General features: G+C 44.1%; 2 protein-coding genes across 5 annotated transcripts; both read right to left on the bottom strand.

Moving 5' to 3' along the window:
* Positions 1–31744: 31744 nt before the first annotated feature.
* On the bottom strand, positions 31745–114213 carry UGGT1 (UDP-glucose glycoprotein glucosyltransferase 1). 4 transcript variants are annotated; one of them, XM_066597877.1, is made up of 41 exons: positions 114156–114213; positions 104584–104712; positions 103143–103216; positions 98491–98621; positions 91554–91666; positions 90325–90499; positions 88703–88799; positions 87451–87523; positions 86479–86579; positions 84428–84527; positions 84237–84297; positions 82912–83003; positions 78830–78980; positions 76691–76810; positions 75553–75638; positions 75129–75264; positions 74622–74753; positions 73284–73448; positions 72838–72958; positions 70632–70730; positions 70063–70086; positions 67707–67801; positions 66119–66325; positions 65791–65922; positions 62428–62558; positions 61856–61951; positions 59533–59635; positions 59371–59450; positions 56839–57028; positions 55162–55320; positions 53489–53574; positions 53301–53385; positions 53119–53207; positions 50650–50754; positions 49508–49592; positions 46506–46688; positions 44768–44928; positions 44539–44653; positions 36765–36881; positions 36454–36619; positions 31745–32099 (listed from the first exon to the last, which is right to left on the bottom strand). In XM_066597877.1, coding segments are annotated over exons 1-41 (4593 nt in total). In that variant the 5' UTR covers positions 114158–114213; the 3' UTR covers positions 31745–32073. The 4 variants fall into 4 exon arrangements, with proteins under 4 accessions (XP_066453974.1, XP_066453983.1, XP_066453991.1 ...); XM_066597886.1 differs by having other exon boundaries at positions 114160–114198; XM_066597894.1 differs by having other exon boundaries at positions 114170–114188.
* A 30434-nt stretch (positions 114214–144647) lies between these two features.
* On the bottom strand, positions 144648–273992 carry HS6ST1 (heparan sulfate 6-O-sulfotransferase 1). Its single transcript, XM_066597864.1, has 2 exons — positions 273186–273992; positions 144648–148663 (listed from the first exon to the last, which is right to left on the bottom strand). The coding sequence occupies exons 1-2, from the start codon at positions 273695–273697 to the stop codon at positions 147955–147957; spliced, it is 1221 nt and encodes a 406-aa protein (XP_066453961.1). The 5' UTR covers positions 273698–273992; the 3' UTR covers positions 144648–147954.
* Positions 273993–288358: the final 14366 nt, after the last annotated feature.

Genomic DNA, 288358 nt, shown 5'->3' with positions numbered 1-288358 from the left:
CGGATCACCGACCCTTTTGAAGTTATTATTGATTATAACATATTATATTGTATCACTCAAGAAAGACGTCTGGGCCCCTATTGTACTCTTATCGAATTTGCCATCACCACATCCTCCAACACAGCATTCCATAGTGTCACTGCTCTTACAGTAAAGAACCCCCAGCTAAACAGGGACTACAGCAACATTTATCTTTGTTTTAGTCATTTATTAGTTGACAAAAATACTGGAGAGATGAGGGCAAAAAAGTAAAGGTACCTTTATACCAAGCAATGTTCACCCAAATAATTACATGAAACAGCAATTTTTCATAATAGTTGTCCCATGGATATAGCCAATGACGGAGCACTGAGCGATAAATCGCTCATTAAGCAATAGTCGCTTTGTTTCAGCTCACTGAAAAAAAGCGACTAGCGAGCGACTTCTTGCCCAGTCTAAACAGGAGTTGTTCAATCTTTCACTGATTGCCTGTTGACTGTGAATGTTGGCTGGAAGAGATCTACAGTGCACCTCACTTCCATTCACTGAATGACTGTCACTCTTGTGAAAGCACAGGAGCAACAGTCATTGGGACAGTTGTTGGGTGCTTAAATGCCTGATAGTCATACCACGTAAAGGCAGCCTTGGACTGCAGTGTCCATATATAGCGATATCCTATGTCCTCCTCTTCTTGCCACTGCAGGATTGCTTCTCCCATTCATACTGACATCATATTGAACCAGTTTACCACTCCATTTATTTCAATGGGACTGACGGAAATAACCAAGTACAAAGGGCTTGCTATCTCCATCAGCACCACTGATATGAATGCAATGCCACTGTGCATGCACAGCCATAGCTTTATTCAAGTCACCTCCCAACTGCGAAGAGTGCAGCAAGCCCAAAGTGAGGATGACGGAGAAAACGGGATCAGCAGTGAGACCCCCACCAATGGGACTTTTATCCCCTATCCTACAGATAGGAGATAAGAGTCTCTTTGCACAACCCCTTTAACTATAATAAAATACATCTTCTCCTCTCTGTATACCAGCATACAGCTCTATAATAAAACTTCATTTTTCCACTACGTTTCATGTATTCATAAGATGGAGAAACGTTACCTACATCTAACGGAACATTAAACCTTACTGAAGATCCCTTTATGGTTCCATTACATGTTAAATGGTCAGGAAAGCACCCAGGAGAAGCTATCAATTAAAGGGACACACATAGATGGATCCCGGTGACTGTTAAATGAGATCAGTTGGATGATTAAGTAACATCCTCAGGGAAACTTTAACCCACAGTACAATTTTCATTTAATATAAACTTTAAATTAGAGGTAACACCTCCCGGCAGTAGGATGACCTTCACTTTACAGTTTTTAAGCCATTGGAATTGGTAAAAGCAGAAGCAATTGGGTCATAATTACCGAAAATTTAAGCAGAGGAAATAACAGAAGCAGAACACAGGTAGCGCTCCAAAGATGGAGACAAGTTACATTTTAGAACTTCAAGCAAAAAAAGAGATATGGAAAAAAAGAAATCAGAAAAAGGGTGATTATACCTACCCGATAATCGGGTTTCAAGGAGTCTCCACGACAGCACCACCTGAGATCGCCTCCTCCTGATAGGACAGGAACACACCGAGAGGTTAAAATCCCCCCCCCTCCCCTGTCCTCCCCTCCTCAGTGTATTATAACAAAGCTGCCAGGGTAGGAGCTAACTAAAAAATTTTTACCTATCTGGTATTTTTTTTTTTTTAGATATATCTATAATCCTTTTCTTTTTTTTTAGAGAGGGAATGTACGGGTGCTGTCGTGGAGACTCCTGGAAACCCGATTATCGGGTAGGTATAATCACCCTTTTCCCAGGTCGTCTCCACGACAGCACCACCTGAGACGTATCAACTAAAGTTATTTTAGGGTGGGATTGCCGCCAAGAAGACCTTACGACCGAAGGTCATGTCCTCGTCTAGCTGCACTTTTACCCTATAATGTTTGACAAAAGTGTGTGGCTTTTTCCACACTGCTGCCTTGCATATCTGCTCTACGGATGCCGAGCTATGCTCGGCCCATGAAGTCGCTATTGCCCTCGTGGAATGGGCTTTAAGTGCCGAGGGGGCCTCCTTCCCCAATGTTTTATATGATTCGCTATTGGCCAGGCGGATCTACCTGGCTATAGAGCTTTTAGCCGCTTTTTTCCCCATGTTAGGGCTTGAGAACTGGACAAACAGGTTGTCGTCCTGCCTCCATGGGCCTGTGGCATTGATGTACCTCAGGATCGCTCTCCTGACATCTAAGCAATTCAGGGCTCTCTCTCTCTCATCTTTCGCGTGATTATAGAACAAGGGGATTACTATGTTCTGAGCCCTATGGAATGGAGACACTACTTTAGGCAAGAAGGTCAGGTCCGTTTTGAAGACTAATTTGGTGTCCGTTATCTTAAGGAGCGGGTGGCGGATGGATAGGGCTTGTAGCTCGCTGACCCATCTGGCTGAGGAAATGGCCACTAGGAAGATTGTTTTAATTGTGAGCATTTTTATTGAGAGCCCCTCAATTGGTTCGAAGGGTTCCCCTGACATGGCCCCCAAGACCAAATTTAGATTCCAGTCTGGGCATATGTTGGTAGGTCTAGGTCGCAACCTATCTGCCGCTGTCAGGAATCTACTGATCCACCTGTCCCCTGCTAGCTTAGTGTTGAATAGGGCGCTAAGTGCTGCTGTCTGGACCCTTAGGGTGCTCGGGGAGAGGCCCATATCCAGGCTTTCCTGCAGGAAATCCAGGATCAATGGGATGTCAGCGCCGCTGCTCGAGGAGTCCTTCCCTTGTCTCCAAGAGATAAACCTCTTCCTGATTTTTTGGTAGATGCGGTTGGTTGCCTCTTTTCTACTTGACATTAGTGTCCTGACTACCTTGTCCAAGAACCCCCTGCCCCTCAGTATGGATTCTTCAGTATCCAGGCTGTTAAATGGAGTCTGCTTATATCGGGGTAGTTCAAGGGCCCCTGTGTTAGTAGATTCGCTTGAGCCGGAAGGGTGATTGGCTCCTGGATGCTCAGGTTTCTTAGAAGGCTAAACCAGCTCCTCCTTGGCCAAAAGGGAGCCACGAGGATCAGGGTGCATGCCTGTGACCTGAAGTGCTGCAACACCCTTGGGATTAACGGAATTGGGGGAAAGGCGTACACCAGTTCTCTTCCCCAATCCTGGCTCAGGGCGTCCACCGCTGTTGGCCGGTCCTCCCGTCTGAGGGAGAAGTTCTCTACCTTGGCATTTTGTCTGGATGCGAACAGGTCCAGTTGTGGGAGACCCCACTTGTCCGTCACAATCCGGAATGCCTCCTGTTGATAGAGACCATTCCCCTGGGTCTATACGCCTTCGGCTGAGGAAGTCTGCCCTCTGATTCAGGGATCCCTTCAAGTGTACTGCTGATAGTGAGAGGATGCGGCCCTCCACCCAGCGAAAGATTCTTTGCGTGATGCTCTGTAGAGCTGGCGACCTCGTGCTGCCGTGGTATTGTCCGATAGCACTCTTATGTGCTGTTTTTTTACTGTGCCCCCCAGGTGCTGGAGGGCCTTCCAGATCGCCTGTAGTTCTCTGTAGTTTGAGGACTGGTGTTTCGTCCCCAGCGGCCATGGGCCCTGTAGGAGCTTGTCTCCGATGTGCGCCCCCCCACCCCCAGGAGCTTGCGTCTGTCGTGACCTGCATGGCCGGATTCAATATCCAGTGGACCCCCCTTCGCAGATTTCCTGGGGACGTCCACCAGCGCAAGGATATTTTCACTGAGTTCCTTATCTGCATTCTCCTTTCTAGTAAGGATTGCTTGCCGCCCCATGCTGAGAGAACTGCTGCTTGCAGAGGTCTGGAATGCGCCTGAGCCCATGCTACCCCCAGGATGCATGATGTTAGGCTTCCCAGGAGGGACATAGCCTCCTGGACTGAGCATGACCGTCTCCGAAGGAAGGATTCTACTATCTGTCGGATCTTCTGCGCTTTTGACTTGGAGAGGAAGGAGCATTGAGCTTCTGAATCGAGTGTTATGCCTAAAAACACCTTCTCCCTGCTGGGGTCGAGGCTGGACTTCTCCCAATTTATTATCCATCCTAAAAACTGTAGTAGGTTGAGCACCGTTGCCAGGTTTTCTGCTAGGAGTTCTCTGGACTCGGCTATAATTAAGATGTCGTCCAGATAGGGGACTATCAGAATCGATCTCTGCCTCAGGTAGGCTGCGACCTCAGCCATGATTTTCGTGAAGATGCGGGGTGCCGAGGAGATTCCAAAGGGCAGGCATCTGAATTGGAGATGTCTTGTCCTCTTGCCCATCTCTAGCGCGAACCTTAGGTACTTACGTGAGTCCCTGTGGATTGGTACGTGAAAGTAGGCATCCTTCAGGTCGATCGATGCCATGTAGGCTCCCTTGGGGATCAACCTCACTGCTGAAGTGATCGATTCCATCCTGAACTTTCGATACTTGACGAAGGTGTTCAGGAGTTTTAGATTTATTATCATGCGTGAGCCTCCGTCCGTTTTTTTTATTAGGAAGTGTCTGGAGTAATGCCCCCAGGTCTCTTCTCTCTGTGGCACGAAGGACACTGCTTTTAGACGTTGTAGGTCCCGAACCGCCTGCTGGAGCGAGTGCAGTTGTTGCGCTGGACCTCTGGTAGTAATGTATCTTCTCCTGGGGAGGGACACCAGCTCGATTCGGTATCCCTGCTGCAGGATCTCCGGGATCCACGGAGATGTTGTGGACCGGGAAGGTATGCTTCCGCCTCTCCCCTAATCCCCCAAAGACCTCGTCTTGTATGGTGCGGGGTTCTTTGGGTTCTTCCATTCTTAGCGTGGCTTTGATAAGTTCCGTTAGGTCTTCTCTGTGGAAGAGGTATTTCTTGTAGTCCTCTTCTTCTGAGGACTCCTCGAGCACCAGCTCTTCTGGTTCTGATCCCGAACTCTCTTCAGAGTCTGAGTGCTCCTCTGGGCTATACGCCCTTCTCCGGCGTTTCGCCCCTGATGCCCCCGTTGGTGGTGTTTTTGGAGTCATCAGGGCTGACCGTACCTCCTCTCGGACTAGCTTCCTGACGTCCTCGAGGAATCCCCCCGATTCCTCCTTGACTATGCATGTTTTGCATAATGACTTCACATGCGAAGTCGGCAGTCTTGCGCCGCATTCTGCGCATTTTTTCACTTTGGTTCTGGGAGGGGCATCCCTTTTATCCCCCTGGCAAATAAACAAAATTTTGGCGTATAAGGATGCAACATTCACAACAACGTTCCCGCTGCGGCTGAACATTCCGCAACCCCTGGTGCTGGAGCACTCATATCTTGTTACTGGTGCTGCAGCACTCTTGGGGCAGTAAGCCAAACACTCACTAAATGGCCCTTATTTGATCTGCGCCATCTTCTCTCAGGCTCCTTTTTTTAATTTGGCGCCTTTAAATTTAAGCCCCGCCCCCTCCAAGCGCCGTCCGAGCCTGCCGCGATGACGTCATCGCGCTAAGCCAGCATCTGAGGAGAGCTGGAGCCCCGCTTTGAGCCCCCCATGGGCCGCCGCGGGAGGAACCTGGCCCGGGGGAACCACCCCATGTGGCATCCTGGGAGTCGCTCTGCAGGAAGGGAGGACAGGCTGACGCACTGCCCTCCGATCCGCCGGTAACATCTTCAGCCAGCCCCTCTCGGTGATCCTGCCTCCTGGCAGGACAGGAAAACACTGAAGAGGGGAGGACGGGGGGGGGGGGGATTTTAACCTCTCGGCGTGTTCCTGTCCTATCAGGAGGAGGCGATCTCAGGTGGTGCTGTCGTGGAGACGACCTGGGAAATCTATATTGCCATTTAGTGAATTCATAACAAAGGGGCATATGTGCTTGCTTATGCAATAGTGGGAGATGTATTAATGCCAGGGAGAAGTCTGGGAGATAGGTGGGAGCAATCTCTAGCATGACAACCATTTTGGTTGGTTGAAACTCTCAGAAATATAAACAATAACTCTAGAATAAACATTTCTCGTCTGTATCATTGGGGGACACAGCAAAAGCTTCTGCCACTATGAGGCGACACTAAGCATAAAAAGTGTTGACTCCTCCAACTAGCTATATCCCTCCTGCAGGCATCCAGCTAACTCAGTTTTTTGCTTAGTGTCTGAAGGAGGCAGATGTCTTCAATCAAGGTCCTTCAGGATTACATGGATGTGGGCTCTCCCTGTCCCGGTTTTACATGGATGTGGGCTCTCCCTGTCCCGGTTTTACATGGATGTGGGCAACAGGGCAGGCAGGACAGTGTCTGCCTTCCTCCAAGAAGAAAAGGAGGCACATCAACTCTGCAAAGCTGTTAGTGACCCGCCAGCCAAAGTGTCCCCATCCTGGAGCACGTCCATCCTCTCCAAAGGACGGCAAGATGATGGGGCTCACTGCTGGAGATCAGGGAGCATTCCCAGCATCAGGAATGGCAAGAATAGGTAAGGAACTAGGTGAGTATCTCTCCCCTGCTGCCCTGTCACAGGAGCCCCTTCCTGTGTCACTGGTCTGCCATTGTTGGTCTCTTTTGTAGCATGTGCATTTGGTAGCTTTGCACCGTGGAGGGAATTTTGTAGTTCTGCAGCGTGTGCATTTTGCCGCTTTGCGGTGTGTGCAGTGCATTTTGCCGCTTTGCAGCGCGTGCAGTGCATTTTGCTGCTTTGCAATGCATGCATTTTTGCAGTGAGTGCATTTTGCCGCTTTGCAGCGCGTGCAGTGCATTTTGCCGCTTTGCAGTGCATTTTGCCTCTTTGCAGTGCATTTTGCCTCTTTGCAGTGCATTTTGCTGCTTTGCAGTGCATTTTGCTGCTTTGCAGTGCGTGCATTTTGTCGATTTGCAGCTAGTGTCCCCCAATGATATAGACAAGAAAACGGGATTTTTGGTAACTGCTTCCTGTAAAATCTCTTTCTCATCCTGTTCATTGGGGGGGGGGGGGGCAGCACCCATCCAGTCTGGTATTATATACTCCTTGGAGGGTCCTCAGTGCAGTGGCACTTGGTGTTAGAATAAGTTATGGTTCTTATGTATTGAGATTTATTAACCAAATGTCGTATCCTACTGGCTGCTCCTACTACTTGCATACAAACCGAGTTAGCTGGATGCCTGCAGGAGGAATATAGCCGGTAGGAGGAGTTAACACTTTTCATGCTTAGTGTCGCCTCCTAGTGGCAGAGGCTATACCAAGGTCTTTGCTGTGTCCCCCAATAAACAGGAAGAGAAAGAGAAATCCTGTTTTTAATATTTTGACCGACCCATTTTTTTCTAATATCAGAGAACCCCATCAAGTCTTCAATATTTTTATATTCTAGTCTAGAAAAGAGTTTGATAGGTATCAATACAAATGCAATAAGTAGGATAGGATAAAGTATACCATACTTAGTACAAGTTCTGCTCACAATGTTGTTGGGACTTTGGCATAAGGCGTTTTGTTTTACAGCTCACTTATGGATGTAAGAATCATCCATATGGAGAAAAATTATGCAAGCACTTCTGCAGCTAAGGACCTACAGATTAGTACTGAAGAATGAATTGTAATAGAAGCTATATACAATCAGCAGGCAGTATATGTGCACTATTAGTTTAGTATTCTGTATTATAAGCTATAAAAACAGTAAAAATGGCCAAACACAAGATTAGTATTATTCAGAATGGAGCCCATCCATCATACCGTTTTAGCAAACTTTAATTTAAAGATTAAGATTAATGAACGAACCAACCAACCATCAACGTACCTGAAGAAAATAGGTCACCTGACAGTGTAAGAAACAAAAAACAAAATGCAACCCTTGCTTACAGTGGCTAATAATAAGCCATCATTTTCCAAATAAGCTATACACAGCTGGAAAGAAAAGAAAAATTCAACATAGCTAATTTTTTTGGTAGGAAATACAGTATATATGTGGCAGGGGTACTCAATAGGCTGTGTGGATGCCTGCTGTCTGGACCAGGTAATAGTAAAAAATCTTTTCCTGAAGTAGAGCATGGAGCCTATTGGCACTCTCCCATGACTGACACGTTGGGATCCTCTCCTGAATATCTACCTCAGAAATCTTTTTACAGATATGGTCGCTCACTCACCGTCCTTACACAAGTTTGGTCCATTATGTGTAGCTCTGTGCTGATGAGGAGCCTATCCTATTCTAGTACATGTAGTGACCCACAAACAATGCATTATTCTGAGGGCAGTATCTCCAGTCACCAAATTTCGGATTCTTGTGGTTAAGAATTCAACTACCGTGTTTCACAAAAAATAAGCCCCATCCTGATAATAAGCCCTACCCCCATTTTTTGTGGGGATGGGGCATTGAAATATAAGCCATCCCTGAAAATAAGCCCTAGCAAGTAGAATAAAAAAAAAAAAAATCAATACCCACCTAGGTGGCGTCTGAGTCTCTCACGCTGGTCCCTGGGGCTGCCATGTCCTCTGTACTGACACAGAACTCTCCTTCTGGTAACGGGGCTTTGAATACCCCACCTCCAGCAAGCGAGGGCTGTTAATAGATCGAGTGCCAGCTAGTCAGAGCCGGCACTCGATCATTCACAGCCATTCAGTGAGTTGACATCACTGAATAGCTGATTGGCTCACGAGCGCTGTGGCTCAGCCAATCACAGCACTTACTTGCTGGAGCGGGGAAATTTAAAGCCCCATTACCAGAAGGAGAGTTCTGTGTGAACGCCGAGGACACTGCAGCCTGCTGCATTGCCGCCGGAGATCAGCAGCGCCAGGGACCCAGATGCCGTGGACCAGGTGAGTATAAGCCCCCCAATCTCAATGAGCGCGACATACGGAATAGAAGAAGTGCTGTTTCCTCTACTGGACCCAGCGATCACGAAAACTGTTGGTGATGCTCAGCATGTCAGAGTTGCTGAGTCTTACCAGACCCAGCTTAGCTCTTCTAATGACTACTGTCACTATACAGTGATGTTTTCCCTTGTTACTGGGGCTCCCATGGATGCTGTTCCTATAAATTCCCCAGTTACAGTGGATAACTGTGAAATAAGGAAAAAGATAACATTGTGAAATTCTCTTATATGACATCACGGGAGAGGTAGATGCTAAAAAAATACATACATACATATACATTATATATATATATATATATATATATATATATATATATATATATATATATATATATATATATATAAACATTGTGGGAGAGTCAGCTCAGGTAGAGAGCGGGGTTGCAGTATGAGCTGCAGACAGAGACCACAACAGCAGATAAAGTCCATACATACAGGCTGGGCCTGTGTTTATTAGAAAGCGTAAAATAAACAAAATACAGCCTTAACTTCAGGCATAAGGCCGCCTGCAGACGGGCGGAAATCCCGCCGCGGGATTTCCGCCACTAAAAGCTTGCATAGGAGTGCATTACAATACGCACTCCTATGCAGACGGCCGCGGCAAACAAACCGCGGCATGTCCTATTTCTGTGCAGGGCTCGCAGAGCCTCGCACAGAAACGTCACTCACCCGGCCGCCGGCTCCGGCCTGCACATGCGCCGGCTGCCCGGCAGCCGGCACATGAAAGAGCCGGGGCCGCCAAGCGCGGGTGAGTACGCGCTCGTCCCTGCAGGCGCTGGGGTCAGGTCCCGCGGCGAGAATTCTCACCGCCGGATCCGACCCGCCCGTCTGCAGGCGGCCTAAAACAAAATCCTGCTTATCCAGCACTTACTATACAGAGTCAGTCCCTGACTATACGGACGGCTCGCTGCAGCCGCATGAAAACCACACACTTGTAGAAAAGTCCAGTTTTTCGCTTGGTCAGGGATAAGGCGTCTCTTGAGACCAGCAGCTTCCAGCATACTAAGCTGCTCCCTATCTGCATAGCTGCAGACTTTATGGGCTAGGAAATTACCCGGCCTCTGCAGCTGGGGAGCTTGCCTCCCCCTAACAAGACCTGGAGTGGAGAGGGTGGAATGGACAGCCCCACTACCAAGCCTGCCATCCATTCCAAAAAAAACAGGCCCAAACATGTTTTAAAGCATCTCCAGCAACTACTCTTGCTGGACATCATATTGCATCCTGTTTTTTCCTTGTGTCCCATACAGTGAGACACAAACTCCCTCCATATCCACTGGGCATAACATCTGAATGGAGGTGGAACATACTGACTGTCCATTATTAACCCCCTCAGTGTCTCACTTTGGAGATATATATATATATATATATATATAACGAGCCACCACCCACCCCACCTAAACAGTCTGCTCTGTGATCTGAGATATACAGGGGCGAGTTGCGCATGTCTTTCACTGGGAATTTTCCCAGCAGGCCGATCACCCCTGTGAGTATGTGAGTACACACTTGGTCGGCCACTGTGATTCATCATATATAGGGCCAGCCACAGGCACTGACAAGTAAGTAAAAGCACCCGGCCCTGTGTGTAATGAACTCAGCAGCTGCTAGCCATCCAATAGACCATGACGCCTAACTGTCTGTCATCAGCCACTGCAGGAAGGTAGAAGCAACAGAAGATAGAGCGGCCTGGATGCTTCTCTTCCCTTTCCTCTCTGTCCTCCAGAACCAGTGAGCCTCATGGATTGAATGCAGAGCTTTCTTTCCCCTAATAAAACATCTGGCAGCTATGGGGAAACTGAACAGACCCCATTGTAGTCAATAGTGTCCATTCGGCGCTATTTAGTTCCGTCATATGGATCTGTTAGGCCAGGGGATTTCCTTTTCCTGCTTTCTGAATGGAGCAGGAAACTGGAGCCCCTGCACAAAATGGGAAAGCACTAAAGATGAGCGAACGTACTCGTCCGAGCTTGATACTCGTTCGAGTATTAGCGTGTTCGAGATTCTCGTTACTCGAGACGAGTACCACGCGATGTTCGAGTTACTTTCATCTCTGAGACGTTAGCGCGCTTTTCTGGCCAATAGAAAGACAGGGAAGGCATTACAACTTCCCCCTGCGACGTTCAAGCCCTATACCACCCCCCTGCAGTGAGTGGCTGGCGAGATCAGGTGTCACCCGAGTATATAAATCGGCCCCTCCCGCGGCTCGCCACAGATGCATTCTGACAGAGATCAGGGACAGTGCTGCTGGTGCCGGAGCTGCTATAGGGAGAGCGTTAGGAGTTATTTTAGGCTTCAAGAACCCCAACGGTCCTTCTTAGGGCCACATCTAACCGTGTGCAGTAGTGTGGAGGCTGCTTTTTGCAGTGTTGCACTTTTTTTTTTTTTTTTGTATATCGGCCGTGCAGAGCATTGCGTCCTGCAGTAATTTTACATTGTCCAGGGCCAGTAGTGGTGAGGCAGGGACAGAGGACATATTTAGTGTATATGGGCAGTGGGCCTTTCCAAAAACATTTGGGGAAAAAAATCTATTTGGGCTGCCTGTGACTGTCCTCAGTGTACTGGGTCTCTGCTAGGAGTAGTTGTCCTAATTCATACGCAGCCAGCTAAGTGTTAAAGCAGGCTTGCGCAAAATTCTTTCCTGCCTCTGTGTTGCCTCTTACATCACCGCTGTATTCCTGTCCACAAGTGTACTGGGTCTCTGCTGGGGGTAGTCGTCCTAATTCATACGCAGCCAGCTAAATGTTACAGCAGGCTTGCGCAAAATTCTTTCCTGCCTCTGTGTTGCCTCTTACATCACCGCTGTATTCCTGTCCACAAGTGTACTGGGTCTCTGCTGGGGGTAGTTGTCCTAATTCATACGCAGCCAGCTAAGTGTTACAGCAGGCTTGCGCAAAATTCTTTCCTGCGTCTGTGTTGCCTCTTACATCACCGCTGTATTCCTGTCCACAAGTGTACGGTGTCTCTGCTGGGGGTAGTTGTCCTAATTCATACGCAGCCAGCTAAGTATTACAGCAGGCTTGCGCAAAATTCTTTCCTGCCTCTGCTGTGCATTCTGTAAGCGAAGTCAGCCTCCAACCACAGGCCAATAAGCGGCACATTTAATTACAGCGTTCTGTTTCTGCACTACTGGTAATACAGCATGCTGAGGGGTAGGGGTAGGCCTAGAGGACGTGGACGCGGGCGAGGACGCGGAGGCCCAAGTCACGGTGTGGGCACAGGCCGAGCCAGTGCGGTGGCCAGGGGTAGAGGCAGGGCCAGACTGAATAATCCATCAACTGTTTCCCAAAGCGCCCCCTCGCGCCATGCCACCCTGCAGAGGCCAAGGTGCTCTAAGGTGTGGCAGTTTTTCACAGAGACGCCTGACGACCGACGAACAGTGGTGTGCAACCTTTGTCGTGCCAAGATCAGCGGGGGAGCCACCACCACCAGCATGCGCAGGCATATGATGGCCAAGCACCCCACAAGGTGGGACAAAGGCCGTTCACCACCTCCGGTTTGCACCACTGCCTCTCCCCCTGTGCCCCAACCTGCCACTGAGATCCAACCCCCCTCTGAGGACACAGGCACTACCGTCTCCTGGCCTGCACCCACACCCTCACCTCCGCTGTCCTCGGGCCCCATCCAGCAATGTCTCTCAGCGCAGCGTCCAGACGTCGCAAGCGCAAGTACGCCGCCACGCACCCGCACGCTCAAGCGTTAAACGTGCACATAGCCAAATTGATCAGCCTGGAGATGCTGCCGTATAGGCTTGTGGAAACGGAGGCTTTCAAAAGCATGATGGTGGCGGCGGCCCCGCGCTACTCGGTTCCCAGTCGCCACTACTTTTCCCGATGTGCCGTCCCAGCCCTGCACGACCACGCCTCCCACAACATTGTACGCGCCCTCACCAACGCGGTTACTGCCAAGGTCCACTTAACAACGGATACGTGGACAAGCACAGGCGGGCAGGGCCACTATATCTCCCTGACGGCACATTGGGTGAATTTAGTGGAGGCTGGGACAGAGTCAGAGCCTGGGACCGCTCACGTCCTACCCACCCCCAGAATTGCGGGCCCCAGCTCGGTGCTGGTATCTGCGGCGGTGTATGCTTCCTCCACTAAACCACCCTCCTCCTCCTCCTCCAACGCAACCTCTGTCTCGCAATCAAGATGTGTCAGCAGCAGCAGCACGTCGCCAGCAGTCGGTGTCGCGCGGCGTGGCAGCACAGCGGTGGGCAAGCGTCAGCAGGCCGTGCTGAAACTACTCAGCTTAGGAGAGAAGAGGCACATGGCCCACAAACTGCTGCAGGGTCTGACAGAGCAGACCGACCGCTGGCTTTCGCCGCTGAGCCTCCAACCGGGCATGGTCGTGTGTGACAACGGCCGTAACCTGGTGGCGGCTCTGCAGCTCGGCAGCCTCACGCACGTGCCATGCCTGGCCCATGTCTTTAATTTGGTGGTTCAGCGCTTTCTGAAAAGCTACCCACACTTGTCATACCTGCTCGGAAAGGTGCGTCGGGTCAGCGCACATTTCCGCAAGTCCAAGACGAACGCTGCCACCCTGCGGACCCTGCAACATCGGTTTAATCTGCCAGTGCACCGACTGCTGTGCGATGTGCCCACACGGTGGAACTCTACGCTCCACATGTTGGCCAGGCTCTATGAGCAGCGTAGAGCTATAGTGGAATACCAACTCCAACATGGGCGGCGCAGTGGGAGTCAGCCTCCTCAATTCTTTACAGAAGAGTGGGCCTGGTTGGCAGACATCTGCCAGGTCCTTGGAAACTTTGAGGAGTCTACCCAGATGGTGAGCGGGGATGCTGCAATCATTAGCGTCACCATTCCTCTGCTATGCCTCTTGAGAAGTTCCCTGCAAAGCATAAAGGCAGACGCTTTGCGCTTGGAAACGGAGGCGGGGGAAGACAGTATGTCGCTGGATAGTCAGAGCACCCTCATGTCTATATCTCAGCGCGTTGAGGAGGAGGAGCATGAGGAGGAGGGGGAAGAGACAGCTTGGCCCACTGCTGAGGGTACCCATGCTGCTTGCCTGTCATCCTTTCAGCGTGTATGGCCGGAGGAGGAGGAGGAGGAGTTGGATCCTGAAAGTGATCTTCCTAGTGAGGACAGCCATGTGTTGCGTACAGGTACCCTGGCACATATGGCTGACTTCATGTTAGGATGCCTTTCTCGTGACCCTCGCGTTACACGCATTCTGGCCACTACGGATTACTGGGTGTACACACTGCTCGACCCACGGTATAAGGAGAACCTTTCCACTCTCATACCCGAAGAGGAAAGGGGTTCGAGAGTGATGCTATACCACAGGACCCTGGCGGACAAACTGATGGTAACATTCCCATCCGACAGCGCTAGTGGCAGAAGGTGCAGTTCCGAGGGCCAGGTAGCAGGGGAGGCGCGGAGATCAGGCAGCATGTACAGCGCAGGCAGGGGAACATTCTCCAAGGCCTTTGCCAGCTTTATGGCTCCCCAGGAAGACTGTGTCACCGCTCCCCAGTCAAGGCTGAGTTGGCGGGAGCACTGTAAAAGGATGGTGAGGGAGTACATAGCCGATCGCACGACCGTCCTCGGTGACGCCTCTGCCCCCTACAACTACTGGGTGTCGAAGCTGGACACGTGGCCTGAACTCGCGCTATATGCCCTGGAGGTGCTTGCTTGTCCTGCGGCTAGCGTCCTGTCAGAGAGGGTGTTTAGTGCGGCTGGGGGAATCATCACGGATAAGCGTACCCACCTGTCAACCGACAGTGCTGACAGGCTTACACTCATCAAGATGAACAAAGCCTGGATTTACCCAGACTTCTCTTCTCCACCAGCGGACAGCAGCGATACCTAAGCAATACGTGGGCTGCACCCGCGGATGGAAGCATTGTTCTCTATCACCATCAAAAACGGGGACATTTTTGCTTCATCAATCTGTGTATTCTATTCATCCTCCTCCTCCTGCTCCTCCTCCTGAAACCTGACGTAATCACGCCGAACGGGCAATTTTTCTTAGGCCCACAAGGCTCAGTCAAATAATTTTTGTAAACAATTTTTATACGTTTCAATGCTCATTAAAGCGTTGAAACTTTCACCTGAACCAATTTTTATTTTAACTGGGCTGCCTCCAGGCCTAGTTACCAATTAAGCCACATTAACCAAAGCGATTAATGGGTTTCACCTGCCCTCTTGGTTGGGCATGGGCAATTTTTCTGAGGTACATTAGTACTATTGGTACACCAATTTTTGGGGCCCTCACCTACAGTGTAATCCAATTAATTTTTAGCCCACCTGCATTACAGCTGACGTTACATCAGCTGTGTTGGGCACTGCAATGGGATATATTTATGTACCGCCGGTGGCTTCCTGGCACCCACCCATGCTGTGGGTCCACAGGGAGTTGTAACTGCATGTGTCTACTTCTAAAGAACCCCAGTCTGACTGGGGCATGCAGTGTGGGCCGAAGCCCACCTGCATTAAACATGACATTACCTCAGCTGTGATGGGCAATGCAATGGGATATATTTATGTACCGCCGGTGGCTTCCTGGCACCCACCCATGCCGTCGGTCCACATGGAGTTGTAACTCCATGTGTACACTTCTAAAGAACCCCAGTCTGACTGGGGCATGCAGTGTGGGCCGAAGACCACCTGCATTTAATCGGACGTTACCTCAGCTGTGATGGGCACTGCAATGGGATACATTTATGTACAGCCGGTGGGTTCCAGGGAGCCACCCATGCTGTGGGTGCACACGGAATTCCTATTGCGGAGTTGTACCTGCCTGTGACTATTTATAAAAAAAACGCGGTCTGACTGGGGCATGCAGACACCTTGACAGAATGAATAGTGTGTGGCACATAGGTTCCCCATTGCTATGCCCACGTGTGCAGCTCCTGATGGTGGTGGCACAGGATTATATTTCTCATTGCCTCTGTACAGCATTGTGGGCTATCGCCCCGCCCCTTTTAAAGAGGGTCGCTGCCTAGCCGTGCCAACCCTCTGCAGTGTGTGCCTGCAGTTCCTCCTCATGGCAGACGCACTTATAAATAGACATGAGGGTGGTGTGGCATGAGTGCAGCTGAAGGCTGCGCAGGGACACTTTGGTGTGCGCTGTGGACACTGCGTCGTGCGCGGGGGGGGGTTGGGCAGCATGTAACCCAGGAGAAGTGGCAGCGGAGTGTCATGCAGGCAGTGATTGTGCTTTGTTGGAGGTAGTGTGGTGCTTAGCTAAGGTATGCATTGCTAATGAGGGCTTTTCAGAAGTAAAAGTTGTTGGGAGGGGGGGGGGGGGCCCACTCTTGCCGCTATTGTGGCTTAATAGTGGGACCTGGGAACTTGAGATGCAGCCCAACATGTAGCCCCTCGCCTGCCCTATCCGTTGCTGTGTTGTTCCCATCACTTTCTTGAATTGCCCAGATTTTCACAAATGAAAACCTTAGCGAGCTTCGGCGATATACAAAAATGCTCGGGTCGCCCATTGACTTCAATGGGGTTCGTTACTCGAAACGAACCCTCGAGCATCGCGATAATTTCGTCCCGAGTAACAAGCACCCGAGCATTTTGGTGCTCGCTCATCTCTAGAAAGCACCGAAACATTGTACTGTACTTAGTTGTAGAATTTTAATGCCGATTCCTCAACCGAAATTCCACGACTATTCCGTGGTGTGTGTAACTGGCCTAACAGGTGAAAGGCAGATCACATTTTCAAATTTATCCAGGAATACTACAAAAAAGCGATGCAACTATGATATCTACTATGTGCTGCTGGTGTAGATCCATTTTTTTTTTAATCTTAACACTAGTGGATATATTTTTGGGTTGTTTTTTTCGCACACATTACCCCTGATTAAACAAAATAAAGAAAAAAATGTAAAATGTATTAAAAAGCAGCCTAAGGGCTCATGTCAACGGGTGAATGTGTAAAACGCCATGAGTCTCCGATGGCGTCTTACACCTACACAGCACTTACGCTCATCCGGCAGAGATCGTGAATGGGCCGAGTATGGCATTGCACATGCCTGGGACTCCGACGCCACGGACATGCGCAGTGTGATTTTAATTTTTTCTAAATGGCCAGAGCAGGGATGTGTATCGAAACACTGCCCAAACATAATGTATTGCGTACGGGCAGCGCATCATACACAGAGAAATGGAGCATGCTGTGTATACGCTGTCTCCACATGCAGGTGTGCATGGAAGAATTAAAGTCCATTGACTGTGTAATACGCAGTGAAAAAATGCCCGTGGACATGAGCCCTTACATGTCACAAAAAGAAACGCGGGAAAAATAACTTTGGCAGCCCATGAAAAAATATAGGGTCATAAAACCATCACATGCGTAAAATCGTTGAGCCTTGTCGGGCGCTTTAGGACTAAAACATCCTGGTCCTTAAGGGGTTCAGCGAGGTGCTGGTGTTCCATATTCTCCTTCTTCTCTCCATTTTTAATCCTCAGCCTATTTTATTGCTACTGCCGCAATCTAAACCAGTGAGATTGATTAGCTATAAATGACATGCAGCGGGCGCTGTATACATTCATTTATCGCTCCGCTCGAGATCCATTGCCACTTCCATCCAGCAGGCATCAGACGTTTTTTAGTCTATCATTTAATCCTCGTTCCTTGAAATACAGTTATTTTGCACTTCAGCTCATGAAAGAAGATGCAAACGTTAAAGTCATTTAACATTCTAGTCATCAGGTGTATTTCACAGGGCGCTTGCACTCATTAGGTGTGTGTTGTCAGTTATTGTGTGAGCTCGGCTGCACAAGCAGGGAGTAATTGATCTGTCATGTCACTGTCACCCGCACACAAGGCAGCGGATACCTCGATAGAAAGACTTGGTATGATAATGCCGCTTTAATCCCAAACAGGGGCAAACAACAAAACCGGCGTGTGTCTGAGGCTTTACCATCTCCCATAAAGCGGTCTTCTTTATGTCACAGTAGAAATATAATCCTCTGTTATAGCGCAGACCAGAGAAGCTTCGGCTCACCTGTATCCAGTCAGCGCCCCAATATGTTCTAACACTCCATGTAGGGATGTTCTCAGGGCAAAGATAGAAGTAATCCAGCAGGAAAAATCATTAAAACTAGGCGTTTATGTCATCAGATTAAAAACCAGCAAATCGTTCACATGGAGATAGATTGACGCGTTTCGGATGGAACATCCTTAATCATAACATGACACAGAATGTACGCTCACACTATGTATCGCAAGAAAATGATCACTTGATCTGAAACAGACCGAAGCAATAAATTCAAATCTAATATATATCTCATCATCTTAATAAAATGATCAGTATTGATAAATGTTGTCCTCTCTAATGTTAATGTCTAGAGATGAGCGAGCATACTCGCTAAGGGCAAAAACTCGATCGAGCATTGCCCTTAGCGAGTACCTGCTCGCTCGGAAGAAAAGGTTCGGCTGCCAGCGGCGGGCAGGGAGCGGCGGGGGAGAGCGGGGACGAACGGAGCGGAGATCTCTCTCTCTCTCTCCCCCCAACCCCCCCACCCCCCCGATCCCCCCTGCTCACTGCCGCAATTCACCTCTCACCCGCGCCGGCAGCCGAACCTTTTCTTCCGAGCGGGGAGGTACTCGCTAAGGGCAATGCTTGATCGAGTAATTGTCCTTAGCGAGTATGCTCACTCATCTCTATTAATGTCCTTTGAAATATGGGTTTGTAATTTTAAAAAATCCAAAATACCTCCTGGTTTAAACACCTACTTCTGTAATCTTCTCCCCTTAGTGTTTTTTCTACTTTTGAACAGGAAAACCCTTTTTTTGAAAAAAAAATTTTTAATCGTTGCATTCAAAGTCCCATAGCTTTTTTATTTTTACATATTTTTTGTGTGACGAGCTGTAGTTTTCATTAGTACCATTTTGGGGTACGCACAGCCTTTTTGATCATTTTTATCGTGTTTTTTGGGAGGCAAAAAGAATAAAATAAACATTTTGCCTCTCTTTTTAAGTTTTTTTTTTTACGGTTTTAGCCACGCACAATAAGTAGTGTATTCAATAAATTGTACAGGTTGTTACGGATATAATACTACCAACTAGTTTTGTTTTTTGATATAAAGGGAAAAGTGCATTAAAGGGGGGTTTATTTTTTTACCTTTTTTTTTAATAAACTATTTACACTATTTTTATTTTTTAGGTCCTCGTAGGGAACTTCCATCATCCAACAAAGCTCTCAATTTTAACTGAAAACATTTTGTGGGGTCACTCGACATCTCTAAATTTAATTCATTATAAAGAGACCCACATTCATCAGAATAACTCCCCCTCCTTTATCTGCAGGGCAGATGAATCAATCTCCATATTTCCTCAATTACAGAAAACTCTGCTTTACATAAATTAGAACAATATAGACGGCTGCTCTTATGTCCTTTTACAGCCACAAGATGCTCTTCCACAATCTCTTGAAATCTATGCAGAACTTTTGGGCGGGACCGAATAGGATAAAAATGGGGATTGCAAACTGGAAAGGAGAAATTCAAATCCACGACAGTGGAATCAGATTCCTTCTGGAGTTGATATAACGGAACCGAATGTGACAAATCTTCAAATATAACATTAGTAGAGTTCATTACTGTATTTTCATTATATCCCACATTAAAGTCATTCTAATCATGAAAATCATCACGAAAAAAAAATGACATTTCAATGTGAGCGCTCTCATAAATTTATCATCAAATATAGTTTGAAAAACATTGAAATCCCTAGATGGAGAAAAGCTTAAGCCTTCTGACAGTAAATGTAATTGAGTGTCTGATAAGATATAACTGGATATATTGAACACCTGGCACGTTTTCAGTTGTAAGTCTTCCTCTTTTGTGAATATCTTTTTTGATTTTCTGTGTTTACAGCCCAATCTTCAAATGCGTTTTTTGAAACCTTGTTCACACCTAAATATGAGCCCATATTATGTCTTCATACTTCACAACATTAGATAACTCAGAAAGTCCCTCTAAAACTGAAGAGGTGCGTGAATATCTGTATCTAAAAAACTGACTTTAGTAATCATTTTAAAATAGATTTTAAATGTTTTTTAATAACTTCAGCTTTTTTCCAATTATATACCTGTCCCAACAAGTAATCTTTCAAGTCTCTCCGTAACACATGAGCTCCATTAAACTGAGCATTTTAATAAGATAGAATTCCATTTTTCTTGGGGTGTGGCTTGGAGCATGAGCAGAAAGGATGCAGTGTACAGAAGCTCCCGCCAGACCCCGGCTTCTAACCTACATTTAGGGCTTCCAGAGGCTCCAATGTTGCACATAGGATGCAGCAGAAGATTCAGAGCGCAGGGGACCCCGGATCGCGGCGATTCGGGTCCCATGGATACTTATTTCAGGGCCCCAAGCCAAGAGGAAAAGTCCCTCCACAGAACCCAAGATGGTGCCACTGCTGGCAAAGGGGGGCGGAGCCTCAGCTCCCTGGCTCCTGGGCCCTGACAAGTCAGCTTACCCAATGCCTCAGGAGGTTATCCACGGCACCCCGGTCTGCCAGGTGAGTGGGGACTCCTCACTGCAGCCACGGAGGTATCAGAGGCACCAGCGCGGTCACCAGTGGTAGCTCTGCCCACTGCCGCTGTTATCACGGGAGAGTCGGCACCTCAACTTGCAGGCCCTGTCCTGACAGCATCCCCGCCGGACTCCCCACACAGGGCAGATGCCCAGAATACTGAGGCTCCCCGGGTGAATGGGGAATCCTCACCCTGGCTACAGAAAGCTCAGAGGCTCCAGCGAGGCCACCCGCAATTAGCTCCGACCACCGCCGCCACCACGGGAGGGCCGATACCGCTGCTTCCAGGCCCTGTCCAGACAACATCCCAGCCGGACTCCCCGCTCAGGGCAGATGCCCAGAACACCAAGGCACCACAGGTGAGCAGGAACTCCTTGCCGCAACCACAGAGGGCTCAGAGGCCCCAGCGCAGCCACCTGTTTGGCCCTGCCCACCGCCGCCATCACGGGAGGGCCAGTGCCACAGCTCACAGGCCCTGTTCCGACAGCATCTCTGCTGGACTCCCTGCAAAGGGCTGATACCCAGGACAATGAGGCACCTCAGGGGAACGGACGTCACATTTCTCAAAAAGACCATGCGCGAGTTGTCCCGCCCGCCGCCATCACTGCAAGGGAAACAGGGACACTGAATACACTTCAGGACCACTTTTCAGACCCCTTCCTGCAGTCCCCAGGCTCCCAGCATGGAGGATTCATGGGCCTCCTCCCCCACCTCCACCCAACCTGCTAAGCTTTCCAACCAAGTGAGGCGGAGGCTTTGAGAGTAATCTAACACGTACAGAAAAGGTCTCAGGTCTTGGAGGATTTGCAGGTGGGGAAGAGCCTGGGACCAGATGGTTTACCCCTAGATTCTACAAGCTTTGTGGCAAACAAGTAGCCACGCTTATGTTGGAGGCATTCAATGCAGTCTCCCTCTTCCCTCCCCAGGCTCTTCAGGCCCATATCATAGTGATCTCGAAGCCAGGAAAGGACCCTTTATCCTGCAATAGTTACAGACCCATCTCCCTCATCTCCCTCATCAACAGCGATCTCAAAATATTCTCCAAAATGATAGCCAACAGACTTAACCCCCTCATTCTACAATTCATCCACGAGGATCAAGTTGGGTTTGTCCAGGGCAGAGAAGCTCACGACAAAGCGATTAAAACATTATCCCTGATAAACAAAGCTTGCAGCTCCAGCTCCCCCCTATGCCTATTGGCGGTGGATGCAAAAAAAGGATTTGACAGGGTGAGCTGGAGTTTCCTAGAGGCAACGCTTAGAGAGGTGGGTCTGGGTCCTAGAGTTCTTTCCTGGATCATGGCACTATATAGTTCACCTTCGCCTCGGATCAGGGTAAATGGCCTTTTGTCTTTCAGGATCAAAAATGGCACCAGGCAGGGTTAGCAATGGAACCCTTGGCAAACGCCTTGAGAGGAAACCCTGACATATGGGGGGTGAGATGTGGGGATAAGGAACATAAACTTTCTATATTCGCTGATGACCTGTTGATCTATATCTCAAATCCTCGGGTTGGTTTTACGGGAGTACTGTTAGAACTGGCCAGTTATGGAAAATTAAGCAACTTCAAGAACTTCAACTTCAATGAACTCACAAAAATCTGAAATGCTCAATATTACTTTACCCTCCTCAGAAGCCAGCCAGTTGAGGGAACTCTTCCCCTTCCAGTGGAGAGAGAAAGCTCTAAAATACCTAGGAGTCCAAATTCCTGCGGACCCTTCCCAGATTCATTAAATAAATTACAGAGCCTTCTTGACTGCCCTGGACTCAGAGCTGGAGCAGTGGTCCAAAATTCACCTGTCTTGGTTTGGTAGGATCAACTTCTTGAAAATGAACATCCTGCCTAGAATATTATACACCTTCCAGACCTTACCTTACCTTGGGACCTGCGCAGACATTTCTTCACTCGCTTTCGGAGGTCAATGATAAGATTTGTCTGGAATGGTTCTGTCCCCAGAGTAGCTTATAAGACTCTGACGCGACCCAAAGATGAGGGAGGGGCGGGCGTACCAAACATAGAACTATACCACAGGGAGGTAGTCGGCAGCTGCATTCTGGACATTTTTCACCATGCATCCGCTAAGTCGTGGGTGGCTCTGGAGAGAGACCAGAACCGGTTCGACCTTGGGGGAGCCTTTTGGGTGTCAGACAGGATGGTCTGGAGGGAGACAGGCGTGTCTCTTCTTATGCAGAACCTACTGCGGGCTTGGAGACGCTTGGCCCGGGGTGGACGAGTGGTGACGATTCCTGGGCCAATGACACCACTGGTAGGGAATCCATAGATCCTGACCACAGCTACATTAACACGCCTTTCTTTTATGCCGAACTCTGGCTCCCCGCGAGTCAAAGAGATGGTGGGGCCGAGTGGCATACGCTCAATGATCAAACTGGGAGAAGGTCTCAGTCCTAAACCAGGGGCTTGGATGCAGTACCTCCAAATCAGAGACTACATAAACTCGCTTGGACCCCAGGACAGACTAACGGCAGACCTCACCCCCTTTGAGGGTCTATGTGTAGCAGCAAATCCCCCTACTCACAAAATCTCTCTGCTGTATGGGTTGTTGATACGCGAGACGGTACAGGTCGAGAGACCAACATGGGAGGCACGCTGGGAGGAGGCTCTTGGGAGAAGCATCTCTGGAGAGCTCTGGTACAAATCTTATGCCCTGTCTCATAAGTTATCAATATCTGCTAAAGCCCAAGAACTGAACTACAAGATAGTGACGCAGTGGTATAAGACCCCAGACAAGCTGCATAGAATCTTTCCAGAGTGACAAACGACTGCTGGAGATGCGGCTCTGAGGTAGGCACTATGTACCACATATGGTGGACCGGCCCTCTCATGGCTTCCCTGTGGGACGTGGCCCGCCTGTACGAGACGGTAAGCAGAACCCCTTTGAACTTGTTACCAGAAATGGCCCTCCTTTCTGTGTTCCCGGGTCCCGTCTCAAGTGTCAAGAAGAGCCTACTGAGCCACTTTATAATGGCCATGCACCTTACCATTCCCAAATACTGGAAGCGGAGGGGCGGAGGGGCGGTACAAGAGCTGCTTGGGTCGAGGCCCTGGACCACATTGAATATATGGAAGAGCTCAGGAGCTCTGACTCTGAGAAGGGAAATTCGGGCTTTTACAAAACATGGGTGTTATGGAACAATCTCAGAAGTTCCATGGTCTTTCTCAGGTGGCTGGAGGAAGGCTTCTTATGAGCATAATATGGTGTCCCTGAACATCTTGCACTACAAAGATTCCATACTGCAAATGGCAGGAAAGACCTTCCACCCTCCCCCCTTTTTTTCCTCTTCCCCTATGCACGACTCTTCCGGTTCTCTTTCTAACCTTTTCTCTTTTCCTTTTCACCCCTTCGTTTCATTTTCTTTTCAGATTTTTCGTTTTGATAAAAATAGTTAAAACAGAGTGCATCTTTCAGCCCTCCGCACATGACGGTCTGTACCGTCAAGGGATTCTTGCTCGTCTCAGAAGTCTTGTAACTGCCTAATGTGCCTTTTGGGGGACCTACTGATATCTCAAGGGCTTGTTTGACACGTTTTGATTTGTTGCCCATGTTTAGATCAGTTGAGAGCTCTCAGAATCACGAATGGGTCTGGCTTGTGACCCAACCAACAGCTGTATCAAGGTTCTCAGAGTTCTTTTCATAGCCTTATGTTATTGGCTCTGTTTATGGTCTCCCTGAACTCAGTCCGTTTTCCCCCAGATGGATTTTTTTCTTTTTTATGTAAACCTGCGGAAGACTCATAGTCGCATGTGTCAAACACAAGGCCCATGGGCCGAATCTGGCCCGTTGCCTCATTTTATGTGGCCCACAGCGAGCCCACCAGTGATTACCAGCTGGGGTGCTGCAGCTCCCGGCCGGCATATTAACATTTTCCACACCACTTCTGCCCTATTCAATGATTCCAGCAACCTGATTGGTTGTTTGGTGAATCAGTCAACCCAAAACAACCAATCAGGCTGCTGGAATTGCTGAATAGGGCAGAAGTGGGGTGGAAAATGTTAATATGCGTGGCAGCACACACACACGGACGTCAGTGTGCATCCAGGCTCAGCGCGAGCAGAGGAGGTAAATATATGGGTTGGGGGCGGGGGGGTTAATGGTGGCTGCTGGGGGGGGGGGGGTTAATGGCGGCTGCTGAGGGGAGCTAATGGTGGCTGCTGGGTCACTGTGGGGGTCGCTATTAGGGCTCATTCACACAAGCGTAATCATATTTCGGTCGCACAAATACGCTCCGTATTTGTGCAATCGAAAATCACTTATGCCTGCATACTTGGGCACGCAAAAAAGAACGCAGATGGGCCCACTGAAATGGTCCGCAAATATGCAGTGAGTACATAGGTTTCCTGCGCATTCACCACGTATTTGCACGGCCCATTCACTTTAATGGCCTATCGGGGTGCTTAGTACGCAACAAAATAGGTCATGCTGTGTCAAAATATACATCATGTGAATCAACTCATTAAAATCAATGGCTTCTATTCACTGCATATGATGTACGCAAATACGCTTGTGTGAACGAGCCCTTACTATACGGTCTTACAATCAGCCCTTTGACGGTCACATAAGCCTGATGTGGCCCTGGGTGAAAATGAGTTTGACACCCCTGGTCTAGGGGGAGAGGGAAAGGGTGTGCTCTCTTTTATGTTTCAGAAATGATATATTTCTAATGACGTAGTTTATCATATCTATTTTCTAATGTATGTTTGTTTGGTCTATGAAAACAAATACAATTTTAAAAGAAAGATAGAGGATTTTTAAGAAAAATGGAATTCTGAGTATATAGTAGTAGAAATGTTCATAATTCTTAAACCACACGGTATCAGTTACCAATATAAAAAAGTGTGGTTGAATCCCACCATACCTTTGTTTCTTTTGTCATAAGTTTCTCACGTTGGAGCACCACGGTGTTCAAATCAAGCGGCATCTGTTGTCCTACTTTTACTTTCATTCAATTCAAATATCTGTGCAGCTTTAGAAAGTCTATGTTCATTTATTTCTGTGCAATCATATAAAGTTGTAGGACTAGTTGTTTGTTCATTGTTTTAGGTCATCTGTGGCACTGGGGCCAGATACATGGTGTTCTTAATAAAACACTATAAAAAGAATCACAGGACGTAAAATCTGGTGACTGTGGAGGCCACAGCAGCATTTGCGAGTCATCATTTCCAGTACAACTGACCCAACGTTCTAGTACTGCTCAAGAACATAGTGGAAACATGGAGAAGCACCATACTTGCTGAGTCTATGTTGGGAAGATCTTCCTCCAGGTGAGGCAAAAGCCATTACGTTATCACGTCCAGTTAGTTCCGATACACATGGCAAAAAAGAAGAGACCATAGACTCTTCATGTCTGCTGATTGTTATCTTTGGTCTCTAAAATGCCCCTTGATGGCTTGTAGATTGACTGTGCTCCAGATCCTGGCATTGTGATGATTAACCTTCCATTGAGATGGAAGGTTGCCTTATCGGTAGATAATAGCCCATCAGTGAATGCATCCTCTTCTAATCTGTTCGGAATTTCAATGCAAAAGTCATGTTTCAGTTTGTCATCAAGTTTTGGAGCATGTAAGAGCTAAAATTTGTATGGCTTACGGCATCAACACTTTTACAGAATACGCCTTAGATTGACACCTGCAATTCGACACTACACCGACTTTTTGATTTCACTGGGCTCTGTTTGTATGCGGCCTGGATCTTCTCCACCGACTTTTCTGAAGTCTTTTGTGGACTTGGCATTTTCGCATGGCATAAGCAGGCAGTAGATTTGAACTGCTTCACCAAACATGCAATGCAGTTCCTATGTGGTGCACACTTGCTGATTTTGGACCTAAAATGTTGCTGCACTGTAACGACAGCCCTAAATCATGCAAAATTTCATCATACTAAATGCTCGCTGTTACTTCGATGTTGCCATCTTGCACAATACCACCTCTGGTGGCAGCATCTTGCAGGTACCTTCTGATAGCATAGCTTTCATTTTTCAAGAGCAACAGACGATTTCTCTTTTAGACAGTTTTCATAAAGCTTGTTTTGCACCATTTTGTTTGAATCACCCTCTATATCAGTCGAGCTGTTAGACATGTGGTTATTGCCAGTGTCAATTGATGCCAGTAGCAACCATCTATATACAGGGTCAAGAAGAAACATTTTATGTAGATATCTAGATGTAAAGTGGTAAGTGGTGTTCAAAACTTTTTGACTTGAAAATATTTATTTGCTTGAGAAAGGCGGATTCTTCCGCCGAAACGCGTTGCATGCACTTATTCGATTTATTCTGTTTGTTGCTGTTTGTCTTTTTAAAGAGGTCCTTTTACCTCAGGGGTTTTAATGAATAAAACCTATATCTGTGGATTATATCTATTGGCGGAGACTTCTTCAAGGCACTTCCATCAGAAGCGCAGTAAGTGTTTTTTTCTTTTCTTTTATTCTTGTTATTTACCCGTTTTTTTTCTGGAAACACGCCGTTGCTGTGGTAACACGCCTAGCACCTGGTGAGTTAAATTGTACTTCTCAATTTTTGCTTTAAATTGCGTTCCAGGCGCTCTCCCTGATTATTGAAAATATTTATTGTCATTTATGTATCTGATACCAGCGGCCAGTGAACACTGCATGTCCGATTCTGGTCTGTGATACAGACCAGAATAGGTCATGATGCAATGTTTTTCAAATGGACCATTAGCGCATGTGAAAAAATGCCTTTCTGCATAGTCTAATTGGATATAATGGATCCGTGTGCCGTCCGTGAAATACAGGATCAGCACATGGATGGCAAATACACCCGTGTAAATGGGGCCTTGTGGAATATGCAACAAAGAAAAAAAAACTCTTAAAACTTTTGTAAAGTCCTTGAACTGTTCTCACGTCGATTTCTATTGCTTTCACTTACTTAACTTATGTTCACATGGTGGAATCTGATGCGAAAGTTTACCTACAGATTCTGCCTCTAAAACCTCGGCACAATTCTGTCATGTATTTTGCCCCAGATTCACACACAGATTTTGCCCTGTCAATGAGCAAAAACCAAATGCAGAATTTCCAATGCAGATCCATGTCGGATATTCGGGCTAGGTCCATGTTCAGATCAGCAGCAAAATCCACAGCAGAGCAGCTGCTTTTTAGAGGCAAAATCCACAGCAGATTCTGCCATTATCTGTCTTTGGTAGAAACCAACCTGAACCTGCTTTCCAGACCCTCTGAGTGTAGACTTGGCTAGCAGAAATATACAGGTATTTCTACTGTAAAACTAAGTTGGATGACAATCCCTACTAATGCCGATCCACCATCCCTAGAAACAGACATAAAAGTATCAACACTGAATAGAATGACTGACAGAAAACAATTGAAAAGGTCATTTTTAAAAGTGACTTAAAGCCAACAAATGGCATTTTCCACACAACAGGATTTTTGTGTCGTGACTTTGGACACTTTGAAATGAAAGGTGACCTTTGCATTGAATGTTTTGTAGATGTTTGACACATTTTGGCAATAGCATGTTGCTAAAAATGCAGAAAGCATCATGAAAATTATATAGCCATTCATCTCAATTTCTTCGGAAAATGGGTTTAGAAATCACCTCTTCAATTCAATGTCCTTTAAGTGAATTTATACTATTATGTGGCTAAGTGCCCGAATCCTTGTGTAACAGCCAATTAGTGAATAATTAAATAAGAAGTGTAAGTGATGGAGCACAGACGGAGATAGCAGAAACCGTTTTAATCCAATGGAAATATTGTGATTCAAAGCAGTACAAAAATCACACACAATTATTGTAAACCTTCTATACAGAAAACAGAGGGAGGTATCACATGTCATCCACAGCATCTGCTCAGTCCAGGCCGAGATCCTGGAGGTGACATCTCAAGACCGGACGGCAACCATATAACTACTCTAAGTACAGGCATAAATGTGCAAAGATCTTATGCAGGAACTGTAACGACACGTACTCGTCATTTTCTGGCGATTTCTGTTGTGGCTAAAGTAAATTTCAAGTCGGAGCTAAGTGGCTGTGGAGTTTTGTAGACTTTATTGGCCAACTGATAGTTTCCTTGGTGTAGGGAGGAACTCTGCCCACCTACATAATAAAGGACTCTGTAAGTAAAGCATCGTGCACATGGCAGAGCCTGTAAGGAAGTGCATGGAGGCTGAATGCTCTTGTTGGGTGGTGCATGTATGGAAGAGCAATTGTACTACAGAAGCAATATAACTAAGGAAGAATACCTATGTACATATGGCATCTGATGGAGCCTGAACATGAAATCTGAGGCAGACAGAGGCACTTATTGCAGCCTAGTATAAAAACAGCCATAAAATGTGTGCATGAGGTCTTAGAGTTGGTCGTGAAGGAAGAGACCTAAAATTTTCCTTAAACTTAAAAGGGAATGTTTAATGCATTTTTAACTATGCAAAACCTGATATTAAAGAGGCATTAACGTTTCAGACAACTTATGCGCATCAATCTTGTAATATACTTTCATTCAAAATCAAGTTCGAAGTGGCTGCCACTAGGGCTCTCCCTTCCATCAACTCTACAGTCCACTGCCTGTTGCTATGTATTAAGCTTCTGTAGTTACAGGAACATAGGGATGTTTTCTTAGCTGTGGAGGAGGGTCTATCTTCACAGGCTAACAGACCTGCATTCTCCACAATCTCTGCCTCTGCTGCTGTTACAGCATTCGTCTGTGTATACACAGTACTTTGGTTTTATTAACCATTTGGTTAGAATGTCTCGAATGCCTGGCTCATATGCAATTGTCCTGGGACGGTAGTGGGGTGGGCATTCAGATACTGCTGCCCTGCTGATTGGACCAGAGACAGAGCAAAGCAGTATGATAAGTAAAAGAAAGGAAGTTCAGGACAGTGAACTACTAACAGGATGCCCCCTGCCTGAAAAAGGAACACACAGAATAGAACAACAGAAAAATGGGGAAGACACCTGAAAATCAGAACTTAAAAACAGCAGCACATGAGAGGGTAAGGAAAACCTGGTATATTGTAGAAAACTCAGGTACGCTTTACCATAACATTCTTATTTTTTAAGGGACTGTTCACATCATGTTTTCACAATCCATTCAGCACTTGCTTTTGAATGAAAATAAAAAATGTATTCAAAAAGTATTGCTCAGTGTACCCACAGTATATTTGGTCAAAGAAGGTTCAACAGGCTGTACAGCTCCAATGTTGGAAGACGTCCGTCGGGGTTCTCTTACTGTATATTGCCAGCCTCTCTGCTGTCGGAGCCTATCCAACGTGTAACCTCATGCAGTACTGGCTTTAGCCAGCATATAGCGCTGTTGTATAACGACAGAAAAAAGTAAGCTCCCAAGGAAAACTAGCATACAAATTGGCTTGGAAAAGGTTAACTACAGCTGTCAATTACCATAAATAATATTATCTTTTGTACTAATACCCAAACCCCATCCATGGATAAACATTTCTTTAATATTGGTTGCAGGTACAGTAGAGTCAATGGCGGCAGACAGAGATGCATGATAAACGTTGAACAGGCAGTTTATAAAGTCTGTTCTGAGTATACAGTGGGGTTTACAAGTTACCATATTAAATGGGTGGATTGATGCTGCAGTTCATTGCTATTCAAGTGAATGGGATAAAACTGAAATATCAGACAAAGCCCATGAACAGGAGTCCTGATGTGACTAATCCTGGACAATGTTTTTAAACCCCTTTATAATATTTGGCCCCAATTAGTTCAGGCAGAAAGTGATCAGTCTACTTAGAGAAGATCTATATTACACACGCTTCTATATACATCTGAAGTCCCTTCCTGGCGACAATCCTAATCAGAAGGTAAATGCTTGATTGCACACCCCCTGATTCACTGATTTTAGGAAACCCTATTACTTCTCATATAAAGACTATGAACATCCTTGGCAGACTTTTTTTTTTAATTTGCTTAAATGCATGTATTTTGGCAGAAAAGTACTTTTACACTAGGGTTTTATTATAAATTTTGCACAGTTTGGTTTCTGCAGCTTCTACATATCAGAGTATACAGTAAACTACAGTACGCGGTTCACTAGCAAATCTATCAGTGAGCTTGTCTGACGGCTCACTCTCCACCTCTTCTGTCTCTTCCTCTGGCTGATCTTATGACCATAGAAGCTGCAGAAACTAGATGTTGCAAAGTATTTATTTATTAAAACTCTATTGCAAAAATGCTTTTCATCCAAAAATATGTTCATGTAAGTAAAAAACTAATTTTGTAATGGTGGCTGTAGCCTTTAAAATGAATTCAGCTTTTGAAATATTGTGGAAAATAACAAAAAAATCCTTTACACTATATGGTTACAAAATTCCCGACAGCTGGCCCAATGCACAACATTTCTTCCTGTATGAAAATGCTCCATAGTAGATTAAAGCTACTTATATAGTTATAGTTGATATAGTGGAGGCATTATCTCTAAGTCTTGAATTAACATTTATGGACACACAACCCTGTGGATCCATAAGAAACCTCTGGCATCATCCATTAGAGTGACATGAATTACCAGCAATTATAGTGAATTTCCAACAAATGACTTTTGACTTGTCAATTACCTTCTGGCGCCACCAATCAAGGTGCAGAACAAGCAGGTCCGGGTCAAAGTGGCCAGATTGACACCAATGTGACTTTCCAGACAGATCTGTCTGAAATGCCTTAATAAAAAGTCTCCTATGCAAATCCAAAGATCTTCATGGTTACAGACTACTAGCAAGCCCGGTGTAGTCTAACTGTGCAGTGAAACTTCTTTCCTAATTCTTACCATCTGAAATTTGGTAGATTAGAAAGAATTGCAAAACAGATGGATGGTAATATGACTGCAGGATCAGACTTCATAGGGTTTGTTTGTAGTCTGTTACTATGGTGATACATAGCTATGCACAAGAGCTGCAAGCATGAAACTATATTTTTAATTAAGACGAATTGCAATGTTCTTTCATCCTTCCTTTTAGGGCTTATTTAGACGACCGTATATCGGCTCGGTTTTCACGCCGAGCCGATATACGGTGTCCTTGTCTGCAGGGGGAGGAGGCTGGAAGTGCCAGGAGCAGGAACTGAGCTTCCGCCCCCCCCCCCCCCGCCCCTTGCCACGGTTTCCAAAAGGAAGGGGTGAGATGGGGGCGGAGCTAAGTAACTGCACTTAGCTCCGCCCCATCCCTCCCATTGCAAATAGTGGCAAGGGGCAGGGAAGGGGCGGGAGCTCAGTTCCTGCTCCTGGCTCTTCCATCCCCCCCCCCCCCCGCAGACAAGGACACCGTATATCGGCTCGGCGTGAAAACCCAGCTGATATACGGTCGTCTAAATAAGCCCTTAGACGCATTGGAGCACTGAAAAAAGTGGTTAAGATTATATATATGTATCCCCTCACCAATAAGCTGCCATAACATTTGAACATATATACAAGATACTTACATTCCCTGCACATATAAAGAAAATGATGTCAACACTTTTTAATAGGTTTTATAGTGGTTTAATCAATCACTTAGTGGGTTTTGAGGAGCAACTGAAACCTATGAACTTCCACCTACTTGTGTCTTGTTTTGTAGAATCCTTTTTGTCAAGAAAAAAAATCCTGGCAATTTCTGGAGCGTAAAAAAAAATAAAAATCATAACCCAAAATATAAATACCCCAATACCACAACCTATCAAACCCTTCAGCAGTTTTTCAGACATCTTATAAAATCAATGAAAGTAAAATTCCCGATAATTTTCCCATTTCCATTTAAAAAAAAAAAAAAAAATAGAAAGAGTCCAATATTCTGAGGTCGTCTGTAGATCATAAATCCTCGTGTGCCTTGTGGTCTGTAAGAACAAAAGTAGAGAACAAGATTTAAATGAATTGACTGCTTAGAGATCACTCTCACTGTGACAGGGGACCCCTCTATTTACTTCTATCTCACACTTCTCACTTGTCAAGTCAAAGCTCTCTTTCCATATGATTAGAGATGAGCGAGCATATTCGCTAAAGGCAATTGCTCGAGCGAGCATTGCCTTTAGCGAGTATCTCCTCACTGGAGACTGCAGGTTCGGGTGCCGGTGCGGGGGAGCGGTGAGTAGCGGCTGTCAGCAGGAGGGAGCGGGGGGGAGAGAGGGAGAGAGAGATCTCCCCTCCGTTCCGCTCCACTCTCCCCCGCAGCTCCGTGCCCACTGCCGGCACCCGAACCTGCAGTCTCGAGCGGGGGAGACACTTGCTAAAGGCAATGCTCGCTCGAGCAATTGCCTTTAGCGAGTATACTCGCTCATCTTTACATATGATCTATAAGGGAATATGGCAGTCATGGAGGGGGGTCACCTATTTAAGCTTAAACTTCCAAAACAAATGGCTCAGTACCCAAAAGGGTTAAATCATAATCAATAATCCATACTGTGCTCCCTAAAAAATAACTTTAATACAATGTTACACTATTAAAATCCCAGAACCTCTACTATCCCAGTATATAGCATAATATAGTCAGGCAAACAATGTCCTATAGATATAAATGCCCACAGGTATGCATAAATGTTGGAGAGGTAGCGCTGCCTCCACTAATCTACACCCTCTAACAACATAGGGTTAAAAGCATGAGCAACTAAATAGGGCAAAAACACAGTATGGGGATCTGATTATAAGAGAAAGCACTCCGCTCCCGCTGTTTAGGCTTAAGGGTCGGTTTACATGTCACCGATTTGAGGCAGATCTGCACCAAAAACTACAGCCAATCAGCAACGTGTAAACAGTTGTCCCACCTCTGGCAGTTTTGGTGCAGGTAGCAGACAGCTCTGTATATTGTGCAGTAGCCTGGGTTGGTCTATTCACTCTAATAGGACTCAGCTTGCAGTACCAACTCAGGTCACTGCAAAATGCATGGAGCTGTCTGCTTCGTGCAACAAAACAGCCAGAGGAAAAACTCATTTAAAGTAAGAGCATCTCAATTGGGCACACCCAGCTTAATCATGTAATACATGGTCGGCCATTCATCTGAACACAGATTAAAGATATTAGCAGCAATAATAAAAGTTGATCAACAAGAGTTTCTAAAGCCGGACCTCACATAAATTAGCTGATGATCAGGGCAATTTCAATTGAAAAAGGGGTTGTGAAGACAACTGTCCCAGTACACAGCCTTCAGTGATCCGAGGGGGATGATAAGGGAACTTTTCTCCATGTGACCACCTGCTCTACCAATAAGACGATAAGGGCCCTCCAGTTTTCACAATTGCGTAGAGATGGGTGTTGGACATGTTGTAAGACTAGTAATCCTCTTAGGCCAAACTCTAGGCCTGAAGTAATGAGTGCTGATAGACACGCCTATTGATTGGCATTTGTTTCATTTTCCTTCTACACAGCTGAGAATTGGCTTATGGGTGAATAACTGCTAAAACTATTGGTGGATCTACAGACCAGCCGTATATCTCCCCGTGCACACGGAAAGATGTAACGCTGGTCAGCGAGCATTTTCATTCTTAAGTAAATGAGACAATAAAATAAGGACAAGCATTTGTGTGATGATCGGCTGAGTGTTTGCTCTACACGGCCCGATTCTAGAGCGAACGAGTGCTTATAAAATCGCCCCATGTAAAAGAAAGGACCATCCACTTAAAATTCATGTCGAAACTATTGCAGATTTTAAAGGGTAACTAATCTTTTTAGAACCCTCTTACATGTTATAGCGATACATCTGAAGTTTTGATCGATAGGTGTCCATGTGTTGAGACCCCCACCGATCACTAAAACGGGCAGAAGTGCTCGTCTGAGTGCGGTGCCCATTCGGCTGTTTCGGACTCCAAAGGCGGTCTACAGAGCAAGTACAGATCTTGCAGTGACAAACGAGGAGACACAACGCTCAGCTGATTTCTTCTGCCCGTTTGTTTTTGCAATCGGTGGGGTTCTCAGCACCCGGTCCACAACTAATCAAAACTTTGGACATGTCACTTTGACATGTTAAAAGTTTTAAAAAAGGTTTGTTACACTTTGTGCAATTCTATAATCTGAGCGTCGCGTAGTGAAAACTCAAAGTGGTGCTTAATCAGTTTCAGGGCTCTAAGGAGCAGCACAGCCCCGTCCCGAGGGTCCAGTGATGTTATTATCAGACATATACCTATAATCTTAGAAAATCAATTTTGAATGGGGTTTCCCTATAAACGGTAAGGTTGGACAGTCCAGGAATTATGAGTCGGTCAGTCACATGATATTGTATTTGGTGGCTAACATCCCACCATTATCATAAACACTTAAAGGAGATGTCTCAAGGAAGCAGTGAATTTTTTTTTTGCCCAGTCCCCCTAATTAAGCATACATTACTAATTACCCCTGTAAATGACTTTTCTAGCTGGTTTCTACTTACAGTTCCAGCGTTTCAGCAACTTATAAAAATTTTCCCAAGATGGCCGCCAGCTCTTTTCCCTTCGCTTGCTGTAGCCCGACGTGCGCGCTCCCGAGACGCTACCAGCTGTGTCTCCCTGACAACCAGACGCCCCGCAGCCGCCGACCGGACCCCTGGATTCAACGCGGCCGACCACGGCACACAGTCACCCACCGCCAGGCAGCAGGTAACCGGCGCAGCCCCCCCGGCCCAGCGACAGCCCTCCCCCCCCCCCCGGCCCAGCGACAGTTCCCCCGGCCTAGCGACAGCCCCCCCGGCCTAGCGACAGCCCCCCCCGGCCTAGCGACAGTTCCCCCGGCCTAGCGACAGCCCCCCCCGGCCTAGCGACAGCCCCCCCCGGCCTAGCGACAGTTCCCCCGGCCTAGCGACAGCCCCCCCCTGGCCTAGCGACAGCCCCCCCCCGGCCTAGCGACAGCCTCCCCCGGCCTAGCGACAGCCCCCCCCCCCTCCCGGCCTAGCGACAGTTCCCCCGGCCTAGCGACAGTTCCCCCGGCCTAGCGACAGCCCCCCCCCCCCGGCCTAGCGACAGCCCCCCCCCCCCCGGCCTAGCGACAGCCTCCCCCGGCCTAGCGACAGCCCCCCCCCGGCCTAGCGACAGCCCCCCCCCGGCCTAGCGACAGCCCCCCCCGGCCTAGCGACAGCCTCCCCCGGCCTAGCGACAGCCCCCCCCGGCCTAGCGACAGTTCCCCCGGCCTAGCGACAGTTCCCCCGGCCTAGCGACAGCCCCCCCCCCCCCCCGGCCTAGCGACAGCCCCCCCCGGCCTAGCGACAGCCTCCCCCGGCCTAGCGACAGCCCCCCCCCCGGCCTAGCGACAGCCCCCCCCCGGCCTAGCGACAGCCCCCCCCCGGCCTAGCGACAGCCCCCCCCCCGGCCTAGCGACAGCCCCCCCCGGCCTAGCGACAGCCCCCCCCCGGCCTAGCGACAGTTCCCCCGGCCTAGCGACAGTTCCCCCGGCCTAGCGACAGTTCCCCCGGCCTAGCGACAGCCCCCCCCGGCCTAGCGACAGCCCCCCCCCGGCCTAGCGACAGCCCCCCCCGGCCTAGCGACAGCCCCCCCCCGGCCTAGCGACAGCCCCCCCCGGCCTAGCGACAGCCCCCCCCCGGCCTAGCGACAGTTCCCCCGGCCTACCGACAGTTCCCCCGGCCTAGCGACAGTTCCCCCGGCCTAGCGACAGCCCCCCCCGGCCTAGCGACAGCCCCCCCCCGGCCTAGCGACAGCCCCCCCCGGCCTAGCGACAGCCCCCCCGGCCTAGCGACAGCCCCCCCCCCCCCCCCCCCGGCCCATCACTTACCTGGGCGGCTGGGCGGCTTCTCGGCTGGGCTGCTCTGCACCTTCCTCTAACAGAGGATGGTACAGAATGGCCGCTCCAGCGCGCTCCCGAGCAGTGACAGCTCGTCTGCGCATGCGCAGAAGAGCTGTAGCGGCGAGCACACTGAAGCGGCTCGTGCTGAAAGGAGAAGACCGGACTGCGCAAGCGCGTCTAAAAAAGCAAGCTGCCAGCGAATTTAGACGGAACCATGGAGACGAGGACGCTAGCAACGGAGCAGGTAAGTGAATAACTTCTGTATGGCTCATATTTAATGCACAATGTACATTACAAAGTGCATTAATATGGCCATACAGAAGTGTATAACCCCACTTGCTGCCGCGAGACTACCCCTTTAAGTATACAACTGGTGCAAAAGGAAATATTTTAAAAAGGGATTTGCCCTGAGGCTGTAATGTATTTAGTATCCTTTATACATAACATGCAGTGTCTGATCTGTTGCCTTATGTATACACAGTAAGTTACCTGGTGTAATTGGTGGCCTAATGACATTTGGCTGATCCACCTGAGCACCAGAAGACTCTAGAAATCGACTATACAACCTCTTGATTTCCTGGTCATAGTCTTGCCATTCTGGTACAATACGTACTGCTGCTTCTAACTTTGGCTCCTTGGTCATGGGGTTGTTGCACTATAAATCAGAACAAATGAACGACACATCTGAAGTAGTAAATAAGGTATGGTGCGGACATGACAGACAACAGATATTACTCCGACGGAGAAGCCATGTAACATTAATCATCTGCTTCCTTCAACAGAAACCAAAAACCACTCACCAGGTCTATAGTTTTGGCTTTTTTCTTGGACGTATCATCGCACCACGTCTCACACCACAACCACTCCTGTGGAAGGGATTTGATAGGCACTTGGTGTATCATGTTATTTGGCAAATCCTGTAAAAAGAGAGAAGAAAAACAAATTACGAAAAAGTACAGAAACGTCAACTGTGTCAACCGATTGGTGCTTCATGGAGATATAACCAAAACAGATTGAATGATCATCCTCCTGTTCTAAGATATTATTTACTACCACGACCCATAGTAGAAGGAAAAGTTATGCCACTTGCTAATATACTTTGCGTTTCAAATTCTCACTATTTCAAGAGGGGCTGCATGACAATTAATACAGATAAGACCACCAGAACACAACACAAGCCACTGATTGCTAGCGAGTCTGGCTCATCAAGAGATTGTCCAAAAATGTAAACTTTTATTCCCTATCCATAGAGCAGTGTCCAACTGCTGGAACCCCCACTGATCAGAAGAACGTGAGTATTGGGTCCATCCACATGAATGTAGCTGCAGCCAAGCACAAGGACTGCCATTCCATTTATCTCTATGCAAAATGGAAGATAGAATACCTCTGCATGCTGGAAGGCAGCATTCCTGCAAGTCAATGTCAGACTTTTTATACAAGTCTTATAACAATGACTGAATAACCATACACAGACATCTGTTTTGGGGCAGCTGCCCCTTATCAGTAATCAGAAGGTTTTTGGCTTGGCTAGTGAGAGGCCTATAGTCTTCCACAGGAGGGATCATTAGTGGAATCCTTACCTATGTCAGATACGTGCGGATGTGGATGACGGGAAGTCCTGCTTAATATATCAATGATAGTCTTGCAATTTAGTAAGTTTTAGTATAGCCCGTGACGGAGTGTGTGGCCATTCCGGTCCAGGGGCCGAATGAGTTGGGGCAGGGGGCGGACCAGTAGACAGATCGCTGGTAGCCTCTCTGGATGGAAAGCAGTTTAGACTATCCACATGAAAATGTGTTGCTACAGCAAGAGCATTCAAAGTACATGGCTTTCTGCCCTAGGGTCAGACATGGTGCGACTGCAATAGCCCTACTGCTAGACCGGACAGAGATAAGAACAGCTATCTGCCAAGCAGAGCTTACCCCCAGATGGTCAGTTTAGGCTGAGAGAAGACCACACAAGCTATACCCGCGGTCTTCAGCTCTGTGTCCCCCAATGACACAGAAGAGAAGTACAGATCATCCACAGCAAAACGGATATTTTTGGTATAACTTACCGTAAAATCTCTTTCTCGTCACGTTCATTGGGGGACACAGCCAGACCATGGGATATAGCCACTGCCACTAGGAGGCGACACTAAGCACAAGTGTTAGCTCCTCCCACCAGGCTATATCTCCCCTGCAGGCACTCAGCTAATTAGTTTGTATGCAAGCAGTAGGAGTAACCAGTGGGAGTACACAAGAAAATATTTACATTTTTACGTAAACCAACACATACCAGTAACTTCTGGATAATTATACCGTCATCTGTGACCCGAGAACAAAGGGCTCCAACCATGCTATCTATAAAGAAATAAATTCATGGGAGGGTGCTGTGTCACCCAATGAACGTGACGAGAAAGAGATTTTACGGTAAGTTATACCAAAAATATCCGTTTCTCGTCCGTATCATTGGGGGACCCAGCCAGACCATGGGACGTTCAAAAGCCGTCCCGAAAAAAATAGGGTGGGTTATTAACCAAATGGTCCCCAGCAGTCAGGGGACAGCCGCCTGTAGAGCCCTTCTACCCAGTGCGGCATCCGCTGATGCATATGTATGGACCCTATAAAAGTTTGCAAATGTATGCAAGGACGTCCAAGTAGCCGCCTTGCATACCTGTAATGCCGAGGCTCCGTGGTGAACCGCCCAGGAAGCCCCCACCGCCCGTGTGGAATGGGCAGTTATCTGAAATCGAGGCGACCCCCCCCTTGGCTCGGTAAGCCTCTGCCACTAACGTTCGGATCCACCTTGAGATGGTCACCTTCGAGGCCGCCGATCCCTTACGCGGTCCATCTGGGATTACGAACAGGGCCTCTGTCTTCCGGAAGTCTTTGGTTCTTGCAACATAAATTCGCAAGGCCCTTACCAGATCCAGTCGGTGCAGCGCTCTCTCTCGCGCATGCACCGGTGCTGGACAAAAAGATGGAAGTACAATATCTTCGTTAAGATGAAATGCTGATACTACCTTTGGTAAGAAACCTGGGACTGGTCTCAATACCACCTTGTCCTGGTGAAATGTGAGGAAGGGGGGTTCGACCGACAGGGCGGCTAATTCGGATACCCTCCGTATCGATGTGATCGCCACCAAAAAGACCACTTTCCAGTATAGAAGCCTCAGAGGTATATCTCGGAGTGGCTCAAAAGGGTGTAATAGTAACGCATCCAGCACCTAATTAAGATCCCATGCTGGAGTGGGCGGTCTGAACGGGGGTGACGTGTGCGCAACCCCTTGAAGAAAAGTCAGCACCGCTAATTTATTAGCGATCGGTCTCTGAAAAAGGACTGAAAGAGCCGACACCTGGCCCTTTAGTGAGCCTAGTTTCAGCCCCAATTCCAGTCCCGCCTGTAGGAACGCTAGGATGTTTGCCAGTGAGAAACGCATAGGGTCGAGGTGGCGGTCCTCACGCCAGCTGAAGAAGCGTCTCCAGACGCGATAATAAATTTTTGATGATGCCGGTTTCCTGGCTTGGATCATAGGTCGGATGACTGCCTTCGTGAAGCCCTGTTTCTTTAGTATCGCGGTCTTAACGGCCAAGCCGTCAAAGGAAGGGACCCTGAATTCGGGTGGAAGATAGGTCCTTGTGATAGTAGATCCTCCCAGTCTGGGAGCGGCCATGGAGCGTCGGCCAACAGCTCTATTATGTCTGGATACCACGCTTGCCTCAGCCAATCTGGTGCGACCAAGATTGCTGGTCCCCCTTCCTTCTTGATCCTCTTTAATATTCTCGGAATGAGTGGAAGAGGAGGGAATACGTACGGCAGTCTGAATCCTGCCCACGAGATCACCAGGGCGTCCACTGCTATCGCCTGAGGATCTCGCGAACGTGCCACGAAGGGAAGAACCCTGTAATTTAACCTGGACGCCATCATATCTACGTCCGGGGTGCCCCAGTGCTGACATATCGCCTGAAAGACCTCCGGATGTAGCTGCCACTCGCCGGGGTCCACTGTCCTTCGACTGAGAAAATCTACCACCCAGTTTTCTACCCCTGGGATGTGGATTGCTGATATGGACTGTAGATGTTTCTCCGCCCAGCTAAGTATGCCGGATACTTCCGCCATTGCTCCCGCACTTCTTGTGCCCCCCTGACGATTGACGTATGCCACTGTTGTGGCATTGTCTGTCCGGATTTTTACGTCCTTCTTGTTGAGCAGTGGACGAAAGTACTGTAGTGCCCGTCGGATGGCCTGCAGCTCCAGGATGTTTATTGGGAGTCTTGCCTCTTCTTGTGACCACACCCCCTGGGTGGAGCGTCCCTCCAGAGTTCCGCCCCAGCCGTAACAACTGGCATCCGTGGTCAGTATCCTCCACCGTCCTGGAAGCAGTGACCGCCCCCTTTGGATTCTCTTGTAACATGTCCACCATCTTAGAGCGAGTTTAACCAGCGGCGTTATGGTGACCCGCTGATCGAACATCCACTGTGACTTGTTCCAGCGTAATAGGATGAAATGTTGGAACTCCCTGGAATGAAACTGCGCGAATGGTATAGCATCGAAGGAGGCTACCATCAGGCCTAACACCCTCACGCAACACCTGATGGTTGTCTGCCTCCCCCGAAGTAGGGGACGCACCTCGCTGACCAGTGGTACTGCCTTCGTTTGCGGTAGGCGAATCTGGTGTTTCTTGGTGTCAAACACCATCCCCAGAAACTCCAATTGCTGGGTTGGTACTAGGCAAGATTTCTCATGGTTGATGATCCAACCAAATTCTTCTAGTGTCTGAAGCGTGATGCGCAGACTCTCCGCATTGCCTTCCCGATCCGGAGCCTTCAGCAGTATATCGTCCAGGTAAGGGATGGCCATCACCCCTCTTGAATGGAGCAGTGCCATTACCGCTGCCAGAACCTTTGTGAAGACTCTTGGAGATGTCGAGAGTCCGAACGGCAGTGCTACGAACTGGAAATGGCTCCCCTGGACTTCGAAGCGTAGAAATTGCTGGTGAGATTCGCAAATCGGAATATGCAGGTACGCGTCCCTGATATTCACTGATGACAGGAACTCCCCCGGTTCGATGGACGCTATCACTGACTTGAGAGACTGCATCCTTAAGTGTTTTGCTCTGACGTAGTAATTTAGCCGCCGTAGGTCGAGGACTGCCATCCTTCTTGGGGACTATGAAGAGACTTGAATAAAAACCCCTTCTGCGCTGACAAGACGGCACAGGCCTCACTACCCCCTGTGCCAGTAGCTGTTTTATTGCCTGGTGCAGCTGTGTTGCTTTCTCTGGATCCCTTGGTACTCTGGACCTGAGGAATTGATCCTGTGGCAGGGTGGAGAATTCGATGGCGTACCCCCACAAGACGATCTCCTGTACCCAGGCGTCGGTCACGTGGGTAAACCAAACCTCCTGGAACCGGAGGAGTCTGCCCCCCATCCTGTAGATAGAGGGTGGGGGCAGACCCTCATGCCGACACTCCTGTCCTTGCACCCTTGGGTGCTTTTGAACGAGATCGCCAGGCCGGCCTGGATTTAAAGGAGGGACCCTTCCTTTGCTCCGCTGGGCCCTTCTTGACTGGGCCCACTGCCCTGTTGTGGGCCGGGACGTAAATTGCCGAAAGGAACGAAAAAAGGGCTTCTTCCTAGATGCCGTTTTCCCCTTTCGTCCAGCCCCTTGCAGGAGTCAAGCACTCTTCCCGCCCGTAGCGTCCTTAATCAGGTCGTCCATCTTGGGGCCAAACAGTCTCTTGCCCTCGAAGGGCAGTTTTGTCAGCACTCCCTTAGAAGCTGCATCTGCTGAGCATCCTTTCAGCCATAGCGTCCTCCGTGTAGCCATGGAGGCAGCCGATGCGCGGGCTACGAATTTGGCTGTGTCTAAATTTGCCGCGCAGACGAATTTTCCTGCCTGAATAATATTTTCCGTGACATCCAACAGCTTGCTCGGTGGGACGCCTGCCAAAATATCCTTGCGCAGCTGTTTTGCCCATGCCACGGACGCCTTGCTCACCCAAGCTGAAGCGAAGGTGGGCCGCAAGGCAGAGCCCGCCGCCTGAAACGTTGTTTTTGCCAAGGCATCAAGTTTTCTGTCCTGCGAGTCGGTTAGGACTGCAACCTCAGCGGACGGTAACGCCGTGTTCTTCGTAAAGCGTGATACTGGTGGGTCCACTATTGGAGGTACCAACCACTTCTTGACTAGGTCCTCTGGGAACGGATACGCAACATCCCAGGATTTACCCGGCTGTCTGAAGCGCTTGTCCAGACTCTCCCATTCTTTCTCCAGGACCTCATCAAAATCCTGATGGGAATGGAACATTTGCCTGGAGCGCTTCTGCCGTTTAAATGATACGGTAGCTGGTGGAACCTCTACCGGGGTCTCAGCTACCTGTAGCGTCCTTCACTGCTACCACCAAGCTGTCCATTAAAGTGGCCAGTCTGGACACCTGTTCCTCGTCTAGGTCAGATAGTGAAGACACAGCTGACCCTTCCTCCTCCTCCGGCCCGCTACTTCCCCCTGAAAAAACATGCGGGGGTTGGACCTGGGATGCAGCCTGAGATGTTGAGGAGCACGAGGCCCGCGCGGGGTCCGGATGAGATCGCCTTGCTGTATACCTAGACTGCCGAGAGGATTCCCTGGACCTATGATATGTTCGGGAGGATTCCCTGGAACCATGAGAGGCGTGAAACGACTCCCTAGAGTGGCGCGACCTAGAGGACCTGGATGACTTTCTGGAGTGGCGAGACCTGTGAGAAATCTCTTCAGGGCTGCGGGATCTACGCCTCTTATGTGACCTTCCCCATACATGCTCCGGGGAGGACGCCTCCGACTCCAAGCGGCGTAATATCGCCGCAGATGAACTGGCTAGGCTTGAAACCGCTGCGGCCAGGGATCTAGCCCATTCAGGCTCGGTTACCTGCTCCACAGGGGCGGCGGGGGGCACCGGGGTCCCTGGAGTCGATCGCACTGGGGTACAGGCTACACAGCGGGATTCCGACTGACCGCATGGGAACCTGGCGCTGCATAATGCGCACGCATAAAATTTTGCCCTCCCCATGGCCTGACTGGAACCCTCTGGTCTGGGGTCAGACATATCGTACTCCACCCACCCAATGGGTAACCGCAAGAGGGTGGTGGGGGTGGGGGTAGGGTGTCTCCTTGTACTGCTATAAGCGAGTACCTGCAGGGGGAAAGCCACAGGGGAGTGCTGCCTTAGCAGGGCTTACCCTGTCCTGCGGCTGTCCTGGCCCAGCTGGAGCTTCTGAGTCCTAGTGGCAGACACGAGTTTCTCTGCGGGCACGAGCGCTGGAAACGGACGCCGCTGGAGACGGTCGTTCGCAGATGACAGGTGCTGCTGACGACTGGCGCTGGTTGTGACGACTGGCGCTGGTTGTGATGACTGGTGCTGCTTGAGACGACTGGCGCTGCTGCGCTGAGGCCTGATGCTTGAAGCTTGCAGAAAGCTGGAAGCAACTTGCTGGAAGCAACTGCCGGGGCAGATGCAGAAGCAGCTCACTCGGGTAGCAGGTCCTCCAAGATCAGAGGATACTGCTGACTGGCACTGTGAGCGGCCATCTTCTCCATTGGCCGCCTCCTTAAATCTCCCGCGCGGCCGTAGTGGGCGTGGCCTGCCCCGGAAGTCCGGCTGCGTCACCGGAAGTGCCGTGTACGCCACACTCAGGCGTCCCCGAGGTCGGCGCCCCGCCCCCCAAGGCGTTGCGTCTCTCTCTCGCCTGCTGCCACCCCTCCCGGCGTCCTTGCTCTCCAGTCGCGCCTACTCCTGCGGTCTGAGCCGCGCGCACCCGTGCCGTCATGCCTTGGCCGGTAAGCCTTCAGCCATACACTCCCCCCCCTCCCCACTGTGCCCAGAAGGGGACCCCTGAGGGGGTTTCTCACAGCCCACCTCCCCCCCCCCGGGAGGACAGGAAAGCCAGGGAAAAGCCCCGACTCCTCGTATTCCCGTCACACTCTCGAGTCTGCCTCCTGCAGACACTAAGCTAAAAACTAATTAGCTTAGTGCCTGCAGGGGGGATATAGCCTGGTGGGAGGAGCTAACACTTGTGCTTAGTGTCGCCTCCTAGTGGCAGTGGCTATATCCCATGGTCTGGCTGGGTCCCCCAATGATACGGACGAGAAATACGCAACAAATCTCCAACAGTAGCCCTGCATTTTTTAAAGCAGATTGTACACAAAGAAGAGCTGCAGATTTTTTTGTAGAGAAACTCTGCAACAAATCCTCCCCATGTGAACGTGACCTAAGGGTGCATTCACATGTGGCGGATTTGCTGCGGATTTTCCGAGGAGGAAAAATTTGCAGCAAACTTCATCCCTTCAAATGAAAGAGTGCTGCTCCAGACCAAAATCCGCTAGTATGAACACACCCTAAGAAATGAAAGCTGCACTGTAATTGTTTGCTATGGGCAAGAAAGATCATTTTGAACAGATCTAATCAGCGAGAATCTAATGATTTATTGCTCATCGTTTGGTTACTGCACGTTTACACCTAAAAAGTATTGCGCAAAACAGTCAACTTAATGATTATTTGCATGATAATTGTGCCATGTAAAAGGGCCTTAAGACGTGTAATATTAATAGCCTACTACCTGGTCAAGATTGGAAAGACTGTTGGGATCTTGGCTTAGTCCTTGATATTGTCCTCTTAGTCGATCTCCTGCAGCTATTTTCCTGAATTTCTTCAAATCAACAACATACAAAGCACTGGGGAGAAAAACAGAGTATTAAGGTCAGTGTCCCCTTTGCTTATATCACATATACTATATCAGCCATGCAACCCTAAAGGCATGGAAATCAACCATGTAAAGAAATGGTTACCTAATGTGGTACTTCCGTCCAGACAAGTGACTGGCCCAGTAACCGGACCTCCAAAAGCGATACCCATCCATCTCCCTTCGGCTATCGCAGAATGGAGTGTATCCATATGGGGCGCCATCCAAATTGAAATCTCTCAACTCCTTCAGGTCAGTGCGCACAATCTAAGGCAAAGAGACGTCATCACCTTCTAGGTATACAGTTTTGCATCATAGTAATAATAGGTTGAGCAGGGCTCATATTTATGATAAGTATGGTGGGAAAACCACTGTCAAGATCACAGCCTGAAGAAACTACTGTAATCCTTAGTTTAAAAGTATATTCACCCTTCAGACATTAGCAGTTTAACCACACAATGCACCATAATTATCTGATAGATGGTAGGTACTCCACATCTGGAATCCCAACCTATTGGGAGAACAGGATCTCCTGCCCCACCCGACCCCCTACCCCCCCATTCAACAAGTCAAGGTGACCACATGAAGTTGATGAAGAAGTGGAGAGCTGGGAGTACACATCTGAAGATCTTTCGATTAAAGCCTTTGGGAGTTTCTGAAACAGCCGCGCGCACTCTCAAGACACAGCTCCAGTACCTTGGCTCTCCCAATAGGTCGGGGTCTCAGATTACATTGCACATAGTGTTTTATAGAATAAACCACATGAAATGCCATAGGCAAATCCACTACATATTTACTACAGGATCCACGCCAGAAATTTGAGCTTGGCACTTGGACTTCTGGCATAGATCTGTATCAGGATTAGCCTCAAAAGAGCCCTACATATACTCTCCTACAAAAAGTAATTGGATACCTGAGCAAGTATCAAAAGTACTATTTATTTCCATATGTTAATACTTAGTGGGGCTCCTTTGGCTCCAATGACGACATATATTCTCTGTGGCATACTTTATATTATTGTCTGATAGACTTCAGCTGGTATTTCCCTCCATACATCCAGCAAACATCTGGTGGGTTATCTTAAAGACGTTGGACACTGTTCATATTTCCTGACCCGAATGTTCCAGTTGGTCCCAAAGACGTTCAGTAGGGTTCAGGTCGGGACTCTGTGCAGTCAGTCCAACTGTAGAACATCCACATCCTCAAACCAACATAAAGCAGTGTTGGATTTGTGCAAAGGCAAATTGTAATTTGGAAGTATGGCCGGCGATTCTCATGGTGCCCTATTAACTTTTGGCACAACACACTCAGGCTAAAGATGTTCCCGGGCATCTTAGACACCCAGCTACCTCCATCTGATAGGAAGATGGAGTAGCATAATTCGTCAATCCATAGAACGTTCTTCCATTGCTCAACTGTCAAATTATGATGCTCCTTTCACCATTGTATAGAACTTGCCAGACACTTTCAGGATGAATGGAGGGAAATACCAGCTGAAGTCTATCAGACATTAGTATAAAGAATGCCAGGGAGAGTATCCAATGTTACTAAGGCCATAGGAAGCCATACTAAGTATTTTTATATGCAAATAAATAATACTTTTGATTCTTGCTCAGTCGTCCAATTACTTTTGGCAGCATAGTGTATTCTCACGGACAAAAGTCCAAGCAAACATGTTTCACACAGTGTGCACAGGGCTATGGAAACCTCACACACATGCATGGAATGCAGAATATTTGAAGATTTTGGCGTAGAATCTACGTACAATCATGAACATTTCATAATGGACCCTAAAATGCTCATTAACGAACAGCTTTATGTCCCTTCATGTGGTTTTGACTTACCTGATCCGCATCTACAAAGAGGATTTTATCCACAGCCAGTGGGAAAAGTACATCTAGAAAAAGGATTTTGTACCCCCAAATTATCCTTTGCTTCTCAGTTTGTTGGTGCAGCCAACGGGGCCACTTGTACTGGACCAATTCATACTGGAAGTTGTATTGCTTCGCCATGTAAGGGATAAAGTTCTGTAAGAGTTAAATCATATGGTGGATTAGTGGAAAACTGTTCGCAAAAATCCCATCATTACGGAACAATAACTGCCCGGCGGGGGGCTGTGTACATAACCTGCAAGGAATAATTATGTCTTATGGCACTTGGGAGCAGAAAGCAGCATGGATATTTGTGACATGTAAGAAAACACTGCTCTGCCCCAATTAATGCAAATCTATAACCAGTTATGGAACACTATTTCCCCTACGGCGTCCAAAACTGGGGTGCCTCATGTCGCTTCTCTTAAAATAAAGCTTGTTCATCAGAAACGGCATGGCTTATTTGTTTATTCAAAGCAATTTAATGGTGATAACAGGAAAGAGCTGGCAGTGAAAATGAATTGGAAGCAGCCGAGGCAATCATTACTCCTAATGACAGCGTAAAATAGTTGGGGCATATTAAATATGATGTATTTACTGTTAAACAGCTGTCGTTTTTTTCAGATTGGTAGATTACTGGAAGATGGCCACGAGAAGAAAAAATGGATTACGTGTTTGTGCTCCACATCGGGCGGCCCGCCATCCTCCCCGTATCCAGGAGCTCCGACAGCTTTATACTTAATCATTTTGTACTACACTAAGAAAAAACTGTCCCCATAGACTGACGGTTATACATAGAGAAGTAGCGCTACATAGGCACCACTCATCTCTTCTGCAGAAGAGCTTTGTGATAGATCACTTTTATGCAAAATTCCTTCTCCTGTGCCATCCACTGATGGAAATGGAGGGCTGCCATTCTCTAGAGAAAGCGTCTTTATTTGTATTATACAGTACTATGACTGAGCTGCTGCAGACCTTCTTTATGGAAAGGATAAGGACTTTTCATATTGCTGGACTGGAAACACCACAGTTTCTCCTCAAAAGGAGATTCTGCAGCAGCTGAGATGGGTATTATATGGAATAACCGACCCTCGCTTTACCAACTAAGAATATCGGTATTTGCCCTGGATTTCTGTGACCTGTGTAAAGGCACTTCTGCTATGGACTTGCACTTTTGGTATGGTCACAAAACATATTGGTGACTGCTAATATTTTATCATTTAGAGTGGTGGGCAGCCATTACCCTATATATAATAGAATACTGTGAGGAGTAGTAGTGCCAACCGGTAAAATAATACAGAAGTATGCTGAGAAGTTATAGCACAAATTGTCTCATATATTTATTACTTAAAAATCAACCATATTTCTCGTTAGTGTCATTGGGGAACACAGTGAAGACCTCAGGGGTAGCTAGGAGGTAGACACTAGGCAAAAGAAAAGTTAACTTCCCCTGCAGGCACTAAGCTAAATACATTTTAGCTTAGTGGCCATAGAAGGTAGACCTTAGTTTTGCAGATCTTCCAGATTTTGGAATTTCCTCTAGTTTTTGGTTCACAGGGTGACAGAATTCCCCTATTACCCTACTGAGATGAGACATAAGGGTCGCTTTAATCTCCCTGCGTGTTCACTTTCTCCTAAAGGCCAGCGCAAGTCCCCTCGTTAAAGTTCCCTGGGCTCCCCTTACCACCAAAGAGAGGTGAGGTAAGGCAAGGGATCATGCTGGACATCTCTTTCACTGGATGTGACACCTTCCACGATTGTCACTCTAAGGCCTCATGTCCACGGGCACGCACGGATTCCAAGTGCAGAATCCTGCAGCGGATTCCACTCGTGCCTGCAGCCATGGACATTTTTTCACCTGTTCAGAAGCGGTGCTGGTCTTCTCCGTCCTTCTGCACTGCAGAGTGCGTGAGAGCGCTGGCCAGCATGCTGCGCAGTGCATTATTATTTTTTTAAATTTTCTGCTTTTCCGCAAATCCGCGGCATGTCCACAGTGTCAGCTGCGAGTGTCCTGCAGATTGGACGGCTTCCATTGACTTCAATGGGAAATGGAGCATGCTACAATTTTTATACCATGCGTGCAATCCAGTAGCCGAGATAAAATAACATCCGCAGGTATTTAATTAACTGTTTGGCATTTTTTTAAAATGGGAAAGTGGCCTGTCCCATTTACTATAGTGTTCGCCAGAACTTGGCATAAAATGATAGTAAAAATCTATGCAAGTCCTTAGACTACAGTGATTTCATTCTGGCACATGAACTGGCCAGACATGGGTCTCCTAATATCTGGTGTACATTACACTTTACTTGATCGGGAAATTAAACACCCGTCTAAAGGTCACTCAGTTGTTGCTAGTCGTTCCATTTCAGCTAACACATAAGGAATGACTGCTGAGCTACTTCTCACTCAGTGTAAACAGGAATCGCTCAATCTATTACTGTGAATGGAGATGGGTGGCCGGAATATTTCGCAACTCTCTCCGCCTCAATTCACTTGAATGACCGCCGCTCCTGCTTTTGTGCCCGACAGTCATACCATGTAAAGATACCTTAAGTAAATTCCGCTAGTATCTTGATGTATAGTCAATACTCAATGAACATCTCATTGATATGGAAACCTGTAGGTTCTTGATTTTAATAGGGGTTGTCTGGGACTTTTACTATTGTTGCCCTACCCTCAGTATAGGCCATCAATACTTGATCAGCAGGGGGTCTGCCACTAGGGATCTCCACCGATCAGCTGGTCGTGGGGCCCGCTGTCAGTGCAGATAGCGCTGCTAAAATTGCAGTGGTCTAGTTTGGAACTGCAGGGATAGCTCTGATTGAATTCAATGGGAGCTGTGCCTGTAGTACCAAACCAGGCTGCTGCAATAGAGGCAGCGCTATATCAATAGTTAAAGTCCCAGACAACCCTTTAAGTATGAGTTTGTGGCATTTCTACTTCAAACTAACCCTCACAGCAAAAGTATACAAACCTTAAAAGTAGGGGACAGATAATTTTTCAAAAACCAAAACTTCACCGGTGTCTTTGTATTCTTCAGTACAGATAACATCATTATTCTGTGGGCGCAGAGAAAGAGTTCAAAACACCAAACAATTTTAGCATCACACTTTTATGCCAATGGGAGATCTTACAATGCCTCAGCAGCGCCACCTAGTAGAAAGTAGCTTTCCTATAGGTCAAATGTCTGAAATTTCCTAGAAGAGCAATGCATGGCAGTCTCCACAAGGAGAAACTGTACCCTTTCACATTTTCATGAATGTACTATTATCATGCAGCCCCTATCATGTGCCTAGGGGCTCCTGCACACTTGCGTTTTTCTTGCGTGTTTTTTCACGTGATTGTCAATGGGACGTTCTAATGTTAAAAACGCATTGCACAAAAATTGCTAAACACAAACTTGTGATGTGTTTTTAACATTAGAAAGTCCCAGTGACAATCGGGTGAAAAAAACGTAGCGATATCGCGTGAGAAAAACACAAGTGTGCAGGAGCCCTAACAGACCAAGTTGCTGATGACCAGGATGTACAATTTGCTATCATCTCTTTATCTACATGCTGTCCATCAGTATATCAGATACTATCAGATATCAGTACTAAAGGCTGGTTTACACAAGTTGATGATTGTTCAAAGATCGCTCGAACAACAGTTTTGAGTGACGGCTTTGAGCGATCATTTTGCATAAACTATTAAGTAGCTACTCAGCTACTGAAGTACCAATTAAGTGTGCAAATGAAGCCTTCACTGAATGCAGTTAATAGCCCGAGGCTATCAGCACTACCAGTGGAGAACTGCTGATAAGAGTGAAGGATGATTTTGTAGGTTAGACTGAATTCAACGATCAGCTAGCAGTGCCCGAAAAGCGCATGATGGGCACGCGTTTAGACGCACCAATGATAGCTAAAACGATCGCCGATTAGTGATTTTTTTAGTGATTATCGGCTGGTGTAAATGGGCCTTAACTTTATATGTGTGCAGTTGTATAGTAGCCTGATGCAGGTCAAAACAACACTCTTTTGGCCTCCATTGATGAATGGGGTATATGGATACATCCACTGTACAGTCTGTGCATACAATAAATTGGACACTGAAAATGCAGTGTGAATACAGCCTTACCTGAGGAAGCGTTCATACAAGTGTCCGGAGGCCAGGGAGAAAATATTAATGACATCTTCTTTTTCTTGTTTCACCTCCTCCTGTTTCTGCCCTCCTGTCAGTCCCCTGATGAGAAGCAGCATATGATAGTCACACTGCTCACCCAACATCAACTCATAAACTTGTTCATCCGATTCCAATAGGCAGCGAACAGCGAGTCCTCCATATGGCCTATTCTTCCCTACAACCTGCCTCCCCTTCATAAATTCTATGAGTGGCATGTGGAGAATACTGCAGAGCCCGCTAGTAAGGCATATGAGAAAAGAATAAGAATCATGCATAACTTTTCCCTTTGTTTTAAACCCTCAGGACCCCCTTCTATAAGCCAACAAGCAGCAACTTTGGCAGCCCCCGTCTATCCACGCATGACATGTAATCACATATTTCCCTTCTTGCAGTGGGAATGAGCAGCTGATGGTAATTTCGTGGAGCTAGACAGCTTTTGTTTTAATTGTGTTATCTGTACTCAAGTCTGGATTGCCTCACCTACACATGCAGATTGACAGTTTTCCCTGTATACAATCTCATGTCAATTAGTGCACAGGCGGTGAAAGCCACTCTGATAGGGGTTGTTCAGCTTTAAATTCAATGGGAGCTGTGCCTGCAATACCAACCATGGTTCAAGCAAAGTGTACAGAGAAGTCTGCTTCTTGCTCCATCCACTGTAACAGTGGCCCCCACTTATTGACTGTTCGCCTGGCCACTGTTATAGTATACGGAGCCAGAAGTACAGATTTGCAGGGGCCCAGCAAACAGCTGAAAGGTGGCTGACCAAGAAATGGACCACACTGATCAACTACTGACAACCTATCCTGGGGATAAGTCATCAATAGTTCATAGGTGAACAACCTCTTTAAGGGGGTCACTGAGTCAGGCCGCATGCACAGGGGCGAGGAGCCAGATTCAGCATGCGGAACCTGCAGCGGAATCCAGCACTTGCAGCAGCTGCATCCACGCGTACCTGCAGCTTCTTAGCTTTTTCTGCACTGCGGGCATGCACAGTACAGATTTTTCTTTTTTAAACTCCTGCTTTTCCTGTGTCATTACCTAGCGATGACGCGGAGTCCGCGACCTTTCCGCAATGTCAATTGCGGAAGGGACGCGGATTGGACTTCAATGCAGAGAAATCATTGGTGCAGTGGTCATAAGTCTTCCCAGACTACACCTTAAGGTTAAGTATTTTAGTAGCAACTGTAAAATCTCTGTCCTTGGGTATAGACCTAGTTATAAAGTGTGAGCTCCTGTACCTGCCAGAAGCATACAAATGTAGCAATCGTTAACATGACTAGCACATCGTGATGACTCAATTTACAGCATTGTAGTTCAGTTATCATAACACATTAAATGGCAAGTTAAGGTTTGCTACATCTTTGGTTTTCAATCTCCTCCTTTTCACAGCTATTACCTAGAACACATAATGGTGACTTCATGCAAAGTGTGATATTGGAGCGGACAGCAGTAGACAAAAATAAGAAGCACCCACAAACAACACATAAGGAAAAGTAAGCATAGACAAACATTTAGAACACAAACGAAACACATATCATCTGCCACAAATCTGATAAGTCGTCTGATTCTACATAGGGTAAGAATACAAGGAGAGAACAACAGAAAGGACACCATTGTAGGCATTTACTATTGGCCACCTGGACAAGCAGAAGATATGGATGAACTCTTTCTACATCAGATGGCCAAGCTCTCAAAAAAGTATGAAATAGTGATCATGGGAGATTTTAACTATCCAGACATTTGTTGGGAATCTCTCTCAGGTAAAAGTAATGGATCCACCAAATTCTTATTCGCTCTTGCTGACAACTTTATCTTCCAAAAGGCAGAAGAGAAAGCAATGGGGTCTGGTATCTTGGACATAATTCTTACCAACAGGGAGGGAATGGTTAAGGAAGTAAGGGTGGCTGGGACCTTAGGAGGCAGTGATCATGCTATTCTTGAATTTTGGATAACAAGGGGAGGAAGACCTGAGAGAACTCAGACCTCAAGGTTGGATTTCAGAAAGGCAGAAACCGGAATTGGTTTCCGCTCGTGTGCATAAAGAATCTTTTTTGCATTGCATGCTATGAAGGGCTGTCACAGGGCAGAGGGATCAGCCCTATTGTCATTTGCACAAGGAAAGACTAGAAACAATGTGATAAAACTGGAAGAGAGGAGGACACATTAGATATTAGACAGTGAGGGTGATCAATGAGTGGAACAGGTTGCCACAGGAGGTGGTGAGTTCAAACAGGCTGGACAGACATCTGTCTGGGATGATTTAGTAAATCCTGCACTGAGCAGGGGGTTGGACCAGATGACCCTGGAGGTCCCTTCCAACTCTACCATTCTATGATTCTACATGACACATTGAGCTGTTTTTCTGAAAGCGAAAAAAAACACAAGGGTCCTAAATACTAGTCCACACCTATAGAAACATACCATGTAATGGAGTCCCAGAAGCCCGATTCATTTTCATTCGTCCCATCACTTAGAAGATCTTCATTCATCTTGTCTGGCTTTTTCTGAACCTATTTGAAAGAGACACATATAATGGAGGTCTCGTGTAAATGCCGGTCTTAAACAAAAGGGGAGGGGGTGGGGGGGGGCAGTATGTGACTTACTTTGACTTTGATGGTTTTGCTCCTGAAATCATTGAGAACAACAACTACATCATTGTCCTCAGGGGTAGAATCTGTTCCATCATGGCTGCAAGAAGAAGATATCCAAGACATAAACAGATGCTAATATGCTATACAGCTCCACTAAATGTATCTTATAACATACGGTAAAAGTTCAGCAAATGTTTTACCTGTAGATATTATAAATATCTTCGGAGCGGCCTTTCCTGAGCCGAAGAACCCACGCACCAGGATTAGCTTTCAGCTGGAAATACCCCTATTGGTGGAAAAACAAAAATAGTAAATTAGGTTGTGTTGATTCTTGATGAATATTCTATATAAAATACTGCCCTGAAGGAGTCCGTTATAGTTTTGTAGTCCCATCACATTATATATTAAAAATTTTACAAACTCTCTTTAACCTTGGTGCCTCGGTTAAGGAGTCCCAATCAATCATAAACTGATGTCATGTCTTAGTAAAACGAGTAGTGATATGGTTAAAGATGTTATTTTTAGCTAATTGCCAAATTCATGTTATTCTGATGGTCAATGACAATGGTGTTAATGCACATTGTAATGGGGCCTCAGATGTGAACCTAAACCCCAACTGAGAGAGACATTATATGTAATGTACACTGTCCGCCAACTGGCAGCAGAGAGGTGGTCTATGGCACTATGATGCTGCCATTTGCTGGCCAAGTAAATGAGGTCTCTTCTAAAACAGAGGGCAGGTGATTATATAAAGGGGCTTTCCAGAACTTTTATACTGATGACCTACTCTCAGGATAGGTCATCAATATCAGATTAGCCGGTGTCTGTTACTTGGAACCCTCACCGATCAGCTGTTTAGTGAGGCCACAGCACTTGGGTGAGCCCCACAGCTTCTTCACTGTACACCAGGCACAGTGTGGTACATATCGTAGCGGTGCTGCCCGTTATAGCAGCTCAACCCCATTCACTTAAGTGTGACGGAGCAGCTATCAGGTTATTTGACAAAGGAATGTGATGTCACATGCGTGAGAAAGGAAGACAAAAACTAGGCCTTAGGAGCAAACCATGAATGTCAAACTGAACATAGAATTGGTGTACAGTGATAACGTTTTGCGGCCAGCAAGTAGCACGTTTCAAGTCATACGCCTCTTTTTCAAACTCTCTCCCATCTGCTGATGGGGGCAAAGCCCTCTCCCGCAGACTGCGATTTGCATGATTGTAATTAATGTAATTTTCTCAGCATTCATTTCCAGCCGTTTGAAAGAAAGACATCTACCTTGAAACACGTCCTTCCTAACCACAAATAAAGTTATCAATGTTCACCAGTGCCATGTTCAGTCTGTCATTTTTGGTTTGCACCTAAGTCCTGTTTTTTCTCTTTCTTCCTCTGTGCAATTTGACTCTGTTATAGCCTTGCAGCTCGTTGGTGTCACTAGGACGTCAGTAACCTTCTTACTACACCGGTCAGTCATATCTTCCTCCTGGTCCTTCCACATAGAGCTCTGCCTATCTGTTTTTTTCTCCAAGAAGAGATCATGGCACTGATCTGAGCAGCAAAGTCCCTTCAACCAGCTGATCAGTGGGGATCCTGAGTGACGGACCCCCATGAATCAAATATTGATGACCTATCCTAAGGATAGGTGATCAATATTAGAGTCCCAGAAAACCCTTTTAAGTTTACAAAATAGGGTAGTCAGCAGTAATATCTCATTTTTCTTATATGATACAGTTACAGGAGTGCAATCACTTTTATCTTTATAGTAACTGGTTTAACACCCCCTTTTGCAGTTTAAGAGCTCTTGCGTTCATATCCAATATGAATGCATCAACAATACCATAAAGTCAGAACAATCCAAGCCAGGCTTTAACTTACAAGGTTTGCCATGACAATGGTGTCCACAACCACAGGATTACTGGCCGTCCCTAAAGTAAACTGCAGTCCACGAGGTGGTTGTCCAGTTGACACGTCAAAACAATGGCCTTCTAGTAACAGATACTCTAGTTCAAACTCTCCTGCTACGATGCTGTCCACCTACAACCGGAAGGGAAATAGGAAATGTTACATACAACCCATACTAATATTAGAAATGCGAAAGTAACCATTTGTCTGCCTGTCAAGTTTGTTTTTTACTTTTTCACAGCTAAGCTGCTGAAGTGATTTAGATGACATTTGGCAGGGAGGTAGCTGGCATCTTGAGGAAGGACATAGGCTACGTATTATCCCGAAATTTTATAGAGTTCTCTAGGGAGCGCGACAAAACAGATTTGGTGATGCGCAGGTGCACCTCTGCTCTGCCACCACGCCGTGCGGCGAGGTGGTGCACATCATAAGCTATGCCTACACAAACGGGCAGACGTCGTTGCCACACATATGTGATTAAGTGTGGCGGAGCGGGCAACGTAAAGAAAAAAAAAAAAATTCTCAAGAATCGTTATATTACAGGCAACATAGGTATTTACTAAAATAGGAAAGCTGACAGGTCCTCTCTAAAGCGACCCTCCAGTTTCAGGACAGTTTGTCCTTGGACCATAAAGGGGTATTGTCCCTTCAATCTGCAGGCCCCGAATTTCGACTGCCAAAGATGGCCGCTGCAGCTTTCTAACTACCTGAAGCACACTGATTAGGATTGTGTTGGCCATTTAGGCCGGTTGAAAACAGGACGTGGAACAGATAGATCAGAGGAGAGAGAAGGACAACTGCAGGTAATACACCCGCCACCCCCACCTGCAGTCTTGGGACAGAATTTTCTCCAAATCCAGAGCATTGGTTTTAGAACTTTGTACACTTTCTAGATTTAGGACAGGGTTAATTATAATGGTGTTGTAATTAATGTTTTCTCTGAGTATGGAAACTCCAGAGGAAATTAAATGGTAAAAATAGTGCTGATATATGAAATACTGCATTCACAATACTTGGATGCTGAACACTACCACTGTCAGTTCACTAGTCTTAAGGTGCATTTACGCTGCAAAGATGATCACTCAAAAGATGCCTTTTGAGCGATCATTTTGCATAAACTACTACTTGGCACTAATGCCTATTAGTACCAATTAGCAGCCTGTGAGCCACTGTGAGCTGTAATCAGGAAACACACCTCCTGCTGTTTCCTGGTTACTTTCACTTTGATCTGCCAGCAGATGTTATCAGCTGTATTCAGCTCTCCACAGGAAGAGCACCTCCTGCAGTCCTGCTTATCAGCTGTTCTGCTGAATGATGGTTATTAAGCAGGACTGAAAACCATCGTTCGGCAAAAAAAAATGAAAGATGGGCACATTTAGACAACGATTATCACTCAAAAGATGGCTTTTGAGCGATAATTGTTGTGTCTAAATGGGCCTTCAGAGCTATAGAGCAATGTCCAATCTGTTTATACAGTTGCAAGAAAACGTAAGTACTCCCTTTGGAATTAATTATAAAATTGTCTAGACTTGTAACTTCGATAACAATCGGACCACATTTTATTCATAATCAATGCAGAAAGCCGGCTAATTCCAAAAGTGATCACCTACTTTTTCTTGCACATGTAATAGAGAAAAACTTTACCATTACCTCTTCCAAATAGATATTATCCAAGTCATAGGGTGTCCGCACTGACTCCACCATCCAGCTGTCAGGAGTATTCAGGTTCAGAGTGAAGAGCGGGGACTGTGGCATATCTAAGAACTTGGCGATGGGACCGGGTGATAATTTCTGGTTGGAGGTGAAGATGAGCTCTGGCTCCAGCACATACCGGTAAAAGCTGATAAATGGAGAGGTGATGTTATTCTCACACAGTGCAAACCGTTAATAATACAACTCTATATGGTTTGTTGGAATAATTTAGGTTAGTGTTAGGTCACAGTTCGCTGCAGGATATCTCGCAGGATGCTGCGTCGCCTGGCTGTGGATTTACAATTCCATAAGCTGCAGGCGTTGGGCAAGGGCTGCTCTTCCAAAGGGCTCAGTTGACATGGACTATAGGGGCATGACACCATCACCCATCCATTCTACCCACCACCAACAATGATGCCTTCCTGATAAGTCCTTATGATGACTGGGATTACAGTTATCATGTGCAGAGTACAATGGTTTCATTCACCGATTCATGTATTGTCAATCTGCCACTCTGTGGAAGTGCCAACCGGTGCGAGATACCCAGTATTGTAAATCCTACTTCCTACTGCTGCTCGCAGTGTGATAGGATACGGATCATCAGTATAGAAGTGCCCACGATCATACATTGGCAAGACTAATCAATTACTAGTATTTTCTTTATAACATCAGGCACTAATGTGTTCATGCTGCATTTCTTCGTAACAGCACCTAATTAAAGGGGTTTTCCAGGCATTTACAATTGGTGACCTATCCTCAGGAAAGGTCATCAATAGTTGATTGACGGGAGTCCGCTGCTAGGAATCCCCGCCGATCAGCTGATCATCTGAAAGCTATCATTGCAGCCAAGCTGGACGCCTGCATAGGTGGAAATAGCCGGAAGGATAATAGAAAGGCTTCACTCCCATTGAAATCAATGGAGCGGAGCCTTGCATTACACTTCCAACTCTGATCGCAGTGAGGAGCCAGAAGTGTAATAGAAGCAATCCCTCTCATTGATTTCACTGACCACCAATTCAGAGAGCTGGCTCGGCTGCACTGACAGCAACCGGAGAATCAGTTGATCGGCAGGGTCTACCAAGCGGCGAACCCTCGTAAATCAACTATTGATGACTAATGCTGAGGATAGGTCATCAAAAGCAAATACCTGGAAAACCAATTTAAAGAGGCTTGTTGCCAACGGCAGTCTTCCTCTAAAGATTTTGTTTGATTTGGGTATTACCGTTCAGCCAAGGATAAGGAGTGATGTTTCTGGGAGATCCCTTTAATCAACTGTTAGCTGCTGGTGAAGTACAATGTCAGTACTCATTTACTTAGCATTGCGGGAAATCCAAAGTATGACAGCCACCTATTATGGGTGCCCTATTATGTTATCCAATATCAAAAAGCCCACTAGATACATGACGCCCCATGCGCTATAAGGGTCTGAAGTGAAGAGACTATCAAATGAAACAACTTTATGTGTGGGTTCTCTCACTCAATTCACTTTGGGTATACACTGAATAGTCACTTTAATAGAGACCTGCCATCTAGCCCATTAGACCTCCTTTGGCCTTCAGAATACCAGAAATTCATTGTGGTGTAGATTCCACTCTATGTTGAAATCATTCTGTAGGAGTATTGGCCCTTGTGGACAGGAAGCTTCTTGTAGTTGCCATAAACTGGATGGAGGTGATGATATGCGCTGACCAGTTGACAGGAAGGGTTCTTGGATTCCTGCTGCTTGTGCCAAAATCCTGACCCTCCTATCAGCACGGTGCAACAGAAATCTGGATTCATCTGACCAGGAGATGTTTTTCCGCTGCTCAGTGATCCAATTGTTGCACTCTTTGGTCCACCAGTATTGTCTGTTTTTCTTATCAATGGCACTTGATTTTCTAAACTTCCTAACTTAATTTTAGGCTGCACTCTGGGGTCAGGTGTCTAATTTTCATACCGGGAAACTCCAACCGAGTGGCCATATAGTGTAGTAAAACATAACACGAGATAATAGTTCCATAGCCATAATGTGATCTGCTTAAAGCCATAAAAGGCTATGTCCACCACAAACCAATTCATTTATTGTATCTCAGTGCCTCTGCGATAAAAAAAATGAAATAACGTCATAATAAGTCTTGATTAAAAATTTCCTCTGGTTTTGTGTCTACAGCACCTATACAGACAATGCATCTCCATTGAATAAACAACAAAGCCTCTTTATGGTGTACGCATGACGTCATATTTTGCTTTCCTACTAAATGCTCACATACATTTCGTAAATTAGCAAGAAGAAAATGACTGACAGAAGAGAGCTTAACTGCATGGTAAGACTACACCAGGTTTGTTTGTAGTCTGTTACCATGGAGACACATAGGTAGGAGCTGTAGACACAGAACAATAGGAAAATTTTAATAAGCGAAGCAACTTTGCAGAAGTTTATCATTTTATAAGTATTTGGACAATAAAAATGGTTGGAGAGGTGGACATAGCCTTTAATAACCACATTCTTACCTCTTTAAGGGCATTTCTGATAACTTGGACTGGCAGTTCATAAACACTCGTAAGTTCATATTCAAGATTTGATTCAAAACCTGAAATGACAGAAAGCAAGGATTAGAGGATAGTCCGGGGTTCATGTTACTCATTACTGCTTTTTGAGGTTCAAGAACTTACCAAGAGTAAAGGTGCCATTCTTTGTGCTGCTTTGGTCACAGGATCTACAATAGCCATCACTTCAAAATACATCATGCCTTCCTTAGGTCTTATCTTAATGGCACTGAAGAAACACAAATTCATGTAAACTTTTAGAACATAAAGAAAACATGGGAAAAAGATCATAATCTCTAATTCTAAGTGGTCAGACCACTGGGACCTTCCTCAGACTGCTAGAATAGGAAAAACCTATAGGGCAGGAGGACCAAATATCACTGCCTCCACCCAATATACCCCTATAATAAAGAAAAGAGTTTAGCATTCATTAATGAGTCAGTAATGTTAGCTTCTGATATGTAAAAGGGGTCTATTCTCCTTTAAAATAGTACATAACAGGGATCATTATTGCCTTTTCAGGTTATTGATTCAGAAAAAAGGGAATCACACTAAAGCCCCATTTACACAGGGACGACTGTCGGGCAAACGTTCCCCACACTCGTCCCTGTGTCTCTGCGCTCCTGCATGGGAGCTAGCACAGCTGGCTGGTTCACGGAGCGGCCAGCAGGGGGCGGGGCAGTGCAGAAGATTTCTCTCCTCTAACTCCCTCCTCCATTCACATAACAGCGGCCGTTCACTACTGAACAGCGACTGTTTAAGCTGAACGATGAGCTTCATCCCTGATCGTTTATGCAGCATGAAAGATCAGTGATGAAGCTCATTGCTCATCGTTCACCTTAAACAGCCGCCGTTCAGTAGTGAACAGCCGCTGTTATGTGAATGGAGGGGGAGTGAGAGGAGAGAAATCTCCTGCACTGGCCCCCCCCCCCCCCCCCCCTCTGGCTGCCCCGTGAACCAGCTTGCTCTGCTAATTCCCGTGCAGGAGCACGAAGACACAGAAACGAGTGTCGGCCGTTGTTTGCCCGACACTAGACCTGCGTAAATGGGGCTTTATTCGCAAAGCAAAAAGGGCAATTAGCATTCTGGATAATAATCCATTATGTCTGTAGTTGGAAAACCCTTTTAACGACAAATATTTTTCAGTTTTTTTATCCTTGACTTTCAAAAGCCATAAAAAACATTTCCATTTTCCATTGGAGTCCACATATTTGTGTTTTTGCAGGATAAGTTGAATTTGTTTAAATGTTAGCATTTAATGGACCATATAAATGTATCAGAATTTTTTCTGAGTGGGGTGAAATGGAAAGAAAAAGCAGTAGTTATGCCATTTTTCATGGGGTTTGCTTTAGCGGCATTCATAGTACAGTATAAATGACATGTTAACTTCATTCGATGGGTCTGTAGTAGAGATGAGCCCCTTTTTCGCCTGAGCACCGCGATTTTCGAGTACTTCCGTACTCGGGCGAAAAGATTCGGGGGGCGCCGTAGGTGAGTGGGGGGTTGCAGCGGGGAGGAGAGGGAGAGAGAGAGGGCTCCCCCCTGTTCCCCGCTGCTACTCCCCGTGCCGCCACCCCGCCCCCCGGCGCCCCCCGAATCTTTTCACCCAAGTACGGAAGTACTCGAAAATCGTGGCGCTCGATCGAGTAAATACTTGAAACGAGTAGATTCGCTCATCTCTAGTCTGTACTATTACTACAACATTGCTTATAGACATTTTTTAGGTTTTACGACTTTTTATTAAAAAGAAAAATGCATTTTGTCGTCATATTCAGAGTCTAATAACTTTTTTATTTTTCCATTAATGGGGGTGTGTGAGAGATTGTTTTATGCAGGGGCAAGCTGTAGTCTTTATTTCTACCATTTTGGGGTACATGTGATGAAAAAAACCCTCACAATTTTGGCATTATGTAGGTTTTTTTTTCAAATTTGTTCACTATAAGATATAATGTGATAATTAGGATAGTTTGATTTTTTTTTTTTTGAAGCTTCCATCCTTACAGGGTCGGTAAAATGAGTCCCCAGCTTGCTGGGTCGTAATAAATAAATTACCTAAAAGTGCTGCGAAATAAGTTGGCACTAAACAAATAATAAGTCCCTTTCCTCCCCTGTTGTGGGAAGAATAGGAAAACTTGCATTAATACATTGGAGCATTCAGTTTGCCCGAGGCTGCCCCTCCACGATCGCACCACGGAGAGTGGGAGGGAGGCGATGGTGAGTTGGAGGGGCAGTGTACATGTGCATGTAAGGAGCAATTTAGTGCATGTAAGCTGTTAAACAACCACAATCGGAGATAGCTTGCATCTGTTTGCAGTGGCTGTCCGCTGTATCAAACAGCTGGCACCTACCGGGTATGCAGTGCGCTCAGTTCTTGTGCCCGCTTCATACCCAAGCCATACCTTTGTGATATACATATTCAAGTTAAATTGGATTTGAAATAACATCTCACCTGTGTTGATCTTCAGTTAGCAGGTAGTCAATTCTTCCTTCACCTTTTGGTTGAGAGGAGAGAAGACCATCCACTCTCATGACCAAATCGCTGGCACTGTAAAGGATATGAATTAATAGACCATCTGTAAAGCTCAGTTATACGGGACCAAAATCTTATAGAATGACCGCACGGAAAAAACGTGAGATTTCTGCGGGAAAAGCGCAGTTTCAAAAATTGGATCGGCTTCGCCACCTGCATTCCGCTGCGGCCATTTCTCCCCATAGAGAGGCCGCTGCAGAAACGAAGAAAGAATTGACATGCTGCGTCTTTGATTTCCGCGCCACATGTCAATTTCAGCACGGATCAGCTGCAGTGTGTGGATGAAATTTTTGCAAATCTCGTCCCCTTTGCTGGCTAATCCCGGGATTAAAAATGTCAATTTCCGTGCAGAAAGTCCACACGGACATTCCACGGCAATTCCGCCCTGTATGAACCCAGCCTAATACTTCTCATTTGAAAGCCTATGATTACAGAAGCAACAGAACAAGACTAAAAGATAAGATGCAACAAGCTGTCAGATTAGAACATACTGGTCTTCTTCCACTCCAAGCTTCTGGATGTGTGACTTGATCTTCTGTGCAGAAGTCTTCAGAATTAGGTTCTCCAAAAGGTGAAAATCATCCTGATTAAATATCTCGCCATCTCTCAGAGGTCCAATAATCTACGTAGAAATCAGAGTGTGAGACAACCAGAAAATAAACTAAGCTCCTCAAAAATATAAAGAGTCTGAGTTCAAGAGCAGCTGGAACCAATCAGGAGAAACAGGCTGTCTGGACCACGAGATACCAAAGGGTTCCTGCTTTACAAACAGCTATGTTTACTCTCAACCGATGCAATGTATATGGGGAGACTTGTCAATCAAGCCAAGTCGGGTGAGGAGAGGCCCAAAATGACTTCTCTCTTTGCCCAGTGCACTTTTAAAGTATGTTTTCTGGAAACACCACAGCGCTCTAAAGTATTACACAAGAGACCGTGTTAGTATTTCCTTTAAGCCCTAAGAAGAACCCTGCAGTGGTCTGAAAGCTCGCTGTAACATCATGTATTTTTGTCAGCCATTAAAAGGTATCATACCTACAAGATCACTTGGTTTCTCTTGCTGGGAACAATCACATTTTGCTCTACTGGCTAACACCGTACCAAACCCTTGTATTCCGTAATTCATGGTTCTTGTAGCATAAGTCATGTGAAACACCCCAGTTTGTAGAAAAGTGGTTGGGAGTTCATGTAACCATCAAATAAATGGCTGATCATTTAACCAATTCAAGTCAATTTTTATTTTTCCATTCTCGAGTTCAAAAAGCCATAACTTGAGGGCTTGTTTTCTGCAGGCCGATTTGGCACCATTTAATGTACTATATAACGTTTTAGAAAACTTTTAACAAATGTCCGTGGGATGGAATAAGACAATGCAACTGCACCAAGATTTTTTAGTTTCAGTTTTACAATACGAATTCTACTTCTTTTTTTGTTTACATTTTTACATAAGAAATGGGAAGAGTTTGCCTATTGCTTTTGACAATAATTTACAAAAAAAAAAAAAAATCACTGCAAATTCTAGATATGGCCCAGGGTTATCACAAAGAATAACTGCATCAAATATATCCATATGAAAACATGATTTATTAAGTTTAAAACCCAACTTCTCACAAATAATGCAATGATAGACACTTTATGATGCCAATAACATCAGTGAGTCAGAGGGCAGCATCACAGTGTACATAAAGCAGCAGGGGACCAAGATAGGCCGTACTCAATAGGTAGCATAATGATATGCAAGCATCATAATATAACAGTCAAGTCTTAAAGGGGTTGTCTCGCGAAAGCAAGTGGGGTTATACACTTCTGTATGACTATATTAATGCACTTTGTAATATACATCGTGCATTAAATATGAGCCATACAGAAGTTATTCACTTACCTTCCCTGCGCTGGCGTCCCCGTCTCCATGGCTCCGTCTAATTCCAGCGTCTAATCTCCCGATTAGACGCGCTTTCGCAGAAGGGTCTTCTCCCTTCTGCTCGGTCCGGGCCAATCAGGAGGCTGGAATCGGCACACGTGACGGGGCGGAGCTACGCGATGGCGCGTAGAAGGGGCGGAGCCAGAACGCCGCTGCTGCCGGACCGAGCCGAAGGGAAAAGACCCTTCTGCTCAAGCGCGTCTAATCGGGAGATTAGACGCTGGAATTAGACGGAGCCATGGAGACGGGGACGCCAGCGCAGGGAAGGTAAGTGAATAACTTCTGTATGGCTCATATTTAATGCACGATGTATATTACAAAGTGCATTAATATGGCCATACAGAAGTGCATAACCCCACTTGCTTTCGCGAGACAACCCCTTTAAGGCACATTTAGACACAAAAATTATCGCTCAAAATTCGCTCAAAAGACATCTTTTGAGCCATAATCGTTGTGTGCATTTACACGGCACGATGATCGCTCAAAATTCACTTAAACAGTAGTTTGAGTGACAGCTTTGAGCGTTCACTTTGCATAAGTGTGTAAATGAAGGTTCACGCTGTATGCAGAAGACAAGCAGGACCACTACCTTCTGCATACAGCTGTTGTCTTCTCGGAGCGCTCAGCTTGTATACAGCTGAGCGCTCCAAGCGGGGTATGCAAAACACATCTGGAGCGCTGTCTTCTGCATACTCCTGCTGTGTTCACAGAACGCACAGCTGGTATCCAGCTGAGCGCTCCGAGCGCGGTATACAGAAGACAGCTGGAGCGCTGTCTTCTGCATACTTCTGCTGTGTTCTCAGACTGCTTGGCTAGTGTACAGCTGAGCACTCTGAGCATAGTATACAGAAGAGAGCTGGAGCGCTGTCTTCTGCATACTCCTACTGTGTTCATGGAGCTGGATACCAGCTGAAATAATAGTATCAGCGGTATCCCGCTGAGAACTAAGCGCGGTCCTGATAAGACTCATCGTTAACAAAAACTGCACGATGGCCGCACGTTTAGACCCAACGATTCTCACTCAAAAAAGGGCTTAGAGCAAATTTTGAGCGAGAATCTTTGGGTCTAAATGGGCTTTTAATGGGCTGTACTCACAGATTGTTGAAAGGGCATTTCAAGCCCAATATCCTAGATCTACAATTGTGGGCCACTTCGTGCTGAAAGAATAGGCACTTCCAAAAACCTCTTCATATTGGATAGCAGACAGGAAGAAAATGTCTCTATACTGGCCCTAATATCGCCCTACCTAACTAGCAGAGGCATTGCCCTGAAAAGACACATATACTTCCTGAATAGGGAGAACTTTGGCACCATCATGGTGTCACACATTGCTTGCATTTAGATGCACAACAGTGCGCTGCTGTCTGGATTCTTACATCCATTTTTTGTCCCTTGATGAACCCTCTAGACTACAACACAGGGAAAAATGCGTTGGAACAACCTGAGACTTATGTTCATGGGACTTTGTCATGTATTATCGGTTTACAAAGTTCTCTCTATTCAGAAAGTATATATCTGTAGGGTATAACAGACTTTCCAAAGCAGACAGCCATCATTCAGTTGGGCCACTCTAATTTGGCCATCTTCCCTTTTGCATATTTCCCAGAGGAGCCTACATGGCTTTATAAGTCTCCTCACACCTTCTTGGTGCTCTCCTTAAGGAGAAACAATACCCTTCCCAATCCCTATCCACAGAACTCAAGTACAGCCAAGATTTGTGTATACATTTATCACACGGAGGTAAACCTCGTATGTGCTTACAATACATCGCCACATACCTCCTCTCAAAGCAGTCCGTGTCTATTACTGACTGCTCAAAGGACAACAACCTTCCTGAACCTGACAAATAAAGGTAAGGTCTGGCCAACATAGAGATCTCACACCAGCAAGAAAGCAAAACTCAAACAAATAAGCATCATCATGCAGAAACCCTCACCCTGCCGTTTCCGATGATGGCTCTCTCTCCTTTCTTCAGCTTCAGGACATCGCGGCAGTATGCAGCATGTGAGAGTATAAAATCTACCTTAGGAGACTCGAAAGCTTCACGGAAAAGATTGACATCCATTCCCTAAGGGAGGAGCAGAGAGAACAGAGCCATAAAGTCATGCGAAGTGACATAATATAGAACATCTGTAGGTCTAACATACATTTATATTACATAGGATTTAGAATAATTGACCCGGTGGTACACCGATGGTCTTCTCAGTCCAAGATATGCGATTTAGAAATATTACATACATCATAAATACGTCTATATAACACACCCCAACTGCAAACTCTGCAATGTCTTCCCCGGCCTCCAGCGCTTTAGCGTTTTCTTCTTTGATGATTTTGGTAATGAAGTTTTTAGCGTTGTTGGAAGTCTGGGTCTGGAGAGCTGCCCAGATGGCCCTGCCGATACGAGTGGTCTCAGAAGACGGATCCTTGCTGGGATTGTTGATCATGCCGATTCTTACATTGTTGCTAGCTTTCTAGGAAGGAAAATAGAAAAAGAGGTGTAATCGATATAAACGGCAAAACGCAAGAAAATAGAACATTCACTAATATCGCCTAAAGGTGGACAGTCATTAACCCCTTAAGGACATGGCCTATTTTGGCGTTGAGGACCAAGCGATTTTTGGTATTTTTCCATCTCCATTTTTCAAAAGCCATAACTTTTTTATTTTTCCGTCCACGCGGCCGTATAAGGGCTTGTTTTTACAAATACCATGATTTGATTTTTTTGTTTTTTGCGTGGCGAGCTGTTGTTTTTATCGGTGCCACTTTTGGATACATAGACTATATCGTAAAACTTTTATAATTTTTTTTATGATAACAGGGAGAGAAAACGCATCAATTCTGCCATAGATTTTTTTTTTTACAGCGTTAATCATGCAGCATAAATGACACACTAAATTTTTTCTGCGGGTCGGTACGGTTACAACGATACCAAAATTCTTATATTTTTTTTAGGTTTTTACACTTTTTTGCAATAAAATCCCTTTTTTTTGTTGGAAATCTTTTTTTTCTCTATAGCTGCATTCAAAGTCCTGTAACTTTTTTATTTTTCTATGTACGGAGTTCTATAAGGGCTTACTTTTTGCGAGACGAGCTGTAGTTTTTGTTGGTTCCATTTTGGGGAATGTACGGCTTTTTTGATCACTTTTATTGCATTTTTTGAGAGGCAAAATGCTAAAAATTAGCATTTTGCCTCTGTTTTTTACCGTTTTTTGTTACGCTTTTTGCCGTACAAAATAAAAAGTGTGTTAAAACTTTTTGTACACGTCGTTACGGACGCGTCAATACCCAATATGTGGGGTTTTAATTTTTTTTTTACTTTCTTATGCTAATATTAGAAAAAGCATAACAAAAGGGTTTTTTTTTTATTTTTTGTTACATTTTTATTTTCTTTTTTTACACTATTTGAGTCCCTCTGAGGGATTGTAGCACTATGCCTATGATCTCTGCCATGCCTTATCGCTTATACAGCGATCATAAGCATAGGCAATACAGGACGCCAGTGCCAAGGTGACAGGCCGGGCTCTCGCGATGACATCGTGAGAGCCGGCCAGAGACAGAGCGAGCGCGCTCCCTCTGTGAACTCTTTCCCTGCCGCAATCTACTTAGATCGCGGCAGGGAAGGGGTTAACAGCGGGGGGGCGCATCTCTGATGTCCCCCCGCTGTTACAGCGGGACGCCGGCTGTGACTGACAGCCGGCTCCCGCTGCGGGATCATATGTGATCTCGCTCTATCCCCAGGACGTACCGGTACGTCCTGTTGCGGGAAGTACCAGGCTCCCAGGACGTACCGGTACATCCTGTGGCGGGAAGGGGTTAATGTGCCAGCTTTATCTGCGATTCTGGTGCAGTTACCTGGTGTTTTATTGCATCGTACAACAGCTGCCGTCCTGAGGGTTTGTCAAAGTCACCCACAATCCAAAATGTGACGGGTCTAACAAAAGAGTCATCTGCACCCAAAAAAGCAAGAGTTAGATGCACAAAAGATATAGAATGTAGAGTATGACATGTTACACAGCGTATCCCTCTAATGACATACAGTAAATGTATGAAACCACATGAGGTCTCACCGTAACACAGCCATGAAGTATCATAGGACGTCTCCCTCAGACCATGTGCTACGAATCAAGCCCATGTTGCACACTAACAATTACATTTTATGGAAATTAGCAGTTTCAGATTTTCATGCAGTTGTTAAAAGCTCCATTCAGGCATTTGATTGGTGTTATCTATGTCCATGAAAACTCGGTGACACCCAACAACAACTTTTTTCCAAAATGATGTCGGGGGAAAAGAAGGATGGAGGAAGGGGTTGGGGGGGCGGATCAATTTCATCCTCTGATCCTTTTTTACCTTGAGATCAAGTCAACACCAGAGCTATCTGGCTGCGGCTTAACTTCCCTAATCACACATACGTTGATGTGTATTGGGAAGCTGGGAGAAACTGTTGTCAGAGGAACAATCATCCATCCCACAGCTCTAGTTAAAGTGTAACTGTGCTTTCAAAAAACTTGGGACATGTGAAAAGTCTGGATCGCTGAGATGTTGAGACCCCCAGCAATCACTAGAACGAAACTGAAGCCCTTGTATGAGGGTTGTCACTGCTCACAAGCTGAACAGGGACCCGTAGACTTTATATTGAGCCCAGTCTTCAACTATTGAGCAGATTGAAGTATAGGGTTTGCAGCAACACTCAATGTGTGTCCCCCATAGGGAGAGGTGAAGAAATGCCGGCCAGTCGTGTGAGCCTGAGCCCCAAGACTCAAAAGGCAGATCCAGAAATATAAAAGAATAGTGTCATCATACATAAATTTCATAAAAACAAGCTTGAAAAGGGCTCTATTTTGGGCCAAAACATAGCCAACTTTTTAGAATATGGGAAAATAAAGATTTGATTATTTTATGAAACTTATGTATGATGACACTATTCTTTTATATTTCTGATTCAACCACTGAGCAGTGACAGCACTCGGATGAGCACATTTGCAGCTTTGTTCTAGTGATCGGTGGGAGTCTCAGCAACCGGACCTTCAGCAATCAAATCTTTTGACATGTCTCTAGGACATAACATCTTTTAAACCACAAGGCAAAAAGCTATAGCCTAGTATATACTAATAATGCAAAATATATCAACTATAAAGAACTATACGCCACTCCAAATGTCAAAAACATAATTGTTGACAACAAAAAAAAACAGAACTTCTAAAGTATGAACAGTCATACACATTAAGAAGACAGGGACAGCCCACAAGGGAATACACAAGTATAATAGGAACATGACATGATCGTTATACTACAGCAAAACAGAAAATACTGAACTACTATAAGGTATATTGGTGTGAAACTATACAGCATTGATATAAACGATAGCCAAATACCTAAATTATTATAGACCTAATGTAGAATAGCCTAATAAAAGAATACCACCAACCAAGTGGAACGCCTTACACCCCAACGCACGTTTCCCCACTGCTTCTTTCGGAGAAGAATAGAGGGCCACAAGCATTACTTTTTATTGTGTATGGCCGTCCATTATTTATATGTTCTGTTCTTTATCAACAATAAACTCTTTAAAAGTTTTTTGTAGTTTAGAGTGTCATATACATATTTAGAGGCGATATGTTCCTACGATGTCGAACGTCTTATGAAGGCGCAGTTACACTTGAATGAAATCTGTAGTGTGACGGATCCCCCAATGTTGGTTTCTGTTTATTAGCGGCTGTAATGCGATAACAGAAGCTGCGGGATTGTCATGTAATAACAAAAAATAACGCTAAGCCTTTTTCATTTTTATCATAAAGAATCTGTTCTAAGAAAAAAAGCAAGCCAATCTGTTAGTCAATGTAAACAGGTTAGACATCATGCCGTGTTAGGGACGTTTAGTAGAACACACACATTAAAGGAGTTCTCCAAGATATAAAATAACAGCCATAAACTAGTACAATAAATGTTCTCATACCAACTCTCCTCCATTAACTTCAGATTGCTATTGGAAAAGCTGCATCATGACAACTTATTGCTTTGGTGGCCTTTTGCTGCTCCAGGATGTGTCATGCCACAGTCTTCCAAGCGGCAGGATAATGGAGGAGAAATCGGTCACTAACTATTTTAAGGCCAAAACATTACATTTTATATCTCAAAAAGCAACTTCAACATGTAAAGCACAAGACAAAGTAAACCGTGCAGAGTACCAGACGAGGTCTCAGATTACCATAGATCTCCCTGGAGGACATTCCTGAAGCCAACACAGATAGAGAAAAGGGAAATAGAAACGTTATGGGTATAAAGATAATAATCAGTCATTCCTGATCACAGATACAAAAAGATTGGTGCAAACGTTAAGCTGATGTCTTCATACATGAATCGACGTGAAAAGATAGAAGAACTCTTCAAGTTTTAATGCACCCTACAGATATGGGTGCTGTTGGTGACACCAGATGACCTAAAACGCATCTCTGCTGCAGAGGAATCGATAACAGAGGATATTTCTGGACGCGTCTGAGCAGAGCTGGACTATCGACTTGAGATCTACCGTGTGACAAATGGCGCCCACATCGCACATCTGTATGCTTGCAGAGTTCTTCTATCGTGGCACATATTTAAAACACACTGCAGTGACATGGACTACAACTATTCTGGGTATGTCTCCTATGGTCTATAAAGAAAACCCAAAAAACAACACTCTTGCAAATTGTTCTCCAGGCTGGTGGTTCACCCTCCTGATGTAATGCAGTTGCCATTCTGCATCAGCCTTTCATGAGAAGCCCTCCTGCTTCTTACCTTTCTTAGTGAGGTAGTTCATACTGTTGGCGATGGCCGCGCTCTTGGCATTGGTATCCAGTGCACTAAATCTGGCATAATCATCCACAAAGAAGTTATCTGCAAAGTACAGAACTCATTAGGAGAAACAGTATCAGAATGAATAAAAGCTATTACATTATTATGTGCTGGGAATAAGGGGCCCTCAAGTCCTAGAACAAAAGGATTCCTGTACAGCCACTGCTCTGCCACTTTCTGGGTCCCACTCTGGTAATCCTAGATGGCCTCGCCGCTTCTTAAAGTACTCAATACACTGTGTACTGGTAATCAGCCATTGTGAGCATTGTGGCCTACCAGAGCCGAATCTAAGGTCATAGGGCTCACTCGGAAGACTCCACATCTGATTTTCTGTGTGGACTCTAAAGCCGTGGATCAGGGCACGAATTTAGCTTGTCTATGGGCAAAATCAGCATACAGAACTTACTACGTGGCTCCTGCCCAGATCTGTCTTACGAAGTGACAGAAGTCATTTTTTTTCTCCCGTGACATGAATTTGAAATCCACTCAAAAAAAATCTCTCTCAAAATCCACCCTATGGACAAATCCTTAGAATACAAATGCATTATGTGCAAAGGCCTGCAGGGGAGTCCAGATGGTAACCCTGCGCGCGTAAATTAATTGTATTGCGCAAGACCACAGAGGCTCACAGGCGGTCATGTGCAGGCCAGGTTTTTTCTTTTGTTGTATTTCCAGCGCCTTCACTTAGCGATGAGGTGGGTACCCGCAGCCCATACACAATATTATTTGACATCAATGGAGGCTGTCCGTGCGGATTCCGCAGTAAAATAGAGTATGCTGTGATTTTTTTTTCGCTCGTGGAATACGCAATCCGTATCTGCGAATGTGAAAGAAAATTGAAACTGCATGCCTTTCAATGCCCGCGTTTTACCGCAAAAAGTTCACGCAGATGCCAATCGTAATTTGAATCCAGTCGTGCGAGACCAGCCTAAGAATCAATGCGGCCATCTTAGATTACTGAAGCTGGGCCCCGAGGACCAGAGGATTGATGGCTGTGCAGGAATAAAGGAGGGTCACAGGTAAACTTTTGTCCCAGGATTACAAAGTCACTTTAGGTTTGCAGCCCTGACGTTCCACTATAGACACCATCTGCATGGAGTTTGTATGTTCTCCTCGTGTTTGCGTGGGCTTCATCTCACACTCCAAAAACATACTTATAGGTGAATTTAAAAATTGTGGGCCCCAATAGTGATAGAAAGCACCAAGTGTTGTAAAGCGCCGTGGAATACGTATGCGCTACATAAACGTCATTATTATATAAACTGACCTGGAGGTTGGTGTAAGCCCTACTAGTAGAAATGTAGAGGAATGTTTAAAGAGATATTCCAGTTTCAGTAAATTAAGCTTCATCAGAGTATAATTAAGTGTTAAACAGTTTCCTAATATACTTTGTGTATCTATTCCTTGTCATCTACATCCAGAAGATGACCATCCGTCCTGGTCATGTGATGGACACTCAGGTGAAGGGTAGTTACAGGTATCGGAGCTGTATAATAATCATCACATGACCAGGACAAGTCTGGAAGTACACAATGAAGGTTCTCATTCACAGACTACAAGCAGAGGTCTTGAGAATTGTGAGGAATTGATGCACAAAGTATATTAGAAAATTGCACGACTTTTTATTATAAAAGGATTAAAGTGTCAAAACATCTGACAAGTCATATTGACATTTCAGACTTAGTGGTAGTCTGAGTACTGAGGTCTCCACCTTTCCCCACCACACGGCGTACATGTATGTCACAGGAGGAAGGGGGTAACTGCAAAATGCCATATATCTATTGAATGCTGATCACAGCAGATGACAGAGAAAGAAAGCTCTGCCATGGCAACTGTATGTCTGACAGTAGCCCCCAGGGTCTGCCATGACTTGTAATGGCAAATGATTAAGAGATATTACACTGTAATACTAAAGTACTGCAATGTATTATCTGTGCTGTCATAGGATCACAGGTACCAGTCCCTACAAAGACACAGAAAAAGGTTAAAATTAAATACATTGATTTAAAAACGGTTCAGCCATCTTTGTTTCTACAGGCTTGGAGGGTCGCTTCAAGAAACTGCCTGTTTTAGACTACCCTTTCCCCTACTAGAACATGTCAGATTAGATTCTACTGCAATATACATAGAAATCTAGGTAATGACTTACTGGTGGCAGTAAGGTCCAGGTATTGACGTTCCACTTCAAGAATCCGCAGGTTAATCCGAGGAACCACATTAGGCTGAGCCATAATGTAATCCACAACATCATGATCATTTGTCAGTTCCCCCTGTGCAAAGAGAAATAGAAAATCCATCACGTTTGGGCGGCATTAATAACCAGGGAAGATGAGAGTTGTCAGTAATCGATGATGGGGCTGAAACCAAACACGTTAGTGCCAATGTTCTAGAAGCAAAAGTTTGGCCAGGAAAACGTCAAGTTATCATAAAGATGAGAACTGATGATGTAGATATTGTACCCACGGAATCACGTTACAAAGAGCATCTCACAGACACGTGATGACAGCAGGCCTCTGGCTTCCCAGACCTTCACCCTGTTCTGACAAGAAGATGATGGTGCGGGTCAGATGAAAGGGTCAAGATCACAAGTCTCACCAGATATGTAGCTTTCTGGAAAAACGTGGTCGACTCCAGGATTTTGTGCATGGTGGCGGTCTCCAGTTCATCTGGGTCCAGCTGGTCTTTCTGAAATGGTATTCCATTGAAGAGAACCACAGGGAGCGGAGACAGTCCAGTCTGCAGGAAGTACTCGTTCCCCTCCTGAAAATAAATGGAACAGCTACCATTACAAGCATTCTACAGATGTATCACAATTGATTCTGGTTTAACCCTTTCCTGTATTTTTGTATTTTAAAAACTTGTATTAACCCTTTCCAATCAATTTTTGGATTGAAAGTTTCCTAATTGGCTTGCTGTTTCTGCCGTTATACAATGGTGACATCTGCTGGCCAAAGCCAGTAACTACATGACGGGACGCATCGGAGAAGTGTGAGCTGCCGGTAGAATAATGTAAGCATACACTGCCTCACGTCTTCTGACATCGGAGCTGTACAGGTGTCAGTGGTTATGTCGGAAGACGTCCAACAGTGGATTCGAAAGGATTACATTTTTCTGGGCGAGGAAGAAGAAAAAAAAACACCAATTCCACTGGTTTTTTTTGTTTCGCTTTCTGGGATACCATGTGAAATAATGGCATGTTAACTGTATTATATGGGTCAATTATTGTATTATGAAATTTATTTTGTTTGTTTTTTAATGTTTTGCTACTTTTACACAATGAAAACCTTAGAAAAAAACATCCGCTTTTGTGTCTTCATATTTTGAGGGTCATAACTTTTATTTTCCCCATCACCGAATCTGTGTGTGATCATGCCGCAGAGGAAGCCGTTGCGGTGAAAGAGGAAAGCCCTTCCTCTGTTCACTCACTTAGGTGCTGCGTGCGGCAGCAACTAAGGGGTTAAGGGTCAAGGGGTTAAAAGTAGTGAATATAAGATCTGCTGCGATGGCCAGGATCGATGATAACTCCGAGTTATCATGGATTCTGGTCATCGCAGCTGATCTTACATTCACTACCCATGGTGTGTGCTCAACTCCTCAGCCCATGCCATTCCCACTGCTCAGCAATCAAAGGCTTCAGGGCTAATTCATTCATGGTTGCTAAAGCTGCACAATGAATGGCACGTGACTGCCAACCTGCGTCTTCAGGGGTCTGAGTGGTAGAAAAGAGGTTCCAGAGCTGGACGGGGGAGCCACGGGTGATGGTAAGTGTGTGACCTTTTTTTATTTACACAGTCTAAATCTGTCAAACTTTTTTTAAGTTCCCGAATTCCCCTTTAAATGCACTGTACAAAGTCCCTAAATTCCAGACCACAATAAACATTCATGTAGCCCACCGATAAAATGTCCTAATAGTCATAATAAGGACACTTTTACCTTTGTATTCTGGTCATAAGCAGAGTCATGGCCCAAAATACTGCTCAACTCCACATATCGATACTTCTCTTCCAGGACACTGGTGATGTGTTTCACTGTTAGTTTTTCGCCAGTCCGCACCTTGCTATAGATCTACATAGAAAAAGGATTGCATCATTTTTTAATGAGTGAACAGATTAATTAGACGACTGACATTTTGCTGGCTTGATGAGTATACGCGTCCTGCATGCACAGCCGCAGGAAGGCTGGGTGTCAATGGCAGCCAGTCCCGGCAGATAGAAGTCATCATTACTCTGCCTTCTTCAGTGCTAGCTCAACTTCAAAGACACTAAGCTACAGACATATAGATCAAAATTAACCCAAGTCCATTGCGAACCTATTTCAGGGCTGAAAGCAGAAATTCTATAAGCATATATAGTTTAATAAAGGGTGATAATAAATGTATTATATTTAGAAATATTTTTCAGATGTAAATAACGTTTCTTTGCAACTGTGAAGAAAACCTACCGATACGATCATCTGGAAAGCCTGATAGTTATCCTCTTCATCAGCCACGTAGTTGAAGGTCCTGAGCAAAGCAACTCCAGCATCCTGTAAACCATCAACCTCTTCATCGCCATTCACAACAAACACCAAACCAATCCTGCAAGACAAAGCAATCATGGTGGTGTATTTGCAGAAATGAAGTGCCCTCTAGTGGTGGTACAATAAATTACAGTATGGAGAATCTACTGACTATTGTAATGTTTTGTATAAAATAGACTGACTGTAGCAGTGTATAACATTTATTACATTCACTGCCTGCCTTCATAGATGGTGGAACCACCTCTTTATGTAAGTGGTTGTGGAAAGAAGTGACAATAATGACATGTAAGTAGCAGCAAAAGAAATCAGCAGTGCTGTGAAAGAGTAGGAAAGTGTAGGAAATTACCTCAATGGTATGTGATTACTGAGGAACATCTCGGCTACATTTATCAGCTCAGACGTAGATTCCTGCTCCGGATCAATGAAAAGAACCTGCAGAGCAACACAACAGTAATGCAGGGATGCCAACCATAAGAACCATCACACAGCTACAACACCCGGGAAAAAGGGGACCTTCGGCCTTAAAGGAGATGTCCCGCGCCGAAACGGGTTTTTTTTTTTTTTTAAACCCCCCCCCCGTTCGGCGCGAGACAACCCCGATGCAGGGGTTAAAAAAACCACCCGCACAGCGCTTACCTGAATCCCGGCGGTCCGGTGACTTCAATACTTACCGCTGAAGATGGCCGCCGGGATCTTCTACCTTCGTGGACCGCAGCTCTTCTGTGCGGTCCACTGCCGATTCCAGCCTCCTGATTGGCTGGAATCGGCACGTGACGGGGCGGAGCTACACGGAGCCGCTCTCTGGCACGAGCGGCTCCATAGAAGAAAGCAGAAGACCCGGACTGCGCAAGCGCGGCTAATTTGGCCATCGGAGGGCGAAAATTAGTCGGCACCATGGAGACGAGGACGCTAGCAACGGAGCAGGTAAGTATAAAACTTTTTATAACTTCTGTATGGCTCATAATTAATGCACAATGTACATTACAAAGTGCATTAATATGGCCATACAGAAGTGTATAGACCCACTTGCTGCCTCGGGACAACCCCTTTAAGACATCCACAGACCAGACATTGATAGCCAAACGAATCAATAGGCATCACATTCTATTGCCCAACATGAAATAACATAATAGTATGTTCACACAGCGGAATTAAACTTCTTTAAGTGATTTTTGATGTGCGGTTGTCCAGGACTTCAATATTGATGATCTATCCTCGGGTTAGGTCAATTACTGTATAGCTGATTGGTAGGGGTTCATCTCTTTGGATCCCCACCAATCAGCTGATATTGAGCCGGCTATCATTATGGACAGAGCCGACAGAAGACAGCTCCATCTGTAGCGCAGTGATATTTTTGATATTACAGGCACAGCTCCCATTGAATTCAATAGTAAAGTCCAAGAAAATCCCTTCAATCTCAGTGCAAATACTCCTTCCAGTTATACATTTGTCCAGAAACCAAATGAAGGTTATAGTTCACTTACAAAGTTGTGGAAGTTCTTGCGTATTTGTCGAATGACTCCAGGGAAGGTAGGTCGGAGCAGCTCTTGAATGTTATATGGCCAGGTGATGTACCTACTATCCAGCTCTAGGTTGTTCACCCACTATAATGCAAGCAGAGAAGGAAAATGCATGTTAGCTGCAGAAAGGGAGAAAAACCTACCGATGTTTCATGCACTTTCATCAACATGTTAGATGCACACAAATAGAAAGTCAAAAACCTGAAGATTAGCAACTAAGTATAGAATCAAAATGTCTATACTTCCCCATCTGTTTAGAGCACTGTGAGGGCAGCTATAAGATTTCCTATCCTCCATTTAGGTCTTTTAACCTGCTCCTAGTACAGCATTTCACTGTCTTTCTTTAGGTCATATTATTGTTTCTATTACAAGAATGCAAGGCCATTTTATGGAAGTCTCATGAGAAACAGTTCCAATCGACCTAAGAGAAGTCCTGCCTCTAAAGTTACTATTCTTGTTACGTTTTTAATAACCAATGATAATAAATGAATTATAATAAATTATAATTATTACAAGCGAGGCGTGTTCTAGCCTCATTTCAAATGTCTTTGTATAAAATATCTCTGTGGTTTGTCAAATAAATCAGATGACTTCCAATCACATTCAAAGTGTGTGCTTTCTTGATGCTCAAGCATTAATTCATAGTTTGGCCACCTGGAAACATACCAATTAGCAAATATTTCGCTAACAACACATTAAACATGCGTGTATATTACACAGAAACCCTAATTTTCTAGATTTTCTAAAGATTTGGAAGTAACTTCTATTGTTACAACTTTTAGAAAGAGTCAATACTCTCCTCTTCTGTTAAGAAATAAAAGGGGATACGATGTCAGGATGTAAGGCTCTCTTCACATTTCAGTTTGTTCAGTTCGTCATGGTTTCCATCATAAATGCTAGAACAAATAGCTCAGCATGCTGTGTTAGGGTGGTTTCACTGGTCAGAGGTTCCGTCGCAGATGCGGCACAAAATCCGGGAAGAAAAAGCACTGAAGGCAGCGCTTTTTCTTTCGGCAAGAAGCTGGGCAGCTGAGTGTAAAGCAAACAGATCTCATTGAAGTCAATGGGATCTGTTTGGTGCTGTTGGGTTAAGTCATAAAACTGAATGCTTAGCCAGAGACTGCCCCTTTTTTGCTCACTGAGCGGAGCAGGGAACCGGAACCTCCGTTGCAGATGTGAAACCATCTTTATTCTGATGAAAGCCTGTGACGGATCCAGCATGACAGGGTATTTGTTTCCCATTCTTCTGACCATGATGTAACAGAAGAACAAAAATATAAAAGTAAATGTGAACAGAGCCTTATACAGTGAAATCTCCCACCACCAGCTCTTACCTGTGCAGTCCTCCCTCCAAAAACTGCTTAAACATGCAGTTCTGTATCTAACCATAAGAAATCTAGGCTAGTAATCACACCTTGCACCACCTCTTCTAGTGTGCAGTACTGCATATGTAGACGCACTGACAAAACCAGTGGCAGAAGAAGGGGCCTTATCAGTGACGAGGCTCCTACTTGTCACTTACAGAACAGAGGCTACTCGACAGAATGTCCTTATATCCACAGATGCTCACCTACAATTCAGCAAAATGTGGCAGGTGCAAATTGTATGGAAATATAAAAGCTGCTCAAAAAAACACAGAAGACCAGCAACAATTACATATAGTAGTTAAGCTATAAAAATTACAAAGTCTCATACTTTCACATATTATCCACCATACTATTTGAATTGGGTTGTCTCATGAAGATAACACCTGTCCATTTACCCTGTCATGGTATACAGACATCCTACAGGGGTTCTCCTACTCAAGACCCCAACTGTAAGCCAGAAAGCTGCCATGTGTGAGATGCTCCCATCCAGGTGGTCTCCAGCTGGTCTTTGTAGTTCAAGAACAGGTATGGCGCTATACAATACTACACTTCCCCTGAAACTAACGCTACAGGAAAAATGCCTTGCTGGATGTGAGGTCTTTTGCCAACAAGACCCTGATCGCCCCGTGGGCCACATTTTGAAAAGTGTTGTCTTCTATTAGACAACTTGTGAACTATCCTGAAAAAGATTAGACGTGATGAGAGCATTATTGGGATGTCATAGGTTGTCAGTTACCGATATAGCAGGACTGCGGATATCCACCGCATAGTCTGAGTTAGAAGGCTGGATATTGAGTTTGAGAACATTATGGAGGGCTGAGCCTTCAATACCCAAGCGGTGGAGACCTTCCATCACCCGAGCCTCATTACGTAATACATCAAACAAGCTGCAAAAAAAAAAGAAGAAGAAGAAATGGGAAATTATGTGTAACAAACATTGATCAGATGTTAATTTACACAGCACAAGCTATTTTCACCGAGGCTTCTTAGGCCTCATGTCCACGGGGAAAATCAGGCCCGCTACGGATTCTCCATGTAGAATCCATAGCGGGTCCCTCCTGCCCCGCGGACATGAGGTATAAAAATAAGAATAAACTTACCTCTCGCCCGCTCCGGATCTTCCCTTCGCCGCGGCTTCATCTTCTCTGCGTCGCGGCCGGATCTTCTTTCTTCAGCCCGGCGGATGCGCATGGCAAGTCAGTGACGTGCCCCGCACATGCGCCGGCCCGAAGAAAAAAGATCCGGCCGCGACGGAGAGAAAATGAAGCCGCGGCGAAGGGAAGATTCGGAGCAGGTAAGTAAATTCTGATTTTGGTCTCACGCGGATCCGGACGGCTTCCATAGGCTTCAATAGAAGCCTGCGGGAGCCGTCCCCACGGGAGATCCGTACGAAAATGGAGCATGGTCCAGATTTTTTCATGCTCCATTTTTTTTTAAATCACTTTTATTGACCATCCGCGGGTATTTATCTACCCCGCGGGTGGTCAATGCATCCCTATGGGGTGCGGATCTGCGGGCAGGAGAAGAGTTAAAATCCGCTGCGGATTTTAATTCTTCTTTTCCCCGTGGACATGAGGCCTTAGTGCTACTGATTTAAACAGGTAACGGTTTCCTTTAAAAGGCTATAGACATCTTTGGGAGGCAATTTTTTTTACACTTAAATGTATGTATTTGGGACTGACAATCTTTTATGTAATAGGGTTTAATTAAAAATGTTGCACTGTTTGTGTTTTGCAGTTTTCACATATCACTGTATATAGACACTGCAGTCTAAGTCTCAGTAGGAGAGCAATTAGGGAGGTTGGACAACTTGGCTTTCAGCCCTTCTCTCTCCTCTCCCGCACTTTTTAATCAGGTAACTTGCAACTATAAGAAGTGCAAAAAAAAGGGAGATAAGCACTGAAAACAAAGTCCTCAGCCCAGTCTCACTGGCAGATCTCTGTCCTATGGAGACCTAAACTGCGTTTTTTTATATACAGTGATATGTAGAAACTGCAGAAGACAAACGATGCAAAATATTTAGTCAAATACTTTTGCAAAAATAATTATCAGCCCAAAATATATTTAAACGGCCACCCCAGCTAAAACATATTTTTCCATCCCTGCCTCCTCACCGGATCACACTCTGGGTGTCTCTTATGTATACTGCTCTGTCTTCAATGCAGTGCAGCCTCCTGTATGATGCTTATCTGGCAGCATTTTGATGTTACTTCCACTTTTAAATCAATCCCATGATGCACCAGGACAGCATTGCATGAACAGCTACAGCCTGTACATCTCTGCAATACTGTCATAACCATCTGTATTCCATATTCACCTAAATACTGTAGGCGACAGACCGTAAGTAGAGGGTTATTACAAATGATCTTCCCAATGTGAAACCCTCATAACTCCATTTAATGACACTGATATCAATGGAAACAGAAACTCAAAAATTTTCATTTTGCAAAACTGTCTAACAGTAAGATGTCCTTGTTGCCCATAGAAACCAATTAGCGCATTTTTTATTTCTTATACTGACGAGGTAAAATGAAAGCAGCGATGTGATTGGTTGCTACGGGCAACAAGAACAGTCTTACTGTTAGATAGCTTTGCAAAATGAGACCCAAAAAGTTCTATTCTGCTGTAGTCATCATTAGGAACAAATTAGACAAAATGACTGCCAACGAAGACAAGAGAGCATTTTGTGTCCTTGATTTTCCCGTCTACCAGTCTGTTATTAGTTTGCATGGTCATTTTTGAAAAAGGTTTGGTGAAGATCCACCCAGCGGGCACACAATTTGTAAGGTTACTTCAAATTTTAGGGGAAAACGTTGCATCTGTAAGTAAAAATCATCCAGCCGTCTATCACTAAGTGAGCAAACAGTGGAGCGTGTCCGTGCAAGTTTCCTCAGAAATCCACCATCAGAGCAAGCAGAGAATTGGACATCCCGCAGCCGACTGTGGGGAATATTCTGGGTCAATATTTGCGACGTTACCCATACCGACTACAACTGTTACCGGCAAGGAAACCGGACGACAAAGTGAGGTGGTGGTGATCTGTCTTCGGGAGTATGCAAACGATAATGGAAAGTAATGATTTCATGGAATCTTTAGTGTTTCGTGATGAAGCTGCCTTCCGCCTTTAAGGCACAGTTACCAAATGTAATGTCAGAATCTGGAGCATATGTGCGACTCCCCCAAGGTGAATGTGTTCTGCGCTATAACTTGTACGGCCCATTCTTTTTCCATGAGGAAACAATCATGGGGGTTTTGTACTTGGGCGCTACAGATGTGACTTCTACCGCAGCTGGAACAGGAAATCTCAGGTTTCATATTCCAACAGGACGAGGCACCCATCTTGCCCCCTATTTTCCTAATGACAACACAAGTGAGCCCAACAGGCGACTACCAAACAAATGGATTGGCCATGCAGGTAGTGACAATAATCAACTTCTTCCTTGGCCTCCGCGTTCCTTAGGCCTTATGACTTTTTTTCCTCTGGAGGAGTGTTAAAGATGGAGTCTGCATGCCATCCTTACCACCTACCATTAGAGATGAGTGAGCACGCTTGGTAAGGTGAGTTACTCGAGCGAGCCTTGCTCATCTCGAGTAAATTCCTTCTCCTCCGAGCGTGCTCGGGGGGGGGGGCGGCGGGGTTGAGCAGCAGGGAGTAGCGCGGGGGAGAGAGGGAGATCTCTCTCACTCTCCCCCCCACCGCCCACCCGAGCACGCTGGGATGAGATAGGCAGTTACTCGAAATGAGTGAGGCTCGCTCGAGTAACTCACCTTACCGAGCATGCTCGCTCATCTCTACCTACCATGCATGATCTGTGAGGACGCATCACAGAAGCCATTGCATCAGTCAATTGTGATGCACTACAAAAAGTGTATGGCAGGAGTGTGACTACAGGCTCGATGTGTGTTGAGTGACAATGGGGGCTCACAGTAATAACCTCTGATGTGGAAAACATTTTTGATGTAGTGTAACAAAACATTTTGAGTTTCTATTTACATCAAATTTATATATCTGTGTAAGGGTTTCAAATCGGGAAGATCATTTGTAATAACCCTGTGTACAGTCAGGAGGATGAGCTGTGATCTCCTCTATTATAGCTGTGTGACAGGAACTGTGTGATCATCATCAGTAACTGTTGTAAGAGAGTCTGTGTGCCCATCTAAGCAGTTGCTGTAGTAAGGTCCATGTAATAGCATCACACTGACTAGAAACTAAACACATAACCCCAAGTAAATTTGAGCTGTTCAGAGCTGACATCACATGAACAAGCCTCATTACTAACAATGCAAAATGAAGATAAAGAGGCTGTGAGACTAAAGATAGAAAGGAATAACTAACCAAGGTAACACTAGCAAACCTATATATACCTGGGGGGACAGCTACATAATGAATGGATTTAAAAAAACAGCGGCCCTGTAAATTAAGAAAAAGGTGTCCATAACCTTTAAAACCACAAACGTTTGTAAAAGGTGAAAACGCGGGAAACTCTTCTCTTTGGTAGGACATCTGTCTGGGAAGCATGCTTTTTAAAGGGGTTATCCGGGGTTAAAAAACATTGCCGCTTTCTTCCAAACACAGTGCCACACTTGTCTGTGGATTGTATCTGCTACCTCAACAGAGCTGAGTTGCAATACCACACACAACCCTATGGACATGTTTGGAAGAAAACTGCCATGTTTTTTCAACGCTGGAAACACCTTCAAATTAATAATTGGATTAATTACGTTACGAATAACCCAAAACATAAAGCCCCTCTCCTTAATACATAACAGAGAGAAAAAAAATCTAAGTGAGTCTTGCTCCTCGCACGTTCGCATTACCTGAAGATATCCTGACTGTCTAGATCAACGTGTAGACCATTAATAAATAGACCAGAGTCTCCAGGCTGCAGCCCCAAGGTGCCCTTAAAGTACTGTGCAACAGAAACAAGACAGTAATGAGAATAAAGCATAAATCATACATAGATAGAAGCTACAAAGGATGAATATCAATCAGTGACTGTATATAAAAGGGTGAGTATCAAACAATATTAATGTCAGAAGTGAGTATATATATACTGTATATATATATATATTATATATATAGGTATACATATGTATACAGTATATATATATATATATATATACACATATACACACACACACACACACACACACACACACACACATATATATACATACATACACACACCAAGAATATTACAGTCCCCACACAGTGTAGGCAACTATATCAAACAACCCAAAATAACGGTGCTGAATAGCATTTCTAGTAACATCTTGAGAAATAACAACCTACCATAAGGCCGGCTTCACACGAGCGTGACGGGCTCCGCTGTGAAATATTCCGCAGTGAAGCTCGTCACGGCGCCCCCCAGAGACCCCATACTTACCAGCGGAAGATAGCGTGAAGACGCTTCCCCGCCCAAGAGAGAAGTCTTCACCGTTGTCAATTAAATGTGCCATTTTCCATTGAGAGTGAGCGGTGGCGACAGCCCACTTGTCAGATTCAAAGTGCTAGTAGTCGACTCTAACAAGACTCAGTATGGTGGGAGGGTAGGAAAAAAGAAAAGCTGCAATAAAGTCAGTGTGGCCACAGCTGTAGACTTATGCAGTCAGCCCTGCAGACCATGACAGCTCCTCTTTAAAAAGGGGGATTTGCAATATACATCAGTTAGCGTTGTAATCATCAGTTTAAAGGACCCTACCCTCAAGTCTTCGGGTTTTATATGTACAGCAAAATGATAAAGTAAAGTTTTAAAAAAAAATTGATGCACAAAATGGTACTGGTTGCCATTATTTTTTCAATGAATGACTTTATAGAGGTTGTCTCAATATAGATATTGAGGACACATCACTACGACACCCCATCAACGTCTGATGAGTTTACCCCCGCCAATCACTAGTGCAAAGTGATGGCAGCGCTAGGAAGACACAATGCCACTTGTTCTTCTAGCAGTTCCTCTTGGTTTGTGCAAGGTGGGGTAAGGACTATAAATGGGACAAGAACAATCAATATCAGGCAGATGAAAATTAATTTGTAATTATTTTCTAACCTGAGATAAGAAGCTTTTCTTTGAATTGAGACAGACAAGTCCTATAATATCACTATATGAGGCCTAGTCTTACAGTCTAAATGGAAACCTCACCTTTTGGTTGTCTTCTACCTCCATTCTCAGCGCAGGGTCCACTACAGTTCTGGTTAATGTCCTAGTTATGAAACACAGATTATAAGTAAATGCTCCTTGTGTCACAATATGGGGAAAAATATGTAGGATTATAGATGAGAGATGTGAAATATTATAAACAGTCGTACCACAGGAGGACGACGTCACGTTACCTGGCCTTCGTAGGGAAGTTCTGGCTCAAATCTTTCATAACCTGGAGAGCCTCGGAAGAAGGGGCCGCTAGGATCCGAGCCGCTGTCTGGAAACTGAGATCTTTAAAGAATCAAATTATTAATTAGGAAGGAAATATATAATGAAATCTCTTCGAGACGAACAACCAAAACTGCACAAAGATCCGGTTTCTTAAAGAAGACGAGTGGCATGCATAATAGAGCAAATGTGACACCATGAAGATTTTACCGCAGCAATACGCAATTTTCAGGGTATGTTCAGACACACAAGTTATGCAAATTGCTAAGATTTTGGGGCCACGTGTGATCTGGGACCGTGATAAAAGGCAAAAGCAGTCTGTAAAGATAGCTTTGGAGACATCGCCAAACCCATGGAAACGGCTTTGTATTGTGGTTTTTGTGTCTGGATAAAGATTGAGAAGGGAAGATGCCCCTAAGATGCCGCACAGAGCAATTTTATCGGATACGTTTAAAGGCTTCATCGCAGGGCCGGTTGGTCTTTGCATCGTATCTTGGCAGGAACTGAATAGGATGCTACAAAAGTGGGTTAAATCTCAAGATGGAGGTCAGTTGAACAAAACGTGGATCATTATAGTGGGACTGGAGCACCAAGCTGAACGTCACAACACACGGATCGACACATCCAGCATCATGCAGTATCGGCTCCACAATCCACAGCTGGTGACATGATATAGAGGGTACGGATAGATTCAGGAACACTTGTTGTGAACACTTCCAGAGCTAACTGGCGTTGACGAATGACATAGTGTAGTGTTCAGTGATGAATCGAGATTCTGTCTTAGCAATTATTATCACCGAGTGAAGGTATGGAGGCAACATGGTAATTGGGATGATCCTTCCACCACTTTGGAGCGCCACATAGCTCGTCAACATGGAGCCATAGTTTGGGATGCCATCAACAGTTGATCACCTCTAGATGCATCAGAGAAAAATTGACAGCACGCCATTATGTTGATGACATGCTACAGCCTGTCGCACAACCATATCCTCAGGGCGCACTCAATGCCAGTTTCCAGCAGAGTAATGCACAACCGCACACAGCAAACAGTCATGCCTTGCAAGGTGTCCAGGTGATTCTTTGGCCAGCATGATTTCCAGATCTCTCTCCAATCAAGAATCTGTAGGGCACAGTTGGACAGGGAGTGAATGCGAACTGTGGATTATTGCTGAACACTACACCAGGACAGTATTCCAGCACTCACTGAATCGATGCCATGTCACGTTAATGACCCTATTGCCCAACATGGTAGCCCCATTATTTACTGACCACCTTCTTTATTGGGCCGCAGAAAGCTTGTAAGTGCTTGAAATTGAAATGAATTGTTCAGAACTTAATTCTTTATCTGTGTGTTGAGAGTTGTCTCGTTTTGAGCATTTCTTTAAGGTAGGTCATTTTTTCTGTGCAGCAGTCCACATGGTGGTACTAAAGATCTGGCATGGGGAATCTGGTCTGGATAAGGGAGTGGTTGTCTAAGAGGTCATCTTTTGGAGACGTTGCACTGTATTTAGGTATTTAAGAACCAACCACACAGTCAGATACCCCATATTTTGTAGCTTAAAGAATTTGAATATGCAATTCTATGTGAAAGCAAAATATTATGATTGCAGGTCCACTCTCCAGTATAGCAGTCTCTTATGGATACAGTGGACTAGGGGTCCACTGTAATCCCCAACTGCTCTTATTAGCCAACCGACTAAAACACAGCGAGTCCTATTTTAGTTCAAATCATGGAGTGAAACAGGCCATTAAAGTCAATGGGATTATGAAAATTCATAGTGGATACGCATGATACATGCGTATTCACACATGAGATCAGTAGGGCCCTTCCTGTTTTTTTTGTACACACGGAAAACACAATGAGTACGAGCACAAAAAAAATAAATATATATATATATATAAATAAGCAGGGATAACGGACAGTTTTGATCCATGAAGACGCAACGCATTTCACGGACTGAAAGAAACTACACCCATGTGAATGAGCCCTAACTCTGTTCTAGTATTTAGGTACCTTGTAACTCCCACACCTTCAGGGGAGACATCTCATTGGTGCTTTCCACCAAATATTTTCTCAGTTCCTTCAGCTGCTCGTGTAGGTCTGGATGCAGCTGCCTGGAAGACAAATACGTGCAGAATACATTAGTAATTGGGGTTTATTGGAAGATTTTCATTATAGGAGTCAAACCAGCATTTTATCTGCCAAATCAGACAGGAGAAATACATTTATCAATCAAGTATGAATTGCTGCCACTTGTCAGCTTCATTATCAGGAGCTCAGGACCTTTTCCAAAGCTGCAGGGCATTGCACACCTCTAGTACCTTGTTTCCCTGAAAATAAGACCCTGTCTTATATTAATTTTGCCCCAAAAGAGGCACAGTGTCTTATTTTTGAAGAGAAGGAGGAGGAGATGGGGGCTGTAAATTAATGACTGTGATTGGCTGGCGCTCGATCCAATCACGGTGCTCACTTTCCTGGAGGCAGGCTATTCAAAGCCCCGTCACCAGAAAGAAACTGAAATGTCAGCGCGGGGGACACTGCAGCTTGTCGCAGTGCCGCCGGAGACCTTTGCAAGGCATCGGGACGCCGCAGACCAGGTGAGTATTGATTTTTTTTTTTCATGTAGGTTAGATAGGGCTTATATATCAAGCGACCCCCGAAACCCGGGATAAGGCTTATTATTGGGGTAGGTTTTCTTATCGGGGAAAACAGTAAGAGTTCAGTTATAAGAAATTGCACAGTATTGCATAGGTATAGTAAACCAAATAACTAACACTTTAAGGCTGAACATGGGGTGTGATCGTCATAATACCATTAGGTTATCAATGTGACCATTTACTCAGGATAGTCATTACAAGGCAGTGTCCTACGTTACTCTCTAGAGCCATGGACATAGACATGTGAGAAATCATTTCCCTCTCAGCAACTCCACAGATCAATATACATCATACCGCCCATGTCCCCCGGAAGGAACAAGACTAGTACCTGAGCTTTCCAAAAATAAAGCCTTGCACCTCGTCCACTGGATCGTTGTCCACGGTGGCATTTACATTGCTACCTAGAATAGAGAGTAAGTGCAGGAATGAGTCAGATCAGCCACCTAGTAACTCATATAAAAAGCGCTCATGTCCATATACAAGTAAGATTAGGTGCACACTAATGGCAGTGTGCTGCCCATGTAATTCCACGGGCAGCACATGCCCTTGTTGTAGCCTACCCCGCTAAACAGATAGAACAGTGTTTCCTAAACTCCAGGCCTCATAGACCTCTCATGTTTTCAAGATTTCCTCAGACATTGTGACAGGTGTTCATTCTATAGGATATCCTGAAACCATGACCTGTGGGGGTCCGTGAGGACTGGAGTTTGGGAAATGCTGATGTAGATGTTCTTTTCACATAGGCCCATATTCTTCATGAAAAAAAAACAACTCATGGCACATCCTATATCTGTCTGTTTTACGAGAGATAGGGCATGCCAATGCATGCGAATGTGTTGTGTCCGTGTATATCGGACAGCACACAGACTGTCCGTAAAAATTCCAGACAGTGTTTGTCACTTTCTAAGATTTTTAACAGACATGCAGAAACAAGGTTATATTGATAAAATCACATACCCCTCCATCGGCCGCCATGTTATGGACGGGAGCTACATGCTTGCAAGCAAGTCAGCCCCTGCTCAAAGTGGGGGCAATGCTCTGCAAATGAGAACTTCTTGGCCACGCTGGTAAAACGTATTTACTTATCCATATAAACTTGTTTTTTACTTTTCTGTACAGTGCATGCTGGGTATGTGTGTATGGAGAGGGTATATATATGGTGCACATCTGGAAAGGGTTAACAGAAATTATTGCCTTATACTTAGAAAATCTAACTTAGTTAAAAAAATATTAATGTTTTCCAATTTGCCTCCCAAAAAAACAAGCCCTCATGTAGGTATGTAATTAGAAAAAATAAGGTTATGATTTTTGGAAAAGTGGGAGGGAAAATGAGAAAATGAAAAAGGGGTGTAGCAAGAAAGTGTTAAAATTATTAGAAAGTGGCCAACCGCTTTAACACACATATATGTATATATTGGTTCACACTGACAATAGTAGACCTCCCAAGCAGAGTGGTGTACAGCATATACAGAAGGAGGATCTTGTCTCAGCCATACAGCAAGATAATAGAGCAATGGTTGATGATTCCAGCAAGCGGAGGTAAATATCAAACTAGGAGACACGGATATCAGTAGAGTTACCTTGCACTTGTGTGTCATCCTTTGCTTTGTATTCCGTACTTTTAATGGCCAATTCCACACCATAACCAGAGAGGAAAACCTTCTCCGCCCCTGGATTCTAAGGATACAACATTGTGAATCATACACCACACAACAACAATCTGGTCTCCCAAACCACCAAACTTTATTAGCATCTAATCAACATGCAGAATAATAGGACTTCTTGGTTCTACCTTCAATTGAGCTCCATTGACTCCTGCATTTGCGTCCTTACTAGAAATGAGCGAACGTACTCGTTTCGAGTAATTACTCGATCGAGCACCGCGATTTTTGAGTACTTCAGTACTCGGGTGAAAAGATTCGGGGGGCGCCGGAGGGCGGGGGGAGGCGTGGCGGCACGGGGGGTAGCAGCGGGGAACAGGGGGGAGTCCTCTCTCTCCCCCCCCACTCACCCACGGCGCCCCCCCCGAATCTTTTCGCCCGAGTACGGAAGTACTCGAAAATCGCGGTAATCGGGTGAAAAATGAGCGTGGCCGAGTATGCTCGCTCATTTCTAGTCCTTACCTATCTGCTGAGTCACATTTGATGCAGGAGATTAAAGGGGTTGTGCCAAAATTATAAGTTATCCCCTATCTACAGTAAAGCATAGCAGGATCAAAAACAAGGCACCAAGGGGTTCGGGAGTCCCCTTAAGGAAACAATTCCAGTTGGGCTTATATCTTTGACCATGTTGTAAGGCGTATTCAAAGGTTCGGACATTGACTTTGAAGGCTACTACCCAAAAGGTGAAGTACTAGACAGCTTTCTTCCTCCTGAATGAAAGCATATTAGCATACCCTTTTTCCCAGGAAGCATTGCCTATTAGACTTTTTATGCCAACTTAGTGGTCTCCACAATGAGAAACACTAATCCGTAAAGATAAATGGAGAAAGGATAGATGTTCAAGTCCTTACATCTATCCTTTTCCCCAAAGTGTTGTTGCTCTCCCCACCTGATTAGTTCCTTGGGTGTTACGGAGCACAATCCTTGGGTCTAAAGTGGGCATACAGCTGGGTATTTTTTTCCACAAAATTGTCCTTGGAGTGTGAACGATCTTTCTAGAAGAACCATTTATATCTGAAACCACCTATCAGTGTAAGCTACACTTCTTTGTATTCCGAGTCCACTTGGGTGGTAGGTGTAATTTTTGTTTGTTGGTCATTTTAGGCCCAGATAATAGGTTTCAGCTATGCTATTATTAAAAGTTATGTTTTAAAGAAATCAATACAGTGAAAAGTCTTTAATGTCAACAAGTGATTCCTCTGCCACAGTGAAACCAGCATATGAAACGCTGGTCTAAGTAAATATGCCCCATTGTGTTAGTTTACAAAAACCAGCCTGGATCGTTTTTTTAAAGATAAAAAGGACTATATGAAACGTATTCCCATACACACTAGAAAATGACTGCAAAAGCATAGAAAGTGGTTGGGGTTGAAAAGTAATGAGGCAAAAAATGTACTGAAAGATGATCTAATGGAAACGAAATCAATAATTCTTAACAAAATGAGAAAAAGAAAATGTGCAGTATGGATGAAAAGCTCTCTAGAGGGAAATCAATAAACAGAATAAAGTCATATTAGTCAAGAGCTTGCAGGGCTTCTTACCGCGACATAGTGCCGAAGTACATAAAGGATCTCCCCCGCTCTGGCCTTCTCCGATAGATGCTGGTGGAACCTTGAAAATTCGCTGGTGCCGATTTCCCCGTATAGAATGACAACTGGATTGTCGGGGGAGGTTCCAGGGTACTGGTGGTCCCCCTTAAACAAAAAAGGCTTTGACCTATCCAAATAACATTACAAATAAAGATGAATATAAACCACAGGAGACAAAAACAAAACATTCTGCAGGCTCAAAGCACTACATTTACGTCCTATAAAACTTCCTCAAAAAGCGCATAATGGTTATTCCAGGACATATCACCCAATGGGTAACCCCTTAATCTCCAATTTTTACATAAATTTGCAATGTATACCCCATACATTTAACTTTCTTACCACTAAATTTTGGAAATGCATTCTTTGTAGTTTTTGAGAAATTCTTGGTGGTTGACTAACTCTATGCTGACAACCATTTTAGTGGTATCATATATGACCAAGTATACCTGAATATGCTTTATATCATGAATTGGGTAAGAAATCTGCCTTTTAAACATACAATTCGTTCAGCTATAAAAATCAATTAATCAGTGAATCCCCATGACAACTGGTCATTTGAAGGATGGGTAAGGGTAATCCACATTCAAAGCTTGCTGCTAGACCAAGGAGCTCACAGGGTTGTGTGGAATCCCCATGTGAAATTCAGACGATTAGTACCTGCACCGTTTTTACATGATTAGTATCTGATCAGAGCTGTTGCCGCCGGATGTATGATGGGAGATCACCGCACGATCTCCCTTCATATATACCCCAACGCTGCAGGACATAAATGTACGCCCTACAGTGGGAAGGCGTTAAAGTTCCTGCAATCCAACAAGACACGGTTGGGGGCTCCTGTCTTCTCTTTTCCAGACTACATAGTGCTCAATAAGCTCTACTTAGTAAGTGGAGAAAGCAGCGCTGCCGTTTCCTTTACTGGGTCTACCAATCATGTGATTGCCGGTGACGCCGGTCAATGGCAGAGTTACTGGGTCTTTGCAGACCCAGATCAGCTCTGCCAGTGAATAATGTCACTATAGGGGGATGTTTACACTCTGGTCAATAAGGGGTTAAGCATTTTTCTCAATTTCACTACAACTGTATGCTACAATGCTATTACATATGTGTTTGCTACATTTATCATCTGTAACTGCCTCTCCCTCTCTCAAGCAAGTCACTAATATAGTGTTATACGGTACCTTTTCAGAGCTCTACTGAGAAGTGACGGTAACTTGTCAAGGTCGCAAGTCTTCCCTCCATGAACTACTATAAAAGCTTTACAGCCTGCAGGGGGCGACTCATCTGATGCAATCTGAAAGTAAAGTTATTTTATTATACATGTAGTAATAAAAATAGACATCTGTACCTGCAATAAACTTTAAGTCTACTATTATCACTATGAACTCAAAGGTAAAAAAGTCACCAGAGGTGCACTACAGTCAATGTTATGAGCAGCACAGCACAAAGCAGTAAAAATCAATGGCAGATTACCAGTGGCCATTTTAGTGGCCGCTAGAGGCCTATGGTCATCCAAAACGCCCGTTGTACGCCATTGTACAGTTTTGTTTTTAAATTGTCCGTTATGCATTGACCTAATATATAGTAACTGATATGTTCACCCTACTTGTTCCCTGGATGCTCTTTAGATCAGCGGTCGCACAGGGTCCTGATGCTGCTGCATAAAACGAATATTTTTGGTATAACTTACCGTAAAATCTCTTTCTCGTCACGTTCATTGGGGGACACAGCCAGACCATGGGATATAGCCACTGCCACTAGGAGGCGACACTAAGCAAAAGTGTTAGCTCCTCCCACCAGGCTATATCACCCCTGCAGGCACTCAGCTAATTAGTTTGTATGCAAGCAGTAGGAACAGCCAGTGGGAGTACACAAAAAATTATTTACACTTTAACGTAAACCAAGGAAAGACATACCAGTCTTCTGGATATATATCTCGTCATCTGTGACCTGAGACCAAAGGGCTCCGCCCTGCTACAAAGAAATTAATCCTTGGGAGGGTGCTGTGTCCCCCAATGAACGTGACGAGAAAGAGATTTTACGGTAAGTTATACCAAAAATATTCGTTTCTCGTCCGTATCATTGGGGGACCCAGCCAGACCATGGGACGTACAAAAGCAGTCCTGGAAATAAAAGGGTGGGAATTCCCAGAAAAAAAGGTCCCAGTAGTCAGGGGGCTGCCGCCTGTAGAACCCTTCTACCCAGGGCAGCATCCGCTGACGCATATGTATGGACCGTATAGAATTTTGCAAATGTATGCAGGGACGCCAAAGTGGCTGCCCTACATACCTGTAATGCTGAGGCTCCATGCTGAACCGCCAAGGAAGCCTCCACTGCCCCTTGTAGAGTGGGCCGCTATCCGGAATGTTTGCTAGTGAGAAAACGCATGAGATGTATATGGCGGTCTTCACACCAGCTAAAAAAAAAAAAGCGTCTCCATATGCGATAATAAATTCTCGAGGATGTCGGCTTCCTGGCTTGGACCATAATTCGGATAATTGCTTCCGAAAATACCCGTCTTTTTTTTCTTTTTTTTTTTTTTCTTCAATATCGTGGTCTCAACGGCCAGGCCGTCAAACGAAATGACTTTGGATTCGGGTGGAAGATTGGTCCTTGTGATAGTAGGTCCTCCCGTTCTGGGAGTGGCCACGGAGCGTCGGCCAACATTTTAATTATGTCTGGATACCATGCTCGCCTCGGCCAATCCGGAGCGACCAGGATTGCTGGTCCTCCTTCCCTCTTGATCTTCTTTAATATCCTCGGAATGAGTGGAAGAAGAGGAAACACGTATGGTAGTCTGAACCCTGCCCACGAGACCAGTAGGGCGTCCAATGCTACCGCCTGAGGATCTCTTGAGCGTGCCACGAAAGGGAGAACCCTGTAATTTAGTCTGGAAGCCATCATATCCACGTCCGGGGTGCCCCAGCGCTGACATATCGCTTGAAAGACCTCCGGATGCAGCTGCCATTCGCCGGGGTCCACTGTCTTTCGACTGAGAAAATCCGCTACCCAGTTTTCTACCCCCGGGATGTGAACTGCCGATATGGACTGTAGATGTTTCTCCGCCCAGCTGAGTATGCCGGATACCTCTGTCATTGTTCTCGCACTTCTTGTGCCTCCCTGGCGGTTGATGTATGCCACTGCCGTGGCATTATCTGTCTGGACTTTCACATCCTTTCTGTTAAGCTGTGGATGGAAAAACTGCAGTGCTCGCCGTATGGCTCGCAGCTCCAGGACGTTTATCGGTAGCCTTGCCTCGTCCTGTGACCACCTCCCCTGGGTGGAGTGTCCCTCCAAAGTTCCGCCCCAGCCGTAACAACTGGCGTCCGTGGTCAGTATCCTCCACTGTCCTGGAAACAGTGACCGACCACCTTGGATTCTCCGGAGACTCGTCCACCATCTCAGGGCAAGGCGAACCTTTGGTGTTATGGAGATTCGCTGGTCTAACGTCCACTGCGACCTGTTCCAGTGTGCCAGAATGAAATGCTGGAACTCCCTGGAATTAAACTGTGCGAATGGTATGGCCTCGAAGGAGGCTACCATCATGCCCAGTACTCTCATGCAATACCTGATGGTCGTTTGCCTCCCCTGAAGTAGCGGGCGCACCTTGTTGACCAGTGTTACTGCTTTCGCTTGCGGCAGGCGAATCTGGTGCTTCTTGGTGTTGAACACCATCCCCAGAAATTCCAACTGTTGGGTTGGTAGTAGACATGATTTCTCGTGGTTTATGACCCAACCGAATTCCTCCAAAGTCTGAAGTGTGATTCTCAGGCTCTCTAGATTGCCTTCCTGGTCTGGAGCCTTCACCAGTATGTCGTCCAGGTAAGGGATGGCTATCACCCCCCTTGTATGGAGTAGTGCCATTACCGCTGCCAGCACCTTTGTAAAGACTCTAGGGGCTGTCGAGAGCCCGAATGGCAGCGCTACAAATTGGTAATGGCTCCCCTGGACCTCGAAGCGTAAAAACTGCTGGTGAGAGTCGCGAATTGGAATCTGCAGGTACGCGTCCCTGATATCCACGGACGCCAGGAACTCCCCCGGTTCCATAGACGCTATTACCGACTTGAGGGACTCCATCCTGAAATGTCTTGCTTTGATGTAATGATTTAGCCTTCGTAAGTCGAGGACCGGTCTGACTCTGCCATCCTTCTTGGGAACTATGAAGAGATTCGAATAAAAACCCCTTCCGTGCTGACACCCCGGCACCGGCACCACTACTCCCTGCGCCAACAGTTGTTTTATTGCCTGGTGCAGCTGTGTTGCCTTTCCTGGGTCCTTCGGAATCCTGGATCTGATAAAATGCTCCCGTGGCAATGTTGCAAATTCGATGGCATACCCTCGTGAGACGACCTCCTGTACCCAGGCGTCGGTCACGCGGGCTAACCATACATTCTGGAACCCCAAGAGCCTGCCCCCCACCCTGTAAATAGCGGGTGGGGAAAGACCCTCAAACTGATACTCCCGTCCTTGCGCCCGTAGGTGCCTTGGAGCGAGTCTTGGGCAAAACAATCTCTTGTCTGACAGTGATGACACTGCAGACGCTTCCTCCTCCTCCAGACCGCTACTACCCCCTGAAAAACCGTGCGGAGGCTGATCTTGGTCTGCAGCTTGAAGAGTTGAGGAGCATGAGGCCAGTAAGGGATCTGATCTAGCCGCCCTCCCTGTATGCAGAGACCGCTTAGAAGCTTCCCTGGACCTATGATACGTCCGGGATGCTTCCCTGGAACCAAGAGGAGCATGAAAAGACTCTCTAGATTGTTGAGACCTAGAAGATCTGGATGACCTTCTGTACCGACAAGACCTGTGAGAAACCCCTTCAGAGCTGCGGGATCTCCGCCTTTTGCGCGACCCTCCCTGAAAACGCTCCGGGGAAGACACCTCTGAATCGGATTCTAATCGGCGCAATATTGCGGCCGACGATCTGGCTAGTCCTGACACTGCAGCGGCCAGTGATCTAGCCCATTCAGGCTCGGTTACCTGCTCTACAGGGGCGGCGGGGGGCACCGGGGTCCCTGGAGCTGATCGCACTGGGTTACAGGCTACACAGCGGAGCTCCGCCTGACCGCTTGGGAACTTAGCGTTGCATAACGTGCACACATAGTATTTCGCCCTCCCCATAGCCTGACTGGAACCCTCTGGTCTAGGGTCAGACATGAAGCAATCCACACCTACAGATAACCGCAAGGGAGTGGTGGGAATAGGGGTAGGGTGTCTCCGTGTACTGCTGAGAGCGAGTACCCGCAGGGGTTAGCAAACACAGGGGAGAGCTGCCTTGGCAGGGCTTACCCCGTCCTGCGGTTGTCCTGGCCCAGCTGGAGCTTCTGGGACCTGGCGGCCTTCTCTGTGGTAAAGACGCTGGAAGCCGCCGCCGCCGCTGGAGACTGTCGCTGCAGGCGACGGGTGCTGCTGGGCGACGGGTGCTGCTGGGCGACGGGTGCTGACTGGGCGACGGGTGCTGACTGGGCGACGGGTGCTGACTGGGCGACGGGTGCTGACTGGGCGACGGGTGCTGACTGGAGCTTGCTGATTGTAGAACAAACCGCACTGCCAGGAGGTGCTTGCGGTTTGGAGAGAAACACCTGCCGCAGTAAGTGCCAATTGCAAGAAGTGGAGCTGCTCACTAGTAAGTAGTTCCTTGTAAGAGCTACTGGGAGCGGCCATCCTCTCTGCTGGCCGCCTCCCTGAAAGTCCCGCCCGGCTGGGGTGGGCGTGGCCTGCCCCGGAAGTCCAAACGCATCACAGGAAGTGCTAGGTGCACCACACTAATGCGTCCCCGGGGCGCCGCAGCTCACTCTGCAGCCTGCTCCTTGTCCCACAGCCGTGATCCACTGCCCGCGGCCGCAGCAGTCACCCGCAACCATACATTCCTGTGGTCGAGCATCCACCCCCTCCCAGCCTTGGCCGGTAAGCACCCAGCTCCCCCTTTTCAGCAGTGTCTCTGGATAGAGAGGGGAGAGGGGGAGGGGGGGAGGGGGGAAGGGCATAATCCCATATGCACTGAATTAGGCAGAGGAGAGAGGGGGAGATAGGTAAAGAGAAGGAGTAAATGCACCTGAACTCCTTTCCCCAGGACCTTCCAAGGTGGTTGGGGTCCTCTGAAGGGGTTCCTGGCAGCCGACCGCAGACTTGGAGGGAGGCTTGAAGTTCCGTTCCCTTCTCCCGGATACGCTCCCTTCTCTCCATCTGCGCTCCAGCAGTGTTCCCCCCTGCGCTCGCCGTCAGAGAGGGGCGCTGCTCCAGAGGGGGGAACCCTATTGCTGGCGGGCCAACGACGCCAATGCACATAGGCAGGGTCGTGCCACCTTTTCTTCGCTGGGTAGGGCGCCGCATAGTGGTGGAGACACCATCTGCCTGCGCCCTCCCCGGGAGTACAGGAAAGCCAGGGAAAAGCCCCGACTCCCCGTATGCCCGCCATAAAGTCCTCCTGGACCTGACATGTCTGCCTCCTTGCTAGACACTAAGCTAAAAACTAATTAGCTGAGTGCCTGCAGGGGTGATATAGCCTGGTGGGAGGAGCTAACACTTTTGCTTAGTGTCGCCTCCTAGTGGCAGTGGCTATATCCCATGGTCTAGCTGGGTCCCCCAATGATACGGACAAGAAATGTACTAACGCTGTCCAGTGTCAGGCTGCAGTATACATCAGCACGGATAATGTCACGATGCTACCAGCGTTAAAACCTGTGTGCATTGCTGTCAGGACCCTGTGGAACCACTGATCTAAAGATTCCGGGAACGAGGATAGCGAGTATAAAGCCTGGTTTGGGGGTTGTTTTTTGGCATTCTTGAAGTGACACTAAAAGGGGTTGTCCTACTTCTAGCTGTTTTGCTGCAGGAAGCAGATTACGCCATACACTGTGCAGTGGCCCGGGTTGGTACTGCAGGCTGATTCTCATTCATTTCAACAGGACACAGCCTGCAGTACCAACGCAGGCCACTGCGCAATTTACGGTGCTATCTGCTTTCTGCAGCAAAACATAAGTGGGGTAAACACTTTAAATCAATATAGCCAATGTGAAAAGCCTGGCATACAAAGGGGCAATGTTTCTGGCTCTTGTGGAGGCACTGTGTCTAAAAGTTGGTATTATAGCTCCCTGGTGAAAGAGTGAAATGGGCCCCCCTGCCTTCAATTCACTTCATTGTTTTCAATTTTTAAATCAGCTGCTATTAGATATATCCAATAGATAACGGCTGGTACCATCAGCCTCACATTTGCGTTCTTTTTCCAGCTCTAAAAGCCGCTGCACTGGGTCCTTACGCTGTCCAGAGATGTATATAACATCCAAATGCTGACAGCATTATCACCCTGTGTGCGGCAACATTCAGATTTGAAGGAAAATATGAAAGTGAGAAGGGAAAGTATTATATGAGGCTTCTGGTTGGGGATCTAAATATTTTTTTTATCCCGCTCGGGGGTCTCAGTTTAGGGATACGGGGTCTAAATTTGTTTATGGGGTCTGGTGCAGAGATATCTGGATTAATTTAGGAGTTTGATTTGGGGTCCAAATTTATTTGTGATACGGCATAGATTGAAAATGGCTACAGAAGTGAGGGGACAAAGATATCTCAGCAGGAAACTCTGAGGTCAACAGTAGAAGTCATCGTGGTAGTTTGGGCCAGATGGAGAAAAAAAAGAAAGACAACATCCACAAATAGAGGTGATGCCACCTGTGATCACTGCACTTACAGAGAAGTTGTCACATCTTTTCATTTGTCTGGTATAATACAGTATCTATTTTAGAACTTGATGTGGTGATGTTTCAGTGGCTGGAAGTGCTATGACTATAGATCAAGCATGACAGGGTGGTGGTGGGGAAGAGGGTCACAAGTTTGGATAACAGCCCAAAGCCAAGGATCTACTTAATCTACAACTGGTAAAATATATAAGAGAGAAGTATATCAAATTGTTGTGAACATAAGCCACCAAGAATGACTACAACTTGTCCACTATTTTGTAAAGCTATTCTCCAGCTTTCTTCTCCAATTTCTGTTTCTGGAAAAGCTGTCGGGCAACCATAGTATTTTTCATAAGCCCTCACAGACTCCTGAAGAGCAAAATTGACCAGTTCAGCAGATTCATGGGCTTCTGATCCTTTACACATGCAAGAACGAGATACTGACCTGCTGGAATGTCTGGACGGTGGCCGAGTAAGAGCGAAGAGAAAGGGCAAACTTCAACAGATTCTGCTGGACAGGGGACAAGAGGCTACCAGCACTCTTCAGAATTAGATTGTAGTTGTCGGAATCAGAACCTAAAGTATAACGACAAAGTGTTAACATTCCTCATCTCTGCAGGCACACATATATCGTTCTCCATGGAAAGCCAGTTAAGTAAGCAAAGCCCATCCTGGTACCCATCAAGACCTCTCCAATGAACACCATGACTTAGTTTAGGTGATGACATGTAGTAAAAGATGAATCCTGCATTGAGCAGTGGGTTGGACCCGATGATCCTGGTGGTCCCTTCCAACTCTACCATTCTATGACTAGTCCATAGCCTATGACCAATTACTGCAAAAGAGACTCTGTAAGGTTCCATTCACATTACATTAGGAGCCCTCCTCTAGAGGTATATGTATACTGTACCTCTAACAGAAGGGTGCAATGTATCCCACTGTACAGGCATAGCATTGGATATGGTGCCAGCATTGTGAAAAGGAAAAAAAAGTATACTGTGTGGTATACATTTTTTACAATATTATATTTATGTGGACTAATGTAGTTTATACTATTCCATACTGCATTAAAAAAGTTATACCCGCCCGATCTCCCTGATAAACCTCGATTTGAAATTCTGGGCGAAAATCTTAACGAAAAGAATAGAAAAAGTTATCACCAAACTGATTAACTTAGAACAGTCGGGGTTTGTCAGGGGGAGAGAGGGGAGGGACGGATGTCTTCGATTGCTCCATGCCGCCAGATACGCCCAAGGCAATAATATCCCATTGGCTTTTGTGGGTACAGACGCCGAAAAAGCGTTTGACCGCATAAACTGGGTCTACATGGAGCAGGTCCTGCTGCACTTTAACTTTCCCCCAAAATTCGTCACGGCAATTTTCTCCCTCTATGCCTCGCCTCATGCCAGGCTTAAAATTAACGAGTCCCTATCCTCCCCGTTCAACATAAATAATGGTACGAGACAGGGATGTCCCTTGTCCCCCTCGCTGTTCATCCTTGCCCTTGAACCCTTCCTCCAAAGATAAGACTAGACCCCCTGATACAGGGCCTGAGAGTAGGGGGAAGGACCCTCTCTGCGTCTGCATACGCAGACGACATAACATTCCTTATAACGAACCCAGAGACGGGTCTCCCCCATCTAGTGCGGCTGTTGGAGGATTTTGGGTTGATATCCAATTTCAAAATTAACCTATCCAAATCAACGGCACTAAACATTTCTATCCCACCTAATAGATTTAAAGCGATCATAAGTAACTCTCCCTTTACCTGGGCCGACTCGTCAATTGAATACTTGGGGGTCAAAATTACTAAAAGAGCAGAAGATTTGTATGCAACAAATTTCCTCCCCTTACTGGGAAAGATTAAGAATTTAGTAAGAACCTATGACCTCCCTTTTATATCCTGGTTAGGCAGAAAAAATATACTGAAGTCCTACATCATCCCTATTATACTTTACAAAATCAGATTACTCCCAGTGTTTATTCCATCGAGTTTCTTCAAGTCTCTACGTACCATTTTCACAAGATATTTGTGGATGGGAAGACGGCCGAGGCTGGCGCACTGTCTGCTAATCAGAAGGCGCTCGGAGGGGGGAGTGGACCTACCATGCCCCAAACAGTTTTATTTGGCTGAACAATTAAATCACTGGCTGGAGCTAACACACCCAGTTAAGGACCCCTTGCTCCAGTCCCTGGCTAGGGGAGCCCACGGCTCTCATTTGGTGGAGGAACTCTGGGTCCCACAGGGGAAACTTAAGAGGAAACAGAATATTAATCCCCTTACAAAGGGATTACTGCATACTTGGGCTGTCCTGGGGTCTACGCTGGTTCCAAGCCCTTCCCCGTGCGCACCCCTATCTGTCTTACACAGATACATGGGTCTTTCTCTGGACCCACATACAGCTAGAATCTGGAAACCACTGGCAGACAAAAGAATCCAAGACGTAGTGGACTTGGCATACAAATACCCTCTCCCATCGCTAGAGGACCTCCTACCTGGATATCCCCTGTCTTTCCTCACCTCGACTCATTTATTAAAAGTTATAAATAACTTCCTAAAAGACCACAAAACTACCAGTCCCCTAACAGCGTTCGAGACAACCTTAGCGGGAGACAATACCCAAACCAGAAAGGTTTCCTATATACGGAAACACTTTGTCTCCCCGCCAGGGGACGTGAGCCCTGCCTTCCTCGTTTCATGGGAGAGGGAGCTTCGGATCTCTTTGTCTCCGGAAGAGACCAAGCTCATTTTGAAGACCGCGTTTGGTCTGTCACCATGTGTCACCTCACAGGAATCTCACTATAAGCTTTTGGCAAGATGGTACAGGACCCCGCAGTGGCTGCACGATCATAAATTGAGCACACATGATTTGTGTTGGAGGTGCGAGGAGGCAACTGGGTCCTTCCTCCACATATGGTGGGAGTGCCCGGCTCTGAATAAATTCTGGAGAGAGGTGGAGGAGATATTGAGACAAATCTCTCCGGGATTGGTTCTCTCCCCTGAGGTGGTTCTCCTGTGGAGACCGACTCCGGTTTTCCATCCACTATGAAATAAATTGACTGCCCTGCTGATGGACTCTGCAAAAGCCCTTATACCATTAAAGTGGAAACAGAGAGACCCACCTACACTAACTCAATGGAGAGATAAGGTAGATACTCTCGCGAATTTAGAGGAACTGTCGGCCTGGTCCAGAGGGACACATGACAAATTTATAGATACTTGGTCTCCCTGGAGAGCGATTGTTTGGTAGCGAATCCTCCGAACGATTAGGTGATGCCAATCGCAACAGACCTAAGGTCCATATACAATGGTTATTCTGCAAATATTAGCATAGTTGATGCTCTATAAGAACCCCCCCCCCCCCCCCCCTCCGTGCTAACCCCCGGGGGGTGAGCCGCTTATATCGGGACTCCTCACCAGCCTTTGACTCTTACTCTGGTTCATTCTGATTTAAGCTCACTGAAGGGTACCCAGTTTCTCCCTCCCCTTACCCCCCCCCCCCCACCTGCTCCCCACCCTTTCCCCCTCCCCTCTATGTTTAATGGTTTCAAGACCCTGCTAGTGATGAGATGGGATGAGTTTTTTTAGCTTATTCGATATAGTAGAACCACCCTTGCCTGTTGCCAGGGGGGTTTGGAGCAGCCTTCGCGATAGGAAGGAGTATTACCTCAACCTGCTACAAGCTAACTTTCAGGAGCCCCTGAATGGACTTCCCAATGCGCGAGGGCTATGTTAAAGCAGTTAAGATTGTACTTAAAATGCAAATTGTAACCTATCTCAATATCTGTTGCGGAATTGTTGTTATAATTAAAACGCAATAAAATTTGATTTACAAAAAAAAAAAAAAGTTGTACCGACATATACCAGCCTAACAAACACCAAAAGGACACTCCTTTGCCTTCCATCAGATAAATGGAGCCCTATGGATAGGTTTTATGTATACATGAAAATATAGGCTCTGAACATAATCTGAAGAGACTTCTGCAGTTTTTAACCCTTTGCAATCCAATTTTAGATTCAGGGCTTCCTGGGGGGCTCTTTCTGCGATTATACAATAGCGCCATCTGCTGACTAGAGCCAGTACTGCCATATGGGACATGCTGGAGAGGCCCCCGACAACAGAGCGGCCAGTAATATACAGTAAGAATACCCTGTCAGATGGCTTCCGACATCGGAAACTGTACAGCCTTCAATCAGAATGTCTTCGGACGTCAGACAGTGGATTGGAAAGGGTTAAATGTAACGATTATCGTTCAAAAAAATCGTTAAAACGAGCTAAAGTGAAGGATAATCGTTTAGCTTAAATGCGAGCCATTGAATGAGAATCGTGCACTTTTTGTTTGTCGTTCAGTTTCAGCAGGACTAAAAATCCTCGTTGGATCATTTATTTCTTGTTACATTTAAACACTCCTGCTCAGTATTTCACATATATACCATCCCCTGACCCACTCACCCCCTAGTTGTCTCCCCACACTTTTTGGGTGCTCTCCTTAGGGAGACACGGCACAGCTTCTGACAAACATCACAGGACTCTCATCAGCCAAGCCTGAAGCCTGCTGCATACTGATGAGGGGCAGTCACCCCGAAACAGCTGTCTGTGCATGGTTTTCTATTCCCCATCATTAATGAGACTTGTTATAGTCACTTTGATTTGAAGGAATGCTGCCATCCAACGGATGTCGCTGTAGAGGTATTTCCCACCTTATTTGCGTACATAGGAATGTGAAATACTAAACTAGAAGTGCAAAAGTCTAAACCGTTTGCATGAGTGTGAGCAAGTTAGCAGTGACATCACTCGCTAGGTCAAATGGGAATTGGTTCGTCTAAAAGGGGCATAACTTGCTAATGAGAACTCGGGGAAACAAGAGAGAATCTGAGCGTGCTTGTCCCCACTGAGCCGGCTGCCAGGAGTAAATATACAAAATGACTCTCTGCTTATACAATCTCCTCATCTTTCACATAACTTTCTTCCAAACTAGAAATGTTCATAAAACTTCATGCCAGGATCACTAACTGTGAGATACTTCATGGAGGCGAGAAAAAAAAAAATCAAACCTTGTTTTGCACATTTTAAAAAACTGCATTTTTATTATTACCTTGATCATCTACTTGTTGGTTTTCATCCACAAATGCCCAAAACTTATCCAACCCGTCATCAGCCAGAAATTCACTATAAAAGAAACACAAGTTGTGTACAAGATTGTTCCGTATTACGATTACAGGTATTCTAGTATGTATATACAAGTATGACTGCAGACTAGATGGTAGCTACACTGTGAACGAACGTGTTTATGTGATACCTAGAAAAAGTGCAAATCGCTTTATTTACCTAAAGTGAGGTTTTTGGGCTCAAGAATCACTTAAAAGTGCGGCCCACTAGGGGTCTGCTTTCTTTTGGCTAAGCGTCAGCCAATCACAGCCAGCGCTTCCAGGAGGCGGGGATTTTTGAATCCTGGGTCAGAAGAGAAGATGATGATCAGTGCCGGGGACCCGGGGAGAAGATGCGGCCGGGCTGACAGTGCGGGACAGGTGATGTACGTGCATTTTTTTTCTGTAGTTAGGGCTTAGATTATAGCTTTGACAGTAGCATTTTCTACTGTTAAAGTTGCATCACATCGCACAAAAACCGCATTTTCGTGCGATGCGATGCAACAGAGAGGAAGGCTCCATAGGGAAACATGGGCTACAAAACCTCATGAGTCTCAGGCATATCGCTGGACCTGTGGGGTTTTTGTGTCGTTTTGTAGCATGCTACAAAGCATTGCATGTCTGAAGGAACCCATAGGAAAGCATGGGCTTCTCATACATGCGATTCGTAGCATTGCAGCAACACTACAAAATCGTGCGACCTTGTTGCCCGTGTGAAGGAGGCCTAATGTCCTCCATGATGCTGTTACTTATGAGAGTGTGCTACAGAGAGATAGAGAAGATATCCTCCTCTACTATGTGTGCCGTCTATGGAAACATCATACCAGCCAGTCTACACCCACAAGCTCAGGAGAGAATAAGAATTAAAAATGGAGGGGAAAACTGCTGACAAATGCCATGTATAAATCATATAATATCCAGAGATAATGTTATTCATCACATATACCCACAAGGCATTTAGTTCTGAAAAGTTACCGGAAAGTGGAAGTATGCTTTAACACAAAACCCAATAAACCAGAAATTCTGATAATTCATGTATCTGATATGGTTTGGACGAGGGGAAAGAGCAAAGGAGCTAAAGGTCCAAAGTTATACGAGCAAGAATGAGTCAAGTCTTGACTTGATGTGGAAAGATGCATCAGATAAGGCAATAGAAGAAGAATAAACACATTACAGGAAGCTGAAGTGTAACCGGATGAGACGTGAGTACCCAAACAAACCCTTGTGAGTACACAGCCTGCGGCATCAGGTGGGTGGGTTCTGCACCTGTACTACCCGGAAGAAGTTGGCAGATGTTTTTCTCCTTTATAATTTTCATTTCCGTCAGCATAAAGATGTAATCTGAGCAATGGTCAATGTTATATGCCAACATGTATCTTCAGCACTTACCTGGCCTCCAGTAGCAGGGATGTAGAAGTCCACTTTGTGGTGAGGGACGTTGTCACGGCCTTCGAATCTGCACTCACAAAGGAGAAACAGAGGCAAGCGGCCAAGACAAACGACAGTGCCTCCATGCTCCTGCAAGAGAGAACAAAGGAGCATCACTAGGAGAGCCAAACACATGCAGCTGAGATCTTTAAGGGTTCCTTCACACTTGCGATAGCGTAAATGTCAATAGGACTTTCTAATGTTAAAAACACATCGCGCAAAAATCGAAAACCACAAACTTGCGATTTCTGTGCGATGCGTTTTTAACATTAGAAAGTCCTATTGACATTTGCGTTATAAAACGCGGCGATATCATGATCGCAAGTGTGAAGGCGCCCTGAGTGAGAAACCTGACAGATGAGAATGCAGGTCAACTGCTAGTTTACAAACCCACAGCACAAAATACGCTAAACTACTTCAGGGGTGTGCCGATCACTGAATCATCAAGTTCTACATACTTTTATCACTACTACTCATTTGTGCACTGAGACACCTCTTCATCACAACCCTACGCAATGATCGTCTGTCACTCAGCACACATTTCCACCTACGCTGGGGTTTGCCGGATGCGGTTTTGCCAGTCTTACTGTATGCGGTGATAATCTTGGATACTGTGCCCCAGCAATTTGACCGCGTTGGAATTCTGTCAACTCTGCCATGATTCCCTCACAACTGCGCAGAACGCTGTCCCGAAGACACATGACTAGAGATGAGCGAGTATACTCGCTAAGGCACATTACTCGAGCGAGTAGTGCCTTAGCCGAGTATCTCCCCGCTCGTCTCTAAAGATTCGGGGGCCGGCGGCGGGCGGGGAGCGGCGGGGGAGAGCAGGGAGGAACGGAGGGGAGATCTCCCTCTCCCTCTCTCCCCCCCACTCACCGCAGCAACTCACCTGTCACCCGCGCCGGCAGCCGACTCTTTACAGACAAGCGGGAGGATACTCGGCTAAGGCACTACTTGCTCGAGTAGTTAGCCTTAGCGAGTATACTCGCTCATCTCTACACATGACGCTTTCCATGTGTTGGCTCTGGTATACAGGTCATCACATCACGTAACAACTACAGCATCGCCTACTATCTCCGCTGTAGTATATACGGACCGAGGACCATTAGGAGGGATCTGCATGGGGTTTTAATCATTAGCACTGAGCTGTCCTTCTGATATAGTTAATATTTACTGGTAGTATTGTGAAGTATGATTTATAATTCCATGTAATTCACAGCATGTATTTTATACAGTGTTTCCATATTTTTGTCCACGGGTGTGCAGGGACAATTAGGACTGAGACTACAATGAAGCACTATAATCTGTGTGGGATAAAGAAATACGCCACGTTACTCGCATGTATCTCTTCGCCAGACTTCCTCAACAGCTTATTTTACATTTAAGGCCCCCTTCATACAGACATGTGAACATTTTTGCACCTCATTTACACACTGAATGAGGGTTTTTTTGCGCCCGTATTGGAGTATTTTATTATACTTTTTGCACGTGCAAGGCATGTTCATTTGTGCGCGGCACACAAAGACAGCGATTGAAATGGCTAATTCACCTAACAACTTCCAGATGTGTTCTTTCTCCAATGGAATTACGCAGCTTATTTATTACGCTTCTCCTTCTGTATTGCACACCCTCTATAGGGATCTTTGCTGCGCAAATGTACATGAAAGTAGAGCCGTCTGCTGTTTTTATTTGTTTTTTTTTTCTTTTTGCGGGACTGAAAGGAGCACGCAAAATATGGAAAATGTGAACGAACCCATTGAAATCAATGGACTCTACCTTCTGCGTATCGTGCACGTAAGATTTGCAGGCCCAAATACATCGGTGTGAATCTAGCCTTAGGCCAGGTTCACACGACCGTATGCTCATCGCGCATTACCTGCACAGGTTTCGCGTACATAATATGCAGCAGGAACCTGCCATACGTTTTAATAGTGCTGCTCCCACAAGTTGCGCGAAATGCGTATGTGAAAAAAAAAATGGCTGCACGCACTATCTTGCCAGGTATTACGTGTGCATAGACACCGAGATAATGTATGGGGATTAGCGGCACGCAGAAAGTTCACACCATTGCGTACTTGCTGTGTACTCGAGCGTGACACGCCGGCAAACACGGTCTTGAGCCCGGCCTTAGGGTTGGGTTATATATCACTTATGATGCTGATGGGCAAGTACAGAGTGGGACATAGAAAAGTAGCGCACCTCTGATCCCAGCACCACAGTCCTATGGAAGAGGGCTAAAAGGAAATCTGTGTTGCCCATAGCAACCAATCACAGCGCTGCTTTCATTTTATCTCAGCAGTGTAAGAAATGAAAGCTGCGCTGTGATTGGTTGCTATGGGCAACACAGATTTCCACTTAGACAGCTTCCATAAGTGTGTGGTGCCGGCCTACTTCTCCGTGGCCGCCCTCTGTATTTGACATTCATTAAATTAAGCTTTTTTGTAGTATTTGCTCTAGTATCAGTGTACCATAATGAACTATACATAATAATATATATATATATATATATATATATATATATATATATATATATATATTAGTTGTTAAGCAGTATTGGGGTCTGTATGTAGGTTCAGACATATTGAGATGTTCCCGTCATGTCGGCTGCTCATCTATATCATCTCCATGGATACCAATTAAGCGAGGTTCGCTTTTCAGAAGGCAGCCTTCATACAAAGTGAAAATGCCGTGGATTTCTGATGGAGATTCTGTAGTGAGAAGATTTCCAACACTCAATATACAAGGGCCGGCTCACAAACGTGTTTGCGCAAAATGCACGCAGCAGTGCAATATGTTTGTGTTGTGCACATTGCGCTTTCGTGCACATTTTTGCGCAAACACCTTTGTGAGTCGGTCCTTACATGTTGATGGGGTGTTGGAAATCTTACACATTTTTCCAATGCCTGGGCCACTTCACAAAGGCGCGGGACACAGGCGCACCATGGGTTACATGGCTATTTAGCCTAGTAAGCTCCTTATGTGTTCTTTATCCCGAAAAATTGCATAGTGTTATGCAAAATTACGCAGAAATCGGGCACGCAAAAAGGCTGCCATGGGGCCTTTGGTGTGCAAATGTGCGCTAAAATAGAACATGCTGTGGTTTTTTTTCAAAACCGAAAATGGGAATGAATCCATTGAATAAAATACACAAACACGTCCGTGCGAGTCCACCCTTACACGGAGCCATTTATCATTCACCTGACAGGTTTTGCTCATTTACTTGTGCAGCCTGTTTATACAGGCAGATAAATCGTTCGCTCGCAAGTCATTCACATGAGCTGTACCAGTGAATGCGACCGACTAAATGATCGCGGTTAATGCGCAACGATGTGTAAACGAGCGACGATTTTTTATTCCTGCATAAAACAAACGAGTAGCGAACAAATTCTCATTCGGCGTTCAATCGTTGGCCGTGCTTACACTGGTGGGAGAGATCCCTGTATTGTCCCCTGATATAGCTATACACAGTTATTAGGTCGCCCCTCAGCCGTCTTTTTCCTAAACTAAATAACTCCAATTTTGATCACCTCTCTGGGTGTTGTAGTCCGCCCATTCCATTTATTACTTTAGTTGCCCATCTTTGTACCTGCTGAACCTCTGATATGTCCTTCTTGAGTCCAGGAGCCCGAAACTGTCCACAATATTCCATGTGTGGTCTGACTAGTGACTTGTAAAGAGGAAGAACAATGCTCTCGTCATGCGCCCCTAGACCTTTTCTGATGCACCTCATGATCCTATTTCCCTTGGCAGCAGCTGCCTGACACTGGTTGCTCCAGTGGAGCTTACAGTTAACGAAAATCCCCAAGTCCTTTACCATGTCAGTGTTACCCAGTGGTTTCCCATTTAGTGTGTAATGGTGACACGTATGAATTAATTATCGCTCGTTGCTCAGGCATTTACAATGAACGATTTATTGTTCAGTTTCCTGCAATCCAAAGAGTCTGAACGATAATTGTTCAGTATAAAAGGACCCAAACTTCAATATCCTAATCCGCCATGTCAGATCAAGGAAGCTGGGATATGGGAGTTGATTTAACCCTTTCCAATCCAATTTGTATCCTGGTTTTCCTATGGGGCTTACTCTTTTTCTGCCGTTACACAACGGCGCTATCTGCTGGCTAAAGCCAGTACTGCATGAGGCGACACGTTGGATAGCCTCCGACAGCAGAGACGCTGGCAATATACAGTAAGAGAACCCCAACGGATGTCTTCCAACATCGGAGCTGTACAGCATTAAATCATCATGTCTTTAGACGTCAGACAGTGGATTGGAAAGGGTTAAGTGGAACACATACTAAATGACTGATTTTTGTCATTGTAGCTGATGTGCTGTGGAGGAAGCACCTCGGCTTACTTTTATGCAGCAGATCATAATGGCGGTCTGCACAGCATCTGCTACATTAGTCAGAGAAAGAAAACCACAATATTTCCTGCACATCACAGGCAGACGAGGACGAAATAATAAACTGCATCTCTACAAGGAGAACCTGTCGAATAACGCAGGGATCCAAAGGAGTCCCCATTTGGGAGAGAGGAAGATTGGGGTTAAAAAGGGTTATAGAGATAGTGCCTGAGGTTCTTAACTTGTGGCACGTGTAAGAGCCATGTCTTTAGAGGTAGTCTTCATACTGTGCATTTCGTGTATAGCAACATGTATGATCATATACCAGAAGGAGGTGAACATATGCTTTATCGATTACAGCAAAGCCTTCACATGTCAAGCTGTGGCCATGACTGAGACAAACGGGAGTCCCGGAACATCTGGGGCAACTTATATAGAAGTTATATCCAAACCAAGAGGCTACGGTCGGGACCTCCAATAGTAACATGGAACGGATCAGAATCGGGAAAGGCGTACGCCAATGCTGCATCTTATCCCTTGCATTGTTCAACTGTATGTAGAGGCGGTCTTTAGGCAATGTCATTAAGATGAATCCGGCATTAAAGTCAAGATCGGTGAAGGAAACATCAACAGATGTTGCAGATGATACAACCTTGTTAACAAGAAGTCAGGAAGCTCTTGAACAACTGATATTAACCCTTTCCAATCCAATTTGTATCCTGGTTTTCCTAGAGGGGTTACTCTTTTTCTGCCGTTATGCAACGGTGCTATCTGCTGGCTAAAGCCAGTATTGCATGAGGGGACACATTCGATAGGCTCCGACAGCAGAGAGGCTGGCAATATACAGTTGGAGAACCCTGACGGATGTCTTCCAACATCGGAGCTGTACAGCCTTAAATCATAATGTCTTCAGAGGTCAGACAGTGGATTGGAAAGGGTTAAAAGAGGAAGTGAAGAAACAGGCCTATACTTGAATGTCAAGAAAACTTAGATCATGACAACATCCGGTAAGGGTAGAGGAAAAATCAAAATCATCAATGAAGGAATCCAAGCAGTTCAAGACTTCATCTTCCTCTGATCGAAAATGGACCGCAATGGAGAATCAGGACCCCACATAAAATGACAATGCACACTAGGTCACAGCGCAAGAAAAAGCATAAGCATTGCAGAGAAATACCGGATAGTCAACGCAATCCTCTTCCCAATCACAACGTATGGCTACGAAAGTTGGACACTGAAGAAAATGGACCGGAGGAAGATCGATGCCTTCAAACTTTGGTGCTGGAGGAAATTTCTATGAATTCCTTAGACCGCCAAGGTCACGAACAAAAATGTCTGAGACTGCGTCAGACCAAAGCTTTCATTGGAGGGCAAAATTACGAAACAGAGACCCTCATACTTCAGCCACATAATGAGAGCTAATTCATTAGAGGGATCAGTAATGCTTGGAGTGGTCAGCAGCAAAAGAACACGCTGGATTGATACTATCAAAGCCGACACCAACATGCAAATGACCAAACTGAGCAACGTGGAGAGGGCTGATCAAGTGTCCGAGAGTCGGCCCTGACTAAACGGATGAAGAATGATCAGAGATAGCCTTGGGTCTACCTGGACAGAATTTGTTGGAATAATGGGTATTAGCAGAACATTGGGAAACGCTGCTCTAGAGATCACAAGGTGCAAACGTCTCATATACAGTTCTTCGAGTCTCCATACTGATAGGCAGGAGGATGGAAAGTGTGTTCATATGGGGCAGATCTGAAGCACGTCTGTACCTAGAGCTGAGTCAGCTCCATACATATCTATGCTGCAGATATAGGGCACAAACCTGCTACATGTAACCAGAAAGCTCTGATATGTACAGAATCATCTGCTCTGGACTAGAAGCAACTTCTGTATACAGGAAGGAGGGCACTGCCCTAACGGGAAGTGCGACCCTTTCAGACAACTTCATCAGCACTATATTACATGGGACACCCTAGACTTTAAATTAAAGCACCCCCCCCCAGCACTATATTGCATGGTACACTCTAGACTGTCAACGCACCCCCCAGCACTATATTACATGGTACACCCTAGACTTTATATTAAAGCACCCCCCCAGCACTATATTACATGGTACACTCTGGACTGTCAACGCACCCCCCAGCACTATATTACATGGTACACTCTAGACTGTCAATGCACCCCCCAGCACTATATTACATGGTACACCATAGACTTTATGTTAATGCACCCCCCAGCACTATATTACATGGTATATAACCTAGACTTTATATCAACGTGCCCCCTAGCACTATACTACATGGTACACCCTATACTAAGTCAACGCACCCACAAGAACTATATTAAATGATACAACCTAAACTCATCTTCAATTCACCCCCTTGCATTATATTACATGGTACAACCTGGAATCCCCGTCAATGGGCCCTCCAGCACTATATTACATGGTACAACCTGGGATCCCCATAAATGGACCCTTCAGCACTATGTTACATGGTACAACCTGGACTCCCCTGAATGGACCCTCCAGCACTATATTACATGGTACACCCTGGGCTCCGTGTAAATGGACTCTTCAGCACTATGTTACATGGTACAACCTGGGCTCCCCATCAATGCATTCCCCAGTACAATATTACATGGTACAACCTGGACTCCCCTGAATGGACTCTCCAGCACTATATTACATGGTACAATCTGGACTCCCCTGAATGGACCCTCCAGCACTATATTACATGGTACACCCTGGGCTCCCCTGAATGGACCCTCCAGCACTATATTACATGGTACAACCTGGGCTCCGTGTAAATGGACCCTTCAGCACTATGTTACATGGTACAACCTGGACTCCCCTGAATGGACCCTCCAGCACTATATTACATGGTACAATCTGGACTCCCCTGAATGGACCCTCCAGCACTATATTACATGGTACACCCTGGGCTCCCCTGAATGGACCCTCCAGCACTATATTACATGGTACAACCTGGGCTCCGTGTAAATGGACCCTTCAGCACTATGTTACATGGTACAACCTGGACTCCCCTGAATGGACCCTCCAGCACTATATTACATGGTACACCCTGGGCTCCCCTGAATGGACCCTCCAGCACTATATTACATGGTACTCCCTGGGCTCCCCATCAATGCATTCCCCAGTACAATATTACATGGTACAACCTGGACACCCCTGAATGGACTCTCCAGCACTATATTACATGGTACACCCTGGGCTCCGTGTAAATGGGCCCTCCAGCACTATATTACATGGTACAATCTGGACTCCCCTGAATGGACCCTCCAGCACTATATTACATGGTACAACCTGGGCTCCGTGTAAATGGACCCTTCAGCACTATGTTACATGGTACAACCTGGACTCCCCTGAATGGACCCTCCAGCACTATATTACATGGTACTCCCTGGGCTCCCCATCAATGCATTCCCCAGTACAATATTACATGGTACAACCTGGACTCCCCTGAATGGACTCTCCAGCACTATATTACATGGTACAATCTGGACTCCCCTGAATGGACCCTCCAGCACTATATTACATGGTACACCCTGGGCGCCCAATCAATGCATTCCCCAGTACAATATTACATGGTACAACCTGGACTCCCCTGAATGGACTCTCCAGCACTATATTACATGGTACAATCTGGACTCCCCTGAATGGACCCTCCAGCACTATATTACATGGTACACTCTGGGCTCCCCTGAATGGACCCTCCAGCACTATATTACATGGTACAACCTGGGCTCCGTGTAAATGGACCCTTCAGCACTATGTTACATGGTACAACCTGGGCTCCCCATCAATGCATTCCCCAGTACAATATTACATGGTACAACCTGGACTCCCCTGAATGGACCCTCCAGCACTATATTACATGGTACACCCTGGGCTCCCCATCAATGCATTCCCCAGTACAATATTACATGGTACAACCTGGACTCCCCTGAATGGACCCTCCAGCACTATATTACATGGTACACCCTGGGCTCCCCATCAATGCATTCCCCAGTACAATATTACATGGTACAACCTGGACTCCCCTGAATGGACCCTCCAGCACTATATTACATGGTACACCCTGGGCTCCGTGTAAATGGGCCCTCCAGCACTATATTACATGGTACAACCTGGGCTCCGTGTAAATGGACCCTTCAGCACTATGTTACATGGTACAACCTGGACTCCCCTGAATGGACCCTCCAGCACTATATTACATGGTACAATCTGGACTCCCCTGAATGGACCCTCCAGCACTATATTACATGGTACAACCTGGGCTCCGTGTAAATGGACCCTTCAGCACTATGTTACATGGTACACCCTGGGCTCCCCATCAATGCATTCCCCAGTACAATATTACATTGTACAACCTGGACTCCCCTGAATGGACCCTCCAGCACTATATTACATGGTACACCCTGGGCTCCGTGTAAATGGGCCCTCCAGCACTATATTACATGGTACAATCTGGACTCCCCTGAATGGACCCTCCAGCACTATATTACATGGTACAACCTGGGCTCCGTGTAAATGGACCCTTCAGCACTATGTTACATGGTACAACCTGGACTCCCCTGAATGGACCCTCCAGCACTATATTACATGGTACAATCTGGACTCCCCTGAATGGACCCTCCAGCACTATATTACATGGTACAATCTGGACTCCCCTGAATGGACCCTCCAGCACTATATTACATGGTACACCCTGGGCTCCCCTGAATGGACCCTCCAGCACTATATTACATGGTACACCCTGGGCTCCCCATCAATGCATTCCCCAGTACAATATTACATGGTACAACCTGGGCTCCCTGTAAAAGGACCCTTCAGCACTATATTACATGGTACAACCTGGGCTCCCTGTAAATGCACTCCCCAGTACAATATTACATGGTACAACCTGGGCTCCGTGTAAATGGACCCTTCAGCACTATGTTACATGGTACAACCTGGACTCCCCATCAATGCATTCCCCAGTACAATATTACAGGGTACAACCCGGCAGTAGCCCTTGCATTATATACAGTACACTGTCTCCACTACGATCAGGAATACATTATAGGAATGGCAGTGAGCTAGTTAAATAATCAGCTGACCAGGACCCTTGTGACCCTCCCTAGTAAGCACATATCTGCACATATGTAGCCCACCACTCACATACTCGCAGTTACCGGCTCCTCTGCGCTCTAGCAGTGGCCCCGCCCCCTTCACAGGATCACTTCCTCGTCGCTGTGCACATGTGACGTTTACCGTGTTCGCCGGCGGCCATCTTAATTGTGGGCAGATTCGATTTTTGGAGCCACTAAGAGATTTCCATACTTTTCACTTTGACAGTAGCGTATTCTCTATTACAATGACGCCTCATCTGCAGCTCCCGGTTCTGAAATACTAGTTGTGGGAGGAAAAATGTTGCCCTATTCAAAGATGGCGCTGTGCAGCGTTTGTGGTGACGAGTCTTACAGGGGTTTCCTTACTAAAGAGAAGACCATGTGACTCCATTTTGTCTTCACTCGTGTAGTCTGGTGACTGTACTGTGTGAGTACTGGTTAATGGTCTCCAATAAAATGTCCGCCCTCTGAGCAGGAAGCCGGAGAGTCTGTGAGTGCAGTGTCCCTTCTGGTCGGAGGGTTGCGCTGTGGTGCTGTGTGGAGGCAAGAATCAGCAGCTCTGATGATGGAACCAACTCCATACTTTTATCTCATTAGTTTTAATTACATTTTAATGTCTTATTAATGCTTTCTAGACGCAGCAAGTTTTTATGTTTTTTGTTTTTTTTATTGCTTCCTTCCATAAAGTTTTAATTTTCTCCTCGGCATACCTGCGATAGAGGACCCTTGACGTAAAATACGCAGTACAATGGCGGTGCGGAGAAGTGTGAAAAGATTATCTTTCAAAATTTCGTGATAAATGGCTTCAAAATGATCAAAAATGCATCTGAGAGGACAGAGCGTCTCGTGAGAATTAGAAGAAGCCCAAAATCACGTATCGGGCTTATCGGGGGCGTCTCAAAGGGAAAGCGGCAGAGAGGAGTGAGGGGAGTTCGGCGCCTCCACTTTGTTGGGACGATGTGGAAATGTGTTTAGAATTTAAAGGGGTTGTCCCGAGGCAGCAAGTGGGTCTATACACTTCTGCATGTCCATAATAATGCACTTTGTAATGTACATTGTGCATTAATTATGAGCCATACAGAAGTTATAAAAAGTTTTTTACTTACCTGCTCCGTTGCTGGCGTCCTCGTCTCCATGGTGCCGACTAATTTTCGCCCTCCGATGGCCAAATTAGCCGCGCTTGCGCAGTCCGGGTCTTCTTCTTTTCTGAATGGGGCTCCGTGTAGCTCCGCCCCGTCACGTGCCGATTCCAGCCAATCAGGAGGCTGGAATCGGCAATGGACCGCACAGAAGCCCTGCGGTCCATGAAGACAGAGGATCCCGGCGGCCATCTTCAGCAGGTGAGTATGAAGACGCCGGACCGCCGGGATTCAGGTAAGCGCTGTGCGGGTGGTTTTTTTAACCCCTGCATCGGGGTTGTCTCGCGCCGAACGGGGGGGGGGGGGTTTAAAAAAAAAAAAAAACCGTTTCGGCGCGGGACAACCCCTTTAAGAAACAAATTTTCAAAAATAACATTTCAAACCTCTTCTGACGAGAAACTTTATGTCCACAATACGTACCGCGCCGTTCGTATTCTACATCCCTAAAACCGAATGCCTACGGATGGATATTTGCTGTAGAATTCGCGGTCAGACACCCGCTGTGAATCCCGCAGCAGTATCCGTCCATAGACATGCTATGCGAACAGATTCTGCCCTGCCCACGAGCGGAAAACATCTGCGACTTTATGCTCGCGGGGTAGAAAATTGCGTTAATGGCTTCCATTGCAGTCAATGGAAGCCGTCTGTCCCGTGATACACTGCGCTGTGAGCACAGCGGAAGTATCGCTGAAAATCGTGTTACCGCCCAGCGCCGGTGCGTCGTGTGCTGTACTACGCATGTGCGCCGGCTCGCTGGCACAGACTCTCGCAACGGATCCGGAGAGGTGAGTATAGGGCCTCTGGGTGGCACGAGGTCTAATTCCGCTGTGAGATTTCACCGGCGGAATCCGACCCGGCCGTGGGCAGAGGGCCTACTGTTTTGCAGCTCTGACCTCAACAAAGCCCCTTTTTTTTTTTTTTACAGGGTTTTTTGGGTGGGGTGAGATGTATGTTTCAATGGCGACATTTTATGGTATATTTATTAACTTTTTTAAAGTCATTCACCTCGCAATATACATTAGAGGACAATTATATTCTACGGGGAAATATGTTCGTGTCGTGTTTTTATTACTTTTTGCTACTTTTTTGCGTTTTGACCAAGGAGAACATCAACGGAAAAAGCGGAAGTGTTGAATTTGGCACGTGCTGGACTCAAACAGCGCCAAATATCGGTCATTAACTATAAGGTGTTCCGTTCAGCGCCACGATGGAAATCAGCGACAGAGGCTGCGAATAGGAACTCAGATGTTGATGTGCACAGCCTAATATCTGAATTGTACTGTTTGGGTTATTTAAATTAATTCCATTAAAGGGGTTGTCTCGTGGCAAGCATCAAAATTTTACCTTACCCCATTCCCCCTGTTACCCCCTGGCATAAAATAGCAAATTAAAGCGGTTTTTAAACCGCTTGCTACTCACCGATCCGACAAAATAAGGAGTTATAAAAATCTTCTCCCAAAGATGGCCGCCGGTCCTTTCCCAGGGATGCACCACGGGTCTTCTCCCATGGTGCACCACGGGTCTTCTCCCATGGTGCACCATGGGCTCTGTGCGTTCCATTGCCGATTCCAGCCTCCTGATTGGCTGGAATCGGCACACGTGACAGGGCGGAGCTACGACGACGACGCGGTGACCAGCTCTCCGGCACGAGTGGCCCCATTCACCAGCCAGAAGCACGGACTGCGCAAGCGCATCTAAAAACGCCAGAAGACATCAGAATTAGTCGGATCCATGGTGACGGGGACGCCAGCAACGGAGCAGGTAAGTGAATAACTTCTGTATGGCTCATATTTAATGTACGATGTACATTACAAAGTGCATTAATATGGCCATACAGAAGTGTATAACCCCACTTGCTGCCGCGAGACAACCCCTTTAAGTTTTTCCTTTATTCTATTATACTTCTTGGCTGTTTTTTGTTTTTCTCCGCTTTGGACATTTTTCTCAATAAACTTTATTGTACTAAAAGAAATTAGGAACGTCCCCCTTTCATTTTTCGACCTCCAATATAAAACGTGGCGCTGCTTGCGTGACGTAGCTTTTCGTTGCTCCTAAAATCATGGTCGCCTCCTCATTGATGTCATTGGTAAAGTTGCTCACCTGTCGCCACTTTGAATCTAGAGAGGTCACGGAGAAGTCCCAGAGGCTGAACCCCCTCCTATTAGACATTTATGGCCCGTCCTGAGTGTAATGCCCTAAGTAATATGCATGACAAGAGCCCTTTCAAATTCAATTCATCTGCTTCTAAGTTCTGTAGTAAGTGACAACCAATATGACTGCCAATACAATTTCAATGTGGTTGATGCCTGCTTTTGCTAGAGTGTCAAATTTTCCAAGTTACATTGCATCCTTTAAAGGGTTTTCCGAAATCCAAAAATATTACAAGGAACAGTAGCAGATTGGCTATGTATTTTACCGGGAAACTCCTTGGTGGGCCGGTCAGTCTTGTGGGTACATCTTGGGCCGGCTGTTTGGCTTCATTATACTCAAGGCCAACCGTTGTCACTGACAACAACCTAGAACTTACCGTCCCTGTGTATAATCAACGGCCTTGCTAAGGGGGCACAATTTTTTGACAAATTTTCTAGGCAGTAAGTGATGGAAGAGCTCATTGCTACAGGAAACCCGACTTCTAAGCAGGAAACTAGGGACAGAAATTGGGAAGGTTTCGAGACAGAGTCATAGGGTGCAATGAGATAGAGGCCACTATGGTCTCCATCTCCCATGGTTTTCATCCATGTCAGTCTTTTTTTGTAGCTGGCTAGAAAAGCACAGAGGACAATGCTTTTCTATCCAGCTTTAAAGGGAACATGTCATGACCTTTGAACCCCATGAACAACATTGTGAGCCTCAACGGTCAGTGAATGGGGAGTTCGGGGAGTGATGTTGCTATTTTAGTCCTTTTATATCTGTTTATTCCAAGCTGAGTGGTCCTAAGGGCGGTCCTAGCAGTGATTGACAACTGTGTATAGCTGTTCATACAGGGGTAGATGTCAATCACTGGTAGCTCCGCCCATTGGACCACTCAGTTCAGAATAAACAAGTATAAAGAAATATAATACAAGTTATACTGAATCTTTCACTATAAAACTATATATCAATCTACTCAGCTCCTTCTCTACAACATGATGCCAGCAGTTTGGACAGCTTGTACCAGCTGACAGATGCCCTTTAACAATTTCTTAACTGTTATATTATTAACTTTTTAATTACAATTATATTAAAACGTTAAGCGTTTAACATAAAGAATTTAATTAATACTAAGTTATTACTAATAGCCCAACCCCTATGGCTTTGTTCCCACGAGCATATATCGGCCGCCGTTTTCACGGCCGACTGATATACACTACGATCAGAGGAGTAAGAACTTGTGAACAGGAGTATAAATCTAACGTTTGTGTGCCCGTTCAGATGGCATGGACCCTAGCGCATATACGCCGAGGCTGCCATGTCGTTGCCCCTTCCCCTTCAATCCCCCTTGCCGGCTCACCTTCTCCCTCCTCCCCTCTGGCTGTTTGCAGTGGGGGGGGTGGAGCTAAGCTCCCACCCTTTGTCCACAGCAAGTAATGGGAGGAGGTGGGACAGGGTGGCACTTAGCTCCGCCCCCATCCTGCCTCCTCCCATTGCAATCAGCCGGAGAGGAGGAGAGAAGAGGGAAGGAGTTTAGCAGTCAGGCTGCTAAACTCCCTCCCACCTCCCTTCTCCAGCCGCTGTCATTGGCTTCCATAGGAGCCCATGCAGCGGCCAACATATTCCGGCCTGAAAGATAGTTCCAGGACTATCTTTTGGGCCCGATGTAAAAGCACCCAGCGCTATATTGACCCTGCTGGGGCTTTTACATCGTGGAAATGTGGCTATGTGATCTGATGCATTGGAATCCAATGCATATGATCGTAGTGTATATAGGCCGGCCGTGAAACCGGCCGGCTGATATAAACTCGTGGGAACAAAGCCTAAAGCTGTTAATCCAGAAGAAGATAAAAAACCTTGAGACACACTTAGCCAATTATTGGCACAGGGAAAAATTACTTCTTGAAAAAGCGATCAGTCCAAGAGCCCCAGGTCAAAGCCACTAAAGCAAGTTGCTACTACATTTTATTATAGGACTATTACATTTTTTACACAACTACGTTAATCTGTAATACTACACTGGCAAGTATTAAATCACTAACCCTGAGGCTTTGCGCACACTGACGTTTTTTCCATCTGAATTTTGGACCAAAAAATTGGTAGGAAAATTGGATGTAAATAGGACTCATGCATTTGAAGGGCTGTACGCACACGGGCTTTTTTCACTTGGACTGGTAGTTTGAATAAAGAAAATTGCAGCATGTCTTATTCTTGTCCCCTTTTCGGATGAGAATTACACATGTCAAAGTGCAGTGTTTTGCACATCAGATTGCACACGAATAAGATATCGGAGTGCCATTCAATGCGAGTTGTGCCTGCATATTTCGGGCACAACTTTTAAATTGCCCATACACATGTACCCTCAAGCTGTTGATCCACAAGTACGCAAAGAAACACCCTGGTTACATTTAGCTAATTTTGAGACACGGGGGAAAAAATTCAAATCCCTTCTACTGTTATTGCTGTAATCATCGTTGAGATGATTTCTATTAGGGCTCACATCCACTGGCGATCCATTATCCTTGCGATGCGAGAGTGAGTGAAAACGCATGCTAATGAAACCAATGATTTTCAATTGTTTCATTCTCTTTTGCGATGTTTTCACTGCAACCTCGCATCGCAAAGAAGAGTCTGTGACATCGCCTATTGCTTTCAATGGGGCCAGTGGCAGCAGCACTAGCCCCATCGAAAACATAGGGAGAACATTGCGTTCCCCTGACACAGCTGTGACAGCTATGGCAGGGGATTCCTTCATACCCCCATATACAGGGGTTGGTGTAGTGGCAGATGCAGTTCTGACGGATTCTGCTTCTTCTCAGGTTCTGAATCCTTTTTGGTGAGTCAGATGGAAGATCAGTATTGACTTTCTGATTCCTTAACCAATTAGTTACCACCCCATAGTGTTTTTATGCCCTGCGTAAGTGGGTTTTAATCCCCAGGGCTTTAAAAACACGCTCTCTCTGGGGATTAAAGCCAAGTAGATTGAAGCTGTGGATGTGACATCTCCATACTGCCGGCTGCCGGAGGTAGCCGACAAGATGAAGCTGCCATGGGGGGCCGCGGGGAGCAACCCCCAGTCACGCAATCACTGTTATCCAATATGTAACGGTGATCACATTAAAGTAAATAAACAGTCAAAAAAAGTTACATTTTCAGCCCCCCCCCCCATGGATCGGATCTATGAGGGGAGCTGAAACTACTCACCTCCCTCCTCCGTGATGTCCCGTGGCGATTTGGTCCGAAAAGGACCTGCTTCCGTCTTCTGCACATGCGCATGAAAGGAAAAATGGCAGAAGATGGGATCGGCCCGAGATTTTTGAAATCTCCTGGCTCCCGGCTACTGGAGGTAGCTTGGAGCCTCGAGATGTCACCAGGGAAAGCGGTCCCCTGGCCAGTGATCACCGTTATCCAATTGCTAATGGCGATCACGGAAAAGTAAAAAGAAAAACGTAAATAAAATTAAAGTTTCAGCGCCCCTCACGGATCAAATCCATGAAGGGATCTAAAAATACTTACCCAATGCCTTCTTGATGTCCTGCGGCATTCTGGTCCTGAAAGTACCTGCCGCCATCTTCTGCGCATGTGCAGAAGATGGGATCGCCAGGGATTTTCGAAATCTCCTGGCTCTCGGCTAATGGAGTTATTCTATATTAAAGTGACACATGTCAGATTTCCATCGTTTGGCTTGGTCACTAAGGGGTTAAAAGACAGGAGATAAATAAATTGTGTACAGGGTGTCCCAAAAATAAATATACAATTCAACATGAAAAATATTTGCATTAAAGCTTTATTATTAGATTCATATAGACAACAAAGGATAGTTGTAAGTTATGTTTGACTTCTGCAATCACATTAGGAGCTCAAAGTGGTCACCATTAACATCCAGACACTTCTGAATGAATGAATGACATTGCTAACAGTGTCCACAGGGAGTGTTCTGCATGACACTTCAGTTTCTTTCTGTAGCTGGTTTTCTACACTATATGACATCCTTTAGGGTACCCACAGGTAGAAGTGGAGGGGGCTTAAGTCAGAGACCGAGGAGGGAATTCAACAGCACCTCTTCATCTTATCCAATGTTCTGGCAAAATCTTAATATGAGAGGATCTCACGGCTTGGTGGTAATGTGGTGGCCCACCCTCTTTCTGGAAGTGAAATTGCTCATCGGCAAGAAGTGCAAGAAGGGCCAGTGAAAAGTCTATCTAGTTCAGCCTATTTCTCCCCTAATGTTGATCCAAGGGAAGGCAAAGAAAACCCCAAAGACGTAGAAGCCAATTTCTGGCAATCAGAGTAATCCCCAGTTCACCAACCCTTCTGAAGTTATTAAATGATTAGACAAATATAATATGGTATCACTCAAGAAAGGCATCCAGGCTCCTGTGGTACTCTTTCAGTGAGTTCTCCATCACCATGTCCTCAAACAGAGAGTTCCATAGTCTCACTGCTCTTACAGTAAAGAACCCCCTTCTATGTCGATGTAAAAACCTTCTTTCCTATAGATGTAGAGGATGCCCCTGTTAGAGTAATCACATAATTTCGGTCAATGGTTACCATAGCCTTATCAATCAGGTATACCTAATTATTATTATTATGATGCATCGGAGAAGGAAACCCATGACACAGTATGGTGTCTCAGGCTCTCTTCTGAAGCACGTTGATTGAATACATCTTATAGTAAATCTGACCTAGGCTGATCACATGCTCGCCTCGCTCCCTCAGCATCCAATCAAATTACAATAGGCATTTTACAGTAAATGATAGTAAGGTTATTGTGTGTTAATAAGCATTTCATACTTATTAATACACCTTTCTTACCAGTAATGTAACAAGTAAAGTTTACAATGTATCTGTTTAAGTCACGTTTTAGAGAACAGTCTGGGAATAACGCCAAATGTAGGAGTCCTTTGTTTCAGTACAAAGAACAACTCACACCTGCTATTTTGTAAACCAGATAAGAAGACACAATGCATGGACATCTTTCACAAGGAATACTATTAGAAATGATATTTAATTACCGCTGACCCACTGCTTTGTGAAACGAGACAAAATGGCTCAAGGCATGATGTGCTTTTAAACCATTAATTGACTACTTTTACACCCCCCTTGTTACAGTCACAGTCCTGGGTATAACAGATGATGGGAGAGATCCTGTATTGTCTCCTGATGTATTTATACATAGTTATTAGGTCACCCCTCTTTTTTTCTAAACTAAAGAACCCCAATTTTGATGACCTCTCTGGGTATTGTAGTCCGCCCATTCCGTTTATTACTTTAGTTGCCGCCTTTGTACCCACTCAAGCTCTGATATGTCCTTCATGAGTACCGATGCCCAAAACTGTCCACAATATTCCATTGATTGCTTCGTTAGAATGAATGTGAGGATTTTCTGAAGCCCAATAAATACAATTATGACAATTTCCTGTACCATTTAGTTTAACCCTTTCCAATCCAATTTGTATCCTAGTTTTCCTAGGGTGCTTACTCTTTTTCTGCTGTTATACAATGGCACTATCTGCTGGCTAAAGCCCAGTACTGCATGAGGTGACAGTTGGATAGGCTCTGACAACAGAGAGGCTGGCAATATGCAGTAAGAGAACCCCGATGGAAGTCTTCTAACATCGGAGGTGTAAATCCTTAAATCATAATGTCTTCAGAGGTCAGACGGTAGATTGGAAAGGGTTAAATTGTTCTTCATCAGACCGAACACAAACTCCTCATCCTCATGTACCCGGTGGGTAATGCACAGTCCTGCATTCTTCCATCAGGGTCATCTTCATTCATGGCGTGCAACATATATAAACTTTCCAGTGTGCTCTCTTAACAATGCGCAGAGCACGCGATCTGCTAACGTGTACGATGTTTGACAGACATTTGTGGTAAGCGTGTAAACTGTTCCATACAGAGAAAATGAAATAAAAATCTGTCATCCTGCGGTAGTATTTTCCACTGCATTTAGATGCGAATTTCAGAAAATATGCCAGATAGTCCACCTTCCACCATAGACTTGATTTATTTGTTGCACTTCCGTAGACGTTGGGTCTCACAGTCTCCTATATTGGGGTTGACTTTTTTCGTAATGATGAACTGGATGTTTACAAAAACTTTTTTTTAAATTACTTTTCAGGTTATAAATACCACCTCTCATACCGGTCTTTTCACAACTAAAACAAAAACTACTGAGCCGTTCGGTCGCGGGGGAGCGGGTAAGGTCGAGATTCTTGGAAATCTAGAATAGGGAGGAGTCTGTGAGTTAAAGGTTAGTACATACTCAGCTGCTTTGCATACTGATGCTATCTTCGCATCCATTCACTGTAACGGTCATAGGAATGTAGGAAAGAAAGCCCCAACTTTGGGTCATTTATTATCGCCTGGTCTGTTTTCTGACAGTATTGGACCAGCTGCCTTCTGGCTCACACATCCTGGGGCATTTATATGCGGATATGCCAAATGTGGCTGTTGGGTTATGTATATCTCAAAAGCATTTATTTCATGAATCACTGGCAATTCATGTAATATTAAACAATAGTTCATTCGTAATACTTCTTATGTATTTGGTCACTTGTGTCTCCTGTGAACTGCAGTATGTTGGCTGCACAGCAGTTTAATAACACGTATCAGACGTCATATCTCTCATCTACCAAATGGGGCATCCAGGAAGGTTTCTACAGTTGCTGCACATTTTTTCAACATACATGCTGGTAATTTTTCATCTATGCGCGCTGCAGGCATTGAACGGGTCAGTCGTCCCATCAGGAGAGGTGACCGCCATCAAAAATACGTAATAGAGAAACATTCTGGATTTTTTGTTTGAAAACTAGCGGCCCTTTTGGTTTAAATAAGAGATCAGACCTGATTTTGCACTACTAAGGGTTAATTTTTTAGATGTTCTCACATTTTTCTTCTTCTTTTCTGTTTAAAGCCCTTTTAGACAGAGCGATTATCATTCAAAAAAAAAACATTCAGGAAAAGTAAACGTTAATTGTCCAGTCTAAGGGCGCCCACCCACTGGCGATTTTTTTCCCTGCGAAATTCGCAGCATTTTTTTTCTGCAGGGGTCTATGGGACTTGTAATGTTAAAATCGCGATCGCGCAAAATCGCGATTTACCGCGATATCGCGATTTTGCGCGATCGCGATTTTAGCTTTGCATGTCCCATAGCCCAAAGACCCCTGCAGAAAAAAAAAACCGCTGCGAATTTCGCAGTAAAAAAACGCTAGTGGGTGGGCACCCTAAGGGTGACTACCCACTACAGTTCTTTTTCACTGCGAAATTTGCTGTGTTTTTTTTCTCCAGGGGTCTATGGGACTTGTTAAAGGGGTTGTCTCGTGAAATCAAGTGGGGTTATACACTTCTCTATGGCCATATTAATGCACTTTGTAATATACATCGTGCATTAATTATGAGCCATACAGAAGTTATTCACTTACCTGCTCCGTTGCTGGCGTCCCCGTCGCCATGGTGCTGTCTAAATTCGCTGACTTCTGGCATTTTTAGACGCGCTTGCGCAGTCCAGTCTTCTCCCTGGTGAATGGGGCCGCTCGTGCCGGAGAGCTGGTCCTCGTAGCTCCGCCCCGTCACGTGTGCCAATTCCAGCCAATCAGGAGGCTGGAATCGGCAATGGACCGCACAGAGCCCACGGTGCACCATGGGAGAAGACCCGCGGTGCATCGTGGGTGAAGATCCCGGCGGCCATCTTGGTAAAGGAAGAAAGAAGTCGCCGCAGCGCGGGGATTCGGGTAAGTAATAAACTTTTTTTTTTTTAACCTATCCCTTGCCGAACGGGGGGCCTATTGAATTTTTAAAAAACCCATTTCGGCGTGAGACAACCCCTTTAATGTTAAAATCGCATTGCGCAAAATCGCGATTTTGCTGCGATGCGTTTTTAACATTAGAAAGCCCCATAGACACCTGGAAAAAAAAACGCAGCAAATTCGCAAGCTCTAGTGGGTAGTCACCCTTAACGTGAGCTGATGACGGCGAACCATTCTCTTTTTGTTCATCCATTTTCTGCAGGCATAAAAATCTTCGTTGGCTCATTCGCTTATCGTTTGCTTTACACAGCAACCGTTCAGTCCCTCTATTTGCTTGTACAGGGGCTGAACGAGTCTTGTTTCAATGAGCCAACGATGCATTTGCTTTGCTAAATAGACTGCATGAGTGCAAATGAGTAAGCGGAGACGTGAGTCGCTCATTCCAACAAGAATCGGCTCGTCTAAAAGGACTATTAGTCACATGGTTACATTTTTGTTTGTTTATTGGTTGTGTTTCTTTTTATACTCAGATGGTCATGCTATTCTATGTCCTTCCTATTGGGATTTTAAATATGCCTCTATAAGGACTCTTTCCCACAAGCCTTTTCACGGCCATCCACAATACGCTGTGATCTAATGCATTAGATTCCAATGCATCAGATCACTTGGCCGTATTCCTGAGACGTAAAAGCGCCTGGCCGGCCAATATAGCACCGGGTTTTTTTACGTTGGGACCAAAAGATAGTCCAGAATACGTCAGCCACTGCATGGGCTCTTATGTGAGCCCATGACAGTATCCAGAGGTGGGAGGGAGTTTAGCAGCTCTCCCCCCATGCAGGCTCACCTCTGCTCTCCTCCCCGCTTGTTCTTTGCAATGGGAGGGGGCGGAGCTAAGCACAGTCCCACCTCCTCCCATTGCTGGCTGTAGACAAGGGGCGGGATGTGGGCAGAGCAAAGCTCCTGCCCTCTCCCCGCCCCTCGCCCATAGCCATCAATAGGAGGAGGCGGGACAGGCCGGTTTAGCTCCACCCCCTCCTATTGCAAAGAATGAGCGGGGAGCAGAGCAGGGGGCATATATCTATATTACACTCAAGTTCGGCACTATGGAGCAATTCCAGCAACCTCATTGGTTCTGATTCACCATTCTAGCAACCTGATTGGTTGTTTGGCTTGTCTGATTCAACCTCATTGGTTGCTTGAGTTCCCTGATGTTACCTGATTGGTTGTTAGTGGCGAACTTGAGTGTAATATAGATATATGCGAGCAGGGGTGAGCCCGCGATGGGGAGGAAGGGGAAAAGGGCGATGGCATGGTGACCTCAGCGCATATGTGCTGGGGCCCATGTCGTGTGAACAGGCACACAAACGTTAGATTTGTGCGCCCGTTCACGAGCTTCTACTACCCAGATGATAGCGTATATTGGCCGGTTATGAAAACGCCAGCTGATATACGCTCATGGGAAAAAAGCCTAAAGCTGTCATTTTATGGAAGCTGTATCCTTTTCTTGCTGTGTTTTGTTGTAAACTGTTCAGACACCATTTCTGAGGAAGCAGGACTTGTTGCTGCTTGACACCTCCCAGATCTTTACTTGTAAGGATCACAAATAGAGTTGAGCGAACATACTCTGCTGAGCTTGATGCTCGCTCGAGTATTAGCGTACTCGATGGTGCTTGTTACTCGAATGAGCATCAATCTATGTTCGACCCCGCCCCAGTTTTTGGCCCCACCCCGCTGTGATGCAGAGCGCGTCATTAGCAAATTTTTTGTCTGGTGGGAGAGAGGGAGAGAGAGAGAACAATACAACAATTACAATGTGACGTGCATTCGGTTTGACACAAATGGGTTGGGGGTGGTACAGGAGGTGCAAGGGGTGGGGGGGAGCAAGGCATGGGGAACACAGGCAATAGGGGATTTCATGTGGAAATCAGTTATTAGAAGGTAAACGGGGTGGGCGCCATAGGGATGGGTGGGGGACTAGGTCAGGAGATGCGTTTTTAAGCCACGTTTGAAATTTCGCGCATCGGGAATTGTCTGTATACCTTGGGGTAGAGCGTTCCAGAGGATGGGTGCTGCTCTGGTGAAGTCCTGTAGGCGAGCATGTGCGGTTCGTATTACAAGGGTGTTTAGTCTGAGTGTGTTAGCCGATCAGAGTGAGCGGGCTGGGTGATGTACTGACAGGAGGGAGGCGATGTATGCTGGCGCAGCGCCATGCAGAGCTCTGTGGGTGAGGTAGAGGAGTTTAAATTTAGTTCTGCAGTGGATGGGCAGCCAATGCAGTGACTTGCATAATGCAGAGGCGTCTGAGTAACAGCTGGATATAAAAATGAGCCTAGCTGCCACATTTTTGGTTCAAAATATTTTATTGAGTATTTTTAATAAACAAATATACATTAACAAAATGAAGAAGGGTTAACAGAGAGGGGGTGAGGAGGGGTTGGGTAGGGGCGGTGAAAAAAAGGGGGGGGACAGGAGGGTAGTCGTGAACTATATTCAGTACATTGAGTTCGATGGCAATATATGGGTAGGGCAGTACAAGCACCTTCTGGGTCGGCTTCCAAAGTCCGGTAGTTCAACCTTTTAGCTGTTTCCCACATATCACCAACCCTTAAACTTTATACTTTGTTACCTAGAGGACAGCCTTGTTCAGTGCACTCCCACTGAACCTGGTTAAAAAAATCTCTCTGTACTGGGTTGAGTTATATCTATTTGATTTTCCAACTGTTGGACTTAATTATCTAGTTCTTTCTCATTTAACTTATCCAATTTCTTTGCTTGCTTCCTACTCACTTTCCTTCTTACTCGACCAAGGCGAGATTCAGGATTGGAGTCAAAGCAAACAAACATGTAAACATAAAACATATAACAAGCTCCCGAACAATTCGTACACCAAAAATGTGGGGGTCACCCCCGGGGTTGGACACACAAGGGATGTAGGAGTGGGAGAAACCAGTGGTCCTTGGAAATGTCGACACTCCCCTGGTCTATTCTCCAGGGCTCGCTTTTCCTTTTTAGAGGGTACCTGTTTCTAGCCACCTTCCCAGCGCATCTGAGGACCTAAAAGTTATCCAGGTCTGCCATGTATGATGATACTCCTCCCAAGCTTCTGGCCCATCTGCTCCCAGCTCCTCGAAGTGCATTAGGGTGTGAATCTCCTCCACCCACATTACACGGGTTGGGGCGACGCTGGAACGCCACAGCCTCGGGATAATCCTCCTAACTGCAATGATGAAGAATCTGAGAAGGCCCTTCTTGATTTTGCTTAGCGATCCTGGTAGGATGGAGAGAAGGGCCAGTTCCAGGGTAGGAGACACCTCCCCATGACAGACATGATTGTATAGCTCTATCACCTCTCTCCATATGTTCGACACCTGAGGACACCCCCACCAGATATGTAACATTGTGCCTCTACTGTCATTACATCTCCAGCAGGTGGGGGAGATCTGGGGGAACATCCTCTGGAGCCGATCTGGTGTTCTGTACCACCTGGACATTATTCTAAAGTTTAGGTCCTGGACTCTACCCACCGAGGAGAGTTTGTGTGTCAGGAGCCAGGCTCTGCTCCAGCTTTCAGATGATAAGCTTCTATCCAGTTCCCTTTCCCAGGCCCCCACGTACCCAGGGTCTTCGCCCTCCGTCTCCCAAGACAGCAGCATCCCGTACAGTCTGGAAATCATATGTTTGAGGGGCGTGGTTGAAAGATATAGGCTTCAAACCCTGTTAGGGGTTTTAGCTCACTCCCTCGTGGCGTCACTAATGTTCACAAAACTCCTCAACTGAAAGTATTGCAGCCACATCCCTGGTTTGGTCTCACTGTCTCCCAGAATCTCCTGCATCCGCTTTAGGCCTGTTTCCGACATTACATCTCCCAACCTTGGAATTGGGTTGTTTGATAATGTCAAATTAGGAGCGCCCTGAAAGGTGGTCTCGAATTGAGAGTTGAAGGTTAGGGGTGTGAGTGGGCCCGGTGTTCCCACTAGGCCCTTTGAAGCTGCAAAACTTGTCCAGTTCTCCAGAAGTTGGACACAGAATGGGGACTGGATAGGTAGAGCCTTAACCAGTTTAAAGGGGATCCAGGCAGCTGCCTGTAGATAGCCCTCCACCCCCTCATGTTCCGCCTCCACCCACAACTTCGAGGCTTTATGTTTTAGTATATCTAGTATACTGTTGGAGATGCTAGCCCTATAGTAGAGGGTGAAATCAGGGAGGCCTAGGCCTTCTTTCTCCTTTCTTCTTGTTAAGAGTGTGAAGCGCATGCGAGGTTTACGCCCTCTTCACACGAATGCTGTTATTAAAGCTCTCAATTTCTTCAGGTATGATCTTGGTAGTTTAATCGGTATGGTCTGGCATAGGTAGAGAAATTTAGGAAGTATATCCATCTTAATTACGTTAACCCTGCCACTCCATGTTAGGAACAGGGGACCCCATTTATTCAGGTCCTTCTCTATCCCCTCTGCGAATGGGAGATAATTAAGTTTAAATGCCTGTGAGACGTCTCCCGGAAGCTGGATACCCAGGTATCTTATGTTAGTTTTGCGCCAACAAAAGGGGAATGATTTTTCCAGGTGTGACACCTCACTCTGCGGGGGAAGTGATATTCAAGACCTCCGATTTTTGGGTGTTGACTTTATAATTGTTCATCTTATTGAATCTTTTGAACTCTTCGAGGAGGACCGGCATACCAACACGAGGATTAGACATGTATAGAAGCAGGTCGTCCGCGAAGACGGCCATTTTGTGTTCCAGGTTCCCGATTTGGAGTCCTCTGATGGATCCATTATTGCAAATGGAGTTGGCCAATGTCTCCATGGTCAGGACATATAAGAATGGCGAGAATGGGCAACCTTGTCTGGTCCCATTCCCGATTCGGAAGGCCTCCGATAGCGCCCCATTGACCCTGACTCTTGCTGTGGGACTATGATACAATGCCATTATCCACTGCTTCATCCGTGTCTCCAATTCCATGCTGTCCAATGTGGCAGAGAGGAAGGGCCAACTTACTCGGTCAAAGGCCTTTTCGGCATCAATTGCCAGTAGGCATAGAGGAGTTCCATGGCGCTTGGTCCTGTCAATAAGGGAAAGTGTTTTTATGGTATTGTCCCTTGCCTCTCTGCCTGGGACAAAGCCTACCTGTTCTCTGTGGACAAGTCGCGGTATAATATTTTGGAATCTGTTAGCTATAAGTTTGGCAAACAGTTTGATGTCTAAGTTGATTAATGAAATGGGTCTGAAGTTCCCACAGAGTGAGGTGTCCTTGCCCGGTTTAGGAATGACCGTTATATGGGTTTGTAGCGCCTGCGCGGGGAAGGGCTGCCCCCTGCTAATCGAATTAAACGCTTCCAACGCCAAGGGTGACAGGTCCTTCTGGAATAGTTTATAGAACCTGGTCAGTGAACCCGTCTGGCCCTGGGCTTTTGCCTACCTTCAGGTTTTGGATTATCTCTGATAATTCCTGGGTGGTAAAGTCCAGCTCCAGGTCCTCTCTCTCCGTGTTTGAAATTTTCCCTGTGGCATTAGCCGTAAGGTATGTCTCTATCTCTGGATTTTTATTTGATTCGGTTCCAGGTTCAATGTTGTACAGTTTGCTATAAAAGGTCCTAAATTCTTCCAGGATATCTTCTGTCTTATGGACCAGATGCCCTTTTAGGGACATGAGTTAATGGCGTTCTGGGATGTAAGGTTCTGGCTAGCCAACTACCGCATTTGTCACCATATTCAAATGCTCCTCTTTTTAGCTTTTTTCTATATATTAGGGATCTTTGGTCTAGGATGGTCAGGATCTGTTGTCTGAGGGATGAGATTTGGCCCTAAGGGTATCTGATTGTTGGCGTTTGTTGGTTGTCTCTTTGGTATTTAGTTCTGTCAGGAGGGCGTTTAGAGTGGCGGACCTTTCTTTTTTTGAGGCGTGCACCGTGAGAGATCAGGACTCCCCTCAGGACACATTTTAGGGCCTCCCACTTTACAGGGGACGGGGTAGTGTCATTACAGTGTGCTTTTACAAAGTCCTTAATCTTTTCCCTGATGTTTGAGGTGCAGATAGGGTCTCTAAGGAGATTGTCATTCAATCTCCAGGTGCGGCCCCTCCGATCCATTCTCTCAGGAGCCAGTCCTCCGAACACAGGGGAATGGTCCGACCATAGGAAGTTCCCATGTGAGCAGTTGCGGGCGCAATCCAGGAGACCCTGGGAGACCATGATAAGATCTATTCTACTGTATGAGTTGTGTGCTGCAGAATGAAAGGAGTAGTCCCTCACACCCGGATGGAGTATTCGCCACAGGTCTACTAGGTGTAACAAATCTAGTGTTTTTCTAAGGGCCCGTAGTGCTGCTCGGGAGACAGAGGACTTACCCGAGGACGTGTCTAGGGTGGGGTCCAGTACCAGATTGAAATCTCCTCCCAGGATAATCTTCGGGCCATCTGCGAATTCTGACAATTTTCTGAGGATTCTGGAAGCGTGTGATGTCTGATTCTGGTTGGGGAGATAAACATTAGCAAATGTTAGTATAGTGCCCATCACTTCTAATTTGAGGAAAAGAAACCTGCCCTCAGGGTCTACACAAGAGGAAACTACCTGGTGTTGTAGGGTCCTATGTAGCGCTATAGATACTCCACCAGCTCTCCTCAGCGGGTCCGGCCCATGAAACCAATGGGGGTAATTCTGAGATTTGCATGTTGGGACTCCTCCCATTTTGAAATGTGTTTCCTGGAGCAGGGCCACCATGATCCCCTTTTTATGAAGATGGTAAAGGATTTGCTTCCTTTTTTGAGGGACATTTAGGCCCTTAACATTAAATGTGCAGAAAGTTAAAGTTGCCATGGTGACCACTGCTCCAGGACCTGCGACCCGGGTCCGTCCTCCATACCTTCTGAACACGACTGGGTTAGATGGGGGAAAACACAAGAGGGTGGGAAAGGAAGGGTAGGTGCAACCTGGTTAAGGGTAGGAATGGACATAAAACAAACAAACAGGACCTAAGGCCCCTAATTCAAACTACAAGTTGCCTAGTCTAGGCAGTTAACAGCTATCTACTAGGCTGTCTGACCTAACCGGGTTGGTGATAGCCTGTGGAGACCTTCGCCCCCCCCCCCACCACCACCACCACCCCCACCCTGCCCGCTTTGAATGTAGTATGAACTTTTTTTTTTTACAAACTACCTAGCTGCCACATTTAATATGGATTGGAGTGGAGCGAGTCTAATGCGGGGGAGGCCGATAAGTAGCGAGTTGCAGTAGTCAAGCTGGGAGTGGATGAGGGCGACCACGAGTGTCTTTAGCGTGTCCGTGGTTAGGAACGGCCGTATTTTAGCAACTTTGGGGTAGTTGAGCTCTGGCTGGGCTGCTGTGTAAACCAGAGTGCAAACTTCCAGGTAGTGGTCCAGAACCTACCTGCTTGACCAGAGTGCAAACTTTAAGGTAGTGGTCCAGAACCTTCCCACTTTACAAGAAATACTTGCTGAAGAGGCTGCTGCTACACAGTACACAGTTCATGAAACCATAGCACGAAATGGGTATGACTCAGCCTTCCATACCTCAAACGGTCTTCCGGCCCATTTACACGCAAAGATAATCTTTCAAACGATTGAAAGATTTAGTGATCTTTTTGTAATAAAGTGTTAATGGCCATTAACACTTTATCATCTTCATTTGAATGTAAAAGGGCCTCCAGGAGCTGTTTTCAGAACCCAGCATGTGAATAAGCACACTCCCAGCATTGCTCTCTTTGTGGCTGTCAGTGGAGATAACAGCCTGTAGTCTACTGAGAGATAAATGTATTTGCTTTATCTCCAGTAGCTGAAGGATGGATTTTAAGCCCACCTCAAAATCATCGTTCAAACGAAAGGTGCACAATGCCCACGTTTACATTTAATGATTATCGCTAATTTTCTGTCGTTTGAATGAATTTTGAACGATAATCGTTACAAGTAAATGGGCCTTTAGGGTTTTGTTTACATTGGTGCCACGCTATTCCATTTAGCCAAACAACAAGAATAGTAGAAGGACCGGATCAGGCACATGCTGTACATGATGGACCCATTGACTACAATGCACTAGTTAATCTAGGATTTTATGGCAGATCTGCACCAGAGGTTCTGAACAGATGTGAGCAGGGCTTTTAGGCTTGCTGACACTGCTGCAGTCTCAATGACACTATGTCACAACAACACAAGGCAACAGTTATAGTCTTGGACAAAACCCATGCGGTGCTACTTTTAGCATCCGCACCCATGACCAAAGACCAATCACATTGTTCTCTTCCGGAGTAAGCATGCCCAATCTGCTTTACTGTCCGTACGCCGACTTCCACAGGTGACAGTGCGTAAACAGAGAGTTTGGTAAGTTAAGAAACACATCTAGAGACTTCTTGAAACTTGTCCTATGAGCGCCATAACTTAGTTATGAAAGGCCCCAGGGCTGCCTAGGCAGAATGCCTATCAAGCCATCCCGTGGGGTGGCTTGATAGACTGCCTACCCGATCACAGTATGATGGAATGCTGTGGCATTACATCATACTTCAGGAGCCATCAAAGTATCGCAAGTTGTTGTCCCCCCTCGGGACTAAAAAGAAAGTAAAAACAAGATCAATAAAGTTTTACTAATTGTAAAAAAAAAAAAGTAATCAAAGTTTAAATCTCTCCCCTTTTGCCATATTTATAATAAAAGAATCTAAATCATAAAATAAAAAATACACATTTGGTATCGCAACGTCTGCAAAAGTCTGTTCTATCAAAAGAACACATTATTTACCACATGGTGAACATCGTCCGAAAAAAAAATTAGGAATGCCAGAAATGCACTTTTTTGGTCACCCTGTATTCAAGCCAAAATACACAAAAAAGCGAACAAAAAGTTGCATGCATTCCAAAATGGTACCAGCAGAAACTACATGACGTCTCGCAAAAAATGAGCCCTCGCACAACTACGTCGACGGAAAAATAAAAAGTTATTGCACACAGAAGATGGCGGCAGAAAATAATTGAAAAAAAAGTCTTTGAAAAAAAATAATAGTACAGCAAAAAAGAAAATTATATAAGTTTGGTATCGTAGTAATCGTACTGATCCATAGAATAAAGTTATCATGTCATTTTTGCTGCAGTTTGTGCGCCGTAGAAACAAGACGCAACGAAAGGTGGCGGAATGTCGTGTTTTTTTTATTTTACTCCACTTAGAATTTTTTTTTACGTTTTTCAGTACATTATACAGTACATAAAATAGTAACATGGAAACGTTCAACTAGTCCCGCAAAAAACAAGCCCTCATACAGTGACGTGGATGGATACATAACGGAGTTACGATTTTTTAAAAGGGGGGAGGAAAAAAGGAAAATGGGGGAAAAAAAGGCCACGTCTTTAAGGGTTAAAAAATACCATTGCCACTTATTATGTTGGTAAAAGCAAAATAGCAATCAGAATAATTGTATGTGTGATGCAGTTGTGAGGTGGGTTAACCCCACTTTTGGCCTCGCCACATACTTCACATTAGATATAAGAGAACCAACTTTAATTCCAACTTTTGATGAACTTGAAGTTTTACAGAAATGTGAAGTAGAACACCAGGGGGTCAGACAATGACAACGCTCCCTCTCCTGCTCTTAGTGTAAGCCCCTCCACCTGTAGATTCCAGATTACAATCACGTCTGAATGGATGGTTTTGAAAGGCGTGAAGTACAGCTGCATTCCCTTGGCTCTGCATCCAGAGGTTAGAATGCATTCAGCTGGAACGGAGAGGAAACAAGCAGAAAAACAGGGTCAGACAGAGGCATCCTCGCATTATCTGACTCTGTGCACACATCATCTCTTCAGGGAGGCAGCTCAGGGCCTGGCTGCAGCTCATATCTTTATTAGGCACTATAAAATGGCTTCTGGCTGTAAATATATGGGAACATAAATATACCCAACCCAAGGTGTCTGTGTCTTCATCTGCACTGCATAGAGGGGGCTGCTCGGAGAACAAGCATATATACTGCTTGCAGCTCTGCTTTGGGAATAAAACAACAAATAGATTTTTATATAGCTGCCAATAAGAATTATTCAGAATATGCTCAGAATTTTTGTAAACTTTCAACTGTCTGTGTAAAGCTGGGTTTCCACACCACGGTAACTGCATGTGACCACCGCACGCTCTTGCTGGTAGAATTTTGTACTTAAATTGACAACTGGGTGTTACCAGTTGGGGAGGTGGCCCTACACAGAATGACACCATCCAATGAGTGCTGACAGCAGTGGATTATGACCATAAGAATGAGAACACCTAGCTGTCAATTTGCTAAACAAATTCCAGTAGATATAAGTTTGTAGAAGTAACGTTTTTCCACCATGAGGACTTCTTCAGACATGTGTATATTGGCCGTGTCTTCACACCTGGCCGATATAGGCTGTCCCTCCCACTCACCGACTCTCTGCTTCTTTCCTCCCCTCCGAGCGATTTCCAATGGAAGTGGGCGGGATGGGGGCGGAGCTAAGCTCCCACCCCCTTCCCCACAGCCAGGAAGTGGGAATGGGCGGGAGAGCGCGGAGCTTAGCACTAACCTCAATTGCGTATGGCCACCTAGGCTCACCGTTGGTACAGGTTTGGGGTTTTGTTTGTATTTCCTGCGCCATCGCTTAGCGATGACACGGGTACCCGCAACCCATACGCAATGTTAATGAAATCATGTGTGGATTGAGGCCGAATGCACACGGGTGGGCCCAATATCACGCTTTCCAATGGGCGTTTTTCATCTCTTCTGTGAAATACTTAGCGATTCTGAGGCGCCTGCTTCAGAGGATCACAAGTATTTCCCATTGATTTCAATGGGAAGCATCAGATCGCACAGCATGGGAGTGCTAAGCGATATCTTTTAAGGTGCCATTGAAAACAATGCTGCAATTTTTTGTCCTTGCAGCATCACCGTGAGGGTAAAAATTCGCTTATGTGAATAAGACCATTCAAAAGAAAGGAGTTGATATTCTCGTGAGTTTTGGGCGTCTTGCACAAAGCCGCGTGAGAGTGAATGTAGTCTTAGTGTTTTTTTTTTATACTGGATGTGAAACCAGCCTCATTCCATTACTTGTTTGTACTCAAGTAGTAACACAAAAATGACACAATGCAGAATACTAACAAAAGATGCCCCAGAATTGTAACTTTATGGCTAGTAGAGAAGTACACATTAAACCGTGCACATCAGGAGGGCCGCTTTTAAAGGGCCAGCAGATTGATACAAAGACATGCTTACTGTAAGACCCCCAAAGTGCAGTTTGATAGATACCCAGATTGATCTGTACTGTCCCTTTAAAACCGAACACAAATGTATTACTTTACCACTCTTTAAGACGTGACTTTAAGGAATATATATTTCTCCTCTTAAGCATCGGGTATCAAAGATTCAAGGACATTTTGTATTACTGAGACCGGCAGATTTGCTTTTTTTCACGTACATTAACATAATTTCCATCATGACCCATTTTACCAAATAGATAAACCTGCTACTATACTCAATGCCGTAGCCAAGGCCGACTTCGCTTACGAATGTTAATATATGTATGCAGTCTAGCTCAGGCTACATACAGAAGCCATTCAGACATTTTATTAGGAGATTTTGATGGATGAGCCATAAAACACGCTGTGAAGGTCTCTATTGTGGCTGCTTCGGAGATGTTTTTCTCATTCATGTGCATTAATACTTTCACAGACCCTCGGTTACAGACCTTGCTCTGAATTTGTGTACTTCACAATTCTAGGTTTATTGTTCTGCTTCTTCCAAACTGAAGATAACTGCAGTATTCTCTGGTGAAGTACATTGAAAAACCAACAGACTAATATATACAGTGCAGACATATGAAATAAAAAAAGAACAGTTAGGTACAATGAAGCTGCATACTTTATCAGACGCATATATCACAAGGCACGGATGAATACAGTTTTAACAGAATTTCAGAGTTCCTCAACTTGCCATAGTCCAAATATTCCTCAATTCCAAGTCTGCTACGGTATGGTATAAGGGAGGAATGCATGACTCAAGAGTTGCAAGGGTTAGGAAGGCTATCATTTCTCCTTAAGGAGAGCACCAAGAAAGTGTGTGAGGAGACTTATAAGGCCACCCATGCTCCTTTGCGAAATATGGAAATGGGAAGATGAAACAATACCAGTGCCACCTAATGGAAGGCCGCATTCCTGCAAGTCAATGTCAGACTTTTTAGACAAACCTTATAACACTGACTGGGAATTGTAAGCCAAAGCCAGAACACTCATGCACAGACAGCTGTTTCAGGGTTTTTGCCCCTCACAGTCATTGTTATAAGGTTTGACTAAAACGTCTGACATTGACTTGCAGGAATGCTGCCTTCCAATAGGTGGTGCTGCAGAAGTATTGTTTCATCTTACCATTTTCATATTTCCCAGAGGAGCATGGATGGCCTTATAAAAATCTCCTCATACCTTCTAGGTGCTCTTCTTAGGCCTAATTCCCACGGGTGGATTCCACCGTGGAATTCCGCACCGTGAAAACATCCGTAATCACCCGCGGCATGCTCCATTTGCCGCGGGCATACACGTGGACGGCTTCCATTGCAGTCAATGAAAGCAGTGAGTCCCGCTATCTTCTGCTGTAGCTTCCCCACCCACTGATGCTCGTGTCATATGACGCGATCGGTGCGTCATGTGACACTGCCGACGCGTCATGTGCTGTGCTACACATGCGCGCCGGCAAAGGATGCAGGACGTCAGGCAGGTGAGTATGGGGTCTCTGGGGGGGTCGCCGTGACGAACTCCGCTGCAGAATTCCGCTTGCGGAGCCCGTCACGGCCGTGGGCACTGGGCCTTAAGGAGAAACGATAGCCTTCCTGACGCACTTCTATAGACCTCTCAGTCGCCAAGCTATAAACTTACTCCACACTGATGAGGGGCAAAAAAAAACCTCAAAACAGCTGTCTGTGTATGGTATTCTGGCTTGGCTTACAATTCCCAGTCATTGTTATAAGGTTTATCTAAAAAGTCTGACATTGACTTGCAGAAATGCTGCCTTCCAACAGGTTGAGCTGCTGAGGCATTGCTCCATCTTCCTATTTAGAGACTCAATGAACATCAAAGGATATAAGTAATGCGGTGCCCCTTCAGGCCCTGCACTGGATAGAATTTTTCCTGGCACAGACAGGTACAGTAAGGTACCCATAGAAATGTATGACCCTAAATGACAGTTATGTAATTATACAGGGTATAGCCAACAAAACTGCTCTAAATGCTACTATGGCTGAAGGAAGGAAAGCGTACTTGAAGTGGCCATCTCCTGCTAAACTACATGCGTGGAGCAGTTTGACAGGGTAGTCCAAGGCTGACACTATGAGTTGCAGGACTGTGTTTGTGAAAGGTGAAGCCCAATTCAGTGCAAATGCAATGCAAATTACTAGTAAGAGTGCGACTCATCCAGAAGACAATTTCTTCATGAACATGTTAGTTGGAATTTGGTGCAGTCACCTCCTTGGGCCTCGATTAATTCCAGAGACTCGCAACGCAGATCTGTGCCTGAATCTCCTGCAGATGACAGTGGATGACTTCCTGGATGATCTGCCCCATCATAGCATACTCCAAGTGCGCTTTCATTACTTCAGTCATGGCAGCAGTCCCACAGGACTTAGAGAGACAAAGAAAGTAGATTTCTGCTTCTCACATGCTATTCTTCAACTTTGCAATTGTGTTTTATTCTCTTATGGGCCCCTGTCCACAACCTTTAAATTCACCAGTGGTAAATCGCGGGCAAACCACGCAGGCTGGAGCAGGCTGAAGCTTTCCATAGCAATGCTACAAGCGGAGAATCCTTGCGATTCTCCACTCATGGCGGGCAATTCGCAGCATGCACCGATTCTCCGCAGTCAGCCTATGCATTAGATAGGGCTGACCGGCGGAGATTCAGAGGCGGCTCCCGCTCCCGGGCAGCGGCTCCCGCGGCGGCGATCCGCCACGGGACTTCGCAACGCCCGTGGACAGCCGGCCTAACTCTTACAGGGGCCACGACACAAAAATTGAAATCCATATTTTGGGAGCCCCAGGGGCCTGTGCGCCATACCATCATGTAGTGCTTTCATTCCTTCCTATTCAAGTATGCTATTGTTATTTCAATATAGGGCATCAGCATTGAGATATTGCACCAAAACAGTCTTCCGATCCGTCCATGGGCAGTCTGATTTATCAAAGTAATATACTATTTATCCTATTCTGTGATCATTAAATATATATACACAATGCCAGAATAGCTTTTTCTGGTCACCCCGTCTCAAAGACCAAATTTTAAAAAAAGTGACCAAAAAGTCATATGCACTCCAAAATGGTACCAATAGAAACTACAGGGCATTCTGCAGAAAACAATTAGGTAAATGGAAAAAAAAAAAAGACGTAAGGCCGTCCAAGCTTGGTGGTAGAAAATTTTATTTTCTTTCCATAGATATATATTTTAACTTAAAAAATTAAAATATATAAATCTATATATAAAAATGTATTGTCATCGTACTACCAAACATAAAATAAAGTTATGTGAATTTTGTGGCAGTGTATACGGACCAAAAACAAGACCCTCCTTCTTGTAGATGGCGGAACTGCGTTTTTTTTTCTTAACATTGCACTCCACTTAGAATTTTTTTTTAGCAGTTTTAAGTACATAATAAAGGTACATTACATTGTACCATTGAAAAATACAACCCGTCCTAGAAAAACAAGCCCTCAGACAGCTACACTGATGAAGAAAGAAAAGAGTTATGAAACAAAAGGGCCTCGTCATTAAGGGATTACAATAAGATTCTAGACGATTTGTTGAGGCCATGTTGATTCATGAAGTAGATAGGAGATTGTGGGAAGACTAGAACGTGTCTATTCTATACTGCAAAACGAGGAGCGGCTACTTCTTTTGATAGGCTCCATCCACCCATCAGGTGTCAAAACACTCTATAAATGGTGTAAGTGATGAGGCTGATCAAAGGGATCGGCATGCAAGGACAAAGTCTAATTCATCTACATGTGACAAGGCTAAGTAAGGTTGCCTGGTTATGTGTTCGCTCCTGTAAGGTCATGTACTGGTTGGACAAGATTATTGGGTAGGGCAGCAGTAAATGTCCACGTTGTCAAGTCAACCATGTAACACTAAACACACGAGAAATACATGTTTACATAGTAGAAACTTCAAAGAGATTTTCTCAACATTTTTCTTAGAACAAATATACTGTAGTGACAAGCCAGCCATCTATTATAGAATCGTGCCGCGAGACTGACTACCATAATCAACTGTTACTAGGAAGAGAGCTGGAAACTACTTGATTTTCGACTCTGTGACCCTGGGGAAACGACCACCATCAAAGCACCTACTGAAATCAATTCATTATACGCCTGAGGAAAGGGCTGCACTGGATGCTTTAGCTGATAGTCATCTCCGGACTTAGTAGACCCTGTCCTAGAAGCTCATACCTTGAGGTGATTGAGGGGCACATTGTATTTGAGGAGAACTTGTCAACTCTTAAGTCTCTTTCATGCATATCTATTTTACACATGTAAAGGAAAACTGTCACCACTTATTAGCACCATAAACTAAGTTATGGTACTCGTAGAGCAGGTCCTGAGGAGTCCAGGGATGTGCTTTGCATAAGTATGCACAGCCTTTCTTTCTTATGCTGACACCCATGGAAGTCGGGGTACGGTCAGTGCTTCGGACTCATTTTGGCAGGCTGTACATAGAGAACTGTGTATGTGTATGCACTGTCAGCAAAGAGGAGTTCGCTGTACTGTCCACCTGACAACATCCACAGGTGACTGTGGAAACGGAGCTGGGCACAACAGATGTCAACCTGGAAGAGCCCCTCACAAGGTGATCATCTCACAGTGAGTCACAGCAAAATGGGAATTTCCTTTCAAGGGACATAACAAGTCTACTGCAGACGTAGTACTAATTAGAACACTGTAGTATTTAAAACAGTGATTTTAATTTATGCATCCCCTATACCCTACTAGTAATCTACACCTCCCCTCTTATAATGCATCAAAAAGAGAATAAGAGAACTTTAGAATACAGTGGTCTAGTTACAGCAGCTCAGCCCTGGTATACCTCTGTATAATGCAGTCGCGAGCTCTACACAAGGTTAGTGATCAGAGGTCATGTTCTTCAGTTAGAGTTGTCCCCTTGAGTTTTTCTTCTCACTGGGTCCAGACCACCATGTAGATTTCTTCCAGCCACAACTCATCTCTGCACACATACTCGCTATGCTGCTGGTACATTTGCCTTTGTGTCGCCTACACAGTAATGGTGCCCCATTTTGCACTCTAAAAAGTGTCCCCACATAGTAATAATGTTCCCATTTTGCCTAAAACAAAATCATATTACCCTTTTTTTATTGTCCTGTGCTTATGGTGTCCGTTTCGCCCTAGAGAGTGAATTTCTCTAGTGTGCCCCAACATAGTAGTAATGCTCTCTTTATAGCTCCCCACACAGTAATATTGTCTGTTCTGTACCCCCCCCCCCCCCCCCCCCCCCAAAAGGTAATAGTGCCTAGGTCACCACTTTGTGACCCCCCACAAGGTAATAGTGCCCAGGTCACCTTTGTGCCCCCCCCCCCACCCCATCAAGTAATAGTGGCCCCTTAGTGCTCCCCACAAAGAAAGTGCCCCCATTGTGCCTTGCACAAGGCCCCCTCCCTCTCCCTGGCTGCACTTCTAATTTTTTAATAATCCGTTCCCTATTTGAACTGCAGTGAGATATCTTCAATGGTCTCCTTCTGTCTGCACTCCTATTGGTGTAGATCTACAATTGTTCTTTAGGAGGACAATGACAGATATTGCACAGATAGAAGAAATCACACTAAGGCCTCCCTCACACAGGGCGTTTGCAGAAACGCTGCGTTTGCTGCAGATTCCGCCCCGTTTCAGCAGCGCTGGCATACTTTATGCCAGCGTTTTGGCTGCGTTTTCAGCTCGGCTGAAAACGCAGCCAAGAATGCTGAAAAGAAAAAAAAAAAAAAGCAATACGCACCTAGCCGCTGCAGTCCGGGTCGCGGCCCTTGCTCTCTGCCGCGGATCCGGGCTTCCTCGGCACTCCCAAGTCTATTGCCGGAGGCCAGGTTTGAGAACCCCGACTCCGGCAATAGAGTGCTGTGATTGGGCATCGAGCAAGCGCCGACAACCAATCACAGCCCTTCATTGACTGTCTCAGCCAATCAGCGCCGGCAAGCTCTGATTGGCTGAGACAGTCAATGAAGGGCTGTGATTGGGCATCGAGCAAGCGCCGACAACCAATCACAGCCCTTCATTGACTGTCTCAGCCAATCAGCGCCGGCAAGCTCTGATTGGCTGAGACAGTCAATGAAGGGCTGTGATTGGGCATCGAGCAAGCGCCGACAACCAATCACAGCACTCTATTGCCGGAGCCGGGGTTCTCAAACCTGGCCTCCGGCAATAGACTTGGGAGTGCCGAGGAAGCCCGGATCAGCGGCAGAGAGCAGCGGCCGCGACCCGGACTGCAGCGGCTAGGTGAGTATTTACTTTCTTTTTTTCTACCTAGCCTAGCTGGGACTGATTTTCGGGGTGAGGGCTTCTATTGCAAGCATTAACCGCTCGCCCGAAAATCGGCGAGCGGTTAACGCTGCCAAAAACGCGTTTTCAGCGTGCTAAAACCGCTGCTCATTCATTTCAATGGGCGACGCAGGGCTGAAAACGCCCCAAAATAGAACATGCATCGCTGTCAAAGCGCAGCGTTGGGAGGCGCTGCGTTTTCAGCCCGGTGTGAGCAGCCCCATTGAAATGAATGGGAGTGTTGTACAGCGTTTAGCGCTGGGCTGAAAAGGCAGCACTAAACGCTGTATAAATCGCCCTGTGTGAGGGAGGCCTAAGAGGATCACAGACAGAAGCCAAGCATTGAAGATAATATGGTACTGCTGTGGAAAAAGGGAACCGATTGATTACCTGGGCAAACTGAGTTGGTCACTAGGAGGTCAGGTGAAGGAGCATAAAACACAAATGACTCCTGGAAAAACTGAGACTTGACATAATTGGAGCACCCAAACTTAGTTTAGGATAACTGATGACAGGTTCATGATGACATTTTTCAAATCCACAGTGGATTCCTATTAAGTGCTAAAGGGAACTGGTCACCAACTATAACCACCATAAACAAAGTTCTGTTGCTTCTAGTTTAGGTGATGTGAAGTCCAGGAAGCCTCTTCTCATACTCAACCAGTCCCCCATTCTGTAGTGTCCCCTGGCAAAGTCAGCAGGCTCACAGCAGCTTAACTCTTTTCAGAAGGCTGTGTGCATCCCCATTCATGTCTATGTGACTGCGTGCCCGTAGCCTTCTGAATTGAGGTACACTGGCGTACACACACTGATTTACAGGGGACATTGCAGAGATATGGGACAGATAAGAGTCAGCAATAAAAGAGGCTCCCCGAACTCCATATCATCTAAACTGTAAGCACCATAACTTAGTTTATGGCACTTATAGTTGATGACAGGCTCCCTTTATGGAAGCATTCACACATAGCTTATTCAATGCATATTTGGTCACAGATTTTTGTGCTCATCTGCAGCAGATTTTATGCTTTCAATTGAATTTAAAATCTGCTGCAGATCTGCAGCAAATCTGTGACACGTGAACGTACCCTAAAGCATTTCTATGTAATACACTTTCTTTTGTATAACATTAAAGTCACCCTCCAATTTTCGACAAAATTCTATTAAGATTGGAAGGGGTGTGGTGCACATTACCTGCAGTTCTCTGCTGCCCCTCTGACCTGCTGGTTGTGGGTCCTTTTTTTCAGCCATCCTAAATGGCCAATGCAATCTTTAGGCTGTATAATCCCCACAATGCATTGGTAGCGTTAGACTACCAGTGCATTATAGCTGCTCTATGATTGGCCAATGCTGAACACATGAGCAGCTTTGGCCAATCAGAGCAGTGCTTAGTGCTCATTAGGTAGCTGGAGCCGCCTTGGAAGGCCGAAAACATAGCCGAAAATTGGAAGATTGGAGGGGCGGTAGAAAAGAACATCTGCAGATAATATACCCTCCTCCCTGTCCTGTTGCGGAACAGAATTTTGTCCCAAAACAGGAGGCTCACTTTAATGCCATGTTTTGACGGAATCGTTCCAACAAGCGAAATTGAACAATAATCATTCAGCCTAAACGTGAGCCAATGACTGAACGACGAACGAGAATAGTTTGAATCTCATTCCTCATTCAGTTTCTGTAGGCATAAAAAAAAATAAGTCGTTCTCATTTGCTTATCATTCGGTTTAACCAGAGCTCGTTCAGTCCCTCTATTCGCCTATACAAGGACTGAACGATTCTTGTTTGAACGAGCCAATGGCATATCTGCCTGTCTAAACAGACTGCCCGAGTGCGAACGCGTTAGCGGTGACGTCACTCACTCGCTCAAACGAGAATTGGCTCGTCTAAGAGGATCCCAAGTATAGAATGAATTACTAATGTAACTAGGAGAACGACAATTGCAGGCATTCAGACTCTGAGCTCCAGTCCATAATGTACAAGACACTGTGAAATCTTTGCACAAACAGAATTCTGCATAAATCTTTATTAAAAGGAACATGACAAGTGTGATTCACAGTGATATATGGCTGAAAATGTACTGTACGCAACATCAGAGATGGCGGCAGCTTCAGGATCTGTTCACACACAGCAGATTTGGCGAAAGTTCTGTGATCGAAAAAAGTCAATTCCCACGCGTCTGGTGGCCAGAAGATCGGAAACCGGAAGTTTTACAACCAATCTGTTGCATGTGAATTTGTCCTTATCGCAACCTTCTTAATGAAAAGAACATCTAAGACCTTTCGGGTGTTGTGAGAAATTAAATAAAAACATTGATATTCAGACATGCTCATCAATATAAATTATAATTTATTACAATGAGCAACCCTCTCACATTGCCTAGGAGTAAAAACAGAAATTAAAACAAATGCCATTGTTCGCATTACAGTAATAAGAAAACCTGTTACATTAGTAGAAGTCCATCTTAAAAATTGTGCGACTCTAGACGCTCACTTGCTGTAAAATGCTACGCACACAATCCCCATGAACGCACACAATCCCCATGAACGTTAAGTGCTTTACTGGCAATTCCAACCTACACCACTAAGTGGTGCTGTGTCCTCGACCAGGACTTAGTCATGACTGCTTTAAAAGTTCAGCTCATGGAGTCTTCACATACTAGGAACAGTGATATGTTTAATAAGGATTCGAGTGGTGTCTACGACAATCAATCAATGCATTAAAAAAAAAAATTAAAAAAAATTAACTATGGCAGTGCTTCCGACTTTGGTCACACGGCATCTTTCAGCAACTTTTTTACGGCATGTGACACAAGGCAAGTCGGTAGAAGTAAATATTCTACAACTGGGAAAGTCCTATACATTGATTTGGGCTCAGAGTCGTGATAGATCGCCGTGCGGCATGACCCTACCACACTAGGCATCATATGCCAAGATTCTAGCCTAGGCTTAAGGTCTTCTTAGTTTAGAGAATTTTGTTAATCCACTAGCATCAATGTCTCAGACTGACTGGAGCCAATGTCAGGAAGATTTTATCTGTTCTGGTAAATGTTATGTTTAGGCCTAAGCAGTGATCCGGACGAAATAGTACACATTCAGATATGGGTCAAAGATCTAGTTCTATAGGTCCATGTAGTCCCTTTAAAAATCCCATAAGGCAGTTAGTTATCTAAACATTCTAGTTTTCATTAGTAATGTACGTATGAAAGGTTTCTGAAGAACATTAGGACAATCATTTTTGGTTCCCTAACCTAATGGACCTGGTAGAGATATGTGGTCCTACATACACTTGGCTACAAGGCACAGGAAAAAAAAAATCTATTAGAGGCTGAACAACATTTCCAGTAGTCCCTGGGAACATGAACTCATCATATCTGAGAGAAGAGAGTTAAGAATGTAGACAACCAAAATTAATGTTACTTTCCTAATAGGAAGGTCGTTGCTTGTATCCAGTAGGTATGGTAATACTTGGGCATATGAAGTCGTAGATGAGCTTCATCGGACCATTTTGCTCCAAAGTGGTAATTCTTCAAAAGGCTTCAACTATTTTATTTTTTTTTTTACCATTTTATGTTCTAATACAGGGGTGTCAAACTCATTTTTACCGAGGGCCACATCAACATTATGGCTGCCGTTAAAGAGCTGTTTGTAAGGGCTTATTCACCAGGGCATATTTGCGCTCTCTGTTACTCACATTTTACGTGCATCAGGAAAAAAAAAAAAAAGTAAAAAAAGTCAATGGGATTGCGCACTTTTTACACATGATATACGATTCACCCATGACTGCAGGATAAATCTACGGGACCTTCTTGCTTTTTTGTTTCTTTGCTTTTTCACACAGACCATGAATACACACACGAACCCCCTCCCACAAAAAAAAACAAAAAACAAAAACACAGGGAGGTCCAAATGCACAGTGAATACGCATAGTTTCGGTCCATGAAAACGCTGTGCATTTCATGGATCGAAACAGCATACACCCCTGTGAATGAGCCCTAACTGTAAATACTCCATCATAGTGCATTGCTCTCCATAGCCATGTTATGGAGTTTCTCCCCTTCCACCTCTTTAGCTTCAAGCTTCCTACCTTGAAGTGTGGCTAGCGTGCCTGGGTAGACCTGTCAGAACTGGGACACCACCTGTGAGTTACCGAGCAGAGCGCTCTGTTCTGGCGCCACCCTTTCTGCCAGGCGGAGTGGAGAGTCTGTGCTCTTATGTATCCGGAGTTTGTTGGCCACATCAAATGATGTGGAGGGACAAATTTGGCCTGTGTGCCTAGAGTTTAATATGTTTTCTAGGTCATGTTTGTCTTCTCCTCAAACCAAATTTATTAAAAGACCATATCCTCATAGCAGGTTATTTCATTTTACCCACAATGTACAAAATAAATGAATCTAAACTGTTAAGAGATCTCCTACAGATATCAGTGGCCATCGAGAGATCTCCTGCCTGTCTTGCAATGGGGGGCCTAGGCTTTACTTCTATATAAAGACTTGGAAAGTTAGAGGATTTCCAAAGTTATTGGAAGTCCAACATGGAATAGTAAATGGAGTGTCCGATTGTTTCCCCGATCATCGTGTAGACCAAAGTTACTGCACTGTACATGGTCAGTTCAAGATTTATAGGACCAGTCCTACAAAGCACTGCTGTCACTAGTGTAATTTAATGAATGCTATGGACTGTCCCACTAGTGGTTGATGTTTAGGAAGAAAATGGGTAGATTTCAAACTATTTTGCATAGATACAATCTAGGACATGGAGACATACACAACAGAGAACCTCATTTGATGGGAACGGTAATGGGATGGATATCAAGCCATTATTATTCTAGAATCCAGTCACCCATATTGTACAACTGTTTTTCATTTGTCTTTACAAAACTTTACAAAAAAAGTCACATACAATAAAATTTCTTCACTGCTGATTGCCGTCTTTGGCCAACATGTGGATTTCTTTAAGGGTTATAAAAGCAAGAATGTGTTTTGGGCTATTAAACATACCACTGTTATTAGTTTATTATTTGCCCTTGAGATTTTGAGAAGATAGAAAAAAAAAATATCAAAAACACAGTTAACAATGCTTTACCGACTCCCTAGTGTGAATAAAACATAGCATTGTTGACATTGTGCGCTCACATTCTCACCACATTAAAATAAGAGAGGCTTTCCTACTTAAGGATGAACAGTTACTGAAGCTTTGAGCCGTGTGCTACAAACATTAAATAAAAAGTGTTCTTATTTATAACGCTCAGTATTTTATACAATACAGAATAACAAATGTGAAACCAGTTTCTCCAGTAGTATAAATGTTCATGCCCAGCTACCACTTCTCAATTATATGGCTCATGTAGTCTTCTGTAGGCCAGCGAACTTGGTCCTCTGCCTCATCCTTGGCAAAAGCCTCGTTGGATCGCTGGAGAAGTCTTTCTTCCCGATTCTTCTTCCGTTGCTCCATTCGTTCTACCTGCCTCTTGAATTGATATCGCTGTTGGAAGAGGTCCTTTGCATAGTCGTACAGTTGCATGTCTAAATCGTTAAGCTCCTCGATCCTTTGGATAGTGCCATTGTCCAAGTCAACTCCACCTGCCCGAGTGTTGTTGTATTGCATGAAAGGTCTGATGAACTTCAGATTAAAAGTCCTCTCAAAGAGATATTGAGTCTTTCTCTGGAACTCCGTAAGGCCAAAAAAGGCCATATCCTTCAAGTTCTTTTTGGCGCTTTCCAGAAGAAGCTGAGCTCGCTTCTTTTCAGTAATAAAGGACATATTATAGCATCCTACGAGACTGAGGTCCGCCAACATCCTCACCTGCCGATTGTTGGCCAAATTATAGGGACAATCCATAAACTCCTGCAAAGTACACCCTGACCAGTCTGTGCCTTCGTAGCAGGATGGCAGTTCTTCTGGTGTTGGTGTCCTTCCGTCACACATGTGAAGTGAAGTCTTCCAGGTGGCTCCTCGTTGCACATGTCTCCACTCACTAAGGTACCTCGAGACAGGATCTCTCAGCAAGGTAATGTAGTAGAATTTCCTGAAAGAGAAGATTGAGAATATTAGGTATATTGTGCAGATGATTGTACTATAGACTATCAAAATATGCTCCTGGGTATGAATATTTTACATCTATGCATATTTCTGAAGTTAACTGGGTAAAAACTAACCAAGTTAACTGGGTAAAAAGTAAAATCGACTCCATCTTGCCAATGAGAATTTCGACCCAACTCATTGGAGTGCCCCCCTTTTGCTTGCTACAATAGGTAAAGTTGTGCACACTCCCAAGATCCTTTATGTCAACACACAACACCCCCCATATGCTGCTCGGAGCCATTGTCTCTTTAGCTGGCACTATTCTTTTCCAACCTACAATTAAATCTTGGTTCCTCTCCCAGTTTCTAAGGCTGGTGTGTGGCTGTGATTAAATGAGCCATGATACTCTTCTGCCTTTGAAGTAGGGAGGTGAGGAGGTGCATTTTACACTGGATTTTGCAGAACGAACACAGTTATACAACAGTCTAAGTAGTGGAGTGTGGTTTATTGTATATCCACTCAGCTTGATGAATGCATGAAGGTGTGCTGGGCTGAAACAGCTCATTTATCAGTATCCAGCAGAGGAAGTTTAGGAGGGGGGGGGGTGTTTTACAGAGTAGACATGGAGGAAATTAACAAGCACGTTCAATATTAGCCATTCTGGCTGTTACATACAAAATGCCTATATAGTGCTAGAATCTACAAAACCATATAAAAAGGGAAAAGACCTAGCAAAATGGTGATTGGGTGGTAGTGGCGTAGGGGGTAGGATACTATACTACACTACAGATTACGTACCCTCAAGCCTGCATGATGCTGTATAAGAACAAAATACGCAGTGAAAGGTTTTTTGTTTTTTTTTAAATGATACATTTCCGATTTTGCAGGAAATCTAAAGGACTGCTGCATTTTCAAAAACCACAAAAAAAGTGGAAAAAAAAAAAAAAGTACAACACAACCAAAACCTATGAATATGGCTTAACAATACTCAGGCATGTCATGCCCTCAGATCTTGCACTAGACCTAAGGCTGGTCTAACATACACATATTGTCATTGCGTTTCGCGCATGCAAATTTTCGAAGTTGCGATGTCAATAGTCTATTGATTTGTATTGGACCGCTCACACCTGCATATTACTTGCGCAAAAAAATAAATAAATAAATTGCGGCAAGTACTATTTTGCGCATGTACACCAAGATAGTGTATGATTGTTGGCACCACACGGCAAGTACACGTCATTGCTACTTCCTGCATGCCCGCGCACGGAACTCCAGCGCACACGTTTGTGTGAGCCCGGCCTAAGACTTGGTTGGTTTTGTGTGTCTTAAGAAACCTAGTGATTGACACATACACACTTTGCTATTAGTCATATATGGATGCCTATTTGCCCAGCACGCTACTAGAGTTATTGAATGCTGCAGTGTTTCAGTATGGTTACTGCTAATCAGTCCTAGGCATCGGTACTTGGCATAGCTCCAAAATAAGAGATTTCGTACACCTTTTTTTTTCTTAACCCAAGAGGGTTCATGCACTGCAGCATCGTTTGTATTGTCCTGCTGCTAATTATATGACTATTCGCTATTCAGTCTTTCCAGAATTCACCGTGCCTCAAGTTTCTTTCCAGTCATGAAAATTGGATTCACTGAAAAAGGTCATTCATTGGCATTTTACATCATTTGGATCCGGAGGTAAAAAAATCTCTCCAGTGAGCTGAAGCGTTTCGTTCCACCTATGGTATGCTATGGCATTAGGTGGGATTGTCCACAACATAGCCATCCGTATAATTGGTCAGGATTAGCTTTACAGAGCTATTCAACGGCCGAGTGGCTTCCATACATCAATTACAGCATATGCTAAGAGCTAAGTCGGCATTCAAAGGACTTCATGGCAAAACTGTCACAGCTCTTGGGGTGCAGTCACTTCCATTTGTCAATCATGTCACCTCGCAGCTTAACCATAGCCGCCTGGAATTAGTGTGCTGCATACTGTATACAAATGAGAGGTGGGATACTACCTCTGCAGCGCCACCTATTGAAAGGCAGCATTCCTGCAAGTCAATGCCAGACTCTTTAGACAAGTAACAATTGACTGGGAATTGTAAGCCAAAGCCAGAAACCATACACAGACAGCCGTTTCAGGGCAATTGCCCCTCATCAGTGTGCAGTAGGATTCCGGCTTGGCTAGTGAGAGGCCTATAGATGTGGGTCAGGAAGGGTATTGCTTCTCCTTAAGGAGAGCGTTTAGATGTGTGAGGAGCCTCACGGCTATAGGCCTCTCACTAGCCAAGCCAGAAACCTACAGCACACTGATGATGGGCAATCACCCCAAAACTGCTGTCTCTGAATGGTTTCTGCTCAGAATTTCTAGTCACTGTTACAAGACTTGTTTAAAACCAATAGGTGGCGCTGCAGAGGTACTGTTCCATCTTCCCATTTGCATAATTCCCAGAGGAGCTTAGATGGCCTTATAAAAGTGTCCTCACACCTTCTAGGTACTCTTCCTGGCATACTGTGTATACTTAGTGGTTCTGGGACCTACTGATCTCATACAATGTACTTTACCGACAGTGAGCGGCTTATAGCAAATGGTTAATTGTGGGGAATTTTCTTACAAAAAAAAAAAAAATGTAGTTTTTCATCCTTGCTCACTAATAGGTAAGTGGGAGTTCACCAAATGAGAAGCTACCGTTGCAGTGATATTTCTTAGAAACTAGCATATAAAATGATTTGGAGCATTCCTGGCATTCTTGACAAGGATATGGTGCTCCAATTCCTTAGTTCAAGGCCCCGTTATCTGTCCTCCCATACACAAAATAATTGTCATCTTGTTTCCATCATTATGGTGCAGATTTGTATGTGACTGCCTATTCAGAAAACTAGGTGTAATATAGGTAGGGTGCTACTAAGCAGCAAAAAAGTTATACTTGGGGGGAAGGGAGTGGGGGCTGGAGATCTCTTCCGGCTGCCTGCCTGCCTCCATTAACTCAAAGATGGTACGGCCGCCTGTTCACACTGAGCAAGAAGTCACTCAATAGTCTATTTCAACGAAACGACTAGCAACTACTGTGAGACTTCTCACTCAGTACTTTGTCAGCACATGTACATACTGCCCCTGACAGTCATCTATTCTTGCTTGTTTCAGCGATTATTTGGGCCACTATCAGTCTGTGTCAAAGTACTCTTAAAATGCTGTTAGATTAAAGGACTAGTATTAAGACAAAAACAAACAAAAAAAACGTTTAAACAAGCAAAACTAAACAATAAATTGTTAAATTGAAAATGCAGTCAACGACTGAACGCCAAGTGAGAATTGTGCGCTTCTGGTTTTTGTCGTTCAGTTTCAGGCGGGATAAAAATCAGCGCCGGCTCGTTCACTTGTCGAGCAGTTCAAACATTGATCATTCACACAGGGATATGAAACACTGAATGACAAGTGAGCGAGAACTACTCGATTCTCAAGAATCCTGCAGTCTAAATCCGCTGCCCGAGCGCAAACGAACAGGTGAGAACGTCAGCATTTATGTAAAAAGGGGCATGAGGCCATCTACCAAAAAAACTGATTCCTCTACGGTGAAAAGCCACATCTTCAGCTCTAAACCATGCGGAGAACCTTGAATTTCAATTCCTCTGTAGCAATAAAGTATTACACAGTTCTTAATAAGCACAATTTAGCGCAATACATGTATGTATCATATCTCTAAAAAAGGTTCCATGTAGATAAAAAGACATTATAACAAAAAAATATATAACTGTCTCCCAACTGCAACAATAACCCAAGCAATCAAGCCACAGTTCCCAAATCATTGCTCCACTTTGGGTGGCTGGTATGAATTCTAACATACCCACAAGGATTGTCCCAGAGTCCACAGGAAACATAACATGATGGATAAGTCAGATAATTAGTCAGGACCACAACGAGGTTGTGAAAGTCATCTGAGGTTTGTAAAGTCATCGTTTAGATCACTAGTTCCAGGTTTCAGTCTTGTTATCATCCTCCATCCTCCAACCACAAGTATGAGCTTGGTCTGCAATCAGTTTCAACCAGTTACCACTCATCGGCTCCTGAAGATCAGCTTAGCGGGCATTTATTATTGATGCCAGTGGTTTTGGTTGTCTGGTTTAACTAAATGTCATCCGCTGTGAAGACTAAATCTTAGTTCATATTTCAGAAGAAATATTCCAGCGGAAGCCAGCATCGCTGTAGAGCATAAAAAAAAGCTAACTCATCTTTTCTGGAAACTGATGTACTCAAAAACCAGCTATGGCCATCATTCTAGATTCCCAAACACTATGTCATGCAAGGATATATCTTTCTACTTCTGTGTAACAACTCACATGGGATATGTAATAGCAGTTATATCACCTAGCTTTTCCCGAAACAGATAGAACTGACTTTTTAAAAAAGGTTGACAGAAGACTATTCAATTGGTGTAGATGCCCGTTTCTTGGCCAATCCCACTGAAATCAGCAAGCTTGCCTATCTAAAACATGTAGGGGGGCATCTGGACTTTTCCTCCAACATGCATGTGTTTTGAATGGAGAGAGGGGGAGCAAGTTACTGCCAGACAACTTCTGGTGATGGCTTATCTCCTTAGAAAACAAAACGATTGGGCAAGTTGGAATCCAACTGCCTGATTCTTATCTCCCCCAATGTCTGCTAACAGGAAGAGAGTCAGGAGCTTCCAAATATTACATGCTCAGCCTCTCCTGACGAAAATCAGCAGGTGTTGTCAATACATAACTGCCCCATTTAGGCGGACCGATAATCAGTTTGAACACTGACAAACTGAACGAGCGAGAAACTCCCGATTCTTGTTTGTCGTTCAGTTTCAGCCGGCATAAAGAACAGCGCTGGCTCAGGCACTTCTCGTGTCATTTAAAGACTATTCGTTCACCGTTTCATATAGGAATGTGAAAAACTGAAAGATAAGCGCCAAGGACTACACAATTCTCAACGAGAATCATAGAGTCTAAAAACCGGCTGCTTGGGAGCAGACAGGCTGATGATAGAGTCACCAGTTTGTTGCGTCGGGCAAACGAGAATTGCGAGATCCTCGGCCCATGTAAAAGGTTAGATGGTCATCACCAGCTCCCTTGTGCTCGGCCATCCCGTTTAGACTTTCTATAAAAACTAGAACTTGACCTGCAAAACACAAGGTGTCATACAGCCACATTGACGAAATAAAATAAAGTTTTGACCGCCAGAACACAAAAAGGGAAACGATGTACTGGCTCTTAAGGCTAAAATTAGTTGTCACTAAGGAGATAAAATTGCTCTTAAGGCGACAGAGTTCTTAAAAATATATTTACATGAGACAAATTCAAGACCTACCATAAAAAAAAAGTGACTTTGAGAAAGTTTTTCTAGTTTTAAAGTGACAGTTGGGTGGGGGAGTTAATTATAGAGCAGTGTATAAAAAGGTAATTTAATTAGTTTTACGCAGACATAATGTTTTACTTATAGGATATGTTGATAAATCTTGGCCTGTTCCGACTCACAGATGCTAGTCTAAGCATTGCTAAGCATGCTACTAGTACAGCCAATTAAGTGGTGCCTACATTTTCCCAGGATTTTGGTGCCAGTTGGAACTACTCCTAGTGAACACCTGTCCAAGTCTGCTGATAAAGAAAAACCGCAAACTGTTCTACAAAATGCCAGACAACAGCTGCAAGGTGACCCGGGAGTGATTCAAGGTCATGGTAATGACAAGGACCCCTTGCTGATATTCTGAACTTGGCAGAGACATTTCTAGTTGAAACCAACAGAATCAATTTGCTCAGCTGTAAAACAAGTAGACATAACTACCCAATGTTCTTTGTTTAAGAGTTCTTCAAGAACTAATTGTTACCACTGGGTGAGCCATGTGCAATAGACCTACTTAACTACGGATGCCGTAGAGAGAATTGCAATATTATGATGACAACTACCAATGATATGTCAACGGCAACTAACCTAAAACTTCCATTATATACATAGTTCTATTAGCTAGAATAGATTATGGTTATGTTTTTAAAAAAAAAATAACTTTAACCGATTAAGGACCAAACACCGTAAATTTACAGTGCCTGGTGCCGGGCTTAAAGCCCAGCCTTATATAGAATTATGGAGGGGATTAAATCCTCATGCTTCTGCAATCAATCAGAAGCAGGACCGGTTGCAAACTGTTAGTCACAGCTGATAGCCCGGAAGAGGGAGAAGTGGATTTTAACCCTTTCTGCCTCCTCCTCTCTTTAGTACATAGTTCTCAATGAGCGCTATGTACTAAAATGTGGAAGTGTTTCTTCCACTAGGCGAGCCCGGGGGTCACGTATTCGCCGGGATTTCCTGCTACAGCAGAGCTGCAGGGTCCTAGCAGACCTGGATCAGCTCTGCCAGTGACAATTGTCACTACAGGGGATGTTTCTACCTGTAACTGGGGCTTATTATGGATTCTCCAGCTACAGTGGATAAATGTAAAATTAAAAAAAAAACAACAAAAAAAAACCAAAACAAAAAACACACATATGAATGTCTTATATGACATCATGGGGGGCATAGATAGTAAAAAAAACATAATTACATACATCAGTAAAAAATTATAGAATAAAACAATATATACATAAGAAAAGAACCCAAAGCAGACACCAACCAAAACTGTCGCTATATGTGCCCTGTAATCCAAAACCATACATATTATATATCAAAACGTCCTAAACAAATAGAGGAACCCATTCCTATACTTTATTTTAGTGTAAATATAATTTTTTTTTTAAACTATAAATGTTAAAAAAGATTTAAAAAAAAAGAAGGTCAGTGAAAGATTTTAAAAAATAGCCCTATATGTCACAAAAAAATGCAGCAAAAATGATTTTGTTAGCTAAAGGAAGAAAAAAAACAAAAACTACTACATGGCTAAAATCCCTAAAAAATGTCTGTCCTTAAGGTACAAAACAGCCTGGTCCTTAAGGTGTTAAAAATAGGTCTCTGATGGAATGGTGTCCAGCTACTAGGAACCTCAGCATTCAACTGCAATCTGTGGATAAGCGAGACAATAAGTGTCCAATCTTTCTGCAGCACAGCCACAGGAGAAATTACACACCAATATCAATGAGCTGTCTAGATAATGCAGAAGCCGGTCTAAAGCTGCTGATATGCAAGATTAAAACTGAAAGTGAAAAAATGGGTCTCTACCTGAATTTAAAGAAGACTAAAATTATGACAACTGCAAAAAATGGCCAAATTCAAATCAATGACAGCGAGGCAATAAAATGCGTGCGAGACTTCATCTTCCTTGGCTTAAAAATTGATCAGCCTGGAGAATCTATGCCAGAGATTAAACGTAGGATAGCACTGGGGCGAAGCACGATGCTAAAGATGGACAAAATCTGGAAAAGTAGGGATATCGGTATAGCAACTAGATGCAGGACAGTGCAAACCACCATTTTCTCCATAGCCATGTATGGATGTGAGAGCTGGACTGTGAAAAAAGTTGATAGGAGGATTGATGCGTTTGAGCTGTGGTGCTGGCGAAAGCTGCTGCGTATGACCTGGATGGCAAGAGTAACAAACAGAGAAGTCCTGAATCGTATAAGACCTGATATATCACTGAAGGACAAGATGACTGGACTCACTCATGTAATTTAGCCATGTAATGTGAGCAGTCTCGCTAAAACACCAATAATGCTTGGACAGATCAGAGGTAAAAGAAGACCCGGCCTCCAAAGGACACGATGGCTGATACTGTCAGAGCTGATACTGGCATGAATATCACACAACTGCAAGAAGCAGTGCAAAACCGAAAAACATGGGAGGGAGCTCGCCTTTAGGGTCGTGAACAACGAAACGGCTAACAACATATAATGCCCAGACACTTCAAGTCCTCCAAAGCAGGAGAAAGGCCTTTAGTAGCTGCTCTTCCTATGGTTATTGACTCACATTTCTTTACTCTAGCAGATAATTGCCAAAATATTGATGTCGGTAGAGAACCCAACTATAACAAGAGTTCTTTAAATTAGAGCATCTGAACGGTTCAATACATTTTGTAAATGGTTCCACACTGCAAGGAGAGAAAATGCCACAAAACTTCATTTTGGTGCAATTTCTAATGCTTTAGTGCTGTAAAGGCAACCATCTGTATAACTGTATTGGACAATCACCTTGATGTCCTTAAGTGATCTTTACAAACCTGTTAATTAGGACATTTAACCAATACGAAATGTTTTGATTGACTAAAAAGTCCATTTTAATTAAAAGGTTTTCAGCTAGTGAAGATTTGGTACAAACATCACTTTTATCCTCGCTCATAATGATTTCAAGATGATGATCTGCCATCGCTCCACTAAAACGGTCGTTCATTGTTAAAAGGGACACTCTGGTGATTTTTTTTTTTCATTCATTCATTATGTAGGCATCTCAGTATAAATAAATGATCTAGTGTTAGCTTGGTTATTTCTTTCTATCTGAAATTTCTGCCTCTTTTTCATCAGACAGTCATGTGATCTTAATTCTGACCAGCTCAGATCTACTTGGGATTAGATGTTCATTTTCTAGAGTTTCTCACTCTATGTGATGCTTTTATATGGATCTACCACACGAGATCTTTAGAGGGGAATATAGGCACTCCTGTCAGTTACTGATGATAATCACACAGCCCTGTCACACAATCATAATAGAGGAGATCACAGCTTATCCTCCTGATTGCATAGTTATGGACTGTAACCTATTTAGGTGAATATAGAAGTTAATGATAATTTATCAAGTCAAGTTGAGTTTCCATCAACTTTAGTCTATTGTGTATTTGCAGCCTTAGAAGATTCTCATCCGTTACCATGTCCAAAAGTATGTACTTGAATGAGAGACAAAGTCTGCATGAAATTAAGGGGCATGCGTAAATGTACTCAAGTCCAGGGATAAATTGGAATATTGAGCATAAGAATCATTAGTCTATTACGGCTAATAATTCCAAAATGGGCTGGAGCAGTCTTGTGTCATACCTCATTAGAAGTAGATTTCCTCTTAAAGTTATCACATGAAGACAATCACTGCCCATATGCCATATTAGTTCACATGGTTATCCGAGAGGGAAATCTGCTCGAGACCCCCTCATTGAGCCAGGATAGAGAGCAACTTTGTAATGATGCCTTGAAAAGGAAAGATCTGTCTGGTTGTAGGTAGAGCTCTAGAGACTCCCGGCAACAGCTGGTTTTCATGCCGGTATCGAGAGTCAAACCCATGAAGAGTAGCAGCTTCCATATGATAGTTCGATGTGGTGACACAACCCCTCCAATACGCGCTCCGAATTGTGTGTAGGTCTATGGATGAGCAAACATCAGATGTTCGAGATATGTGCTTGTATACATTAGTGGGCAGATGCTAGACGAATGGGGAGACTTACAGACATCTTGATACATACTGGATGGATTATTTGGTGTGTTTGCAGATAATTAATGAAAGGTTGACTTTGTTTTAACATCTGTCATGCTACTGGAGTTTCCTTGAGAACAAGAGAAAAAACAAAAAAGGCAAAAAAAACATAAAACCCTAAAAGAATGTACAGCCTATGTCATAAAACATTACGTAAAATTCCGATTTATACAGGTCAAAAATCGAAATGTTTTCAGAGATTTTGGAGAAAAATCCCATAGAGACGTTCACACCCGGAGTCCTAATTATGGATTTAGCGAAAGCCAGATGTCAAACATAGTTGTGAGATTAGATTATTTCTGGGAAGAAAATGCATCCAAAAAACAAGGGAATTTAGAGCCAGTTGGCTGGATGGCCTGGGATGAGACGAGCCGGGTGTGGAACATGACAATACACAGTACTGGCCAAGGGCTCAGTGCAGATTTGCATGAGATGACAGCACGGAGAAGATGCTCCACGGAACATAACACCCAGCAATAATGTAAAATTAAAATGAAGTGGATCCGGATACTATGGAAATTGGCAAGATGCACAAAGCCGAACGTGGTGACAGCAGGGCATAACTAAAGACACCTCTCACTCCAAGTTAGTGCATAGCATAGAAGCCAGATAATGGCAATAGCGCATGCAAAAAGATAATACAGAGGTGCAGCCAAGATTGTCCTTTAGCTGTTGATAAACATATTAAACACTCTTGTCTAATCTGTATAATGCTATTTACAGGAAATGACAGGCAAATGGATCTACCAAGAGAGCGCAGAATTAAGTCACATCTTTGCACAGAATAGCATTTGCATATGTAATTGTGTGCATGTGAAGACATCTGATGATTATCACATTGCCTATCAGCCGAATGATCATTCTACTGATCGTTATCATTGAATGCCCCATTTCAATACAACCATGGAAACAGGGGAGGTGGAATTTGCAGTGATTAACTACCTTGCACTCACGCATAATGAGAAAAACATACAAAAAAACCCCAAACAAAAACACATTTATTCTGGGCTTTAAATCATTGTTTTAACTAGAGAGAAAAAAAAAACAAAATGATATGGAGGTACTACCCTTCTAGGACCATCCTCCTCAATGATATCTGCTAGGCACTCGGTTCCCCTATCATTGCACCCCATTTGGTGGGTTGAGGGGAACTGCAGAGATGTGAACGCAGGAGAAGGCTTCACAGGGTAATACTTGAGCAGCAGGTCACAGCAAAAACAGGAGTAGCTTTTTCAAGGGGTGTGGCTTATTCAGAAGGGCAGGGCTAAATATATACATAATCCACATCTAAGCCCAAACCCCCTAAATATATTCAGACCCTTTATATCATCAAGCCCCAGAACATGACCCCTAAATATTTTCAAGATCCCAGACCGTAACCCCTATATTAATTTCAGGCTCCTAACTTTATTCAGACTCCAAAATAAATCCAGTCCCGAGACCAGATTTTTTTTCTTTAGTTTATATGCACATACATACACACATTTTATTCAGCATAGAACACTTTATCAGGAGGTGCAAGTGAGACCTTTCTCTATTTCATTAAAAAAAATGGACTCATCCAGAAGTTGATGGCAGCAACAGATCTCACAAAAGTTGGGCTAAGAACATTTGCTTTTCCAGTCTTTTGTGAGATGTGTTGCTGCCATCAATTTCTGAATGGTTTGTTTTTATGGAATAGTGAATAAAATATGGCTATATGACACACACACACACACACACACACACACACACACACACACACAGACAGACAGACAGACAGACAGACAGACAGACAGACAGACAGACAGACAGACAGACAGACAGACAGACAGACAGACAGACACACACCTCTTGTTCAGCTCTGGGCATATTGCACTGGATCTTGACAACCATTCAACATTACGATGTTGAGTACACTTCCAAACACTGGTGTAACTATAGGGGATGCAGAGGATACGGTTGCACCCGGGCCCAGGAGCCTTAGGGGGCCCATAAGGCCTCTCTTCTCCATATAGGGAGCCCAGTACTATGAATAAAGCATTATAGTTGAGGTCCCTGTTACAGGTTTGGCATTGGGGCCCGGGAGCTTCAAGTTACGCCTCTGCCTCCAAACACTGTACCACAAGGCTGGAGGGAGTCGAGACCAAGTACAGTGTTGCCCAGAGCTGAAAAAGTGCTGGGAGTGAGGAGGACAAGTATACAGGCAACTGTTTAAAAGAGTAATTCAATAGATAATGACCAATTTGGTTTTGGCTGCGCCTGCACCCCATGTTTAGTTTCCCTCCCTGGCAACAGGGTGAAAACCAAGAATCTCCATGTAAACTAGCCAAGTTGACATGTCAGGTACTGGTTTTCCTTGAAGAGAATCAAAAAGTGCATATAGGCTTCATTTTCAAGCAATGCTCTATGGGATATAAATATGCAAATTAAGTTCATGTCAGCCAAACCAGAGGCTCTCCCAAAAGGAAGAGCAATCCAATAAGAATTCCTTGGCAAGTGGCAGGATAATTGCAGAGTACTCACATTGAATGTCAGGAATATGAATGGGGAAGCTACAGAAATATGATGTTATATGAAAAAAAGAGAGAATGGGAGATAAAAATGCAGTTCCATGAGATAAAAGGTTTGATGAATATTTCTGGGTTTTTGTATGAATAGACATTGACAGGTCTGAAGGAAAAGCCGCTGAATTTTAGAGTCACACGACACATGTGGATTCTGGAACAATGAGATATTTACATTTTTGGCAGGAAACATTTTTAGCTGCTCGATACCTCTGATGCCGCTCAATAAACGAAATGGACAAAACCAATTCATCCTGACAGATCCTCGTTTCCTAGGCTCCATAGCCGCTACACTGTTATCAGATCTGCATACAAGACCGTAAAACGCGTATACATTACAATTTTGGCACTAAACATGCGCCCCAACCATCCATTATCAGAACGCTGCCCTGAATCTTTGCATTTACATACGTTTCAGTTACTTGATGTATGAAGTCATATAGAATATGAAATCAGATTGTCTAAAAAAAAATTGCAATAGATAAACCCAACATTTAAGAGGTCGTCTGGTTCTAACCTATTTATGGCCCATCCTCAGAACAGGTCATCAAAAGTAGCTTGACAGGTGTCTGTCACCCAAGACCCCCATCCATCAGCTGTTTGCCAGGCCACTGCACTTGTGCAATGAGCTGTTTCAGCAGGAAGTAGACAGCTCCATTCAGCTGAAGTGGTTGGGCTTGGTATTGCAGGCAATGAAATGAATAGGAACTTGGCCTGCAATACTAAGACTGGCCACTGCAGTAAAAATAGAACTGTCTCCTTCCTACAAAAAACAGCTAAGTAGATGAGTGCAGTGGCCTGGCAAATAGCTAATCAGTGGAGGTCCTGGGCAATGGACACCGGTCAATCTACTACTGAGGACCTGTCCTGAGGATAGGTCCCTAAAATAGTTTACAAATGGACAACCTCTTTAATGGTTGAGAACTTGACAGGACTCAAAATGTACAACTAGCTGCTGTACAAATGGGATGGTGGCCAAAATATGAATCCAGAAATACAGCGGTATAGGATATATAGATAAAAGGTAACTATGGCTCATCCATGAAGACAAAGCTTTCCTAGCACAGTGTGCTGTCTCAGAGAAATAGTTCTATCAGAGACACCCAAACACTAAATACTCACAATGTGGTCAGTGTCTTAAATATTTAAAGATGTCTTCGGACGTCTTAAGACTAAACAAACATACCATGACATCGACCCACAAGAACAGACAGAAAGCCATAATTCCTGGCACGGCCAAGAGCGGAGGTAGCTGTCTAGATTTGTCCCAGCATGCAGACCATCAATTAGCAGTCTCAGGAATTCCAAGTATGAACAAGTCATCCATCATAGGATCTCAGGCAAAGTAATCAGATTATAGGAAATCACCTCCACCATGTGACTCACATATAAGGGCCGAGCCCCATCCTTAATATCTGCCGCCAACTGAAAGATTGATGTGTAGAAGTCCAAGGTTTGTTCAATTAAATCCAATAAACAGGATTTGTGGTAAATGTGGTCTAATACATAGTCATTATCAGAGTCATTTATCATTGTATGCAAGCATGAAAATCATCCTTGGCTCCTTCACTAACACTATGCAACACAATTGTTTTTAACAGATAACCAGATAGGCGGCTTATAGTAACTTTAGTGCACTGAATTCAAATATGATATCCGTTTTTTTCTGCCATGTAAGGTTGTCCAGTTATGGGGAATAATGTAATCTAATTGCTGTTGTATTGTATTTTTTGTAAATATACATAGTATGTAAGGCCGAATGAAGACAATGTCCATCCAGTTCAGCCTATTAATACTCCCCTGTTGTTGATCCAGAGGAAGGCAAAAACCCCAAGAGGCAGGAGCCAATTAGCCCATTTGGGGGAAAATTCCTTCCCGACTCCCCAATGGCAATCAGACTAATCCCTGGATCAACCCCTAATAGTTCCTAACTGCCTGTATACCCGGATTAACAATTAACCTAAGATTTATATCCTGTGATATCCTTCCCCTCTAGAAAGACATCAAGTCCTCTTTTAAACTCCTCTATGGATTTTACCATCACCACATCTTTAGGCAGAGAGTTCCACAGTCTCACTGCTCTTACAGTAAAGAACCCCCTTCTGTGTTGGCGATGAAACCGGCTTTCCTCTAGACGTAGCGGATGCCCTCTTGCTACCGTCGTAGTCCTGGGTATAAACAGATCCTGGGAGAGATCCTTGTATTGTCCCCTCATGTATTTATACATAGTCATTTGCTCACCCCTTAGCCGTCTTTTTCTAGAGCAAATAGTCCCAATTTGGATAGCCTCTCTGGGTATTCCAGTCCCGTCATTCCATGTATTAGTTTAGTTGCCCTTCTTTGAACCCTCTGAAGCACTGTAACATCTTTCCTGAGCACTGGTGTCCAGAACTGTACGCAGTATTCCATGTGAGGCCTGACAAGTGCTGTATATAGTGGGAGGATAATGTTCTCGTCCCTCGCCCCTATACCTCTTTTAATGCACCCCAAGATCATTAGCTTTTGCAGCAGCTGACTGGCATTGGTTAGTCCAGTTTAGTCTACATTCCACTAGTACCCCCAGGTCCTTTTCCATATCACTTTTCCCTAGCAGTACCCCATTTAGTGTATATTGGTGACATCCGTTACTCCTGCCCATGTGCATAACCTTACATTTATCAACATATGCCTGTACAATTATTCCAGTAGGCTCACCATTAACCTTACTTAATAAAAAGAATAACAAAATTGATTGTGTAACTATTCCGCAATAGCTGTTACACACCGTGCGCTGACTGAACACTAAGGGTAGGTTTATGTAACATACAGGGTAGGTTTCCACATGGCGTAAATGCTGCAGATCATCCACCAGTATGGCTGCCTGCAGACGTCCGGGTCGGATTCCGCTGTAAGAATTTTCGCAGCAGGATTCGACCAGCGCCCCTGCAGTGACCAGTGCAGCTCACCTTCTTCCATGTCTGCTCTGATGTGCCGGCTGCCGCCCAGCCGACGCATGCGCAGAGCGGAGCCGGGGTGTCGGGAGTGACATTTCTCTGTGGGCCTCTCCGAGACCCGCACAAAAATAGAGCATACCGCGATTTGTTTTCTGCGTGTGTTTTCACGCAGACAAATCGCGGCTGTCTGCATAGGATTGCATTTTGTAATGCAATCCTATGCAGGTGGGCATGGGTGGAAATTCTGCGCGGAAATCCCGCTGCAGAATTTCCGCCCGCGTGCAGAAGGCTTAAGTTGTAATTAATGAACTGTGTTTTTACAGGTCATTGGTTAGACTAAATACAAGAATCAAAATCCTAAAACAAAGATACATATTTAGTATCGCTGCGTCCATAAAAGTCCGATCTATCAAAGTAATGGATTAGTTACCCCGTACGGTTAACGTTGTCCGAAAAAAAAAAAAAGAAAGAAGGCCAGAAATGCGCTTTTCTGGTCATTCTGTCTCTGGGTTTACAAGTCAAGGCCGAATATCTCAGCAGTTAGATTACAAAATACTGATCAGGTCTCTTCTCTGAAGGACATTACCTATAAAATGTCCAACAAAAAGTCAGACTTTCTTCATACCTGTGGTTGCATGGTATGACGAGAGGGGCAATGCAGCCTATCAAGGACTAGAATTGGTCAGGAATGATTACTGCTGAGAAAATCTGCCTCAAGGCAAGCCTTCAAGTAATGGTGTTTTTTACTGTAGCAAAACGTTTTCCAATCAGTGGAAAAACAGTCCAAAAAAAACTGTATTCAACATGTTAAAAGGTTTCTCTGTAGATCATTTATGGGAGCTGGTTATATGTAAAAAGACACCTAAATCTCCTATACAAGTTTAACAACTGGAACAGTTTTGAAGGGACATTTAAAAAACAAAAACAAGAGCCTAAGGGCTTATACAGATGACCGTATATTGGCCGCGTATTCACGATGGCCGATATACGGTGTCCCTCTCTGCAGGGGGGAGAGGCTGGAAGAGTCGGGAGCAGTGCACTGAGCTCCCGCCCCCTCTCGGCACTATTTGCAATGGGAGGGGGTGGAGCTACCTCCCGGAACTTAGCTCCGCCCCCTCCCATTGCAAATAGTGCCGAGGGGCAGAGAGGGGGCAGTAGCTCAGTGCACTGCTCCCGGCTCTTCCAGCCTCCTCCCCATGCAGAGAGGGACACCGTATATCGGCCACTCAGTGCAGCGGAAGGCCGGTTATCGGTGACAGCCGACTCCAGCTGCCAGATAGCGCCAAGATCACAAGAGGTCCTGGGCTATACTGAGGGCGTAACTGTACAATTACACCCTGTGGCGTTAATGGGTACATTACATCAATCCCTTAACATAATGTGAAAGCTGGACTGTGAAAAAAAGCTGATAGGAGGAGGATTGATGCGTTTGAGCTGTGGTGCTGGCGAAAGCTCTTGCGTATGCCCTGGACAACGTAAAAATACATAAACCATAGAAATGTTATTAATATAGCGCCAACATATTCTGTGACATATCACTTTGTAAATAATGTCATTTCTATCTACATATGTCAGAAACGCTCTTTTCTCCTTAGTTTATAGTATATAGTTGCTCTCCCTAAGTGAGGAGACTCAAATGGCCACGCACGCTCCTCTGGGTAATATGCAAATAAGGGAGATGGAATAAATCCTCCACAGTGCCACCTATTGAAAGGCAGCATTCCTTCAAGTCAAAGTCAGACCTTTTATACAAGTCTTGTTACAATGACTGGGAATCAAAAGCAAAGCCAGACTCCATGTACATACAGCTGTTTCAGGGTTTTTGCCCTTCATCAGTGTACAGTAGGAGTCTGGCTTTTGCTAGTGAGAGGCCTGGGACGGGGGTCAGAAACGCTCTTTTCTCCTTAGGGAGAGCAACTATATACTATAAACTAAGTGAGGAGACTCAAATGGCCACGCACACTCCTCTGGTAATATGCAAATAAGGGAGATGGAATAAGTAACCCAGTCATTGTAACAAGGCTTGTGTAAAAGGTCGGACTTTGACTAAAAGGAATGCTGCCTTTCAATAGGTGGCACTGTGGAGGATTTATTCCATCTCCCTTATTTTTATCTACATATGTGTAATGTACTGTAGTGGTGGTGATCGCCATCTAGCAGCCGATATACACACTACACTACTTAGATCAAGATTATCCCACTAGCGTGCAAGAAACCTTGAAAAACAAAGCTTTCTATGGAGGTATTGTATTGAGACTCCCGAATTCCTGATGACTCCAGATGCTAGTAGAATATCTGTGAGCAGAAGCCGCAAGAACAGCGTAACAAATTGTTGAGAAAATTAAAAATGTATTATTATTATATAATTTGCAAGGAGGGGCTCACAATTTCAGCTGCCTAGGGGCCTCCATAGGGTTTAATCTGGCGTTGCTTGGGATACAAGTCTAAAATACAAGGGAGATTTATGGAAACAAAAGATTATACTTATGCAAACCAAAGGCACAACATGTGTAGCAATAAATTGGGGGTAATCAGGCACAGATCGTCACTAATTATAATTTGTGATCGATCAGGAAATATTTTAAAGGCATTTCCTTTACAAATGTACACAGTACCACTTAAAAGTAGTTGTCTGAATTACCTCATTTTAATTTAAAGGGGGTCTTATCATACTAGGTGGCAATGACATGTGGCTGACTCATGCGGGTACTGTAAAGCATAATGGACAGGGGCGGATCCATTGACTTCTATGGGAGACTATTCTAGGCATGCTCTGTGACCTGTGCAGAGGTCATTGTGCAGGAAGGAGAAGGTGGTGAGCTGTGACGTACACCTATTGTGAATGGTGGATCCTGTGTTATATGTTTGTGTCACATTTCACTGTAATCTTACTTTAGATTATAGTGAGATGCCTGCTGAAAAGTTCTCTCTAGAGCAGCGAATTATCAGACTATGACGACTATTTATTACCACAAGGTTCACCGGCATTACATGTTATGGCTATGAACCCAATATGTACCCCCTCTAACTCAAAATCAACAATGGTAGCAAGACCCATAAATATAGGCATACCAAAAAAATTAGAGCCAGACATTCAAAAATATATATTAATAATTATATTATTCTGTTTTTATTATTATTCTTACAAGAATCAAGAGGAGTACATAACAGCATACAGACAACAAAAGCCCACTAAAAGGAAACCTGTCATGACCCTTGAATACCGTAAACTACATTATGGGGCTCAAAGGTCACGGAACGGGGATTGGCAGTTTATATTCACCGGACACCCTGTTCCCTGACCTATGAGCACCGTAGCGTAGTTTATGGGGCTCACAAGGTCATTACAGGTTCTCTCTAAGTCATGCCATAAGTTACCCTTCAACTAGAATAAGGCCAATTTCTACTGTAACAGATTAATGTGTAAACCCATTCACCAATGGATTACCACTATATAACCACAATTGACTCCATAATAAACTAATTCCTAAGAGTAAAAGGTAATATACCAAAGATTGATCACAGTGCCGTAATAAAAGACAAGTGTAAATGTAAATGGCAGGGTCACTATGTAGAATCAATAGTGTGCCAATGTGTATAGCCACAAAGCTATAGAATAGAATCAAAGTTCCTGTAGACCGTAAGCCTTATCCATAGAGAGAAGAATGTAGAGAAATAATGCATGGAGCTACTGCTAGAATTGTATATATAGAAGCCTTAAATGGCACAAAGTATATATAAAGTAATAGAATATACAGTGAGAAAGTCACAGAAGTGCTGTCAAACCATAACAACGTAAACTCCCCAACGGGAGAGCATGACCAAGGCTATGTGTAATGTAAACCAAAAGACTGGTGGCGGCACACAGACTGTTTGGACACTTCTCTCTACAAACAGTTATGTTCTTTATCTCCCACCTAAACATGGTGTCCCCAGCTAGGCTGAGGAAGGGGTTGTCTACCCCAAAACACGTTCTTTCAGCTAGGTTTTGTCAACATAAGAGAAGAAGTCGGACTTTTCCCATTTAGTCTCAAATTGTCTATATTGGAGGCAGGGGCGTAGCTAAAGGCTCATGGGTCCGGGTGCAAAAGTTTATCTTGGGGCCCCCCCAACTTCTCGTAACCCTCTAACGCAGAAGTTCCTGGGCCCCAATGCAAAACCTGTAACAGGGCCCCCAACTATAATGCTTTATTCATAGTACTGGGCGCCCTATATGAGAAGAGAGGCCTTATGGGCCCCTAAGGCTGCTGGGCCTGAGTGCAATCGCATTCCCTATAGTTTCGTCAGTGATTGGAAGTTTGCGCCACTACCAGTGTTTGGTTTACATTACAAATTACCCATAGTAAGGTCTTTAGTGAATCAACAGAGCGCCAATATGCGTTTCAATACACTTCTTCTTCTTCTACACAACTCCCCATCATATGAACGCCCCACCCCTGCTGAACTCCAAATGCCGCATGCCCTGTGAACAGGTGGAACACGTTAATATATATATATTTTTATATAAGTAGTGTATGACTCAAATTCTTTTGGCATTTCTATTATGACAAGTTAAGGCCCATTTAGACACAATGATTATCGATCAAAATTTGCGCAAAAGACGTCTTTTGAGCGATAACCGTTGTGTCTAAATGTGCGGTCATCATGCACTGTTCGTTCATCGCTCACTTCTAGTTTTCTGGAAATGAGTGATGACTTATCAGTAGCGTAAGCTGATATCTCAGCCGGCAGTGCTCATAAGATTCTGTCAGCTGATATCCCACCGGCAGTTTTCAACGAACACCAGTTGAAAGCACGGAGAAGAAAGGAGATGTATACAGAAGACAGTGCTCCAGCTGTCTTCTGCAAACCCTGCTGGGAGTATTCAGCTGTATACCAGCTGAGCACTCCGAGAACACAGCAGCTGTATACAGAAGACAGTGCTTCATCTGTCTTCTGTATAAAGAGGGAGCTTCATTTACACACTAATAAGCTGTTAAGTAGCTAATTAGCTACTTAACAGCTTATGCAAAGTTAACGCTCAAAGTAGTCGCTCAAACTGTCATTTGAGCAAATTTTGAGCGATCTTGTTGTGTAAATGCACACAACGATTACCGCTCAAAAGATTGCTCTTGAGCTAATTTTGCACGATACGTTGTGTTTAAATGGGCCTTTACTGCCCAGTGTGAAAATTGTAGGATTTTAGTTTTTTACTTTTTTTAATGCAGGTCGGGACATCAAAAATTCTTTAAAAAAATATATATTTTAAAAAAGCACAAAAACTTCATTTCTACAAGGTCATTTTCTGATGACACATTCCTTTCAAAAATTAGCTATTTTCTATTTCAGTCATGTGCGTCCCTCTGATATATGGTAACCATTTGCTGCCAGAAGAGAACATAAACACCCTATGGCAAATGCTCCCCATGTTGCCCTGCTGGAAGACGAGGGGTTACTGAGCGCCAGAGATAAAATTAGCAGCTGTAATTAGCATCCTCACATCCCCTGCAGCTACCGTATACCAAGTACAGCTGTGTTTACAGGAAAATCCAGACTAGCCCTGCTCTGGCACCAAAAAGATTAAAGTCGTTACTACATGATTTGCTACTAATTAAAATAAAATATTTTGACTAATTACCAACACTTTGGCGTCAGAACAAAAATTGTAGCGACTAAATATAGGATTTGCGAATACATTCATATCCATAAACAAGGGGCGAATCTGAGGACGGTGTGAAAGGTTAATTACTACAATTTCTTTAAACATTCCATGCTATATCTGCAGATGGAGGGAAGATGCTGCTCAGACTCCAAGAACAACTTGTACCAAGAGCGAGAACTGTGGATTGGCAAGTCAATGGAGCCAGGTGGCCAACGCCAATAGGAGGCGCTATGAAATTTCTAAGAGGCATTTTCAAGCAGGTGATGCAAGATTATAGCCAACTTGTTGGGAGTTTACACGCTGCCTGTGACACGCATGCTGCTGCACAACATGTAGTCTGCAGCCTTTCCTGTAATTTAGCCCCATAATCCTTGAACTCCAGAAGCCTGCTCATAATCTGGAATTATCGGTATTACTATAGTTTGATGGATGGTTTCTACAGTCAAAATGGAGCCCAGAAACTGGAATACAGTGTAACAGAAAATCACCTACTGTTTAAATTCTTCTGTTAAAGTTTCAGGACAAAATGTTGTCCCAGGACCGAAAGGGAAGGGGGGGTATATCACCCACAGTACTTCTCTAGTATCCCTCCGATCGACCAGTTCTGGGTCTTACTTGCCACTATCCAAGATGGCTGACAAAATATTTAGACTACCTAATCTCCACAGTGCATTTTAGACAACTGCTCTATGATTGGCCACAGCTGCTCATGTAATCAGTACTGGCCGATCAGAGCAGTGCAGTGCACACATTTGGTAGTTAGAAAATCATTGCAATCATTTTGGAGGGCCAAAACCAGGGTCAGAAACCCATGGATTGGAAGAGCGGCAGAGAAGTACTGCAGGTGATATATCCCCCCTTCAGGACAGAATTTTGTTCCAAAACTTAAGGGTCACTTAAGAGTACTTGCACTTTCACCTTTGGAGAACTTCTGCTCTGTCGGCAGTTTTTGGTTCCTTCCGGCAGCTGAAGATGGCCGCACGTAACGTCAACATAAAAACTTAAGTCAAATTAAAGGTTACATAAACAAAGGAGTCCAAAGAATACTGTTGTACCGATGGGTTTTTCTTTAGCTTGACTCTTTGGTTTCTCATCCCATGTAAAAGAGCCCTTTCAGATTCCCGTGATCAGTGAGAATCTGAACGACTACATTCCGTGTAAACGCATGCACGACTGAACGACAAATTATAAGCTAGTTTGAACAACGGATCAGCCTGTGTAAACAGCAATCGTTCATCTACGAAAGACTGCCCGTTTACCATGAATGGAGGTGGCTGGAGCGATCTCCGTCTCACTACACCGCCACTGATTAGCAATGATTGTTCCTGTGTGAAAGCACAGGAGTGATCATCGCTGGGATGATGTGCTGGGCATCTGCACCCATCAGGTCATCCTGTGTAAAAGCACCCTAAAGGCTCACTCAACGAGGCTCATCAATGGGCCTTTAGTACCATGTATTCCGCACATGGAAAAAATTCTGAATGTCCTATTTTGGTGCATACTAAGCATCAATACAGACTATGGGAATTTAAGATATTATTGCAACACGCATATCTGTGGCATATGTGCTGTGTACTATGCAATGACGATACGCCCATGTGAGTGAGCCCTTAACGCAACATGATCTAAGTGTGCGGTGCTATCGATGCTGTTTATTTACTCTCTGATTGATAGGAGGGGGTTGATAACCTAAGCAAAAATTCATGTCAACCCCTTCTCCGAGAGGCTGGAGAATGCCAGATCTCTGTTGCACTGCTCTCCTCTACATATACACTAATGATAGCTGTACAAGCAATATTCCCGACTCCACTTCAAACGACTAACTCGTAGAGCAAAGTAGATGGCGCTCTGTTGGTCCTAAACTGCAATGTCCTTTTCCTGCAGAACCAACACAGCTGGTTCTAAACTGCTGGGGGTTAAAACTAGTATCCAACATTCCAAGAATGCTGTTAACCTTGAGCTTCTTCATAATACAGAACTACATGATGGATTTCACAAGACCAGAAGCAGAAGTACAAGATTTTGTGCAAACGTTTTATCTTTGCTTTCCCCCCCGAAGGTTCTCCACCCTTAAAAGGGAGTTTGATGTACTTTTCTACAATTGGTCGATAACCAGAAATGCTTGATAATTTGGCACCGGTCCGGCCCCACATATGAATTTCAATATAATAAATTCCCATTTTAATCTTGCATTCCGTGATCACTGCGTGGCAACCTACATTCTGCATACAAACCTTATGTCAAAAAATAAAGAATTACCCCATTGTTCCTATTTAAGTATAAGATATATTGTACTTTGGGACTACAACGCCCCACCTCCTCTGCCTGGCATTGCATTAGAGCAACTGTACTATTGCAAGTATAAAGACCCAAATTACAGTGATTTTAATAGAAGCACTTGGATAGATTCAGAGGATAATTTCGCTTTTCAATAAGGTGCCATATGCTTGACTCTTAGTTTACATATAAAAGCCAGAACGCTTCTAGACGCCTGTAATAAAAAGTAGGTGTCATTTTTTTTTCTCTTAAAAATCACTACAAGAATGGAAATTACACATACTTCAAAGGAAAGTGCTATTCCAAGTATGAATGCAGAGTTCCTCTGGGTGGAATGTCAAGAATTCTGTATTTTTCTTATACAGCGCCATATAGTAAAACTTCTGAAAGACTATTTATTCCCCATATTGTGGTTCTACAATGACCTTTGAATGCCACAGATTTTATTTGAATAAGGTCCAAAAACACGCTAAATTATATGTATGCCCATAGTTCTGAAAAAGCATTTGACGAATTGACCAGATTTTTGCAGATGCCTCGCGTTTTTACGCATTTGTCATACTTACTACTTTTAGCCATAGAACCAAAGCTTATGGGCTAAAAGCAGGTGACCCACTGAGGCGGGGATTTAAGTGTTATACTTCCCAGTCGTTCCCCCGGTGTGAGCACTGCAAGTCACCGCCGAGTGCATTGAGCGGCGCTGCTAAGTAGTCCGCGCATTATAAAATTAGGACGGTTGGACTACTTTGCATTGAGCAGCGGCTTCCAGCGCTGACACCGGGGAACGATGGGGGGAGGCAATTATAACGCTTACATCCCTGGACTCACCAAGTCACTTACTTTTAGCCCATAAGTTTAGTTGGTAGGGCTAAAAGTAGGCAACAGATTCCCTTTAACTGTATTTGGTACTTAAAACATTTTTTGCACAAAGAACATCTACTTAAAAACACTTAGATGGTAAGCTCATCTAGATAGAGCCCCCTCTCTGCAATTCTGACGCCTCAATGATCAGCTGTGATCTGCAATTACATGCAGTGAGTGTTTAACTTCCCTGCAGCACCTCCAGAGGGGAAATGAGACATTACCTGGTATCCACTAAAATCAATGTGCTGTTCATGGAAGTGCCAAGTCTACCAGAGATGCTCTTCATAGCCACTATTTACTCTAGCCAATTGGTGAAGTTGCTGAATAAGGGACTCTCCTTTACTAAAGAGGGTTAAAGGGGTTGTCAGTTGTAAGATGTCAGGACAACCCATTCCCCATGCATAAACATATGAAATAGTGATAATGCTTATCTCTCCAAGCTTCTGCTGTGTCCCACGCGGATGCTTAGTCCCTCCACTCTGGTCTCCATTTACGGCTGTAGTCCCGCCTACCAAATGCTTCCCTTTAGAATGGGGTAGGAGTATTAAAATTTTGTATAGGTCATCAAAAAGGGTTGTCCAAAGAGGCAGAATTCTTACCCAGACTTACAGCGTTTGAACCACCACTTCTGGCCTGGTTTTGTCACCAGGTCATGGGGTATGGATAGTGTTCCAGTTGGGCTGGCTATTCCACACATTTGAATAACTAAGCCTGTCCCCTTCTTGGTCATGGACAACACCAAAAACTTTGGTGTTCAGCTCACACAAATGGGACTGAGCGGTAATAGCACACACAGCTTAACTAGATGGAAGCATCAATGTATATAGAACACGAAAAGGGGGGCAGCAGTACTCCAAGCACCACAGACCCTTTAATCTGCTAATCAATGGTAGTTGAATCTCACCAATTACACATGGATGGCTTATCTCAAGAATGTAGCTTTTAAAAATATTTTCCCATACCTGTTCTCTTCACCTGATTGCCTATTACACTCTGAGGAACTCCTCTGTATATTCCAGCCACTTCTATGCAGTGCAGCCCCCTGTCTGATGCTTATTAGACACCAAAGTTTGTTTTTTTTAAATTTCTCTAAAGCCTGGTTTAGACAACGATTATCGCTCAAAAGAGGTCTTTTGAGCAAGTTTTGAACACATAACCCCAAGTAAATCTGAGCTAGTCAAAACAGAGATCACATGACCATCTGAGGAGAAAAAGACTGAGCTTGGTTAGTTATCTTTTTCTATCTGAAACTCTAACACTAGCCCACTTATTAATACTTGGGGGGAGATAATTATATCTATCTATCATGTCACTATCTATCCATCTTAAATAAAATCACAGTGGCATTGATGACAAAAGTTTTGCATGTCAGACTAGAGGTGCACTACTGTGATGGTAACCCAGTCATGTAGCTAACTACATGCCGGTCCCACTCCACTATTTCTACTAAAATACTTTATGGATCACAGCCAGACAAGGATAGGAATGCATGGAGAAGGATGATCCATAAAGTGACTAAAAGTCTGCCTCAATTAAACGGATAATCACCACCACCACTGTGATGATGACTAATTGCCGGCACCTAAAGGCCCATTTACACGGAGAGATGATCGCTCAAAAGCAATCGTTTGAGCGATAATCGTTACTTCTAAACGCACGGCCATTGTGCATTGCTAGTTGATCGTTAAATTCAAGCCAACCTAAAAATCATTGTGTGGTCATATCAGGACTGCAAGCTGAGTTCTCGGTGGGTAGTGCCGATAGCATTGTTTCTCGCCGGAGAACAAAGCAGCTGAATGGAGATAAGAGCCATCCGGCTATTAACTGCTTTCAGCTAAAGGCTTCATTTGCACGATAATAAGCTATTAAGTAGCTGAGTAGCTACTTAATAGTTTATGCAAAATGATCGCTCAAAGTTGTCACTGAAACAGTCGTTTCAGCGATTATCGCTCCGTGTAAATGGGCCTTAAAACCAGCCTCGTTTAATTAAATAAATCAAATGTAAAACCTAAAAGTGATCACAAAGCCAGGCTTTTAGAAGCTGAACTTTATTGTAAGGGTGAAGTCAGTCCTCTGACGACGCACAATATTAGGCCAAAGCTGCTACAAAAACTGCAGATTTTAAAGGTTCTATTTAGAAAGGTGGTTGCCCACAGGGACAACTCCTGCATGCTCAAGGACCGGGACACTATGGGAGGTTTCTTCTAATAGTATAGTACTAGCACACATCTTTGTGATAACTAATATGAAAGAGAACAGCAGATTCTCGATTGAATGACCTGGTGACGTCACCGCTAACTCTCTTTCACGCCCGTGCGGCTGTTTAGCCAGGCAGATCGTTGTTGAAAACCATTCACTTCCCATTCTATGTGAAACACTGAGCGGGGTGGCTAAATGTAACGAGAAGTCAGCGAGCCGCTGATGATTATTTTTATGCCGGCTGAAACTGAACAACTGAGCATTGGCGGCAGTCATTCAGTCGTTATCTCGCAACGATAATTTCCCACTTTCAATCGTTTGAGCGAATTTTGAGCAACAATCGTCATGTGTAAAGAGCCATAAGGAGATAAAACACTTTAATAGCGGCGCATCTCTGGATCGGAAGAAACATATTCCTTCTAGTTCTGTAGTCTTGGTAGGGTCACAAATTAGGCCGCCTGTCCACGGCCGTGACGGAATATTGCTAACGATATTCCGCCACGAGTGAGAGGGGGAGTATTAAAAGGTCTCCGCAATGAGCCTATATTAATGATCAGCTCACCGTGAAGAATCACCGCAAATATGGCATGGTGCGATTTTAATCACGCGAGTGGAAAATCGCTATGATTTTCCGCTGGCGTGCAGTAGGCTGCACTTTCCATAGTTATCCTATGGAAAGCATGTCATGCGCGCTTTGGTTGTGATTTATCACCGCAAATCTCTCAATGACCCCTCGCCCCGTGGACAGCCAGCCTTAGACTGTATGGCTAGCTCTATGCTTTAACTCTTCTCTATGGTTTTATTCCTTGTACATTTTGCGGACAGCGATTATGCAGGTTTTTACCATGGTTTTGGCACTTCCTTCTGGTAATATAATTACGAAACTCCAGAACATTATCCCCATCTGAACTTGCTGTAAACAGAAACCACTACAAGTACATCAAAAACCAGTATAACCAACTTTACAGCTACACTTTACTTTTGCTTACTGGCAGCCAGCCATACTATGTGTCAACTTACAGTATGTGGGGTTTTGTGTTTCACATCATAGAAAATGAAAAATAATGATCAAAGTATGGTCGCAAGTCAACGATCTACAGATTGTAGCGTACATACCGCCACTGTGAGCTGCCATATGCCAAACTTTCTGCCATATACAGCTTGTTTGGTTTTTTTTTGCATCACTGGCATACTTGGCAAAGTAATGGTATTAAAACCTAAAAAACATACATACACATTATATATATATATATATATATATATATATATATATATATATATATATCTCTCATGTGTGTATGGCCAACACTGGTTATCTACAGAAGTATCAGCTTATTCTAACTTCTTGAGATAAGTTACTTTTTAACTATGACAATCACCCTTTTCGCATTCCTGTTCCTAAATTAATTTAGATTTTAAATGGTCACCAAGTTTAAAATATTAGTGGGTTACTCTCCACTGTCTGTTAACTCAAATCAGGTAACGGAGATAACACCGGGAGCAAAAAGTGGGGGAAGTTGTGGCCTCATGTTGCCCATAGACGTTATGGAGAGGAGGAACCTGCTGTAGAGAAAGACAAACAAAGACTCACACAGATGCTGCTGCTACAGCTAATGGGGTTTACAGTTTTGCAGCTACTGGAATCACATCTAAACTGCTCAGGACTACTGTATACTGTCCGCCATACTGCTGTTACTTATGAGGGTGTGTTACTGAGGAACAGGAGAGCAAGACAACTTGTGCGTGCAGTGTATGGGATACATCAAAGCCGCTAGTCTACACCCACCAGCTCAGGGAAGACTGAGAATCAGTCATGCAGCCTGCAGAAAGAAAACTGCTGATGAACACCATATAATGGCCAGAAATAGTGTTATTCCACCTGTAAAAACAGCAGGTTATTCTGAAAAAAAGGCAGTTAAGCTTTGAGAACAAGGTTGTAATATATACACTAAATGCAATATATGGAACTACCACAAATACTGGTAGTACCATAAAGAAGGGTGCAATCCCCCAAATCCTCCCCAAATAAACAAAGCTTTGTCCATAAATATTTTTGTTAGCCACTAAAAGGTATCATATCTACAAGATCACTTGGTTTCCCTAACTGAGAACAATCACACTTAGTTTTAAATAGAAATGCTCTCTCTATGGTAATTTCTACACCAGTCACTGGAGTACTAGTTGTACAAATACTTGAGTACACATTTGCCTCGAAGCTAGCGGCAGTAGACTATGCATTTTTCATGCGAGTGGCAGCCTTCAATGGAAACCCCGTTCACTCTCCTTGCCCATAAAAATGAATTATGGCCGTATTTTCAATGGAACATTCTCTGGACAAAGAAAAACAACAAGCCAAGCAGTTGAGAAATCCGCGGGGTATGCAATGAGTTTGTTCAGACATTTCATTTTAAAGCCTACATAACTCTTCTCTAAATAACCTGCTGTTTCTATTTAACAGCATTCCTGCGGCCCACTCACTAACGTGCCAATGACCTCGCTATGTGGAAGACCCTCGCCAGTCACATACGTGTACCCTAGGATCATCAAGGATTGTGAAGACATCAGACATGGTCATAGAGCCATGTAACATCTCCTGGTGGTGCTAGTTAAAGGGATAATCAGTTTTTAAATACGGATGACTTATGCTCAGGACAGGCCATCAAAATCTGACCGGTGGGGGTCCATTGCTTGGGATCCGATGACCAGCTGATTGATGGGGCCGCAGCACTAAAGCCTCTGCAATGCTTACATCCGAGCACAATGCTGTTCATACCCAGAATATTGCATTATTTATAGCAGCCGTTCTCAATACTGGCTTGTCCCACTGAAATTAATTGAATATGTCTGTAGTTGGCGGAACAGCTGCTATAAAATACATGAAGTACCAGGACATCGGCACGTCATCACTGCGTATCCTGGTACTTTATGGATCGATGGAGCTGGGGAGGATTGTCCCAGCATAGACGTCTGCTGTTGTATGAACGGGGACCATCGATGCCGACCTCAACTATTTTTAGGCTATAAATAAGACGGTGTTCCGAGGAGGAAGAGGTTCGTGTTCAGGTGCAAACATTGAAGATGCTGCAGTGCTCATGCAAACGCTGTAGCCTCTTCAATCAACGGATCCCGAGCTGCGGACCCCCACCGATAAGATATTGATGGCTTATGCTGAGCAGAGGCCATCAATCTTTAAAAGGCCGGAAAGCCCCTTAAACGTTTATGCCACATAATGCTACATGAAATGGTTAATCTACAAGTGTCATGCTCATACTGCAACACAGGGCATGGAAGATTATAAAACCTGGCACTCCTTGCTCGTCAATAAAAATCAGGTATTTATTGGTAGTCCATATAAAACCACAATAGAAACTGTACAACTAGAATTCTTACAAAGAATTGTGAGTATATGATTTGGGGCGGCACCTATAGGTGTGGATGGGGAGGTGCGCAAAAAATTAGGGAACGTGAGTGAGAAGGAAGGAAACTGACCTGATGCCCGCGGGAACAACCCTGGTTTGGATCGTTGCCCACTAGCACCGGAATTCCTGTCTGCTGTGGGGTTTCGGAGGATATGGATAAATATCTAATTACTGGAGACCTGACTGAAGGGATCCCCCAGCCAATGAACCAAAAAACTGGTAAACTCTATAGCACCATGTGAATGGAGCGTCACTATTCATGCTCGACCACGGTTCCATTCACCTTTGTGGGATGAAGAGAGAATGCCAAGCTCAACTATCCCCCTCCATTCCCTAGAGGTGAATCGAATGGTGGTCATGAAAGCACAGTGCAGCTCCATTCACATGGGGCATTCGGAGGTCTCGGTACTTGCTAGAAATCCCAGCGGTCGGACCTCCAGAGATCACATTTGTATCTCCTATGGTGGATAAGCAAAAAAAAAAAAAGGTTTTTAATGGGAAACCCCTTTAAATTAATCTGCTGATAAACCTGTATTGATATGTAAATGATGGATATTTGTGTTAGATACTGTAGAAGAGGAGGACAACTGCAGAGGGTGCTAGGTGCGTCGAGAAACACACCGCAATGTTAAAACGCAAACAGGACTAGAGTGGTATTACATGGGTAGACTGTTGAGTGCATAAGCGCTCAACAGCCTTTCCAAACCTTGGCGCCATTCTTTGATGTGCTCACTGAATGGAGGCGGAGCGTGCTAAAGATCTTTCGCCTGCCTGCCTTCCTCAAGTCAATGTAAAAGGGCCATAAGTGTGGCTTACCTTGATGGGCAGAGTCTACAGCACCAAACATTTCAGGCCCTTGAGATGCAAATCGAATGTGGGTTGATTAGTTTGTAGTATATTGCAAATAAAAAAAAACAAGCCTCCTCACACTCCCTTCTTAGGAAAGAAAAGTTCCCGATTGCCATTTGGGGAGCAAAGTGACCCAATACATATATAGATAAGCTTCACATTTCAAGCCTTCTCCAACATACCATCATTAGTAGAGCGATAATGGAGCCCCATGAGGTTTTGTATTACAGCGTCCAGTAGCACATGAGGTTACCATCGGAGAGGAGGTTCGAGTACCCACTGGAGAACCTCCGGCACAAAGAGAGCTTTACACGTACAGTACCAGCAGTTCAGGAGCGCTCGCTTCTGTAAACAATCAATTATTCTGCCATAAACAATAGGACAGTCATAAAGAGCTTCCTGAGAGGCTTTATTGTAAGTGTTAAAGCCATTATAGTGTACTTAATGGAATATTGCAGTAACTGTTTTATGAGCAACACGGCCCCCTTTAGGACCAGTCTGTACTAATGACATGGGCAGGTTTACCAAAAAAACAGGCAACAGTGATGGAAAGCCGCCTGCAAGACAAATGCCTTTTTCTAAATCCCTTTTTCTTAACCCTTTGGATTACAGTGTGAGGAAGATTAGTTTTGCTAGTGCCCCTTTAATGGGTTGACTACTGACTTAAAGCATTTGTTAATAGGGAATGCATCACCTATATATTTTATTTAAAAATTAAAAGCAGAGTGACCCCCCATTCTTCCAATTTATTTTTGTTCCCCAATTTTGTATTTTAATTCTTTTCTTCTTTACATGACTGTGGAGCCGACCATCTTGCCTGAGCTTCCAGTTAACAGCAGTTAGAGATATGCTTTACAGCAGCCTCACGGGCCATTTACACAATGGACAAGTGGGAACCCACTAACTTCTACGTGAGTGTTGTAGGCATGTTGACATTTGATATGTGCTTTCTTGTGCAGGGAGGAGGAAGAGGTGAGCTGTGAACATCACCTATTGTGAATGGTGGACCCTGTGTTATCTATATATAGTTGTTATCGGTCATTGTCACTATAACTGCTCTTTGACTGGACAGTACTGCTCACATGATCAGCGCTGGCCAATTAAAGAACAGTGCACAGTATGTATTAGGAAACTAGAAAATTGCAGCAGGCATCTTGGATAGTTGAAATCAAGATCCCAAACCAGCAGATTGGAAGGACATCAGCAGAGAATAATGCAAGCTATATAACCTCTCTCCAGTCCCGGGACAGAATTTTGTTCTGAAACCGGAGGGGTCACTTTAAATGTAGATTGTAAACAACAAAAATGTTAAAAAAAACAAAAAAAAAAAAACTTATAATTTGCATTACAAAGAAGCCCAATTTATACAACTAGGTCATTTTTCGATTAGACATTCTCTATCCTACCAAGAGTAATTGGACTCCTGAGCAGGAATCATAAGTAGAAGTTATTTACATATATTAATCTTAGTGGGGCCTCATACACTTCAGACGGTATTTCCCTCCATTCATCTTGCAAATGTCTGATGAGTTCTCTCAAAGATGATGCATCAGCCCATCTACAATTGTGCATTTGAGCAATAGAAGAACGTTCTATGGAGTGATCACCCTACTCCATCTTCAAATCAGATGGACAAACCTGGGTGTGGAGGATGCCTTTTGTCTTGAGAGCGTTGTGCAAAGGTTCCATTATGTTTTACATAGCAGGGTCTTAGGCCTTAGTCAGACGGGCGTTTTTTGCCGCGATTTGCGCATGCGCATGCGTCCGACGATTTTTTAAAACCATTGCTTCGCAATGGTATCGGACACATGAGCGCTTTTTATGCGCTCGTCCGAAAAATTATAGAACAAAAAAATCGCAGATCGCACCTATCTGCGATTCCTGTTCGCTTCTGTATATGCGCTCAATGGGGCCGGCGGCAGCAGCACCGACCCCATTGAGAACATATAGAAGACAAATCATTCTTCTCTGCCACAGCTGTAACAGCTGTGGCAGAGAAGAACGATGTTTGCCCATTGAATTCAATGGAGCGGCAATACAGCCGCTCCATTGAAAGCAATAGGCTTCCGGCGTGCACGGGGTTAATTGTCGGGAAGGGGTTAAATATATAAACCCTTCCCTGCAATTCATGCTAAAATGTGTTAAAATAAAAAAAAATTGTATACTCACCTTTCCGCTGCAGCCGGAGTCCAGCCGCGGCCGCTGTCAGTTCTCCTGAACTGCTTCTCGGCACTATTCAGCCGGCGGGGCTTTAAAATCCCCGCCTGCTGAATGATCTGCTCTGATTGGTCACAGCCTGACCAATCAGAGGCCGGTTTCACTCACACACCCATTCATGAATTCATGAATGGGTGAGTGACTGCTGCCTCTCAGCGCTGAGCCAATCAGGGGCAGGTCTGACTCACATCCATTCATGAATTCATGAATGGGTGTGAGTGAGGCATGCCTCTGATTGGCTCAGCGCTGAGCCAATCAGGGGGCAGGTCTGACTCACACCCCCTTCACACCCACTGCAGGACGGCTGCCCGGAGCTGCAGGCAGAAGGTGAGAATGCAATTTTTTTTTATTTTAACACATTTTAGGATGGATTGCAGGTAAGGGCTTATATATTTAAGCCCTTACCGACAATTCATCCCGGGCTCGCCCGCAGCGCATTGCTTTCAATGGAGACGGCTGTATTGCCGTCTCCATTGAATGCAATGCGCTGGACAGCTCCGGCCCGTTTCTAATGAAACGCGGCTAGGAGCAGATTTTCGGGCGATTTGCGGGCGACTTGCGCGCACCGGTCACGCGATTTGCGGATGCGCATCCGTCATGCGATCCGCAAATCGCGGCAAAAAACACCCGTCTGACTAAGGCCTTAGTCTGCTGGTTGCTGTGGCAAGAACCATGCTGAACACAGAGGTGTACCCTGACGTTCTAGACAATGTGCTGCCAACAATGTAGGAATGGTCGGCAATACTTTCACCAAAACAACACGCCTTGCCACAAATCCAATGCAGTTTTACATTGGTTTGAGGATATTGATGTTCCTCGATTGGACTCCCCTGCATACATTCCCGACGTGAACCCTAATGAATAACTTTGGATCCAACTGGAAAATCGGGTCAGGAAATATGAACAGCGTCCAACTTCAAGAGAACTCGCCAGGCATTTGCAGGATGAATGGAGGGAAATACCAGCTGAATTGTATGGGTTGTTAGTAGAAAGTATGCCACACTGAGTATCTGATGTTATTAGGGCCAAAAGGAGTCCCAGTACATATTAACATGTAAATAAATACTAAAGTCGCTACAAGTAGTCTAGTAGAAGCAATTTATGCATAAACACATAGGTCTAGAAAGTTCTGTCACAACAAGGTCTTTTCTGCTCCCCGTTAACCCCATTTACACAGTAGGGATGCAGTATGTGTTGTGTCACCTAGAACACAATCCTGTCTTAACATTTCCTCTAGTGGTTAAAATATTCGCATTCCAAAAACCAGAATAATTTTAGAGACTCCAGCTAAGCTTCCCTGAATATAATGAGGCCTAATCACTACTAAATAGATCTCTGCCCACTTATTAAAACGTATGGCATTTTAATATGAAACCTAGCGTTCCAGGACCATTCAATCTGTAAGACTGCAGCGGATAATGACAAAGGCCGGTGAATGCAGAGTGCTCCATTGTGCAGTCTTCCTGGATCCGAGGTGCGACAGGCTCGTCTCATGGTTAATGGACTGGAGGCTTTTCAGAACGACTCCATGCATTAGGCGACGAACAAAGCAACAAGATGATCCGAGCAAAGAGCGTGACAGGGGAAGAGTGCTGGTCCAGGGGTCAAACTACCAACCCTTATTACTGTGGAACTACATTGCTTAAAAGATGCAGAACTTGGAAACCGCACAACAATGTGAAATTTGGAAATTACAACCCACACAGTAAAACGAGGATGTTTACAGCTAAAAATTATACTGTACAAAGTTCAACGCAAGTAAAAGTCCCAACAACAGAAAACCTGAGAGCATTTACTGCCAACACATAGGAAACCATGTTAACATAAGTCCTAGATTCATCCTCTACTCCGGTTGTAAAAAATATACAAAAAAAAAAAAAAATTAAAAGCCCCATTTACACGAGCAGATAATCGCTCAAAGATCGCTCAAATGATAGAGATTATTTTACATAAAAAATAATTGGTATTCAAGTAGCTACTCAGCTACTTAAATGCCAATTATGTATGTTAACGAAGCCTTAAATGAAGCAGCTAATAGCCTGCTCAGATCCATTGTTCTCCATGGGGGAAACAATGTTATCAGCACTCCCCCCCAGGGCTGCCATGCATAGACTCCTAAGGAGCTACACTGCTTCGAAGATAGGCAACATTAAAAAGAATTATATACTGCACTACTAAAGTATTGCAGTATATAGTGAAAGCTATCAAATTATCACAAGTTCAATTACCCAGTGGGAATTTAAATAAAAACTTAAAATTAAAATATTTTTTAAATAGTAAAAAAAAAAAAAAAAAAACACACTTTCCTCATTTTCTCCATATAGCGTAAAACATATTTGGTTTCGCCGTGTATATAAAAATCCATATTAACATGTCAATATTTATCCCGCAGTGTCCTGTTTTTGTTACCCTAGCCTCAAAGAAATGAGTAAAAAAAGTTATAAAAAACAAAACAAAAAAAACACAAATATGTTTCATTAAATGGTACTAATGCATAATACAGCTCACCCCGCATGAGCCCTCAAACAGCCCAAATCAACAAAAAGATGAGATGGCTAATTAATGTTTTTCTACTTAAAAAAAAAAAATAAAAAATGGTACCATTAAAAAAATACAACTTGTCCCCAAAAAAAACAAGGCCTCATACGGCTGGGTCAATGAAAAAAAAAAATCTATATGGCTCTTGGAAGTTGGGTGTGAGAAAAAAAAAAATTATAATAATAATCTATAAGAGTCAAAAGTATATTTCAGCATATTGCCTGTTCAAATTGTTATATTTCTGTGTTATATACGTATTATTAGGTCCTGCGTGACCCTTGATGGAGAATTTGTACTGTATTTTTGCTAAAAAATTTACCTATTAAAAACAGATTAAACATAATATTAATAATCTTTGGTCCTGAAGGGCTTAAAAGTTGCTTGTCTAGGGTAACCTTGTGGTCCAGAGGGCAAGATACTGTGGTGAAGTAATTGTAATCCTAAAGAAATCTTTCTTCATATGTGGGAGAGGCCCATGAGCAGGATAAGATAAGAGATGAAGCACACGTTGCTGTAAATAGTGACCATATCGTTAAATCGGCTACTGAGTAAAGACTAACTGGAACCAGAGGTACAGTCACCATAACTTGGCACGCCGCATGGAATGTAGCACTTGTCAACACTTTGGTAATACAGTTCATAACACTAGGCAATAGAACCCCTAGTCCTTGCAGGATTCAACAGTGTCCTACTGCTCACTATACACCATCATTTGCATAAGGTTGCCTTCACAATCCGTTCGGAGGTTCCATCGCAGATCAGACACAAAATACCGGAATACATCGTGCCACATGCAGCAGCCGGGCAGCTGAGCGGGAACCGAATGGACCCCATTAGGGCGCCTGCACACGGGTGGATTTGCATTGCGGATTCCAGAGTGGGCATCCAACTCCGGATTCCGTAGCAAATACCACCTATAGCATGCAATGAAAAAGCAATTTTCCTGCACACGAGCGGAAATCAACTGCGATTTTATGTTCGCAGATGAAAAAAAAAAAACAAAAAAGCAAAAAAAAAAAAACAGCATTCTTCATTTTTAGGAGGAATCCATGTGGAAAGGTCGCAGGGATCCGCATCATCGTCAAGCGGCAGCACGGTAAAATCTGTACTGCACATGTGCGCCGGCCAGTCCATACGCAGCACAGATACAGAAGACTCCGGACAGATACTCAGGGGTCACCAGGTCGGACTCCACTGTGGAACCCCACATGTGGAATCAGACCCATTCGGCCAGTGTAGTATAAACATGTGACCACTACTCTAGGTTGCTTTTCACATAGAGCAAATATTATAATGGTCAACCCAATTTGAGAGCATGGCCAATCCATGCAAGTGTTAACCGGGTCAAGTCTACGGTTCATTGTGCACTGGATTACTGATGGCAGGTTTTAATCCAGTATGTACAATGACATTGAAGTCATCAGTGTTGTGTAACTTTCTATGAACTCCTTTGGTAAAAAAATGTTGCACAATTTTAAGCTATATTAACCCTTTGCAATCCAATTTTGGATTCAGGGTTTCCTAGGGGATTTTCTCTTTCTGCCATTATACAACAGCACCACCTACTGGCTAGAGCCAGTACTGTGGTATTGGACATGCTGGAGAGCTCCCTGACAACAGAGCGGCCAGTAATATACAGTAAGAATACCCTGCTGGACGTCTTCCGACATTGAAAGCTGTACAGTTTCCGATCTAAATGTCTTTAGACGTCAGACAGTGGATTGGAAAGGGTTAAAAAGTGCGATCCAATGCTATAGAACGACCAATACATTGTGACATCTTGCGAACACACAATTCTACTGCGCAACGGACCTGTTCGTGCATGTTCAGAATTAAGTTTAGTCATCGAGAACTGCCAGAACATGCAGGGCAAACGTTAATGGGAGGAAACTGGAAGGGAGGTTTACGAAATACTCAAGAACTGTGATCAACATTAGAAATGATATCCTGGTTCTCCAGTCAGATGGGTCTGTGTTGTGTCATCTAATTTCATCTGCAATTCAGCTGCAGCTAATTAATTGCAGATCATAGGCTAGATTTCCAGTCATTACCGTGGTTGAACTGACGACCTTCACAGGTGACCCTGTAGAGAAGTCATCCATTCAGTTCTTTAATAAGGTTAGTGCAAAAGGTCAGATGGAGAATGTGTACATTCCTGTATGTTCATCACATGCTGCATGGGGAATGGAGGACCGCCGAATACACAAGAGATTTCAATCGGAAAACTGTTGCTTTCATTAGACTATGCACAAAAGCCACAACACTTCCTAACTTGTATGTAAAGTATTTTCCATTGTGCATTTTTGGAGCAGTTATATATAGGATTCTATCCAAAAACGTGTAAGGTCGGGTCCTGCAGTGCAGTTACTGATGCAGAATTGTTTGCCAAAATAAGCAGCGATTGCAAAAAAAAAAAAAAGAAAAAAAAAGTGTTTTGTATATGATTTTTTCCCCCCTCCTGACTATAGTTCTAAAGCAATAAATACATATCAAATCGCACCGAAATTGATTTGTGCGATTCTGGCCCAAGACTGTTCTTTAAGACTTATGTACAAGGCTGTATTGTGAATGCAGGTTATACAGATCTGTGATATGGCACCGCTATGGGTACGCACCGTACCTCTGTGTGCTGCGATTTTGTGGATTCTGTGAAAAGCTGTATTCATTTATAGTAAGTAATGTTCATGGAGGCAACACACATTGTGCTTATAGAAATACGTGTATAGTCATGCAGAATTCATACACTTATGGTATGAAGAGGGTAAAAACAAACAAACTAAAAGCTTGCACAATACAAAAGCCACTCTACTTGAATAGGGTCGTCAAAGTAACACAAATGGATGAGTCACTGAACCCAGCCCAGTGGACGACTGCATTAATACAAATCTGAAGTAGGGAAGCCATGTACCTTAAAGAGGTTGTGCCAAGTTATACAGTTATCCCCTATTCACAGGATAGGGGATACACTGCTGATTGGTGGGGGTCTCACAGCCCAGACCTCTGCTGATCTCAACAAAGGGGGTCCTATGTCCCGCTCTACCTGTCACTGCAGAAGGAGAAGCGATCCCTGTAGTGACATCAGATTGAAGGGAGCGCTGGCTAATCATGCACGGTCAACTCTTTATTTAATTCAATGAGGCTGACTGAAATATCCGAGCACTTGATGCTCAGGTATCTCCTCATTTCCCTTGAAAGTGAATGGAGCATCAGCGCACTTGTGCCACCAACGCTCTATTCAGTCTTCTCATCACTGTGGAGTGTTCAGCAACACGCAGTGATGAGGAAAAGGGACATGGGACCCCCGTTCTCAAGATCAGCAGAGGTCTCAGCGGTGAAACTCCCACCAATCACCAAGTTACCCCCTATTCTGTGGATAAGGAATAACTTGCAATGTTGGTACAACCATTTTAAAAGGGCCCACAGACAACATATATTTAATTTGCAGATCATTGTTAGATGAGGCTTATTTATTTGCGCAAGGAAAGACTAGAAGCAATGGGATGAAACTGAAAGGGAGGAGACACAGATTAGATATTAAACAGTGGGGTGATCAATGAGTGGAACAGGTTGCCATGGGAAGTGGTGAGTTCTTCAATTGAAGTCTTCAAACATAGGCTGGACAGACATCTGTCAGGGATGATTTAGTGATCCTGCATTGAGCAGGGGGATGGAGCGGATGACTCTGGAGGTCCCTGCAAACTCTACCAGTCTATGAGCCTGCAGATAAGTATTTCATGTCCATCAGAAAAACTTATGCTCACCACCAGGTCAATGTCGTTGATTCACCCAGTAAAAAAGTTTTTCCTTGCACTCACAAAAACCATCGACTGTCCAACAGCAGCAATGCATTTAATAAATTGATCCAGGACGCCATCTCTGTGGGTCCACGTCATGCGAGTTTTAATGGAAAAAAAAAAAAAATAATAATAATAAAAAGGTTATGCTCCAGAATCACTTCATTAAATCTCAAGTCTATGGCCCACCTTAATTGGGTTATAGAAAGCTACAGGAAAGCTTGGTCAGATATAGCATAGGTGTAACGGCAGCATCTCGACTTCTAAGTCATATTAACACTCATTTTATATATAGGGCTTCATTCATCTGAGTATTTTTGGAACCCTCTTTTACCACCATACGCATCGTGAATGTTTTTGTTTGGCATCACTACTGTTGGTATTAAAAGCCACTTGCTCATTTTCTTCCTGGAGGTCAGGGGGGATGAGGTAGAGGATGGGTGCTGGTTGGATGAATTGGGAATTGATGGACTCTTTCCTACCACATATATTCCATCCTGCAGCACACAGCAGGAAATACTGAAACTATTTGGACGGCGGTGTGTTTACCAAACATCTGCAGATCTCAAGCGGAAATAAGACAACTGTGGTTGTGAAATAATCTTCCATCACCGCCTACGACAAGATAATACAGAATCCTTAATGAGACATGACTCAATTAATGACTGCTGATCGGGACTAATGACCAAACAGATGGTTTCCTCTAAACACAGCCATGGTAATTAACCTGCCGCTAATTTTCTTGCGCTGCTTCTTCTCCGTGATAGAAAAAAATCATCAAAAGAGCCAGATAACAGAACCAACTGGAGAGGAGTCAAGGCCATGAAAGACATTAATAAAGAAAGGAGAGATGGTAAATGGAGTCATTCAGTCTATAAAATGTCGATTCTGCAAAAGAGATTGGGGCGTATTTATCAATAGCGGCATAATTGGCACTAGTGGAACTAACTAGTTTACTATTCGCCATATATATGAACGTGTCGCACGCTGCTAGTAAATGTTGGAGATAATTAGACGCATTAAGAGTGAGGTAGGTAGAAGCAACAAAAACTGCCTAACTTTCCAAAAGTGCGCACAATTAATTAGATGCGTCAAAACAATTGTGCAAAGTTTTACGTATGTCACATACGACACAAAACGTGCCCTAAATTTTTTCTGTAGGTTACTTGCAGTGTTATTTGCACCCAATTTCAAATATTAAGGGCTGAAACGGTGTGCCACAGTACGCCAGAAACTATTATAAAATGTCGTGCGCCACATTTTGAATAGTCAAGTCTGAAAACATGTACGATAAAATTACGCCAGAATGTTCAAATAAAAGTAGATCATTAGTTTTAGACCAAGTTTTACTTGTGCCAGAGTTTTGCACCAGTTTTCTGACTTTGAGCTTCCTAAAGGTGTTGCAAACTTTGACACCTTTATGCCACGCCCACTTCAGTAGAGAAAAAAAAAAAAGTTGTAATTTCTAATTCTTTTTGCCATAAAAAAAAAAAAAAAAGTTGTAAATCTGTTATATGAGACGTACGCCATACTTCTGGCGCACTTTGTGCTACAAATCTGGCGCAACTGGCTTCATAAATAGAAATATAATATTTTTAGTACACGACTTCCATTCTTTTTAGATCCATCAATCCCCTAACAAGCAAACATTGCAGAGATAGAACGTCAATGCTATTATTTCTCCGAAATCCTCAAATATCTCACTTGAGCCCATGTTGTTATGTCAGCTGGAGCCTCATTGCACCTGTCCTAGAAGGCACACGCGCCTCCGCTGAAGCTGGGGATTCTGGGAAATGTCACACAGACATCCGCGCTGAGCGTGTCACTTTTCATTAGCCAAGAATTCCAGGATACACCCTCCTAAAAATAAAAAGCAGCTTAATCTGCGGCAGGAACACAGCACAGACGGTTCAATAAAAGACTCAGACTCCCGGGGGTCCCGGCTTTATATGACAGCTGTATACAGAGTGTGGAATTTAAGCTTAGGGTTCAGAGACGCACAGCAGACATATTTAGATGCAGCCCCCACGGGTGTAGCTGACTGATAACATGAGATCATTCATGGAGCGATAAATATGAAATTCTTTGTCTATTCCTCACTGCAAAAATATATCCGTCTCTGACCTAATTTAAAGGCCTGATACATATACACTCTTGTTTTCAAAATACTTGTTTTTTGGAAAACCTCTTTTATGACACGTCTAAAGCTTCAATCCAGCGCAGGCTCAGTCCTAGATTGCCATCTTCTATACTGTAAAAACGGAACCACAGGGGCAAGTATGGTTCTTGGTAGTGGCATGCCACCCATAGAGGCAGACCACAAGACTGCTATGGGGCCCGCAGCAGAATAGGGCCCGGCCCCCCTGACTCACTCGCTGAACCTTTCTTCTCTGAAATACTGGGTACAGTGTGCAGAAGACTGGGGGAAGGAGTCAGCGTGGGCAGACTATATTAAATAAGGAAACCTACGAGTGGATTACCAGAGTACTTCTTGTCACTCGTGACGCCACTGTTCCTTCCTCTGTGGTGATCTCTCCAGAGAATAAATAAGAGTCCACACACGGGGTAGAATTCAAAAGACCGAACCGGAATGGTCAGTAAAGCAGTTTACGGAAAAACTTGAAACAATAATTCACAACGGTCCTCTTTACATCAACCGGCAAAATAGTGAGGGTTCAGAACACGTGAAGCGACAGGAAGGAAACAGGAGAAACAGGGTGACTTACACAGGCCTAGTTATAGGTGGTTCCCTGGTCCGTGACACAGACTCTTGAGAAACTCCACCAACACTACCGGTCCACTCTCATAGATCTTTGCAATCTTTTCACCTGACGGCAGGCAAACTTCACTTGTACTCCACAGAAACAGGGGAAGGAGAAGGAAGGGTTTGCAGCCTAAAAGGGTATCCTCTCAGCCTCTTCCATCTCTTCTAGTACGGAGACTGAAGGTGTCCGAGTACTGGCCTAGTCGAGTCCTAGCTCACTATCCACTGACTCCTCTCTCCACAAACTACACTCAACAACCACTTTCATGTACAGATATAAAAAAACCTTTCATCTACATATATAAAACAAGGTCACATGACATACAAATGGATACTTTCCCAGACATAACCCAGACAGTAACCCATTCAGTGCTGCAAAGGTGCAATACACATCATATTCATACACATAGAAGACAGTGGAAAGATACAGAAAACACAAGATTACATAGCATAGACCATCCAGAACACATGTACAGAAGTTAATGTGCACACTACATAGACATTAAATAACCAGCGGGGTTGTTGATCTGGGTCTTGGAGTTAGGTAGGAACTTTCAAAATGTTGATCTAGGGATTATTCTGACTCCAATTATGGAAGCAGAACCCCCCCCCCCCCCCCAAATGGGCTAAATTGGCTTCTACCTCATAGGGTTTTTTTTGCCTTCCTCTGGATCAACAAGCTGGGTTGGGGGGGGGGGGGAGGAGGCTGAACCAGATGGACATTATCTCCCTTCAGCCTAACATCCTTTGATAGTATTTCTATGGGGGGCATTGGGTGAAGCCACAGAATGGAAAGATTGAAGAGGACAAGCTGCTGCCGGTAGCGGCTCCTGTCTTGGTGGGATAATCCCTCAATTGGCAAAATGTGTTTTAAACGAAGACACCGAATGTCTGTGTGTGCTCAGGGGTTCACAGCGGCTCCATCCAACACACATCTTGTCACAATCAGATGAAAGGGATGGTTACAGAAAATGAAAAAAAAATAAAAAAAATTCTGCAACAAAACTGCAACTTCCCACGGACGGAAATCCGCTACGTTGCCCGCAGCTATTAGGCTCTATCGAACCTAATAGCACAATGCTTACGGTGCGGAATTCCACACCGTAAAATCAGCAGTCCTCACCCGCAGCATGCTCTATTTGCCGCGGGTGTACACGCGGACGGCTTCCATTGCAGTCAATGGAAGCCCGTCCGTCACGTTATCTTTCGCTACATGTAGCACAGCGAAAGATAGCGTGAACCAGCTTCCCCGCCTACCGCCGCCGCGCCATATGACGCGGCCGGCCGCGTCATGTGACACTGTGGTTGTGTCATGTGACGTGGCCAGCATGTCACATGACACTGCGGCGTGTCACGTGACGTGGCCAGCGTGTCACATGACGCTGCGGCGCCTCACGCCGAAGTGTCATGCGGGACGTAGGACGCCAGATCCGCAGGTAAATATTGGGGTCTCTGGGGGGCGCCGTGACAGACTCCGCCGCGGAATTCCGTGGCGGAGCCCGTCACGGCCGTGTGCAGCCGGCCTAACGGTGCAACTGTCAGCAGCGGGTTTCTTTAACAGCGGAGGAAGACGCCATGCAGCAGTCTACAGTTTAGCTACAATGTTATGGGATATAAAACGCAAAATCTGTTTGTTTGTGTCGTATACAAATCCACAGTTCTGGTCTGGTTTGAATGAAGTTTTGCATGAGCATTCTTCAGCACCAGGCGGCATTAAAAATCAAAAACTCACCGACATCCCCTGTAATTTTTGTTGCTGGTAGCAACCAATCACAGCTCAGCTTTCATTTCTTATACTGCTGAGGTAAAATAAAAGCTGCGCTGTGACTGGTTGCCATTTCTTATACTGCTGAGGTAAAATGAACATCTGTGTTGCTCATAGCAACCAATCACAGCGCAGCCTTCCTTTTGGACAGCTTTCATAAGAGTGTGGTGCTGGGCTCCTTTTTGTGGCCCACTTTGTATATTCCAGGACCGCCATTCATAAAATCGCAGTGTAATGCACGGGATATCACCTAGTCATTTTATAATTCTTAGGCTGAGTTCACACGGGGCGGATTCTCGTTGGAAATCTCATGGTTTGGCCGCAGCAAAAACAGCGAGATTTTCGCCAGGAGAACCGCCGCAGTTTAAGCCGCGGCGGCTTTGAAGCGGCTCGGCCGCATGCTTTACCTTTGCGGCCGGAGCTCCTATAGAGGAGAGCGCGGCCGCAGCAGAATGAAAAAAAGAATGGACATGCTGCATATTCTGAAACCGCGGCTGCGGCCGCCGCAGCTTCAGCCGGATTTACCGCAGTAGATTAGCCGTCCTGTGTGGACGAGGTTTCTGAGAAATCTCGTCCACATGGCTGGCTAATCCCGAGATTAGCGGCCGGTTTTGCCGCGGGCGGATCTGCTGCGGCAAAACCGCGGCAAATCCACCCTGTGTGAACCCAGCCTTATGGATCTCACATTAGATATTTTTGTGGTTCCCTTACGCAGACGAGACAAAAATGGCCATAAATCTTCCAAGCAGGACCTGAAAAGCCCCTTTGCACAAGGTCCCCCGTTCACACACATATATCACCATCAGTCGTACATTACATAACGTCTGTATTGCAGAGTTAACAATATGGTCACGCAGCTGAGATTTTCCAGAGAGCGCTGTCTTTTCAGCTTCCCCCCCATCAAACCATACAGGAGGGAAGAGGAAAACAACATGTCAGGAGAAAGCACTAAGCTATGGAAAAGAATGCCAGAGAAACTTACTCACGGTTGCTCCTTTCATAGCTCAGCCTCACGCTGTGAAGGGCAAACTGAAGGTCGTGTGCTATCGGTAACAAACTCTTTAATTCTCACATTCATTCAAAAGCTCCGCTAAGCCGCGCAGAGAACCGCCAGTGAGCTTTATTCTCCGAGCTGTACCTATTTAATACCGCAGTCCCAGCAGGGTATTCCAAACGGCAACTTGGAGACCGAATCACAACAGATGAGCGCATAGTCAACGAGTAACGTAATACACCGCACATCAGATATACACCGCCATATACATAACTGGCAAATCCTGAGGCCGTCAGACCTAACATTCTATGGAAAAAACATGAATCCCCCTCATCTGAGGATGCAGCTCTTCTCCAGCTCTTAAGGTCAGGCCAATTTCTTGAGCATATGAACACATGTGGTGTTAGGGCACTGAAGACGGGGTCGTCTCTTTAAGTGGCTGGAATATTCTAATGTGATCACATTGCAAAAAGAATCTGTTCGGGGATGGAAACTGGCAAAATTAGGAAAGGTTATGATAATAAATTTGGCAAAATGAGGAATAATAATTAAAGAAAACAGGAAATCCAAAATTTTTCCTAAAACACACACACAAAAAAAAAAAAAAAGGGCGAAACTCTGCCATGACATAAAAAAAGCCCCATCTATTATTTAGTATCAGCATAAAATACAAAAGTGTACATCACACCGGTATAGAATTAAATATTAAAATCCATTTATTTTTTTATAGGTTGTCACTTAATTTTTTTTTAGGTTTTCTGTGACTGATCTTGTAAAAAAAGTCTTTCCCCAATTTAGAGATTTAAAGAGAGGAAAATAAAAACTCAAATTGGAGATAATCTGCTCTTTAAGGGTTTATTCAGACGACCGTATATCGGCCGGGTATTCACGCCGGCTGATATACGTCGTCTCTCTCTGCAGGGGGAGGAGGCTAGAAGAGCGGGGAGGAGGCTAGAAGAGTTGGGAGCAGTGCACTGAGCTCCCGCCCCCTCTCTGCCCCTCTGCACTATTTGCAATGAGAGGAGGCGGAATGGAGGTGGGGCTAAGTTCCAGGCATTAGCTCCACCCCATCCCGCCTCCCCTCATTGCAAATAGTGCAGAGGGGCGGAGAGGGGGCGGGAGCTCAGAGCACTGCTCCCGGCTGTTCCAGCCTTCTCCCCCTGCAGAGAGGGATGCCGTATATCGGCCAGCGTGAATACACGGCCGATATACGGTCGCCTGAATAAGCCCTAAGCATGGTTTCTAGAGGAGAATATGGTGAATGCAGTGCTTATAGTTTGGCGGTAAAGATTTGTAGGTACTCCACGTGCGCTTTACATGGTCTGTACATGCAGAAATACTATACTCATGAACCCCCAGGACCACTATAACACTAAGCGTTTATCGGCGCTTTCAAACGCAAGTTACTACGTTTATCAGCGTTTTAAACGCACCTCCTCATTGTAATGGGTGATGAGGTGCGTTAAAAAGCACGAAAACGAGCCAAAATAGGGCAGTGTTAGTAAACACTGCGTTCGAACGCAGGTCTGCGAGGCACCATAGAAATCAATGGAAGCATTGTACCGCGATCAGCGCCTGGCATTCAAAACTCTGCGGTAAGACGCCACGATTTTGATCGCACCGTTTTACCGCCATTTTTGAACGCAGGTTACTGCACTCGCCAGCCGTTTTAACGCTTATAGTTACTCATTTTATATAGCACATCCATATTGCACACCACTTTGTATTCAGTTCTGTCCCCATGTAGGCTCTCCCATTAGTAGGTCTGTGTATGGGAAGAACATACAAACTCAATGCAGATGTTGTCCTTGCTTGGATCTGAACCCAGGACCCCAACGTTGCAAGGACAACAGTGCTAACCACTGAGCCACCGTGCTTGCCGTTACTTTACTATACTTCACTTACAAAATAACCTTGCACATTTCCTTCTCCAATTACACTTTCCCCAAAGTCACGGTCAGGTGATAAAACACTGCTGTGATTTCATGAAGTCAGGAGAAAATCCCAAGCAGCTGTGTTGTGCTGTGCGGCCATCCCACAGAATGCTAATATTTTTATAAAAAAGGCTTTCTTTCTGCAAATGTTTTACAAAATAGCCAACACAAAACAGGAAATGAAAAAGCATCTCCAGATTTTTTTTTTTCTCTGCGCTATTTTAATGAAAGCCCCCTTTAAGGGTTGTTTTTTTTTGCAATCTAACTGAATGCCGTTTGTCTCAATCCTGGAGCCAGTAGCATTTTATACCTGTCTGGCTCCAAGCAGCTCACATTTGCAACTATAAACAAATACAATCAGCAACTGAAAGGATCCCCTGAGGGAGCTGGCTGGGTGGAATAGACCTGCGGTTCTCTCTCAAAGCTCTGCTTGAGACTTCGGACAAGTCGGTATAATCTACCTGCAATAGGTTCCAAATAACTAAAAACAACACGATAAAAAAAAAGGAGGATTTTATGAACCTCTAACTCATAAATGCATAATGCTACAGGGTTTTTCACATGAAATTCCAATAGCCAAAAAAGTCTATTAAAAGTGTGTGGGTCACCTATACACAATGGCAGCTATTATTCTGGCCATATATAGAACCATATATCAATGCAATGTAGCACTGGGGCCAAGTAACATTGTACATTAAGTTGAAAAAGGACATACACCCCCCCCCCCCTCCACCCACCCACACAGTTGATCCAGAGAAAGGAAAAAAAAAAATCCACAATGAGGTAGAAGCCAATTTTCCCAATTTAGGTACCATACATGCATGGTTAAATTTAACAACCAGAGGTGGTCTTTCCTGCAGACAGATCAAGACGGTCAAGGATAAAAGTATCAACTAAAGGTGTCAATAAGACATCTCCCTGCACTTGGCAGCCATAATCGGATATTCACCTTTCCGCAGCCTACACATTGACAAGTGATGAGAGAGGTCATGCAATCAATATATGGCCAACACTCAAGCAGTTAAGCCAATAATCAAAAAGGTCCATGGCTTCTGAAATTAGAGATTTAATATTATCTTTATCATATTATGCAGCACTTATTGGGTTCCATAATCTACATTCACCTATTGGTATATTTTTGGAGTGTTGGATTAAAGCTTCACAAACATGAGAGAAACCTACAAACTCCATGGAGAGTTGGACCTCGGTCAATTTGAACCTAGGACCCCAACGCAGCAAGGCAGTGCTAACCACAAAGCCACCATGTTGCCCTTAAAGGGGTTGTCCCGAGGCAGCAAGTGGGTCTGTACACTTCTGCATGGCCATAATAATGCACTTTGTAATGTACATTGCGCATTAATTATGAGCCATGCAGAAGTTATAAAAAGTTTTATACTTACCTGCTCCGTTGCTGGCGTCCTCGTCTCCATGGTGCCGACTAATTTTCGCCCTCCGATGGCCAAATTAGCCGCGCTTGCGCAGTCCGGGTCTTCTTCTTTTCTGAATGGGGCTCCGTGTAGCTCCGTGTAGCTCCGCCCCGTCACGTGCCGATTCCAGCCAATCAGGAGGCTGGAATCGGCAATGGACCGCACAGAAGCCCTGCGGTCCATGAAGACAGAGGATCCCGGCGGCCATCTTCAGCAGGTGAGTATGAAGACGCCGGACCGCCGGGATTCAGGTAAGCGCTGTGCGGGTGGTTTTTTTAACCCCTGCATCGGGGTTGTCTCGCGCCGAACGGGGGGGGGGGGGGGGTTTAAAAAAAAAAAAAAACCCGTTTCGGCGCGGGACAACCCCTTTAAATATAAGCCAGATCCAGAGCTTTCAAACCCCTGTATAATTTGTACAGCCTGACCAAATACTATGCTTGACCCAGATCTTCATGCATGCTCCTTGCGCTTCAGTTGATTGGTTCATTATGAAGTATAAGCTTTACGGATCAATACTTGGATTCAGCTGCCATGTGCAGGAGACTAATACGAATTATGAGGCTTTGTTTTTTTCCCCTATTGATCTTTAGATTTCCGAGACGCCACGACAAGTTCATATTCTTAACTCTTTTCAGAATCGTATGAGCAAGGCGTGTTCCTCACCAGGAATGATGAAAGATGCCTTATTGTAAATCTTTAAGCGTCACAAAGCCAACATCATACATTTTTCAGAAGACCTCCTTATTTTGGATCGGGTCCTTCGTCCATTTAACTTGTCAAGGGAAGGATGGGGACGCCTGCTGTGCATTGTGGGTTAATTCTACGCTCTATTATACTGTTACTCTTAGTATTCTCTGTTTCGTTCACGTTCTAGCCATGGGAAAGTGACCAAGATGCTTTAACCAAGAGGGTGATGCTACAAAGAAGACCACCCGTACGTAGAGGAAGAAGAAAATAAATAAGGTCTTCAAATCTGAAGGTCCATGCTTGCTAAATTGTGCTTTATAGATTGAGTGAATCACTGCAACATTCGGGAAGGGTTTAATGTCCTCTAGATGCACCCTGTTACCCGATATCAATGTGTGTTCAACAAGAATGCTGCCGCCTGATTAGCGTTACAGTGTTCAGATGCGTGCCTTGTTTTGGAAATGTGATTAAAGGTTCCCGTCAACTAAAGAGTAAAGAGATGGTTCTGGTATCAGACGGCTTCTTTCAGATACAAATATAGAAGGCTCATTTAGCAGCCGCTACTAATGCACCTGTCCTGATCAAGTTCAAAGTCCATGGATAGACTTATGGTATTAAAACAAAAATGCAAAGTCCCTAGATGAAGAAGCTCAACTTCCCAAAATACCTTCAACATGTACAGAAGAAACAAAGATTTCCCCAGAAATACTTCAGGAAATCCCTGAGTACAAATACTTTAATCTGGGTTTTACGGTACCAGAAATCCAATGATCTAAAAAAAACAACAAAAAAACAATAATTCAAAAATAGAGGTTACGTCATGGAAATACAAATCCCAGGAACCTAGGAGGCAACATAAAGAAGAATGTGCTGTTGGCACCCAAGTTTTTGGTGGTTACAAAAGTGGTTTTAAACACTATACAAAAGATTGCAGGTCAACTGCTTTTAGGTTCTCAAAAAGTTCCTGCTATAAAAGATCTCAACTAGAGCTGAGCGAGCACCCAAATGCTCGGGTCCGCGTTATTAGAGTCGAGCTTTTCGTAAAATTCGAGAGCTCTACTAGAGTAACGAACCCCATTGGCTACAATGGGAGACTCGAGCATTTTTTGTATGTGGGATGCCGGGTCCCGAGCTTTTTTTTTTCTTGTTTCTGGAGCGGGGTCGAACACGGCGTGATGCTTGTTCGAGTGACGAGCACCATAGAGTAAGCTAATACTCGAACAAGCATCAAGCTCGACAGAGTATGTTCACTCAACTCTAATCTCAACTATGAATGACCCACAGTGAAAAACCATGTATGCCACCCTAACCACAGAAGATCTATAGTAGTGTGGCCAGGAAGCAAAGACTATTGCAAGAACCAATAACCCCAGGGGACTATCTTATTTTGATAAGTGGAGCAGCTTCATAGGATCATAGAATGGTAAAGTTGGAAGGGACCTCCAGGGTCATCGGGTCCAACCCCCTGCTCAGTGCAGGATTCACTAAATCATCCCAGACAATTATTCCCATTAATCCCATATAGCTATACCACAACAAAAGCAAACAAACAAAAAAAGAAAAAAAAACAAAGAAAAAAAAAAAACACACCTCTAAAGGCCCATTGATTTCTATTGGGCCACTCACACTGGGTTTTTTTTCCCCTCATGCTCATGAAGAAAAAAAATGAAAAAGCAGCATATCCCATTTTGGTGCACCAATATAAGCTACGGGGATTTAACATGCAGCAAATACATATACTTTTGCAAATTTTCTGTGTGCTATGCATTTTATGCACATGAAAAATACACGCATAATATGTGGGCCACATACGCACGTGTGAGCGCCGTGTTTTTTTTTAAATGCAGCATTTTAAAGAGTTTTCGACCAGCGCCTCTGACAGCATTTTTAAACGGACCCCATCATTTCAATGGCCTGAAAAAGCACTAAAAAACGTACTAAAATAGAGCAGACAGCGTTGGAAAATTAGAAGGCATTAGAAATGACGCATTTGAAGGCTCGTCTGAGAAGACCCATTGAAAATCGCTTGAAACCGATTGAAACGCCGTCCTAAACTCTGAAAAAAAGCGGTGTGAGAGAGAGTGGCCTAAGGCTGTAACAAGCCACTGCCTGCAGCTGGGCTGAATGCGAATATGCTCTATGATTAATCTTTGCCAAGGCAAGGAAAGGCTTTTGGCGGACAGACAGGATGTAATGGTCATTACAAGATCAATCCACGTCATAGTTTTGCAGGTGGTTCAAAAGTAATAAATGAAGCTTAGGTAAAACTGAAAAGACGTATCCAGTACATAAATCATTACGTCCAGCCTTAAAGAATTTCCAAATACACAGAATAGCAGTTTCTGTACATAAAAAGGATGGTCAAAGTGTCATTTCGTAGGCCAAAATGCTGCCAGTAAGAGTTACAAGTCTTCCCTCCAGAGACAGTTCCCTAAAACCACGCCGTTGACACAGAAAAAACAAATTGTGGCAAATTTTTTTTAACCTAAAATGCTTTTATTGCCCAAAAAATGTAACACAAAATATAATAAGGAAACACATTACTTCAGCTGCACGGTGAAGGTCGTAAAAACTAACACACACCACATTGGCGGAATGGCTAGGTTTTTTAAGTTATATATCTTCCCCGAAATGGTGGCACAAGAAATAGGATCTAGCCATCTTTAAAAGAAATTATCCAATCAAAATGGGTTATCCACCAATTTGCTGATTGGCAAGGATCAGACTGCCGTTAATGCTACCAATCCCAACAACAGGGGTCCACAGCACTGTTGCTCCATTCATCTCAAATGGGACCACTGAAGATGGCCAAGATCAAGCACTTGTCGAACTCACAAAAATGAATGGAGTGGTGGTGTACACCTGTAACTGTTGCTGCCTTCATTGAGGAATGATCCCAGTGGTCAGATGTCCTACCAAGTTCATCTCCTATCCTCTGGGCGTGGTAATTCTACTGATCAGTAGTGGTTTCATTGGTTAAACCACACAAATTCCATATCGATGGCGTGTCCAAAAGGATAAATAAAGCATATCTAATATACCCTGTGCGCCAGTTTTGTGGTGTACAAGAGTCCTATTATGGACACATGCACCTTTTTAGAGACATTCTGACTTGACCCTGACACTTTTTCAAAAAATTAGGCTGGGTCAAACATTAGGAGGCATAACCATGAGCAGTCCGTCACATCTAGTATAGTGTACGTCTGTTTCCAGTGTACATTGCACTAGAAACCTACCCCCGCTTGTAGGTGGCATGGGTTTCCATTTGGCGCACGGCGGTGCCACCATATGAGAAATAGGTCAAGAGATTTAGGCCTCAATACATTTTACTCTTCTAGCAGGGTGAACAGTTTACTGAGTGGGAAGTATTTACTTTGACTGGCGTCTCATATGCCATTCTGTATCCAGCATCTAGGAGTATTATATGGTTCTTAACCATACTGATTTGGGATCCAAGGAACACTTTTTGGATAACTAACTGAATATAGAGGTGTCTCGTCTTGCTTGGTTATGTCGTTTTCCCCCTTTCTTTGGCATTTACATTGATATCTTTTCAACATATATCCTTATATAATTTTATCACATAACATAAAAGGAAATTTAAATTAAGTGAATATTATATGTATACACAGCCCACTGTGTTACAAGAAAACCCTTTAAAAGGTTTGTGTCCCCCATTGTGGTACCCACATGTGCCTGAAACCTTGCCCACCTGTGATGGCCAACGGGTGGAAAATTTCACAGGTAAAAAGGGTAGTATTTTTAAATTTTTTTTTATTAAAAAGGAGGGTCAACTTGTCATTGGCCACCATTGGTGGACGGGGTACCTGTGCGTAAAGTTAACTCACTGTGCGACCCTACTATTAGGCTGGGTCCACACTGGGCTGATTTCAAGCGGAAGGTCCGCAGTGGGCATTCTGCTGCATCTTTTTGTGCTGGTTTCTAAGCGGGTTTCATTGCGAATTCTAGAGTGGAGATGGCGATAAAATTGACAAGTCCCAGATTTGAATTCCGCGCTGCAAGTCAATTTCCATCAGGTTTTGTGGGGGTTATTTCCACAGCTTATGGATAAGACTTTCACAATCTCATCCACTTTACTGCTACTCTAAATGCTGCGGAATTTCCGTGCACAAAGATTTCCCGTCAATTCCGCTCCATGTGAGCCCCACCTTAGTGATGAAAGGGATCTGTTACTTCATCAGAATATCCATAATGCAGTAATAAAAAAACAACAGCTAAATAATTTTGACAATATGTATATTTTTGAAAGATGGTATCAGCGGCTCACTTACCTATTAGTGCAGGAATTCATCAAAATCAACAGAAAAAGGACCCACGGGGAGAGCGACCATAAAAGAAAAAAGAGAAAGAAAATAAATTAGAGGAATTGGATCCAAATCAGTCATACAGTAATGAGGCCATTAAAACAAAAATAAATATTCTAATTGAGTAGATAAATTCCATAGTTGTGGGCAATGAAATGGAAAACATGTAAAGTGGAGCAGCGTTCACAATACAGAAGGAGGAGGGGAGGGAAAAAACATTGCCCGGCATTATTCGACCAGAAGAAAGACTTATCACAGTTTCAGGCTTTCCTGTCTGACATGGATCAATGGCTCCCATCAATAAACAGAAGATGAAGATGTGAAACACAAGAGAAGGCGGCACACAGGGTTAAAAGGAAAGAGACAAGTTGTCTGCAGGATGTTGTAATTAAAATGATCATGGATCATTTGACCTTGACATCCCCGCCTCAGGGAAAGCCAAGGTCACGGAGAGTAGCAAAATTATTAAAAATATAGAATACAGACTTTAGCTGACATGCTCTTCTTATAAAAATGGGAATTTATGGGATTTTCCACAAAAATAGTAAAGTCCAAGTCGCCTTGTCCCAGGGCAATTTGGCACTCAAATTTTGCATAGCGTTACATAATCATGCATCACTTTCATTCCAATAGGTTATTAAATTGACCCTCTGATTTTGGGACAAAATTCTGTCCCTTGACTGAAGGGTATGTTACCTGCTGTCGCTCTTCTATGCCGATGTCCGTCCAATCCACCAGTTCAGAATCCTGTACACAGCTGTCCAAGATGTCTTCTACTTAAAAGGGTTGTCCAGTTGGCCATCAAATGTAGATCGTCAGGAGTCTGCCATCTGCGACTCCTGCTAATTAACCGTTCACTGGGCTGGTGCACTCATGTATTGAGGCAATTTCTGCAGGAAGCAAACCACTCTGTGCTGAATGCAATGGTCAGGCATGGTATTGCAGGCCATTCACTGCAGTGGGAACTTTGCCTGTAATTCCAAGACTGGTCACTGCAGTGGGAACAGTGCTGTCTGCTTCCTGCAGAAATCATCTAAGCGCACTGGCCCAATGGGCAGATGATCGTAGAGTTCCTGAGCAGCAGATACCTACTGATTGCCTGTCCTGCAGATAGACCAGTAATATTTTACAACTGGACAACCTCTTTAATGCACATTGTGTGCTGTTCCAATTGGCCCACACTGATCCTGTGAGCAGCGCTGGTCAATCAGAGAGCAGGTGTAGTGCATTGGTAGTCTGAAGATTATATCAGCCATCTTGGACAGATGAAAACGGGACTCAGAACCAGATCAGAGGAAGCATCAGCACAGACGGCCAACAGTAGGTGATAAAACTACCCCCTCAAGTCCCCGGACAGAATTTTGTCCCGAAACAAGGCCTTATGTGCCCTGCAATTCTGTGTGCACGGAGCCTCGACAGCATAAGACAATGAAAGAAATCCAGGCACGTATAGATTACATTTATCATAGCAGGTTCCCATCAGTGCCGGAGAGGGACGGCCTAATACTGGGCATAGGGGGTCTCATTTATCAAAAACTATCATAAGAAAAAGATTATTGCTCATAGAAAGCAAAATCTCCTTTTAATTGTATTCAACACAACCGGTAACTACGAATGTAACTTTTTAGGCCAGTTTAGGCGACGCCATGGGCGTACGGTTAGGTTCACCTGTAATGCATTTTCGGCAGAGGGAAATACTTGCAGATTTAAGTGAATCTGTTCAAAAATTCACAGTATACACGCAGATTTTCGATTTGACTTTGTCCCTTTACATAGGCCGCCCATCGTATGTTTATGCCTGCCCAAACAGAATGGCAGGCGAATGAATCATCGTCTGTCGTGCATCGTCTGTCGTGCAGTCACAGGCAGCGTTTACATGGAACAATCATTGTTCAGATTCAGATGAAACCAGCAATAAATTAGAATAATGTTCTGTGTAAAAGGGCGCTAAACCGTTTATATGTAATATATGAGGCCCTATGTATATAAAAAGTTTATAGTGACCCCAAAACAAAAACAAAAAACCCACTTTGCAATACAAAACAGCAGAGGTTAGACTAGAACCGTCAAACCCTACCGCAGCAAAGAGAATACAAACTATGTGAGGGGATGATGATAAAATACGTTTCCAGGTAAAGTCCTACGCTATTTGCGTAAAAAAAAAAACAAAAACACAGCGCTGGCAGCACATTTAGACTACACGAGTACAAACCTGGATTTACATCAACGTTCAATTAACACTCTAGAGAAATAAAACTACAAAAAGAACGACCAGATACCGGCCTTAAGGCCCTTTTACACGGGGCAATTACTGTTAAAAAAAAAAATGGTTGACTCGTTCACTAATCCTTCTAATGTGAACGACTGAACAAGCGACATTCAAACATGGGATCGTTGAGTCAGTCATTCACATTCACTTATACAGCAGTTGAAACGAGCCAACAATGTATCTGCCTGTATAAACAGATGTGATTCGCTCGTTCAAATAAGAAAATCTACTAGTCCTAAACGGACCCTTACTGGTCAGAAGGCCAAAAAAGGGTTCTATAGTATTCCTATTACAACCAATAAGACTTTTTTTTTTTACATCCAAATATAAAAATAAAAAAAAAATTATAAGAAAAGTATATTAAAGCTTTTTTTCCCCTCAGGTTTAGGGCTTATTTAGACGACCATATATGGGCTCGGTTTTCACGCCGAGCCGATATACGGTGTCCTTGTCTGCAGGGGGGGGGGGAGGAGGATGGAAGAGCCAGGAGCAGGAACTGAGCTCCCGCCCCTTGCCACTATTTGCAATCGGAGGGCCGGAACAGGGGCGGAGCTAAGCACCGTGACTTAGCGCCGCCCCTGTCTCGCCCCCTCCCATTGCAAATGGTGGCGAGGGGTGGGAGCTCAGTTCCTGCTCCTGGCTCTTCCATCCTCCTCCCCCTGCAGACGAGACCGTATATCGGCTCGGTGTGAAACCGAGCCAATATACGGTCATCTGAAATAGCCCTTACTTCCATTGGGCTTTAGTTTTTTTTTTTAAACTGGATGCAGTCAGTAACACTATTTGTATTAAAAACGGAAAGCTTTCCATCTTCTAAAAACCCAATTGAAATAAACAGGAGGAAAAAAAATGAATGAGACGTTATTTCCATTTTAATTCTGTTTATCAGCTCTGAAAACAGAGCAAAGGAGCGGAATTATAACTGAAGCCCTGACGCAGATGTAAATTGCGTCCTAATAGAATCGTATTTGATTTTGGTTATAACATATATAGAACATATATAAAAGTGAACCACTTTAAATTGGTCAGTTAATAATTCGTCCCCCCCCCCCACACACACACACAAAATGCCTTGCTTTCCGAAAGGTGAATGAAAGCCTAACTGGATTTCATTTCCATTCCTCTCAAATAGGATACATTACGGCAAGGTTTTGATGATATTTATAACATGGTACACAAGTCAGATAGTGTTAACCCAGCCCTGTAGCTGAAACTCTGAAAATCACTTTGAAGTCTCCTTATGGGTCTGGAGACTCTAGCTCCATGGCACGTGCCTCATACTAGGACAGGTTCAGACATGGATAGTCTTCTACTACAATGTGGGAGGACATGGCATTACTTTAGGAAAGACAGACTAGAAGAGTCGCGCATACCCTAGAAGTCTCAAAAAAGTCCATTGAGACATCGGTGACTGTCCCACCATTGAGCTACGTAGTTTTCAGAAGGGTCACCACCACAAAAAGACTTTAAATACAAATGCGTTTTTACTAAAGTAGAGCCTGTAACGAGAGATTTAGCTGCAGAATAAACAGTGCTGCTTCAACATCTTGACACTGGCCTGCAGTTCACTCCACTAATTGCTCCCAGGACAGTATCACGCCTCCAAGCTAAGTGGGTCGTGACCAAGATATGAACCCATCTTGTTTTAAATTCTGACCACTTTCCGGGATAACACCCTGACTTGTATATAAGGAGATGGAGCAGAGATGTATCACAGCATACTCATCACCACTAAATCCATTTATATTTTAACTCTGTGCACCTCTTTCCATAATTGATGCGCTACCGATGTTCTTCCACCTCCCCCGCCCTACACATACATTAGTTATATAGAGGAGAGAGTGGAATAACAAGTAGTATAGACAGAAAATAAAAACTGCAGAGTGCAAAGTTAGACCTTTCAGCCTACAAAATACTCACTAGAGAACTTTGGAAATTGGTAAAGCGTGTGCATGTATTTGGCCTTTAAAGTGGTAGACCACCTGATTGCACCACCGGTAAGGATCGAAATTTATGGAACCTCATTTGATAAGAATATTGGCCACAGTCATGTGATTATATAAACTAGAAATTGTAGGAAGAACTGACACTCTTGCTTATTGAAGCAACCGGACCACTCGCTAACTATTCCTATTGGGTGAAACTCAGCAGAAAAGTTTTTTTTTCCCTCTTTTGTTTCCAGCGAGATAAGAGGTTCTATGGTTGTGGGATAGACACTTCTCTCCCTAACTTTATGGAAATAACATCCTTAAATCAGTCAAATTGGAAATGCATGTTGATAGGGAAGAGCTGGAGAAAGATGGTGGTCAACAGAATCATCATTTGGTCAACTACTGTACTTTCTGTCCCTGGACAGTTTAAAGCTGTGCTTAAGTTCTACCATGAAGCATTTCAATAACTAAAAGGAGCCCATACACCTTAAACATCTGTTGACTGAAAGATTGTTCAACAGCTATGTTTCTGACTCCCTCATATACATGAATATCATCTAAGCTGAGCATTCATGTGTTTTTCATGGACAGAGTAGTATAATCCACTGCCAGACACCTCTTGTGGTGGCTCATCTCCAAGGAGAACAAAAATTGAATTTCAACATGCTCAATCCCTCGCCCCACTTCCCCGATATCAGTTGGGGGAGAATCAGGAGGTCCCCATATGAATGTTAGTCAATGCCACAGAGATCAGCAAGCTTCGAAAGCTGTTTTAATACCTCTGTGAAGTCAGCACCCCATCTTTCAAAAAAGTTATTTTTTTTATGAGTTCTGGATGCACCCCAAAGAGTTCTAGAGTTCCCTATTAATTTTTAAAATAGTTCTAGCGAATTAGGCAAAAAAATCAACAAATGTATCTCTGCGGTGCTAACTTCCAAAAATGATATTAATAAATCAGCGAGAACTTTGTAAATATGGGTATTAGAGCTTCGAGCATTAAGAGTTTTCTTCAGAACTCTTGAGGTGCTACCCAGAACTCTTATAAAATCGCGGGATTTCCCCAAAAATTATTTACACATAATAACTGAAATTTTTTTGATCCGGCATCTAAAAATCAGCGAGAACTTTGTAAATATTGGTTCTAGAGCTTCAAGCATTAAGAGTTTTCTTCAGAACTCTTGAGGTGCTACCCAGAACTCTTATAAAATCGCGGGATTTCCCCAAATTTTTTTTTTTTACACATAACTGAAATTTTTGGATCCAGCATTTGAAAATCAGCGAGAACTTTATAAATATTGGTTCTAGAGCTTCGAGCATTAAGAGTTTTCTTCAGAACTCTTGAGGTGCTACCCAGAACTCTTATAAAATCGCGGGATTTCCCAAAAAATTATTTACACATAATAACTGAAATTTGTAGATCCGGCATCTAAAAATCAGCGAGAACTTTGTAAATATTGGTTCTAGAGTTTCGAGCATTAAGAGTTTTCTTCAGAACTCTTGAGGTGCTACCCAGAACTCTTATAAAATTGCAGGATTTCCCCAAAAAATATTTACACATAATAACTGAAATTTTTTTGATCCGGCATCTAAAAATCAGCGAGAACTTTGTAAATACTGGTTCTAGAGCTTCAAGCATTCAGAGTTTTCTTCAGAACTCTTGAGGTGCTACCCAGAACTCTTATAAAATTGTGGGATTTCCCCCCAAAATATTTACACATAATAACTGAAATTTTTTTGATCCGGCATCTAAAAATCAGCGAGAACTTTGTAAATATTGGTTCTAGAGCTTCGAGCATTAAGAGTTTTCTTCAGAACTCTTGAGGTGCTACCCAGAACTCTTATAAAATCGCGGGATTTCCCCAAAATGTTTTACACATAACTGAAATTTTTCTGATCCGGCATCTAAAAATCAGCGAGAACTTTGTAAATATTGGTTCTAGAGCTTCGAGCATTCAGAGTTTTCTTCAGAACTCTTGAGGTGCTACCCAGAACTCTTATAAAATCGCGGGATTTCCCCAAAAATTATTTACACATAACTGAAATTTTTGGATCCAGCATTTGAAAATCAGCGAGAACTTTATAAATATCGGTTCTAGAGCTTCGAGCATTCAGAGTTTTCTTCAGAACTCTTGAGGTGCTACCCAGAACTCTTATAAAATCGCGGGATTTCCCAAAAAATTATTTACACATAATAAGTGAAATTTGTAGATCCGGCATCTAAAAATCAGCGAGAACTTTGTAAATATTGGTTCTACAGCTTCGAGTATTCAGAGTTTTCTTCAGAACTCTTGAGGTGCTACCCAGAACTCTTATAAAATCGCGGGATTTCCCCAAAATTTTTTACACATAACTGAAATTTTTGGATCCAGCATTTGAAAATCAGCGAGAACTTTGTAAATATTGGTTCTAGAGTTTCGAGCATCAAGAGTTTTCTTCAGAACTCTTGAGGTGCTACCCAGAACTCTTATAAAATTGCAGGATTTCCCCAAAAAATATTTACACATAATAACTGAAATTTTTTTGATCCGGCATCTAAAAATCAGCGAGAACTTTGTAAATACTGGTTCTAGAGCTTCAAGCATTCAGAGTTTTCTTCAGAACTCTTGAGGTGCTACCCAGAACTCTTATAAAATCGTGGGATTTCCCCCCAAAATATTTACACATAATAACTGAAATTTTTTTGATCCAGCATTTGAAAATCAGCGAGAACTTTGTAAATATTGGTTCTACAGCTTCAAGCATTCAGAGTTTTCTTCAGAACTCTTGAGGTGCTACCCAGAACTCTTATAAAATCGCGGGATTTCCCCAAAAATTATTTACACATAATAACTGTAATATTTGGAGCCGGCATTTGAAAATCAGCGAGAACTTTGTAAATATTGGTTCTAGAGCTTCAAGCATTAAGAGTTTTCTTCAGAACTCTTGAGGTGCTACCCAGAACTCTTATAAAATCGCGGGATTTCCCCCAAATTTTTTTTTACACATAACTGAAATTTTTGGATCCAGCATCTAAAAATCAGCGAGAACTTTATAAATATTGGTTCTAGAGCTTCGAGCATTAAGAGTTTTCTTCAGAACTCTTGAGGTGCTACCCAGAACTCTTATAAAATCGTGGGATTTCCCCAAAATTTTTTACACATAACTGAAATTTTTGGATCCAGCATTTGAAAATCAGCGAGAACTTTATAAATATTGTTCTAGAGCTTCCAGCATTAAGAGTTTTCTTCAGAACTCTTGAGGTGCTACCCAGAACTCTTATAAAATCGTGGGATTTCCCCAAAATTTTTTTTTACACATAACTGAAATTTTTCTGATCCGGCATCTAAAAATCAGCGAGAACTTTGTGAATATTGGTTCTAGAGCTTCGAGCATTAAGAGTTTTCTTCAGAACTCTTGAGGTGCTACCCAGAACTCTTATAAAATCGCGGGATTTCCCAAAAAATTATTTACACATAATAACTGAAATTTTTTTGATCCGGCATCTAAAAATCAGCGAGAACTTTATAAATATTGGTTCTAGAGCTTCGAGCATTAAGAGTTTTCTTCAGAACTCTTGAGGTGCTACCCAGAACTCTTATAAAATCGCAGGATTTCCCCCAAATTTTTTACACATAACTGAAATTTTGCGCAGAATTTCCGTGGCAAATCCGCCCCCTGTGAACCCAGCCTTAGAAAACTGATTATATCAAGCAAACATGGAGTGGGAATAGAAGTGAAATAAGATGAGAGAGAGAAGGAGAAAAGAAAGAAATGAAACCATGTGGTTAGGTCCAGAGAAAATCGAAACTGGTTCCAGATCATCCAGATAGAGGCACATTTCTCATGTCCTAGTTCGTCTCTGGCACTGAGCTCTTCCATATCTTTCAGGTGATCTAAAGCTTCCAACCACATTATTCTAGAGGGAGGTGTCGTAGATTACCATATTCTGGGGATTATCTGTCGCATGGCCAGTATAAAAAATCTGAGTAGGGAGCTTTTCAAATGTGCCACTGATCCTGGGAACATAGACAGTACTACTATTTCTGGCGTAAACTGGACCTGAGTTCTGCATACCGTGGAGTAAAGAGTGTTGATCTCCTGCCAGAATGGGCGCATCAGAGGACATGACCACCAGAGGTGAACAAATGACCCTCTTTCCGATTGGCATCTCCAACATTTATCGTATCCCCAAATGTGTCATTTGGGGGAATATCCTGGCTAGTTTCACTGGGGTCTCGTACCATCTTGTTAGTATTTGGTAGTTTAACTCCTGCACCTTGCTAGAAACCGACATTTTATGTGACAGGATGTATGATTTTTTTTTCCAAGACTCCTCTGGGGGCGCCACCTAGTTCTCGCTCCCAATTCCTTTCTATGTCTTTCCCGCAATTGCGCGTGTCCTCCTCAACCAACATCTGATATAAAGTCGATATTGTTTGTTGTTCAAATGCCGCGATTGTATGAGTTCTGGGTAGTACCTCAACAGTTCTGAAGAAAACTCCTAATGCTCGAAGCTCTAGAACCCATATTTACAAAGTTCTCGCTAATTTTTAGATGCCGGATCCAAAAATTTCAGTTATGTGTAAATAATTTTTTGGGAAATCCTGCGATTTTATAAGAGTTCTGGGTAGCACCTCAAGAGTTCTGAAGAAAACTCTTAATGCTCGAAGCTCTAGAACCAATATTTACAAAGTTCTCGCTGATTTTTAGATGCTGGATCCAAAAATTTCAGTTATTATGTGTAAATAATTTTTGGGGAAATCCCGCGATTTTATAAGAGTTCTGGGTAGCACCTCAAGAGTTCTGAAGAAAACTCTGAATGCTTGAAGCTCTAGAACCAGTATTTACAAAGTTCTCGCTGATTTTCAAATGCCAGCTCCAAATATTACAGTTATGTGTAAATAATTTTTTGGGGAAGTCCTGCGATTTTATAAGAGTTCTGGGTAGCACCTCAAGAGTTCTGAAGAAAACTCTTAATGCTCGAAGCTCTAGAACCAATATTTACAAAGTTCTCGCTGATTTTTAGATGCCGGATCAGAAAAATTTCAGTTATGTGTAAAAAATTTTGGGGAAATCCCACGATTTTATAAGAGTTCTGGGTAGCACCTCAAGAGTTCTGAAGAAAACTCTGAATGCTCGAAGCTCTAGAACCAATATTTACAAAGTGCTCGCTGATTTTTAGATGCCGGATCAGAAAAATTTCAGTTATGTGTAAAAAAAAAAAATTTGGGGAAATCCCACGATTTTATAAGAGTTCTGGGTAGCACCTCAAGAGTTCTGAAGAAAACTCTTAATGCACGAAGCTCTAGAACCAATATTTACAAAGTTCTCGCTGATTTTTAGATGCCGGATCAAAAAAATTTCAGTTATTATGTGTAAATATTTTTTGGGGAAATCCTGCAATTTTATAAGAGTTCTGGGTAGCACCTCAAGAGTTCTGAAGAAAACTCTTAATGCTCGAAACTCTAGAACCAATATTTACAAAGTTCTCGCTGATTTTCAAATGCTGGATCCAAAAATTTCAGTTATGTGTAAAAAATTTTGGGGAAATCCCGCGATTTTATAAGAGTTCTGGGTAGCACCTCAAGAGTTCTGAAGAAAACTCTGAATACTCGAAGCTGTAGAACCAATATTTACAAAGTTCTCGCTGATTTTTAGATGCCGGATCTACAAATTTCAGTTATTATGTGTAAATAATTTTTTGGGAAATCCCGCGATTTTATAAGAGTTCTGGGTAGCACCTCAAGAGTTCTGAAGAAAACTCTTAATGCTCGAAGCTCTAGAACCAATATTTACAAAGTTCTCGCTGATTTTTAGATGCCGGATCAAAAAAATTTCAGTTATGTGTAAAAAATTTTGGGGAAATCCCACGATTTTATAAGAGTTCTGGGTAGCACCTCAAGAGTTCTGAAGAAAACTCTGAATGCTCGAAGCTCTAGAACCAATATTTACAAAGTGCTCGCTGATTTTTAGATGCCGGATCAGAAAAATTTCAGTTATGTGTAAAAAAAAAAAATTGGGGGAAATCCCACGATTTTATAAGAGTTCTGGGTAGCACCTCAAGAGTTCTGAAGAAAACTCTTAATGCTCGAAGCTCTAGAACCAATATTTACAAAGTTCTCGCTGATTTTTAGATGCCGGATCAAAAAAATTTCAGTTATTATGTGTAAATATTTTTTGGGGAAATCCTGCAATTTTATAAGAGTTCTGGGTAGCACCTCAAGAGTTCTGAAGAAAACTCTTAATGCTCGAAACTCTAGAACCAATATTTACAAAGTGCTCGCTGATTTTTAGATGCCGGATCAGAAAAATTTCAGTTATGTGTAAAAAAAAAAAATTGGGGGAAATCCCACGATTTTATAAGAGTTCTGGGTAGCACCTCAAGAGTTCTGAAGAAAACTCTTAATGCTCGAAGCTCTAGAACCAATATTTATAAAGTTCTCGCTGATTTTTAGATGCTGGATCCAAAAATTTCAGTTATGTGTAAAAAAAAAAATTTTGTGGAAATCCCACGATTTTATAAGAGTTCTGGGTAGCACCTCAAGAGTTCTGAAGAAAACTCTTAATGCTCGAAGCTCTAGAATCAATATTTACAAAGTTCTCGCTGATTTTTAGATGCCGGATCAAAAAAATTTCAGTTATTATGTGTAAATAATTTTTGGGGAAATCCCGCGATTTTATAAGAGTTCTGGGTAGCACCTCAAGAGTTCTGAAGAAAACTCTTAATGCTCGAAGCTCTAATACCCATATTTACAAAGTTCTCGCTGATTTATTAATATCATTTTTGGAAGTTAGCACCGCAGAGATACATTTGTTGATTTTTTTGCCTAATTCGCTAGAACTATTTTAAAAATTAATAGGGAACTCTAGAACTCTTTGGGGTGCATCCAGAACTCATAAAAAAAATAACTTCTTTGAAAGATGGGGTGCTGACTTTACAGAGGTTGTTTTAATATGTATGGGGGACTTAGGATGAATGGCATCTCTCCGGATAACAAGAGGACCAGGCGTTGAAACTCACAGCGTCTAATCCTTATCTGATGTTGTGAATGGGGACCTTAAAATGTGTTTTCTGGGCAATTACTATGTATGACCTATCCGCCACTGCTCGGGATCCCTGGCAACCATTTGATCCTCCTGCCCACTGTCAGTGAAGCGGGGCTGGAGGTTGTGAGCAGGGTCAGGTATGGAAGCCAGAAGCGTAATAGAAAGGTTTCACTTACACTGATTTCAATGGGAGTGCAACCTTTCTATTGTACTTCTGGCTCTCATCACAATGCAGATGTCTGGCCCCACTGGAGGATCAGCTGATCGGTGGGAATTCCCAATGGCGGTGGAGGATCTCCAACCATCAACTCAAGATGACCTATCCCGAGGATAGGTTCTCAATAGTAAATGCCCCCCAAAAAACTCAAAGTAAGTGCAGCTCCTGCTCTGTCAGACCAGACCTATTTGTAGATCACATGAACGGCCATTTATTTGTATGGTTGACATCTACTACTACATTTTACGAGAAGGTAAAAGGGTTTAAGTGTAAAAGCGTTTATAGACCTGTTTGAAATATTAATGTAAGCATATGTAGACGGGACATCAAAGCACCAACAAGCTTCCTTAATATTTTATTAATGCATGGCTGGACAATACCCCAGAGCGAGGTCATAAAAACAATTAGGAAAAAAAAAATGAACGAATAATTTCTGGAAATTGGCATCAGTTTTTTTCCCCCGGGTTTTGAAAGTCAGTAGCTCCTAAACTATGTATGGGCGAGTCCAGAAAATCTACAATGATTCTAAGAAGTCATCGGTAAAAGAACTTGTTTTGCACGATAGGACACATTTGTTCCCAATCACTTGACTATTTGCATAATGACACACACACACACACACACACACACGCACACACACGCACACACACGCACACACACGCACACACACGCACACACACGCACACACACGCACACACACGCACACACACGCACACACACGCACACGCACACACACGCACACACACGCACACACACACGCACACACACACGCACACACACGCACACGCATTTTCTCCTCACTCCAACTATTGTCAGAAAAGCAGTGCACTGCTGGACATACCCATTCCGCCCCATCACACCCCTCCCATTGCAAAGAGTGGCGAGGGGCAGAGAGGGGGTGGGAGCTCAATGCACTGCTCCCGGCCCACCTCCTCCCCCTGCAGAGAGGGACAGCGTAGATTGGCTGGGCATGAAAATCCGGCAGATATATGCACGTCGGAATAAGCCCTTAGAGTGGTTTCTTAAAACACAAATACGTGCGAGCGATCCTCGACTAAACAGTCCCTGATGGTCTTCGAAAAAACAATAACCACTATGGTTTTGGTTGGGGGAAGAGACCACAGCAACAAGTGTTCACTTAAAGACCAGTTGCATATATTTATGTGCACTCAGTCGAATCAGCAACCAATCAACATGCATTGGTGAGGGGTTTGAAATTTCAAACACATACCTGCAGTGGCCCAAAATCTATATACCTGGCTACTCCATAATAGTCCGTCATACACGTCATGTCTTCAGTGTGGATGCACTATGCAAATTGTCTTGTCTTTAGTCATGTGTATTGCATAGCTGCAGCATGCAAAAGGTTAATGTTTGAGTGTAACTGGGATTTGTCTGAAAAATGTAACAAATTGTCTTGTCCTGTGATGTTGCACTATATATGTGATTGCAAGGAGTGAGTCTGGGTGCAGTCTATTTCTTCTGGGTTCCTGGAGAGTGTGCTGGCCACATGGGGGGTACCTTCAACCCTCATGCATTGAAGAATGGAAGCTGAAGAGAGGTATATTGAGGTCTCCATCCCAGGACCCCTACCTTGAGTGAGTGGAAGAAAGGAGTCCACCGTGCAAACTACAAAGTACAAGTGAGTGTCAGTGGAGTGTTCCCTTTCCCAGTCCTCCTCTGGAGTGTTCCCTTTCTAGGAACGGAGCCTTACAGATAACTTAGCCTGTAGGTCCGGTGTCATCCTGTGTTCTCCCTGACCTTGCCTAAGGCCGCCTGCAGACGGGCGGGTTGGATCCGGCGGTGAGAATTCTCGCCGCGGAACCCGACCCGAGCGCCTGCAGGGACCAGCGCGTACTCACCCGCGCCCGCCGGCTCCAGCTGTTTGATGTGCCGGCTTGCCGGGCAGCCGGCACATGCGCAGACCGGAGCCGGCGGCGGGTGAGTGACATTTGGCAGAGCATGCTGCGATTTGTTTGCCGCGTGAAATATTTTGCGCGGCCAAATCGCAGCCATCTCTGCATAGGATTGCGTTTGTTAAAGCAATCCTATGCAGGCTTCCAGCAGCGGGAAATCCCGCTCGTGTGCAGGGGGCCTAACTGTCATTCCTGCACTGGCATGTGAAGTTTGCATTACAAGAAGTAAAGTTCCAGTCACTGCCCGTTCCCAGTGATTGAAGTATTCAATTAGAACAGTTTGTGGACTCTATTGTTTCTACTGCCAGACAATCAATGATGTGGAGGAATGGTGGCGTCACGAGTGACAACTTCTTCAGTCCACTACACATCTATATACGTAACCGCTGTCCCAGCGTTGCCTGGAAGAGGGTGGTGCCTTGGCTCAGGCCGTAGGCATCCCTCTGAGTAGGACTTTGGTAGAGCCACCGTGACAAAGTGCTATCTCTACCTCTGCCAGCTCCTCAGTGTGGGCCTTGTGTCTTGGTTGCTGTAGGACATTACTAAAAGCTCACTCCCCTCAACTAGCCTAACAAAGTTTCAGCCTTTGTAAATGCTCCAAGACTTTAAAAGGGAACTTGTTACCAATTTTAGGTCATTAAAGACTAATAGTAGACCTATGTTAGTGAAGTTACACCGATTACCACACTGCTCTCGTTATCAAGATTAAGTCATACCTGCATAATGAGGGTTTAAAAAAGTGCCTCACTGTCTCACCATCTAAGTGCAGCCAAGTGGTATGTTGGGCGGACTGGCTCCCCTAGCTGCATTTTTTTCCCCCTCCAAACAGTCCGCTTCTCCAGCCCCTGTGCATGGATAACATAGTTGGCATTAGCCAAGCACCACTCTGAAATATGTGCCGCCGGTTCCCCATGGATACACAAATAGGTCAACCCATTTGTGAGCAGATTCAAGTACCTTATATGCGCATGCTACTTCATCCACAAGTCAGCGGTGCAAGGATGAAATAGCAGGGGGCTGGAGACTTGAAAAAAAAACAAAAAACAAAACTGCAGCTAAGAGAGCCGGTTTAGGCTGCCCACCGGAACGCTCAACAGCATTTACATATGGTTTGGGAGTTTCTAAAATATTGATTATGCAGTCATGACTTAACCAACCTTAGGGTGGATTCGGACGACCGTATATCGGCTCAGTTTTCACACCAAGCCGATATACGGTGTCCTTGTGTGCAGGAGGGGGGGGGGGGGATGGATGTAAGAGCCAGGAGCAGGAACTGAGCTCCCGCCCCTCGCCACTATTTGCGATGGGAGGGGCGGGGCAGAGCTAAGGATCGTGACTTAGCTCCGCCCCCATCTCGCCCCCTCCTATTGCAAATAGTAGGAAAGGGCGGGAGCTCAGTTCCTGCTGCTGGCTCTTCCATCCCCACCTGCACACAAGGACACCGTATATCGGCTCGGCATGAAAACCGAGCCTATATACGGTCGTCTGAATCCACACTTAAGACCAGTATGATAGTCCGTGCAATTTCACTAAACTAATAACAGCACTACATTAATGTCCTAAAGACTGGTGATCGGTTCCCTTTAACATGGTTGGTCCATATGAAGAACATGCATTCAGTATGATAGGTGGGGGTCCCATTCTTCTGGACCTTCATGAACAGCAAGTCAACCCAGACATACCCATTCAAGAATCGCCTCTGTAATCTCTGCAATCATCACTGATCATCCTTGATTATAAAGCATTTATTGCTCTAAGTAAAAAGAAAATCAGAAAGAGCTAGTCCTAAAATAAAAAATTACAATCTCAAACCTCCCCTCAGCCCAACGTAACCCCGTCTATGAAATGTGACCCCTACATACCAAACAGTTTATGCATTTGGCTTCCAGGATCTCTAGAAGCAGAACACCGGTTATAGCAGGAGCACAAATTAAATTAAAGGGCTCTCAGGGGTACATGGAAATGATGCCCCACGGGTCCTAACCTTACTAGCAGTTCTGTTCAACCCATTAAAGTGATTCGATTTAGTGCTATTGTTCATCATATGCAATCTACATTAATAAACTGCATGTGCTGACTGCGCTGAATAGAGCCAGATGGTCCTGCTGAATTAATAATCCCGTATCGCAAGGCACAAACAGAAAGGGCCGCAGCAATGCAACACCTTTCCCAGCTCAGGTAACTCATTGTATATGGAGCAGCACTGTAAGACAAATTAGATTAAGTTACCTGACTAACGGCCATGAATTGGGTAAGAATAGGCCATGCCCATTGCACAGAGGTATTTGGTGTGCGTTTTAGGGGTCTTATCCACTGGCGATCCGACTTCCCTACAATGTGAGAGTGAGTGAAAACGCATGATAATGAAACCAATGGTTTCATTATCATTAGCGATGTTTTCACCCTCACCTCGCATCGCCCATTGTTTTCCATAGGGTTGGCAGCAGCAGCGCTGGCCCCTATTGAAATCAATAGGAGATCGCGAAGCAGGCTAGGAATTCCCCCTGAGAGAGGTAAGGGGGGGCTGGGGCGCTACAGGGGATCTCTGACATATTTCCCCCATATTTGAGAGATAGGGGGTGGGGGTTGAGGAGAGGCAGGGCTAGAGGGGTTATTATAGTAATCCCTGTAGTGAAAAAAGTGAGAGAATTGGGTTCAACCAGCTAGTTCCGCCCCCTTACTTGGCTAGAGAGGGATCACTATGATAACCCCTCTAGCCCGCCCCCCTCCTCTCTCCTTTCTGGGGGGTGGATTCCTAGCCTGCTTCACGATTTTCTCCTATTGATTTCAAATGGGGCCTGCGCTGCCGCCGCCGTCCCCATTGAAAACAATGGGCGATATTGCACATTCTTCTTTGCGATGCGAGGTTACAGTGAAAACATCGCTACTGAGAATGAAACCATTGAAAATTATTGGTTTCATGATCATGCGTTTTTAATCTTGCATCACATGTCTACGAGTTATGAAAACAGCACAGCAAGCTTTCGAAACCCATTGTATAAATAGGTAGGGGTCTCACAGGTGGCACCACTATTTATAAAATATAATGTACCCAAAAAGACGCATTCCATGCTATATTTCAATTCTAGCGTCCTATATTGGAATCACAATAGTGTACTTGAGTAGGAAGGCATGGATGCGCTACAAAAATTGTATGGCGCATAGACCTCTAAAGGGCCCAGTAACACGGATTTAAATTTTGTGTTGTGGCCCCTGTAAGAGGTCGAGAGTAAAACCCAGATACAAAGTTGTAGAGCAACATGTAAGAAACAGAAATCCGCTTTCCGCGTCTCTAAGTCCTGTGGGACCGCTGCTATGACTGAAGTAAGGGAAAAGTACTCAAAGTGGCCTCCTTCTGCTACTATAGGGGCAGATGATCCAGGAAGTCATCCACCATAGTCTTCTGCAGGAGATTTAGGTACCGATCCACGTTGAGTCTCTGAAATGAACACAGGTCTAGCAAGGCGATCGATCACGGCAAATTCCAATCCACACATACATGCTGAAATTTGCAATGTTCTCTTACATGGTCCTGCTTTTATGGCTCTAGTTATTTGTATGGTACCTGCACTGAATGGACACTTTGCTGTTCAGTAACACGTTTCCGCAATGATGGCGTCAGCCTGACATTGTTGAACGGCTCTACGCATGTATCGTAGCAGAAGAGGCTACTTCAGGCACGCTTTCCTTACCTCAGTGATAGCAGCGGTCCCATGGGATTTGGAGAAGTGTGGAAAGCGGATTCCTTCATCTCACATGCTACTCTACAACTTTGCAATTGGGTTTTACTCTTTATAAAATCCGTGTCCTCCAGGGACAAATGCGCCATACCATGATACTTTAAAGTCCTACCTGTAAGGGCCAACAAAACCTGCATGGAACACCTACATTTATGCTAATTTACATAAGCAACATGCTATGCCATGAAATGGATTGTAATCCCAGAAAAAAAACAGAACGGTTAGGAGGTATGCTATAATAGTAACTATTAAAAGCGGTTGTCCCACAATGGGACCTTTATTCTAAATAACCTGTACCCTAAATCCATGAGACATCAATCATAATAACCACTTACTATTTTTGTGTTTTAACTGCCTTGGTCCACAGCAGCTGAATAGCAGTCCTTTGGGGATTGAGCTGAACACCACATTTCCCAGAATCCTCCTGTACTGCGCCCCTGAACTGAGTCCAACTAGGCCAGAAGAGAAGGAGACACTACCACTACACTAAGTGCTGATTGTTCTTAACAGCGCTTTGCTCTTCCATATGCATGCCTGCCCTGTACATCTAGGTACCACTGCTGTGCATACGGAAGATGCCTGCATTGCCAGAACAAGCATGCACACTTTGTTATTACTATGAGGACGTGTCCAGTAGCAACGAGAGGTAAACACTGCCTGCTGATTCATTATGGTGGAAAGGACTCAGATATGCGACTTGTTAAAAAATGTAATCAAAATACTACCAACCACCTGTCCGTCTGTGAGTGAGTCCTATGCTCTGCCCCTGATCACATGATGGGGACGTCATCACAGGTCCTGCAAGCACACAGCTGCTGTCCGGCTAGGTGTTAGTATTGCATAGCAACTGAGGCCACAGGGGGTTTGTAGAGGGATGCAGTCTTCCCATAATCTGCACAGGGATGAAGGACCTGTGATGGTGTCATTGTCATGTGATCAGGGGCACAGCATGTAATTCACTCACTCGGGATGAAGAACCCGTGATGACACCAGTGTCATGTAATTAGGGGCGGAGTATGACGGTGACATTATCACAGGTGCTTCATCCGAAGTGCTGTGCTGCTTGTGATCCCTGCTATATGTGATGAAGATTCTATGTAGCAGAGCTGCACGTGATCTACATATAGCAGTGCTGTGTGTGTGATGTGCATGTAGCAGAGCTGTGTGGCGCATGGCGCCACCAGAAGCACTGGTGCTAAAAATTTCCTAATAATTGCTACTATATTTAGACAAATTAGGTGGTGTTGTGGCAAATTGCACTACACCTCTCTGAATGCTTAGTCTGGGGTAAACATCTGATCACCCAAAGTCCTGCTCCGGGTACACAGATTTTTTTTCACATGAATGGGCACCCTGTGCCTGTAATACAGCATAAGGTCCAGCAGAAGGGGGATCTGCTCTTCCTGAGCTTATCTCTGTTCTGCGTCATAGAGGGGTACTAAGTGGTTTGACCTTATTCTAATGTTTACACCCTAATGAGGGAAATTAATAGGGCTTGTGTTCTTCACCCAATTCCCTTTAAAAGGAGTTTTCTGGGATTTCAACTGAGGATAGGTCATCAATAGCCGATCAATGGGGGGTGTCTATATGAATTCCCACCAATCAGCCATTATTACAGACAGCGATGGAATCAGACAAATCCACTCGGGCCACCAATCTATGACCCAGAACAGAACAGCTCAGTAAGAGTAGCTTCCGTTTTGGTAAACCATTACCAGTTTGGTGAGGTTGGCATTGCTCCCATTGAATTCAATGCAATACCAACCTGGGCCACTGTCATTATGTACAGAGCTGTGCTTCCGACTCTGTCCTTAATAACAGCTGGCCCAATATTAGCTGATTGGCAAAGATCCTAAGCAGCACACCCCCGCTGATCACAATGGATGACCTATCCTGAGGATAGGCAATCAATAGTTGAAGTCCCGGAGAACCTCTTTAACGATTTTACAGGTGGGGATGCCCTTTTAAAATTATTTCTTAATATGTTGGACAGAGAAAATATATATTATACTTTAATAGCAAACTGAGGATACTGAGCTACTTATATGATGCACAGAAATGCCACTAATAATCAATATGGTATAAAAGATTGTTCTTCAGTTATGGAAATTAAAAAAAAATTATGCTAATGTGAAATCGGTCAATTTTGTGTAATGCATTTAGTAGAGAAGGGGGGAAAAAAGTCCCTCTTTCAGAACAGTGTGTAATGAGGTATCTCGAAAGAGGCCATCAGGAAAACTGACATCTGTAGCATACTGCATTATTCAGAGAAAGCTCATCTGCATTCTAAAGAACTGCAGCCAGTCTGCTGGTGAATGGAGGAGGCCAGTCCTATTCTGTTCCCACTGTCTTGCTTCTTCTTAGCGGCGATTCCCCTACAGAGGTTCCTAATCTGCATTTACAAGCCCTGGAGGCTGAGAGCTGAGACGGGTGATTCATTATATCACTTAACCCGCTGGCTGTGAATTTTGGAGGGAGAAAGGAATATATTTATGGTTCACCAAACAGCAAGCCAAGAGGAATAATCCTGAAATTTAGGACAGGATTCTACACCTCTAAAAGAGCCCAGGGTCTTATTTTGAGCTCTTCTGGGAAGGGTCTTTGAAGTCTACTAATATCAGCAAGTGAGACACTTGGCAGTCAAAATACTGTAAAAGGTCTGGAGTCATTATCCAAAAATAAAAGTGATCATAAATGGAGGGAGGAGATGAAAGGTTTAACTTCCTAAAGCTGTAAATGTTCTTTAATCTGGTATCTAACAGTCTAGAAATTCTGATGGCCTCTGCTCGTCTACAGCACAGAACTGCTAGTTAATCTGAAATCCCAACGCCAGGTTCAGAAGACCCGGTAGAGAGAAAATTACCAATCCTCCATCTAAGAAAATGAGTAGTAGCAATAATAAAGCACTTTATATTAGGAAATGTATTTTAAGGAGTCTTCCTATAAGCTGCTCTACCCTTTGGGTCATTTTATATTGGCGGATTCTTGGCCCGATGTAACGAGCGTCAATCAGCAAGCCAGCCGACTGCTAGTTAACTTTTCTTTTTACACGACTCAAGAGTCACTGCTATGGGGACGAGCGATTGGAAGAATGATCATACATATCAGAAGGCCAACTATACATCTGGTCTTGTAGACAACTTCAGTGGTCTACAAGACAAGGGTGATTTTACAACATGTCCTACCAATACCCAATATTAAACGTGGTTGATTGTATGGTCTACGTGAATGGATTACAATTCTTACCATTGGATCAGGCAGGAAATTCAGGCAACTGTCAGATAAGCTTTACTGTAATTGCACATCAAGCCCCTATTGGTCATCCTGTTAGTTACCTGGTGAAGGTATCCAGTTACTGACCATATTACTGTCAGTAACATATAAAGAGTAACCCATAACTAAAACCATCTATTTGACTTCAAGTTCTTTTAGGCCAAAAGAGGGTTAATATCAGCAGAAAATAGAAGAACAGAAGACCGAGGCGTTTCATAGTCCGTAAGGAATAAACATGTAAAAAATTACGAGGGTAAAAAGTTCAACAGCACTCAGCCGAGTAGAAACAACAAAAAATCTCAACTGTGTCGCATATGAAAAGAAATACTGAACGTACCTGTTCCTATGTGTAAATCACAGTGTTCCAGGCATATACAGCCTACACGTTTGCTGGGCAAACAAATATAGCGGAAGTACAACACTCATGAAGTTAGACGTCAACTGGTGGTCTTCTAGACAACGTACATTGCATGGGCACACATGGACTAGAAATAGGTCTTAAAAGGGGCCATCACTACCGCAAAACTCTTGCTTTGGGGCGCTGCAGGCAATGTAGCCATTGGAGGTCAATGTGGGACGCAATGACCCATCAAGTGGAGAAGGCTGTAGTACCAGACGCATAGGGAAATGTATAGGCAAGACTTGCTTGATCAGAGGGCCTAGCAAAATTAAAAATGTTATTGGCTGTATCAGTTGCTACAAGAAATTTAAGACTTGAGATTAGCCATCAGTAGAAAGTTTCAAGTGTTTTTCCAATAAGTTTCCCAAGATTCAACCCCTCACAACCTGTGAAAGACTCCGCACTCCCTTCTTGCCACAGCCTCTTTTTTTGGAGTACATTTCTCTGCCAATTTACTACCCATCCCAGCCTCCGCTCATCCTCTTATCGGTGTGAGAGTACTTCACAGATTACTTTGTGAGGAGTGTTCAGCACTCAGCCCGGACCCATGCGCTTAAGTGGAAACTCATTTCTAGAGATAAGAGCCTGCTACTTATCCCACAGCCTGCCTATTCAACAATCACATGAGAACGTATAATGGATGAATATATTTATTTGCTGTGCAGCAGAGGCAGTGTACACGGCACTTTAATAAAGTCAAACAATAATGAGAAAGATGGAAAATTAAAGGCCATTTAGGCATCTCATTTCTGTAGGATTATCTTATTTTCTTGGTATAAGTGGCAGCAACAGGGTGTCTTGTGGGTCATGCCAGGAAAAAAGGTGTAAGACCAGAACGTCTCAATTTTTTTGTGAAACTTTGCACATTTGTTACTAGAAATGAAATATTGGAACAAAGAAAAAAAAATTCAAAAACAAAAAGAAAAATAATTTTTTGAAACCAAGTCATTCCAGAAAGAAAGCTGAAAAAAAAAAAAAGAACTATACAGAATGCCCCATGTAGGCATCATTTACCCACAAAATTTCACGAAGGTGTTCCTTGTTTTTAAACGATTTAGAGGATTTGTCTTGGAATGACCCTCCTCACTCTCAAGGAGGTACCATACTAAATATGCTAGGTTTGTATATGTCACCATGTGCTCTGTGTGCAAACCATATAAAAAAAAAAAATGAGAACAATGGTATGTGTCACCAATTGGGAAGAGGTCCCAGGAAAGCCCATGATCTCAGGTGTCAAGGAAAGTTATGTTTGGATTCAGTATTTTTAACCCTTTCCAATCCACTGTCTGACCTCTAAAGACATTATAATTTAAGGCTGTACAGCTCCACTGTTGGAAGACATCCGTCGGGATTCTCTTACTGTATATTGCCAGCCTCTCTGTCAGAGCCTATCGAACGTGTCACCTCATGCAGTACTGGCTTTAGCCAGCAGCTAGCGCCGTTGTATAACGGCAGAAAAAAGAGTAAGCCCCCCTAGGAAAACCAGGATACAAATTGGATTGGAAAGGGTTAAGAGAATCACTTCCAATGGATAAGGAAAGACAGACTGAAATGGCAAGATAGGCAAGGGAGATGCAGAGGCAACAGTCCCATCTGTGGCCCCCATCACATATGACAAGTATTTCACATGGCAAGATTTTCAATTGGAGACTAGGAGATCCAAGGTATGCTACCAAGTGACCGTGCTCTGATAATGGCAGGACTCAAGAGTGGTACAGTTTCTCCTTGTGGAAACCACCTAGGAGGCATGAGGTGATCTTCACAAGAATTATAGAATGGTAGAGTTGGAAGGGACCTCCAGGGTCATCGCGTCCAACCCCCTGCTCAGTGCAGGATTAACTAAATCATCCCATACAGATTTTTGTCCAGCCTTTGTTTGAACACTTCCATTGAAGGAGAACTCACCACCTCCCGTGGTAACCTGTTCTACTCATTCATCACCCTCACTATCAGAAGAACGTTTTTTCTAATATCTAATTTGTGTCTCCTCCCTTTCAGGTTCATGCCAAAAACCCTGTATCAACCCATTTAATAATTTTCCCATAGGAGTATGGTATGGCATCTACTAGGCATTCTCCACAAGGGCAAACTGTACTCCTTTTGACCCCCATCATAGGCCTCTCACCCAGCCAGCCAGAAACCTACTGTACACAGATAAAGGGCATAAACATCAAAACAGTCTGTCTATACATTGTTATCTTTTCCTCTTGGAGAAGACTGTTTTTTTTCTTATATTTTCCGTGTCGCTACAAAGACTTGTTAGAAAAATGGATATTAAATTGTAGGGCAGCTACCTTCTTAAGGCCCATTTAAACTGAAAGATGATCGCTCAAAAAAAATTAATAAAATTTAAAAAAAAATTAAAAAAAATAAAAAAAAATAAAAAAATCGCTTCAACGACAGTTTGAGTGACACTTTTGAGCGATTATGTTTGAATAAACTTTTAAGTAGCCAATTAGCTACTTAAGATTTAAGTGTAGGCGGAGCGGGACACCGCTGACAGGTCCGAGAACAGCACCTGCTTTGTATATGCAAACAGCTGCTTTGCTCTCCAAGCAATCAGCTGGTATCCCACTGAGCTGACAATGCCGAGAACAGTAGGAGCTGCTTTGTTCTCGGAGGTAATCGCTAAGAGCTCCATCCGGGATACCAGCTGAAAGAATGCTAACAGGTGGTATCCCGCTGAGAACTCAGCGGGCGGCGCTGATAAGGCTAATCACTGACTTTTAGCTTGCTAAAAGTCAACGATGGGCAAATAGTGTATGAAAAGTGCACGATGGCCGCCCTTTTAGACACAATGATTATCGCACAAAAGATGGCTTTTGAGCGATAATCGTTGTCTAAATGGGCCTTTATAGGTGGTTTGCCAAATCATTGTAATATCTTCCATTTGCATACTTATAGCAGGTCATGGCCATCTGTGAAGCCATAAGTACAATCTAATATGATTTGTAATACTCTGAAACATGGGGGGTTTCCAAACTTCTGCAAACAGAAAATCACTAGTCAAGAAACCTCTCCAGGAGGTTCTCCACCAAGAATGGAAACATTTCGACTGAAAAATTAACTAGTTGATCCACCACATGCTAAAAGTATGATAAGAAGCTATACAAGCCAAGGGTGGATACTTTGAAATTCAAAATTTAAAGTTATTTCCAATTGTATATTTTTTATAAGGGGCATTTCAAACTTCTGGAGGGTTCTGTGGATGTTTCAGAACTCATCGGGGATCATAATTTTTTGAATACACCACCATGTCTCAGTCTAAACCCCAAGACTTTAGAATGAATTGTGGGCTCCGTAGCTTTCGTTCTTCTAAGAAAACCAAAAGATTTCCCCCCAACTCCCATGCGGAGACTTCAAGGCATATAAAACTTAGGTTATAAATAACATTCGACAATGTCCTTTGTCCGCAATAGGAACAATACTCTCCCAGGTCTCCATGCTGAATCTTGTTATAATACTGGAAGAATGAAAAGCCAGTTCATTTCAATGAATCTCAAAAGCATTCCTGATTTTATCCACATGAAATGCAAGCTGATTTTATATGAACTGACACCTAAGGACAAAGCCATTGCCATAAAACTGGAAGAAAATGTACAGCTCCTTAAAAAAAAAAAAAAAAAAAAAGTATAAAAACTTGTAACAAAATGAAGCAAAATGAAAAGACACATTACATCTAAATGGCAAAGAAAAGGGATTAAACTAAAAAAGGTAGCGCTCAACAAGCTTGACTCTAAATGGGAAAACAACCCCCTTACTCCATTGATGGAACGGATAATTTCCATCACTGTGACTTATGACTACTAAACACAAAGCGAAATGTAAAAACGCAAAGTTAAAGGGGTTGTCTGGCGAAAGCAAGTGGGGTTAAGTACTTCTGTATGGCCATATTAATGCACTTTGTAATGTACATTGTGCATTATTATGAGCCATACAGAAGTTATTCACTTACCTGCTCCGTTGCTGGCGTCCCCGTCTCCATGGCTCCGTCTAATTTCGGTGTCTTCTTGCTTTTTTAGACGCGCTTGCGCAGATGGTTCTTCTCGCTTCGGCTCCGCTCGGCAGCAGCGGCGTTTTGGCTCCGCCCCCTTGTACGCGTCATCGCGTAGCTCCACCCCCGTCACATGTGCCGATTCCAGCCTCCTGATTGACGCGTAGAAGGGGGCGGAGCCAGGACGCCGCTGCTGCCGGACCGAGCCGAAGGGAAAAGACCCTTCTGCGCAAGCACGTCTAATCGGGAGATTAGACACTGGAATTAGACGGAGCCATGGAGACGGGGACGCCAGCGCAGGGAAGGTAAGTGAATAACTTCTGTATGGCTCATATTTAATGCACGATCTATGTTACAAAGTGCATTAATATGGCCATACAGAAGTACTTAATCCCACTTGCTTTCGCGAGACAACCCCTTTAAGATGAAAAATGGTTAAACTGACCACCAACATCGTGAAAGGGAGGGAAAAAAATACGCTAAAGATTTGGCACACCCTATGCACAAACCCATCCAACCTGAACCAGCAAATGCATTCAAAAATGGAAGTGGCGCGGTCAATACAGCCAGATCTTCTCCACTGGACCCATCACTTATTTCAACATATGTATTACAACAATTCTAGTGTCTTTCCTCAGGAAACACCAAAATTGACAACTGAAAATGACCATTTCCCTTATCAACAAAGGGTGTCCCCACGCATAGTGAAAGTATGCACCGATTGCAGTGTGTCAAAGTGCAGAGAGTCACCCCATTAACAAGGGGAATACAAACTAGTCAATAAGGCTTGGCCTACATGGCGGCAGGTGGCACAGATTACAATGCCAACGTTACATTTAATTACTGTCAATTTGACAGTAATACTATCATGTTATGACTTGCAATGCAACTGCGACACAACAGTCACAGGAAAACAAACCGTTGGATATTGGTCATAAGCGACTTTTCCACCAAGTGACCGTGACTTTCCTGCGACCCGTTTGAGATTTAGATGCTTAACAGCCAAACTGTTGCTCTGAAACAGTCAGCAAGCTGTATAACGTTTTTGGTCACGTGACTTTTGAGACCTAGTAACATAGTATGCAAGCCCAAAAAAAAAAGACATATGTCCAATCCAGTTCAGCCTATTAACCCCCAATGTTGATCCAGGTAGGCAACAAAAACCCAATGATGTAGAAGCCAATTTTTCCCCATTTAAGGGAAAAAATTTCCTTCCTGACCCCAATCTGGCAATCGGAATATTCTCCAATGTGTGAAAGTTTTAAATTGGGAGAGAGATTGCATTTTTTTGGTGGAAGAGACTTTTTGGCAGCCATTTTGAAATCCGCCATATTGAATTCAGCTCAGGTTTTTCAAATGGGAAGGGGGTTCATGTGATATATCATTCTTGCCTGGCATCAAATCAGAGAAACACTGGAATTGTCAGTTTTGCCCTATCTTTACTTTTTTTAGGAATCAAGGGAGGACAATATTTCACTGAGTGCTTAATGTTGCGTTTAGACTAAGCAATTATCATTCAGGAAATCTTTCAAAAAAGTGAAACTGAACAATAATTGCTTAGTTTAAATGCGAGCCGCCGAAGGAGAATCGTGAGGTTCTTGCCTGCCATTCAGTTTCACCCGGCTTAAAAACCCGTGCCGGCTCATTCACTTGTTGGGCAGTTTGATGATGTCACCAGCTTGTTCGCTCAGGCAAACTAGAATCGTCCCATATAAAAAGGGACATTACATGATGTGCTGAATGTGTCCACTATTTTTCCAGATGCACATGATTAAATGCTTAATCTAGTCTTCGTGAACACGCCGAAGAACTGTAGGTGATATTTCTTCCCAGCTCTGTAGGATTCATCGTTTCAGGCGTACCCAAGGGTTTTCGGCATATACAAGGGACTTTAAATGCCCCTAGGAGGACCAGAAGAATGGCCACTAATTCTGAACTTCACACCTTTATGCCTCTCCCTGTAAATACCAATTCCATCATTATGTGATATTATGTATACTACTTTGACTGATGCAATAACCAGGTTATCGTTAGATTCCTTCCACGTGTTCCGAGAGCATCTGCTGTAATAATGTATCCAAGAACTGCAAGTTATGGAACTGTGTAACTATTATTAATGTGGCTATAAACCAGAGCTTCACTTTTATCCCAGCATGCAACAAAGCTTTTCTTATTGGAACCCCACATTGGCTCCATATCCGAAAGACTATCTGATCCAGACGTATAATGGCCATACAACACACAAGCCTATATTTAGGCACATCACCTGATCACCTGACGTAGGATTAGACATACGCCAAGAGTCTGATGAAAGACCCTTCCCTCCTGTCTGTCTGACTCATTCAGAACAGATGCCGCTATATAATAAGCCGGAGAACTGTCAGACAATTACTGTAGGAACAGGTTAACTGTTGCGTAGATTATTGCACAGCTGGAGAACACTAAACAGGCACACCTAATATATTACAGCGTAGATAATAGCAATGGAAGGAATAACCTAGCAAGGAATAACCAAGACAACGATGAGGATGGCAACATTTGTAAGGTTCAGAGTACATGGGTGCTAACAGACAGCTGGCGCGGCCGTGCATAATGCCGCAGTCTGGCATCCTGTAGGATTAATGATGGCACCCACTATCGGTGGTGGGGAAACCATCGTGTGGCTTTATGAAAGGAACACATGCCTCATGACGACAACCCATGTCAATAAGCCCCATTAGGGAACACAAGGTCGTAAAAGGGGGAATCCACTCTGTAGGAAGAGAGCATCTCCTGTGCTGGCTGGCTCATGGTATCCCTTGTATTAGGGCTCCTATCCACGAGCGAATTTTCACTGCGTTCCCCGCGGCGATAATCCGGCCGCAGGGAACACCGTAAACGCTTTGTATAGCGTTGCTATGGAAAGTGCAGCCCCCCTGTCCACGAGCGGAGAATCACTGCAATTCCCGGCTCGCTGCCGGCAATTCGTAGCATGCTGCGAATTGCCGCGGTGAGCCCATCTGTCATAGAGGCTCACCGCGGATACCCGTCTGCTGGCTCCTGCTCCCGGGCGGCGGCGACTCACCGCAGGATTTCGCAACGCCCGTGAACAGGCAGCCTTAGGGCTCATGTCCACGAGCAAAAAAAGAATTAAAATCCGCAGCGGATTTTAACTCTTCTTCTGCCCGCGGATCCGCACCCCATAGGGATGCATTGACCACCCGCGGGGTAGATAAATACCCGCGGATGGTCAATAAAAGAGATTTTTTTAAAAATGGAGCATGAAAAAATCTGGACCATGCTCCATTTTCGTGCGGGTCTCCCGCGGGGACAGCTCCCGCGGGCTTCTATTGAAGCCTATGGAAGCCGTCCGGATCCGCGGGAGACCTAAAATAGGAATTTAAAAGAATTACTCACCCGGAGCGGGCGCGGAAGGTCTTCTCTTCCTCACGGCCGGATCTTTCTTGCTTCGGCTCGGCGGATGTGCCCGGCGCATGCGCGCGGCATGTCGGTGACGTGCCGGCGACGTGCCGCCGGCGTGACGAATTCATCCGCCGGCCGAAAATGAAGATTCGGCCGTGAGGAAGAGAAGGCTTTCCCCGCCCGCTACGGATAGGTAAATGCTTTTAAATTGCTATTTTCAGCGCTCATGTCCGCGGGGCAGGAGGGACCCGCTGCAGATTCTACATGGAGAATCTGCAGCGGATCTGATTTTCCCCGTGGACATGAGGCCTTAGGGTGGCTTTTACAAGTTCAGATTCGCACATCCAGCAGGGATCTGAATGATAAATGAGAATTCATTCGCTTCTCGTTAAGTTTCTGCATTCACTTCTGAACAACTGCCTATTTTTTGCTAATGGAGGCAGGCGGATCAGAACGATCTCCAGCCCGCTCCGCCTCCAGTCACGAGCAATGATCATTCCTGCCTAAAAAGCACAGGAACGATTATCGCTGGGATGAGCTCTTGGACAACTGCGCCCAACAGGACATTTTTGATGCATTTATTCCAGGCCCCACCACTCTTTCAATAACGCTAGAATCAGTGGTCATGGCCACACGTGGTTTGTCACACTTCGTACAATGTACAGTACACCAGAACTGGCATTCAACTCTAGCTTGTAGTCAGCCTAAGTTTCCATCTGTCCCAACGTGAAGACAGACGCCAGATGGGACAAAATGTATTAAGAGGCTTTCGCCTCTTAATACATTTGTCACTGGTAGCTGGGCATATAGTTACTTAGACTAGTATATGAAACGCTGATCTAAGTAAATATGCCCCACTGAGTCCATGTGGTTGCTGTAAAAGCAGATCTTCAAATGCAAGAAGCCATTTCGACTCTTGTTGACCTGGTCCACCGATGCATTATATAGATGGCATTCATCTGAATGCCTGGATGGATAGGTCTATACCTGATGATTAACCCTTGACAATTGTTTCAGTTGTTGGCTTCCAATTAAAGTGTCGGTCTTCATGGAAGAATCCTTTTGGAACCCTCATGTGCCGCAAACTGCTAAAAACAGCAGAAATGCAGTCCTAATCTCTCGCTCATGACCTGAAGGTTGCAAGTTGAATCCCTGCATGGTTCAGGTAGCCAGCTCAAGGTTGACTCAGCCTCCCATCTTTCCGAGGTTGGTAAAATGACTACCCAGCTTGTTGGGGGGAGGGGGTTATAACATTTACCTGGAAGTGCTGTGGACTAAGTTGGCGCTATACAAAATTTTTTTTTTTTCCTTCCCACATTGAACCTAACGGGTGGGTGGGGGGCAACACCAGTCAAGACCATATAAAAAGGTAGACAATTAAGAGTGCTCAAAAAAAAAAAAAAATAATCACTGACAAAAACTACAGTCTAAACACAGCAACATCTAAATATCGTAAAATTCGCATTCACCAAGAGCACGTTAAAAAATATGCAAAAAATATACCGCATTAAAAAGAGAAGTTCCAGAAGAAACAGGTATAATATTTTCTCATATGGAAAAAAATTCAAAAAGTTATTTTAATTGCTGGTCCTTCCTGACTTACTTAAAACAAATCAGCAAGATTTGGGTAATGAGAGGAATTGGCAAGAGACTGCTGCCCATGAGGCATCTTAAGGGCATACAGGTGTCAACACGTCTTAGATGTTCCCAAGACAGTCACTGCCACCTCAGGGGTCTTATTAAATGCACAAGAAACGAAGGGGGGAAAAGAATCTGAAGCACGGATCACTGAGCAAGTACTACAGGGGCCTCATCTCTGGGATATGTACTGGGGAAACCGATTTTGACAACAGATAAAAACCAATTTGATCCAGTAAATGTGCCTTCTGTTACCTGCAAACACAAAACTCTTTGATACTTTGCTTGCCTTAAAGGAGATACAAACCCTGAGATGGTACACCGGGTCATATACATTTACTAGTTGGCTAATTAACCAAGGAACAAAAAAAAAAAAAAAAATTTTAAGAAGTCTCAACGGAACGGCATGGCTGCTTACACATTCATAGACATGTTCACCTATACAAGCTTGTTATGAAGGTAATTAAAACTAAAGCTCTGATCACATGGGTGACTTAATGAAAAGTGACAGATGCTTAATCCTAATCTTTATCTCCTGCAAGAGTAAAAAAAAAAAAAAAAAAAAAAAAAAAAAAAAAAAAAGTACCATAAATTCGCAGATATTGCAGTCATCCGTTAAATGATATACGCCAAGTATCACTTAGTCTTTAGTTTTAGAGGCAATTTAAGAAACAGGTTCCTCACATCACCAATTAGGTTCCTGGTATATGTCTATAGGGAACAGGTCTATATGTTTTGCTCCTTAAACCAAGGGCATGGTGGTACGGGAGTTTGGAACAATGTTCCATCCGTGTTTTTGGTAAAAACATTAGGCTAGCATTTTTAAAGAAAAATAAGTTTAACGAGGGGCCACAGTGTATGGAAATTAGGTATATGGAGTCATCTGGGGGGCACAGCACTGTGGTTTGTGATTACACCCATTCCCTTGTGACAGACATCCCCCTTTTGCCATCAGCGCAAGCGAGAGGGGCCTGGATGCCATTCTTGAGCATTACAATATTACATATTGTAGTCGCTGATTACTTCAGAAGGATCGGTGATCTAGGGATTGTTCTGATTGCCAGATTGGAGTCGGGAAGAATTTTTTTTTTACCTTAAATGGGGAAAATTTGAGTCTACCTCATTGGTGTTTTTGCCTTCATCTGTATCCCCATTGCAGGCTGAACTGGATGGACACAAGTCTTTTTTTAGCCTTACACGCTAGGTTATAATGAAGCTGAATTGCATACACCTCAGCGCACATGTCTAGCTCTGATGTCAGAAGGCAAGGGAGGAGGATGTCAATCACACAGATATGGGTATGATTACAATCCATTACTCTAAAACACAGCACTGGCCTTGAGGACTTCAAAATTCTAATAGGAGGATTTATGCCAAGGAAATCATTGGAATACTGCTCAAAAGTCCTATTTCGCTATGCCCTTGGTTTCAGAGGACCAAAAAGCTACTGGCAGGTTCCCCTTAAGGACGACCAAAAAATAAAAAAATAAAAAAAATTAAAAAAAGGGTCTTTATTCTTGTGTTTGCAATTAATTCAAGGAGAAAATAAAAGAAACATACACCTTTAAAGGAGATATACACTTTTGCACTCTTTCCTAATCTTTGTGTTTTAGAAAATGCAGACTTTCTGGAATTTTTAATGAAAAACGATTGTTTGGTTTCTACGCTTGTATTATTTTCCAAGGCACTGCAGACTGGAGGACTGAAATCTTAGCAAATCCTGTCAAGAGTAAACTGACAGCCCCTTCCCCTAGCTGCTCCCCTGTTGTGAAGGTGCATTCACTACCTTTCTACAAAGCCATTACATAAAGCTGTATGACTGTATGGTGGAGATCAGGAGGACAGAGAGCAGAGAAAGCTACTATTACGGAGGGCTATAATTCACTCTGGGTAAGGTTTCTGCGGTTAGCAGTGAGGGGGTAATGGACCAGCAGCTACTCAGAGAGGAGGAGATAGGAGAGATAGCTGTGTAGTATGCTACACAGCCTCTAAAGTATGATAAGGGAGGGGCAGCTGAGCCTGTGTGCACTCACGAGACAGACCAGTGGGAATGCCTCTAAAGATAATTCAATATGGGAAAACTTGCAAAATAAGTATGAGGCTTTCTAAATGCAGGAGAAGAAAAACACAATGCATAAAAGTAAGAGCATTGTTATTTTCTGCAGGCACTTAGAGGTGTATATGGTTTTTTCATGTACAAAGGGTTCCATAGCCTTTAAAGAGGTTGTCTCATGGCATACATTGATGGCATCATTAGGTTATACCCTCAACGATCAATTGGTAGTGTCCCCTGTCGATAGGCTAAAAGTAGCAGCAGAGTAAGGGGAAAAAAAGTGACTAACCATGTAACCTTTTTGTAGGAAGTGGCACAAAGGTTACAAATAGGTCACAGCATCTGAAGATAACCAAACCGCACCTTTTTTGTTCTTGTGACCACCATGGGTCCCAGCAGTCTGACAGACTGAACCCAGCTCACAGGAATCTATGGCGTGTATGTTCGGTTCATGAGGTTTGGGTATTCTATCTGGATACTGAACGGTGAAGCACGAATATAACGCACTCGCTATACAATGTTTGAGAGATTTTTCTAGTTTAATTTTTGTTTTTGCGCCTTGTCCAGTAATGAGAAATGACGAAGAAATAGAAAAAAAAAATATGACTAAATCAATTACTAAAGGGATCACGAGAGCTCAGCCTATTAGCGACTGACAGATTAGGGAGCCGCTCTAAATTCTCTTTCCAATAAACTGCGTAAAGTCAGAATTACACAGAGCGAAAATTCAATTCAGGGCAACAAGGGATGGAAAAAAAAAAATGTAAATGACTAATTAATTCTCTGCCTTAACAGCTCCATTGATCTTCTTGCCATTCAGGGAACAGAGAGGTTTGGTCATTTGTAGAATTACACTGGGTAAACAAGATTTATACTCGGGACTTCAAATTAATCAGAGAACATGTTATGCTTCCTTAGTAATGTAATGTGGCACGGACATCTATCAAAATAATCAAGGGTATAAACATTCATAGCTGCATTTTGCTTGGTATAGAGCTACATTAAATGGACTGTGCTAGATACGGTCAATTTAAGAGCATGGCCCTTTAAAATAAAAAAGGATACTGATTAAAAAAAAAGTTCTTACATTGTCTTCTCTTAAAGGGGTTGTTTGTGAAAGAAGTACAGCCATGTTTTCCCTTTTCCTGCAACACCCGCATAAATTGTAAAATTGATTCATTTTAGCTCTATTATTTTCATTGGAACGAGTATATTAAATAAGATCACCAAGCTTTCCCACACCCCTGAATGGCGAATTTGCCAGAGATACATCCATGGCCACTAAATTGCTGCAATAAACAAGGCAAGTTTAAAAAGGAGGAGGAGTCCAGAACGTTTTTCTATTGAAGACCTTTCCTCAGTATAGATCATCAATAGTTAATTGGTGGAAATCCCGAGGGGTGGACAATCGAATGTTTGCTACACCCGCTGTCCGTGCTGGGTCAAAATTGCAGGCACAGCTGTGCGGTGGAAGTCTCTAGTGAAGGACCCCCAATGACCAACTATTGATGTCTTATCTTGAAGAAAAGGTCTTCAACAATGAAAGTACTGGACAACCCCTTTCATCCACTACCCCTAAAGTTATGGATGTTTAAGAACTGATGGCTGCTATATAGGTTCTCTCCCAGCGTTCTACATTTTTGCAGAAGAGGACAACCCAAAGACACATTAATGGAGGAGCTTACGAAGAATGAAAAACCGTTCCATTATTATACATTTGTACATGATGTCTAACAGGAATAACTATGGGCCCCATTTACCAAATTTGTTTAACCGGAAGACTGTCCCTATTGCTCACAGCAACAAGTACGGTCTCACTGTTAAGACAGTTTGATTAATGACGACCTATTGTTTTATAGCCTCTTCCATCTACCAAAATCATACTAGGACATTAACTAGTGTCCCCTACAAGTCCTAGTGCTCATGGACACATCATTCTATATGCACGGGCACTGCACCGAGAAAAATTTGAGTTCTCACACGTCCATACTAATGGCCTATAGTAGACACCATATGTCGCTAAATGGCTCTTCAGTGAGATATTTAATTCTCCCACTAAAACAGCCCTTCTATTACAGAAGTATTCTTCCACAGGACACGTGATGAAAAAATGCAAATTTCAAAATGAATTCATGTATCACCATATAACTCAACAGAAAAATTAGTGCGTAGTTTAGCAAGCTATGTCTAATATAAAGGCGGTCTCATAACGACAACCCCTGACCATATGCCTTATTAGGGCATATGGGTATTTAGCGAGTGTGTGGGGGGGGGGGGCTCCATTTCTATGAGCCAGTATGGAAAGCCACTTCATAGGCAAACAGTAGCTCTATTCCATCAGACACAAGTCACCCCATTCCGGGGAAATTGCCCAACAGGCTGGATTCAACTATGAATAATATTTTTAGTTGGACAACCCCTTTTTTTCCCACCTCCTTTCTAAAGTGCCTTTTTGTGGAAGAAAACAAAGTTATGTTTCCAGGGGGTTAAAAAAAAGGCAGCACCTCTAACAAATTAAATGTGCAGGTGCACATACTGCAACAATACAAGCAAAAAAACACATGGCAACAGCACTACAAACATTTAATATTTGACTAAAAAGGCATGACATATATACTAACCATGCTTGGAAGTGACAGATGAGCCCACATGCTTTGATCAAAACATATGCCAACAGCCTAGCATTATGTGGTTAGTTATTTTTATATATATATATATATATATATATATATATATACACTACCGTTCAAAAGTTTGGGGTCACATTGAAATGTCCTTATTTTTGAAGGAAAAGCACTGCACTTTTCAATGAAGATAACTTTAAACTAGTCCTAACTTTAAACAAATGCACTCTATACATTGCTAATGTGGTAAATGACTATTCTAGCTGCAAATGCCTGGTTTTTTGTGCAAAATCTACAAAAGTGAATAGAGGCCCATTTCCAGCAACTATCACTCCAGTGTTCTAATGGTACAATGTGTTTGCTCATTGGCTCAGAAGGCTAATTGATGATTAGAAAACCCTTGTGCAATCATGTTCACACATCTGAAAACAGTCTAGCTCGTTACAGAAGCTACAAAACTGACCTTCCTGTGAGCAGATTGAGTTTCTGGAGCATCACATTTGTGGGGTCAATTAAACGCTCAAAATGGCCAGAAAATGAGAACTTTCATCTGAAACTCGACAGTCTATTCTTGTTCTTAGAAATGAAGGCTATTCCATGCGAGAAATTGCTAAGAAATTGAAGATTTCCTACAACGGTGTGTACTACTCCCTTCAGAGGACAGCACAAACAGGCTCTAACCAGAGTAGAAAAAGAAGTGGGAGGCCGCGTTGCACAACTAAGCAAGAAGATAAGCACATTAGAGTCTCTAGTTTGAGAAACAGACGCCTCACAGGTACCCAACTGGCATCTTCATTAAATAGTACCCGCAAAACACCAGTGTCAACATCTACAGTGAAGAGGCGGCTGCGGGATTTTGGGCTTCAGGGCAGAGTGGCAAAGAAAAAGCCATATCTGAGACTGGCCAATAAAAGAAAAAGATTAAGATGGGCAAAAGAACACAGACATTGGACAGAGGAAGACTGGAAAAAAGTGTTGTGGACGGATGAATCCAAGTTTGAGGTGTTTGGATCACAAAGAAGAACGTTTGTGAGACGCAGAACAAATGAAAAGATGCTGGAAGAATGCCTGACGCCATCTGTTAAGCATGGTGGAGGTAATGTGATGGTCTGGGGTTGCTTTGGTGCTGGTAAGGTGGGAGATTTGTACAGGGTAAAAGGGATTCTGAATAAGGAAGGCTATCACTCCATTTTGCAACGCCATGCCATACCCAGTGGACAGCGCTTGATTGGAACCAATTTCATCCTACAACAGGACAATGACCCTAAACACACCTCCAAATTGTGCAAGAACTATTTACAGCAGAAGCAGGCAGCTGGTATTCTATCGGTAATGGAGTGGCCAGCGCAGTCACCAGATCTGAACCCCATTGAGCTGTTGTGGGAGCAGCTTGACCGTATGGTACGCCAGAAGTACCCATCCAACCAATCCAACTTGTGGGAGATGCTTCTAGAAGCGTGGGGTGCAATTTCACAAGCTTACCTCAACAAATTAACAGCTAGAATGTCAAAGGTGTGCAATGCTGGAATTGCTGCAAAAGGAGGATTCTTTGACGAAAGCAAAGATTGATGTAAAAACAATGTTATTTCAAGTACAAATCATTATTTCTAACCTTGTCAATGTCTTGACTCTATTTTCTATTCATTTCACAACGCATGGTGGTGAATAAGTGTGACTTTTCATGGAAAACACAAAATTGTTTGGGTGACCCCAAACTTTTGAACGGTAGTGTATATATATATATATATATATATATATATATATATATATATATATATATATATATATATATATATATATATATATATATATATATAATACATACATACATACACACACATATATATATATACACATACATACACACACACACACGTTTACGATCTGGCTAAAATTGCATGAGTTTTGTAGCCACGGTTTTGCTAGCCTGTGGATGTCAGAAGAGCTGAACTAATCACCCCGTTGGCCGTATTATTAAAAAAGGTCATCTTTCAGGAGGCCATAGGAGAATGTTTGTAGGCAATATTGAGCTATCTTAGGTCAGGATTCAATGCAATGCCACAAAAGAAATAAAAGCAATAACAGCGGCAGACTCCTCCGTCTAAAGGACGTTCTTTAGATAATGGCTTTAGTTTACGCAATAACCGCACAGACATTTTTCCAATAAAATCTCTATCTTTTTCCAAGTACAAAGAATTATCAACAACATGAAGACCTCAATTCAACTCTCACACTTCCTCGGTTTGCTACCCATAAAGATCTATAGTATCACTGTTGCTTAGCCTGAATGCCTACTATATACAACTCTATAAAAAAAGGGGGATCTATGGAACCGCTGGGTAATTAAAGGCGTTGCTCGAGACTTCTACCATAGATGACCTATCCCCAGGATAGTTCATCAATAGTTGATCGACAGGGGTCAACCACTCTGGATCCGAGCCAACCACTAGGCCAGCTGTGTGGGCAGATAGTTGAAGCAGCAGATAGCGCTGTCTGTACCGCAGTGGCCTGGTTTTGTACTGCAGACAGTTCCCATTGAATTCAGGTGTACCCACAGTACTAAACCAGGTCACTGCACTGTTGACAGCGCAATCTGCTTCCGAAAGTGTCCGCACTGACAGCGTGCCTAGCGATTAGCTGATCAACTGGGATCCTCAGTGGTGAACTGAAGCAGGTGGATTAGGTATGGGATGGTGAGAGATAGAGAATGATACATGTTTTATGTAGCAATAACCAGTTTTACTCAAACATGTACATAGCACTCCATAGGAGAGTGCAGCATACTTCAAGGTTACCGCTATCATGAAGAAATAGCAACTTTGCAATCACTGAAGTGCAAACGATCGTCTCCAATATTCGGTGCAACACAACATTTTATAGATCGCCTCCTGGGTCTCCAAACTGACAACAGCAAGGCGCAGGTCATCCTGGGCCTTCAACATATATATGCCCATTCCACTCAATACTCGACAACACACTTTTAAATGGTTCCGATCCATATACATTAATGCGGTGCGCTAACAATCTCAGGTATAGGCAGCTGCTGGGATTCCGCGTCCAGCTTCCTTCTGACATGGAATCTAGACACACACACACACACACACACACACACACACACACACACACTTCTCACGACTTTTTGTTTAATCATAGGGCTGGGACTTTTCATAACCACCCCTCAGAACGCCTTCTGTAAATACACGAAAGCTTTGCCTTAATATATTCCTATCCGCAGCTTTATTACAATATCACATAACTGAGAATACATAATGCTACCCTGTTGGGTGCCTTGCTGTGCCATTATAAAAGCATAACATTTGATCAAATCCAATAACTAATACCCAAGCAAGACTGCACAAAAGTGGCAAGATAACTCACACCGTACGACAGTATTAACCTTTTAGGTATATCAATAGGGTTAAAGGGGTTGTCAGATTACACCTATTAAATAGTAGGTATTAGTATCTATTCAATAATAATGGAGAGATACTTACCCGTCCCGCAGCCGCTGGGATCCAGTGTTGCAGCTTGCCATGGCCCAGAGATTCCTGTAACAAATGAGGTCACATGGGATCCAGTGACCGCTGCAGCCAAGGAAAAGCAGCAGCAGCACCGCCTATTCTCCTAGCATCGGTGCCCACATCCTAAGCGCCATGATGCCAGGTGTTCAAGAATCTGAGACTGCCACCTCTATATGCCTACAGCGCTCACATAATTTCCTGTGATATCATCTGTCACAACAAATTTGGGACCACAGCAAGCTGCAGCTCCGCAACCCTGCATCCATGGAGGGGTAAATATCAGTTTTTAACTAGGACACCCTGTGTGAAGATAAAGAAAAAGTATCTCGTAACTGGACAACCCCTTTAAGCCCTTAAAAGGACCACCACTAGAGATGAGCGAGCATACTCGCTAAGGCAAACTACTCGAGCGAGTAGTGCCTTATGCGAGTACCTGCCCCGTCGTCTCTAAAGATTCGGGTGCCGGCAGGGAAGAGCGGTGAGTTGCGGGAGTGAGCGAGATCTCCTCCCCGCTCTCCCCTGCCGGCACCCGAATCTTTAGAGACGAGCGGGCAGGTACTCACATAAGGCACTACTCACTCGAGTAGTTTGTCTTAGCGAGTATGCTTGCTCATCTCTAACCACCACCGATCAGCTACTGATGACCTATCCTAAGTAGTCATTAGTAGTAAAAGTCTTAAGAGTAACCCATGTAAATGATTTTCCAGGCACGATGGTGCCACTAAAATGCCGCATAATAGTCCAGCGCAACAACGAACCCAAAATGCTGTTTGCACTATGTTAAGGGTGCCTTGCCTTTAGACAATATGGAAATCCCTTCTTATATACGGGCTTCATTAAGTCATGGGGCAAGGTGGCTTCACATGACTTGATAAGAAGTATGATTTAGCAACTCAACTTGCTTGACTGTTAACGCTTGTGACTGCGAATCAAAATTAATTGAAAATTGTCGAATTTTATGTATTAGCAAAGCGTTCTACAGCTACAAAAATCACGAGATATAATACAGCATCGCATCCTGTTGGTCATCAAAGCCCATATATACAGGTGTGGGACAACGGGCACGGGGGAGATACAAGCCATCTGTAATGGACTGTAATAATGTCGGAAAGAGATAATGAAGTAAGTGCAGCGGCGTACCTAAAAGTATCCATCATGGCCACAGAAGAATCTAAGTGCTCGGAGAAATTAAATCTAGCCCTGCAATTATCAAAGCCAATTCCCAAGGGGATATGCATACATACCGGTCAATGCATTAAGATGATCTTTCCTTCCTCTGCCTTAAATGTTTCACAGCTGCATATCAATCAATAGACTTGAGGGGTCAGAGGATCTTCGGCTTCAAAAAGGGAGAATATTTTTTTTTTTTTTACATTTGTTCTAAACGAGAACGTTGAGCAATACTAAAAGAAAAAAAATCTTCACGTTCCATGAAACCTCTCACCGCCACAACAAGACACCAAGTAGGACTTTGTAGAAAAGTTTAGGGATTTCCCACACACTTAATTTTGTTGTTGTTTCTCATAGGAAGCCTTTAAAAAAATATTCTACTCTCCATTTTTTTAAAGATCCTCTTCCCTATAAAATTAAGCAGAAACCGGTGACTCCTGCCAAGAGTCAGAGGATGCCGCCGCCATCCCCCAAGCTTTCGAGAAGACATTGTTACTCATCCTCCTTTCATGACCTGTAGCAAGAACACAAGAGAAGATTATCTGGAAAGGGAAAGTAAGAGTCTCAAGTATTCACAAGTGGTGACAAAGAGACAATGGGGAGATTGACAAGTGTACGCAACACATTATTACCACTTAAAGAGCCGGCTCAATGAGCAATTACGCAGCAATTTATGGCTGTGTTTTGCGTGTCATATCCAGCACCAATTTCTAAGTACGTTGCACTGGAAATTACGTTATATATCTGGAAAGCTTCAAGCACAGCCAACGGGAGAAACTGCCAAGAATGCAGAATCCTGGGAGCGAGCTGTAAATGTCTTGTCTCTAGGTGACGTTACACACTAAGAGCACCTTGGGAATGTTACAGGAGAACGGTGATCAGATAGGCTTATCTCCAAATGAGTGCAGAAAAAAAAGCACAAGTCTGGGCAATTCCAAGGGGAAAAGAACAAAAAAAGAAAGACGTTTTGCAATAGTTTAAAAGACAAGCGTGTCAATAGATCAACAGTTCAATACCGAGCGTGCTGTTAAAATGCTTAAGTCCATAGGTACATTCACAGAAGACCGTGATTTTGTGCCAACGATTCGAGAATCAAAAAGGGAGTCAAACTTTAGATATATATTAGAGAATCACCCCTCAGGTGTATCAAGTCAGGTGCAAAGCCTTGGGAAATGGTCAAGATTCCTTAAAGCCAGCCATACAGGTTAGACAGAAGTAGTCTGAGGGACGATCAACTGGTGTATTAAACAACTATGCGGTAAATTATCATTTTGCAGATGCGTCCGTACGCATTTTAGTCCACACTGGCCGTTATGGTTGTTGTCACAGACTAAATGATGAACGATTTTTTAAGGATAGATAGTCCATGGAATATATAGCACTGTTCAAAAGGTTTTAGGCAGGTGTGGAAAAAGGCTGCAAAGTAAGAAGTCTTTCAAAAATAGAAGTGGTAATAGTTTATTTCTGTCAATTAACAAAATGCAAAGCGGATGAACAAAAAAATAAATAAATAAATAAAATTATAGATATGGAGAGGGAGAGGGAGATATATATTATATATATATATATATATATATATATATATATATATATATATATATATATATATATATATAATATATATCAGTTCTTCTAGATACACTTGCAAAGTCAGGGATCATATTCATATGTAGGTTGAAATTAACTGGGCTTCTGCTCACTGGCGTATATTTGCTGCATAATCCGCAGTCGGCGTCCGCACCGTGAATCCACAGCAAATACTGCCTATTACTTACTATGGAGATCCGCTACTTCCTCAACACAAGCAGAAATAAATAGCAATTTCCACTCAGAGGAAAAAAAAAAAAATTAATTGCAGCACGCTCCATTTTTGTGCGGATTCCTCACAGATGGGTTCCATTAAAGTCAATGGTAGCCGTGCGATCCACGGCCCATCCACAACGAACAGGAAAAAGAAAAATTTGAGAAAGCAAAAAAAAAAAAAAAAAAAAACCTGTACTTTGCATGTGTGACAGCAGGCCGCCGGCTCCTTCCGCAGCACAGATTCTCCAGTGACAGAGCAGGTACACATGGACCCCGCTGCTGGCAGAGCCGGATTCCGCATGCAGAATCCAGCTCTGCAGTGTGCTTGAGGTCTTAAACTGGAGAAGGCACAGCCAAACTGTTATAAAAAGGTGGTGAGGTTGTGGAAGACAGTTTCATATTATAGGTCATACGCCATGGCAAGACTAAGCACAGCAACAAGACACAAGGTAGTTCTACTGAATCAGTAAGGTCTCCCCAGGAAAAGACTTCAAAGCAGACTAGGTTTTTAAGTGCTTTTGAAGGAGCGCAAAGAAAAGCCAATGCAAACGAACAACAGTTCTATTTTTAAAAGCATTCTTACTTTGCAACTCCCCCCCCCCCCCCTCCCCCCATAACTGTCCATAACTTTTGCAGATTCCAAATATATAATCTTGGATTTTCTCTAACACATTGCATCTTCAGTTTTAGAACTTGGTGTTGTCCGAGTATATGCACATTACAGTGGAGACACCTAATCCTATCATATAGGTGCGCACACAATATATGGCTTCAGGACATTTTCAGAGAAAGCCCTCAAAAAGGACCATGGAGAAGAAGAAAAAAGCACCTTTAGGGGCACCAATCACTTTTTTTTTGTTTTCTTAATATTTCCTATGTATCAGTTCTGCAGCAGCTTCATTCTCCTTCTCGCTTCAGTAACAATTACTTGGTATGCAATAGGAATACACATTTCTTCATATTTTGGCAAGATTCAAGGTTGTTTTGCAAATTCGTAAAATCCACAAAATGAGAAGGAAAGCATATTTTGTCTCTTTGTCATATTCTGATAACAACAGAAATACTGCCGCCTCCCACATAGTCAGGCTGGAGTCTCGCAGAACATTTAGAAAGCGTAAATAGCCTTGAGATAGACTAGCACGTGAGCTAGCACGTGAGCTAGCGGACGACTTCTCGCTACGGCATATTTATTCCGCAAAACTTTCATCCACGCTTTAAACTCTTGATGAACCCAAATTATGAAGACCTGCAGGAGCACGTTATCACTATAGTTTTATCCAATTTGGGACCCACGGGGAGCGGTAAAAATCGAGATCTCAGTCCCATCAACCCTATTTTAGCCAAGCATAAAGTTCCAAAAAAAGGGTACACTGTACTGCAGACTAGTCTACCCGCAATTACGGCAAGTTTACCAATGGCTATAGCCGGCAATAGCTGGCTAGTGCAAAGAGTCAGTGAAAAATATATAATCACTGGGCTTAATTAAGCAAACCGCTGTAGAACTGATCAGCGAGCGGCATACTCAATAAATGTATATGCCACCAGTAGCGACATTTACACCGGGCATTGCTGCCAAGTAGAGTCTGATCCTTGCCAATGACTTTTTCGTTGAGTGTAAAGAGGCCTTAGCTGTTGGTGATCGCAGATGTTGTGCATTACATGTATAGACAGCTGGAGAGAATAAAGAACACTGCATTGGCTACAGGCATTTAGAGTCTTAGTAGTAATGGTACATAAGTTGGTCATACTTCCAGGAAGGGGCAGGATGGTGCTGCCCGGTTTAAAAGTGCCCTGGTGAGGGGATTTGGTACTATTGGTGCAGTAATAACCTCAAAGTAAACAGAGTACATGATATTATTGAGATGAAGTTTATACACTTACTGAAAAAACTCCTTTCAATTTCTAGAAGTCCCCCTTCCTTCTAATTTGATGCCCACTGCCTATTGTTGAGTGATGCTCATCTCTATTGCTGAGTGATGCTGCTGGAGCCAAGTGGTGATTTACTGGCCCACAACTACTGAAATCACATTCACACTGCTCAGTACTGCTGTATAATATCTTCCCTGCTGCAGTCATTTATGTGCTACAGAGCAGAAACTTTTTTTTCCATGTGCAGTGTCTACAAGACATCACAGCAGCTCGGAGAACAAATATTTTGAGACACTACCTGCAAATGAGGAAAAACTGTGATACATGCAGGATACAAGTCCTAATGGCCAAATCTAGTGTTACTCATCATGTACATACACAAAAGCTTATTCTGAAAAGCCAGGTATGTTTTTAAGACCAAACCGATGATGAAAGAATGTACATTAAGATTACAGGAATATTACATCTACAGCCTGATAAGAAGGAGATATTTGCCAATATGGAGCCAGAAAGTCTATGACATCACTGCACCCAATCTCTTGTGGTTGGCTGAGGAATAGCAGCTGGCAAAGGAGATGAGACTTTATCTTCTTTCTAACAACAGAGGGGAGAGGATCCTGCTGCAGCAAATCAGTCTTATAGCCAGACACAGGATAGTGAGAAGAAATGGGAAAATGGCAGTATATTTTTCCAAGTTTTAATTGCAATATGACAAAAATAGGACAAAATGAAAAAGGAGTTTATTATAAGAGGAACTGTTGATATTTTTGAGCATTTTTAAGTTTAATGTTGCTTTTAGATTTTGGGGTTAGAACTTCAAAGTAATATCTGAGCAGGCAATGTAGACTACAGAGGACTTCTATTTGTAGATTTTCAATGGACGGATCTCCTTTAAGAAGTTTATCTCCGTTACTCCATGTGATCCCAGAATGCAAGCCATTTCGCTGCGTCTTTCTATGACATTTCAAAGTGCTGTTTATAAAACTGTGACAAATGTTAAAAACAAGTTTCTCTTGTTTGACACTCAAAAAGTATCTGGAGGAAGAATAAAAAGTTGGCACTCTCCGATCTAGTTTTTATCTTCACTCACAGCAGCTGATTTATAACAGTCTGCATCATCATCATCATAACGCCACTGACAGCTGCATCAATTTGTTATCAAGGTGTCAAACCGAGAACATTTTCCATACATTAGTAGCAGTAACAGCTGGGTCAGTAGTACAGGCATCTGCTCACAACCAGTACGGCTTAGTTTCTATGTGAGCACCAATTCATGCCGTGACCCAACTTTTTTCTCTAGCCGCTCTTCATCTTAAACCTTAGGTCACTTATGACCCACCACCAGCCGGTAAGTGTTTGTTTCAATATTTCACAATCAAAAAAAGTTTATTCAGCCAAAAAAGGAGCTTAAAATATGATTCAGATATGATAAGTCAGAGGCCATTATATTTTTGGCTTCAAAGACAGACCAAGAATATAATGATGTAGCACTGTATGAGGCCACCATCAAGAGTTGCACAGCTGGCCATACACTTTAGAGCAAAAACAGCCAAACCGATTGATTTCATTGGGATCAGTCAATGTTCTAGTATACATGGCGGTCTATCGCTAGTCTAACAGATGCTTGGGGAGAAAGCATGGTGGAGTTTAAGATGCCCCACTGTTCGTCCCATTCGGGGTCTAGCACTAGCTCATACGCTCTATTACAATACACACTCAGCTGAGCCAGCACGTTTAAGGGAGATTGGGGGACAAAACAAACATTAGTTTATGAATATTTTTCACAGCGCCACAATATGGGCATATTGTAGCATCTGTATTTTGTCTGCAATACCCAGGCCTCATGCAGTTCTACTAAAAAGGGACATCAAGCATTACTGGATCCTATAATGGCTAAAGTCTGGTCCTCTTACTTTCTAGGCTCCAGTACACCAGAACTGGTTGTACATATGGCATGGCCACCCCTGCTGCCCAAGTGTAGTAGCTTTTGGAGGACAAATAGTTGAAAACATAAGCACTGCGGCAGCCATGGATAGCTCAGACCGATTTCACATTGCAGCATGTAGACTAGCTACAACTCTGCACTGTGTTTTCTTGTGTTCCTCTGTGCTAGTATTGAGCAAAGCGAAATAGTTGAACTCTGTTTCGGGCCGAACTTTCCTAAAAGTTCGGTGTGGCACAAGCCCAAACCTCGAGCAGTTAGTTAGGAGGAAGAATTATTTTATGAGTCCTGCCAAGACTTTTTCCTTCAGGGAAAAAAAAAAAAAAAAAAAAGGAAGGAGGGGGGGGGGGGGGGACGGATCTTTTTTCCTTAACTTTGCTTCCATAAACAGCTCAAAAGCACTTAAGGCCCATTTACACTGAGCGATGATTGATCAAAAATAAATAAATAGCTCCAAAGCGATCGTTTGAGCGATAATCGTTGCGGCCATCATGCACTTTTCATGCACTGCTAGTTGATCGTTCAATTCAAGCCAGCCTAAAAATCATTGTGCGGTCTTATCAGGACTGCATGATGAGTTCTCCACGGGTAGTGCCGATAGCATTGTTTAAGCTATTTAACCCGTCGGAGAACAAAGGAGCTGAATGCAGATAACAGCCTTCCGGCTAGTAACTGCATTCAGCTTAAGGCTTCGTTTGCACACTAATAAGCTATTAAAGTAGCTGAGTAGCTACTTAATAGTTTACGCAAAATGATTGATCAAAGCGGTCACTCAAACTGTCATTTGAGCGATCATCGCTCTGTGTAAATGGGCCTTTAAATACACTTCTAGGTGGCCCACGGCCATTGGGCAGGGCTTTTAGACCATGTTATATTCCAGTTTTAAGGGATATAAGTTAAGCTCCAGTTCAGTTTGGACTGAACCAAACTTTTCACTCACATTCGGTGAACCAGTCAAACTTTCAAAAGTTCACTCATCACTAATCATACCGGATTCACTTAAACATTTGAACTTCGTGAGGTGCAAGATCCAAGCACCATCTACTTAGTGGAGTTCTTCATTCAAGCTCTCGATTGGGTAGCCTGTTGCCAGAACTAAATTTGGTTGAAAATTCAGCCACAGGACCACCAAGAGAGGAGACCCCACTCTTATAATATAGAAGTTGGCATAGAAGACTCAGTAGTAGAGTACTGATATTCCAGCCTTCTGCAGGAAAACTATGCTACCTACCAGTGGCAAAATACAATTTTTCTTCGTGGTCCCAAAAGCAGCACAGGAAAAGTAAGGAGACAAAGACAGACTATAGACAACATACTGCTGCATTTCTCTAAAAGGTCCTTAATACATAGCAAACATTAGTCAAGTTACAGTTCTCCATTAATATATCTGAAAGGCTTTTTGGCAGGTCAATGGCTTCTAGGCAGACATACTTGTTTGTGTAACCTATCATTCCAGGCAGCTTATCTAAAACATAAGGGTCATAGTGGCAAAACGCTGCAGGGTGACAGAAATACAAGATTTCAAAGCCTGCCATGTCGAGCCCGTAAGATAATGTTATCATTATCTAAAAAGAGAGAGAGAATAATAGTGGAGAAACAAAGCATTCAAAAGACTTCCACAAACATTTCATGTACAATATCCTACGGTTTCCCTCATTTGATTAATGGTCTTTATCTAAAACAGAACTGTGGGATGTAGAACAGGATAAGAAACAATATCCAGGCATGTGGGGTGGGTTCTTCAAAAGTCTTGAAGGGCAACCCTACAGAACTTTCTTAGGACAAGCTGGTAACAAGTGGACCCCCTCCCAGGGGCTATCACAATCTACAAGCAAGATTTCACATTTGGATCCCCTTTTTGCTACATTTATACGCAATGATTATCGGTCACAAAATCGTCAAAACTAATGAAAATTAACGTTAATTGTTCGGTTTAAACATGAGCCGCCGGACAAATGAGAATGGCGCACTTTGTATTTGTGGTTCAGTTTCAGCAGGACTAAAATTAATCGTCCAATCGATCACTTCTCGTTGCATTTAAACACTCCACTTCTCTTATGTAGTTTCCCATGCCTATATGAAACACTGAGCGGGGGGAGGCGGGGGGGGGGATGATCCTGATCGTTGATCCTTGCGTCATGAGTGCGAACAAGTTAGTGGTGACGTCACTCGCTCGTTCAAATGAGAATTGGTTCGTGTAAAAGGGGAATCTTTACAAAAAAAAAAAAAATTGTTGGTAGATCCTATTAAAACCAGGGAGAAAAGGCCTAAAAATAAAAAGCCTACATCCCAAATGTACTGTTTTAGTGAAAGGAGGAGTAAACTGTAATAAAAAAAAGTGTTCAGTAGTTTAGCATGGGGGTCAGGTCAGCGACTGTTTGCATATCAGTGGGACTACAGATAAATCTACAAATATAAAAGTGACTCACCAGGAACCAAGAACACAAAATCCTCCATTAACACAAACAAGCACAGACCTGCCAAAACACACAAAAAGTGTCCCAGTGTGGACTGAAGTGACAAAGTAGGTGGGGGGTATTTACCAGCAACCTGTGAATTCTTAATAGCCATTGTCACTAATTCACTTTGCATCCACTCTAAAGGTGCATTTACACGAAGGATTACAGTTCAGGATGTGACATATTTGCTTTTGGGACTTTCCTTATATGGGACAATTAAATCGCTCAAAAATCAAATTAACGAAATTCAGTGTAAAAGCAAGAGTCGCTTACTTCGCCGGCGGTTTACCGCCGGAGAATACACTGCCGTGGACAGGGGGCCTAACAGAGAACAGAGGCAGGAAGAGATCTCTGGCGCACTCCACCTCCATTCAGTAAGTGATAATTGTTGGGAAGGCTGTTGGGCGCTTAAACGATCAGTCATTCCGCAATAAAGGGCTCTTAAGTTCCATTTACACGAGACGAATGTCGAGCAAACAATGCCCGACACTCGTCCCTGTGTTTCCTCACTTCCATGCTCCTGCATGGGAGCTAGCAGAGCTGTCTCACTCACGGAATGGTCAGCAGGGGGGCGGGGCAGTGCAGGAGACTTCTCTCCTCTCGCTCCCCTGCCTCTCTCCATTGAGACGACACAGCGGCCGTTCACTACTGAACAGCGGCTGTTTAAAGTGAATGAGGAGCTCGTTGCTGATCTTTTATGCTGCATAAACGATGAGCTCATCACTTATCGTTCAGTTTAAACAGCCACCGTTCAGTAGTGAACGGCCACTGTGTCCTCTCAATGGAGAGGAGAGAAATCTCCTGCACTGCCCCGCCCCCCTGCTGGCTGCACTGTGAGCGAGACAGCTCTGCTAGCTCCCATGCAGGAGCAGAGGAATGTGGAGACACAGGGAGGAGTGTCTGGCATCGTTTGCTCAACATTCGTCCCACGTAAAATGGACCTTTACTCATACAAGCTGATCAATTAGTAATCAACCGTGCATTGGCATGCAAAATTTCTTATTCTTGCTTCATATTAAAGGATCAACTGGTAGCATTAATACGGTGCAGCAACGAGCACCCAATACATTTTATATTTACTATTTACATCTTTCAGTGACCCAAATCAAAAGGAAATTGGTCAAAACCTACTTTTACCGGACTTTGTTTATTTCAATTGGGCGGATTGTTTGCACTGTCTATCAGACAGTATTAGTTGAACAGTCTTGGGCTTCATTCACATGAGCGCATAAGCCACGTGTTTTTACGGCCGACCAATATATGAGACTATCTGAGCCCTTGGTTTCCAATGCATCTGTTCACATGGGCGAATATACGGCCGTAAATATGTCGGACCATGAAAAATGGAACATGCGCGCCAACATGTATACGGCAGGCAAAAGGATAGTTCTGGAACTATCTTTTGCTCGATATATGGCGGCGGCTCCCATTAACTCCTATGGGAGCTGGAAAAAAGGGGGTGGGGGGCATTTTAGCAGCTGCCAACGCTGCAAAAAGGTTGCAGGTGCCTCCACATAGGCATTGGAAGGCATCCCGAGGATTTTGGCAGAGCGAGGGTTTTCTGGGGCGAGACGTATTCTTTCGCTAAAAATATTGCTCGCGTTCGGGTAAATGGGCGAGAAAATGCTGGCCATGAGCAAAGAAAAACGTCCATTTATGTACTTTTATGGTGCAGCTGAGACTTTTTTTTAAGAAACGCATACGGCCGTGTGAAAGAGCCCTTGGTGTGCTCTTAGATGGATTGCGCAAAAGAGCAAAAGCGAATGATAATTGTTCAGTCTAAATGCAGCCAGTGCCTGAACGCCGAATTGTTGGTTCTTTCATTTATCAGTTGGTATAAATGGCGCTTGTCCAGTCGTTCTCTATCACTTATACAGCGAGTTAGAAAGACTGAACGATTCTGGTTTGACGGAGCCAACAATGTATCTGCGGGTAGAAACAGGCTGAACGAGCCAACGGTGATGTCAATCACTCGTACAAACTAGAATCTGCTTGTCTAAAAGGGCCCTTCTAACGCATCAGATTTATAATGGTGGCTCGTGTATCTTTAGACTTCCTAGTTTCATTTTATGCCACCTATTAGTTGGCTCTGCTTAATTTGGCACATGAGGTCACACCCACTTTTCCACAAAGACACACCCCTTGCCATGTCGAGAGAAAAAAAAAAATTGGACCAAAGAACTGTTGAATTCTCAACAACAAGACCGATCTCACACGACCAGATTTGAATTGTTGATTCTGTGAGCGCATGATCCGTGCTAATTAGAGATGAGCGAACATACTTGTTTAGGGCGATTTCGCACTCGAGCACCGCTTTTTTCGAGTAACTGACTACTCGGGCAAAAAGATTCGGGGGGCGCCGGGGGGGGGGGGGGGGGGGTGAGTGGGGGGAGAGAGAGAGCTCCCCCCTGTTCCCTACTGCTACCCCCCCCCGCTCCACCACACCGCCCCCCCGAATCTTTTCGCCCGAGTAGTCAGTTACTCGAAAAAAGCTGTGCTCGATTGCGAAAATCGCCCTAAACGAGTATGTTCGCTCATCTCTAGTGGTAATACATGGGCAATGAAATGCATTGACTTACGCAGTTTCGATCACATTAGCCTGTCGAGATGGAGTAATCCGCGAGCAGAAAATAGAACACAACACATTCTATTTTAGCACGGATATACGCGACAGAGCCCATCATTCTCTATTGTTGCAGATATACCCACAGCAGGAAACAAACAAACAAAAAAAAAAAAAAGTTCTACTGCGCATGATTGGCAGGCAGCAGTCACCTGACTTCCGCTGTTCAAGACTGGAAGAATTGCGGTGCCACAGCTCTGGATCGCCAGGGCCGAGAATGGATGATTACCCAATTATTTTATTGCATTTACCCATTTGAATGCAGTTATAAAAAGTCAGGTTTATTTATTCTTTTAAAGGATTCCATCTAATCATCTGTAGATTAAGTCAGAATTTAAGATTAACCACTTGTAATATAAAATGTAGCCATTTTCTTATATTTCGCCTTTTTCCACTGGTTCTCCATAAGCCTACCATTATAGTCCACGATTAGTATAGTCTATACTAACAAAAACAGTTTATCCAGACACACGGGTGACACAGCTGTTCCATTATAACATACAAGACCCAGTGTTCCTATCGCTGAAGCCCGAACTAATATTTAATATCTGGAACCGGAGCATTGCACAGTACAATGAACCATGCAAGCAGGCGCCCCTACTCTGATGGGCGAAATCTGAACAGGTTCCTTTGTTGTGACTACAGCTACTTTTTGTTTTCCTCTTGAAGAGCGATCACACTGGAGCTCAGAGCTCAATGAGAAATAAGCAAGACGTCTTTGTCTTAGGACATGTTAGGTCCTGTGCGTTAAATACCCCTGAAGGAAGGCGAAATGTTAATGCTAAGGGAGTTGAAATCTTAGAAACTCTTCCTGAGCTGTCCCTGCAGACCGGGAGCCATCTGGTAAGCACTGTGATAAACCAGTTTCCATGGCATAGAGATCCAGAAACACCCCGTAACAAGATGATACTAATTGACATTTCCTTGCACAGCTGGTAAAGTCGCATCTGTCCAACCTCAAGAGCTTTGACTGAGTGAAGGAAATTGTATTGCAAAAATGGAATTAACCATTCTGGTGGTTATAGGTTGTGAATTATTAAGTCAAACGATGGGATGTTAAAAGGAACCCCATGAACACCTAAAACAAAAAGATGATGGCTGCTGCTCAGAGATGGTATCTCAGGAGCTAATTACAAGAAAAGGCCAATCGGGCCACATCTAGGACATCATTACATACATACATTAAAAGAAATGTATTATATGAGCTAAACCGCTATTTAGGAGTAGTAGCAACAAGCAAGAAATAAAAGTCTTACAGAAGCCCAGAGAGATGCCACCACAAATCCTTTTGACTTGAGCATGAAACACAAGACACAAGTAGATCAAGAGTCAATGAAGGTTAGGCCTTGGGTTCTTCTCATGACTATTCCAAGAGCCTCAGATGACAAGATGACAGTTTCTTGTAAAGAACATTGACAGGAACATTGTGAATAATTCATAGGCAATTATATGAAGATGAGAAGGTAAACCATATGTCTTCTACAAAGGGATCATACACCATAACAGTTGAAGATGAATTATTTAAAAGACCTATATGTACAAAAGTGGCTTCTCATCTCAACAAAAGAAGAAATGCTACTTAGTCACAAGAGATGCGATGATTCTGTAGACCCAATGAAGTCTCCAAAAGAGTATTATTTCCCGACAGTAGCTAGAGTACTGAAGACATTTGACAAATTTCAACTCAAGGTCTCGGCTGTATAATGGCTTGTATATACATTGTGCCAAATTCATTGTTGGGAATGTATGGGGAGGCATCTGCCACCTAAAAAGGGAATTTCTGTATAAAAAAAAAAAAAATAAAAAAAATAAAAACACCCCCTTCCCCCCCCCCCAAAAAAAACCACACAGTAATGCATAGAACAGGCTTTTGTAGTCTCCCTCTTTAGCCAGAGTAAAGTTGTACTACTTTTCTATAATGTCGGCAGGCATGCCACCACTATTTCCAAGTCCACATGTCCCAATACAGCTTACAGAGAGATTGGCCTGATGATAACCCTTTTGCATTCTTTTTAATGGCCTCTTTCACCAGCGTTAACTGGCAGACCGAAGGGGCAGCAGAGAAGAACAAGTGCAGGTAGTATGGCCCTCACCCCCTCTAGTCCTAGGGCAAAATTTTGTCCTGAAACCAGAGGGTTGTTTCAAAAGGGGTTGTCCAGTTCTATCCACAGGATAGGCCAAGAATAGTAGATCAGCATGAGTCTGCTGCCCAAGACTAACTGATTAACTGTTTGCTTGGCTGGTGTGCCTGTGCACGCAGACTATTTCTGCAGAAAGCAGACTGCTCTGTTCCCACTTCACTGGTCAGGTTTGGTACTACAGGCATTGAAGTGAATGGAAACCTGGCTTGTAATACAAGACTGGCCGCTGCAGTGGGAATGGAGCTATTTCCTGCAGAAATCAGATTAGTGCAGGAATGCATTAGTCTGGCGGTGAACAGCTGAACAGCAGGGGACCTGGGTGGCAGACCCCTGCCATTCTACTATTGATGTCCAAAGGATAGGCCCTCAATGGTTTACTGCAGGACAAGCCCTTTGTGCAATCCATGATTTCCATAAATTTTCCTCAGTTCTAATAGACAGCAATACAGTGGTAATTAATAACTTTATCTAAATTCCAAGTTGGTTTCATATTAACTAATCTGATGTCCTTGTTTGTCTCATCAAGGTCAAGTTACTGTTTAGCAAATTCACATGCCATTAAGGAGCTTTTATGCCAAGGAAATACACCATTCTGGAAACAAGGACAATACGGTCTGGCCTGTACAAGATTAATAAAGCTACTAATAACTTATTAGATGTCAAACAATACGCAGCAATAGCCAGGCATGAACTAGTCAGATAGCCTTGAAAACTGGTATGATTGCAGTCGGTGGGAGGACAATAGAGGGGTTAAATGAAAGAGGATAATAGTGCAGACTGGAGTGCTGATCGGAGAGATGATTAATAATAATGAAAAAGCACATTATAGCCGAAACCACATTCAGAATGACTGCAGTCACTGTCCTCTGTGGATCTACGTTGGCAGCCAACAAGTAGTGTTTAGCACAACTGGCCCAGAGTGTCCTAGTGAGCGATTGCCCCATTTACACGGGACGACTGCCAGCTAAACGATCAGCACAAGAGGGTGCGGTCAGCGCTAGTTGTTTGAAAAGTTAACGAGAAGTAAGCAATACTCAGCCAATCAAAGTTTGGCGCGAGCAACTAGCAGTGATGTCACTCACTCATGCAGATCGTTTGGCCAGACAGTCGTCCCATTTAAATTAACCATAAGAGGTTATCAAATTTGGACCGTTCCATAAGCCCCTTTGGGAATATACAGAGGTAAGGATAGTGGGGTGTTCACGCTCAAAACTGCCCTCAACTTGTCAGAGCAGGGACAACTGAAAGAATAAAACAGTTTATTGACACCCCCAGAAGTATACGTGATAAGCAGACACTCCACCTTCTTACACGGCAAGCGATGCACCTCAACGTCATGCGCCTATCAATGACCGAGGATCACGGTCACAACCTGTAATCCATATTCTACACTGCTTTACATACTTCAGCAGCAGATGGCTCATTTACAAGGCTTCCTTCAGATTAGACCAGGCAGCAGCACCGCAGTCACAGGTAGATGAAGGTTACGTGTAGCAATGGAATCATTTGATAGCAGTAAGCAACTTTGGGAAAACATAGTATCAAGCATCATAAGCAGATTACATAACTGAAGTGCCAGCTTTGGAGAATGTACCCAAATAGATCAGGTTAAGGCCCCCCGCACACAGGCGGAAATTCTGCAGCGGGATGTCCAGCAGAATTTCCGCCTGTGCCTGCAAAGGATTGCCTTGCAAAACGCAGTCCTATGCAGATGGCCCCAATTTGTCCGGGTGAAAACACACGCGGAAACCATGTTCCATTTCTGTGCGAGTCTCACAGAGGCCCACACAGAAATGTCAGTGGTGACGGGCCAGCTCCGCTCTGCACATGCGCCAGCTGGCCGGCAGCATAGCAGGAGACTGAAGACGGTGGGAGCGGGTGAGCCGCAGGTTTCTGCAGCGGCACGGGTCCGCATCCCGCTGTGAGAATTCTCGCAGCGGGATCCAATCCGGCCATCTGGAGGCAGCCTATATGATGCAAATTGTTTTGTTTTTAAACCCTTGTGTGGTCCACTAGTTTCAAAGTTCAGAACTGCAATGAACAAGGTTAGGGTCAAATAGACCCTATGGTACCACACAAGGGCTAAAATAAAAAAAAGAAATAAATTTTAAAAAAAAACACTGCTGTTTTCATGGCCGTTTTTTATGCAGATTTTTGAGCCAAAGCCAGAAGTGGAGCCAGCAAGTAGGAGACATCCATGCTTTATAATTCCCATTCCTTTCAAATCCACTTGGGGCTTGAACAAAAATAAAAAAATATAAAACTGCAGCTTTTTTCTCAGAAACCACAGTGTATGGGACCACCATTTTATTTCTTATCTAAATAGGTTCTTATTCTCTCCAGATTAAAAAGGGGTTCACCAGAACTTTTACTGTTAATGAATTACTCTCAGGATAGGTCATCAGGAATTGATGGGCGGGGGTCTGTCGCTCAAGATCCCTGTGCCAGCTGTCAACGTGGGAAGCAGACAGCGCATTTTGGTACTGCAGGTACAGCTCCCGTTCAATACAATGGAGCTCTGCGTTATTACAGAGCGAACGATGCTTTTTTGTGTGCTTCTCGGCATATTTGATTGCACTTTTTCTGCCCGCATGCTCACCTATCACCTATGCGCTGCATAGAAAGACACGCCGCTTGAAACGGCCAGTTTGTCTAATGTGTCCCAGATATGCTGCCCAATTCCGCTGGAAAAAGAGCATATTACATATCCCCTTGCATATTGCACACTTCCCATTCAATTTTATTGGGACCTTTGGCGTGCAAATATGCAGAAAAATAGAGCATGCTGCATTTATTTGCGTGACCAAAATATGAATGAACCGATTCTCTGCGCAACTATTCCCGTGTGAAGGAGCCCTTATAAAAGATCCATTAAGAAATTAGTCAACACTGCAAACTAAAATTCACATAATGTTAAACAGAAACCGGTTATGTCAAAAGTGGTTTCTGATCTGCCAGTATCATAATGTAAAGCAGGAGGAGCTGAATAGATTGATATATAGTTTTATAGGGGAAAGATTCAGTAGAACTTTATTTAATTCATTTAAATCTCTGCTCTGAGCTCAGGAGTCCAGTGGGCGGAGCCATCAGTGACTGACAGCTATCTATGCAATATAGGAAGACTGAATCACCAAGAAGGACTGCCTACTGGACTTTACATGAACCATGAACGATATATCAATCTGCTCAGCTCCTCCTCCACCACATGCTGCTGCCCAATCAGACAGCATTTATATTGGTGACACGTTTCCTTTGAAAGGTGGACATTCACATGAAGACTAAGCTTGCACAGCGACCCAACGTTATGTTACAGCTACAAAGCAACCTCAATTGTTCCCTACGATGGAAAAGATTGCAAGCAATTTTGTTAACAAAGGCAAAAACTCTGATTCGAGCAAAATTCCAAGTCAACAAAAACTGCATTTGTGGAACCTCATAAAAAAGCAACAAAACAAAAAAAAGTAATTTAAAAAGTTACAGATGGGAAAATGATACCGTACCTACTGAATATGGCGTTCGAAAGTCACAGCAGAAACTAAAAATTATCCTCAGATGGAGCCCATATATTGTTGTGTTCACATAGCGCCCTCCACGCAGCACATTACGGCATTATAGTGATTAAGCACCCTCGAGCGGAGTGGGATTCACTCTAAAGTGTTACCAACTCAATTACTATTATTTGGTGTACTCAGGTGCGCCCTACTGAAAGAAAACATTTGTTTTTGTTACTTTTCGTATGCAAAAGGGAACCTCAGAGAGCGGCCTTTGCGGCAGGTAGTGATAACAGACCTAAACTGTCATCTCAAGAGAGCAACCATATAAAACCTGTCCTGCAGTGAGCAATAAGCAGGAGGAAACCAATCAGATTAAAGAATATGGGATTTCTATGAAAATAGGAAAAAATTGTGTCGTTGAAACATAAAGGCATCAGTTCCGGTTATATGTGGTACAATTTACAGATATCCGCACAATAGGTGTCCCTAAAATAATCATAAAGCTTAATATGCAGAACAGGTCAAGTGTATATGCCTCACATAATTACAGTTTAACCCCCTCAGCAGTTTCTTCTGCAGAAAAAAAGACATTACAGTTTTGGATGAACAGAGCTCATTCTACTTTAAACGGCTAAGGTTCTTGGCTTTAAAATGACACAAATAGCATGTTCATGGCCCTTACAGAACCAGAGCTACAGCCGTTTGAAGTTTAGTTGGGAATTGTGAATTTTCAGCTGTTATTGGAGGAAGGAGAAGGTGGCCAGTGACAACTGAGAAGAACTGCGCTTCTCCTATAAATCTCCCCATCCCATAGTAGGGGGTGACATGAATTTTTGTTCATGCCATTACAATTACCTTCTCAAATCAATCAGAGAGCAAATTTGCTCTCAGATGATCACATATGGGGGTTTTCCCCAGAAAAGGAGGTTAATCATGAGCACTTGCTCATATAATCACTCTTCTACACCGTTTCACCCCACAAATTAACATTTTTAGGAGTTTTTTTCAATTCCAACATGACAGTGGGGCATTTACCCACCACGAGTGGAATGTGGGATCAGTCGTAGCTATGTAAAAGGAGGACATACCCCAATCCTTTACCGACGATATGGAGAATTTCAGTCTAAACCAGTCATTTCTATCAGATATACATCTGCATTGGAGGTTCTGCCACAGAGCCGGCTCAAAATATCAGAAGAAAAAAAGCTCTGCATGCAGTACCTTTTCTTCCATCTAAAAGCAAAGCAACTGAGCTGAAACCAAGTGCACCCCATTAAAGTCAATGGGGTCTATTCAGTGCTGAGATGGAGCCGAAGGGATTCCCCTTTCCTGCTCCCCAAACAGAGCAAGAAAACACCCTTTTATTACTCTATACAGCTTTAATGTAAATTACCACCTTTACGATAAAGTTGTAGCCTTGTGGCTAGTACATGTGGTTCCAACAAATTTCACCAGTACAAGACGTGCTGTTAAAAAAATGCATCACAAAACTGCAGTAATTTATGATAAAACTGCATGGTTCTTGGCCCCACGACACATTAACACTATATGTGTGAGCAACCCACTTGCATCATCACAACCTGATGATAGAAGGCAATTCTTCCATTTACTAACGAGTTCATAGATCCCTTTACAGCATCCGACACCATAGGTCACCAACCCCTCAGTTGGCTCCACTCTATACTGCCGTCTTGGGTTTCCTCCTACATCTGACCACTCGTTCAGAGTATTAGTTGCCAACTCGACTTCTCTTCCCTTTTTTCTGTTGGTGTTCCTCAGGGTTTAGCCCTACTCTCATCTCCAAGATTTTTTTTTTCACGTTGCTCCAGTACTTTTAATTAGGTTCAGACAATCAATAGTACCCAACATTTACAACAATCAGAGCCTTTTCCTTGTACATCTCTCCACCATTCTTCAAAACCTGACCCTTTCATTCCCATTCCACAGTATCTCCCACCATATATATATATATATATATATATATATATATATATTATATATATATATATATATATATAATCAGTGAATGGAAGTCAGCAGCCAGTGGAGATCTCCAATGTGTTTGTGCCTCCATACACTCAACTATCACTCCCGTGCGAAAGTGCAGAATCTATAGTCACTGGGAAAACAGTCGGGCACTTATGCCCTGTTGATGCACCCAACAGCTGTCCCGCGTAAAAGGTACCTTTATGTAGATTACCCCATTTATATAAAAGAGAGTTGTACTATCGTACAGAACAAGCACTTGTAACTCATCACCCCCATTTCTTCGTAGATAGGAAGCCCTTGTGAACACGGCCCTCATTGGTATTGTTCGAAGTGTTAAGGTCTAATTTTGTTTGTATCCTCGGAGTTGTATAGAGCTGCAGAATATGTTGGTGACTGTAATAGATTACAATTTTTGCTCTCAAAAAAAATCAAAAATTTTGACATTTTTATTTGAGAAAAATGTAGTAAATCAATCATAATAAGGGGTAATAAAATCAGTTGAAAAGGAGCGGATTGTATGGAGGCACTGGGTAGGCGTATCCCGACATTAAAGTGTCAACGACTGAATGGAGATTAAACAATTCTTACGAGTCTTGACATTTACATGATGCTCTTATATAGGCAGGCGAGTCGACAAGTGGAAACAAAATAAATGGAATTGCATTGTAACGGTGTACTAACAGAGCGGGAGCAGCGCCATCTCAAAGAGACGCGCACACTAGGTGGCTCTTGTATGTAAATGTATACAAACCATTAGGAATTTACAATAGAGGAGTCCTCCACGACTCGCACACTGTGAGGTAGTAGCACGGTAATCAGAGACAAAGAACAATTCTCCACATAACGAAGGCGGCACGATAGGGAGGCCGAATCAAGAGACCAGAAATAAAACATACAATTGGAAACCCAAAAGGAAGAGAAAAAAAAAAAAAGTGGCCGCAGATGATTACATCACTTAATGGGACGTATGGCAATGTCTAGTCATAAACCTTCCGGTATTTTATCAGCCGTCTCCAGCAGACCAGAATAATCACCAGACTTTCCCTTGAAAGTTATGCAATTCTGGATTTGCTCTTTGAAATGCTAATTTTGTAGACAGTGCACAACGGCGATTTATTAGCAGGATTTTAACGGATGCGCCAGCTGTCAACGCGTGTCATTATACATAGATAGTTGCCTGATCCATAATGTGCATTTTATGCTCTACAGATAATATCCAGTAATTTTACCCCAAAATTTTATTTCTTAAGAAATAAGAAGTACAAACACCCAAAAATTAAGTACTTTCTTAGGGATACCACTTTCTCGAAAAGCTGACGTACAACCAGTAAGAGGAGTGCGTCTCTGCTACTAGTTCTAAGAGTATACATTGCTACATCCGATGATCGTGGCCCTGCTGGAGTCGCTAACAGATGCTCACTAAGCACTGGTGGGGAATTGGTAGTCTTAAGATATTGAATTGGGCTCCCATTGGCCAGTACTGCTCATGTGAGTACCACTGACCAATCAGAGCACTATGCAGCATCTAAGACTGCCACTGTAACACCATCAGTGCCTAGTGTGCATCGGGTAGTCTAAGAAACGAAGTGGCCATCCTGGAACACAAGAGAGGCTAAAGACAGCTACCGGATGCAGAGGACCATTGCACAAAGGAAAAGTGCCAGATATTACTTTTTCCTTCCAGTTCCGGGACACCAGAGGATTGCTTTAACTGTCCATTGGAGCCAGTCAACAGGCTCAACGGCATTAAAAGCCAAGACCATGTACAGATGGTAATAGTCTTTGGTCCCAGCTCTCTGCAGGTCATTCACTAGGTTCCCCCGTGTGGTTCTGGGATTTTTGCTCACCGTTCTTGTGATCATTTTGACCCCACGGGGTGAGATCTTGCGTGGAGCCCCAGATCGAGGGAGATTATCAGTGGTCTTGTATCTCTTCCATTCTCTAATTATTGCTCCCACAGTTGATTTCTTCACACCAAGCTGCTTGCCTACTGCAGATTCAGTCTTCCCAGTCTGGTGCAGGGCTACAATTTTGTTTCTGGTGTCCTTCGACAGCTCTTTGGTCTTCACCATAGTGGAGTTTGGAGTGTGACCGCTTGAGGTTGTGGACAGGTGTCTTTTATACTGATAACAAGTTCAAGCAGATGCCATTACTACAGGTAATGAGTGGAGGTCAGAGGAGTCTCTTAAAGAAGAAGTTACAGGTCTGTGAGACCCAGAAATCTTGCTTGTTTGTAGGTGACCAAATACTTATTTTCCACCATAATTTGCAAATAAATTCCTTAAAAATCAGACAATGTGATTTTCTGGACGTGTTTTCTCATGTTGTCTCTCATAGTTGAGGTCTACCTATGATGTAAATTACAGGCCTCTCATCTTTTTAAGTGGAGGAACTTGTACAATTGGTATCTGACTAAATACTTTTCCCCCCCATTGTAGATAAGAAAGACCGAAGAAGAAAAATAGAGTCCATCGTGTGTGCGTGTAAGGGGGGGGGGGGGTAGGGTTCCCTCTCTCTTTAGGGGCTTGGTGGGAAATTGTATGCAGCCCTATAGCCATTATTGGCATACTAGACAGATACAGGGTCCACCAAGTAAAAATCACATGCCTACAAAGTCTACAGATGGCCAGCCATTCCTCGATGTAATGATCAGCCTACAATCAGGTTCTGTAGAGGAATTGTACCAAACAAAGCTGGATAGGATAAAGAATCCTATTCTTCAGTCTACCCATGTGAGAAATAAAGGAAGGGCTTGCAAGGACAGGCATAGAATACTGGCGTCTGTGAGACATTTGCCCGTCTATGCCCACAGTGTAACACCGCATCAATGCTATAGTGAATTTCTTTGAAAACCTTCTGCTTTTATGATGCCATTAAAGCTGGAAGTTATGTCTCCAAGCCTCTTAATTCCTGTCAGAGCTAGCCCTGGTATATATTGCTCAATGATGTTGGAAAGTCATCGACGTCTGTACAAAGCTGCCAGTTTATGGTAGCTGTATTAGGAATTTACGTGGTACTCACATACTAGGTTACTGGGACCAGTGCCAGCGACCTAGAGATGATGAATGAACTGAAAACAATACTGTAACCCCCACTGCACGGTCCCGAGTATACATACCGCTCAGCATAGGTCAGAAAACTCAATGAAGTACGAGAGGAAACACAGGAGATTTCTAGCAAAGTTTTCCAAATTACTGAAAAATCATCATTTCAGTCAAAGTGGAGGAAATTCTTAAAGAGCAAATCCACCCACATCTGATATTCACATTGAGCGCACATTAAATTGAAGATAAAAGGGGTTGTCCTGTAATTGAAACAGGAATCAAAAAAACAGTTACTTACAGGGGGTGGACAGAAATATTTCACAATACTACCAGTAAACTTGAAATATATCAATTAGCTCAGTGCTAATGATTAAAATACCATTCGGATCCCTCCTAATGGTCTGGGATCTATACATGTGTACTACAGCGGAGATAGTAGGCGATGCTGTAGTTGCGTGATACGATGATCTGTATAACAATGCCAACACGTGGTAAGCATCATTTCTCTTCGATATAGCATTCTGCGCAGTTGTGAGAGAATCATGGCAGAGCTGATGGAATTCTGATGTGGTCAACGTCGTATGGTGGGCGCCTATGTAACAAAGGTAGCGGAGGTTTTTGCTGCCTCATGAGACACAGTATCAAAGATTATTACCGCATACAGTAAGACTGGAAAAACCGCATGCGATGGACCCCAGTGGGGATGGAAACGTGTGTTGAGTTGCAGAGATAAATGATCATTGCATAGGGTTGTAATAAAAAAAAAAAAAAAAAAAAAAAGGAAAAAGAATCAGACTTGGCCCTTGGCGTTTCCATATTTTTGTCCTCCCCCTGTGCATTGTTCGTGTCTAGTACTGCACCTCAATCCCATAGACGCGAGTGAGGCTAAATCTCCCATCTCAATATTTTTTTGAGGAACCTTTTTTGAGCATACCCCTATACCCGCACTTTTTGATCTATAACATAGCATAAAATACACTAATCTATAAAAAGTAATGGACACCTGAGCAAGAATCAAAAATATATAAATTTACATAGTGTGGTTCTTTTGGCCTTAAGAATATTGGATATTCTCCATGGCATAGTTTCTACTATCCTTTGATACACTTCAGCTGCTATTTCCATCCATCCATCCTGCAAACATCTGATGAGTTATCTTAAAAAATGTGCATCGGTCCATCTACAATGGTGCAAGAGGCATAGGCAAAGTGTTTTATGGCGTGACAAGTCACGCTACTCCATATTCAAATTAGATAGACATACCTGGGAACGCCTTTTGCCCAAGTGTGTCGTGCCAACAGCGAAGTACGGCAGAGCCTCCGCTACGGTTTGGGGATATTTTACATGGCATGGCCTCTTTCTGTTGCTTGTAGTGGCAAGAACCATGAACGCGAAGGTCTACCTTGATGTTCTAGACAATAATGTGCAGCTGACAATGTGGTAATACTCTGGGAATGGTCAGCAATACTTCCAAAAAGACGACACACCTTGTCATACATCCAATGCTGTTTTACCTTGGTGTGACGAAATGGATGATTCCATGTTCCATGATTGGACTGACCTGCATAGAGTCCTGACCTGAACTCCACTGAGCATCTCTGGAGCAAACTGGAACACCGGGTCAGGAAAAATGAACAGCATCCATATTCTTTGGGAAAACACAGACATTTGCAGGATGGATGGAGGGAAATAGCAGCTGATGTGCATCAGATATTAGTAGAAAGTATGCCATGGAGACTATCTGATGTCAATAGGGCCAGAGGAGCCCCACTTAGTAACAACATATGGAAGTCAATACCAACTTTTGATTCTTGCTCAGGTGTCCAATTACTCCTGGCAGAATAGTGTATGACTGGTGAACCATTTAGGTTGATGTAGGTTTCCAGTTTAAGCCATACTCATAATGTATTATTTTACACAATGTCTTTGAGCTTCATCCGGGCTCACACGACTAGGATTGCTGCGTGTGAGAACACAGCAAGTACGAAATGACAAGATAGCACATGCTGCTTTTTTGCGTGCATATTTAGCATGGCAGAATAGTGTATAAGAGACTGCTACTATGTATTACACACGCAAAAACTGCACAGGTAATACGCAGCGAGCATAAGGTTGCGCGAGCCTGACTGCTATAGGCCTAGTCACAATGACACCGGGCCAATATGCGATTGTTGAGAAAGAAGAATCACTTTCCAGCATCACAATGGTTCCGGCAGCTACATCGAGGATGTAAATTTTAACAGACAAGCTTCCAGAATAGAGAACTATTTCCTCCTCTCATTTGCATGGGCCAATTACCATACCCGATGCTCGTTATCGTAGCATTGGGCCAATAATCTCTTGGGATAAATGGGCCTTTTGTCAGTAATATTAGTGGAAGGCAGTAAGTTATCTGCCGCTCACAGATACCTCGCTGATCTCTTTCCGAGTAATATATTTAGCCTTCTTCGCTCTGGAGAAAGCCGCTATTTCATGCTTGCAGTTTTGTGCTGCATCCTCCTGGGAGAGACGCTTATTCTGTTATTACAGCCCGGCTAATGAATCAGCACTGGGGACGTCTTCTCTTCTTCTACAGCTCTGCCTGACCGAGGGCTCGCAGCAGATGTCCTCCACGGCAGCCCCCGACTGTGCCGCGTCTATAGAGAAGACCGCTCAGCGTACAGAACTCTCCAGTCTCTCTGCTGGTCATAACAACAATGGGGATTAAAAAATAAAGTCAAGGCGCGTTTACATGGAACAAAGATCGTTACGAAAAACAACAACAACTCGCTACATCGGTCGAATGTATATAATCACCCACCGGTTATTTCACGCAAGCATGAAAATCACTTTCTGCTTATTCACTAATCGTTCTGTTTAAATATCATTTACTCATACAGCAAAGGTGAAAAACTCAACGATTTGCGAGCAATTTATTTGCCCGTGTAAACAGGCTGAATCATTGAGTCATTGTTCGCTCGTGCAAATGACAAATTGTTCTGTCTTAAAAGCGCCCTTACATTTGTAATTAGCCATGTTTCTGGAATGAAAATTACAGGTGTGTATCTAGTGATGGCGGAAAAAAAAATTGGTACGGCGCTAGCGAGTAGAGCAAAGTGTGATTGTTTTCAATAAGGGAAACAAAGTAATCTTGTAGATATGGTAGCTTTTAATGGCTGAGAAAAGGTTGTTACAGTGAGCTTTCCAACCTACTTAGGAGTTCTTCTTTAAGGCCGGATTCACACAACTATATTCGCGCACGCGCATAATGCAGTGAATGGAACACAGTGATTTTAATGGGTTTATTCACATGCAAGCAAAAAAAAAAAAGAAGAAAAAAAAAAAACAATGGCAACATGTTCTATTTTCCTGAGCACTGAAACACCCCATAGAAGTCAATGGGGATGCACAAATGTACATGTAATACACTAGATGCGTGAACACTAAATGCCCGGTAAAAAAAAGTCGACATCTGACTACTTATGGCTGGGAGGATCGGTGAGTATTTTACTTTTTAGTGTACATCTTGTGCACACAGAAAGTATAATAAATTACACCCACGCCGATGCAAAAAAACGCGGCACTCACGCCTGTGCAACTGCTAGTGTGAATCCAGCCTTTCACCTGAGGAAAACGCCATCATCTTTTTGTTAGCCGTTAAAAATGTATCATATCTACAAGATTACTTGGTTTCCCTTACTGAGAACAATCACATTCTAGTGACGGGACAGTCAATGACATCACACCTACCCACACACATAATCGCTTATTGAGATACAGCAGTTAATTTGTACACGCCCCTGCGGAGCAACTAGATCGTCAGCAATGCTCAACCATTGTGGATATGAGCAAACGTTTTGAAAAGTTCGGTTTGGCCAGTTTGCCAACTTTCGGTTCGGTGCAAATTAGTTCAAAACTAAAAACCTTTACCAAAAAACAAGTGTACAACAACGTAGTGGTGATGGCTCTGCAGTGCTGGGGTCCTAGGTTCAAAGCTGACCAAGAACAACATCTGCATGGAGTTTGCATGGGTTCCTGCCACACTCAAAAAACATAACAGGTGAATATAGATTGTGAGCCCCACAGGGCACAGAAAATATCAAGTGATGTAAAGCACCATGTAATATATATTACATAAATTAACAAACACTGGGAGAATATAGGAACTACATGTTGATAGTGTCAGATTTGAACTCAGGAGCCCAGCGCTTGCAACAGTGCTAACTGCTGAACCACAGGACCACCACATTCTTTCAGAGAGGGTTGCACCAAGATGAACTGCCTGAGGTTTGCGTTTACAAACTCATCTTTTAGCAAAACTTCCACCTTAAACAGGGTTTTACTGATTTTGTTCGCTCAACACTAATTGGGATCCATGATGGCAGTGTCCCTACTGACCCCTGAAGGAGTCACAGACATTAATTTATTGCGCTAAGGCAGACATAACACAGTCACATACTAACTCAGACTCATGACTCTTTCAGTCAATGCAGGCCCACTCACCATTCTCTCCGACTGAAGAAGAGTCCCACTAAGGTCGGCTGCACACGGGCGGATTTGTATTGCAGAATCCAGAGAGGGAGTCTGCCTCCGGATTCCACAGAAAATACCACCCATGCTATGTAAAAACGCTTTTTCCACTAAAGGGGGGGGGGGGGGGGGGGGGACACACACACTATGCTCCATTTCTGTGTTTCCACATGGCTGGCTTCCATTGAAGTCAATGGAAGAAATCCAACCCACGGCCCTTCCACAATGACATTGCTGAAAACTTGCGGATTCCGTCACAATGCAGAAAAAGCCATGATTTAAAAAAAAAAAAACAGAACACTGTAGTGCGCATGTCCACATGGATGTCTGCTGGGCACAGGGTCAGATTGTGCTGCGGGCTCCACATGCGGTATCTGACCCAGTCGTGTGCAGCCGGTCTAACTGTCCAAGGGTGTCAGCAAAAGAACAGAAGTCCCCTGACCTGAGGCTGGACAGACACCTGTCCGGGATGATTTAGTGAATCCTGCACTGAGCAGGGGGTTGGACCCGATGACCCTGGAGGTCCCTTCCAACTCTACCATTCTATGAGCAATAAGCACCACAACTTAGGTTTTGGTGCTTAATCGGACTAAGAGGTTCCCTATAATGCCAATAGCATAAGTAGTCCCCCCCACCCACCCAAAAAAAAAAGTCTAAGTATTGCTATTCAGGCAGTATTTAGACTCTTAAGGATAACCTACTCTCAAGGAGGCAATACATGGACCCTTTTGTGGTCTAGGCATCGGGTCATGTATGGGAACACGTCAAATATGTCCAACATAATAGGAAGACAGTCAAGAACAAGCAATCCTATCTGCACAAGGGGCTGTGCTCACAAAGAGACTGGGAAGCCTTACAGATAAGACGGGGAAGAGGGGGGGGGGGGGTGTTAAGATTTTGCATTTTGTCTCCTTGGAATCACAAAGCCTAGGACATGTAACATGGAGTGTGATTGTGACAGTGTTTACCTTCAGCAGATGTGGAGTTTGTTTATTGCTAGATTTTAATGAGATGAAGTTCACATTTAAATTAATTAAAAATTTACAAGTGAATCAGAGGCAGCCCACACCTTCCACCACAACCCCCCAGGGTGTCGTGTCAGAACAGAACAACACCTACTGACTCCGAAGCGGAAAATAGGAGGGTTTTTTTTGGTTATTTTTATACTTGATTTCTTTAGTATCATTTAGTATACTCCTATTAGCTTTTATTAGGCTGCATGCAGAATTTATACCTGGTTTATGGGCAGATGCAGACTTTACCTGTGGTTGGGGGATTGTTCAGATAATAGTTCATCCCATTATAGATCTTCGTTAACATTACCGGTACTGCATAGGACCAGCGTGATAAGCAGCTGCACACACCCCTGCTTTTATACATGAGATATAAGTTCACATTGGAAGGAGAGTTAAGGATACCAACCAAACTGTATCCCCCCAAATTAGTCTTCGATCACCATAGATTTTGATGATGCTCTAATGGCTCTTTTACACCAACCGAGAGAATAAGTTGGTGATGTCCGTACAAGAAGTTCAGGACAGCACAACTCCACCATACCCACAGGGTGGGACCAACCTTTTGCACGCCTCAGTAAGGGATCCGGATCGCTGGATCCCAGGATAAGTTGGTGATGTCATCAGCAGCTCGTTCGCGCAGCCAATTCATCGTTGGGAATCGTGAACTTCTTGCACTCAGCATTGCACATTCCTATCTGAAACACTGAAAGATCAGTGTTTAAACGCAGTGAGAAGCCAACGAGGATTTTTATGCCGGCTGAAATGGAATGATGAAAGAGAAGCGCACGATTCTCATTCGCCGATCAGTTGTTGGCTCGTGTTCAAACTGAACAATTATCGTTCAGTTTCGCTCTTTTGAACGATTTTTGGAACAAGTATCGTTCCGTCTAAACGCAGCATAACGTAGGTTCTGTAGAACCCTGGTGGCCAGCTGTTGCAGCCATCATACAAATCATGTCCATTCAGTGCTTTACAACATCCACCTATACATAATATCAGTAATAACCATTATGTACATTTCCTTATGACGTGAATCCACCAAACTGGTTTATCACGTGATCCCAGTAAGGTTCTGTTCACACTGCGTGCCCCAACCATATGACTGAGGGATAAGCTTCCCTTACTAAGCGATGGCATATTGCTAGGATCTGCCATAACATTTGTAGGATCACTGGAAGTTCTGACTTTTGGGACCAACACTAATCCCAAGAACGAAGTAGTCGCAGCAACGCGTTAGTGCTGCGTCGCCATCGCTGCTTCTCCATGGATGGCAGCGCTCCAGGCCGCCTACTATGCAAGGACCTACAACACAGCACCATTCAAGATCTCAGCATTGGTGGAGGTCCCAGAGATTGTTCCTCCACTGATCATAAAGTGATGGCATATCGTTAGGCCATATCATCACTTAAGGGGTTTTCTGAGAAAAATTAAAAAGACTTAAAACATTTAAAAAAAATTGACTACTCGCTTATTTCAGAAGCTATAGTAGAATCACCACTGAAGCCTGTGAGCGGGTGAGCAGTCAGGTGCACAACGAATAGCACGTGGCCGCCTGCCACTTTTTCTGGGTGCTGTGAGGTGGGCATTGGCGCTGCAGCGCTGGAGAGGCAGCAGCCAAAGTATAAGAATACGGCATTTAATTTTATTGATTTTAATCCCTTCTAAGTTTTTATTCTTTTTTTTCAGTCTCAGGAAACCCCTTTAATAAGATAGTAAAATCTTTCAAAGGGGTATCCAGAGGATTATTATTGATGACCTATCCCCAGGATAGGTAATTAATAGTTAGTTTGGGTACACTACTTGGACCCCAGCCAATCAGGCACCAACTGTAAGAGCCACAACACACAAGGGTACACAGCAGAAGCTGCTGCTCCGACCCCTATGTAGTGGCTGGCGCTTGTAATTGCAGGTCCAGTGCTCATTGATTTTAAATTAGAGCTGCGTATGCAATTACAAGTGTTGGCCACTACGCAGGAGTTGGAGCAATCAGTCTCAGCTCTGTACCCGTGTATTACTGTGCCGACAGTAGGTGCTAAGTCAGCTGATCAGACAGGGTCCTGAGCAATCCTGAAGATGGGTCATCAATGTTAAACCCCTTTAAGGTTGTGTTCACGTCTGCGTTGGAGGCTCAGCTATGAATGCTATATCATTTCCTCTAGTAAAGGGCCAGCATAACAGAGCTGGGAAGACCCCATTATTACTCCATCGGGCACCATAGGTGTCCGTCAAGTAACTCATGTAGCACTCCATCAACTTCACTACTATGCTCCATCATAGGAGCAGATTGATGGAACCGAGTAGGGCAAATGTGAACAAAGCCTAATGCATTTAGAGGTAGGCAAAATTTCCAAGAGATCGTATAGAAGGCCATACAACATAAATAGCCCTAGTCAAGCACTATGGTAATCAAAACTTGAGTCCCTTATAATGTATTGCTCCTCCAAATACAGACAGCTTCATCGGGAAGTCGTAATATTATACCATATGCCTCGACTCATTCCGACAGTTGTATAAGGCATTCTCAAACGAGGTTCAGGGCGGTTCACACCACATTTGGGTATTACATTGAAAAAGCCTTATTAACTACACTCTTCAAAAAAGCTCTACCGGACAGTTTGCCAAAATGACTTCCCTCTGCCTAAGAGGTCTATAGACATAGTAAGTGTTTTAGTGTCTAATGTAGTGCGATTTCAGCCTAAACCTGCCACAAACTTTACAAGTCTCGAACAACATTCTAAAACTCTTCCAAGTTTCAGTAAAAGCACTATTCATACATGATCACCCCTCCCCCGTTCATTCCGTCCAGTTCTCATTAGGACTAAAGCACTACAATCATTATTTATGGCCTCTTACTTTAAAAGCTTTTGCTTTAATAAGTTTTTTTCCCCTTTCATCAGCGAAGAACATTCTATAGAAATCAATGAATGCTTCTATATCTGGAAGACACTTTGTCCCAGATATGCCTGAATGAATAACCTCTGTAAAATATACTTATCCAATTATCTATTGCTGCATTAAAGCGTGGCGGATGGTTTAACCCTATAAAGAACCAGGGGATAGATTTAGTAACATTCAGGGTTTACTAAACTAGAAGGGAAAAGTGAGATCATTGCTTCCATATATTTCAGCACATAAGGTCCAGCATATTTTCCTAAGCATGTTGAAAACCAAAAGTATTCACGGAAGGAAGGGTCATTTTCTTTCGACCTCCAAGGGGCCATATGAATACCTAAGCAGAGAAATTGAGCCGTAGCCTGGAGTTTTTCTGATGCACATAACAGGAATATTTCAAGGTAAGGAATGTGCACATTGTGGAGAAGTTGACAGAGCAGAAGAGATCAGCAGAGACCTTCAGGGTCATACCTTGTGTTTTTCGACTAAACAATGGTCAAGATGACAGTTGTAAAAATCCAAGTAATTCATTATAACTCAATTATTCAATTTATGTTCTAGCCTAGGGTGAGCTAAGATCAACATCACAGGAGTAAAGATGATCATACGTGAGGAGGAGATGTCTCAACAGCGCCTGTGGCTGTTGTGTAACCTCACCATTCCCAGATGTCTCAACCCCGATGACAAAGATTTTCCAAAAAAGGTTATCAGGAACACATGTGATAGTTCACTTTTCTACCTACCATTAAAAATGTATAGCGAACATACAGTCATTATAGGAGTGGGACATCATGATTATCTACCTGGACCTGTATATAGCAGTTGCATCAACCTACTGACTCAAGATAGTCTTCATAAGGGTCAATCATATGACACATGGCAAACTGTCTCATTGATTTTAGGTTTATAATGATAGGTGCTACTTTACCAAGCTCTCGATATATACCAAAAAGACCACCTAAAATGCCCACCCCAAACAGTATTATCTTGAACCTTCCAATCCAAAGACGCCAAGAACTGAAATTCTACTGCGGTCATAAAGAACTACAAATCTTGGGGCTCTTTAACATGGGCCGATAAACCGTTTAGATTCCGGCATCCAGCTAAACGATTATTTGTTCGCTTGTCGTTCAGTTTTCTGCATGCATCAACTGAATGAGGGATCGCTCTGTGTAAACAGGCAGTCATTCATTTACTTACTATTAATTGAGACAGGCAGGCTGGAAGAGCTCCGGCCTGCTCTACCTCCATTCACAAGTGATGCCCGTTCCTATGTAAAGGCACAGGAACGATTGTGACAACCTGTCGGGCATCTGAGTCTGACAAGTTATTCTGTGTAAAAGGGCCCTTATAGCTTGTTCAATAATGAAGCATCAAGCAACTGCTCCAAGACAACCGGGGAACATATGTTGTGAAGTCCCATCGATTTTAGAGCTGCCAAGATATGTACTAAATACCAAGCACTCAACATATTCTGAAAAGAGACCATCTATTGTATGGCACCTCAAAAAGGTATTAATTAATACCTCTGAATAAAACGCACACCTCAAAAAAATTATATCTTGATCCTTCCAATGCGAAGAAGCCAAAAACTGAAGTTCTATAATAAAGCGTCAAGCAGTTGATCCAAGATCATCTTCAAAAGGTGTCAATCTGCCAACACACAGTGAGACATCTCATTAATTTTAGGCTAAGACTACTCGGCGACATGTGTTGCATGCGAAATGGTGTCCAATTGTCAATTGTGTGGCGTTGTAACCCAACCTGACTAAAAAAATGACAGTCACAGAACATCCAACTCATTGGGATTTTGGTAGCAAGTCGCCTGTGATTTTTTTTTCCCACCATAGATATTAATTTAAGTTCCATGACACTGCAACCTTCATGTGATTTGGCTGTTTAACAGCCAAATCACAGCTCTGAAACAGTCGCATGACATATGTCACCATGTAACCCTAACCTAAGGGACTGGTAGGTTATGGTGCTACTTTACCAAGCACTCAAGGTATTCCAAATAAGACCATCCATGGCACCTAAATTGTACTCGTTAATTCCTGAATAGAAGATTTCAATCCTTCTAATCAGAGAAAGCCAAGAACTGAAGTTCTACAGCTGCCATGGGACTACAAATTTTATCCTGTTCTGTAAGAAAGCATCAAGTGCCTGATCCAACATCTTCATAGGTGTCAATCTGACCATACACGGTGAAATGTCTCATTGATTTTGAGGGACCATCTATGGCACCTCAAGAATACTAATACCCCCGAATAAAACACCTACCTGAAATGTATTATAGCTTGACCCTTTCAGTCTGAAGAAGCCAACAACTAAAGTCCTACAACCATCATGGAACTACAACCCTTAGCCTGTTTCACAACATAGCATCAAGCAAATACTCCCAAGGCCATCTTCATAGATGTTAATAGGACAACACATGTGAAGATGTCTCATTGATTTTAGAGCTGCGAAGATATGCTCTACTGTACCAAGCATTCAACATAACCCAAAAAGGGCCCATCTATGGCACCACAAGACTAATACATACCCCAAATAAAAACATCCACTTCAAAACAATCTCATCTCAATCTTTCCAATCAGAAGAAACCAATAAGTGAAGTTCTAGAACTGTCACAGAACTACAAATCTTAGCCTGCTCTGTAATGGAGAGTCAAGCAACTGCTCCAAAATCACCCACATACATGGCGAGACATCTCAATGACTTTAGGTGCTGCTCAGTTATGGTTCTACTCTTCCAAGCGCTCAATGTATTCCACCACCACCCCCACCAAAAAAAGGGACCACCTATGCTACCTCAAGCATACCAGTACACCTGAGTAAAATTCCCAGGTATATCTTGCACCTTCCAATTGAAAGAAGCCAAACTGAGGTTCTACAACTTTTAACAAGTTCTATCAAGTTGAAGGTTGACTTGGCGGAACGTACATCCCAAATGGTCAAAGTTTAAACCCCATGTGCAACCATTGACGTTACCCACCTTCTGTTCTTCATTGATGTCTCCTTTTTGTCCAGCACCCCTGGCACACAGTTGGTGAGCTCTGTCCAGTCGGCATGCAGTCCACAGCTCCAACCAGTGGAGAAACGAGAAAACAACCAGGTCTCCTTCCTGTTGGGTCGGTAGCAGGTACACTTCTTCTGGCCAGGTCTACAGTCACAGGGTACCTCTAACCTCACGTTCTGCACCAGGTGTCGTCCAAAAGTGGTGCCCCCTGTCTTCTGGATGTGCAAGAAGACAATCACATCGTCCCCTTTCATATCAAAGGTCAAGGAGCGATCAAGATCCCTGACTGGGAAGAAGTACTTCTTGATATAGTGAGGATCAGGGGTGGGGAACAGGTCCATGTCCTCCTGGTAGTATCTACTTGGAGGTCCCAAATTAATCCCTGGCCCCACATACTGGTACAAGATCAGCATGAAGAAGACCGAGCCAGCCAAGATCAGCAAGAATTTGCTGGTCCTCTCAACCATGGTCCTTCCAACACTCTTCATATGTCACCATCTCCCAGGGCTTCGGGGCTACAGTGGTCTCCCTCCCTGAGAAGATACAAGGTCTCCTCCGCGGGGACCTGTGTGATCTTCACCTGAACTGCTACAAAGTATCTACTGCAGCAGGCGGGAGGGAGGCTGGGAAGATCCGGCTTGTGGAGGTGGCGTCTCCTCCCAGGTGACCCCCGTCCTCACCACCACCGAGCGGCCATCCCCGGTGGTGTCCTCCAGCAGACCTACGGAGATCTGTGGCTCCCGGCTGCTCTGCAGCCTCCTTCCTGTCCGTACACCACCATGATCACAGCCCAGCATGCACAGCGCCTGCTCCTACTACACTCCTCATTTACATACACTCTCCGCCGCTCGCTTATTCTTTGGTTGCAGTCAGCCGCCCGCGCTGTTTCTCTTGCGCTGATTCACGTTAACCCTATAAAAGTCTTTTTTTTTTTTTTTTTTTTTTTTTAAACCAGCCATGAATTCTTATCACCTTATGTAGTATGTACTATCTAGGAGGCTCGTCTAGGTTTATGTAGTCATTTACTAAGGTCGATTTATTTACTTTTTTTTACTTAATGTTTTTTTCAGGTTGCTTTCACGCCTGCGTTAGGGCTCAGTTGAGGTTTTCTGCGCTGTTTTTGAAGGCAGAAACAAAGTGGAAAAAAACATCCATTTTCATTTCCCCCCCATTGAATTTGATGCGTTTTTTTTTTTTTTAAAGCGAAGGCAAACGGAAAGGCTTCCGATAGCTTCCATTCCGACAGGTTTCAGTTTTTGTGGATGGGAAATTAATGCTGCAGACTGCGTTATTTTTCCGTTCAAGAAAATGGAAATGTAATAGAAGCAAACAATTCTTTTTATTTGCTTTCCGTGTTTTTTTTTTTTTATTATTATTTTTAAACCCTATTGAAATCAATAGGGAAAACAACAGATCAATTTTTTTTTTCAGTTTGATTTCAGATTCTCTCTTCCAAAAACGGAGCAGGGAGACGGAAACCCGGACCTGACCCTAAAGGCCCATTTAGACACAATGATTATCGCTTAAAATTCGCTCCAAAGATAATCGTTGTGTCTAACTGCACTGACATCGTGCAGTTTTCGTTAAGCAGTCGCTGATCGTAGTCCTTCAGCATGCTGAAAGATCAGCGATCAGTTATTAGAAATTCACAGCAGGATACAGCTGATACTATTGTATCAGCTGTATCCCGCTCCCTGAACACAGGCTGGGTATGAAGAACGCAGCGGTCCAGCTGTGCTCTTCATACTCCACACAGAGCGCACAGCTGTATACCAGCTGAGCGCTCCGTGAACAGCCGGGATATGAAGAACACAGCGGTCCAGCTGTGTTCTGCATACTCCACACAGAGTGCAGTGCTGTATACCAGCTAGGCGATGATACGGGAAAAGCAGGACATTATAAAAAAAATCTGTGCTGCGCATTTCCAACGGATTGCCATGCGGACCATCTGCAGCACAGATGAAAATGAAAGTGATCAGGTACGCGCAGACGCCGCTGCTGGCAGAGCCGAATTCCGCATGCAGAATCCAGCTGTGCCGTGTGCAGGGAGCCTTACTTACTTATTTCTATATTTATTTAACATATTTCATGTATTTGTTTGTTTTGAGGTTTTTCTACCTCGCCTCACTATTGTCAGAGAGGATATTTTAGTGTTGTGCTTTCTGCAGTGATATTTTATATATCTTCTAAGACACAATTAGCGCATTTTGTTTCCAAGGCTTTTCTTCGGGCTATTTCACATCAGCATTTTGATTTCCACTTTGAATGGATCATATTTTTGTCTTTTTTTATGAAACAGATAGCAAAATGGAGTTTAAATAGAAATCAGATTTTCCTTTTTTTGGGGTCCCGTAGGCTGATTGGTTAAAAAAAACAGACAGTTTACATCACTTTGCTCCTGTTTACATCTATTTTTTATACTCCTGTCTTTCTAACCTCTAATGTACGCTCATTTAAGGTACTTTCACATAGGACGGAATATTCTGCAACAGTGTTGTGGAGTATGCACTCTTCTGTAATATTCTGCAAGAAAACCTGCGCTGCATTGACAATGGCAGAATACTGCTGGATATCTCACATCAAAATCTGCAATTAGGCATGCAAAGTGTGGTGCAGAATTCCAGGATGACATATTCTGCAACATTATTACTTTAAGGGCAGATTCAGATGAACGTACTTTTTTGCCCTTATACAGCCATATAACGGGACAAAACCAAACCACTGATCTCTGTGGGATTTTAGTGGTTTCATTTGCAGCACCTCTTTTCCCGGCTATGATTTGTACGGCCAGGTAAAGATAGAATCTTCCCGTATGTAGTGAATACCATGGAAGATCGGGCAGCCGCCTCTTTTTTGAAATTGCTACAATATGGTGCGGAGTTTGAATTGCGGGTGAGGGATAAGAAATCTCCCTCATTCAGGTGCAGCTACACTTTGTACTAACGAGCGCAGTTGCGCCCATGCCAGTGTGAATCCGCCCTTAGGGGTAGCACCCTAAGGCAAGCTGTTTTCAATGGGGCCGGCGGCAGCATCGCACCGTGTGCAAAGTGCACGCGATGTGATACGAGTAGAGATGAGTGAGTATACTCGCTATGGCACATTACTCGAGCGAGTAGTGCCTTAGCCGAGTATCTCCCAGCTCGTCTCTAAAGATTCGGGGGCCAGGGCGGGTGACAGGTGAGTTGCGGCGAGGAGCGGGGGAAGAGAGGGAGAGAGAGATCTCCCCTCCGTTCCTCCCCGCTCTCCCCCGCCGGCCCCCGAATCTTTAGAGACGAGCGGGGAGATAATCGGCTAAGGCACTACTCAAGTCGAGTAATGTGCCTTAGCGAGTATATTCGCTCATCTCTAGATACAAGGTTTCCTATTTAAAACAATGGGAGAAACTGGCGGAGGTTTTCACATGCCTCGCATTCTTGGGGATTTCACATGGATGACGAGGGCGATATCAGGCCGTGATTCACAGCCCAATATCGCCCCCGCCCGTGTAAAGTTAGCCTTAGGGTATATTCATACGTAGCCAAAATGTTGTGGAATTTCCTCAGTGGAAAATTTCACGGCAAATTCTGCAGCATTTCCACATTAAAAACACATCAAAGCCCACACCATTTATGCGAATTTTGACCTGTAATTTTAGCAGCTACAGCACTCCCGCTCACCTTGCAATATACCGCGCCCCATTTCTGTGCATTATTCAGTTCTGTCACCCACTGACTATGATGTAAAACAAAAATCTGCTTGATTTCAGACGGAAATAAAAGTGCCGACGGCTGCGCCATTTGTTCTGCAAAGTGAAACAAAAGGGAAATCAAATGAAACATAACTGAATTGAGCATAACTGAGGTGCAGAAAATGCCATAGAAATCCATGGGACCTAAAACTGAACATTTTTTTTCTCTTTTTGAAGTTCCTCTGACAGAGATGCAAAACATAAGTCAAAAATGTTGCTGTAAATGAGCCCTAGTTCTGATCATGATGGATGAATCCGGTTCAGACTATGTTCACATCTGCACCAGCCGCTCTGTACAAAGCATTCGCTGCAGATATAGAATGCAATTTCATCCGGGACAATTCTGGGCAACATGCCAGAAACCGGACAGCCTCCATTATAGCCTACGGGTCCTTCTGGTGCTGCCCAGGTCAGGTATATGTCGGATACGGCACTTCCAGATTTTCTGTTGATCACCTCATAGAATAAAGCTGACAACAGAAAAAGTTAGCGGCTGGTGTGAACCCAACCGTACAGAGGTTATTTCATGAAAAGCATTTATTACTCATCCACAGGAGAAATTATAAAGTATCAGCACCTCCAATCACTAGAACAGGGGTCCCCCTGCGCCCCTGCTCTGAAGGAATATGAGTGGAGTGCTGCACTACCGCTCCATTTATTCTCTATGGGAGCCAAAAGTGTAGCTAAAGACTCATAGGCCCGAATGCAAAAGTTCAGCATGGGGGCCCCCCACAACTTTCCTCTGCATCATTGGGTCTCTCTCATCAAGCCCATCAATACAATACTAGTATCCAGGGACATTGCTTGAATCATAAAAGATTAGGCAGAGGCTAAATGTAGGGGCCCCAATGCAATATCTATAACATGGCCCCCCAATCATCCATGTGCCATTTATAACATTAATGTTATCTTATATGATAGAGACTGCAGGGGTGTAACTATAGGGGATGCAGTTGCCCAGGAGCCTTAGGGGGACCATAAGGCTTTTCCTCTTCATATAGGGAGCCCAGTACTATGAATAAAGCTTTATAGTTGGGGGCCCTGTTACAGATTTTGCATTGTGTCCCAAAAGCTTTAAGTTACGCCTCTGATAGAGAGGCCTTTAGGCCCCATAAGGCTTCAGGCCCAGGTAGCAACTGCTATGGCTGCACCCCTGATGGGAGTGATAGAGATAGTCAAGCATAGAATTTAGGAATTTTTGTTAGTCTCATAGACTTTAGTACTGCAAATGTCTAATCACAGTTCCATTCAAATCCCTCTGAAATGGGGGTCAAGAACCCAGTTTTAGTGATCAGTGGGGCTCACGGTGATAATAAATTCATCACGTACCCTAATTTGTCACTTACGTTGTTTTTTTATATTTTGTTCAGCCATTTCTATTGAGAACGGTATGAAGAAAAACACAAACCATACCTAGGCTATGCTACAATGTGATAAAAGCCCAACTGACCCCAAAAATGGCACAAACCAAATAATATGCAGATAAAGATATTTTACTTTATGCTTTCATGTCTGCAGTGTTTTAGCACAAAACAATCCAGTAAAAAGCAGTGGTGTGTGAGAAGCCGGCTATGCTTGCCTTCACACCTGTGGTAGGGCTTTCTGGCACAATGCCGTTTCTCTGCTCTGAGTCAAACTTTAAAGTGTGTTTATTCTTAAACGCTGCAGGAGGCAATAGGCATACCTGTCCCAGGTCCATGTTGGTCGTGGTTTGGGCAGCTCAACCTGGTTACAGCCTTCCATTTTTATGGTCCCAAAAAGGAATAGAGAAATTAAATTTAGCCAGAAAGCCCCATTGCTGATGGGAATACACCCTTAGGCTTCCTACACACAGCCAATTGCGATATTTGGCTGTGAAACTCTTGCGGAAGCGAGGTTGCAGTCCTCCGGAACAGCTGAAATCGGAGGATCGGCAAGTGTTTCCTATTGTTTTCAATGGGAATCCTCGCATCACACTTACCCAAAAGAATGGGGTTCATATTCGTGCAAGCTTTGTGCGTCTCGCAACACATAAATCTCCCTCAAGGTCCTAGATTCAAATCCAAGGATGAAATCTGCATGGAGTTTGTATGTTCGCCCCGTATTTGCATGGGATTCCACTGGGTAGTCCGATTTCCTCTCACACTTCAAAAACCTACTAATAGGTGAACTTAGACTGTGAGCACCAATGGAGTAATGTACAGTGCTGTGGAATTTGTATGCACTGTATAAATGAGTAAAGTAAATACCAACTGCCATAGGTTTTAGTGGCATTTTTTCAAGAGTTTTTGGTGGCATTTTCTATTTTGTGTCATTTTGTACATGTGCTTAAGGCTGCCTGCAGACGAGCGGGTCGGATCCGGCAGCGAGAAATCTCACCGCGCGATCCGACCCCAGAGCCTGCAGGGGCGAGCGCGTACTCACCCGCGCCTGGCGGCCCCGGCTCTTTGATGTGCCGGCTGCCGCGCAGCCGGCGCATGCGCAGACCGGAGCCGGCGGCCAGGTGAGTGCGTGCTCCGCACAAAATTAGAACATGCCGCGGTTTGTTTGCCGCGCGAGATTTCGCGCGCCCAAACCGCGGCCGTCTGCATAGGAGTGCGTATTGTAATGCACTCCTATGCAGACTTTCAGCGGCGGAAATCCCGCGGGAAATCCCGCGGCGGGATTTCCGCTCGTCTGCAGGCGGCCTTATTGTGGTGTTTTGAAGTCCCATACAGGAGTCTATGGGAAAAAAAATTCCAGTGTATGTACACTTTTCAGTATTTTACTACAAACTTTTAAAGCAATATTTGTGGACAAAAAGTAACAGAGCAGCAAAAAATACCATCTTATAAAAATACCTCTTAAAATGCCGCTGTAGTAACCCAGAGTTGGGGTCCCATAGCATTTTTAGCACTACCTCATGGCAAATGTGTATATACGAATATAAAGGGGAAAAGTTGTATGTATGTATATATGTAATGATGTGGAATTATGTATAAATAGTCAGCTTAGGGTTAAGTGTTGATGTTTCTACCAACTAACACTGTATGACTGTGCAGAATGTAACCTAACCTGCTCTAGCTAATGTCAGTCACCTTTAGCTAGCCTGAGATTGGTAAAGAAATTTCCCTAAGTTCAGGATTGGTTAGTGGGGAGAGTATAAAAGACAGAGAGTGGGCAGAGTTAGCCAGTCTAGTCCAGGCCTGGAGAGAGTCTAGTCCAGAGACACCTGAGGTAGAGACCGTGGAGGAAGTAGGCGACCATCTACTCTAGCCAGTGCAGTTGGAAGTAACATCTAAAGTGTGAGTACGATACCAAATTATGATGGAGAGTTAGCAGAGGAAAGAGAAGGAGAGATAAGAGAGAGAGACAGAGAAAGAAGAGAAATCAAGTCAGTAATTTGTCAAGCAATAGTTAAAGCCAGAGAGAAAAAGCTAGAAGTTAATGTCAGTCCCCTGAGAAAAGTGTCAGCAACATTTTGTGTCTGCAAGTATAATGAAAAAAGTTTGGTACCGTGTTAGTCAGTAGAGCAAAAGCAGGAGAAACCAAGTAATTTTTTTTAGATATGATACCTTTTAATGGCTAACAAAAATACATGATGTTAATGTGAGCTTTCAAACCTACACATGGTTCTGCTTCATATCTTTCATATCTTCTATGTCATGTCCGTGACTAGAAAAGTGCTTTGCCATAGGTAATTCTGTCTTTCTTTGTTTAATTGTGCGGTGATGGGACCTCATCCTCGCTTTTTTGTCCTGTTTCTCCAACATAAAGATCCCCAACAGAACATTTACTGCATAGCATCAGGTACACAACATCAGACGTGGAACATGTGAATGTCCTTCGGATCTTAAAGTCCTGCTGTGTGTTGGGGATTTGTATTCTGTCCACTGTCCATATATGTGAGCAGGTCTTGCAGCTCCTTACCTTGCAGGGATAAGTTCCTTTTTGTGTGTCAGAGGGCAATGCACTCCTGACTATAAAGTTCCTGAAACATGGAGGTTGCCTGTAACATAGGAGGGAAGGGTCCGGGAATATGGTTTTCAGATAGTCATCCTTGTGTAGGGTGTGATTGAATTCTTTGCAGTTTTCCTTAGTACCTCTAGCTCTGAATTGTAGGTCACTACTAGAGGTACACATTCATTTCCTTCCTTCTCTGTGTATTAGAGTAGTTGATTTCTGGGTATCCTGGTGGCTCTGGTGATTTGGTCATCAATTGAGGTGGGATGGTAGCCCTGATTTAAATATGTCCTTTTATGATGGTATAGATGTTCCTCTCTGTTTGTTGGGCTGGAGCAGATCAGGTGGTATCTGATAGCCAGGCTGTAAACAATTGACTTTCTGATGTGTTCAGGGTGGAAACTGTCCCATCTGAAGTATGTGGGTCGATCAATCGGTTTCTGGTATAGGGATGTCTGTATTGAGTTGTTTGAAATTATATGGTGTTGTCCAAAAAGTTGATTTCAGTATATGAGTAGCTTAATGTCAGGTTTATGGTGGGGTGAAATGCACTGTATCTCTCATGGAATGTTATTAGTTCTTGTTAGGTGTTGGTCCAAATGATTATGATGTAATCAATGTAGCGGTAGTAGGCCAATGGTTTGTTGGGTCTAAAGGCCAGAAAGTCACTCTCCAGTTTTGCCATGCAAAAGATTGGCAGATTGTGGTGCAAGTTTACTGCCCATGGCTGTTCCAGTGAGTTACAGGCATCTCTCTTGGCAAAGGAGAAATAATTATGTGTGAGGATGAATCTTGTGAGTTGTAACATGGATTTAGAGGCAACCCTATTGGCCTCAAGGTGCCTGGCAGGCGTTCAGTCCATCTTCGTGTGGTTTGTTGGAATATAAGGATTCCACATCCATGGTGGCAAGGATGGCACCATCAGGGAGGAGACCTATGGTTGATAGTTTGTTCAGTAAGTCCCTGATGTTTTGCAAGTAGCTGGGGTTGTTTTTCTTACTAGTGGTTTGGGGACCTGTCCTGAGGTTCCTTCAGTGGGGGCCCCCCACACCTGGGATAATTGGCCTCTCTGGGTTGCCATCTTTGTGTGGTTTTGGAAGCATGTAGAATGTTCCAACCCAGGGGTTCTCTGGTATCAAGTCCAAAAGTTTTGTGGAGCCCACACATAGGCTTCTGATGACCCGGGTCGGATCTTGATCCATTTGGTGTAATATGTGGTGCCTGCCAGCTGTCTGTCTGTTTCTTTCTTGTAGTCTGATGTGTTTATGAGGACTATAGCACCACCCTTATCTGCAGGCAAATTGGTGATCACCTCGTTTCTCTTAAGTGCATAGATGGCCCTTCTTTCCTGTATATTGATATTAAATGTTTCCATTTTCTGCTTGTCCAGTATAGTAGATTGTACCACAAGTGGGATTGTGGCCAGGAGAGGGTGTCCAATCAGACTTCTTCCTGGCCCCTAGTTTCTCCTGTGTTTTTGTGCTTGGAGGTCCTGTGTCCTCTATTGTCATGGAAGAACTCTTTCAGTCTTAGGCCTCCTTCCCACGAACGGATTTACGCCGCGTAATTCGCGGCAAAAATCCGCTGCGTTGCCCGCTGCTATTAGGTTCTATTGAACCTAATAGCACAATGCTCACGATGCGGAATTCCACCGTGGAATTCCGCACCGTGAAATCTCCTGTCCTCACCCGCGGCATGCTCTATTTGCCGCGGGTGTACGCACTGATGGCTTCCATTGCAGTCAATGGAAGCCGTCCGTTCACGCTATCTCCCGCTGTAACACAGCGGAAGATAGCGTGAAAACGCTTTCCCGCCTACCGCCGCCACGTCATATGACGCGGCCGGCGCGTCACGTGACACGGCCGCCCGCGTCATGTGACGCGGTGGGCGTGTCACATGACGCAGCGGCGGTGGGCGGGGAAGCGTCTTCACGCTATCTTCCTCTGGTAAGTATGGGGTCTCTGGGAAGCGCCGTGACGGGCTTCGCAGCGGAATATTCCGCGGCGGAGCCCGTCACGCTCGTGTGAAGCCGGCCTTAGTCTCCTGAAATATTTCTCCATGTCGCTACAGAGTTCTGTTTTGTCAAGTGTTTTAGTAGGACAGAATGAAAGTCCCCTGAAGAGAACACTGAGCTACACATTAATGAGGTTGTGAGATGACAGATTGATAAAACAGCTGGTTATACGTGTGTCCGTGTCCTGTTGGGGGTTCTGTTCCATCCTGCCGGGCTCGGGGAATTCCTGATCGGTGTTTGTGTACAGACCTGCTTTGAGTTGAAGTTCTTTATTAGACACAAACGTAATGTTGTATAGAAGCATTGCATTTCCAGTTTTAAGTCCTCTGTAAGTGTGTTCCTTAAAGTTTGTAGAGAACACAGAATTCCCTGTAGTGGAGCACTTTTCTAGTGACGGATACGACATAGAAGATATGAAAGTTATTATACTGAAAGGCAATTTCAAATCACAAAGCCATAGAAGAATTTGGGAATATAAATTTATAACAGCTTTTGACACTTTCAACAGAGGGTTACATTGTTCAGAAGGGTTGATGCGTGACTGGGAAGTATGAGAAATCTATAGCACAGATAACACTCCTGAACTGGTGACCCCTAACACTAATTCAGAGACCATAAAACCGTCACACTCTTATCAGTGACTATTTAAAGATGTTTGTATTTCTGTTGTAGTATTCTTTTAAGTGCAAATTAATCACATCATGTCTGTGCCTTGTCATAAGTATGTGTGTATAAATATGCATGACTCTTCGGATCTATTTCATTTAAGCCTGAAGCAGAACCCTGCATAGGTTCAAAATCTTGCATTAACATCATGTATTTTTGTTAGCCATTAAAAGGTATCATATCTACAAGTTTACTTCAATTACGTGTCTGCAAGTATTATGAAAGTTTATGATCTACCTCAAGTGAATATAATGCAAGTGATGTAACTACCGAAAATCCAAGTACTCTCTGTCTCCCTGCAAATAAAAGCGTTCAAGTTTTTTCCACCATCTACAGTCTGTAACCTAAAGTCTCTTCTCATCATCAACATCCTGCACTGAGGTACCACACTAATGATTCAGGGACTGTTTATGCTTTAGGGCTGTCATTCTGCTGCTGGAACTGAGGCTTCAGTCAAGGTGGAAGAAATTATTAACAGTCCAAAATATCAGTTCTTTCTGGCACAAAACCTTCAGAACTATGCTAAAAAGCTGAAGATGAAGAGGAATTTTACCTTTCAGGACAATAACAACCCAAAGCATACAAATAAATTAACAAAACAAAGGTTTCACCAGCGAAAGATCAAAGTTTTGAAATGGCTCAGCCAGGGCCCAGACCTGAACCCCATTGAAAATCTGTGGGTTGACCTGAAGAGGGCGCTATATACGAGGTGCCCTCTCAATCTGACAGGTTTGTAGCCCTTTTGCAAGGAAGAGTGGGCAAAGATTGCCAAGTCAAGATGTGCCATGCTGATAGTCACCTAACCAAAAAGACTGAATGCTGTCATAAGTCAAAGGGTGCATCAACGAAGTATTAGTTTTAGGGTGTGTATATTTATGCAAATACATTATTTTAATTTTGTTATTTTTATTCTTCCACCTTAAAAGATTTCAGTTTGCTTTTCAATGGCATTGTTCAGATAACGGGTCACATTGGAGGAAGAAATACATCTGAAATGATTCATCTGTTTAAATGGCATTATAACAGGGGTGTGTAGACTTTTTACATCCACTATATACAGTATACCTTTTTTTGCAGCAACTGCAGGGTGTGCCATGCTGTATAATACTTCTACGCCAGGTGTGTGGATGTTATTATGTGTAATTCTGTGTTCCGTATCTGTCCTGATTTGTACTCAGTGCATAGTACACTCAGTACTGTGATGTCAGCAGCAGAATAAATGTAGCGTTTTTATTTAAATGCCACAGTGATTGCTACTAGGAAATAGCATAAATACCAGCTCTGTGTGATTTGCAGAAATTGTGGTTACTCTGGCATGTTTTTCTTCAATACACAATCTAAAACACTTCATAAAGGACTTTATGTGCCCTCTTGTGTAATGGTGCAACACTTTAAAAACATTTCCTCCTACTTGTTCACATTGTGCCTGTCACCCAACCTTCCTCTATACACTATCCTTCCAAAAGTAATTGAACACCTGAGCAAGAATTGAAAGTAGTGTTTATTTCCATATGTTAATGCTTAGTGGGGCTCCTTTGGCCCTAATGACATCAGATACTCTCCATGGCATACTTTCTACTAATGTCTGATACACTTCAGCTGGTATTTCTCTCCATTCATTCTGCAAATGTCTGATAATTTCTCTTAAAGAAGATGCATCGGCTCATCTACAATGGTGCATGGAGCGTCATCACTGGACAGTTGCGCAATGGACAAACGTTCTATGGATGGATGAATCATACTGTTCCATCTTCAAATCAGACGGATGTAACTGGGTGTGGACGATGATGGGGAACGTCTTTTACCTGAGTGTGTTGAGTAAACAGTTAAGTATGACGGAGGTTCTACTATGGTCTGGGAATGTTTTACGTGGCATGGTCTCGGTCCGTTGGTTATAGTGGCAAGAACCATGAACATGGAGGTCTACCTTGACATTCTAGACAATAATGTGCTGCTGACCATGTGGTAATACTCTGGGAATGGTCAGCAATACTTCCAATAAGACATTGTGCCTCGTCACAAATCCAGCGCTGTTTTATGTTGGTTTGAGGCTATGGATGTTCCACAATTGGACTGGCTGCACAGAGTTCCAACCTGAACCCTACTCAACGTCTTTGAAAGAAACTAGAATGTCGGGTCAGGAAATATGAACAGCGTCCATCTTCTTTGAGAGAACTTGCCAGACATTTGCAGGATGAATAGAGGGAAATACCAGCTGAAGTGTATCAGACGTTAGTAGAAATTATTCCACAGAGTATCTGATATCATTAAGGCCAAAAGAGCCCCACTAAGTATTAACATATGTAAATAACTACTGCTTGTGATTTTTGCTCAGGGGTATCCAATTACTTTTGCTATGATAGTCTAAATGAATGATTTATAGGAATAGTTGTGCAGTGATATGGAAGCAGGGTATACATCACTGCAGAAATAGGAGATTTATTACTTAGGAGTCCTGATGACAACCACTTTGGAAGCTATGATGGCTACTATATTGATTTTCCTCCAGTTTAGGCATGCTACGTGCCAGTTATAGTGTTAGGAACGCTATATTTTCTCCTAAAGGAGAGCAACTAGAAGGTGAGTGAGGAGACGTATGAGGCCATTTATGCTCCTCTAGGTAATATGCAAATAAGGGAGATGGAACAATAGCTCTACAGCACCACCTATTGGAAGGCAGCATTCCTGCAAGTGAATGTTCCCAGTCATTATTACAAGGCTTGTATAAAGAGCCTAACATTGACTTGCAGGAATGCTGCCTTCCAATAGGTGGTGCTGCAGAGGTATTGTTCCATCTCCCTTAGTTGCAAGTTATAGTGTCTACATACTACACAGTATTACTGAGGTATTCACCTCCCTGAAGGGGTATTCTGGGCACAGACTAACATTTTAGAATCTAATGTACATCATCACAAGAAGCAATTTTGTAATGGGTTCAGTGTACCCAGTCCGGCTACTTTCTTCATTATCTATCGATGTCCATTTTCTCTGACATCTTGTCCACATTTCTCTCTTGTCCCCAAAGTGAATGAGAGGTTGGTGCTGGTAAGTTATAGGACCTGTGAAGTGGAGGCGGAGCTACAGAGCTGGTCAGGAGACAAGCTCTATGCATGCTGGAAGTTGTAACTAACAGTCTGCTGCTATGTTTACTGCCGAAGTGATGCACGTAAACTCAGTGGCAGATCGTCAGCTGCACAGGATGGAGAAGACGATCCAGAGCAGCAGATAAAAGGTAGATTTCAGCATTTTCAGAATTTCCATTTCGTGCCCTGAAAACCCCTTTTACCCCTTAAAGAGGACCTGCCATGGGAAAAAACTCAGCAGGGCAGGTTGCCCCGCTCTGCAGGTTTCACCCCACTTACACTATCTACATTTGTTTTTTCATATTCACCCCCGTTTGCCCATACGAGCTCTTCTTAGATCTGGCACTTGGCGCTGTCAGCGTCTCAAGTGGGTGGTACCCACTGTGGTTCATTGTCAATGGGTAACATTGAATTGCGAATCAAGTCTGACGTCACCCATTGAGAGTGAGTGGTGTAGATGGCCCACATGACATATAGGCAACGCAAGGAACTTGACCTAAGAAGAGCCTGTCTGAGAAATGGATGTGAGTATGAAAAAAAACGGGGGATAGAGTTAGTGCGGCCACAGCTGCAGTGCTATGCAATCAGACCCGCTGATTTTATCCTATGACAGGTCTTCTTTAAAGGACATGGCGTACTTTGGTTCTCAAGGACACCGTGATGCTTTTCCTCCTTTCATCTCTTCGTTCCAGAAGCTACAGCTTTTTTATTCTTTCATCGACGTAGCCCTCGTTGACGGAATTATAGAAGGACACATTTTAAAAAATGTTAGCTCATCTTATGTTTATTCCCATGAGCTTTATAGATACACAGAAAACCCTTTCAATTACAGAAACAATTTTATGTTGCTTTTATATTTCTATTTGTTGTTTTAGACTATTCATGATGAAGGCCGATGTGGGTCAGCCAAGTGGGTTTCCAGCTTTTGTGCAAAATGTGGAGCAGGAAAAAAGAAGACTTGCCGGCTAAAGGATTGGCAGACATCCTGCATTGTCATCAGCCAGGGACTGAAAGTGTTGGTGGCACATATGGTACCGACATCGAGATATGTTACCCATTCCCCTCAGTGTCCGCGGCCAAGCAGCTGCCCAAGCATACGGGATTTAGGCCATTATTCGTTGGGTCTATATTTTCCAGGAACCTGTTATAAAATTGTGATATCATCTGAAGTTTGACTCTTCTAGTGTTATACATATATATATATATATATATATATATATAAAGACGACAGCCCTCACTGACTCACTGACTGACTGACTGACTGACTCGCCACTAATTCTCCAACTTCCCGATGTCGTAGAAACATAAAAATTTGGCACAAGCATAGATTATGTCCAAAATAGAAAAGTAAAGGGTTCCCAACTCGATTATTAAATTCTAGCGCAAACGAACTAGTGTCCAAATTTTATGTACGTAATCTAATTCTCTCACTTCCCGATGTCATAGAAACTTGAAATTTGGCACGGGCATTGAATATGTCATAAATACGTTACTCACAGAGAGGAAAATCAAAACACCTAGGTGTTCCTCCTGCTACTGTGAAACCCATGTCATAAATACGAGACGCTAATGGGTCTCAACTCAATTATTCAATTCTAAGCGCAAAAGAATTAGCGTCCAAATTTTACGTACGGAATCTAATTGTCTCACTTCCCAATGTCGTAGAAACTTGAAATTTGGCACAAGCATTGAATATGTCATAAATAGGAAAAGCTAATGAGTCCCAGCTCGATTCTCA

This window comes from Eleutherodactylus coqui, chromosome 1 (genome assembly GCF_035609145.1).
Source record: "Eleutherodactylus coqui strain aEleCoq1 chromosome 1, aEleCoq1.hap1, whole genome shotgun sequence".
In the NCBI taxonomy this organism is placed as follows: domain Eukaryota; kingdom Metazoa; phylum Chordata; class Amphibia; order Anura; family Eleutherodactylidae; genus Eleutherodactylus; species Eleutherodactylus coqui.
This window is presented reverse-complemented; position numbering and strand designations above follow the sequence as displayed.

What these genes read in the sequence shown, in the direction of transcription:
- UGGT1 (XM_066597877.1), bottom strand. An exon ending in CCGTCCAGACATTCCAGCAG is followed by an intron (nt 91,667 to 98,490) that starts GTCAGTATCTCG and finishes CTTTACTTTCAG; the next exon opens with ATTGCATCAGATGAGTCGCC. An exon ending in CTTTCCAGATGATCGTATCG is followed by an intron (nt 74,754 to 75,128) that starts GTAGGTTTTCTT and finishes TTTTCTATGTAG; the next exon opens with ATCTATAGCAAGGTGCGGAC.
- HS6ST1 (XM_066597864.1), bottom strand. Translation starts at nt 273,697, where the DNA reads ATGAAGAGTGTTGGAAGGACCATGGTTGAGAGGACCAGCAAATTCTTG. An exon ending in ACATCAATGAAGAACAGAAG is followed by an intron (nt 148,664 to 273,185) that starts GTGGGTAACGTC and finishes CTTCTCTTTCAG; the next exon opens with GAAATTCTACTACATTACCT.